The 288,358-nt window shown below is 39.0% G+C and overlaps 18 protein-coding genes across 22 annotated transcripts in view; 10 read left to right on the plus strand and 8 right to left on the minus strand.

The window, feature by feature from the left end:
• The window catches only part of rnf7 (ring finger protein 7), a 6,205-nt gene extending 4,636 nt beyond the window's left edge, over positions 1-1,569 (minus strand). The window contains exon 1 of the mRNA XM_053623550.1: positions 1,345-1,569. Within this exon, the coding sequence (XP_053479525.1) occupies positions 1,345-1,522 (178 nt within the window). The 5' untranslated portion in view covers positions 1,523-1,569. The remainder of the gene's footprint in view (positions 1-1,344) is intronic.
• Positions 1,570-10,626: 9,057 nt separating this feature from the next.
• Positions 10,627-22,270, plus strand: trpc6b (transient receptor potential cation channel, subfamily C, member 6b). The gene is made up of 11 exons (XM_053623551.1): positions 10,627-11,503; positions 13,346-13,528; positions 13,685-13,849; positions 14,828-15,044; positions 16,590-16,817; positions 17,924-18,188; positions 19,743-19,938; positions 20,558-20,761; positions 21,232-21,288; positions 21,834-21,909; positions 22,061-22,270. The coding sequence occupies exons 1-11, from the start codon at positions 10,775-10,777 to the stop codon at positions 22,192-22,194; spliced, it is 2,454 nt and encodes an 817-aa protein (XP_053479526.1). The 5' UTR covers positions 10,627-10,774; the 3' UTR covers positions 22,195-22,270.
• A 2,642-nt stretch (positions 22,271-24,912) lies between these two features.
• cfap45 (cilia and flagella associated protein 45) lies at positions 24,913-33,619 on the plus strand. Of its 2 annotated transcripts, none has more exons than XR_008385778.1 (12): positions 24,913-25,085; positions 26,390-26,509; positions 26,643-26,755; positions 26,870-27,014; positions 27,577-27,747; positions 28,050-28,228; positions 28,312-28,441; positions 28,564-28,710; positions 29,266-29,379; positions 31,161-31,354; positions 31,558-31,775; positions 32,248-32,385. XR_008385778.1 is itself a non-coding variant. In XM_053623552.1 (12 exons), exons 1-12 carry the CDS (start codon positions 25,083-25,085, stop codon positions 33,519-33,521), a joined length of 1,617 nt encoding a protein of 538 aa, XP_053479527.1. In that variant the 5' UTR covers positions 24,915-25,082; the 3' UTR covers positions 33,522-33,619. The 2 variants fall into 2 exon arrangements, 1 of the variants encoding a protein (XP_053479527.1); XM_053623552.1 differs by lacking the exon at positions 31,558-31,775 and adding an exon at positions 33,446-33,619 and having other exon boundaries at positions 24,915-25,085; positions 32,248-32,472.
• Positions 33,620-35,903: 2,284 nt separating this feature from the next.
• On the plus strand, positions 35,904-48,482 carry tbrg1 (transforming growth factor beta regulator 1). Of its 2 annotated transcripts, XM_053623553.1 has the most exons (15): positions 35,904-36,132; positions 36,396-36,537; positions 39,038-39,095; positions 39,231-39,313; positions 39,400-39,436; positions 40,163-40,225; positions 40,648-40,851; positions 40,993-41,063; positions 42,154-42,386; positions 42,643-42,782; positions 42,967-43,113; positions 43,621-43,718; positions 44,805-44,915; positions 45,023-45,189; positions 45,358-48,482. In XM_053623553.1, exons 2-15 carry the CDS (start codon positions 36,410-36,412, stop codon positions 45,450-45,452), a joined length of 1,635 nt encoding a protein of 544 aa, XP_053479528.1. In that variant the 5' UTR covers positions 35,904-36,132; positions 36,396-36,409; the 3' UTR covers positions 45,453-48,482. The 2 variants fall into 2 exon arrangements, with proteins under 2 accessions (XP_053479528.1, XP_053479529.1); XM_053623554.1 differs by having other exon boundaries at positions 36,060-36,537.
• A 1,091-nt stretch (positions 48,483-49,573) lies between these two features.
• LOC128606972 (protein jagged-1b) lies at positions 49,574-109,117 on the minus strand. Its single transcript, XM_053623555.1, has 14 exons — positions 108,612-109,117; positions 99,492-99,794; positions 70,339-70,396; positions 62,325-62,579; positions 60,364-60,424; positions 60,108-60,238; positions 58,282-58,401; positions 56,593-56,706; positions 53,998-54,111; positions 52,352-52,465; positions 51,806-51,852; positions 51,006-51,173; positions 50,769-50,913; positions 49,574-50,653 (listed from the first exon to the last, which is right to left on the minus strand). The coding sequence occupies exons 1-14, from the start codon at positions 108,693-108,695 to the stop codon at positions 50,205-50,207; spliced, it is 2,163 nt and encodes a 720-aa protein (XP_053479530.1). The 5' UTR covers positions 108,696-109,117; the 3' UTR covers positions 49,574-50,204.
• Positions 109,118-120,354: 11,237 nt separating this feature from the next.
• On the minus strand, positions 120,355-126,864 carry snrpa (small nuclear ribonucleoprotein polypeptide A). The gene is made up of 7 exons (XM_053623561.1): positions 126,703-126,864; positions 126,085-126,161; positions 125,661-125,833; positions 124,560-124,727; positions 124,163-124,339; positions 123,983-124,071; positions 120,355-122,527 (listed from the first exon to the last, which is right to left on the minus strand). The coding sequence occupies exons 2-7, from the start codon at positions 126,155-126,157 to the stop codon at positions 122,368-122,370; spliced, it is 840 nt and encodes a 279-aa protein (XP_053479536.1). The 5' UTR covers positions 126,158-126,161; positions 126,703-126,864; the 3' UTR covers positions 120,355-122,367.
• A 93-nt stretch (positions 126,865-126,957) lies between these two features.
• actmap (actin maturation protease) lies at positions 126,958-139,965 on the plus strand. Its single transcript, XM_053623560.1, has 7 exons — positions 126,958-127,346; positions 127,637-127,830; positions 127,924-127,992; positions 130,180-130,304; positions 132,031-132,160; positions 133,744-133,814; positions 136,289-139,965. Exons 1-7 carry the CDS (start codon positions 127,341-127,343, stop codon positions 136,612-136,614), a joined length of 921 nt encoding a protein of 306 aa, XP_053479535.1. The 5' UTR covers positions 126,958-127,340; the 3' UTR covers positions 136,615-139,965.
• Positions 139,966-140,061: 96 nt separating this feature from the next.
• Positions 140,062-168,139, minus strand: itpkcb (inositol-trisphosphate 3-kinase Cb). The gene is made up of 7 exons (XM_053623558.1): positions 166,837-168,139; positions 152,292-152,391; positions 149,769-149,982; positions 149,149-149,353; positions 146,773-146,874; positions 146,516-146,587; positions 140,062-143,824 (listed from the first exon to the last, which is right to left on the minus strand). Exons 1-7 carry the CDS (start codon positions 168,040-168,042, stop codon positions 143,603-143,605), a joined length of 2,121 nt encoding a protein of 706 aa, XP_053479533.1. The 5' UTR covers positions 168,043-168,139; the 3' UTR covers positions 140,062-143,602.
• A 3,478-nt stretch (positions 168,140-171,617) lies between these two features.
• Positions 171,618-185,569, plus strand: vwa7 (von Willebrand factor A domain containing 7). The gene is made up of 17 exons (XM_053623557.1): positions 171,618-171,799; positions 174,632-174,874; positions 175,730-175,963; positions 176,228-176,324; positions 176,483-176,614; positions 177,256-177,451; positions 177,756-177,931; positions 178,072-178,184; positions 178,319-178,435; positions 178,520-178,720; positions 178,879-179,005; positions 180,287-180,439; positions 181,511-181,603; positions 181,995-182,272; positions 183,108-183,244; positions 183,823-183,982; positions 184,145-185,569. The coding sequence occupies exons 2-17, from the start codon at positions 174,674-174,676 to the stop codon at positions 184,739-184,741; spliced, it is 3,012 nt and encodes a 1,003-aa protein (XP_053479532.1). The 5' UTR covers positions 171,618-171,799; positions 174,632-174,673; the 3' UTR covers positions 184,742-185,569.
• A 1,523-nt stretch (positions 185,570-187,092) lies between these two features.
• LOC128606975 (sodium- and chloride-dependent GABA transporter 2) lies at positions 187,093-197,090 on the plus strand. Its single transcript, XM_053623559.1, has 14 exons — positions 187,093-187,378; positions 187,594-187,728; positions 189,176-189,316; positions 190,572-190,650; positions 190,831-190,963; positions 191,157-191,291; positions 191,620-191,723; positions 192,564-192,688; positions 192,841-192,953; positions 193,400-193,537; positions 194,177-194,279; positions 194,920-195,020; positions 195,328-195,498; positions 196,082-197,090. Exons 1-14 carry the CDS (start codon positions 187,243-187,245, stop codon positions 196,169-196,171), a joined length of 1,704 nt encoding a protein of 567 aa, XP_053479534.1. The 5' UTR covers positions 187,093-187,242; the 3' UTR covers positions 196,172-197,090.
• Positions 197,091-210,198: 13,108 nt separating this feature from the next.
• LOC128606978 (sodium- and chloride-dependent GABA transporter 2) lies at positions 210,199-223,610 on the plus strand. Its single transcript, XM_053623562.1, has 13 exons — positions 210,199-210,527; positions 210,864-210,998; positions 211,413-211,553; positions 212,052-212,130; positions 215,072-215,492; positions 215,903-216,006; positions 216,253-216,377; positions 216,491-216,603; positions 216,690-216,827; positions 218,839-218,941; positions 219,667-219,767; positions 220,202-220,372; positions 222,968-223,610. The coding sequence occupies exons 1-13, from the start codon at positions 210,392-210,394 to the stop codon at positions 223,046-223,048; spliced, it is 1,848 nt and encodes a 615-aa protein (XP_053479537.1). The 5' UTR covers positions 210,199-210,391; the 3' UTR covers positions 223,049-223,610.
• Positions 223,611-227,522: 3,912 nt separating this feature from the next.
• LOC128606979 (ATP-sensitive inward rectifier potassium channel 1-like) lies at positions 227,523-233,145 on the plus strand. The gene is made up of 2 exons (XM_053623563.1): positions 227,523-227,889; positions 230,436-233,145. The coding sequence occupies exon 2, from the start codon at positions 230,458-230,460 to the stop codon at positions 231,586-231,588; it is 1,131 nt and encodes a 376-aa protein (XP_053479538.1). The 5' UTR covers positions 227,523-227,889; positions 230,436-230,457; the 3' UTR covers positions 231,589-233,145.
• A 1,661-nt stretch (positions 233,146-234,806) lies between these two features.
• Positions 234,807-236,708, minus strand: LOC128606317 (ATP-sensitive inward rectifier potassium channel 1-like). The gene is made up of 2 exons (XM_053622353.1): positions 236,505-236,708; positions 234,807-235,966 (listed from the first exon to the last, which is right to left on the minus strand). Exon 2 carries the CDS (start codon positions 235,938-235,940, stop codon positions 234,813-234,815), a length of 1,128 nt encoding a protein of 375 aa, XP_053478328.1. The 5' UTR covers positions 235,941-235,966; positions 236,505-236,708; the 3' UTR covers positions 234,807-234,812.
• A 3,209-nt stretch (positions 236,709-239,917) lies between these two features.
• On the plus strand, positions 239,918-244,254 carry LOC128606981 (ATP-sensitive inward rectifier potassium channel 1-like). The gene is made up of 2 exons (XM_053623564.1): positions 239,918-239,937; positions 242,648-244,254. The coding sequence occupies exon 2, from the start codon at positions 242,671-242,673 to the stop codon at positions 243,790-243,792; it is 1,122 nt and encodes a 373-aa protein (XP_053479539.1). The 5' UTR covers positions 239,918-239,937; positions 242,648-242,670; the 3' UTR covers positions 243,793-244,254.
• Positions 244,255-251,966: 7,712 nt separating this feature from the next.
• Positions 251,967-253,055, minus strand: LOC128606252 (ATP-sensitive inward rectifier potassium channel 1-like). The gene has a single exon (XM_053622292.1). The coding sequence runs from the start codon at positions 253,053-253,055 to the stop codon at positions 251,967-251,969; it is 1,089 nt and encodes a 362-aa protein (XP_053478267.1).
• Positions 253,056-263,613: 10,558 nt separating this feature from the next.
• Positions 263,614-266,308, minus strand: LOC128606318 (ATP-sensitive inward rectifier potassium channel 1-like). The gene is made up of 2 exons (XM_053622354.1): positions 265,402-266,308; positions 263,614-265,091 (listed from the first exon to the last, which is right to left on the minus strand). The coding sequence occupies exon 2, from the start codon at positions 265,070-265,072 to the stop codon at positions 263,981-263,983; it is 1,092 nt and encodes a 363-aa protein (XP_053478329.1). The 5' UTR covers positions 265,073-265,091; positions 265,402-266,308; the 3' UTR covers positions 263,614-263,980.
• Positions 266,309-267,930: 1,622 nt separating this feature from the next.
• On the plus strand, positions 267,931-270,464 carry LOC128606983 (ATP-sensitive inward rectifier potassium channel 1-like). The gene is made up of 2 exons (XM_053623569.1): positions 267,931-268,458; positions 268,964-270,464. The coding sequence occupies exon 2, from the start codon at positions 268,987-268,989 to the stop codon at positions 270,106-270,108; it is 1,122 nt and encodes a 373-aa protein (XP_053479544.1). The 5' UTR covers positions 267,931-268,458; positions 268,964-268,986; the 3' UTR covers positions 270,109-270,464.
• A 1,732-nt stretch (positions 270,465-272,196) lies between these two features.
• fli1 (Fli-1 proto-oncogene, ETS transcription factor) overlaps positions 272,197-288,358 on the minus strand; it is a 30,294-nt gene continuing 14,132 nt past the window's right edge. For all 3 annotated transcript variants that reach the window (XM_053623565.1, XM_053623568.1, XM_053623566.1), the window contains 5 exons: positions 282,462-282,530; positions 275,996-276,055; positions 275,405-275,467; positions 275,241-275,288; positions 272,197-275,089 (listed from right to left, as the gene is read on the minus strand). In XM_053623565.1, coding sequence (XP_053479540.1) covers positions 274,560-275,089; positions 275,241-275,288; positions 275,405-275,467; positions 275,996-276,055; positions 282,462-282,530 — 770 coding nt within the window. In that variant the 3' untranslated portion in view covers positions 272,197-274,559. The remainder of the gene's footprint in view (positions 275,090-275,240; positions 275,289-275,404; positions 275,468-275,995; positions 276,056-282,461; positions 282,531-288,358) is intronic.

The following is a 288,358-nucleotide window of genomic DNA, read 5'->3' on the forward strand; positions in this document are numbered from 1 at the left end:
GTAGGCATATGTCTAGGACAATTATTCATTTGTTGTGGGTCCATCCACTTTTTTGCACTCATCAATGCACTTTTTTGTTGTAGGCTACAGAGTGTTGCATTCTTTCAGCAGTCAGTTATAGGCCTAACATAGGTTATACAAGGGCGGGCTCAAAGATGACCACACCAAAATATTTTTATTTTACTAGTTTATTTATTTAAAGTTATACTGTGCCTTGGTGGTAGCCTATGCCTGCTGGAATGGAAAAAAAAAGTGTTCAGTGTTAAATAAATAATTAAAAATTGTAGTTTTTGCAATTGATTTTTTCTTTGAAAAGCAAGACAAAATAGTAAAAAGCACATTTTGACTATTTAGTTTATGCAATGGTGAAAAAGAAATGGCAAAATAAATGGAAAAAACGTGTTCGGTATTCGGCCAAGTTTTTCATTATATTCACTGGAATGAAGTTGGTTTGACATTCGCAGATATGGGAAAATTCCGTCTCTAAAGTTACATACAACATTGTTAAACACGTTTCTAACTTCACTAGCATTTGAAGGGAATGACTTACAGTCATATAACCAACTGTAAAGTGTTCATCTAGGTGTCAGCTATAATGCACACCTTTCAGATTTTTGATATTTATTAAAATGAGATATTAAATCACATTTAAATTAGACATGATTAAATTAGCCCATTCTGCAGTGAAATTCATGTCTAATTTACATCTCATTTAATAGCTTATTTGAATAAATATCAAAAATCTAAAAGATGTGCAGCATACCGGACAGCTAGATGAACATTTTACAGTTGGTTGTGTGACTGTACATCAGTCCCTTTAAATTATGGTATATTATGTGTATGATCCCATGCAGTAATAAAATACATGGCAATATTTATATATGACTTAATAGTTTATTTTGTTAAATATCAAAAATCTAAAAGGTGTGCATCATACCCGATACCTAGTTGAACACTTTTCAGTTGGTTGTGTGATTGTACATCATTCCCTTCAAATGCTATTGAAGTTAGAAACGTGTATAACAATGTCATATGTAACTTTAGAGACGGTCCCTTAATTTATAAATAAAAGCTTAAATTTAATATGGAAAAAAGACGCAATGATAGCCTATTAAGTCTGTGTTGCACATAAAGACATTTGACAGTTTGCTATTTGACTCTGACAACTGCATTAATTAGAAAACTTAAAACAAAGAATTTCGTTAACAGTAAACATGAGTAAGCAAAGCAAACTAACTAACTAGCTAGCTAGGTAGCTAACTAATGGAGCTTCTCGGCTAACTAACTGTCTGTAACGATAAACGGTTCAATAGCCAGCTAGCACCTAGTGTTAGCCACACTTACCCATTACTTGGACCCTACAAATGGCGCATGTATCACACTCGACATCCCAACTCCACATTGCCACCGCATTCCACTTTTTAAGAGAAAACATTTTATCTCCCCCTGACTTGGATGAAGACGATGAACCGCAATGCGCGTGCACTAATCCCGGCTCGTCGCCGTCATCCATCTCTGCCATGGCCGGAGTTCAACATTTATAAAATGGCCGCCGCGTTACTCCACAAGATCTTCAACAAACCCTGCCTACTGCGCTACGATTGGCTACATACTCCACACCGTCCAATCAACGGGCTGTATGTAAATATAACTCTTGAAAAGGGGCGGGGCGTTCTGAACAGAAATGTAGCCGTCACCTGTGCGTAAAAATTGTAGCAGGAACTCCTAAATTTTGTTGAAAAAATGTTTATATCGAAGAAATTCATTTTTTTTCTCCGTAATTTAATTCAAAAAGTGGAACTTTCATGTATTCTAGATTCAGTACACATAGAGTGAAACATTTCAAACCTTTTTTTTTTTTATTTTAAATCTTGATGATTTAGAAATCGCCTTACAGCTCATGGAAATAAAAAATCCAGTATCACTAAATATATATCTAAAAAATCCAGTATCACTATATATATATATATATATATATATATATATATATATATATATATATATATATATATATATATATATATATATATGGATTTATAATACAGAAATGTCTTATTTAAACACTCAATACTTGGTCGGGGTTCCTTTTGGACGAATTACTGCATCAGTGCAGCGTGGCATGGAGGCAATCAGTCTGAGGCACTGCTGAGGTGTTCTGGAAGCCCAGGTTGCTTTGATAGCGGCCTTCAACTCGTCTGTATTGTTGGGTCTGGTGTCTCTCATAGATTCTCTATGGGGTTCAGGTCAGGCGAGTTGGCTGGCCAATCAAGCACAATAATACCATGGTCAGAAAACCAGTTACTAGTAGTTTTGGCACTGTGGGCAGGTGCCAAGTCCTGCTGGAAAAGGAAATCAGCATCTCCATAAAGCTCATCAGCAGATGAAAGCATGAAGTTCTCTAAAATCTCCTGGTAGACGCTGCATCGACTCTCGGCTTGAGAAAACACAGTGGACCAACACCAGCAGATGATATGGTACACCATACACAAGCACTATAGAAACTCTGTCTGGATGTCTTTATAAGCTGTCTCCTTGTAATTTCTTATTCCCCAAGTACCAAGATCAATTAACTTTATTATTATTATTATTATTATTATTATCATTCATTGAGTGAATAATAAGTTTCACACACCAGCAGCTCCAGAAAGAAATGAGCTAAAACAGCGACAGGATCATTGAACCAGTGAGTTGAACTCGAGAATCAAATCCGTTCTATTCAGGAATGAATCCTTCAGACTGGTTTTATCAACGAGATTCTCCAATTCATTGAAATGAACCGACTCAAACAAACGATTCAATCACATTACATTTACATTTACATTTATTCACTTAGCAGACGCTTTTATCCAAAGCGACTTACAAATGAGAAAAATACAAGCAAAATCACGAATCGGACATCATTACAACACTTCTCTCATAAACTCACTCGGGACAATTAAAGCAGATTTATATGATTACATTAAATTTTGATTAATTCCTCACAGACAGCTGTGGCAAGGCTTCGGAAAGCTTGAATATGTACAACACTGGACTAGTTTTAGTCCAGTTGCCAGCGGTTTAGACATTAATGTCTGTGTGTTGAGTTATTTTGAGGGGACAGCAAATTTACACTGTTATACAAGCTGTACACTCACTACTTTACATTGTAGCAAAGTGTCATTTCTTCAGTGTTGTCACATGAAAAGATATAATCAAATATTTACAAAAACAAAAATGTGAGGGGTGTACTCAGTTTTGTGAGATACTGTGTATACATATATACATATACACACACACACACATATATATATATATATATATATATATATATATATATATATATATATATATATATATATATATATATATATATTCTACAACCATGTAGCTGTTCACTGGGAACCCATTTCCTGTTTCCGCTCTTTGTTTTTATAAATAAGGATTTACAGAGAAACAAGGAGGGGGTTCAAACATTGATTCATTGATTCATGTGTGTTAGGAAATGGGTCCCCAGTGGGTAATTAAATGATTATTACAGGACCTCAGCGTCAGCCGCAAGTGATCCAACCTCCCAAAACTGCTCAGCCCTGCTTAATAGACTGAGCTATAAAGCACTGATTTACTTTTTATGTACAGAGCTTTAAGTATTTACCTAGCAAAAACACTGAAACTTAGTTATCCAATCAGAATAATACATCCAGTATACATAGGAAAAAAGCTTGCTTGCTTGCTAGCAGGGCTAACGTGAGATATGGACAATCTACATGATCATAAAGTAAACAAGGTAAACAAAACTGAAAACAGCTACCTTTAGACACCACGCATGTCCTGACTGTTCAGATACTGTGAAATAAACTGTGTAAATTTCATTTTAGGTCGAACTACTGGTTGAACTATTCTATTAACTAGCTTGCTTGTGGGTAGATAGCATTATCAAACACATTATCAACCGGTTGTCAAGTCCAAGTTGGTTAATTTAGAGAGAGTTCAGCTGATACTATGGCTGCAAATACACTACAATAAATGATTTTTTTTTTTTTTAAAGTAAAAATATCTTGAACATAGGCAAACTCAACGAATGTGTCTCTTTATTACACTGTATTTAAACAAATCTAAGATTAGCAAGCTTCTTTCAATATAGTTTTACTCATTTAAAGCTTATTCTATTGGCAAATAATAGCTTATTTCAAATGGTCCTTTCTAGAAAGAAGCAAAATGATCCGCTAATAGAATAAAGCAATTTTAAGCTTAAAATGAGTACATAGGTCTAGAAATAGGATTAATAATCTTAGATTTGCTTCAAAACAGTCTAATAAAGAGACATATTAGTTGCATTTAAAAATATTTTTACTTACAAAGATTTAATTTTTTTGCAGTTTACTGTTATTTCAGCAATGCATTTGTAATCAATGTGTAGGAAAGTAAAACTCTGCAGTGGTCCAGCATAATGTATTGTTGCCTCATGGCTTTGCATCCACTGCTCTGACAAGGTTTCTTGTTACTGAATGAATGAATTAAAAATGAGTAAATCATGAAATTTTCAATGATGTGTATGCATATAGCATTGTTACCCGATGATCATTCCAACACTGTGGTACTGCCGTGTGTGTGGATATCAATCCACTGGGCTCCATCTGTGCATGTGTCTGATTTGAAATGTTCATATAGTTCAGAGTTAGACATGATTGATAAAATAGGTCGCTTGGGGGACCAGCTGTTCTTTTGGCTCTTGGTCTTAATTGTAATTTTCCTGACAGCCTGGGTGAAAAAGGTCTGCAGTTATTTTGCTTATTTACCAAGTCCTGGAGTCATACAGATGGTGGAGGGTGGACAGGTTACAGCCGATAGATTGCTCTGCAGTCTCCAAGAGACTTCAGCAGAGGAGGTAAGCACGAACTCAATAATAAAAGTGTAGGGTTTGACCAACATTGACTTAGGTGCATTGTACATGTTTAATCACCTCCACTGAGGCATGTTTGAAGGGCCTAAGCTGCTTTGGTAATGGATTTGAGATAAGATTGCCAGGGAAGGTCCAGGAGGATTATGGGAGACAGGATTTTAACACTGTTGACAGGTGAGATCTGTATCGATATCGTGGGATTATGCAAGGGTTTTCTTTGAGGTTCACATTCAGCTGAACAGGTGGCAGGATGGCTTAATGGTTAGTACTCCATGGTTGAGGTTTCAAATCCTGCCCAGACTCTGTGTGTACGGAGTTTGCATGTTTTCCCTGTGCCTCGGGGGTTTCCTCCGGGTACTCCGGTTTCCTCCCCCAGTCCAAAGACATGCATTGTTGGCTGATTGGCTTTCCCAAATTGTCCAAAGTGTGTGAACGGGTGTGTGAATGTGTGCCAGGGTGTCCCCCACCTTGTGCCCTGAGTTCCATGGGATAGGCTCCCCCTGGGTCCAGACTCCCCTGTGACCCTGTGTAGGATAAGAGGTACAGAAAATGGATGGATGGATGCAGCTGAACAGAGCAGAATGTGTTATCACATTCTCATCCTGAAACACTGATAGTGTATACATGTATATACATGTACATGTATACACAATCGCACACACATTCACATACCAATTCACACACTTCGGACAACTTGGAAATGCCAATCAGCCTACAATGCATGTCTTTGGACTGAGGGAGGAAACCGGAGTACTCAGAGGAAAACCCTCAAGCACAGGAAGAACGTGCAAACTCCGTGCACACAGGGTGGAGGAGGAAATCGAACCCCCACCCCAGAGGCGCGAGGAAGACGTGCTAACCACTAAATCACCGTGCCCCCATACTCAAGATGTTTTCTTTGAAAATTGATTTGGGTTATAAAATTTTCAGTCAAGTATGTTGGATATTACTGTGTGTTATTTGATACTATCGACCAAGCAATCCACTGACAAACCACTGTTATTACTAAATGAAACTGTAGCACATCAAGAGACCTTCCTACACCAGGTCTGACCAAAAATATATTACAATAGAGACAGTTGAACAAATTGTCCACATCTGATGGTTCATGTGAAAGTTGAATCTGTAGACTGTAGAATCTGTGAACAAAATACCACCATAGCTAATGCAAAATAATTTATAAATGCAGGGTGGCATGGTGATCACTTCACAGTTGCGGAGTGTTGTGTGTTCTCCTTGTGTTCGTGTGGATTTCTTCCAGGTTCTCAACATGCCTTTAGGTGGACTGGCTATGCTAAATTATGCCCAGGTGTTAATGAGTGTGCAAACGTGTGTGCTGTGATTCACTGGCATCCCAACTAATTGTGCCCAGTGTTCCCAGGATAGGTTCTGGATCCACCCCAACCCTGGCTAAGACTGAAGATGAATGAATTTATTTATGAATGCATTCTTAATTATGTTTACAGTGGACACAAAAACACTTTGTGTTTTTTTTAAAAAAACGTTTAGGTAAGAGTTTTAGATTTAAAAAAAAAAAAAATTGTTTGACAAGAAGAACGCGCTCCTGAGCACACTTCAGTGTGTGATGTTAATGCGTGGAGAGTCCAGGCAGCCGGCCAGCTCCAAGGACGCGGGTGTTAAATGTCTCTCTTCCATCCACTGGCAGGGAAAGAAGTCTCATTTGCATCGGTTTTAAGATGAAAGGCACGAAGTAAGAAGACCTTAAATGAAGCACATGGGCTGTTCTAACTCGGATGGGCTGCTGTTTAAGGTGATTTTTAAGTCATGAGGAGACCGATGTGCTCTGAGGGCTTACCTCCAGAACAAAGTTCAGCCCGGAAACACAGTGCAGACCACGGATCAACGAAAGAACAATGTGAGGAGAGACACGCAATTTTTCGACAAAGATCTTCTTACCTAAGGTGAGTTACATCCACGCTTAATCCATCCAGTTTGTCTTTACGCGCGGGTTATACACCAAAATGTGTTCATCCTCAAACCCTACCATCGCATTACTATGCGTATTGATTTCAACTAAGTCATTTTTTCAGTTTCACTGAATATATACCAGTGCCCAATAATTTCCCAAAACGTCACTTAATAATCTACAAAGCACAAAATGGTCCACATAGAGCCTAAAGCACGCGCAATGCGCACGATTTGCGCGCACAATGGACACTGGAAAAAAAATAAAAATAAAAATAAAAATAAAAAAAACCCTGTACATTTAAAGTATTTATTTTACAGCAAAATACTGTTGTATGATTTTACAGGATTGTACTGTAAACTAGGCAGTTAGAGCAGTGCATTGGTTTGCAGTGAAATATCAGAATAGTGCAATGCACAGTGGGATATCTAATGTTTTTATCAGGGGTGAGAATGGTTAAAAAAAAATAAATAATAATAAAATCTCCTTGTGTCGACATCTGCAAATCAGTGGATCGTTTTTATTCATCCATCCATCCATTTTCCATACTGCTTATCCTACACAGGGTCGCAGGGAACCCGGAGCCTATCCCAGAGAACTCGTAGCACAAGGCAGGGGACACACTGGACAGGGTGCCAACCCATGGCAGGGCACAATCACACACACTCACACACTACGGACAATTTGGAAATTCACAGCAATTTTTACAATGTGTCTATTGCGCACGCCAATCAGCCTACAGTGCATGTCTTTGGACTAGGGGAAAGAAACCGGAGTACATGGAGGAAACCCCCATAGCATGGGGAGAACATGTACGCAGATGTGCTAACCACTAAGCCACCAAGCCTCCTGTGCCCTTTATTTTAATGACTATTTAGGCGAATACAAACCCTGTTTGAGTTTATCTTTATATGCTAGTAGAAGCTTTGGTTTAGTAAAGCACTGAAATGTATATTTTGGTATGAGGTAATTCAGTGGTGGAGGCGGTTTGCGCTAGTTGTAGCGACACACTGGTTAAGGCTTTGAGTTGGAGCTCAGATTTGTATGCTCAGATCCCAGCAGCACCAAGTTGCTATGGTTGGGTCCTTGAGCAAGTCCCTCAATCTTACATAATACAGATTGTAAGATTATAAGAATGTGCATTTTAGCCTATTTGTTTACATTTATGAACAACACACATTGAACAGATGTTTATGTCACACTAGGTGGCTGTGGCTCCGGTGGTAGAGCGGGTTGTCCACTAATCATAGGGTTGGTGGTTCGATTCCCAGCCCACGTGCCTCCACATGCCGAAGTGTCCTTGGGCAAGACAATGAACCCTAAGTTACTCCCAATGGCAGGCTAGCGCCTTGCATGGTATCTCTACTGCCATTGGTGTGTGAGTGAATGGGTGAATGAGAAACAGTGTAAAGTTTAGTGTAGTTTATTGATTTATAATGCACATTTAAAACAACAGATGTTGAAACCAAAGTGCTGTACAACAGAATTAAACATAATTAAAAGTAAACAAAAACCAAAGAAAAGACCAATGAAAAATGTACACCCTCAATTAAAACATAAAGAATACAAATAAGTCTTCAAAGAAGATTTAAACACAGAAATGTTAGGGGAAGATCTCATGTGGAGAGGAAGACTATTCCAAATCCTAGGACCAGCCACAGAGAAAGCCCGGTCACCTTTAGCCTTAAAACGTGAACAAGGAACTGAGAGAAGTAACTGACTGGATGATCGAAGATGTCTTGAAGCAGTGTATGGTGCGAGAAGATCACAAATATACTGCAAAGCCCTGTGTAGAACCACTAAGGTTAAAAAGCGCTATATAAGTGCAGACCATTTACCATTTACACTGCTCTAAAATCAAAACAGCACTCGTTCACGTGAAAGTGTTAATTGGTTAGGTAAGGGTTTCTAGTTTTCTGAAGGGGTTCTACTTGGAGCACTTGCTGATAAGGAATCAGTGTTGTAGGTTTCTGCATCAAACCTGTAAGACAAAAAGAATTCCAGATTCAATTTTTTTCTTAAGAGAAATATAGATAGTTACACATAATGAAAATTTAAGTTAACCATGGCTTCAAATATAATTTTTTAAAAATCATATACTTGTCACTGAAGTATTACTTGAAGGGAGGATTTGCATTCTTAGTGATAAGAACTTAACTGTATAGAAACCTCATTAAGGTACAGAATTGCCTTGGTGTGCAAAAATTTACCCATGCCATAGGCATTTTGTGACCGTGTACAAGCTATAAAGCTGATGTTTATTGATTATAGAAATGAAAATCAATTTGAGGCCATGGACCTCAGACTAACCGCTGTGTTAGTTAGCTGCAAGGGAATCAATAGTATGAAATGTGGTATATCTGCCAGGCAAGTGTGTGTGTGTGTGTGTGTGTGTGTGTGTGTGTGTTTATAACACACTGATAAATGAGCAGATTTCACATCTCATTTTCTTCAAATTATTTATAAATAAGTATAACGTGGGCAAGTTTTAAGCTAGATTTCATCAACATCCTCACCTCATTATGCTGACATTTCATGGATTACTCAGTAGTAGCTAGTGAACTAAAGACTTCACCTGACAACATGGTGTAAAACAGAAACATCTTAATTTCTCCTCTGTTTAAGCCGTGTAGACATTGCTATGCCCTTGTTGTACTATTATAAAGTTGATGTCAACAACTATTGTAAATTTGTGCATCTGATGGCTGCAGGAAACAGTGTTTTACAGTATTTTTAAATATACTTCACTAATGATAGGTGGATTCTTAGAAAAGAAAATCTTTAAGGGTTATTTTTTTTGGATAGTTAAAGGGTTTGTAACTTTCTTCCTTCCGTCGTTAGGCAAAACAAACCAACAAAACAGAGCTCCACTTGGGAAAATATTGTATGGTTCTAGATAGAAAGACAATTGATAAACCCTTATGCATCTTTGATTTTGCGGTTAAACTTTGTTCTGTCGTTCATGAACAAGACCAACTTATTTCAAGTAGAGCACACTTGAGAAGCACATTTGAGTACAAGCACACCATCGATCAGAGTTTCATAATCTCTGTCCAAATGGAATCAGCACTACTATCTCATTATGTCAGATCTTATTAGCTCTCCAGTTACTCTATTTTTGCCCTGCAAATTTTATTCACAGTAAACAACTACACTTTCATAAACCATCTTATTTACACAATCGCTTTGAAATCGGAATGCTTTGACATTTCCTTTATCATGTCTCAGGCACACAAGCATTATTTACAAGAACATGGTTACTAATTAAAAGTGGGCGTGCCAAGATCTCATATGCACAGTTCATATGAAATGTTTATCGAATCAAACGCCCACAGAGAATACTGCTGAGACAGAGATACAGCAAATGACAAGCTTTTTTTGCCATCAGTTTGGACCCAATTGTTTGTTATTAATTGGACTCAGGGCAGTTTATTAGCCGTGACTCAGACAGAAGGAGCCTTTGCATTCTGCACCATCAGTCTCTGAAATCTGTGGACTCTGAGTCACTGTCCCTCGCCACTCTGTCTCTCTTGTGGCACTCTTGGTGTACATCCCTCTGCCAAGAGGAGAAAAGTTCTAAAGAGTGCACTTCAGTACTCATTTCATTATCATAATTTTGTCATTTTTACAGAATTATATATATATATATATATATATATATATATATATATATATATATATATATATATATATATTACAGAAACACTGCAGTCAAATCAGATTTAACCAAAAGACATATTAATCCATAGCTGATCATTTTGATTAAGGAGATTCTCACTCCAAATGTGTCTAAAGAAACCAAATTAAGGCAGCTCGGAGGCACTTGACCTTTGGACAATTATTGCAGTTGTTAATTGACTCAGTGACAGTCATATTTAACTTGATTATAACAGAAGTCTTTGGTTTAATTGGATTTTCCCCCCTCTTATAGGAGGACCAATGCTGACAGAAAAATTACCCAGAGCCAGATGCTGGCTAAGAGTCGTCGCTTGGCTATGCGCCGTCCAGCATATATGTTTAGCGCTCACAGCAACAGCCTGTCACTTGCTGAAGAGCTATTCCTTGAGGCAGCTGAATACGGAAACATCCCTGTTGTCCGAAAAATGCTGGAGGAACTGCCTGAACTTAATATCAACTGTGTGGACTATATGGGGCAGAACGCATTACAGCTAGCGGTGGCCAATGAGCACTTGGAGGTGACGGAGCTACTGCTGAAGAAAGACAACCTGGCCAGGATTGGTGATGCTCTGCTTCTAGCCATCAGCAAAGGCTACATCCGAATAGTGGAGGCCATATTGGCTCACCAGGCCTTTGCTGACACATCAAAGCTAACCAACAGCACCCTGCAAGCTGAAATAAATGATGACTTCTTTGCCTACGATGATGACGGCATGCGTTTTTCACAAGACATTACACCCATTATCTTGGCCTCTCACTGCCATGAGTATGAAATTGTACACATCCTGTTACTGAAGGGAGCTCGCATTGAGCGGCCACACGACTACTTCTGTAAATGTAACACCTGCGTCTACCACCAGAGGCACGATTCCTTCAGTCACTCTCGTTCCCGTATCAATGCCTACAAGGGGCTGGCCAGCCCGGCCTACCTCTCGCTCTCCAGTGAAGACCCTGTGCTGACTGCGCTGGAGCTAAGCAATGAGCTGGCTGTGCTGGCCAACATAGAGAAAGAGTTCAAGGTAAGGGCCTTCTATGCTTACAGTAGATCTAGGGTACTTATTAAGGGTGTAAAGACTCAGCAATTCAAATCAGTGCTTCAGTAATTACAATAGTGGGAACCAATTCTGACTAGGGCAGTAAGGCAGTATTCTGACCCCTGTTGAACCCTCTTCATGTCTTTTTATGCCTCTGCCACTAGGTGGTGGTGGAATTTTGTCATTCTGAGATTCTTCTTAATGCTATATCTCAAGAATGGGTGGTTGAATGTTTAATTACCTTTTGGAATTGATCCAAACAGGATCAAGTTCACAACAAGGTCAAATGTCTGAAGTGTTTACTTTCAATAACTTCCTTCCTGTTTGAAGTATATTTGAAGTGATTTTCAGGCATACAAATTAGTAACAAGAAGGACTAGACTCGTTGGCGATGGAGTCATTTTATTTTAGTATACTATTATTAAGAGATATAATGAAATTAATTTCCAATTGCATTATCCATTTCTGGAGCAGAGCGTAGTGTTGCTGCTTTGCAGCTCCTGGTTCATTCTTGATCTCGGTCTACTGCCTGTGCAGAGTTTCGTATGTTCTCTCCATTCCTCCTCCATTTTCCTCCAACTTGCCAGAATATGACAGCGGATGGATTGGCTATGCTAAATCGCTCCTAGGTTTGAATCAGGGTCTGAATGTGTGTGCACTGGGTTTCCATCCAGGTTGTATTCCTGCCTCATTCCCAGTGTTCCAGAGATAGACCCTGAATCCACCAAGACCCTGATTAGGATAAAGCATCAGTGTCAATGAAATTAAACATATAGTATGTTTCTTCTTTTTATTATTTTAACTGTAATCTTAAAGTAAATGAAAGTAAAATGCATTGAAAGTTTTACATTAAACTACAGGTTTGGACTGCAGTTGCCAGTAAACTGCTGTTTATTCCGTGTACTGCAAGATGATTTCATCAATGACCGTATAAAGTTACTGTTATTTTATGTTTATCTTTTTATCTGTTTAAATGTACAGTATTTCCTGGCATCTGTGCTACCAATGTTTTACATTAAAATACTTCTAAGTTTGGTTCCATTGAATCGAATCATATCATTATAATGTATAGCATCAAACTGCATCTAGACATTATTCTACTGAATCATTGACTGCTTAAATGACTGATATGATGTGGTCTCTCACGTGCTGGAAAATGTTTTTTTTTTCAATGACAAAATGAGCGATGTATGAATCTCTATATGAAATCATGAAATAATTTTTAAAAAAACAGCTGACATAACGAGTCACCCAACAGCTGATTCGTTATGTCAGCTGTTGGGTGTATGAGGTTGTGGAGGAGAAACAGTATACAGTAAATGCTCTTAAAATGCTGAAATTGTGTGTGGTGCAAAGTGTGAATTGATGTGAATGTACACAGCCCTCGCTGGTACTTAGCTGACCTAAAGCCTTTCGACTAAATGTGGGTGGTACAGTCTTCAAGGATGAATACACATATTAGCAAAGCAGAATTATAGCTATTTAATGCAATTCCTTTTATTAACAGATGCTCAGAGAGACGTTTCACCACTCTGATTTCTTTAAGGTTTCTAGTTTAAGGTGTCATGTGGATAATCATATGGATTACAGCTCAAAGCCCATGCTGCAGACCGCTCATGGGTAATACATTCCTATTTCCAAATGCACCCTAATTCACCACAAAACCCTAATTATTTAGGCGCTGTGTGTGAAAAGACAAAACACAACTGGTATTCTAATAAACTGCTCCTATTTGATACTCATAAACCACATCTGTTTAATGTATTTATTAGGCAGGTTATAATCTAACGCTGTTACAATCAACAGTGTGCTGATTTTTGTTTCCAGAACGATTATAAGAAGCTGTCTATGCAATGCAAAGACTTCGTGGTTGGACTTTTGGACTTGTGCCGGAACACAGAAGAGGTGGAAGCCATATTGAATGGAGACACAGAGTTAAACGGCCACGACAAAACAGGCAGACCGAGTCTCATTCGTCTAAAACTGGCCATCAAATATGAGCTTAAAAAGGTGAAATCTTGAAATGTGTTTCTATTTTTGTGCAGGATTTTTACGGCTGTCTTAATTAGGTGTAATTTAATAAGCTCTATCAGCACTGCAGCTGACTTGTATAAAATAAACTCCTTGCCTGATGCATTGTTAAATGTTTCGATGCCTCCCACACAGTTTGTAGCTCATCCAAACTGTCAGCAGCAGCTCCTCTCCATTTGGTATGAAAATCTGTCTGGGCTCCGGCAGCAGACTACGGCTGTGAAGTTGCTAGTGGTGTTCGGCGTGGCTGTTGGACTGCCAATCTTGGCTCTGCTATACTGGATAGCACCATCAAGCAAGGTCGGCCTACGGCAGCCTAGAACCTTGTTTAACCTTAGATTTTGACAGAGTAACAACAATGTTGTTCTTATAATGCCTCGTTCAGATTTTAAAGAATGTTCCAGCATTTATTCAACCTAAGCTCTGTCTACTACATCTGTAGATACCTACAGACAGTAATTTCAAAAGATTTCCCTCAAAACAAAAGAGAAAACCACTTATAAGGCAGTTGTTATAGGGCAGTTGTTGTGACAGTAAAGAAACGCTTATTGTTGGCTTTTTCTTTTTGGCTGTATCGCGAGTTCAAATCCCGACAATGCCACAACCTCTGATACGTTCTCTCATTTCTGTCTAATTCTAAAACCTTTATTGTTATACTATTATGGCTATGGTTTTGAATCTGTGCTACAGTATGTAGTTCATTAAACAAAATGTTCCTGCTTCTTCAGGATCTAGTTCTGCAGAGCAAAAATAAACAGAACATTTGGATATATTGTGTCCAGAATGTCACTTAATCCATATTAATTTCTGGTTTATAGAACTGTTGTATAAAAGCAATGTTGCACTCGTAATTGTGTGATTATACTGAATATCAGCATGGTTGTGAGAACCCTGAGGGCTCATGCCTGTGGCTAAATCAGAACCATGCTGATATTCAGTTTAACCACACTCTTGCTTGTGTGATAATGCTTAATTGAAGGACTGAAGAACTGCCCTAACACTTCCATTATAAGTGAGTTTCAGGTAAACAGATATGCTGTTGTTTTCTCCATATAGGGTGTCAAAATTATTTTAATCACATACAGTATACAACAGATGAATAGAAATTTGTTTAAGAAAAAAAGTCTAGAGCAAGGTCTGTAATATAATGATTATTTCACAAATATGCTTGATCAAGCGAGCAGCTGCAATACAACATTTGAAAATTTTGTTAAACATTATGCAAGTCTGATTTTATACAAATGAACTTTTTTTTTCTGTATAATATCCGCTTTGCAGTTAGGGAAGATCATCCGTGGTCCTTTCCTCAAGTTTGTGGCCCATGCAGCTTCATTCACCATCTTCCTTGGTCTCCTGATTATGAATGCAGCAGATCGGTTTGAGGGAACGACTCTCCTTCCAAACATGACCATCCATGACCATCCTACACAGCTGTTCCGCATGAAAACCACCCCTTTCACCTGGATGGAGATGCTGATCATCTCCTGGGTCATAGGTTGGATATATAATCTTTTAATCTGTTCCAAGGCGTAGGAACAGTCATGAGCACTCCACAGTGTCAAAGCAGAACTGCTGTAATACAACCGACTCAATTCATGTCTGAAACCTGATCATTTGTGTGTTTAATTAGGCCTGTTGAGTGGAAGCAACTATGACGTCTGCCAGAACTATAGATTAAAAATGACAAAAAGCCAAATGTCAAATAAAAAAAAAATATCTAGAACTCATTAAAAAAAAAAAAAAAAAGACTTTGTGCATCACTGTGGCACAGCAGGTAGCTAAGCTCTGTTTACTGTCTGTTCACAGTGTCACATGTCCTGTGTCCATGTGGGTTTCCTCCAGCTTCTCTGGTTTCCTCCCACCACTCAAAAACATGTAAATTGCTCCTAGGTGTAAAAGTGTATGTGAATAGTGCCCTGAGATGGACTGCTATCCCATCCAGGGTGTATTCTTGCCTTGCACTCAGTGTTCTCTGGACCCACCACTACCCTGACCAGGATAATATTCCATTTCAATTCAATTCAATTTGATTTGTATAGCGCTTTTAACAATGGACATTGTCTCAAAGCAGCTTTACAGAAACATATAAACACAGGATACAGATTTTAAGTGTGTGAATTTATCTTTAATGAGTGAGCTGGTGGCGACGGTGGCGAGGTCAAACTCCTTAAGATGATATGAGGAAGAAACCTTGAGAGGAACCAGACTCAGAAGGGAACCCATCCTCAATAATATTGATTTACTAAAGATGAATGAATAAAAAAATAGGCTTAGTTACCATAGAAAGTCCATATATATGACAAATACTGTATATACTTTTTAAAACGTCTTTTAAATAATCTCTAAGAACGATACTTTGGAAAGCAATATTAGCAATATTATTCATTTTCATGGATTTTTATTTTGCAGAGATCCAACACATAACAGCAGCATATAGCACTGTCAGTGCTAGATAAAAGACACTTTTATAACTTGAACTCAGATGAATCTCCAACACTTAAAATTCACGTAACCACACATTCTATTCACAAGGCCTACCTCGCCAGCCTACCTTTATTTACTCCTCTATAACCTTTCTGTCCACAGTCATAGGCCACTTGCCACACACTGTTGTGCTTACATAACTCCGTCTCATGGTCAAGAACATTACAACACTGAGAGGGGCCTTAAAACTTTGTTATTGGACATTGGTTATATCTACAACCCACATTAATAGCCTGTCTATATTAAAAGTGCTTCTTAATAAATGGAGTAAGGATAGCAGTGACCCATAGGTTTTTACCTTTTTACAGTAGAGTTGTTTGAATTGCAGTAATGCAATAGATTAAGAGTCTATTATGCGATATTGCTGTGTGATGATTCACTCTGATCTTTCTGTGCTTTGTAATATTATCCCAAAGTAGAGTTCAATTTGTGCACAATCATAAGATGAATAGACTTTTTCCGGGTTCTTTTAATTGACTATCTCTGCTTTTTTCCTCCTTGCTTTATTCATCACATATCGTTTGAATTAAATGTGCCTTGCTCATCCATTTTAAAGGAATGATTTGGGCTGAATGCAAGGAGATCTGGTCTCAAGGCCCTCGGGAGTATCTGTTGGAACCCTGGAACCTGTTGGACTTTGGGATGCTGGCCATCTTTGTATCATCATTCATTGCAAGATTCATGGCTTTCTGGCACGCGTACACTGCACAGAGTTATGTTGATGAGCACTACACGGACCTCTCTAACATAACATTGCCCTACGAGGTTGAGTATTATCGCTTAGGTAAGTTTGACTATAAAATGGTGAATGGGTCAGAGGAGGAAATGAAGAAGTAAATAGTTGTATAGCAGGGGTGTCCAATCTTATCTGGAAAGGGCTGGTGTGTGTGCAGGCTTTCATTCCAACCGAGCAGAAGCCACACCTGAGTCTATTGAAAGCCAAGCTCAAGTGATTAAACAGGTGGAATCAGGTGTGGTTCCAGATAGGTTGGAATGAAAACCTGCACCCACACCGGCCCTTTCCGGATAAGATTGGACACCCCTGTTGTATAGTTTTTGTATAGAGTATTTGTGTATGTTAAGGGTTTGAGGTTGTTTCACTACAGTATGTACATACAATTTTTAAAAATACTTATATGCAGTAAAGTTTATCTTATCACACTATGTTTTTATATAACTCCATGATATTTCTGTGATTTACAATTTAGCCTGTTTGTTCAGGCCCCCTAGCAGTGTAAATGTCGGCATCTACAGTCTGACTATTGGGAAAATTTGAGCTTTTCTGTCGCTTGATTGTGAAGCACTCAATAACCGAACAGACGTGTCTCTTAGGGACTTATTTACAGTCTGCCGGCACTCCTGACCAAATATGTTACAATCTAAAAATCATCACCATAAAAAAAATCAAGGGCATGTCTGTCCTTTAATATAATCAGTAGGCATTGGTGTGCAGTGCCAACATTTTTTGGACAGTAAGACTTAAATTGAATTAGTGAAATAAAATAGGAAATTACCCTATTTTGCCCTCTGAACAAGGCAAGTTCTAGAAGTTTTTCTTCTAATATGCCAGTGTTGAACATTTTTAAGTGTATTTGCTTAATTATGATTTTCTGGGTCAAAAAAAATCCCAATTGGAAAAATTATAAATTAATCAATTTAGAATGTTAATACTGTGAATTTATGTTCATTAAAAATAGTTCTGTGTCCCTATGTTTTTCTACACTCTGCTAGACCTGACTGTATCATCATCCCAATGATTATAAAAATAAAAATATGTTATATTAGGAACATGCCTTCCTTTGAACATAGGTAGCGTCTTACTTGCATTTTCCACATTGGCAGTTCCTCAAAGATAGCATTTGACTGACCAGGCTTTTGTTTTCTACATAGCACGCATCTATTGGGTGCCCTCTGACCCCCAGCTGATCTCAGAGGGTCTGTATGCGATTGCTGTAGTGCTGAGCTTCTCGCGGATCGCCTACATCCTGCCAGCCAATGAGAGCTTTGGCCCCCTGCAGATCTCCTTGGGCAGAACTGTCAAAGACATCTTTAAGTTCATGGTGATCTTCATAATGGTGTTTGTGGCCTTTATGTTTGGCATGTTTAACCTCTACTCCTACTACCTCGGAGCAAAGCAAAACAATGCCTTCACAACGTGAGTAGTTTCGTTCACACTAAGGATTTACCTGTGCAATATTATGGTAAATGGTCTGCACTTATATAGCACTTTTTTAACCTTAGCGGTTCTACAAAGCACTTCACACTGTGTCTCATTCACCCATTCACACACACCAGTAGTAGCAGAGCTGCCATGCAAGGTGCTAACTTGCCATCAGGAGCAACTTGGAGTTCAGTGTCTTGCCCAAGGACACTTCGGCATGTGGAGTCATGTGGGCCGGGAATCAAACTGCTAACCCTACGATTAGTGGACACTAGTGCTTTACCACCTGAGCCACAGCCGCACAATTAACCATTATAGAATTTGGTTGTGTTTCAAAAATTCTAAATCAACAAAACAGATGTCTCTTTCAAAGTTCTACTGATCATACAAAGTCCAGGTTATAATCTTTGACGTTACAAAGATTTTAATTACAAAATGACCATTAGAATCAACCCAATGCATCATTTCACCACGATCCAATTCAATTTGATTCAATTATTTGAAGACGGTTCAGAATGATGTTTTACAAAGGCAAATTTGACTGAAGTAAATGTGCTTGGAGAAGTGAAACAAAAGCCATAAAAACAATACAACAAGCTTTCTATTGGAAAAAGAAAAATCTTTTGCCATTGTGGTTATGGTGTAATCACTATAAATACACCAAATCACTTAAATTCATACAGAGACACACACATATATATCCAGAAAATCCAGCAATTCACAATTAGCTGGTACAGTATAATTTGAGTAATAAATGTAGAGATATAATACAATGAGCAAGGCTCTATACTATGGTTATAACATTATGAAAATGTTGGATACTTGCTGGGATTTGACCTGCTGAGCTAATTACAAAAAAAAAGACTTTCCTAAATGTTTTTTAGACATTAGTCTGTAAATGTCTTGTTTTAGAGTGTCACATGGATTAAAGGCTGTTGGCAGTAACATTTAAAGACATACTGCATGTGGGCGTTTGGCAAATCAATTGATTTACAGCGAGTGGACTGAACAGTGTTTATGCAAACTGGCCATGAGAATTTAGTCATACCCTGGGCAATCATAAACAATAGCACACTGTACAGTTTATGAAAGTGACTATCAAGTTCTTGGATAAGATTTGTTTATGTCCAATTCATGGGTTATTGTAATTGATTTAGGATTTTAATCATTTAACAAAATCCCTCACTTATTTACTTACTTGTGTTTTGGGGCATATAATTGTTCATCATGGTTCAGATAAATGCTGGATTAATAAAGGTCACGATGTGAGTTGAAAATGACAGATTATTTAAGATAATGCATTATCTTGGATGAAATAATCTTCATTTTGATGGGCAGACTATGATAAATAAAAAAGAACAGACCTCCATTTCCTCATAACTAACCATGTTGTGTTTTCAATGTGGGCTGGAGAGAGATAGAGTGAAATCCTTTTCAATTTTCTGTTTAATCTCGCACACACCTCAGTGTAAATTGATGTTTGATTTTATAACACGTAACACTTTCTTTTCTTTGATGGAATCTTTCTTTTCGTTTTTCTCCCACTAGTGTCGAAGAGAGCTTTAAAACGTTGTTCTGGGCTATTTTTGGACTTTCCGAGGTCAAATCAGTTGTCATTAATAATGGACATAAATTCATCGAAAATATTGGCTATGTCCTTTATGGAGTTTACAATGTTATCATGGTTATCGTCCTCCTCAACATGCTCATCGCTATGATCAACAGCTCGTTTCAGGAAATTGAGGTAATCTGGACACGCACACACACACACACACACACACACACACACACACACACACAATTTAAATATCCTGGTTATTGTACGCCTTATATATCCTGGTTATTTTCCATCAATGAATTTCATGCCTAGATTTGTCCTTCAAATAAACAACTACCTCAGACATGTGTATAAATCTGATCAGTTGTTACTCCAAATATGTTTGTACAATTATTTTTAAATTCAATACATTAAAAAAAAATTATATTACTTATTACCACATATTACTTATTATATAATAAGGAAATACTTATGTATACACATACTACAGTACACATATGTTTAGTAGTTGTCAGAAGATTATTATGTTCTAAAATCAACTGTTAGCATATTTATATAGTATATTTATAAGAATGTCATTCTGATATTCAGATAAACTGATCCAAAATCTAAATAATTCACAAAAGTCACATGTGCCTACTAGCTAAGCTTATCAGTAACAGTATGGGTAACAGTTACTTTCTACAATTATCATTAAAACGTTAATTATTTCGCTCCTGCGATCACTTTCACTCTCACCATGTTAACATCGAGGTCACTTTTTGTAGGCCAGATTTCCTTTACCAGACTCATTTCCTCCTGACAGGATGATGCAGATGTGGAGTGGAAGTTTGCCCGGGCTAAGCTGTGGTTCTCCTACTTTGAGGAAGGTGGAACTTTGCCTGTACCTTTTAACTTAATTCCCAGCCCCAAGTCTGTGCTCAGCCTGACTCAGAAAATCAAGCAGCTCTTGTTAACACCTCTGCACAGACACAAGGACAGCCTGAAGGAGGACACAGAGCTCAATGAAGTAAGCTCAGACCCAGTTAAATGAAAGAGAATTTAAGTAAGATGTACTTGTGTGAAATCAGGATTAGTTTCTCATTGACACGGACCACTGACCAATCAAACATTATGCAGACGATGAAAAAGGCTAATGTTTTATCTGAACAACTTAGTTGTGCGTTGTGTATATTTCATATTATTCACAGAGACATGAGTATATTGAAAGTCAGAGTGTATTTGCACTATAAACACTGTACAGGAATTAACACTGTGCTGTAAGAAGGCAACTTGCCAAATGTACTAAATCTGTTCTGTTTACTGAGGTCCTAAAAATACACCAAAACTGGTCAGAGATTGAGGACCAGAGCTCACGTTTGAGCAATTATCGAATAGTTATACAGGGCCATTGTGTGTTTTCAGTGCAATAACAAGGAAAACGAGTCATGGATTTGTGTTGAAATATTGAAGAGATATTGGTTGGTTTGTTTTTTTCAGCTGGGTGAACAAAAAGAATCAAATTATGCAGGATCACCTCGATCAAGTCGTTATCGGGTAAAACGCTGGTACCTTTACACCATGGCTTTTCACATCATATAGTAAAATTAAAAAATCCCTTAAATAATAACATTTAATCCCACCTTTTGACAAATTTGTGTATACGACAACTTTATTCAGTGGTATACAGCCTTATGGTTTATACTGCAAGCATTTAGGTGGAAAAACCCCCCCAAAACAAAACATAACAACAACTGGAAAAGGTAGTGAACGTTCATCAGTTAGACTGAATTATTTAAAATAATATGTATCACACGGTTTCTTTCTTCATAGTGGAAACAAATAACGCACAGATTTGATAAAAACAAATTTATTTTCACCTTGTAGTCTATAATTTTATGTTTTGTTACAATTAAAAGTTAAATTCTTAATCTTAGTTAATTCATTCAATCGTCATTACCCACGTTATCCTGGCTTTTCCTATGGAGCTATGAAAAGACAGTGGGATTAAATGACTTAGATAAACCAAGTTTGTTAAATGTAATCATTTTACTTTTGTCACGGTCGTTCTTTGACGTTGTCTGCACATTTTTCCCTGACAGAGGATCATGAAACGATTAATCAAAAGATATATCATAAAAGCGCAGATGGACAAAGAGAGTGATGAGGTAAATGAAGGTACAGTATATTATTTTTTATTTCCGAATACTGTAATACACACACTTGCTTTACCTTCCTACTTTATATTAAAAAAATTAATAAAAACTCTTTATACAGATATTTCATGAAATATGATGCATGTGTACTAACAGTCTGTCTCTCTCTACAGGGGAGCTAAAGGAGATAAAGCAGGACATCTCAAGTTTGCGCTACGAGCTCTTGGAGAAGTCTAATGAGACAGAAGAATTGGCAGAGATGATCAGGGCATTGGCAGAAACATTGAGCAGGCAGCACAGTAACTAGTCAGTGATACAGTGACAGAGCTTCTATGTCTGAAACACCACGAATGGACGGTTGGTTTTAAAGGACTGCTTCAACAGCGACCTTTGAAGAGCAGTTGTTATATAGACTGGTGCAAGTTGGTAACTGGAGGGTATATCCTGCTTTTGAAAAGGATCAGACTTAGTAAAGCTGTGTATGGTGCAGGGAATAATTTCTGCAAACTCAACTACTCAAATAAATGACTTTTTTTAAAATCAAGATGTTCGCATTGCTGTTGATTAAAACTGCATGCGATTCTGAGATTCTTAATCTTAGCGAAGAGACACAAGGCATTACAAGACATTGTAAAGGCTAAGGATTTGAATAGCTCCAGCTATTATTTCCATCCATCCATCTTCTATACCATCTCCTTTTCAGGGTCACGGGGAACCTGGAGCTTATCCCAGGAAGCATCGGGCACAAGGCAGGGTACACCCTGGATAGGGTGCCAATCCATCGCAGGGAACAATCACATACATTCATACTCTACAGACACTTTGGACATGCCAATCAGCCTACCATGCATGTCTTTGGACTGGGGGAGGAAACCGGAGTACCCGGTGGAAACCCCCGCAGCACGGGGAGAACACGCAAACTCCGCACACACAGGGCCATGGTGGGAATCGAACCCCCGACCCTGGAGGTGCCCCAGTTATTATTTATTTATATAAAATAAAACTCCAGGAAAAACACCAGGTTTAAATCTTACGATGCTTATAGCAACTAGTTGAGCCAAATGCCTCAGCCTCTGACACTTTAATTAAGAAATTTCGTGCTAGACTGCTCCATACAGATCCCCTCATGCTTCTCTTTATTTATGACCAATATATTTTTCCACAAGCCGGAACAATATTGAAAATAGCATATATTATATTAATATTTACAGTAATTTCTTTATGTAGAAATAGCACGTAGTCTTTAGCACGTAATGCTCAGATGTCATCAACTTGTGAATATATTTTGCAGGTAAATAAAGCTGAGACAGGTCATTGGAAATTAAATATACTGTATATTGGTTTCCCTTGAGTCCTCATTTGTAATAATATCCTGCTAATATTCATCAAAAATTATCCCATACTTTTGTAACTACTAAACTTGATCATTGTTATAATGTGGAATGCTCTGATCAGGATTTTTGCAGCCAATACCGATCCCGATCGTTCAAGCGTTATATAAGTGATATGTAAGCTTTCTGTTGACCGTCACTTTTAACCTTTTTTTTTTCTTCAGATAAAGTAATACTACAGATGTTGCCTTGTTTATATTAGTTACAGCAATGTTGTAGATTGTTGTTTTAATTTAGAATCAAATCAATAAGCACAACAAATATTCATTTTAATAGGCCTTTAAAAATACACGGCAAATGGCGAATTTTTCATTGTTTCTCGAGACCTTGTAATAATTCCACACCAGTGATGATATGACTGCGGCGCTAAAGTTGACCGTCATCGTTTTTTTTTTAAGTCCTCACATGTTTTACATCATCAAATTGCGATCGTTCGTGAGATCGGCCAAATTTAGAGACTACCGATCGAGTCATAGAATGTGATTATCCGATCGATCAGAGCATCCCTAGTTAAAATTATCTAATTGTTAATAATTTTATCTGGTTACATAAAAGCATGATTGCTAATTTATAGTGTTTAGCAGTGACAATTAGATTTTGATTTATTAAATTTAGTTTTTCTTAACAAAGTCTTATTGTATATAAATAAAGAGCACAGAGTAAGATTTATATCAAGAAATATCAACGAATTTGGCCACCTTTGGGGAGAAAACGGAAAGGAATCATTTGGGAGCCAACAGTCAACGTTAAAGGTGAGTTGAGTCGATTGCGTTGACTCACTGAAAATAATCATAATGTTCATCACTAGTGCGCATGCCTTCATAGAATTTCTAATGGTTTTAATGGTTATAATGGGAATTATATTGGAAAATGTAATGGTCCCTGTGGGTCTCTACTGGTAATTTGTTGCCTTCTTTTAGTGGCATGTAATGTCTAGTGTAGTGTTTCCCACCGGTGATGAGAGCAGGGGTGCCATGTAAAAATCCTTCAACTATTTCTAAAATGCTCAAATGTTTATAAAACATTTAATATACATGATAAATATCTGATGTCTGAAATAATAACACAGACACAGAAATAATAAGACAGACACACACACTAATAATAATAATAATAATAATAATAATAATAATAATAAATTATATATATAAAAAATAATTCCCTCCCCCTTAACATTCGCATTAGTGTTTGTGTAGGGTGCCAGAACTTTTAGAAAATTTTCAAACAGTGCCGTGACTGAAAAAAGGTTTGGAAATGCTGGTCTAGTGGATACCATTAAGGACCAGTAATGGTAACAGTAATGGTTTGTAATGGTATGTGTAGTGGAAACCATTAGAATTTCTGAAATGTTTTTTTTTTCCCCCAGCAGGGCATGTGTGCACGTACTTACATTTATAATAAAAAAATATATAAAATTGAATACAACTGAACGGAATTAAATTTGTTTTGGACACACACACACACATACACACACACACACACACACACACGCACACACACACACACACACTATGACGCTATATATTAATACTTAATTTGCATACATTCCTCAATACACTGACTAAACTCCAATGGAATTCATGCGCGTGCTCAGCGTTCTTTTCGCTCTGCAACCATGGCAACAGTTTCTATAGTAACATAATAACAAACCGCTGTAGCATTGCTAGCGCTAGTTGCTGTCACTGAATCTGTGAGTGTAGCTGTCTGTGGAAGCTCGTAGCTTAACAACAAACCACTGTGTTTGTATGAAATAGAGGTATAATACGTATTGTTCGTTAGTGCTTGCTGAAATCTGAAAAGAAGTATGGTAAGTCGGCGTGTCTTTTATGCTTTCTAACAAACAGACTTCGCATTTAAAAATATGTAGGCTACGTAAATAAATATCTTAGATATACATTATATATACACAGACAAATTGGGGATTATAATGAACGTATTTAATGCAATACGTATAAGCAAAAGCCAGAGAGTATAATTAACTGTCATATACATCATATCACAAAATATTACAAATAAAATATCTTTATTTAGATTGATTTTTTTAATTTTTAGAAATGTCTATAAAAAATATGCCTATAATCTTCCCTTCTCTTATGAACGTATGAATGTATATCTACACACACACACACATATGTGTGTGTCTGTATATATATATATATATATATATATATACACACACACACACACACACACACACACACACACACTAAATCATCCAGTATGTGTCAGCTCTTTCTTCTAACAAAAAAAAAATGTTAACATGAATCCCAAATATACATTCACTGGCCACTTTAATAAGAACACCTGTACACCTGCTCATTCATGTAATCATCTGATCAGCACAATGCATAAAATCACATGTCAAGCGCTTCACTGAAACTGGACAGCTGTAGATTTGATTAATATTTAGCTGTCAAGTTTCGGTCACCCTGTGCCCTGTAGCCTCAAACTCCTGTTGTTAGTTGACAGGAGTGGAAGCCGATGTAGTCTTCAGCTCTTGTAGCCCATTCACCTCAAGGTTTGACTTGTTTATCGTTCTTAGCGTTTAGATGCTTTTCTGCACACCATGGCTGCAAAGAGTGGTTATCTGAGTTACCTCGGCCTTCCTGTCAGTCTCTGAAATGCTTAAACCAGTTCGTCTGGCCTTAACATGCCATCGACCTGTATCTGCATGAATTCACGCATTGTGCTGCTGACACATGATCGACTGAATGAATAATTGCACGAATGTACAGGTGTATGGGTGTTCCTATTAAAGTGGCACACACTGATAAAAATACATAAATAAATAAATAAAAAAGATGGACACTTATTTCCTTTTTCACACCAGTATAGTAGAAGTGGAAACTGAATAACTATTATTCCATGTGAACCTCAAAATTACTATTAAACAGTATGTGTGATATTTCAATTCAAAATATTTAAATACGGAGGATAGACATGGGTGCTTTGGATAGGAATCCTCCAATTTACTCTTCTGTATATTTATGTTTAAGACGTGCTTTCCAGTAAAAAGACTGTATACTAACTTTATTGCTTACTGAACTCTTAAGCCGCTGTAACACACATTCCTCCTGTGTGAAACTGACATTATGTTGATGGTCTTTATAGCCTCAGTGTAGGACATCAGCATCTACACGACAGTCCAATAACAGTGCTCATGCGCGCCGTTACCGGACACGTGCCCTCACTTCCCAAGTGGACGAAACTCTTTTTGGAACAGTCAAACAGGTGTGAAAATAATATTTAAATTACAGTCACAAAAAAGACCAGAATCAGCAATTAGTAGGCTGTGGATAAATAGGCATGTTGGGGACTCCATTAGATTTCCACAGTCTTTTTTTTTTTCTTTTTCCCCAACCAGTCTGCATGTGAAGATAAGAACCTTGCTAAAGGTGGCTCTGCTCCTCCCACCAAGGCACAAAACAATCCTCAGACAATCCGTATCATCACCAAGGACCTCATCAGGGATATCAGGCAAGTACTGCACATGAGTGGTACACCTCAGTGAAAAACAATGTTGTTCAAAGTATAGGGTTTTCAATATTGATATTGAACGTCAGAGGAATATGCCTTAATCTGTTGAACTAGAATTCCCCACGAGGACCCATCTGGACACTCTGTTATCCTCAGCCCATCTGAAATTAAACGCATCATGGGTAAGTCGCGTGTACTCACGAAAGAGGAGAGGGAAGCGGCACTGGAGACCCAGCGCAAAGCTCGGGAAGAGGCCATGGTGAGCAGAAAGCTTGTTTGATGTGATAAAAGCTATAATGTTTTACACAAAGCATGTGTGGACACTGGTTTAGATATTATACTGTATATCATAATATTAAAAAAGAAACAGTGAGAAAAGAGGGTTTTATCTAATAAGATAACTGTTACTGTACAATTTTAATATAAACTGATGCCATTGTTACCTAGTACAATAAGTAGCATCAGAGACCGAATCTCTGGAAGTGTAGAACATGCAGGCTCCGGTTTGTTTTATTATGGAATAAGGTTCAGTGATTTGGCAGGCAAGTGTCCCAGTGTTTCACCATGCTTGTCTAACAAGTCACGCCCAGATTTGGCCACAAGCGTCCCAAACACTTTCCTGGCCTGCACCCAGAAAGCTTTTTTATTTATTTATTTATTTTTTTATCAGTAACAATTATAATAAAATACACTAAACCATTTTGATGTCATATAAAGCATGGTCTCTAAGGTCCGTAGTCTTCTGCTTCTCTGTTATGTTTATCTGAGTAAGACCTTATGAAATTATATGGATGCACTCACTGTTTCTGTGTCTGTGTTAGGACGCTGCTGAGGAAAGGAAGGTGCTCATGCGGCAAGCAGATTTGTCCCGTCAGAAGAACCAAGGCCTTAGCGAGCTGGAGGCCGAGGCTAGGGAGCGTGCTCAGTATTTACTGGAGAAGGCGTACACCCTGAGAATGGAGCAAGAAGAAGAAATCAAAAAGCTTAACGAGGTCTGACTCTTGTTCTCACTCGCTAGTTGTTTGTGTTTCTCTGGAGTGTTCACACGTGTGCTTTTATTTTTACATTTACAGCATTTGGCAGATGCCCTTATGCAGAGAGACTTACATATATCTCCTTTATACAACTGAGCAGTTGATGGTTAAGGGCCTTGCTCAAGGGTCCAGCAGTGGCAGTCTGGTGGTGCTGGGACTCATTTGAACTCATGACCTTCTGGACAGAAGTCCAATGTCTTAACCACTGAGCTACCACTGCATATGTTAACGCACTTTTATGTGTTAATATAACTCCGCAGCTGATTCTGGGTGCGCAGTGCCATGCGGTGAGGGACGCGCAGATTCAGGAGAAGAAGCAGATTCTGTCCGAGTTGCAGGAAGAGGAGCGTAGGCTGGATGCCATGATGGAGGTGGACCGTCGGCGGGCCCTTGAGGTTCAGGAACAGATTGACGAGCTGCGCAAAAATCACAGGATTCAGTGAGGGCTTTGAACGTCTCCCTACTCAAATATCTCACTGCTTGTTTCGGTTCAGTTAAGTTAGGGATGCGTGTTTGTTGCAGGGGGAAGATGTGCATCATGAAACAGATTGAGGAGCGTCAGGAGGAGAACATGCTGCAGGATGAGCTGAAGGAACAGTCAAAGCAGCAGTTGCTGGAGAGCCTGGAAAGGATGCAGGTGGAGGAGTTGGAGGTATGGGATCAGAAACCCAAATCATTTTAAGGATGATGATGTTTATTCTCATTAATGTGTGTTAGACTGGTCTGTATGTGTGCATACAGTATATGTGTGTATATCTGTGACTTTGGCGCTAGGCTATGGAGAAGAAGAAAGCAGATCAAAAAAGGCTTCAGCTGGAAATTATGAGAATCAACGAGGAGAACTTGCTCGCCAAGGAGCGCAGGAAAGAAGAGGAGAAGCTGGCTGACCTTCATGCTATGGAATTTACACGCTCGAAACTGGTGAGCTACACCTCTATACATTTCAGTGGCAGGCGTGTTTCCCTATGGCTAATGATACAGAAGTTTACATAACCATAGAGAAACAAGTGAAGAAGACAAAGAAATGTAATGTATTCCAATAAAGCATTTAGTGTGTTCGATTTCACAAATGTTCCCTCATTATTATGACAAGTACCATAAAAATGGCCAAAGATATTAATAGTTTTAATCGTTCACATCCTCAGCTTTTTAAAGACAATGTTTAAGGAAAAATCTAAAAAGAATGAGTTCATTTTGTCTTTCCATTGTTTCGATTGGGTTGTTTCGGATTATTCTTCTGTATCTCCAGGATATCATATTTAGATTTGTGAATTCTGTGTTTTTGTATACAAATTTCTATTCATGGGGTATAAAAACTCACCTGTTGTATAGCTCTAATCAGAAATAGCTTAAATTTAAGCCATCAGTGCTTTGAGCTTTAGTGAAGTTATTTTATAGCACACCTACCTGCGACAACACACACCGGCATAGTTTTAGACAGAAATGTGAAATTGAAGGTGTTTTTCTTTGTTGCAGGAGCGAGAGGCAGAGTATGAGGCTGAACAGATCAGAATAAAGAAGGTGAAGGAGAAAGAAGTGGCACAAATGAGGGCTCTTCAGGAACGAGACAGAGACCGGAAAGCCGAACAGGTAAAAGAGCATTCACTACCTGTCAGTTTGAGGTGTGTATACATTTGAATTTGAAGGGAAAGCTAGTATTTTTGACTGGAGATAACAGCCATTCATTACTTAACCCTTAATACGCATACAGACCTGTGAAAAAATAAGTACACCCCATGGAAATTGTTGTTGTTTTTCGACATATTTGGAAAAAACAAACATTTGTTTTGTAGTCATTTTCATAATTTAAATTAACAACAAAAGTACCCTCCTACATTTATCACACCTTCAAATCCATAAGATTACAATCAGGTGTTCAGGATTGGGTGCCAGTGATAAGAACCTGCTTCGGGAGTGCAGGTGGAACTGGTCTTATTTATACCCCTCTCATATCTAGTGTCTGGTGTTCCCTTTGTTACTGAGGTGTGTGGTATCATCATGCCAAGATCTAAAGAGTTCTGTAAGGCCTTCAGAAAAAAGGTGGTGGATGAGTCTGGCAAGGGATTTAAAAAGATCTCCAAATTATTTGAATTACATCATTCAACTGTAAGGAAAATCATCTAGAAATGGCACAGATTTCAAACGACTGCAAATTTGTCCAGGACTAGCCGTCCCCACAAACACACCCTAATAGAAGACCATCTGATGCAAGGACCCCCAAAATTTCATCACAGGATCTGCTAGTAAGTCTGGCAGTGGTTGGTGTCAAAGTGCCTGCTTCTACAATCAGAAAGATTTTGACCTGCATGGGAGACGTGCCAGGAAAAAGCCTTTGCAAGACTACAGTTTGCCAATGAGAATATAGGCAAAGACCAGGCCTTTTGGAATGTGCTCTGGACAAATGAATGAAAGAGAGTTGTTTGGCCACAGTAACAACAGACATGATTGCTGCAAACCAAAGACAGCTTTTCAGGAGAAGCACCTCATACCAACTGTGAAGCACGGTGGTGGAAATGTTATGGTTTGGGGTTGCTTCACTGCCTCAGGGACTGAACAGCTTGCACTCATTGATTCATCTATGAATTCTGCATCATATAAAAGAGTGCTTGAAGATAATGTGAGCCCATCTGTCCGAAAGTTGAAGTTGAACCGAAAGTGGATCTTTCAACAGGATAATGATCCTAATCACACTAGCAAATCCATCAAAGAATGGCTCAAAAAGAAGAAGAAGAGGGTTACGGAATAGCCTAGTCAAAGCCTGGAATCCCACTGAAATGCTGTGGGGGGATTTGAAACATGCAAGAAAACCCTCAAACATTTTGCAGCTGAAAGAATACTGCATGGAAGAGTGGTCAAAGATTCCAACAAGCTGATGTCAGAGACTTGTGGACAATTACGCAAACCATCTACAAGAAGGTATTTCTGCCTCAGCTTCTGAGGCCAAATGTGTACTTACTTTTTCCACAGAAGAATATCACATCGCATGAGCAATTATACTGCCCACTGTTCTTCAGAAAAATCCTCCAGGTCCTGCACATTCTTTGGTTTTCCAGCATCTTCTGTATATTTGAGCCCTTTCCAACAGCGACTATGGGTGCAAACATTTACTGATTCTCAAGAAGGCAACACGAAACGTTAAGAGCCATGGGGCTGTAAACTTTTGAACAGGATGATCTGTGTATATTGTTATTATTTTGTCTTCTGGGAAGTATGTAAATATCTTATGTAGTTTCTGAAGGGCGGTACTAAATGAATAAAAATAAGAGCTTTAAACAAAATAATAACAATTTACACATGATTAACTCTGGAAGACAGAATCTATGTCAGTATGTAAAAAAAAAAATATATTTTTTTTTGCTGTCATCTCCCAGGATGCTCTCAGGGATCGTAGGAACCTGGAAGCTGCTGAACGGGAATGGAGACGGAAAGAGAAAGAGCAGACCAAGAAAATGCTGGAGCAGGAAGAGAGACTGAAGGCGTCCCGTCTTCAGCAGATCACCCATAAAGAGCGCATGCTGTCTATACAAGCTGGACGAGAGAGGGCCGAGTTTGAGCGGCTCCTGAGGTGAAACGCAACAACACGCCTCACTGATGTCACTTATTCGTTACATCATGCTCAAATTCGAAATGATTCCAGCAAATTATACTCACGCACTGTTTGTGCTCATACAGCTCACACAAACACAACTGTCTCAGAAACACGACTTCACTGCTTCGACTGATGATTGTATTATTGTTTTACCTCACCTTTACTTTTCACCCATTAAGAGATCTGGGGGAAAGACTAATCCCAGTTGTGAAGCGTTGTAGAGGCCTGTATAGCTTCCAGTCATTGAGGAAACAGTGAAGTTAGGATTGTACAGAATGTCATGGTGATACTGATGCAAACACACAAGTAAATGAACAACAGAATTGTTTAAAAAGGAGAAAATTCAGCCAAGTCAGATCTGAAATGGGATGGAATAACAGGGAGAGGAAATGATGAGGTAATGAAACAGTTTGGTATGAAATTCCTCCTCACTGTTGTTCAAGTCAGATCAGCGATAATTATGTACAAGGGGTCAATTACTTTTTCAGCCTTGACTGTGATTGAGTAATCAATGTGTCAGAACATTTTTTGCGTGTTATTATGACTTTTCTTGCAACAGTAGATAGATAAACACACCGATGCTGCTTATCTAGGAATGAACAGATTTTGCTAAGAAGACATTCCTGTTCCATGATTAGAACAATCCCTAAAATTTTTGTATTGCAAGCATGATCGTAGAATAGCAAAGTGAGGATCATTCACAAGCTCAAAATATTTGCCATGCGTCTGTCTTTTGGGAAGCCGCAGTCTTAAATCTTCTCAGATCATTTCCTCACCGTGTATAAATACTGGAGAAATTAAAAGTGTGTCTGAGTTTGGCTTGTGCAGAGTGAGGATATTTTTCTAAGCCTTTTCTTCTGCCACTTCAGGGTCCAGCAGGAGCTCATCAAACGGGAGAAGGAGAAGGAGGAACGGCATCAGCAGCAGGTCCTGCAACACGCTGACGGGGTCCGGGAGCAGGTTCGGGAGCGGGAGGCTCAGGCAGTTGCCAGGAGGAGAGAGAAGTTCCGTGAAGGAGAGAAGCTGGATGAAGAAGCGCGTGTCCGCCGAGCACGTCTGGACGAGATTAAAGAGAAGAAGCTAAAGGAGTTGAAGTGAGTCTGAATAGCAGAGTAGTTACATGTTGGAGCCAGCGACCTCACACAATTCAGCGGGTACACAAGATCTCTGAGTGTATGCAGATCATTTTGGTATGAAAAAAAAATGCCATCCGAGGTATCCTGTGTGTTTTAGTTGTGTAGAATAATGCGGAAATGTGGCAAGTCGTGGTCTTGTGCCTTTTTCTCATTGGTATATCTTTGCTTACTTTTATCTTGTCTCACTTTACTGACTCACAGTGGGATTCTGTCCTAATGATTATGCCACAGTTTCACTTTTCCATTGCAAAAGCAAAATGTCCATTGAAAAAAAATATATATAGATATATAAAGATGCAGAATGCTCCCACTGGAAGCAGTGCTCGAAGCCAGAATGCAAAACAGACCACAGATGGTCATCCATCCATGTATCCTTTTTCCGTACTGCTTATCCTGCACAGGGTTGCAGGGAGCCTGGATCCTGTCTCAGGGTACTCGGGGGACACCCTGGACGGGGTGCCAACCCATTACAGGGCACAATCACACACATTCACACACTACGGACAATTTGGAAATGCCAATCAGCCTACAATGCATGTCTTTGGACCGGGGGAGGAAACTGGAGTACCCGGAGGAAACCCCCCGAAACACGGGGAAAACATGCATGCTTCGCGCACACAGGGCGGAGACAGGAATCGGACCGCCATCCCAAGACGTGCGAGGCAAACGTGCTAACCACTAAGCCACCATGCCCCCCCAGATGGCTAATAATAATAATAATAATAATAATCTGACATCTGTTTTGTACTTTCTAATGATAAAACATAAAATGAAATTAAAGTAATAATGGTTATGGACTCCTCCCAGATGAAATATTATCTTCTTACGGGTTAAAATGTGGTGAACACACGTAATCTTGCCAGGGAACTTTCAGCCTACATAGTTTGGTTTAAGAGTAACAATTTTTTTTTATTTTTATTTACTGTTTCAGGGCGGCTGGACTTCCAGAGAAATACTGCAGTGAAGTAGAGCGGAAGATTAAAATCTTACCCACCCTGGTGCGTTGAAGAAGAATGTACTACGGATCCGCATTAAAAAAATAAAACGACGATATCTTTTACTATGTAATTTATAACAAAATAATCCAATAAAAACGGTTCTCAGATCACTGTATTGTCATTAATCATAAATGATAAAGTTGACTGCATATGAGGGTCATTCTCATTCCCTATTGTAATGACTCTCCCATGTGCTCTGCTCTAACACACCTGACTCTGATCTATCATATACACTTACCGTCCATTTTAATAGAAACAGCTGTTCATTTATTCAAATATTCAACCGTGCCAGCAGCACAATGAATAAAACGCAATGTGCAGTGGTGGTTCGGTGGTTAAAGGCTCTGGGTTATTGATCAGAAGGTCAGAAGTTCAAGCCCCAAGACTGCCAAGCTACCACTGCTGGACCCTTGGGCAAGGCCCTTAACCCTCAACTGCTCTGCTGTATAAATGAGATAAATGTAAGTCGCTCTGGATAAGGGTGTCTGCCAAAATGCCAAAAAAAAAAAAAAAATGTAAATATAAAATCATGCAGAAACAGCTCAAGAGCTTGAATTAATGTTCTCATCAATCATAAAATGGGATTAAAATCTTATTTCATTGACTTTTTAGTTGGTGCCAGACTGGCTGGTTTTGAATATTTCATCTCCTGCTGATCTCCTGAGATCGTGTCGTGTACAACAGTCTCTAGAGTATACACAGAATGGTGCAAAAAGCAAAAAGCAAAATAAATAAATAAATAAATAAATCTAGTGAGCAGCAGGTCTGTAGATGAAAACACCTCGCTGATGAGGAGAATAGCCAGGAAAGCTACATTAACTCTAATAACCACTCTGTGCAACTGTGTTGAGCAGAAAAGCATCTCAGAATGCACAACACCCTGAACCATGAGATGGATGGGACACAACAGCAGAAGACCACATCGGGTTCCACTCCTGTCAGACAAGAACGGGGATCTGACGCTACAATGGGCACTGGGTCTGGACTGGGCAGATGAAAAATGGAAAATCACCTGTTTTTTTTTTTTATTTCTTTTTTTCCCAGTTGTCCAGTTTGAGTTACAAACTCTTATACACTGGAGAAAGTGAGAAAAGACTGGATGATCATTTTGTTGAGCACTTTGAAGGATTTTTAATTTTTTTTCCAGTCGCAAAACACATCAACAGTGATGGACAGGACATTAATTCCATCTGTTTGCAATGCCAGCAATAAAGCAAGGAAAAATAGAGAGAAAGTGTTCCGGTTACTTCATCATCAATGATTTTGAATATCTACTCCAGCCTCAGAGACACAACTGAAACGTTTCAGTGTTTTTCAGTCCTGTCCAAATGTTGATATAATGACCGAAATTACGTTTAGTCCATTTGCATTTATGAACACTGATATGGCTCAATTATAAACACAAACGTGAACCGACAATTAGCAAATATCCATAAGGTTTCTGCTGGAGAGAGAGAGAGAGAGAGAGAGAGAGAGAGAGAGAGAGAGAGAGAGAGTAAAATGCAATGTTATTTGGTCCTGAAAAGACAGTACACCCTGCCAGAAAAAAACTGAGAAGGACCTTGACAAGGTACAGACTCAGTGGTAACAGGAGGACACAGAAACAGGAGGACACAGGAAAACATGGCTCCTACAGGAAGAAAGGTTGTGCCGACATTGCAACCAAAACACGGTCGAGACGGAGCTGCACTTTCTAACAGAGCGCACAAAACACACACACACATCCCCAAAATTAAACACACACACCAAACATTTGACAATTTGTCAAACAATGAAAAACTCCCGTCCTACTAGGAGGAGATAAAGACTACTGTATAACAGCAGCGGACAATATCAGCCTGCCACAATATTAGGGACAGTGAGTGATCTGCCTTGCCCGTGCGTTTTCTGTAATTGTTGTGATCGCTCTTTTTAAAAAAGATTATTATTATTGTTCTATATTTTTGCTTACCTTTATTACTAAATTCACTTCTATCCTGTAATTTATACATTTTTCCTTCTTTTTTAAATTATTCTGTATATAGTAAATTTATTTTGTCCTTAATTTGTACATTTATATACATTGTTTGCACTATTTTTTAATTTTATTGTACATCTATATTTGTTACTTTTTAATTTAATCTATTAGTATTTGATTCAGTTTTATTCTATTTTGTCTTTTATTTTATTTCTCTTGTGTTTACACTACCCTTCCCTTGTACTTGCTTTGGCAATACAAATGTACAATTGTTTGTCATGCCAATAAAGCACATGAAAACTGAGAGAGAGAGAGAGAGAGAGAGAGAGAGAGAGGAAAAAGACAGACAGAGAGAGACAGAGAGAGCGAGAGAGAGAGAGCAAGAGAGAGAGAGAGAGAGAGAGAGAGAGAGAGAGAGAGAGAGAGAGAGCAGTTTCACCATATTTCCACTAGATGGCGCAAATATAGTTCAATATCTGGTGAAGACGAGAATAAGGTGTTACAGAAAAATCCTTCCCCGGGAAACCCAAAGAAAACATTATTGTCGTCCATGTTCCGCTTACTGTTAAAACACAAACAAAACTAGACAATACACAGTTTGTAGTTTAAATGTAGTGTGAATGATCATTTAGATTATTTTTAAATCCCGACAGAGGAACACGGGTAAAGGAATCCACTTATGACTTTATAAACTAACTATAACATGAATTGAACGTTAGTTAAATCCGGAGCTAGGCAGCTAATTAGTTAGCTAGATCTTTTCGCTAAATCCGATTTGAACGTTTTTGGGTGGTTAACTTTGTATTCTGTATTTGCATGTTTCCGTTTTTAAAATGATCCAGATCTGCCTTTGGTTGCTGGTTATTTAGTTAATTATTCATATATAGGTTCGGCAGAAGAGTCTTAACCTGCTCAGTCTCTTCCAGTCTCTCTGCAGGTGATGGATCCCCTGAACAGTCTCTCCAACTTCGAGTCAGAGATGGAGTCTGATGGACAGGGCTCTTACTCCCTCTTCCCAGCTTTGGACAACATATCGAGTCTGGCAGGAGCACATGAGACTCTGGAGACGTGAGTATGGGTTACAGTGTGGAAATCTAAGAGATTCTCTCAAAACCCAGTGCATTTCACTGGGTTTCACACATTTCACACTTCCCACGCCATAGAATGACAATGAGTCTTTATTGGTCACAGCACAGTGAATTTCTTTTCGTCGCATATCCCAGCATGCTCAGAAGTTGGGGTCAGAGTGCAGGGTCAGCCATGATACAGCAGAGAGTGGAGCAGAGAGGGTTAAGGGCCTTGCTCAAGAGCCCAACAGTGGCAGCCTGGCAGTGCTGGGGCTTGAACCCTTGAACTTCTGATCAGTAACCCAGATCAGTCTGATCAGTAACTCAGAGCCAGGCGGTGCTGGGGCTTGAAACCCCGACCTTCTGATCAGTAACTCAGATCAGTCTGATCAGTAACTCAGAGCCAGGCAGTGCTGGGGCTTGAACCCCTGCCCTTCTGATCAGTAATTCAGAGCCTGGCAGTGCTGGGGCTTGAAACCCCGACCTTCTGATCAGTAACTCAGATCAGTCTGATCAGTAACTCAGAGCCAGGCGGTGCTGGGGCTTGAACCCCTGACCTTCTGATCAGTAACCCAGAGCCAAGCAGTGCTGGAGCTTGAACCCGCGACCTTCTGATCAGTAACCCAGAGCCAGGCGGTGCTGGGGCTTGAACCCCCGACCTTCTGATCAGTAACCCAGAGCCAAGCAGTGCTGGAGCTTGAACCCCCGACCTTCTGATCAGTAACCCAGAGCCTGGCAGTGCTGGGGCTTGAACCCCCGATCAGTAACCCAGAGCCTCAACCCAATAGAAAGTAAGCTGTGTTTGACTGAAGGGAATTTGTGACGGAAGATGTTTAATCTTTTGGAAGGCAGATGTTTGAATCCGTCAGTGACTTCAGGGAGAAAAACTCTTTCAGTAAGCACATTCTCCTGGTCAGGGTTGCGGTGGATCCGGAGTCGAACCCAGGAACTTACACAGTCGCACATTCAGGGGCGGTTTAGAGCTTGCATGTTTTCGGGAGCTGGGAAGAAACCAGAGAACGTAGAGGAAATGTGAAATTCCTGCAGATGTGAAAGGGCTTCGGTGGCGGCGTTTGTGTTCTTATTATCTCGAGATATAACTTCACGAGATAGAAATGTCGCTGCTATAATGTAAGCGATAACAAGAACTAACGTAGACTTTCCACAACTTTAAGTAAGTACAGATGCTGAAAACATCCAGTGTGTTATTCTTTAATATATATATATATATATATATATATATATAATATATGTGTATAATGTTAATCCTTGGCAAATTGCTGTAGTAGAAGAGAAATTAAACGTTTCGGGACATGCTGCTATAAGAAAAGAATCAACTTCAGGGTGGAACAGTAACTCTGCTCCATCACACCACTCTGTCATTGGATATTTTCTATAAAAACACACCCCATGTGTTCATTCCTTACTTTATTGAAGTCTTTTATTTTGACTATGCAAGCTGTTATGAAGAACGCTGTATTTAATCTAGCCGTTTGAGATTCATCTGGTTTCTTAGAGAATATCAGTTTGGGTTGAGGTGCTACTTACAGTTCCCTCTGAAAGTATTGGAACAGCGAGGCCAATTCTATTATTTTCACTATACACTGAAGAAATTTGGGTTCGAGATCAAAAGATGAGCATGAGACGACAGATCAGAATTTCAGCTTTCATTCTCTGATATTTACTTCTAGATGTGTAAAACAACTTAGAACATGGCAGCTTTTGTTTGAAACCACCCATTTTTCCCCCCCCAAATGATCAAAAATATTGGAACATATGACTGATAGGTGTTTCTTGCTGCCCAGGTGTGTGATGTTAAATTGATTGTATAAAGAATGAATGAATAGCTCTGAACGTCTACTTTTGGCTTGAGCCCTGGGTTTCGTCTGTGAAGACGGCACTGTTTGATAAAAAGGATAAACCAACATGAAGACCAGAGAGCTGTCTATGGGAGAAAAGCAAGACAGCAATTTTGAAAGCTGAGAAAAGAGGGGAAATCAATCAGAGCCATTGCACAAGCATTGGGCGTAGCCAGTACAACAACGTGAAATGTCCTGAAAAAGAAAGAAACCACTGGTGCACTAAAAACCAGACACAGAACAGGCCGGCCAAGGAAAACAACAGCAGTTGATGACAGAATCATTGTCGGAGTTGTGAAGGAAAACCCCAAAACAACAGTTAGTGACATCACCAACAACCTCCATGACAGGGCAGGGGTGAAGGTATCACAATCCACCATTCGAAGAAGACTTCAGGTGCAGAAATATAATCTGTTCCATTACTTTTGCTCACCTAAAAATGTTCAGAGTTGTTTAACGCATCTAGAGGAGAATGTCCGGAAATACTTATCTATCATCTCATATTCGTCTTCTGGTCTCAAACCCAAATGTCTTCGATGTGTAGCGAAAACAACAGAATCGGCCTTGCGGTTCCGATACTTTTGGAGGGGACTGTATAATATTTGTCCGGTTTGTGACTTGCGTCTCTTTGTCTCTTTGAAGCGAACCATCAGGAGAAGTCGTCGACAAACCGAACCTCACATGGCTTGACGCTGCCCAGGTCAGATTTGACTTCTTCATGTATTTATTTATAAAAACATCACCAGATATTAATATGAGGTCTTGGCTTTGTTCTGCGTTGTGGTGAGTGATTTCCTCGGTGAAGTAACACCTCACTTTTAAAATCACTTTTCAGATTGTTCTGGAAGAGGCGGGGCGTCCGATGCACATCAAGGAGATCAAGCAGAGGATCATCGATCGGGGATTGGTGCAGTCAAAGTATGAAAGACTCTTTATGTTCTTTCAATTTCATGTTTTTGTTAAGTGAAACATTTCGTTTAAAAAAAAAATGGTTCCTTTTATAGTGCAAAGTCAAGCCTTGAGGCTGTGATGTACCGTGAGGTAAGAAACTCTTATCATTCCACCTCGGCGTTAAAGCACTCCATCGAGTATCCATGATCATGATCATCAGTTACTGTATGTTACGTTTCATCTACATGCATTTTGTTTCTTTTATCACGTGTGGAGTGTTAATTTGCATATGTTCTTTTGATTTGCCTTCTTTTTTTTTTGTTGTTGTTGTTATATTACGTTGATAAATGTAGTTATGAGCAGGGAGCAGAACACAGTTGTGTTGAAAACGTGATTTTCTTCATGAGTCAGTGTACACAGCGCAAAGAGAGCTTTACATAGCGGTGTCCTGGCTTTAAAGTCCCTGTGAAGTGCCTCGAAACGTGTAGTTCTCACGTAATTTCATCTCAAACAGGAAGTCCGGACGTGACATATCGAGTGGTCCCTCCCACTGCTTAAATAGCCAATGACGTTTAGCTTACCCAACAGCCAGGAAACTTATAACTGTTGTGAGCAGGACACTTGAGATTCTAGAGAGCATTTGATTGGACAGAAAATCTGTGCAGAATGATGTCATCAAAATTGTCAATCCGTATCGGCGTATATTCTTCTAAATGTGAGTTTCGTCATTGTTTTGTAAGCGCACGAGCTTCTAGAGGACCTTAAGGCCGAACATATTCATAGTAAAAGCCACAAAATGTCCATTTTGATTCCATAGGGACTTTAAAGTTTAGCTTTAGCACGTAGCACTGGCTTCAGTTTCCCGCTGTGTTTCAGACACAAAAAGGGAGCAGACGCTTCAAGAGGATTGAGAACAGAAATGGAGTCTTTGCTCTGTTGGTAAGTTTGTCCTGAGTGTATCTTAGCTTCTAATCTGAATGAAAAGGGACAAAAAAAAAAATGCCAAAAACGTACGTGTCTTTAAGTCTAAATCTAGTGAAACCAATAGAGGAGAACATTTTCTTCTTCTTTTTTTTTTTTTCAAGCTTGTAATCGTATTTGTGTTTTACTTTGTCCAGTCTCTGTTTATGTCCACCCCATTTCAATGTTTTTTAAATCACTGTTAGATGTCATTAGTATCATCACATGAATCAGTCCACATGTATGTTTAAGGACTTTCTAATGTCTTTGGGACACTTTTGCAGTCTTTTCAGTTTGCTGTCTTTCTTTATTTGTTCTACGAGTCCAACCTCCGTTCCTCTAAACGCCATCCTTATATTAATACGGTTTCACTCCATCATTTCCCTCTCTCGTGCACTCAGACTGATGAGGAGAGACAGCAGGCTCTGCAGGCCTTTTCTGCGCAATCAGCCTTCTCGAGCTCGGGTTCCTCTCTGCCCTCTGGTTCCCCTCACGGCCACTCGGAGCACAGGCCAAGACTCAAAAAGGCTCTCCGCAAGAACCAGACCGAGAAGTACAGGCTTAAGTACCTCCGTCTCCGGAAGGCTGCTCGCGCCATGATCTTTGTGAGTTGAGTTCAATGAGAGCTTGTTCAAAATCGTATTGTTCGTTAATGAGGAAAGGTGTATGTGAGTTGTATGTAGACAGAACGTGATGATTTCGGCTTAAGCTTAAGCACGGTGTTTTGTTTTGTTTTTGTTTTACAGGAGAATGCAGCACTAGGTGATGAGGTCGCCCGCTTGGAGGAGAAATTTGTTCGGGCAAAGGAAGAGAGGAGGTAAGTAAATTCGTTAAGAGTGATGGTTTGAAAGAATATCCTCCTAGGAAACATCTGTGGAAGTCAGCATGCCTGCTAATGGAAATGTTCTTCCAAGGATAACATGACAGCAGCCCTTACAGGAAATGTTCACTTTGTCTTAGTGGTTTTACTTCTTACTCTGCTTGCTGAATCTGAATCTAATTGAATACTATCTGAAATTAATACTTGTGGTGCATTTGCGGTTTGGTTTGGTTTGGTTTACTCTGCATGTAATAAAATGAACCTCAAAGGAAAAACATTGGCTGAGGGACAAGATGCTGAACACATACTTTTTCCATTCCCTTTGGACAGAAATACAGGGATATATATATATATATATAAATAAAAAGCGCGGAAATCAATCAAGCCAGGAAACCACATAGCTGGTGCGTAATAAAGGTTTAAATAAATAAAAAAACATAACCGGTTTGGTCGCATACTAAGAGAGCCGTTAGTGTGGGGAAATCCAAGCAAATGTGTAACGAATAGCTTGTGCTTTTTCTATTAATCTATTTCTAAATATTTTATTCATTTTGATGGAAACTGTTAAGAACAGTGCTTTTTTTTTTTTTGTTGTTGTTATTTTCTTCATTTCATCGTTATTTCAGCACTATAGTATCATCCTAAAAGTACATTTGAAAAGTCAAGAGTCTCAAAAAGGATTCAATTAAGTTAAGGATACTTCTAAAGATACTTATGTTATTAGCTATTAGAATTCGAGAAGTGGTTGACGGTTTGTCTAATTTCTGCTAATCATGTATTGATTTTTAAGCGATCAGTGAAATTAAGCAATAATAGAAAACACTTCAAACGTTGTGTCTATATCTGGGAGTGCTTCTCGCCGGGTGTTTTACGGTTAAATGACGAACATTAAACTTAAGCTTAAAGACTCTTCTTTATGCTAAGAACAGAACTTATGCTTGAAGACCTTCATGCCAGGGTCCATGTAAGAAAAAACAAAACATGAAGTTGGAATATTTTCCTCTCAGGACAAGCTGCTCACTTTGCACACACGTGTCCTTCTTGGACAGCGGGATAACTAGAACAAATTATCACTGTGCCCGTTCAGGTTCTTGCTGAAGACTCTATTGCAGTACCAGTCGTTGGCGGAAGGCGAGCTGCTCCCAACCCCTGGGAGCAGTGCTCACACTCCCGCCTCCTTCAGCTCCAGTGCAGCAGGGGGTGCTGTCGTACCCACAGGCCAAAGCCAGGTTTCTGGACCTTCAGGGCCTGACGATGGCTTTCCGAAGAAACCCAAGAAAGAACGAAAGGAACGAGGGAAGGAGAATGGAAGAGAAGAAGGTGAGAGTGGTTTCAGCTGCCACGGGTTAGTTCATGCAGTTTCTTTAAAACGGATGTATTGTATTACCGAAACCCGGGTTTGACTCACAGCCATGTTTCAGATTCCAGCCCACAAATGGCTTGTATTGGATAGGAGGAATGGCCTTTTTCCCCCCTCAAATTGAAACCAGATCTAAATAGTAACATATTCGCTGTTTTATGCAGTAGAACATTTTTTTGAGCATTGTCCTCATTTTATTTGTGCTCCTGCTCTCAGTGACCAAAAAGATGTCCAAGAAGAGGAAAATGGCCGAGGGTGGAAAGCGTAAAGTGGTCCAGCCCATCCCACTGGACTCCTCTGGCAGGCCTGTGTTTCCCATCGTATTGGGAGGGCTCACTGTCTACAGCCTGGGCGAGGTCAGTCATCACTTCTTCTTTCCATCACTTCTGCATTAAGCGTGTGTGTGTGTAGTTAAGGGTACATTGCCTACAGTGGTACATTGTGGTAGTGAAAGAGTGCACGAGATATCGTCCATAGTTCCCTGTATTCGTTCTGTTTCGGCTGTACTGAACAGCAGCTGTGTCGGTGTGTGTTTCTTAGATCATCACCGATAGAGTTCACTTCCATGATGAAAGCGCCATTTACCCGGTAGGCTTCTGCAGCACGAGAGTGTTTGCCAGCATGAAGAACCCGGAGCAGCAGTGCCTCTATACCTGTCAGATTAAAGATGGCAACCAGGGACCACAGGTAGATACACACATTTTCCATTTCAATTTATTGTTGGATAGCCCCTTGAGATGCAGCATCTCGTTTTCAAGGGGGACCAAAAGACACAAATACATAAACAAAACTAACACAAAACAAATACGAATATACAATTAGCTCACTCAGCTTCTTCAACCCCCACCCAAAATAACAAACGTAACAAAAAGTTAGGACGATTACAACGACCTTATAACGAAAAAGTAAGACATATACAGGTTCATACATTTAGCCAATATACAATAGAGCAATGCATGTAAGTAGAGAACAAGAAAAACAAAGATCACCATACAACATGGTACACTTAACCACGTATGGAACGACTTATGCAGCACATAGACCAGGCCAACTAGCTACACTTCACATCAATAGCATCCATGTCAAAGCCATAAATTCATACCGTACATCCATGCTTGATGTAGCTTCAGTAGATTCCAAAATGAATTTTGCTCACGTGTAGTGAATAAAAACGGTGTGGCGTTGTGGTTCCAGTTTGAGATCGTACCTGAAGATGACCCACAGAACTCCATCGTGGCCTTGTCAGCTCTGAGCTGCCATGCAGATCTGCTGAAAGCCATCGCTGCTAAGAGGTAGACATCTACACTCTGTTCACACACAGCACAGAAAATCCGATTTATTTCTTATAATCTTATTTATTTCTTGCGACTTCTAATTACAAGTGACCAAGATCGGATTTGTGGACTGTTTCTGGACTGTAGTTGCATTCGTTCATATGTATATGTAATAACATTGCTTTTATTTAGATACAGATGGTCTGCAATTATATTGCGCTTTTTTAACCTACACTTCAGTTCTCATTCACACACACACACTCGCACACCAATGGTAGCAGAGCTGCCATGCAAGGCGCTAACTTGCCATCGGGAGCAACTTGGGGTTCAGTGTCTTGCCCAGGGACACTTCGGCATGTGGAGTCATGTGGGCCGGGAATCGAACCGCCAACCCTGCGGTTCGATCAATGGACATTAGTGCTCTAATAATCAATGGACATTAGTGCTCTACCACCTGAACCACAGCCGCCCAAAAACGACAAGGGTGTGTGTGTTTGCTGAGGGGTTCTCTAACAGCTCAGTTCAGTTTGTCCAAGCTATGTTGATGCTATGTTCGAACAAAGTGTACATAGTGGCACTGTATGTGAGAGATACAAATTCTTAAATCTGATTGGACAGAATGTATCGATTCATTTTCTATAACAAGAGCTCTGACTGTAGTGCTGGCTGTAATTCAAATCGCCGGTGTCTAGTAAACACTCCACCTCATTGTTCACTATTTTCAGTTCATTCAGTTGTATTTGTATAGCGCTTTTAGCAGTCGACGTTGTCATGAAGCAGGTTTTACGGAAATATATCGATTTTAAATGTATACGTTTATTTTTAATGAGCAAGGTAGAGGCAACGATGGCAAGGAAAAACTCCCTGAGAGGACATGAGGAAGGAAACCAGGCTTAGAAGGGAAACCGTCCTCATCTGGGTGACAACGGATAGTGCAATTATAAATAATTCCCTTGTATAACCGTGTACTACACGGTAAAAAAACTCCAACCAGGAGTTAGAACATCAGGATGGAGCGATTTCCCTGCAACAGCATGCCCTGTGTGTTTCATTTCTTACTTATACACTAGTCGTTTTTACGCTTTCCTTTTCGTTCTTAAACAGAGGCAAGCCTTTGACCAACATCATCCCCACTGGCGCGGACTTCTTCGGTTTCTCGGACCCGACCATTCAGAACTTGATTCAGAGCTGTCCAGGAGCTCGCAAGTGCAGCAAGTGAGTAAACACACCTCCATCTTTCAGGCTCTCCATTAAAGCTAGTATAAAGCGAGAAAGAGTAACGCATCCCGAGCACGTCTAAAGCTCTGCACGGCTGTGTTTAGTTATCAGTGGGTGCGCTTCGAGGTGTGTCGACCCGGAGACGGACACGTCTCCTCTCACACACTGTCCGAGGATGACGCGTCGGTCAATTTTGAAGCCTTTCAGCGCCTGCTGCATGGCGAGGACCTCGGGAGCAATCAGGGACTGCCTACAGACCAGAGCAATACAGGTGAACCAAATACTACCTACTGTATATGTAGTGATGTTATATCATCACGAGTTTCTTTGATGATGTGCTTGTATATTGACTTTTTTTTTTTTTTTTTTAGGATTACGTTTAAAAATTTTCCATGAAGAACTAAAACTTTTCATTTCATTTTTGTATTTCATCCTACAGTGCGACCCACACAATCCAGTGTTTCATCACATCAACACTTACTGAGTTCAGCATCTCTACAGACACCTGCAGGGGGCTCTCTTTCCACCGCCTGACCTCACACCCTGCTACAAAAGCTTATTTATCATATTGAACCCAGTAATATAAAGTGGATCGGATAGGTTCGGCTTGTTAAAGCTCTGCTGTCTATATACGTGTAGTAGATCAGACACGTCAGCTCGTTGCTCACAACAGGAGTGAAATAGACACTTTAATATTATACGTATACATGCATATAATAACATTATACACAGGTTTCAAAGTTCAGTAGGTCAGTACCGCTTGACATCCAAGTTGCCATATTGTAAAGCGTGCTTATGTGCTTTAATCCTTTACATCCTCTGAGTGATTCAAGACAGAACAGTGTGCACCGATCAGATTCAGCCCTAAAGCTTATTTTTCTTTCAGGTTCATACAGTTTCGTGTTGTCAAGCCTGTTCTGAGAGCCTGAATGCTGTTAGTGCTACTTAGCTTTTGTCACACCGCTGTAATCTTAAGTAACATTCTGGATGTACGGCACTGTGCAAAAAAAAAAAAGGCCTATTTTTTAATACAAATTTTGTAGTAGATGTTCTTTTATGACAAAAAAAAATAGCAGATTAGATGTTCAATGAACAATAAATGTCGCAGAAAGAAGTTTGTATGTCAGCGAGCAAAGCAACATATGTAACAGACCACAAAAAACAATGAAGGACACTGGGTTTTGCATGCGAAAATAGAGAGAGAGGAAAAAAAAAAGAGAAGGTAGTGCTACAGTGAAAGAACTTTCCAAGACGCTCAGTAAAACTTCCAACAGCCGATTTCCTTATAAATAATGCACAAAGTATACCTGAGAGTACTGATGTATTTTTTTAAAAAGCAAATGGTTGTCACACCGAATATTGACATTGTTTAGTTCATGATTAACGTGTACAGTAGGGTCTTCAATCTGATCCGCAAAGGCCTAGTCTGACTGCAGGCTTTCACTCCAACCAGGATTGAAATCAGTTGTAATCAGTTCACCTTCGTCTCTAATCAGCTACCACGTGTATCTCCAGTTTGGTTGTAAAGGAAGGCCTGCAGCCACATTTATTTATTTATTTATTTATTTTAGATAAGATTGAAGACTAGTTTAATGCCATTCATTTTTAAAGCATCTGTATGCTTTCTGTATTTCTATACAGTTCTGTATGTCTGTTAAGTAACATTGCCGGAGCGCACGATCTTTAACATAAATCACACACACATAGGAGTGTCTTCATGATGTACGCATGATCATCACACCGGAAGATCCATACAGCTCATGTCTTTAATGAAAGCTGATTGTTCTGACTTTTATTATAATCCTCATAACAAACGATGAACCTAGGATATATTTGTGCTAGGATCTCAAAAACACGTGCCTAAAATCCCAGAAGCGCTGCTTTGATGACGGTTCCTTTTTAAATGCTATCTATATTTTATTGCTCTGTTTTTCAATCTCGACCAAAGCTTTGTTCTGATTTGATTATGCTGTAGCAGGACGTGATAGGGGGAAAAAAAACTGTGATGGCTTCTTGGAGTGTCTTTATGTCTTTGTGAAGAAAAATCTCAAAGCCTCTTTTACAACAGGATATAATTGCATCTTTAGTAATATGTCAGTTTGGATCGGACTGTCGTTGCCTGTGGTTACTTCTACAGGAATGCGCATTCCTTGAAAATGACTGACATTACGGGTTCAGAAGAGACTGAAATCCCAGATACTCCAGTAATAAGTACATTACCCCACGTCTCCATGTAAAACTAATCCAGTCTGAATAGAGCTTATGACTACAATGCAGATGTTGTAGCGTTAAAGGTAAATAGCAGTACATGTATTCCTTATTACATGTGTAGTGAAATTGTAACTCTTCATTTAAGTCCATTTCAGCCACTGTAGGCGTTTATATTGGAAACTAATTCATGTATTTTTTTTTTTCCACCAATTCCACCAACAAGCACAAGAGGGCACTGTCACTGTATAAGTAAATGCCTGAGTTTGGTCATTACAGGGTTTGAGTTATATGATTATAAGATTTATAGCATTTCAGAATATAGAAATAATTAACAGGAAAATCAGACTGCATGATGAAACAATACGTGAGTCATACACAATGTATGTGACATGCAGTTTACCTACCAGACAGTGAAAAAAGGGTCCTGCGCTTGTGATTGGAAGGTTGTGTGTTCAAATTCCTGGACTACCAGAGAGGTCTCTAAGCAAACCTTGAACTGTTCAGCTCTGTGCTTTGATGCTGGTAATTTTATTTATTTATTTATTTATTTATTTATTTTTTAACGTAAAAGCATCCGTCGATTGAATATATAGAAATGTAATGCAGGTGAAATTTTCTTTAGTCAGAAACACCTATAATTTTTTACTTTTCTTCCTCCTTATACTGTATTTGAACAACAAATGCTGATGAAATCGTCCACCTGCGCTGATTGTCACCAGAATGTAACATCATACAGCGCATACAGTATTGAGTGTCAGGATAAAGGGGAAAGAACATAACATTTCAAGCAGAATCACACACAAACTGTTTCCTTGACCTCATTCATTCCCCTAATATGCCTTAAGGGCTTGTCTTGTGGAAAAGATAAGACACTGGGCCTGGATTTTTGGAGAAGACCAGCATGTTACCAGGAAACGATAGTGACCTGCTTTATCAAGCGCACAATGTGCTTAATGAAGGGAGGAGCAGACATCCTGAGATCCACAGCAGGTGTGGAGGGAGGAGGAGGAGGAGGAGGGGGGGGGGCACTGATGTGTGTGAGTGCTTTTTAGGAGGACTTCACTTCCCACGTTTCCTCACGGACGGGTGGTGACAGGAAGGCAATAGTCATTTCCGCCCATTGCCAGTCTGTAAGGGGGCAAAGGTCAACACTGTCATATGCACGAGTCTATGTTCTCATTTAACTGATTCACTTTCTCCACTACTCAGATACACACACACACACAGTGGCTCGCTTTATTCAGGCTAAACACAGATTATAACCTGTGTATGGATGTCTATAGAGCGTAGAAGCTGACAAAAGTATTTAAATATGAATTTTGTATATTTGAATTATATACGCATCGCATTGAATCTATTAATCCCCCCCCCCCCCCCCCCCCCACGGTGTATAATTAATTTAAAAAAAAATGAACTTGCTCAGAGTAAGACTTGTCTTTAAAAACATAATTCTAAATGATAGGTTACAGTTTTGAGATTTTACAAAAATCTAAATGTAAATCTAAAAAAATTTCAATGTCAAAAATACAGATCTTAAGGAAATTAAAGCCAAATTAGAAAGCATCTGGGATTCCAAGGGAAAAGCCAACGTTTTCAGAGCATTTAGCCAATCACAGTTTGCCACGCTCGCGATCATGAAGTGATGTAAGTAGAGTCAATGCGGAAGAAAAAATATTATGTTCTACTGAACTGGCAAAATTCCTTTTAAGCAGCTAACTTTGGAGGTTAGCTAGCTAACAATTACTTGATGGCTAACGTTAGCATAGTCTAACTAGCTAGAACATTACCTACCAAGCTACATACACTGGGCAAATGCTAAGCATTGAGTGTTTAACATCACTGTGGAAAACTAGCTATTTTATTTCCTCGACCAATCTAAAAATCATCTACCTTTTCCCTGGGAATCCTGGATGCTAAGCCTCCTTTGGCCTCATTGTATTGTCATTGTATGTAGGTGAATCTTAAACCTTAAATGAAGTTCAAAACAAAGTAAAAAAAAAAATAAAATAAATAAGATGTACATTTAGTCAATACACCACACAAAAATTTTATTTCATGTAATGTATATATATATATATATATATATGTATATATATATATATATATAAGTCAAACATACAGTATGAAATTCATATTCAAACACTTCAAAGCTCCACGCTCCATAAATGTGCTTTAAGTGACCATGACTCGTTTAATACATGCACACGCACTTTAATTGGTAGATGCACTTTATTTGCAAACCATCCTGCCTGCAAAGACCAGCAGAGAGGAAGGAGAGGAAATGAAAAGATGACCAAATGATGACATTTCCAAAACAAAACCACCGTACAAAAATTCCAGATCAATATATACAGCGTATTTACAAAAGTGCTATTTACATCCAAGTGTATATATATATATATATATATATATATATATATATATATATATATATATATATATATATATATATATGAAAAAAAATCATACATCTCTTACAGCTGCAACATGATGGGCAATATAAAATGCAATAGAGTCATAATCTCTAGAACTTGTGTGGCACTCTTTTAGTTAGCCTCTACAACCCTTTTGCTTTTTCAGTCGTTTAGTGGTGTGTGTCACCTCTTCCTCGCATTGTTCTGTCTGGAGAAGGAAAAAAGTAAAGGTTTTCCAAAATATACCCATGTGTATGACTGTGTGGGATTCGGTTCTTAAAAACACCACATTCATAATCATGCATACACACACACATACACACATACACAAATGCAGATGTGTAGAAATACAGATGGCACTTGTGTAAACACACATCAAATACAATTAAATAACCATGATTCAAAAATGAGAGTCACGTGGCCTCAAAAAAGATCGCTGTCCCTTTTGACCTCTGACTGTTTGGCCTTTATATGCATTTATATACCTAACCTGACAGCAGCGACGTCCACAGCTCCTGCCTGGAGTGCAGTTTCGTTCCTACACAGAGATTTCTCTCCTTCTGACCTTTTTTCTTCTGGTCACAGGTCTAAGTTCTGCATCAGGAGGCTGTTTTAGAGTGATCAGATGTAGTAGTGCATCGTCCCAAAGCTCAGGACAAGGTCATGCTTCCACTTCCTGGTTATCAGAGTAGTGGAAGCGATTCAGTTTCTCGCGCTCGCGGTTGCAGATGTCAAGTTTTGGTGCGAGGCTGGGTTTGAGAACAGGGGGCGGGTCTGATTTCTGGTTGGGGGGTGGAACCTGTGAGGTCGGTAGGGTCAGCTCAATCTCTTCCAGCTGCAGCGCTGGTCGGGCAGAACCACACAAAATGGACTGAGTTTGTCCAGGACCGAGTAGCGCTGTAGTGTGTTCTACGTTGCGGATGAGAGTGCAGAATTGGCGCTGGTTGTTGATGGCGGCATCTGGGGGCGTGGCACTCGGCTGTTGTTTGGGACGCTGGCGACGGTGCAGACGGGACAGGAGAAGAGCGCAGGCAGAGCATCCGACGGCTACCAATACGGCCAACACACCCAGTAACACCATATACACACTGAACATTCCGTTCGCTGTGCCTGAAAGATAGATATAACAATACAGAGAACATAAAGCATGAACGTTATATATAAAATCAGTTATTTCATGTTATTTTAAAATCACTTTATCCACATCACTTTTTAAGGCTCTAACCTTGACAATGTGGCCCATGACACAGTTCTTTTAAACACGAGTTTCCATAGTAACCCTGGGGACAGCCACACATGTAGCCACTCTCTGTGCTGTGGCATGGCACCCCCTTCTGACAGGGGTTGGGATTACAAGGATCTAACATTGTCTGCAAAACAAAATGAAACAAAACACTGTAAAACTATTTTTTTTAAAAACTGTAATAAAAGATGAGACAGATTACGCACACCAGGTACATACCTCACAATAAGTTCCAGTATATTCCGGTGGACAATTGCAGACTATCCTCGGTTCATCCTTCTGTTCTTCACACTGTCCTCCGTGCAGACAGGGGGTGCTGTCACACATTCCCACTACTGTCTGGCATTGTTTACCAACGAAACCCGGCAAACACACACAATGTGAGTCCTGTAGTTCAAAGAATAACACTTGTGAGGTACAGACAAGGAGATCCATGTACGCAAAAAAAAAAAAAACCCTGATTGAGTTGATCGTTTAGTTTGATAGGTAAACACTCTTTTATAGTTCTACATAGAAGCTTTAAGGATTCAACCAGAGGAATAAGCTGAGGAATCCTTTAGGACACTAGATTTGAGCTTTATTTCTGAGAGTGTGAGGAACTTTAAATGTACGTCCTATTGAAGAATCCACTGTGATTTTAGTTTATGGACTGTAGTTCCTTTTATTTCTTTAGTTCCTGTTCCAGAGTAGGTCCAGGAACTATTGAGATGGAGCTTGCAATACTAAATGTTCCTGACTGGTCAACACAACATGACCAAACGTACACACCACTTAAATAACCTCTGTTTAGCTAAGAAGTGATTACTAAAATAAGTTTTATATCAAAGACAGTGCGGCATAGTCAATAAAATGGAACCGTTTTGTTATATACGTACTTCTAACATGAAACTGCTTTATGTCCTGGTTTATGAAGCTATAGAAATATTAACAAATTTTACACATAATGGTTCCTCTAGTGTGGTGAGCACATAGAACAGAAAAGCACTCAGAAACGGTGTGTTTATTTTCATTGAGCGTACCTCACAGCGCCCTCCGTTCAGACACAAGCCCTGGCAGCTGCTGTTCCCTGTTGAGTTAATGATATTTAACACAATCAATAGACAATAGTGTACAGAGACACATACACACAGTGGTGCTAAGATCTTAGCTGATGAATTTCTTTACTACTTTATTACAAGAGCATGCAGCGGTTTAAAAACAGCATTGCTTTAATGATCGCTTTAACGACATTTTATATCGTCATTAAATATATCATATAATAACATTGAAAACAGTATTTAACACTTTGTAAACCAACATTTGTTAAATAACATGTTAACAATAATAACAAGTCAGTCATTTACTATTAGGCTTAGATTATGTGGAGTGGATGGAGTGTTACAATAGGAACAATATTGTATTAGAACAAGTGCATTAATGTAAACCTTACAGTGACTGGCCTTATAGAATGCACTATTGTCAGAGAAAATGAATCAACACCTTCTTACCAATCAGATTTAAGAAGTGAACTGTTATATAGGTGGCCATTAAAGCTGCATATTACAGGGTATATAACCTATACTCACTCGTGTCACAGTTTGGCCCCACCCATCCAGGAAGGCAGTCACACAGATATCCTCCAATCAAGTTTCGGCATGAGCGAGCATTGACACAGATGCCCGTCTCGCATTCGTTCAAGTCTGAGAGGGAACAGAAAGAGAAAGCAGGTTATAGATAAATATAAACATGAGCTTGAACCACCGTTCCTGTTAGCAGGTTGTACAAGGACAAGTGACTTATTATTAGACACACAAAGTTTACGTGTGAGTTTCACAAACTATTGAGAACAATTTCGAGAAGATAAATATCATCGAAGGTTGCTCCTCCAGCTGAAGACAAATTACTCTCAAAGTGTTGATGCTGTAGGGGGTGTTATGAGGTGTCACTTTGACACACGACTGCATCTAAGTGCGCGATACACTCCAGGGAACGAGAACGTTGGGCCAACCGAGTGTGAAAGAGATTCTTTCATGAGTGAATGTGCTTTGGTTTGCCACGGAGTCTGATCTATCCAAACACTGTGATTCCTCCCGCTTTAATAATTAAACAGTTTGCACACTGAGCAATGAATTAGTCTGATCCAGGTTAATATAAATAGCTATTAACTCAAACTGGATCAGAATCCTTCATGGAGAGAGCTGGCAGAGAAACACTGGTGTCGTGGGAAAAACCATCCTGCAGAGACTTTTAGTTAATATATGGCTGATTAATAGAGCCCTGTACAATATTAGATAAACAGACATACAGAGAAACAGACAGACAGACAGATAGAGTTTCATTTGGCTAGTTTATACATATATGGATATACTATGTATGTAGATCTTATTTAGTATATGTCAGATTAGATGTTAATAAAATTCATATCATATATCGATAACTATATATCTCTATACACATCTATCTATCCATCTATCTATATGTATGTATCTATCTATCTATCTATCTATCTTTATATATATATATATATATATATATATATATATATATATATATATATATATATATATATTCACACATAACTTTATTCCAAAACAATGCATATTAATGATTGATAATAGTTTAATAACAATATTAAATGAAGTACATTTCTCTTATATGAAAACAACAACAGCAAAAAGACATAGCCTTTGGGCCATATATAACAGATTGGAAGATCACTACTACTGGTCACTATCATTTATTTTTTCTTCTTCTTGTCTCCCCTTTTATTTAAATGAATTTTACTTAGCCTAATAGAATTGTATTTCAATTTGAGTTAACATTATGGTTTACATGGACAACAGTGTTTCAATATCAGGAGCACATGTCAGATAATATTACCAGGAAATAATGAGCATTTTCACACACATGTGTCATATGTTCTGTGTTTATTTTACAGCTCAATAGATGCAGGATATTTGGTTTGGTCCAAGTGCAAGACTGTCTCTGGTGCTTCTTTCATGTGGATTGCGACTGAGGTAGGTACGGCGAGGAACACGTGGGGACAGGTAAGAACAGTTGAGGACGGGTATGAACAGGCTTAGACAAGAACAAGCAGGTAGAGGAGAGCACAGAGTGGTAAGAAAGGGGCGGAACAGACATGTACAGGCAGGTACGGCTAATTATAGAGAGCGGACAGCCAGTTGAGGATATGTACGGCTATGTTAATGTGTGCGTTTGTGTTGTGTTTTACCTATCCGGCAAGTCTTGCCAGTCCAGCCTGGTGGGCAGAGACACTGGAAGCCCTGGGCAGTCTCAAGGCATGTGGCCCCATGGCCGCATGGATGGGAGTCACAATGCAGTACAGCTACATCAGCCGGTAAATAAAAAAATCACATTAGGAAACCAAACCTCAATATCTAAGCATCATATGCAAAACGCTGGTTTATGAACTCGCTCATAACTGCCCCATTTAACCAAGTCAGATTGCAGTCAGTTAACCGAATCATCCTTCCAAGTGATAATGATATTAATATATGCTGATGATAACGCTCAAGCCTGTGAATTTGTTTGAATATAAGTGTGTGTATGTTTGTCTGTGTGTGAGACCCCTACACATGAAACACCTGAATGCAGGCTTATTACATGCATGAGTGGTGTGAGGAAACTGCGTGCCTGTAAATGTATCAATGAGACCGTGTGTGTGTGTGTGTGTGTGTGAGCGTGTGTGTGTGTGTTGGGAAAGAGGGAGACAGGGAGGTGGTTGGGGCATGTTTTTATTTTTTGGTGGGAACTCAATATCCCTACAAGTTTAGGACAGTTTTGACCTTGTGGGACATTTGGGCTGGTCCCCGTAAGGAAAACTGCTTTTTCATTCTCTCTCTCTCTCTCTCTCTTTCTTTGTGTATGTGTGTGTGCGCGTGTGCGTGCGTGTGAAAGCTACAGGTAAAGTTATAGCATGCAAAACTAATGCTTTTAGATTCGGTGCCCTTGGATGTTCCTGAGGCCTGTTTTAACAGAGTCTGTAGATTCAGAGCAAATAGTGATAAATCAAACACACAAGGACCGAGTCCAACAGCGAGAGAGAGAGAGAGAGAGAGAGAGAGAGAGAGAGAGAGAGAGAAGGATGTCAATAATACTGGCTCAATCCTATGATAAGGATTGAGTGATAATTATAGTTTTCATTGGACAGCATCTTGTCCATGGTGAGATATGTGAGATTAGAGTTTCACAGCAGATGTACTTGTGTATTTGAGTAAAAGTATGGGTGGTGGTTATTAATTCAGTGCAGTCCTACTGGGAAAGGCTTAGCAGAGTTGGCCAGGGCAGCACGGTGGAGCTGAGGGTAGTGTTTCCGCCTCACAGCTCCACTTTGATCCTGAGCTCAGGTTACTCTCTGTGCTCATGTGAGATATTCTTGGGTTTCCTCCAGGTGCTCCGGTTTCCTCCCACTTCCCTAAAACATGCCGATAGGTGTATTTGCTAAGCTAAATTGCCCCTAGGTTTGAATGAGTGTGTGAATGTGTGTGTGTATGGTGCCCTGCGATGGACTGGCATCCCATTAAGATGTTTTCCAACCTCAAGCCCAGTGTTCCTGGGATAGACTCTGGAACCACCATGACCCTGACCATGAGAAAGCAGTTTCTGTAGATGATTGAATCAGTGATAGTAATGTATTAAGGTACTTATGTCATCTAAAACACTACTGGAGCTGCACTATAATGACTAAGATGATTTTACTCAATATTGAAATCACAAGTAATCACCCCTAAAATGTGCAAGTAGTGTCTAGTGTTTTCTTGTGTGCACATGGAACTAAAGTGTTTGGTGACTATTTAATATTCCTCTAACGGAAATGAATAAGCTAAATGAAAACAGTATGTTTACACATAAATGTACTGGATACATCCATCCATCCATTTTCTGTACCGCTTACCCTACACAGGGACGTGTGGGAGCCTGGAGCCTATCCGAGGGATCTTTTCTGGGACACCCTGGACCCGGATCTTTTATGGTAGCACTACTTGTATTGTTCTCTGCTTGATATATCGCTTTGCTTGTATTTTCTCATTAGTAAGTCGCTTTGGATAAAAGCGTCTGCTAAATGAATAAATGTAAATGTAAATGTACAGCGCATGTCTTTGGACTGGTGGAGGAAACCGGAGTACCCGGAGGAAACCACTGAAGCACGGGGAAAACATGTAGGACACCAGTTCGGAGGTGGGATTTGAACCCCCAACCCTGGAGGTGCGAGGAAAACCACTACGCCACCGTGCCCTCCTGTACTATATACAATTCAACTGTTTGTATATAATCATTTAATTCAACTTAAACTCTCACAAATAAAATACTGCCTGTTTTTGCACAAACCAGACTTTTCTTTCACAGCGAGATTCACAATAACACAGTTCAACATATGAATGTGAAAATCTACTGTGAGATTCTAATGTTAGTTCAGTTTATTGCAGCACACCCCCATCACAGTTGATTGGGTTTTTTTTTTTTTTTTTTTTTTAATTGAGGAAGCCAAAAAGGAAGGAAGAAGGAAGTCTACTTGTAACTGTGTTTGGATTAACTGAAGCTGGTGAGGAGCTGTTTTAGTATTTGGTCAGTCACCAAATGCTTAATGCACACACACACACACACACACACATTATTTTAAATGCAATTTGTTAACACATCCGTTCTTGCATTGTGTGTTGATTGTCTTCCACATAAATCAGTGTTATTTTGGTGCAGTCAGACATGGAAGCTGCTGATTAGCACTGATGACAGTACATGCAGGTGCACGTGTGTGTTTGCATATATATATGTACCTATGTGAGTGTGTGCATGCATGTGTTTGTACCAAGTGCACAGGTGGGTCCAGTCCAGCCATCTGCACATGCACAACTGAAGCCTGTCTGGTCTTCTTTACATGTTGCTCCATTCACACATGGAGAAGTGAGACATGCATGCTCCACTGAGAGAGAGAGCGAGAGAGAGCGAGAGAGAGAGAGCGAGAGAGAGAGAGAGAGAGAGAGAGAGAGAGAGAGAGAGAGAGAGATCTTATACAGAACTGTCACTGTTTTGACTGTTTTGGCTCTGCTTCTAAATGCAGTAGCTCAGAAGCAAGATATTTTTAAGATATTGTTTGTTTCATTTCACAAGCTTTATAATCTTATCTAAAACACATTTTGTGTCAGGATCCCATCTATTAGTCACAGCATGTACAATCCTATCTTTCCGTGCTTTGTCTTAAATAGTCAGTTGTTCCACTGGCACGGTGCTTGTTCTGGACATGCCCTGAAAACTCCTAATTTAACTGATTAGATAAGACTTCAACCAGAATAGGTAATTAAGGAAGCAAATCCTGACCTCACAGAATGTCCTTTGACATGCAGAGTACAACCCCCCCCCAAGCATTTACACATACAGGAAGAATGGAAAGATTTCATGCGATCCTAGATGTGAACGGTGGTCTGACTTTGTTTATTCTGTTAGAGCTTAGACTCAATACTTATTCTGTTAGATTTCTAGAAGTCGTTCTTCTTTATCGTCTTTCAGTAGCCTTTTCATCACTGAACTTGCCTGGCTTACATCCTCTATTACTAATAATAAACTTACGTTCTCAACTGTTCCTGTTACACAAGGGGTACTTCTAGGTTCAGTTCTTGGTCACTTCCTCTCCTGTGGGAACTCCAGAGTAGGACAGAGAACACACCCAATCGAGAAGTTTGGTACTGGGGCCCATACTGTGTATAGGTGCAAGACTGATGATACAGTATCTACGCTATACCTTTCCATCTCAAACAATAATCCATTTAGTCCATCACTGTCCATACCTGCTGCCTGACTGGCATTGCACCCGACTCCCACCTTTCATCTTGCTAGTGGTAAGCCCATAAAATGGCTCCAAATCACCAGTTTGGACTTGACCAGGTTACATAGGTGGCCCAGTCACCAAGCATTTGCCTGCAGAAACAACTCCCAGGTCTGGCTCCAAGGGTAGGTCCCAGTACCCTAATCTGGGCAGGGTACCCTTAGTCTGTTTTGTATGTTTAATGTGGATCTTAAGAATCTCTCTTCTCTCAAGGGTGGCCCTACTAGGAGCATTAAGCTCATACTAGGAGCATTATAGACCTGAGGTCTCAATCAATTTTCAATGGGAAAGAAAATATAGTGAAAGAAAAAGAAAATCAGAAGAGCTCGGACAACTTACAGACTTGAAACTGGAACAAAAGCAAGACTGACCAACCAAACGACAGTGTAATAACACAGCTACGCAGATGATACAATAAACAGAAAGGATACGTAAACAGGAAGTGACAGAGAGAGAAATTGATGTCAACCAGATCAATACAGCCCAAATAAAAACTCATAACATGGTAGGGTTGTAATCCGGCTCATAATATTAATTTTTTATGATTTAGAACCAACATTAAATATAACTAATCTAGCAAAGTTTGTAGTGTTACTGGATTAATTAGTGCCACATTATGGTGGAGCGGACTGAATAAAACTTCCTAGATGAAAGAAGGTTTGTCATTCCACCCACCAATGCTGCAATCACGACCACGAAATCCATCTTGACACACACACTGATACTCATTCGGTTCTGTGTTGATGCAAGTACCACCATTTTTACAGGGCTGGTGGGTTCCACAGTAATTCAGATCTGAGAGAGAGAGAGTGTGAGAGAGAGAGAGAGAGGAGGTGGGGGGGGGGGGGATAAAAGCAATATAAGAAAGACAAGAATCTCAAATGCTTTATTAACTAAAACAATAATAAAACAGAAAACACCCAAGAGAACTTGACAAGAAGATTTCTCAATCAAACACACTTGTGCAATATCTGTCCTTATATAAAGATTATATAACTTTTCAACCTGAAAGAATAGAAAGTGAATTATGTAATAGTCTACGCAAACCCACAACAATGTTGCACATAGATTTGCCAAAGATGCTTTCGAATTAACAAGCGAACAAATTGGCAGTTATGTAAGTGTGCGACAAAGGCTCACTTCAAGTATTCAAGCCAAAAATCAAACTAACAAACAGAAAAAAAAATGTTAAGGGGTAAAAACGCAGTACATTTTGATATAATCCTATACATATTTGATATATGTGTATATACAGGGTTTTACTTTAGAAAAGTTTACATGTAAAACCTTTACATATTCTAGGAAAAAGATGTTAAATATTCTAAGATGTTATTTTTTTTATATTAATTTATATTAATAAGTGTGCATATAAACCATTCTAGTGACTACATTTGAACTAAAACAGATGAGCGGCAGCTTTTTATCCCAAAAAAGCCTGGTAGTTATGTAAAACCCCTGGGACAGTGGTGGCTTGATGGTTAAGGTTCTGGGTTACTGATCGGAAGGTCGGGGGTTCAAGCTGCAGCACTGCCAATCCGCCACTGTTGGGCTCTTGAGCAAGGCCCTTAACCCTCTCTGCTTCAGGGGCGCTGTATCATGACTGACCCTGCGCTCTGACCCCAACTTCCTACCATGCTGTAATGTATATGTGACCAATAACGACTCATCATCATTATCATCATATACAGTACGTGCACTCCAGTTTCTGTACTGGTGGGGCTTCCAGGGTGGGTGAGTTAATATCAGAGAGTTAAAAATGTGTGCAAATGTCAATCATTCCAAATTCATATGTCGATTGGACCATCTGCTGTTTTCAATGGGGAAAAAAGATAACTCATAGCAGGTTAGCAGGTCTGAGAATTGCATTGCATATGGTATAAAGTACTTCCTAAGGTTCATACAAAAGCAGAATTGGTGGAAATAAACCAACAAACAAAAAAATCGTTGCCCCACACCGACCCAAAATCAGGTCAGAGAGGATTTCTGTGACTGAGGTTTTTCACTTCAACACCTCAGAAGAATCACCATGGCAATTCTTTTGCTCTTTTATAATCTCTACTTAGCCCTGGCTGCTTATGTTGGTTTGTGTGTGTACATAAAATATCCCTTCACACACACACACTCCACAGTTATGGAGGAACAGTTTCATTCTCCATTTATAAAGCAGCACCCATCTCACATTGTGTTTACCCAAGGCTATCAGCTTACAGGCTCTCAAAGCCGTGAAGCCCCACATGTGGGTTTTGCCCTAGCCAACAGGGATCTAATGACTGAAAAATGCCTTGGCTATTGCTCTGCACTGCACAGACAGAATAAAGTGGACTTTTCTGAAATGTTGTGAGAAAGCCTGTGCTGTTGTTAAGGGAGCTGTCCACTGGGACGAGCTTATCCGATCATGGGAGAAAGCAAACTTTATACACAATGCATATATTCATATATTCATGTACAGCACTATATTCAGCACACACACATATAGAGTACATGCTTCTTTCTCATCTTACCTTTGTCACAGAGCAGACCGCCCCAGTTGGTGTCACACACACACTGCCAGGGATCCACGCAGGTGCCATGGTCACAGCCTGGAAACGTCTCACACTTGTCACACAGATCACCCTTCCAGCCATAATTACACCTAAGAAGATAAGGGTGGAAGAGCATGACGGATGCGTGTGTGTGAGAGAGATCGAAAGAGTAAACTAAAAATCAGGATGGAGTAAACAATGATTCATCTTTCAGTGTAGGGTTGCATTTACTCACTCGCATTCTCCTGGAAGAGTGCAGGAAGCACGGGCTATGTTACATCCCTGCTTACACACCGCTGCAATGACACCCACACACACAGAGCTAAGGTTAGTAACACCATAAACACGTAGTGCCAATAGCACACCAATGTCAAACAGTACTAAAACAGCAAAGTGAACCATTGGTGAACCATCATCACCATCATCTTCTTCATTATGTTCGTCAGCCAACAGGATTTGAACACCATTCACTGTTTTGATGTCAATGTTGATTACTGAAACATCAGTGTTTCCAATATATGCCATGGCAACATGCGTCAAGATCCTGTGCAAGATTGTGTTAAGGTTGACCCAATATTTGGGCAGTGGTGGCTTGATGGTTAAGGTTATGGGTTACTGATCGGAAGGTCGGGGTTTCAAGCCCCAGCACTGCCAATCTGCCACTGTTGGGCTCTTGAGCAAGGTCCTTAACTCTCTCTGCTCCATTCAGGGGTGCTGTATCATGACTTACCCTGCACTCTGATCCCAACTTCCTAACATGCTTGGATATGCAAAAAAAAACAAAACAAAAAACCAATTTCACTGTGCTGTAATGTATATGAGACTCATTATCATTATTTTTTTAAATGTCAGTATACAGCTGCCTAAGGATGTGGTGCGAATGTTGCCTCTTCCCATGCCATCAAAGACAGGAAGTGATGTTAATGTGAGAAAGAGGTGATTAGGGTGAAGTCATTTGCTTATGTAGTTGCTTTCTGTAGTTATTCCCTTTTAAGGCTTGGGCTGTGCCACTCACTCGCGTCATATTTACTCTATAGACTGTTCTCTATGGAGCACTATACAGGGCAGCAGTCAGGGAGACACCGGACAACACTTACTAGTGAGTTCTACTAAAAATAATAATAATTCACATAAAATAAACAATACCTAAACAATTAGAACAAAATACCCAGCGATCCAAAACCACAAAAAGGGATTTCCTGTAATAAATGCGTTACTAACAATGAAGTCGACCGCTCCAGGATTCATCCTGACAAGCATATGAAAGGAATTATGATGCGTTGCTGTACTTAGTGCAATTGTACTGCGCATCAGTTATACAATCCAGTGATTAACTGTTTGTTCACTATGGGTAATAACGTATATTGAGGTATAAAGTAAATACAGACAACGCTACACCCCGAACTCAACAACATCTGGGATTTTGTTTCATCTAAAACTAGAAATAAAAAAAAGCTGAATTCGAGATTAATATCATGAATATTCATTATTCAAATATTTTGTTATTTCTAGGTCACTATTTAAACGTAAACAAATTTGTGATATTGCTCATGTTAATTCCTTTGTACAAAAGGTCAGAGTCCATTGAAGCACATGTTCAGAAGACTCTCCCATGGATTTGATCTAACATGGATGATCAAGTTTAACACAAACTTGTGGCGTCGATGCCAGCTCATGTGCAAACATTAAAGCAAAGGAATTCGGAAAGAAATGAGTTTTTCACTCAGGTTACTGCTGATACTATTAGTTATAATGAACAATGTTATGTTAAATTCAATCTAGACACTAGATTCAATTAAACAGACTCGGCACTAGACTGATTTGGCTTCGGGTAGCTTTTACTGTATGCCCGATGCATATTCGGTAATAAACATAGTTTTTTGTTCGAGATTAGACCAACAACTCCTCGCTATAGTTGCATTATAGATCTTGAGATACCAAAAGCTGTCTGTTACGGCCATTAGCTATTTCTCTTCAGATACCCTGAGACCTTTAGAGATATGAAATCATATAAGACCACAACTAAAGCCTAGAGTAGAAATTCTCTAATTCTCTAAACTCTCAAATTTCTCCTCCTTTCACAAGCCTCACTCGATCCTTTCATCAATGCTAAGGTGCAGTCTGCTTTCACAAAAAAATAAAAAATAAATAAATAAAAAAGGTGACCCAGCATAAGGGCAGAAAAGATCAGCTCACCCAGTGAACACTGTGGTCCTGTCCAGCCGTCTTTGCAGACTTTACTGCCCGCCGTATCGCAGTCGAAGTGGCCAAAGAAGTCATCGCGGCCACGGCAGAACTTGTTGCATAGCGGCCCGTAATAGTTGGTGTCGCAGCGGAAACGCAGCCAGTACTCTAGAGTAAAATGGCGGCCGTGGTGCTTGTGCGGCTGCCACTGCTCTCCCGGGTTCAGCATAGAGGACAACGACATCCGCTCTATCAGCTGCTCCTGACCTACTGGGGTGAGAGAATTTTTATTCGAAATGTTCATCAGTTACTGATGAAGTAAAGAGTAAAGAGATTTCTAAGTAAAGAGTAAAGTTTTTAGTAAAGTTTTTCCTATATTTGTACTTCTGTTTCAAGTAGAATTTTCCCCCATAGGTTGCTGCGTTATTTATGATACAGTATGTAATAATATGATATGATTTAGGGCTTGATTGTCAAAACTCTGCCTGTATTAACACCGCCTTAAAAAATGTATGATATTAATGTTGTAAATTTTACCATATACTTAGCAAGGATAGATATTGATAGATATCTTTTACTATTCAGACTCCCAGTTTTGCTGAGTCTAGCCATAGCCTACATTTCTAAATGTAGTAACTCCATATTTTTCCATAATATTTCTACTGTAGTTACTGAACAAATAATTAAAGTTAATGAATGATAGGGCTGGGCGATAGGACAGAAATATCACATCATGATACTTAAAGACATTTAAGCAATACAGGAGATGCCTCATGATATATACAGTAGTTTTGTTAAGAAATTACCAGCAAAACAGCAGTGTTGCGTTAAAAAAACAACAACACTGAATTAAAAAAAATAAATAATAATAATCTGTAAACATTTTACAATTGTACAGATTCAAAACTTCACAACTTGTAATCATATATGTTCAGTCTGATTTTTTAACTGTTAAAAATGTTATAATAAATGTTATAAGATTTTAGAATATGAAATACATACAATATCTGCTTGTATACCAGTATTACACTGTCAGCTCGAGCGGTGATATTGATGATTGGTAAGAAAAGATCAATGGTAAAGACCGCGTTTAAATACTGAGGACGATTGAAGCCTAATTCAAAATTTGGAAGAAAACTCATTAACTCAGTCTTTACCACTTGCCATGGAAAAAAAGAATAAGGTAAGATAGAATATCCAACAGGCAAACATACATAATCGCTCTTTGTGTGTGTTGTGGATACAGCCAATGAGGGGAAAAAAATGGTGAGAGAGAATAGACAAAGAAAGATCACTGGGGTTTAAAAAACTCAAGAAATGAAAACAGGATCAAGGTGTGCAAACACTGATACGTTATCTGACGGAACCACTGACACATCATATTAACATCAACTACACACACAGATAAGACAAAGTATCACAGTCAGATTACAATGGCTCTAGTCACACCTAGGAGGTCACATTATGTCCACACACACACACACACACACACACAATGATTTTTTTCTTTACTACTGCAAATCCATGGCTCGCAGTTACATTATTCTGCATGAGCTCAGTGAGGGTAATTAGTGCTATTGCCCATTTAAACACGTCTCTAAACGTCGATGCTGCCACACGCAGACTTTTAATGGACTGGAGGGAATATAACTCCCTTGTGATAACTGCGGGCCGATGGCACTTATGCTAATGCTTCACTTAAACATTCAAAATTATGCGGAGTTTCCAGTTTATTAGGCGCACCTATTAAGTACATTAAAAAATATCGATTAGGTGCATGTACAGCGCGCTCCACTATTATGTGCAGTTCTTGGTAAATATGAGCAAAAAAGGCTGTGACAAATTGTCTTTATTGGTGAACCATTTGATCTTTTGTTCAAAAAAATTCACAGAAATGATCTGCTCTTATGGATATCAAACTATTGCAAACACAACACAGGTTTATCCAAAATAAAATCTTTCTTAAATATAGGTGTGCAACAATTATTGGTACCCTTCTAGTCAATACTTTGTGCTACCTCCCTTTGCCAAGATAACAGCTCGGAGTCTTCTCCTATAATGCCTGATGAGGTTGGAGAATACATGGCGAGGGATCTGAGACCGTTCCTCCATACAGAATCTCTCCACATCCTTCAAATTTCGAGGTCCACGCTGGTGGACTCTCCTCTTCAGTTCACCCCACAGGTTTTCTATGGGGTTCAGGTCAGGGGACTGGGATGGACATGGCAGGACCTTGATTTTGTGGTCAGTAAACCATTTTTGTGTTGATTTTGATGGATGTTTTGGATCATTGTCCTGCTGGAAGATCCGACCACGGCCCATTTTAAGCTTTCTATCAGAGGCAGTCAGGTTTTCATTTAATATCTGTTCATATTTGATAGAGTCCATGATACCATGTATCCTAACAACATGTCCAGGTCCTCTGGTAGAAAAACAGCCCCAAAACATTAAAGATCCACCACCATATTTAACCGTGGGCATGAGGTACTTTTCCATATGGCTACCTCTCTGTGTGCACCAAAACCACCTCTGGTGTTTATTACCAAAAAGCTCTATTTTGGATTCATCTGACCATAGAACCCGATCCCATTTGAAGTTCCAGTAGTGTCTGGCAATCTGAAGACGCTTGAGTTTGTTTTTGGATGAGAGTAGAGGCTTTTTTCTTGAAATCCTTCCAAACAACTTGTGGTGATGTAGGTGACATCGGATTGTAGTTTTGGAGACTTTCTTTTTTTGTTTGTTTGTTGTTTTTTTTTAGGTTGCACTAGGGAACATTTATTCATTTTCATATGATTCATCTACATGTGACTCATCTCCATGCGACCCATTCTCATGCGATTCATATTCATGTGATTCATTTACATGTGATCCATTTTCATGTGATTCATCTACCTTTTTTCTTCTCTCCTCCCTTCCCTCTCCCAAACACCTCATCGAGAAGAAGAAAAACAAAACAAACAAACAAAACAAACAAAACAAAGGAAAACAAAATTAAAAGCACCAAAAACCCAAGTTTTGGAGACTTTCTGACCCCAAGACACAACTAACGCCTGTAATTCTCCAGCTGTGATCCTAGGAGATTTTTTTGGTCACTCAAATCATCCTCCATTTAACAAAAGATAAAAAGGTTCAACATTAAAGGCAATTTGTTCACAGCCTTCTTTGTTCATATTTACCAAGGGTGCCAATATTAGTGGAGACCACTGTACATCAAAATGATTACTAATCTCAAAGAGTGCACTCACATACAGTATACATTAACAATATGATCATTATTCTAAATCAAATTTTGTTAGATACCAGATTTCACAGCACACTATATATATATATATATATATATATATATATATATATGTATATATATATATATATATATATATATATATATATATATATACTGGAGTACTTTATTACATTCTAAGTATATTATAATATGGATTATTAATATTTTGAAGCTGTTCTGGCAGCTCATTGTGGACCAGAACCATAATAACACACTTAAATGATTTTATTTTTTATTTTATATTTTTTTTGTTATTGTCTGTATATATCAATGATAGCTGGAATAAAAATGCAATAGTCTCGGTACAGCACTGTTACAACAGTATGTGTGTTATTTAGTACATCTATAATAATTTAAAGAACGCCTAATGTTTAGTGAATAAATGAATAATTGTTATTATACCAAGTCTAGACAACAGATCTAGAAACAGTTTTTAAATGGTTATTGATGATTATTAATGAAAATGGTCATTGTTATATAGTTATATAAACAACAACCCCATTCACAATAAAGAATCTGAATAAGTTTGAACTTTGGGTACTTTGGGAACTTTGGGTACTTCTTTTTGATGGGCTTCTTGCAAAGCAACTGTAGAGGTTCATATATCATGTATTTAAAGAGAAATCTGACACCATGTAAGCATGACAATCCATATAATAATATGCTAATGAGTCTTTATTAATCACGTATACATTACAGCATGGTGAAATTGTTTTCTTCGCATACCCCAGCATGTCAGGAAGCTGGGGTCAGAGCGCAGGGTCAGCCATGATTCAGCATGTCGGATGAATTATTCTTTGTTATTATTAAAATATTTGGTTAGTTTGTTTACCAGATTATTTATCACACATCAGTGATTTCCTGTGCCATCCATAATGCATATCCGAGCAGAGAAGTGGCTAACTATCCCAACGCTGGGGTTATGTTGCGCTGGACAGTAAGGCTTGGTCCTCTTTAGCATACTGTTAGGGCTCTCAGATTCATCGTCACGCATCGTTCCAAATGACAAGTGCTGCATCGCAACACGCTCTCTGCATGAGTCTGTGTGAATCTTCTTCAGCGCTGAGCTGGTAATCAGAAGGGTCAAGTGGTAACACTGTGTCCCTGTTTTCTACTTATTACCGTGCTGCACTTGTCCTTGAAAAAGTTCAAGAGAATGTCAGAGATTGCTCCGCACATGCCGAGTTCCTGCCGAGGCCGAGACAAAGATGTCACTGGATCAATGAGACAATGTTAAAAACGAGGAAGGCTGCGTTTCTACGAAGCCTCAGCAGAAAGATGGTTACATCGATCCATTTACACACACACACATACAGTACACACACCGTTTAAAGCAAGACTCCGGTGTTATTTTTAACCCTAAGCTTTTACTGCATCTGTGCAAGGACAAGACGAGACACGTTTCCCTGTACCCAGGAAAGAATAGAAAACCTGTTTACTCCAAACTCGCTTATAATCAAAGTCTAAAATCAGTTCGATTCGGTCGAGAAACATTTAAAATATGCAAACGGTTCATGTAGAAGAAGAAGAAGATATAGATGTAGATGAATAAACGAATAAATTATGCTAATTCCAAACTTCAGTCGAACGGTAACGATTCAAGGACAGATGTGAGAGAAACACTGGAGCGTTATTAGATAAGTAAACCGTTTTTCCAGTTACTTGCACGCTCATGACGGGTTTGTGGTGTCCATGAGCGATCGGGCGAACGAATTACCTTTAGTTACATTGAGAACACTAAGTAACAATTATTTTTAAATAAATAAATAAACAAATAAATAAATAAATAAAAGGAGAGGACGGATCCCAGCGTAACAGTGTAACGTTAGCAGAACGTTTTCTGAGAGCATTCAAAACGTCAGGTGTGACGGTGCTCTGGGAACGTCTGCATAACGTTTCTGGACGTTCCTACGACTTTGCTGAAACATGTATGCTAACGTTTCTATAACGCTAGTTTAATATCTAACCGGGAACGCCGTGTACGAAAACGACGATTACATCATTTACATTTATTCATTTAGCAGACGCTTTTATCCAAAGCGACTTACAAATGAGGAAATAAAAGCGAAGCGATATATCAAGCGGAGAACATTTTGATCATAGATTGCGTGAGGGAACGTAAGCCTTCAGGAGAGAGTTGAGGTAGGAGGGTGCTGTTCCAGACAAGGTCTTGTACGTGAGCATCAAGGCCTTGAATTTGATCTACGGGAAGCCAGTGGAGGGAGATGAAGAGGGGATAAAAATGGACATGGGTTCTTTTGGGTTTCTTAGAACGTTGCAGAAATGTTATTTTTGTAATCTTACAGATTTTGTGGTGTTTGTTCGCTGGGATTACACAAATGTCATGTCAGGTCATGTTAAGTGAGGTTTTATTGTCATTCCTCCATACAGTTTGTATACACTAGGACGAAATGATGTTCCTTTGGGTCCATGGTGTAACACCGGACATTACGCAGGACTACATAAAGTGCAATACACGACAGTGTGAGACGAGCGCTTAGTGCTTACGTTTATTTTTGTTTAGGAAAAGAAAAAAAACATGACTGAAAATTTCTTTGAAAGCGATCGTTTACTTTATTTACTGATTCAATATACGACTTTGGATATAAGTGAGCTTTGAGTAAACACTTTTTCAAGTACACGCAAATCCCACATGCTACAGAGGACAGTAGACGATTAAAGATTCGATTAAAAACAGTGGAGTATTTCTTTGAACGCTCACGGATGCTTTTATCCTCCAGCAACAAAGCATTGGAGTTATTCTAGAATGATCGTCTGATCATCAAAATATTGGCTACACTTCTTTTAATCAGGGACCTGCTAAAGATTCGTGAAAGACATGATGAAAGAGCCGCAGTTATCAGGTTTAACCGAGTGTAAAATGTAATGATTTTTCATTATCGGGTGTCCACGTGTTCATGGACGGACAATGGAACTGACAGTGAATTAAAGAACGAGTCAAAGTCACGGTGGATAAACAGCTCTTCCTTCATACCCTGTCTCAGTTACACACACACAAAAGTTTTCAAGGACGTAATGGGCCAAGGCGAAGCAAGCCTGTAGACGAGTCAGACACGCAGCAGTGTTATAATCCCGATCTGACTGGGGAAATCAGAGTCTGAGGCAAACGCTGAGGCTAAACTCACTTCATATATAAGCCTCACATATGGAGGCAGACTTTCTGTACCACCTGGAGGGTGTAAGCGCGAGGGATAGAACAGACGAGAATGACTTCCAAGATAATGGGAATGAGGGATTAGGAAAGAGGAGAAACATGCAGAGAGAGAGAAAAATAGAACACGTGGAATTATGAATAGAGAGAAAGTGAGAGAGTGATAAAAATTGTGTGTGTGTGTGTGAGTGTGTGTGTGTAATGGTGGGGTGAGTGTGTTTGAAAGTATGTATGTCTATTACTGTTTGAATGTGAGTGTGTGTGTGTGTGTGTGTGTGTGTGTGTGTGTGTAGTGTGTAATGGGGGGGTGAGTGTGTTTGAAAGTATGTATGTCTATTACTGTTTGAATGTGAGTGTGTGTGTGTGTGTGTGTGTGTGTGTAGTGTGTAATGGGGGGGTGAGTGTGTTTGAAAGTATGTATGTCTATTATTGTTTGAGTGTGTGTGTGTGTGTGTGTGTGTGTGTGTGCAGTGCAGTTTGGTTCCCATCCTGTCATTTTCTCTCATCAGCAGTCATTACACACAGAGCAAAAGAGGGCACAGAACCAGAGAGCCGGCGGCCAATAGAAGAAAAAAAAAAGGACGACAAGAATGCATACACCAGTGTGTGTGTCTGAATCTAGTGTGCGTGTCTCCAACCAGTGTGTGTGTGTGCGTGTGTATGTGTGTGTGTGTGTGTGTGTGTGTCTGCATATTTGTGTAATTGTTTCGTGCTTTATTTATTATGACAAAATAACAACTGGACATTTTTGCCGTGTGGTGTGTGTGCATTATTTATATATTTATGAAGTATTTTGCATGTGTGTGTGAGAGAGAGACCGTGTGTGCGTGTGTGTGTGCGTGCGTGTGTGTGAGAATGTGCAAGAGAGTGAGTGAATCTGTTTAAGTTTTTGTGTGTATGTGTGTATTTAGAATACAGCAGTGTCGTTTCTGTCATGGAGCTTTACTTTAATTATACAGGAACAAAAAAACAATCAAAAGCAGCACAGGAAATGAAACAGTCTCAAAGAGTGGCCTTGATATACTGATATACTCTCTCTCTCTCTCTATCTCTGTCTCTCTATTTCTGTCTGTCTCTCTCTCTCTCTCTCTCTCTGTCTCTCTATCTCTGTCTCTCTCTCTCTCTGTCTCTCTCTGTCTCTCTCTCTCTGTCTCTCTATCGCTCTCTCTCTCTCTCTCTCTCTCTCTCTGTCTCTTTCTCTCTCTGTCTCTATCTCTCTCTGTCTATCTCTCTCTGTTTCTCTCTGTGTCTCTCTCTCTCTCTCTCTCTCTCTCTCTGTCTCTTTCTCTCTCTGTCTCTATCTCTCTCTGTCTATCTCTCTCTGTTTCTCTCTGTCTCTCTCTCTCTCTCTCTCTCTCTCTCCCAGATATGTCTTTCTGTTCACGTTCCCTCTCCATTTGTATTTTGTTGTATTGTATTTATTCAGTATACTCACTGATACATAATGTATGCTGCAACATGCAAGCACAGCATTTGTTTATCTCTATCGTTCACCCTCACACACACACACACACACACACACACACACACACGCACATGCACACCTACGAATCTTAAAAATCATATTTTACCTGGCTCTGACGTTTCATTGTCATGGTCAAAGGCCTCGATCACCAAGGAGAAGGATTTCTGAAAAGAAAAAAAAAAAAACAGAGAAGAAAGAATACTTTAATTGTGCCCACGTTATAACTACATTATGATCGCAGCACAGGTTTATGTATGAATATATCTGACTGTTTAAAAATAAAGCACAGTAAGCATTAGGTACTGTAAATACATCCTGTTATCTGTATTTATAGGAGCTTTTAACAATTAGATAGATAGATAGATAGATAGATAGATAGATAGATAGATAGATACATACATAAATATAACATTGCAGCCCCTCTGACTATACTTCACATACTACGTATATACTGCTGTAATACTGAGTATCAGTATCTGAGCTGATCCCGTGTTGTGACACTGGATCAGAAAATAAGACACATTCACTGACATATTTCCTGCATGTGATGTTTGACCACAATTTCACATGAACACAGGATACAATATGAACGCAGGACACTGCCATCACCTGATATTTTGGCAACAGAGCCTAGCAGAGAAGCGCTAACTATAGAATTGAGTATTTGGGTGCGTCTCAACCAGCTCCCTAGTTCAGCAGTCAGTGCACTGATCAGGGAGTCGGCCATTTTAAGGGCTGTTTCGATCGCGAAATCCTTCCAGACAGTGCATTATAATGTTCGCTGCTTAAAAAATCCCGCAATGCATCGCAAAAATCAGGGAGCGTCAATGCTGGAAATGACGTCATACTTTCTGAAGCCTCTCAGCGCTAAAAAGAAATGAAGGACGCTTAGCTGACTTCGTCTACAAATGTGAGTAGCTTGTTATCGTTGATTTCTTACATTAGCGATGTTTTATCTTCATTTGACATTCTATATACGGTTTGTTTGAGTCTAACGACTTTTAAGTGTTTCATTAATTTCAGATCTACTAGATAGCCTACGATCCTGCTCGAAGTACCATGACAGAAACGCACGTGATTAAGCTAACAAATTTACATGACATATGAATGTTGGAAAGATATCGGTCCTGCCTGTTGGTGATAAACGCCAGTGGTGAAGTTTTAGTCATGTCACTAGACATTGAGGCATCAGTGTCCCAATGCGTAGGGATCCAGGGTCCTTACCAGTGCCCGAACTCGTGTACACGATTTACTGATTCCCGATCTAGGGAACTAGGGAGCTGATTGAGACGCACCTTTTGTCAATACTCAGAGATCTAATAATGTAAGAAATGTGAGATTGAGATGCATGATCTTATAATGTAAACGTCCGCCGATAACACGCTGCCTTAATTCGCGATATTTCCATGTACTCTCATTGATATTAGGCAGCATGAGAGGACTACTGAGGTTCAACACTTCTGCACCAGATCTCAACCGTACTCAGCTGTCTAGTACGCAACAAAGTAAGAAAAATCTTATTCGGTAAATAATCAACTCATATATCAATTAGCAAGTCTATGCTAATCAGAATATTTGAAATAAAAATGTAATAGCTCTACGACGGTACACAGGAAGGATTCATTCTATTAAGCAAGCATGTGGAATTTTGCATGAACGTGTGCATGACACTTTTGTTCCCCCCAAATTCATTTCCAGACTGAATCTCAAATCTTTGTCTTGAAATTCACTCATGAAAATTGAACCATGTGTAATCCCTGATGAAGTGTCAGCACCCTGATTCAGCCATGTAGAACAAGCAGCACTCAATATTGGGCAAATGGACAGATAAAACACAAATAGCTTTGATTTGGTGTGTGTGTGTGTGTGTGAGAGAGAGAGAGAGAGAGAGAGAGAGAGAGAGAGTAGAGAGAGAGAGCATCATAAATGAATTATTCAAACCCATACTCTCCTTCTCCAGAGAAGCAATGAGAGAAAGCCTGCATCTGCCATGCAAATAAGGCAGCAGTAGTTTTCTAACCGGCAGTGTGGATGTGCCGTCACGCTGCCTCTCATGTACCCAGTGTCAACTGGAGGATGGAGGGATGGAGGCAGTAAAGGGCAAAAGAACCAGCCAGGAGTGCAAGCCCAGTGCAAAGTGAACGTTCGCTCACAAATGAATCAAGAAGATGAATGTGGAGCATGCTGTAGTATTTCTGTTACTGGTTATCAGTGCTACTTCCCAATGTTAATTCCAATCTGTATTTTGTATCTCTGCATCATTGTTTCATTTATATAGCAACACCATGCAAATGAACTGACTCACAACTTAACACACACACAAACACACACACACACACACACACACACACACACACACAATAGCCCACCTCATGAGCATCATTAAATAAACAGCCAGGAACAAAGACTAGTTTCTCTCTCTCTCTGTCTCTCTCTCTCTCACACACACACATGCAAACATCAACATCTGTGATTATGTAGAGAGTGCCTTGTCCAGCTCTCTGCCTACAATGTCTCTGAACTCAGCACTTGGTGGACATGAGTGGAGATGGAGAAGTGGTGGCTCAGTGGTGAAAGGTCAGGAGTTCAGGCCCCAGCACTGCCAAGCTACCACTAATGGGGCCTTTGGGCAAGGCCCTTAACCCTTAACTGCTCAGTTGTATGAATGAGATAAATGTAAGTCAATCTGGACAAGGGCATCTGCCAAATGCCATGCCACATGAAAATGTGCTGAAAACAGTGTAACACTTAAGGATTTCCGACGTTACCCACAATGCTGTTTGACTAAGTTATCCCAGTGGGATTTAGCCCTTACTTTATTTACATCTAAAGAACACTGAGGAGGTTTCGTCCTTCAGTCTTTCCAGCTCTCTCACCTCCTCATCTGCCATAAATGTAAATGTAGATCGCTACCTAGCCAAGATGAATCTCTGCCATAACTCAGCGCAAGCTACACTGCATTCTGGAAATCTGAGTGCTGACACCACTACGTCTGTGCTCAATTTCTCATTAATATGAGAACCTCCAGTAGTGGGGGTTCAAATCCCGTCTCCGCCCTGTGTGCACGGAGCTTTCATGTTCTCCCTGTGCTTTGGGGGTTCCCTCACAGTGCTCCAGTTTCCTCCCCGAGTCGAAAGAGGCTGATTGGCATTTCCAAATTGTCCGTAGTGTGTGAGTGTGTGTGATTGTGCCCTGTGATGGGTTGGCACTCTGCCCAGGGTGTCCCCTGCCTGGAATAGGCTCCAGGCTCTCCAACGACCCTGTATAGGATAAGCGGTATGGAAAATGGATGGATGGATGGATGGATGGATGGTGAGTCAGAAAAGAAGCTCTTTATATGACTTTATTTGCAATGGATTCAACAAAATGTCTCTCATTTAGTTTCTGATCAATTTTGCATGAAATATGATTCCATTTAAGGGCAAGTAGTCATAGTGCTATCACTCGCACTCTACTATATTTCTTGACCTCTCTCTCTCTATCTCTCTCACACACACACACACGCTCTGGGATCATAAGACAGTATGGATATGAAAGTGATAAACAGTATATGGGATCATATTAAACTCTGGAATCTAGAGGACATCAATCAGGAGAAAGTGTCATAACACCTCAGCTGCCAAGACTTCACCTTTTGTCTATGGGTTTTATTAGAAACAAACCCCCAGCACCCACCCACCCACCCACACACACACACACACACACACACACACACACACACACACACACACACACACACACACACACAGAGTAAGATCTCGGGATAAGCTGAAACCCACGTAATAAATGCGTTTAAAGCAGGGAGTGCCAAAAAAGCTCCATATTTCATTCTGAAACTAAGAAGCACTAGTTTGCACAAAAAAAAACTAAATCATATTAAAATTGCAATCTTAAAACTCAGTGCAATTCAATTCAAGAACAGTGTTACTTTCGATTCTACAGTATTTGTGTGCAACTGCATAAAAATCTGCACAACCCCTGCACCACTATCCATTTGTCCACTGTGACCAATCAGAATAAATGCTGTATCACATTCTCTCATATGCACCCGAAGCGCAGTGAGTGTACTGATGAAAAAGGGGAGAAACAATGTTGGAAATCTGTGAGTGAATTTTTAAAGCACTCAAACATTGTGAGAAAGGACAGATTTGCACTAAATAAACGTTTAATATTACAGTGAGGGAATTAAGTATTGAACGCGTCACCATTTTTTTCAGTAAATATATTTCCAATGAGGCTATTCACATGAAATTTTCACCAGACATCAGTATTAACTCAAGTAATCTGGAAATATAAAGAATTCACACCATTAAAGTCCATAAATGAAGTTATGTGTAATAAAGAGGAATGACACGGGGAAAAAAGTATTGAACACGTTAACTGAAATGTATTTAATACTTAGTGGAGAAGCCTTTGTTTGTAATGACAGCTTCAAGACGCTTCCTGAGAAGACAAAATGTCACAGATTTTCACAAATGTCACAGATCTCCACTTTGGCAGATGCCATAAATGTAAGTCAGAGTGACTTACATTTATCTCATTCATACAACTGAGCGGTTGAGGGTTAAGGGCCTTGTCCAAGGTAGTGGACAGCTTAGCAGTGCTGGGGCTTGAACTCCTGACCTTTCACCACTGAGCCACCACTTCTCCATCTCCACTCATGTCCACCAAGTGCTGAGTTCAGAGACATTGTAGGCAGAGAGCTGGACAAGGCACTCTCTACATAATCACAGATGTTGATGTTTGCATGTGTGTGTGTGAGAGAGAGAGACAGAGAGAGAGAAACTAGTCTTTGTTCCTGGCTGTTTATTTAATGATGCTCACAGATGTTGATTTTTGTAGGTGTGTGTGTGTGTGTGTGTTATACTACACACCATGTTTGGAGAAAAAATGGCACTGCACATCACCCTAAAAACACTATACCAACAGTGAAGTTTGGAGGTGGAAGCATCATGGTGTGGGGCTGTTTTTCATCACATGGTACTGACACACTTCATATAATTGAAGGAACGATGAATGGAGCCCTTTACCGGGAGATTCTTGAGAAGAATCTGCTGCCATCCACCAGGATGATGAAGATGAGAAGGAAACTCTCATTCGGTTTCAGAGAAAATAAATTAAGGTGTTAGAATGGCCCAGTCAATCACCTGACTTGAATCCAATTGAACAAGATTTAAAGACGATATGTTTAGAAGAACGGGCCAAAATCACACCTGAATACTGCGGCCCATTAATTTCTTCCTACAGGAAGCGTCTTGAAGCTGTCATTACAAACAAAGCCCTCTCCACTAAGTATTAAATTAATTTCATTTAACGTGTTCAATACTTTTTTCCCTTTGTCATTCCTCTTCATTACACATAACTTCATTTATGGACTTTAATGTTGTGAATTCTTTATATTTCCAGATTTCTTGAGTTAATACTGATGTCTGGTGAAAATTTCATGTGAATAGCCTCATTGGAAATATATTTACTGAAAAAAATGGTGACGCGTCCAATACTTAATTCCCCCACTCTATGTACTGAATACTGATATGGCTTAATCAGGACCAATTTTCCCTCATAAATTTATGAGCTTATGAGTTGTTACTATCTAAAGAGAACCATTTCTATGACTAATTATTTAACAAGCTGCTACTATTGGTCAAATGGGAGGCAGTGGCGGCTTGGCGGTTAAGGCTCTGGGTTACTGATCAGAAGGTCAGGGGTTCAGGCCCCAGTGCTGCCAGGCTGCCACTGTTGGGCCCTTGAGCAAGGCCCTTGACCCTCTCTCATGGCTGACCCTGCGCTCTGACCCACACTTCCTGGCATGCTGAGGTATGCGAAGACAAGAATTTCACTGTGCTGTAATGTATATGTGACAAATAATGAATCATTATCAACATTGCCAGTTTCCATTTAACACGCTGCACTCTTGGCACCTTAATATGATTGATATCAAATAGCAGTTGTTGTTTTGTTTTGGGTTTGTTTTGCTCAGGATTAACAGGATTATATTAAATCAGTAATTCAAGTAATGCAAATGAGCTACAATTCATAATTCACATTCAGTAATCCAATTACTACTGAGGGAAGTGTTAGCTCAGCTGTTAAAACCCTGCTAGTAGTGTGAGTTCAAATCCGAGCATAGCAAGAGACACGGTAACTTGGACAACGTACTGAATCCTGAACTCTTCAACTGTTTAGCTCAATGTGAGGATTTTACTCTCACTGGTGTGTAAGTTAATTATAATAATAGTAATAATAGTAATAATAATATTAACGTTCAAATACATGCAGCATCTAAACTTTTACATCCAGCATCTGAATCAGTTTTTTTTTTTTTTTGTATATAATAATATACATGTCCTCATCGTCATGCTGATGAGGACATGACCTAACCTGTACGGCCATTTAGCCTACTCACACAGAAAACAGGATTACCCTGAACAAGAGTAGATGAGGCTATTGAAATTCACAAAAGACAGACTTAGGCGAGACCCTGTGAAGCACAATCAAGAGTGTGTATGTGTATATGTGTGTGTGTGTGTGTGTTTGGTAAGGAGGTCATCGTGTATAGAATATGCTCTGTGGCTTTTTGGCTTGTGTTTAAGCACAGGGACATACCGACGGAAGTGATGAGGAAGCGAGAGTGTCTAAAGCAAAGTCACACACACACACACACACAGTTACATCAGTCATGGCCCAGTTCCAGATCTTCATCGTCCACCTTTCCGGTCCTCTATTTTCTGTCTGTGTGTAATGCCATGTCAGCATGCAGAAGCAAATGATTCAAGAATGAAAAAAGGGTGCATGTGGAACACTGTTTATCTATCTATCTCTCTCTCTCACACACACACACACGCACACACACACAGTCAGAGGATGGGTGTATGAGCAGACACTCCCACGTCATGGGTCAAATTCATAAACTTGCAAAATCCTGTAACTCTTTAGCAACCACATCCTGGCTCTGTGTGAACAACTCTGTTAAACTGTGATGCAAAACTCACCCATAAAAACACACCAGCATTTTTTCAACCTAATCTTTATCATCCATCCATTTTCCATACCGCTTATCCTACACAGGGTCACAGGGAGCCTGGAGCCTATCCCAGGGAACTCGGGGCACAAGGCAGGGGACACCCTGGACGGGGTGCGAACCCGTCACACAATCACACACCCATTCACACATTAACTTTGAAATGCCGATCTGTCTACAAAGCATGTCTTTGGACTGGGGGAGAAAACCGGAGTACCCGGAGAAAACCCCTGAAGCACAGGGAGAACATGCAAACTACAACGGACAAGAATTCCGACACTTTCTCAGGTACGTACAATGAAGAAAAAAACCCCCAAGTGACTCGAACCTCGCTGATAACAAAAACCTCTCAGAGTTGTTGCTGGGGAGTGAATAAACATTCCAAGAAAGCTATATTTGTAGATCGCTTTCATGCAATCGTTAGTTCAAGTTTGTAAATCTGTATAATTTGTCTAATTATTTTTCAGTGGGAAGTATTAGTGAATCGCTTCGAAGTAAACACGGACATGACCAGTTGGTCTTTTTTGCCAGATAGTGCATGGATACCAGAATGGCTTGTTATTACGTTTATTACTCTACTGTTGGATTAAGTTACATAAAACTACATCAGAACGCTTTCTCGGAGACTTTCCCTGTCGAAGTTTGCATTATTTTACTGCACATTTGCATTATAAGCGTGTCCTAAACTGCAAGACCAGTATCGTAGGGTTAATGTATATATATATATATATATTTTATATCTTTTTACAAACCATGATGTACTGTATCAGATCAAGGAAGAACCCAAAACCAAATAATTCTAATATCAGGAAATCGACGTCAATGTGCAAGCTCAGATATAGGCAGAGAAAATTAGGAATGTTGAACATTTCTATCATTGCATTATTGAGGCATGTAACACCACTTCTGACATCGTTAGCCGCATGTTTATAGACTGGTTCTTACACTGACGTTTGTATAATCAGAAAAATGGTAGAGATATGGAGCACGTTCTGTAAATGATAGCTTTTATTTTGGTATTTCATCTAATTCTGGACTTACGGGACACCATAAGTATAGAGTCACACATCTGAAACAATTATTCACAGAATTCAGAATTCAACGACCCAGACTTTTATTATACAAATTACTGTGCTTTTTCTCACTACAGGGAAACATGTCCTTGTCTGTGCTAATCACACGTAGGCTACAGATAACGATTCAGTTGAAAAACACTCGAGTATTCCTTTAAAGAGCACCTATTATGGTTTTGAAACATGTCGAATTTTGTTTTAAAGCTCTCATATGATAGATTTACATGCATCCGAGGTCACACTTTAATGTGTTCATAATTTAAACTGCAGCATTACCTTTTTTCTCCCAGTGTCACAAACGACTCATTAAATGATACGTTTTAAAAAGGATTCGTTCTAAACACCTCCTTTCAGAGAGCATACCATGCTCTGATTGGTCAGACGTCCCAGTCTGTCGTGATTGGTCTACCGCTGTCAGCGAGCAGCCAATGAAGACCAGAGGCGGGGCTTTTTGTTACAAACCTACATAGTTTAGTACAGGAAGTAAAGTCTGGAATCACTAACGACTCGTTTCAGCTGTTCAAAATCGGTTCCTTCTTTTGGGAGTCGATCATTCAGTTTGTCGTGCGCTTTGATTTTTGAAACTTTGCAGACTTTTTACATTCACAAACAACTAAATAACACACTAAATGAAAGGGAATATTTGAAAAACCATAACAGGTGCACTTTAAAGTACATCCTGTTTACAGCCATTTGTTTAGTTGTCAGTCTTGACAAGAAGACAGTATAGTAACACACAACATTACATAGTGAAACACACTGTGTGCAAATGAAGGTAGGACAATTCAAGTAATATTACTGTCAGGTCTGTGTCAGTGCACAGCCTAGCTAATGTCCTAGAGGAGCACAACATATCTTCACAGCAAATAAAACCATCTGAATGCTGATCATTCTTGTCTGAACCTTCTGGGAAAAATGGAGGCATGTGTGGATGTGTACTGTATCGCTCTCTCTGTATGTGTGTGTGTGTGTGTGTGTGTGTGTGTGTGTGTGTGTCTAACAGGGTTAATCCAGTATACTCTGGTCTGAGTTCTTTCCCACAGGGATCAGGAAGGCTTCTGTGACGTATGCCTGTCTGACTGGATGTCTGTGCCCCAGTGTCCTAATCTTTCTCACACACCCCACCCACATGGACATACACACACATCCCAAAAATACACAGCCAAATTAAGAAGAGAGGCAAACATTCACAGATGCAGGAAGATTACACTGTAAACAACAGCAACGATAAAAAAACACACTGGCAGAGATAAGATCAGAGACACGGTCTTGACTTTTTTTTTTTTTTTAACTATTTGGGACAATGATATCAGCAGTGATGACAAAGCACGGGCTTATGTGGTGCCTTAACGTCCATAACAGTGTATATATGTGTGTGTGTGTGGATGTTTGTCTATCTGCAGAGATGATAAATGCTGCGTTACACCTACAGCATCAGCTTAAAATGCATGCTGGATTCCGTCTAGCTGCAGAAATGATTAATGCTGTGTTATTTCTACAAAAACAGATGGACTTAAAATGCTTATCCAGCATCCATGATGCTGCTGTTTATACACAGCCAGTGTCACGGGAGTCATGTGCATCGACTTCAGTCTTGAAACGACTTGAGCTCCGACTATTTATAACTACTTATGATGTAAGAGAAAACAGACACTTGTCTCACGGACCTTCCTCAACGCTAAACGTGGAAATAAAGATGTAGGAAAACACCATATGTCTTTCATGAATCGATTAAAGATTGGGAATCCGTTGTGGTATAAGAGGAACAAAGCACTACAGGGTGGAATAAATCACTCTGCTTCGTGTCGAGCCGCATCGCACTAGCGCTTGATGGAATATTTTCCTATATAGGATCATGTTTTATACCTTACACAAGCAGCAGCCGTCGTGCTCGTCGTTTCAGCGTGTTCATCCTGTGCAGTAATTACCTCCTAGAGGACACTCGTATATTAACTAGCATGAGTATGTTTTAAAAGCAGCCTGAGGATATGTGGATGCATGTTGCCGCTACTCTTTTGGGAAGCCGGCTGTCTCGGACACAAAAAACGAGCACGTGAAAAATGGAAGGAATATAGCAAAACAGCCATGTATCACACAAATTAGTTTCCCATTCGCCAGCCTCCCACCTCGCTATGCTTTCATTAGACGAACAAGACTTGTGTTTACATCTGTCTCGCCATGGCTGCGTTTGTAGAAGGAACTAGTCCGTTCTGTTCTCCACTTTCTCTTCCTCTCCAGTGTCAAATGATCTCTTACGGTGTTGGATTGCGTCCAGCTGGACTTATATAAGCGCTAAAGGTGTTTATGTAACACTACAAATTTTGCCGTGTGCCATTTATTTCCATCTATATCTACGGCTAAGTTTGCACTACAAGCCTGTTCAATTCAAATTTACTGCTAGAATTAGATTAGCGTATTAACACGATCTTTTTAACGTGCCCGATCGTTTTCGCTTTTAATGTACGTACGTCGTACGTCGTGGGTCGACTGCAAGGGACAGAAAAATCAATCCGAGGGTGAGCAGGTGAAAAAGAAGGCCAGCATTTTAAACATGGTTTTAGGAGGCGATGGAGAGAAAGGCTGCGTTCGGGACTAGCTGTTACAGTGAATTTGAGTTGAACGGACGTAAAACTCTGTGGTGTCTAGCCTTCTTAACAACGTCACTGCATTACGCCAGAGGCGAGACAGCGACGGAATACCTCAACTGGCTGTAATGTAGACACAAAAAGAGTGATTAAGACTGTAGGAAATTATTGAGAAGTATGCATTATATTATAACACAAAAACAATTAGATTTAAACAACTCCCTGGCAACAAAATATTACAACTCCAATTCCAAAAAAGTTGGGACGCTGTGTAAAATGTAAATAAAAACAGAATGCGATCATTTGCAAATCTCATAAAACCCCATACGTTATTCACAGTAGAACATACAGAAACAGAATTAAAGCAGGTAAAGGGAGGGCGTCTCTTCATGGCACAGGTTTTGTCACTGTCGTCTGCGCCGAATATTTTTAGAGCCATCGTACAAAATTGCCTAAAGTATAACATAAACTACTGTGAATTGTCGATGTTATGCGTCGTTACTATACAGTTGAGGTCACAAGTTTGCATACTCCTTAATAATAATAATAATAATAATAATAATAATAATAATAATAATGGCATTTTGTTTTTTTATTTAGTTCTGCCCTGAATAAACTATTTCACATAACACATGTTCACATATAGTCCACAAGACACAATAATAACTGAATTTACACACATGAACCAGTTCAAAAGTTTACACACGCTTGATTCGTAATACTGTGTGTTGTTACCTGGATGACAAATGACTGTTTTTATGTTTTCTGATAGATGTTTGTCCTGAGCAGTTAAACTGCCCACTGTAAATTGTTGTTATTTTGTTTAAAGAGCTTCATTTAGTGCTGCCTTCAGAAGCTACGTAAGATATTTACATGTTTCCCAGAAGACAAAATGATAAAAATTTGTTATGATCCCTGTTATAATTATTATTATTTTAAATTATTAACATTTTGTAGATTCTGCAAGGCGTATGTAAACTTATGACCTCAACTGTAGAAACCGATGTGGATATGCAAGTAAACATGGGTTAAACATGGATTAGGGTTAACCCTAACCCTAACCCTATCAATGTTCCAGAATAGCTATCCTGTGTCTGAATCCGGCATTTCCTGTAATGCCATCGGGACACATTGCAAATAAAGTAACCGACTGATTTGGGAAGACATTAAGAGATAGAGAGCTCTTTAAGAAACGACGATGATAGCGGCACCTCTTGAATCTTTACGGAATTCTAGCTGATTATTTCTCATACACTTCATTGAGATTAATGAGTTCATCATTCCTTGTACTGACTTTTTCGAATATAAGCATAACAATAGTATAATAGTACACGTACAAGTCACTGTCCTGCTGCCTGACCAACTTTCTCTTGAGATTCAGATCATGAACAGATGTCCTGCTGCCTTCGTAGGTGTGTAGCGAGTGAGGTTTGTAGTGCTGCTCGTATATTTTATTGCAGCATTGCAGGTTTTGCATGTAGCAGAGTGCTGAGAGCTTTTTTTCAAGACTCCTTGCTGAGGGTTTGTTGACTCGGAAGTTTTGATTTAATACATAGACAGTCAACGCTCTCTCTCTCTCATTCTCTCTCCCTCAATCTCTGTCTCTCGCATGCATACTGGGGAGTGTGCATCAATATTCAATGGCAAAATCACAACCTATACAGTCTAATCAACGACCAATTTTTCTTTCCACCCCTATTTACATCCCTGGTGTGAACATATCCTCACTTCAAATTTGGCCTCAGACTCAGAGGAATTCTAATTACTTGTGGTAAAATACTTCATTTTCTGACTTAGGCTTGTTCTCATTTTGAGTGATGTCTCTCTGTGTCTCTGCCTGGCAGGGGTACTGGGAGGAGGATATCCCGGCTAAGCTGGGCTGTACAAACATCTCGTTCCAACAGGAAGAACTCCCTGCCCACAGACAGGAATTTCCCCATCTCTCTCTCTCTCTCTCTTTCTCTCTCTAGCTTTTTTTCTGCTGCTTTTCCCTTACATACACTCTCTGACATTGCATCTCACTTGCCACCCCTCACCCCGCCCCCATGAGCACCGCCACATGGTTTCACACACACACAACCACATTTGTCACGCTATGCTGCATACACATGTTATATTCTGCCTTCCTGCATCTCTCTCTCTCTCTCTCTCTCTCTCTCTCTCTCTCCCTCACTCAGTCTGGTCAGCTTCTGTAAACAAACCCCGTTCACTTTCGGTACATGTTCACCCCTCCATCATGTCACGAACACATACCCAAATAAAGCATACACACTCAAGGCACGTAGAGTCCATTAAAGCAACAGATGTGTGATTATCGCCAGCCTCACTCGCGTCAAAGATTGCGAGTCCACTAAAACATCACTACGGTCATTTACGAGCATGTGTGCACATGCGCTCGCGATTTAATCAGCACCGTAATAATTACAGTTTCCCATTCTGTCTCACACACACATACCTGGCAGGGTAGATGTTGCCATAGCAGCGGTGGCATTCCACCTAATCATTATGGTTGTACAAGGGGGCATCGGAGCGGCAACAAGGTAACAAACATCAAGTGTGTGATGAGAGCGAGAAGGCGAGGAAAAAAATGAGAGTAGGAGATTCAATTATTTCAGCACTTACGTTTCAGAACAATGCCTCATTGCATATTCTACTTACACACCCACATGAAAACATACATGGAGAAAGACAAAATCTCTCCAACAATAGTCATGCATTACCGTGTGAAATATGAAACACACGTGACTTGAGCTGAACTCTGTCCTCCGGCGTCCCTTCTCCTGCCCTGAATGATCACCATATTGCCCTATTCTTTTATTTTCTAACGCTTTTGTTTTCTTTCTTTCAGGCCATGATTACAGAAGGCCTCTCCTTACTCCCTCTCTCTCTGTGCTTTTATCCTGTGCCCCCTCCCTCGCTCCCTTACCGATAGTCAAATTCTTCCTGGCTTAATTGGTCCGACAAAGGTATGCGATTTCAGGACTCTAAAAACAACACCAACGCTTCGAGCAACTCTGCGACAGGGCCCCACGTTTTCCGCAGGAAATGACCACGTCTGGATGACAAAAAGGCACACGGTGTGCGTTTAGCGTGCTGTTGATGTATTTGTGGGTGTGTGTGTTTTCTTTTGGATGGGTGTGTTTAGGTAAACAGGTACCTCAAGCAGGAGGTTATATTTAGTCATAAAGTTTGATGCAAAATGAACTTAAACGCATTCATCGGCAGACATTTTATCCAAAGCGACACACAGAAATAGTTAAACTGCCAAGACATTTTTAATGCTGATTTCTGCTCTTATTATTATTATTATTACACTGGAGGTAAAAAGACTAATGCAGTTAACAAGTGATGGAAGTCAAATACAAATACCAAACCTCCACATGCTTATTTGAAACGTTATCGATATACTGTCCATCCATCCATCCATCTTCTATACCGCTCTATCCTTTTCAGCGTCACGGGGAAGCCTGGAGCCTATTCCAGGGAGCATCGGGCACAAGGCGGGGTACACCCTGGACAGGGTGCCAGTCCATCGCAGGGCACAATGACATACCCATTCACACACTACGGACACTTTACACACGCCAATCAGCCTACAATGCATGTCTTTGGACTGGGGGAGGAAACCGGAGTACCCGGAGGAAACCCCCACAGCACGGGGAGAACATGCAAACTCCGCACACACAGGGCCACGGTGGGAATCGAACCCCCAACCCTGGAAGTGTGAGGCGAACGTGCTAACCACTAAGCCTCGATATACTGTATGTAATCTTATTTTTAAATTATATTGTAAACTGGTCTGTATACAGTTTTATGGAACTGTATTACCATTATCAGCTTCACCGTATAATTCTGCCTTCAAACTTCAGGAAGCTGCAGGTGGGATAATATTGCGGTTTCACCTTGAAGAGGATAAATCTATGCTATTCCTACTTCACAGAACTGTTTATGTAACTATCAGATTATATACTGGAACGATGTGATTTCAAGCAAATTGGTGTTGTTGTTTTTTTGGTATGTATTCTTTTATGGAAAAGAATCAAATATCCAATCGAATATCCATTCTATTTCTTTTGTACTGTATACTGTATGTTTTAATGAACAGCAACAACAACAATAACAACAACAACAAAAAACTTGTTTTTAAAATCTGTTTAGAATATGAAGAGCCCAAAACTAAAGTAAATCTGATCAAATATTACAACCACAATTCTAAAAAAAAGTTGGAACGCTGTGTAAAAAAAACAGAATTCAATGATTTGCGAATCTCATAAAAGCCCATCTGTTATTCAGAATAGAACACAGAAGACATATCAAATGATTAAACTGAGGAAATGTACCATTTTAAGGAAAAAATAAGGTCATTTTGAATGTGATGGCCATAGCGCGTCTCAAAAAAGTTGGGACGGGGGCAAGAAAAGGCTGGAAAAGTAAGTGTTACTAAAAAGAAACAGCTGGAGGAACATTTTGCAACTAATTTGGTTAGTTGGGAACGGGTCAATAACATGATTGGGTGTAAAAAGAGTGTCTTAGACAGGCTGAGTGTTTCAGAAGTAAAGTTGGGATGGAATCTGGATGGAAACATATGTTTGACTTGGTGCCAATCGCACACACCACATACTACGGACGATTTGGAAATGCCTACAACGCATGTCTTCGGATCGCGGGAGGAAATAGGAGTACTCGGAGGAAACCACCAATGCACAGAGAGAACATGCAAACTCCATACACACTAAGCGGAGGCAGGATTCAAACCCCCAACCCCCACCTTCTGGTTAAAATACAGATCCAGCTGAAGATATAAAGACAAAGATATCTGGAGCACTAATTATGTCACACCTCTACTAGACAGATATCTACATGTCTGTTGGTTTAAAACAGTGAACTATTATGAGCTCTCCACTGATCTGACATGGCATGAAATGCTCATTAGCCACTGCAGAGAGTCCAATCTAACCAACAGGATCTTAGAGACCTTCAGTAATAATAGCTCTGTGGTAGCAGTTAACTAGCAGCTACAAACTGCTTGGGTTCAGCAAAGACCGCTAAAACTCATATTTATCAGTAGAAGATCAAAAAGAGCGATTGATGTGGAGAAAAAAAAAGACCGAAAATCAGAGAAGGGATTATGTGCGGAAATAAAGAGAGGATGTAGGGAAGAACTGAAAAGGCAGAAGGAAGTGGCGCAGAGTCTGGAAGCAGAACAACCATTAAATATAATCAAAGAGAGAAGGTGAGAGTGACAGAGAGTTCACTCAGTGCGGTGAGCGGAGAAACAATAAGAATGCAAGAAACCTCCCCCCCAAAAAAAAACAGTGAAAAGAAGACAGGATGACAGAACAATCAAGCGGACAACAAAATTAGCAAAGCTTTTAGCACACCATGTGGCCCAGAGTCTTCTTACAGGTGCACGTACACGTGCACCTTTATCGTTCGTCTTTATCGTTCAATGTAAAACTTGCAAAGCAGAGCACATGACACGGGTTTTCATGGTTTCCTATCATCGCATGGAAACTGGATGTCCACAAAGAGATGAGAGTTCTCACATCCACATGAACACACACATCCACACTTCTTAATAACCTTACTTCCTGTTCCCATCACCTTTTCACATAAAGGTGATGGGGGAGGGGGGGAGGGGGGACGCTCGCACCCTTTCCCCTTTTTCTTCCTTATTATAGAAGCTTCCATTCCAATCCAATTTGCACACAGATGAAATCATTAAAGCAGCGTGTTCCCAGACACTGCATGTCCCGAGGTTATTAGCTTATCTTCACTAAACATAAGAACGAATCTTAAGGGAATTAACTTCCTCTGACTGCTGCTTAGTATGTCAAGCGCAGTATATGTAAATGTGGGTGAGTTTGTGTATGTGTGTGTGTGTGTGTGTGTGTGTGTGTGTGTGCCAGTACAATTGGGCATGGATGTTACACAAATGTCTTTCGCAATTATGAAATTCTAGCTGAATAATGATCATACATTTAATTAAGATTAATGAGTTCATCATCACTTGTACTAACTTTTTAGAATATAAGCACAACAATAGTATAATAATACACGTACACAAGTCATTATCCTGCTGCCTGACCCACTTTCTCTTGAGATTCAGATCACGGACAGATGTCCTGACATTTTCCGGTAGAATTCGCTGGTATACTTCAGAAGTCATTATTCCATCAATGATGGCAAGTTGTCCTGTCCCAGATGCAGCAAAACAGCCCCAAACCATGACACTACCACCACCATGTTTCACAGATGGGATAATGTTCTTATGCTTGAATGCAGTGTTTTCCTTTCTCCAATCATAACGCTTCTCATTTACACCAAAAATTCTATTTTGGTATCATCCATCGAGAAAACATTTTTCCAACAGGCTTTTTTAGCGTGTATATGTTCATTTGTTAGTTCAGTTGCTATATAAATAAAACGTCTTCTTCTTCTTATTATTATTATTATCATTGCTGTCTGAATTTCTTACAGATCACGGGAAGAAGAATAGCACATTCGATTAATCTTTTCTTCCTTATTTTCATTAATATTGAATACAGTATATTGACCGACAGGGTCACGGTAAAAGCTAGACACTGTTATCTAAACGATAGTAAATTATTCACAAAAATGTTATGTAACTTGTTAGAATTCTCTTTAATGTCCTCATGTGATTAGCATGGCTGCTAATTAACCACATACTGCATATTTGTTAATTCAATGCTTCGACCCTGTTGCTACTTTCAACGCTGATACTCTTAGAAAACAAAGTGAAAAAGATGATGAAAGAGAAGGGGAAAAAAGAGTTAGATGGGTTAAATGGCACCCCAAATGCCATTCAGGGTTCTTGTAGAATCTAAAGATTAATCACAACCAGCTCAAATCATTGTGATCAGCTTAACTGATGTGGAATAATTGTTAGGGATATTGATGCAAAGTAAGAGCGAGAGAGCTAGTGCATGAGAGAAAGAGAGTGAAAGAAAGAAAGAAAGAAAGAATAAGATCAATGGGCCTATAAAGACAGAGTGAGTAGTCATGAGCCCACTTCATGCGTGGCTGCACAGGTATGCAGTGTGTGTGTGTGTGTGTGTGTGTGTGTGTGTGTGTGTGTGTGTGTGTGTGTGTGTATCAGTGTGTGTATGCGTGGGAGACATGGAATGAAGAGGGAGATATTTTTTCCCCCTTATGGTAAGTGAGTAGCTTTGGTTCCCAGGCAGCAGGAATGCCCAGGTAACTGAGGGCAGAACTTTGCACAATACAACACAATAGATTAGGCATCAATTTACAGCGTACTGACGCACACACATAACCTCCACAGAGCTTCGAACACATTCATACATCGCATCCAATCCCAAATTTGGGATCTTCAATGCATAATTCTAAATCCTAAATACACGATACGTACAGGAAAACTTCTCGAACTAATTTAATAAACACACCAAATCTGCCAACAAAGTGTCCGTGTTGTGAGCCGACAAACCTGAACCCATTAGAGGGACGAAAGGAGGCTGGGAGGTCAAAGTTCTTGACCTGTGACCGCTTGAGGTATTGAGCGAAAATTAGTGTCAGAGTCACGAGAGCGGAGAGAGATAAAGAGAGCGTGGGCAGATGGGGACGGGGGTAAGCAGATTTGAGCAAACTTAATTTCCTCACACTAATCCGAACACTCAGGAAAGCCATCTCACGAGTGCCTGGTGACAATCTTCAGCTTGTGGTGGCTTATAATAAGAAGGGAAGCGTCAGTCTACCCTCTCCGTCTGTGCCAAATGGTGTAATCATGAGACGGCACGCTTGGCATGCTTTAATGCTGAGGTTAACATCTGATAACTCAGAATTATTATTATTATTATTATTATTATTATTATTATTATTATTTAAAAATGTATCGTAAACCTTTATTTAAAGTCCGGCTTATCTCATGATACAGATCAGAACCTGAGTCTGTGTTAATGTGCTCGTTTGAGAGAAGTATTTGTGGTTTGCAATCAACTCCCATCACACCTGTGCTGAGCTGTACCGCCTCACACCATGGAGAAAGACAGGGTTACGGAGGTGGAACACATCAAGGACGTGATAGGTCTATAAATGTTAGTGAATACCATGCGCAGCACAGCCAAAGGCATGAAAAAGGTGCTAGTGGTGAGAACACAACGCCCATTAGTCTTCTGGGACAGAAATGAAGAGTGTTAAATATTACACACGGAAAGTCCCACATGCAGAGCTCAACATTGCGCGGAGCGGAACGCCACTTTAACCGCTTTGTTCCACTCCTTTATTCTGACTCTGTTAATAGACACGCCATTAGAATGAAGCATTAGGACAGTGGAAATAAGACAGGAACATTTTAAAATGAACAGACACCTCCCGCCTCCTTATCTGCGAGTGCTGAGAAAGAATAAGGAATTTGAGCTGCTTTGGGCAGGGCCTGACTCACCGCAATAGGTAATGGAGAATAATGTCCTAAAGGTAATTGAGAATAATGATCAGAGAGAACGGGAGGGGGGGAAAAAGAGGGGGAAAGGGAAAAAGAGAGACAGGGAGAAATACAGGGGGGGGGGACAGACAGACAGACGGACGGATCAAGAAAGTGACAGAGAGAGAGAGAACAAGACATTGAGAATGAGGGAGAGGGAGAGAGAGACAGACAGAGAGAAACAGAGAGAGACAGCCAGTGAGAAACAGAGTGAGAGAGAGAGAGAGAGAGAGAGAGAGAGAGAGAGCGAACAAGACAGTGAGAAAGAGGGAGAGGGAGGGAGAGAGAGAGAGACAGAGAGAGCGAGACAGAGAGAGAGAGAGAACAAAACAGTGAGAAAGAGGGAGAGGGAGACAGACAGACAGAGAACAAGACACAGAGAGAGGCAGCCAGTGAGAAACAGAGAGAGAGAGAGAGACAGAGAGAGACACAGAGAGAGAGAACAAGTGAGAATGAGGGAGAGGGAGACAGACAGACAGAGAACAAGACACAGAGAGAGACAGCCAGTGAGAAACAGAGAGAGAGAGAGAGAGAGAGAGAGAGAGAGAACAAGACAGTGAGAATGAGGGAGAGCGAGAGACAGACAGACAGAGAACAAGACACAGAGAGGGACAGACAGAGACAGAGAGAACAAGACAGTGAGAATGAGGGAGAGGGAGAGAGAGACAGATAGACAGAGAACAAGACAGACAGAGACAGAGGCAGAGACAGAGACAGAGAGAACAAGGCCGTGAGAATGATGGAGAGGGAGAGAGAGACAGACAAAGAACAAGACAGAGAGCGAGACAGAGAGAAACAGAGAGAGGGGAGAGACAGAAACAGAGAGAACAAGACAGTGAGAGACACACAGAGAGAATGAGCTAAAGGGAGAGAGAGACAGACAAAGAACAAGACAGAGAGCGAGACAGAGAGAAACAGAGAGAGGGGAGAGACAGAAACAGAGAGAACAAGACAGTGAGAGACAGACAGAGAGAATGAGCTAAAGGGAGAGAGAGACAGACAAAGAACAAGACATAGAGAGAGCCAGAGAGAAACAGAGAGAGGGGAGAGACAGAAACAGAGAGAACAAGACAGTGAGAGACAGACAGAGAGAATGAGTTAAAGGGAGAGAGAGACAGACAGACAGAGAACAAGACAGAGAGAGAGACAGACAGAGAAAAGGGAAAGAGAACAGCATACAAGCAGAGGGGGAGGAACGGAGAGAGACAGAGAGGGGGGAGAAAAGAGAGCGACAGTAAGAGAGACAGATAGATGGAGAGAAAGAGAGAAAAATGGGTGGGTGGGGTCAGTGTGGATATTACTGTCGTTCACTGACCCCTGTGCCCTCAGGCTACTAAACACAATCTGACCCTTATTCATTTTAATGCCTCAAAGCCCAGAGACTGAGAACAGAGTGACCTGAAGTCCAAAGTTGCAAAAAGTCCAACCACATGAAGATCACATGCATACACACAACACACACACACACACACAAGCACGCCCACACTCACTCACTCACACTCCCCAGCCTTTCACCGGGGGCATTCCCTGATTTTTATCCCTCCTCTTCTGCCTTAAAGTCGTTGGAATAGTAGAAATAAAGAGGGATGACTTCACCGGGAATGAGAGGTTTTGTCTAGTCTGTCATCACAGCATGGCCCACGGGCTGCTCTCTGGGCCAGCTAGCTCTCCTCAGTGAAAACCTTAATGAGCACTGTTACAACAGATTAAAGGGAGAATATAAATAGGTAGAAAGACAGAGAGAGAGACACGTAAAGTGAGAGAGAAAGGACAGGTGAGTAGGCAACATGGGCAATATATCATTACCATACATGAAGACATATTCACTTCACCATACACCACATACATTTTTTTTTTTTTTTTAAATATTTAGTTTGGCCAAATATTACAAAACCTTACTATACTTAAGAGAACCTAACCCTAGCCCTAACCCTAAGGATAAGAACAACAAAAACAACAACAAACCTACTACTGCTCCAGAAATAGCTCTTAATGTCTAATACATGATTTCTTATAGTAATCACAGTGTCATTTTTAAAAAAGACTACTGACAGCAGTTCATATCGGAGTATTGCCTTACATACAGTACAGCATTCTATACCACGACCTTGGTTAATTTTCTATAACGCCATATTTGACAGTAGTGCCATCTCTAACTCCAATCACAGGGTTATACTAACGCGCTTGTTCTAATACGTTATTGTTTCTATGGTAACAGCTCGTTCACAGGGACCCGTACGGCGCACGCTCCACATAATAAAACAGATTAAAAACATGTTAAAATACGAAAGAAAAAAACGTGTCATCGTAACGAAGGAGACGTTTATGGAACGAGTCTCCGGTGTCAGTGCTTTGTAATGGTAAGTTTTCTGCCGTGGGAAACTCTTCAGGAGAGAGAGCTTTGCGCTTTGCACATGACACGCCGCATTGTTTTTAATCTTATTCACTTCGAGAGAGAGCGAGAGAGAGAGAGAGTGAGAGAGAGAAAGACAGACAGGTAAGGGGAGAAATGTTTATAGCTGCTATATCAAGTGATATAACAGGAACTAACTTGTTTTATGGACCACGTTAAATGGAACTATAAATAGATGCATGTATGATGGGTTAAAACTCATAATAATTGGCAATCTGCTGTGTTGTAAGAGGAATAATGTACTTCAGGACACGCCGTTATTGGAAAAATAAGCAACTTCAGGGTAGTAACAGACGAACAACTCGGTAAATAGCTTTGTGTCTGGCCACATTGTTGATACGTTTCCTATAATAGCACACCTCATTGTGTTTTATTCCTTACATATCATTAGGATACATATCACCCAGCTCTAATAGAGTGGAACCCAAGAAAGCAGTGTCTCATATCAGTCAGACTCAAATGTAACATTCAATTATGTACTTTATCTCTCTCTCTCTCTCTCACACACACACACACACACACACACGCATATACCTTTAATCTTTTTTTTCCCCCTTTGTTGAAAACAGTAGATCAGTGTGCGTGTGAAAGATAAAACACACGGAACGAGAGAGAAAGAACGAAAGAGAGAGAAAGTAGGCTCAGCTTTCCTCCTAATAACTGTGTTCACCTGTTCGTCCCCTCACCTGGGACAGTAGGAGACCCCCTTCCCCTCCTCTCTCCTCCCCCCAAACCAGCACTCAGAGATGGGCTGATAATGAAGCTCTTTCTTTCCACTGGCTACACATAGAAATCTCTCTCTCCCTCTCTTTCTCTCTTCCAACCCCCTCCTTCTCTCCTGCGCCAGTCCTTCGCTCAGCCCTGCCCTGAAACTGAACCAGATTGGTTTTCTCTGGTTGGTTTTTCTCACACTCACAGTTGCCACCACCACCACCACCACCACCCTTTAAACACAATGATACTATCCGGAATAAAAGAAATGGCGTGTCACAGTGTTAAAAACTGTGACTTTTGTATGAAGTTTTGTTGTTGTTGTTTAAGAGTGTGCGAGTTGTATTTACCTCTTCCTGGGAACAGCATCCTGTTCACATACTGCCTCATGGGGATGAAAGACATTATGTAGACAAAAAACTCTGGAAAGTTAATTGAAACATGTAGCATAGACTAGACTGTAATTAGAGCCACACATTCATTTGGGGTTTCGCCCATGAGAAACAATTCAGTGTGTGAGAGGGGTTAACAATATATCGTTTGTTATATTGGTATTTGCGATCCTGATATCATAGAAGAACAAACCTTTATTTGTCACGTATATATATATTGCAGCACGGGGAAATTATTTTCTTGTTAGGAAGCTGGGGTCAGAGCGCAGGGTCAGTCATGATACAGCATCCCTGGAGCAGAGAGGGTTAAGGGCCTTGCTCAAGGGCCCAACAGTGGCAGCTTGGCAGTGCTGGGGCTTGAACCCCCGGCCTTCCGATCAATAACCCAGAGCCTTAACCGTTAAGCCAACACTGCCCAAAGAAGAAGCATTCTCATAATAATAATAATAATAATAATAATAATAATAATAATAATAATAATAATAATAATAATAATAATAATAATAATAATAATAATAATAATAATAATAATAATAATCCTGAGTACAGGTTACTGTCTACAGCTACACTCAAGTGACTATACTATAAGTCCAATTTTCTACCTTAATATAACACAAATCTGATTTTTTTTTCAGGGTTATGTGGACACAAATTTCTGATCTTTTCAAATCCGACCCGAGTCACTTTTGCATGTGGTTCCAAATCGGACGCATATCTGATATGCGGCCATGTGGAATGAATGAGAACGATCAGATAGCAATCTCACCACACCCCCGTCCCACCATTGCTAGCCATCTGGGGTTTATTCACCTTCTAGACCTGATCATATGCAGCTGACGACCTCCTGAGTCATTGCAACACAGGCTTTGGCACTAGCGCATTCATTTGTTGCGTCTACTGTGAAGGATTGTCTCACAAATAAGATGGATATTTTTTGTTGTCTGTGACAAAGGAGTTGTTTTGTAAGACAGGTGCGCTCAGATCAAAGACAGATTATGGGTCACTTAGACATAGACAGATTCTGAGCAACTTTGAATCCAAGGTTTGAATCCAATGGCCGGGTGTCAAGGAGTCAAAATTCTCCATGCTCTCTGGGTTGGAGGAATGGAATACGCTCTCTTTCCCCTCCCTCACCGTGACACTAGCCATTAATGGTTGTCTGTGAGTTCATGTACAGTGGTGCTTGAAAGTTTGTGAACCCTTTAGAATTTTCAATATGTCTACATAAATATGACCTAGAACATCATCAGATTTTCACACAAGTCTTAAAAGTCGACAAAGAGAACCCAGTTAAACAAATGAGACAAAAATATTATACTTGGTTATTTATTTATTGGGGGAAATGATCCAATATTACATATCTGTGAGTGGAAAAAGTATGCGAACCTCTAGAATTTTCAGATAATTTGAAGGTGAAATTAGAGTCAGGTGATTTTAATCAACGGGATGATAATCAGGTGTGAGTGAGCGCTGTGTTTTATTTAAAGAACAGAGATCTATCAAAGTCTGATCTTCACAACACATGTTTGTGGAAGTGTATCATGGGATGAACAAAGGAGATTCCTGAGGAGCTCAGAAAAAGAGTTGTTGATGCTCATCAGGCTAAAAAAGGTTACAAAACCATCTCTAAAGAGTTTGGACTCCACCAATCTACAGTCAGACAGATTGTGTATAAATGGAGAAAATTTAAGACCATTGTTCCCCTCCCCAGGAGTGGTCCACCAACAAAGATCACTCCAAGAGCAAGATGTGTAATAGTCCACAAGGTCTCAAAGGAACGCAGGATAACTTCTAAGCAACTAAAGGTCTCTCTCTCATTGGCTAATGTTAATGTTCATGAGTCTACAATAAAAAGAACACTGAACAACAATGGTGTACATGGCAGGGTTGCAAGGAGAAAGCCACTGCTCTCCAAAAAGAACATTGCTGCCCCTCTGCAGTTTGCTAAAGATCATGTGGACAAGCCAGAAGGCTAATTGAAAAATGTTTTGTGGACGGATGAGACCAAAATAGAATTTTCGGTTTAAATGAGAAATGTTATGCTTGGAGAAAAGGAAACACTGCATTCCAGCATAAGAACCTTATCACATCTGTGAAACATGGTGGTGGTAGTGTCATGGTTTGGTCTGTTTTGCTGCATCTGGGCCAGGACGGCTTGCCATCATTGATGAAACAATGAATTCTGAATTATTCCAGCGAATTCTACGGGAAAATATCAGGACATCTGTCCATGAATTGAATCTCAAGAGAAAGTGGATCATGCAGTAAGACAACGACCCTAAACACACAAGTCGTTCTAAAGAAGAATAAAATGAATGTTTTGGAATGGCCAAGTCAATGTCATGACCTTAATTCAATAGAAATGTTGTGGAAGGACCTGAGGCAATCAGTTCATGTGAGGAAACCCACCAACATCCCAGAGTTGAAGTTGTTCTATACTGAGGAACGGGTTAAAATTCCTCCAAGCCGATGTACAGGACTGATCAACAGTTACCGGAAATTGCACAAGAGAGTCACACCAGATACTGAAAGCAAAGGTTCACATACTTTTGCCACTCACAGATATGAATGAATGCCTTTTATTGTCACTATACACATGTACAATGAAATTAAGAGCCACTCAATTTTGTTCCGTGCCAACATGTACATAAAATAAACAAGATAGAATAAAATAAAATAAAATAAAATAAATATAACAACACGAAATATGTAATATTGGAGCATTTACCTCAATAAATATATGACCAAGTATAATATTTTTGTCTCATTTGTTTAATTGGGTCCTTTTTTTAATCTATTTTCAATAATTGTGTGAAAACCTGATGATGTTATAGGTCATATTTATGCAGAAATATAGAACATTCTAAAGGGTTCACAAGTGTATATGGAAAAAGCCAGACAGCTGGTGGGTGGGAATCGGCACGTGATTAATAGGGGGGGGAAACCCCGGAAATGTTCAGTGAAGCTTATCACACCTCCCAAAAACATGACTGTAGGTAAATTTGCTACACTAAATCACACGTAGGTGTGAATGAGCGTGTTCCCAGTATACGCTCCACTATAACCCTGAACAGCATGAAGCGCACGAATGAATGAATATACAGTATTTTTGATCAAATGAACGCACGCCAGTATTTATAACATGGCTCATCATCTCTGAACTTTTTCCATCATCAGAGTCAATCAAGCACAAAAAAATGTCAACATTCTTCCTTCACAAACGTTCCTTAAACAAGAAACAAGTGTAAGTGAGACAGAAAGAAGAGAGAATACACTTTTGTATTTAAGTTTTCTCATAAATACTGGGAGAAAAAAATAAATGTGAACTTAAGGACCAATAAAATGGCAGCATACGGCATTTCTTTTGGCCACATTAATGCCCTTTTAAGTGCACATTTATTCCCAGTGATGCAGTAACACACAAGTGTGTGCATGTCTGTGTGTGGATGTGCTTAAACCATGCCCTTTTGAATGATGCAAGGCAAAGAACATTTGCGTGTGTGCACACAATACAAGCAACAACCGATTAGCAGAAGTGGGAGTTTGTATGAGCGTCTCCGTCCGTCCGCGCGCGCGCGCGCGTGTGTGTGTGTAAACACGAATGGCTCCTTTTTTTATTTTTTATTTTTTTTTTTTTTACAAAGACACATAACCCTGTTCAGACAGCTGGCCCGCATCAGATCACTTCCTTCTCCTCCACCAAAGCTTCAGTCAGCTTTGGACTTTAAAAAAAAAAAAAGTTTTTATTAAAAACATTATCATGACTCAATATATCCTCAATTACAAGCATAATATGAGCTTTCTTGCTATTATTCGATTCTGTCTTTTACGAACAGACATGTAACCTCGCTTGCAGAGGTCATAAAACTCCCGCAGACAACAATAATAAAACAGATGGAAATATAGACATGTTTAGAGTGCTAACACAGAAACAAACAGGAGTGGGAAGAGCAGATCACGACGAGCCGTTAGTCTCCCACAGGACGACGAGTCATTTTAAAGAATTCTACGGCCTGAGGCGGTCTGATCGTACACAGACAGAGAGACAGTGGGAACAGAGAGAGCGCAGACTCAGCAGAGGGAAAGGGTGCTGTGATTAGCTGAGTGTTTAGGAAGTCTCTGGGAAACTACAGAGGACTACGTTGTGTGTGTGTGTGTGTGTGTGTGTGTGTGTGTGTGTATGTGTATGTGTGTGTGTGTGTGTGTGTAGTTGGCATTGCACCCAGCCTGAAATAAAGCCCCATAAAGTCCAGACCACACCACTGAGGAAACTTCACAGGAATAATTTAAAGCAAACACAAACACGCCGACCTCAAACCAACTTTGTTATTGTGTTTTATACATTATATAAGTTTTACGGATCGAGCTCGCGGCTTCCTGTCCTCTCTCGTTCGCGTCCGTCTACGTCTCTGTGTATTTAAATCTCTCGTTCTTTCACTATTGTGCTACATAAAGGAAGAGATAAAGGGCAGATGGAAAGCCATGGTACAGAAGTGGAGAAACAGTCAGCCACACTGTAATTGAGCAGTAATAGCCCGTGAGAGTAATGTTAGAAGGGAATTAGTCTGATCCATTATGGGTGATAAGACAGAAAAGGTCGATCTGTCTGGGAGGAGAGGGGGGTGGGGGTGGAAGAAGGAACCAAAGAGGCCAGGTTTACCAGTTCAAGAGAAAAAGAAGAAAAGAAAAAGGACCGGTATTAGACGGTTAGATGAGGCGAGGAGAGTTCTGAAGAAAAGAAGATACGGGATATGATTGTTCTTATTGTGAGGAAAACCATTTAAGTTATTGGACTAGAAGTTGAACGTTAAAGGAATGAAATAAAACAGCACATTGGAGAACGTGAGATGAGAAAGAGAGAGAGAGAGGAGGTCAGGATGGGAGTAGCAGGTAGAGCTGAGGAAGGAAGAACGTAAAACGTCGAGTCTTAATCAGAGTTAACTGCTTAAGCGCCTTATCATTTCAAACCGTGAGTTTTATTATCCAGTAAATACACTTTTTTTAAAAAAAAATGCTAAATTGTTAGTTTTAGTCATCAGAACTCAAGTGCAGTCTTAAGAATACTATTTACTGTGTTATGAACGTCATTCTTTACATTATTCGACAGATTTCGTAATGAATTAGTACCGTTAGCTATGGATTGATTTTTCAGCATAACATTTCGCAAACATTTCACTCATTATTGCTCATCACACACACGTCGGGGAAACTGAAAAGCTCCAAATAATCGGTGAATTTGAGCAACATTCGACAAATGCCTCAAGACTACGTAGAATCATTTCTACTTCACCGATAAGCATGCAAGCACAGAGATTTATGGCAAGCAGATGTCAATATTCGATTGGATAAGGACGGTTTTATGTCAATAATGCACCTGAGGGTTCTTTTTTTGTCATTTAGACCGTTGAGATTTATTCATCAAAGGAAAAACTATGGTGCTACATGTCTTCGTCAAGTTATCACTCGGAAAGGATGCGCCAATTCATGTCAGTTCATGACAATAAGGGATTTTAAAACATACTTTAATGAACGCTGTACTATAGAAGTACTTTTCCTAAGTGATACAAAACCCATGTTTCTCAGCCCTACTTGATTCAAGGTAACTAATGTAGCTAGCTAATTATGAACAAATGAAGTAACTTATGGTATAAAGAATGACCCTAATACCCAAAGTGCATGAACACTATCCATCCATCCATCCATCCATCTTCTATACCGCTTATCCTTCCTTTAGGGTCATGGGGAACCTGGAGCCTATCATAGGGAGCATGGGGCACAAGGGGTACACCCTGGACAGGGTGCCAATCCATCACAGGGCACAATCACATACACATTCACACACCCATTCATACACTACGGACAGTTTAGACATGCCAATCAGCCTACCATGCATGTCTTTGGACTGGGGGTGGAAACCCCCGCAGCACGGGGAGAACATGCAAACTCTGCACACACAGGGCCACGGTGGGAATCGACCCTGGAGGCGTGAGGCGAATGTGCTAAGCCACCGTGCGCCCATATGAACACTATCTAAACTGAGAAAATAAAATGTTCCTCGGTATATAGATTGATCAATACTGAGTAGGTTTACGATAGTAATTTCTATATCAGTATCGTATTGGTATCTACAAGTATTCATATGCCATCTGAAAAAAATGGTGTTGATGCATCCCTAAACACAGGTCTGGACACTTCTTTGCCGAGTCCCCCTCTCTTATATAATTCCCTACCTCCATCTAGACTAGTCAATGAGCGTGAGGTGAAAGAATGTTATAAGATTAAAGACAAGCGCTGACAACACCACTCTACCACAGCAGAGCAGCACATAATCAACACAGAGTTATCAACACCACCCCAATTTCACATGAACTGAAAACAGGGTCAGGTGAAAGGAAGACTTATTAGCAACAACACATTGGATTTAACAATTGACTTTGAGACAGCCCACCATTGGCACAGTGACAGAAATGTACAAAAGACACAACCTCACGTCTCCAAGACAGTTTTCAGCCCTTAAGAAATCCCTCAACAACGTTCAAGTTGTATGACCTGCACTGGCTCTGTGTAATTCATAACATGATGAAACAATGAAGTCGGACTGACCGGCCAGGCGTATTTGAATGGGATGACGATCCGGCCTCCTTCGGGCCCGTGACGATGGATGCTGTGGGAGTTCCCACCTAGGACCGGCGTTATGCCAGTACCAAATGTACATGTGCCCGTGGGTGCCACACGAGCCTGGTACTCCTTCAGACAGACCTTGAAGAAGGTGTCACACTGGTCACTTTGAGGACATCGCTGTCCCCCGCTGGGCTGGAGGTCACAGCACTGAGCATTCTGTAGTATGCCAAAAGAGTTTTGCCATTGGCGGATCTGCAGCTCAAACATACCGACTGCATGGACAGCCTGGATGAGAGAAAACAGAAAAGAGAGAGGAATAAAAGAGAGGAATTTAACAAGGCAAAGACATACTAGCTGTCTGAACTGGAGAGGAAATCATTTTATGGCTAACATCGGAAGACTGATAGGAGCCCTCTAATCATGGTTCAGTTGGGATCATTCACTTGTAAAAAAGTTACTGTTAGGCATATAAAATTATCCAACTAGTCAATCATGTGTCAGTAGTGCACTGCTTTAAATCATGCATATACAGGTCAAGAGGTTGAGTTAATGCTCATATAAAACATCAGAATCTATAAAAAAAAAAATGTGATCTCGGTGGCGTTATTGTTGGTGCAAGACTGGCTTGGCTTAAGTATTTCATAAACTGCTGATCTCCTTGGATTTTCATTCTCAATAGACTCTAGATTTTACACATAATGGTGTGAAAAACTAAAAAAAACATCCAATGAGGAGCAGTTCTGTGGGAAGAAACGCCTTGCTGAAGAGAAAGGTCAGAAGAAAATGGTACACTAACTCAAAAAACCACTCTTTACAAACGTGCCGAGCTGAAAAGCATCTCAGAATGAACATCACACTGCACCTTGAAGTAGATGAGCTACAACAGTAGAAGACCACATTGGGTTCCAGTCCTGCCAGCCAAGAACAGGAATCTGATGTCACAGTAGGCACGGGATCACCAAAACTGGTAAAAGTTATACTATGTTACCGTAAATTTTTTGGTCAGATTTGTTTGACATTTTTACTCTTTGATTCAAATGTACAATAGTTTTCCTTTTTTTTTTCGGTCGGCCAAAATTTCAGGTCATTCGTACATCCCTATTATAAAAGCAGCCTTACACCAGACCTTACTTAAATTGACATCTTGGCTCTCTTTCTTCACACGTTTATGGCCAGTAATAGATAAGGATTCTTGATTATAACTACAACATATTGCCATGAATAAATGGGGGGCGCGGTGGCTTAGTGTTTAGCACATTTGCCTCACACCTCCAGGGTTGGGGACACCTTGCAATGGGTTGGAACCCCATATACAGTGTCCCCCACCTTGTACCCCATGTCCCCTGGGATAGCCTCCAGGTTCCCTCTGACCCTGTGTAGTATAAGCTGTACAGAAGATGGATGGATGGATATTGCCATAAATGTGCATGTGTAGATTTATATTTTTTTCATGTTTTATACAATATATGACCTCGCACACTTATACAAAAGGGAATTATTGGCATTGACCACTTCACCAATCAAAATGAAACCGTTTAAATGTCTGTGATGGATTAACCTATACTCTATCAAGGTTCCTAACACACTTTCCTTAGTTTTAAAGGCAGATAAAGAAGTGGACTGAGACACTCTGAAGAGTGGCAGAAAAATCGAATCGCTCTGTCCAAAACGGACAGGCTCAATCCTCCTCTCGTCTATAAGCCCTGTCTCTATCTGTACAATCATCTTACCTTATCCATCTCAATCGTTTCCCCCCTCTGGATATTCTACCCCCCTCACACAACCGGTCTCTTTTGCCTCTCTTCTTTCTCCATATCCTCCCTTGTGGCAGATATTTCCTACCCTTCTGTGCTGTGCTCTTTTTTCTTTTATTCTTTCTTGGTATCAGTACCACTCCTTTCTTTTCTTTCCACTCCTCCCCAGGGATCGCAGACATTGGGAACATGGCTCCTGTCTTTCATTCACTCTTGTTTTTTTTTTTTGCTCATGCTCTCTCCATCGCTCCTTTCTTCTCTTTCTCGCTTGAGCTGGGAACTAGCTGTGGCTCTATTCTTTGTGCAATAAGTTCTTTTTTTTCCTTTTCGTCTCTCATTTTCCAAGATGGGGAGGTGAAGACACACACACACACACACACACACACACACATACACACACACAATTTCAACTAATAAGCTCCACAGAGAGGCAGAGGGTCAGATCAGGTGCCACTTAGATGATGGTGCCCTTAAGACTCTCAATAGCAGAAAAACTGGCACGTACACAGTCCATGAAAACAGTACGATAATGATACACACGCTATACAATTACAGTGAAATGCATAGCGTCCTATTAAGGCAGAAGACAGTAACCTCTCATAGAGAGAAAGTAGACTTTAATGATAATGCAGTTTAAATAAAACAATTATCGTCGGTGAAATGATTATGATTAACGATGATGAAAAATAAATGATGGAAAATAAATTATCACGTCTGAATGTTCTGGATGCTCACACTACAGGCTGTATTTTATCTGATGGTGATGAAGTACCAGTCTAATCAAGCTTCTAATATCAGTTAATTATTCATAAGTATACCTTTTTTAATTCACCCGTTCGTGACACCCTCTATTATCAGTAACATTTTGCCTGGCTTATTATGCAGTAATAATGGCAGCACTTACGGGTTTAGAAATACCAACACATATCAATTCAAATTCATTAAAGGCTTGATATATTTTACCTTTCCACAATTCTTTGCAAGGAAGACAAGCGTGTTTTGTTTTCATGTGGTGGTTTAATAACTTGGCTAAAAATCTAAAAACATACTTGAAAACAGCACACGTACAGAACATATAAATATTAACTTTGACATTTAGGGTTTTTTTTTTTTTAAATGTGTATACCACTACTTTTGGTGCTTCACACCCATCTGTATGAATGGAATGCATTTTTCCCTGTTTTATATATTTACTGTAAACTAACCAGACATGAGAATAATTATACAAAGGGGCAGGTTAAACAGAATAGAAGCAACTCTTTTACGTAGGGGTGTACTGACACGATGATTTGGATCATGTAAAGGTAACGATTGAAATAAAATGATGCAACAATCATAAATCGATTATTAGCAAAAAGGGCAAACAACTGGTGTGTAAAAAAAAAAAAAAGTACTTCATATTTTTGCACTGATATAAAAATAGTTAGGTTAGGTTCGGTTAACAGGGACTTTTTCACATCTACATCATCCTCATCATCATTCGCAAATGAACAACAGACATAGCCCAGATCCTGAACAAAATCCAGTCCATACAGAATTTCCTGATGTTTTTGTTTTTTTTTTGGCGAATGCTCAATTTTGCTGTGGCTTGATAAAAAATTTCATAAAATTCATAAAAAAAATACATTTTACTACTTGAATTCAATTCAATTCAATTTTATCTGTACAGCGCTTTTAACAATGGACATTGTCTCGAAGCAGCTTTACAGAAACATATAAACACAGGATACAGATTTTAAGTGTGTGGATTTATCCCAATTGAGCAAGCCATTGGTGACGGTTGTGAGGGAAAACTCCCTAAGATGAAATGAGGAAGAAACCTTAAGTGGAACCAGACTCAGAAGCCAACCCGTCCTCATCTGGGTAATAACAGATAGTGTGAAAGTAAAAGAAAGCTCATTATGGTTTGTACATGAAGTCTGTTTGTTGAACTAGTCCCACTGTTCAAAGGAGACCCGAGTGCAAAACTGCATGTGGTAATTGCAGTCCAATTGCACTTGAATTGGCGGAATTGTGGTTGCACGAAATTGTTTTTCACAGTGATGTTTATTGATAAATGAGACCTTCTAGCTGTACTCATGTTCGACGCACGTGAATCGAAGAGGACTTTGGCCGAATGTGCGTTGTGATGGCGTTACATGATGCGTCTTGGAGCAAATCTACAGAAAATCTGCAGTAATTTTGAAAAAAAAACTGCAAGCTCCTCCAAAATATCGCGGAGTTCCTTGATTTTGTGTTCATTCCTGCAATCTCAAAATCGCAAAATCCTGGAGGGACTGAAAGTCGATCGGAGACTACTAAATCGAATCCAAAAATGCATACAGGAGACCCATATGTACCACTATGCACTTTGGGTAATTAATTAACAAGCTTTCAACTGCTAGGAAGCCGTCATGTTGCTGGGTTTGACATATAATATTTAAGGGCTCCAACAGAGATACAAAATTAAGAATGCTTAAGTGTATTATATAAACACCTTTTTACTCAAACGATATTGTATAGAATGTCTTTGTATGCTGTATCATTAAGATTTCCCTTCAATGGAACTAACAGGCCCGAACATGTTCCAGCATGACAATGCCCCTGTGCATAAAGCAAGCTCCATAAAGACATGTTTTGCCAGGGTCAGTGTTGAAGAAATTGACTGGCCCAACCCTAACCCCAACCTTACTGAACACCTTTGGGATGAATTGGAATTCGACTGTGCAGCAGAAATTCTTATTTGACTCCCTGCCTGACCCCAATAATGCTCTTGTGGCTGAATGAGCACAAATCCCCACAGCCAAAAGGTCTAGTGGAGAACCTTCCTAAGGTTAGTTCAAATAGGGTATATCAAACACCTGAGTAATGCTTAACTAAAAGAACTGGTAGCGTGCTTAGCAGTAACTGACACACACACACACACGCTCTCTCTCTCTCTCTTAAGGAATTTGGGGTATTGTGGGACAGTAAGACTCGGTGGTGCCTCGTCTCTCTTTGCGACTCCCGTCCCAGTGAAGCTGCTGAATGCCTACACTGTCTTCCCATTGTTCCATCGTGGCATATTGTCCCATTCCTGCTCCTAAAACCTGAACACATCAAACGTTGGGCATAGATAGACCACTGGCCATCACTCTACATCCTCTTTCTTCCTCTTCTGCCATCCTCCGCCAGGGTCATTCCCTACATACCTGTGTTTCAGCACATTCACTCCCTCTCTGTCTCATGGAACTGCATCACAGGGAACATTAAACACTGCAGAAGGAACACTACTGTCCAGCCCGAGACAGTGGACAAAATGACCAACTGCTACGCACCTTATAATAATGTACATCAGTTTTTAAATCCTTACCCAAACGAATGAACTTTCTTTCACAGGTCACTGCCCGATAATTAGCATTAGTTTTGAATAGAGAAAGTTCCTGACATGCTGATGATCTCTATTTAGTTATTTTCATTTGTTTAAAAGTAAGAAACATATCCGAGAACAGATCGTCAAATTCTTAACGGAGTACTGACTTCCAAAGCTCAACAGAAGACAAGTGCTGCTCTATAATCCATTAAAACTGGCCTATTATACACAACACAGGAGCCATTGAAAATCTAATCTAGTCTGGAGTCCATACCGTCAAAGAGAGGGTATAAATGCTCAAAGGTACTTTATGTTTTGCACCATTATTTCCTTGGAAAATGGCGTGTAGCTTATCTTTTAACCTAATTTTATGTAATTAGACCGTAAGATAAGACACTACAAGTGAGTAAGATCATAAAAAAAATAAAAATAAAACCTACAGATATTAAAATCATTATTGCTGCTATCCTTACAGGTTGTTTTTTTATTGGAACTTTTTTATTTTTTTCTTAAGTCTCAAAAAAAACTTTAGGAGAAATGTTTGTTGGACTTTTTTATTGTTCAATCAAGAAAATACCACGTACTGTTATAGAATAAAATATTAGCTGCAATTTTCCAATTCGAATCTAACGTAAATTCAGCAATGATTAGGAAATTCCTGTGTAATATCCTTCTAATCACAGACAGGAAAGAACATGTAAGATTTTCATGAATGCAGGTCACTGAGAAACTGTAAGATTTTGGTTCTGAATATAGAAAAAAAAACCTTATTTTGAGGAAATAAAAAATATAGTATAGGCTTCATGTGTTTCCACTCTAGTTAGTATTGTTTATAAAGGATGTATATGCAGCAAGCTGTGATGCGCTGTGTGCTTTGACACCTTTCTATCATAGACAGCATTAATGTTTTCAGCAGTTTGTGCTACAGTAGCTCTTCTGTGGGATCGGACCAGACAGGCTAACCTTGCTCCCCATCAGAAATCCTTGGGCGCCCATGACCCTCTCGCAGGTTCATCGGTTGTCCTTCCTTTGACCACTTTTGGTAGATACGAACCACAACATGTCAGGAACACCCCTTAAAACCTGTTGTTTTGGAGATGCTCTGACCCAGTCATCTAGCCATCACAATTTGGCTCTTGTCCAAGTCCCTCACATCCTTACGCTTGCCCATTTTCCCTGCTTTCAACACATCAACTTTGAGAGCTGACTGTTCCCTTGCTGCCTAAAATATCCCAACTCTGGACAGGCGCTATTGCAACAAAATAATCAATGTTATTCACTTCAGCGGTTTTAATATTATGGCTGTATATAACTACAGTATACGTATATCAGTAAAAAAAAATAAATAAAACCCAACTTCTTGTTGTTCATGGGTATAACATGAGGACTGGGTGACGCTTAAAGACTTTCTTAATCGCAGGTGGACAAAAACAGTTAAATAAACCTTTTTCTGTTGTGTTTTGCTACTGCTACAGCTTCAGAGACTAAATGTTACAGGTACAGTTTATCCAAAAGCTGAAAAATGTCGTGGTGACACCAAAGTTCCTGTCTACTTGTAGTGTCTTGCCTTAAAGAAATACCTCAGCATTTCCTTTAAGGTGCAATTATAGTCCAAAACAATCTTGATCGACCGCATCTGTAGCATATGAGCAGACAGTAATAATCATTTTTATTTTTTATTTTAAAATCTTTCCCAGAACTGAGAACATAGCAGAAAACGTATTCAATCAAAACTCACAACAGAAGCGCAGTTGTTAGAGCAGTCAGTAAACATATATTCAAAATAGATATTGATGTACAATGCATTTATACAATCCCCAGTCAAAAGTATTTGCAAATGAAACTCTAAGTCTGTATCATTCATCATTTGAGATTGTACTACTTTGTAAGATGGAAGAATTTGCAGTAGCGCTTTACCAATTCTGCCACCATTTCAGCCCGATTGTGCTTGAACGCCAGAGAACTGAATGAATCTCACAGTTTGCCAGTTCGTAACAATTAAGTACGACTCGTTTTTGTATGAAACGTTACAATGATCTACTGTTAAAAGAGCTGCACGGATAAAATTCAATGAAATAGATTTAAATTAAGGTTAGAGTTGGGGGAGGGGCCAGCATTCGTACTTTTTCTAATGACTAAATTTGTACGAAATCAAACAAAATCCATCTACGTCTCCGTCAGTTGTTCATGTCTGTACGCATTCGTCATGAAATCAGGTTTTTACTGTATTTCTCCAGTGCTGGAATGCTAGATTAAAGTTTGTCTGAAATACGTATAGATAAACCATTTTTTCTGTCCTTTTCTCAATACAGAGAAATGTTGAGGATCTTTATGCTGTAAATGCCCTGGATAAAGATTAAGCTGGAAAATGTTGGGAGTATTCCTTTAAAGATGGCTGCTCCTTTGAGGGCACATGTACCTGAACAAAAATGTACCTGGACTGTAATGGTATTGTTTTTTTTTGTATTTTTGTGGGTAAAACAACGAGCAATTGGAGTAACTGGTCACTTCTTTCATCTATTTTATGGCTCTCTCAAATTACATAGCAGACCCTGAGAGAGAACATGGCAGCGTATATTTAAAACCAGCCTTACATCATACAGCCCTGCAGCTATCATAAATACTAAAAAGATGGATCGGCAGTCATATTTATCCCACTCGTTCAGATAAAAATGCTGACCAAAGATTATTTGTCTTTCACACCTTGATAAACTGCGTTACACAGGTATTATCGGCTCGGAAGCTTGTTCGTTGCAAACCGATACAACAGATCCATGCTCTTAACAGAGCCCCACAGAGCAACAAACTGAAGAACAGTACAAGGGAAGACTGCAGTGTTCTCACGCCCTCAGGACTGAGCCAGGCATGAACACACACAGCAGTAAGCTCCAGAACATACACACATCCTCTCGGCTCAAAGCTTTGTCCCAGTTGGATCTGACCTCCTCACTGAACAACACAGGCTTTAAACCTGAAGACCTGAACCCGGGCTGGACGGGCTGGCGGCAACAATAAAGCCAGGTTTCTGAGAAAGTACGTGCTCTTTGGGGGAGCGTGTACGGTCAGGTCATTCTCACAACACAGCAGATCCCTATGGAGACTCATGACAACATTTACTTCACTCACCCAGACAATGCAGCAAGACTACACAAGATGTATTCCTCATATTTCCATTAATGCTTTAAAATGCGTATGCTGGGGTATGGCACACTGGATAACATGTCTGAGTGGCGTAAAACGCTCAGGATCTCAGTGTGAACTCGGGCACTGCAGGTCCGAACGTTTTCGCTCTTGTCAATAAATCTGCTGGAACAAAATTCCATGGAGAGGATCTGCGTAAAGAGCACGGAAAGTCGCTGCAGTACTAATACTACTATGAAAACTCCACACCCACTGATAGACGGCTGTGAGAATATTCTCTAGTCAACATTTCCTTTCCAGAGCAAGTCAACTGACAGGATTTGGGCTCACTGCGGTCTTATATTTAGCTGATAAATGTTGGCACGTGGTCAGGATCATAATCTAAAGTCATGCAATGGCAACAGAGTCGCTGGAGGTTGGTGCAACACCCCAAGTCACCTTATATTTTATATATCCAATCTGTCTATCTGCTGTAACAAAATTACCACACGAAAAAAACAAACAAACCCCAACCCACAGCCATTCTTAGCCAGAAAATTCTCTTGTATCCAATGAACTCCTTTTGCACAGAAACTGTTTTATGCATCACTGTCTTTATTTAGAGCAGAATCAAAAATATAAATCACAGCACAGAACAGTCAGGCAACACCGCCCTTACGAGCAACAAGTGCAACAAAGAAACCAATGAACAACAGGTGGCTCTGAGAACAGCTCTCATGCACAATGTTTCCATGCACGTTAAAAAGAATATCTGGTCGGGTTGCACTGTATTACAGAACTCTATCCAGAGAGCAGCACGAGTAGAAAAGGTAAAGTCCAGCCTGGGTTAAGATGCAGCCGAAAATAGCGCTTAAAGCGGCGGGGCTTAGTGCTTACCAGAGCCTGGAAAGCGAGCGCGAGAAGGAAAAACGCGGTCCTCTGGTGTCCCCGGTCCATCAAACCGGCTCTGTCTCTGGTCATCTTCAGTCCTAGAGACCCAGTTACACCGTGTCGACTCTACAAAACGGGGCCATGGTTCTGAACTTGGTTTAACATTAATGATAATAAATAATAATAATAACGATAATAATAATTATTATTATAATAATACAGCAGCAGTGCGCAGTGCAGGTAGGATGACAGGGAGAAAGTGAGTGGTCCACCTGGACGCGTCTCGGTACCCGGTTTCTTCACGCACTCAGTCACTCACACTCCCACACATTCCCTCCTCCTCCTCCTCCTTTTCCTCTTGGACTTCCTCCCTCCTTCCCTCCTTCCCTCCTTCCACCTGCTGCCGTTAAGAAGCTTTGGATGCCGGCTCACTGACTTCAGCTCTCATCCTCTTTAGTCTCGCGCTGAATTGTGGAGTTCAGCGCCGAGGCGCAGCGGAGCGCGTTATGAAGGGCGGGAGCGCGTGCGATAGAAAGAGAGAGTGGTGTGGAAACTGGCAAGGAGGAAGCCTGCCTGTGCGTCCCAAGGTTGCCAGATTTGGCTCGAGTTTCCAACTCCAAATAATCCAGGAACGGCGTAAATGAGTGGCTGAAATGATGGACATGGAAGGGAAATGTCGGGAAGTGGGAATGGAGATGTGCGCATGCAGCGTCTCGGTAGTGAAATTCATTAGGATTTTACTGCACGTTTGGGTGGGGTTTGGGGTGGAAAGAAATTGTGGGACGAACGCTGAACGTCGGAAAGTACTTCACCTCGCCACAGGGCTGTTGAATTCTCAAAGAAGGCGTTCATTCATTTTCCATCATGCGCTTAATTAACGCGCTCTTCTAATACATGATCGTTTCTATGGTAACAACTCAGTCACAGGGATGTAATCAAAGCCTAATAATAATAATAATAATAATAATAATAATAATAATAACAACAACAACAATAATAATAAAAGGTGTTTTTATTTAACAAAGAAGAACATACTGTAGGCCTACATTTCTTGACGTGGTGGAGTTTTTTTTATAAGATGATGTTTATTTAACATTTATGGAAGGAGTCTCCAGTGTCAGCGCTTTGTAACAGTAAGGACGGGGAAGTTTTCAGGACAGGTTTGCGCTTTGCACGTTGAGGTTTCTCACTAACATGCAGGATTTTGTGGTTGTTGCGATCGCAGAAATGAACGCGAAATCAAGCAAACGCGCAATTTTGCAGAGGAGCTTGCGATTTTTCAAAATCACTGCAGATTTGGGCCAAAACGTGTCCAGTGACGTCATCACAACGCATATTCGGTCAAAGCCTGCTTCGATTCACGTGCGTTGAACCTGAGTACCGCTTAAACAGTCTCATTTACCAGCAACACTCACTGCGAAAGGCCGTGCAAAACAATTTTATCTTTACACCTGTAGGATTGAGGGTTTATTCCCGCTTATATTTCCGAGGTTTATTGGCACTGTGTGTGCGGAGAGTGTGTGGCACTCTGGGTACTATGGTTTCTTCCCCCAGTCCAAAGACTGTATGTATTCTAGGCTGATTGGCATGTTCAAAAGTGTCTGTAGTGTACTGTATAAATGTGTGATTGTGCCCTGTCATGGATTGGCTCCCCGTCCAGGGTGTCCCCCACCTTGTGCCGAATGCCCCCTGGGATAGGCTCCAGGTTCCCCACAACCCAGTAAATGGTCTGCACTTATATATAGTGCTTTTATCCAAAGCGCTTTACACTGTGTCTCATTCACCCATACACACACACACACACACACACACACACACACACACACACACACACACACCAATGGAAGCAGAGCTGCCATGCAAGGCGCTAACTAATTGCATCGGGAGCAGTTTGGGGTTCAGTGTCTTGCCCAAGGACACTTCAGCATGTGGAGTCATGTGGGTTGGAAATCGAACCGCCAACCCTACGATTAGTGGACAACCCGCTCTACCACCTGAACCACAGGCGCCCACAGTAAGGATAAGCGGTACAGAAAATGGATGGATGGATGGATAGATGTGACTTCACCAATTCAAGTAGTTCAATTCAACAATAACAAAAAAAAAAAAAACTCTGTATGGACTGAACATGACAAGCTGCATTTTATTGTCACAATAACTTCACGAGAGAGAGCGAGAGAGAGAGCGAGAGAGAGAGAAAGTGAGGCTGGTGAGGGAACAGCTGATTATAGCTGCTATAACGTAAGTGATAACAGGAGCAAATTTGTTTCCATAACATTAAAAGTAACACTTAAAAGGCACGATGTGTCATTCACTAGTAATTAAAAAATTGTAATCATTGGCACATAATTGCGCTATACCACACTTCAGGACCTGCTGTAATAGGAAAATAATTCACTTCAGTGCAATAACGGTATTACATCACCCCAGCCTAGATCATTTTCCTATAACAGCATGGCCCATTGTGTATTATTCCTTACACAACAGCAGCTCTGACAGTAAACTTGGCTGTAACTCAAATCACATGTTTCTTTTAATGCTTTCATTCTGTATGCAATATTGTTTCTATAGTAAAAACCCATTAGCAGGGACTTGTATGGCTGATAACTTGCTTCATAGATGTTGCACAACATTAAATGTCGAAATAATCAGCTTAACAGCACAGTGTGTTTATTAATAAATTTTAATAAACTGTAATTGCTGGTGAATTGCTGTGGTATAGAATGAATAAAACACTTTAAATAAAATACTGTTATATGAAATGAATCGACTTCAGGGTGGTAACAATAACTCTGCTTTACAGCCGGGAATATCACACTACCTTGTCACTGATTATTTTCCAATAACAGAACACTCGCAAGTGTTTATTCCTTACTTAATGTACAAAAACAGCACCGACTCTCCATATTTATCTTTAGATCATGGTGTCATTCTTTTGATAGTAGACAGTAGTTTTAATTATATGATCATTTGTTTTTGTTTCTAGGTCACTGTTTAAACACATTAAGCCATATTAAGCTGTTTATTAGCTTATAGCCAGTTTAGAATGGGGGGGTGGGGTGGGGGGCTTAATGTGTGGTTTAATAAAATAATAATAATAAACAGCAGCTATGATCAATAAAGTGTGGGAGAAAAGTTGTGTTTCTAGGTTGTTGTTTTAACACAATAAGCCACATTAAGCAGTTTCCTCATGAGTTTACATAGAAAACACTGTCATTTTATTTCAGATACTATTTTGTCTTGTTTGGGGGCGTGAAGAGTGTTTATGATAAGGTAAATCTGACAGATTTGTTGTTACTTGGTTGTTGTTTTGGAACATTAAAGACACACTTTTTAACCGTTAAGTGTTTTAGACTGTCCTGATGTCTGTTTGTTTTTTTTGTTTTTTTCAAATGATAATTTCACATAAATTATATTTTAAACTCATAAATCCCAATCTGTGAAAACTATCCACATTTTGCCTACCATCCCAAGTACATTCCATTCAAAACTGCCCAATCTGGCAACATTATTCGACCCCAGTTTATTTCACATATCTCTTGGTTACTTCTAGAAATGGCTGTGCAATGTGTTTTTTTCTTTCTTTCTTTCAGACAACTTTCCTTTCAACAATTACAGTGAAGAAATTCATCATATCCTGCTGAATGTTTCAGATGGTTTTCCCCCATTTAGTCACAGGAATAACCAACGTATCATGGGCTATATTAAAACCAGCCCCAATCAGAGAAGATTTTTTTCCTTCAAGTACATTTTATACTAAACCACACAATTGATCAACACTTTAGTCTCCTGTTTATTTTCATAATGTATATGAAGAGCAATATTAAGGTTTGCTGACAAAGTATCAGGAACATAGTATTGCTACATATTAACATGAATGGAGCTTTAGTCGATGCCTACAAAAATAACTTCTTTAACACGGAAAAAAGAGGGGAAATGAAACAGCTACTTGTTAAACTGCTCAGTTGTTCAGTACGATAAAAGCATTAACAATACACTGAACATCATTGATTTTTGTTTTAAGCTGTGATGTTGACTATACACCAGATTGTCCTTTTATCTACTAAATTAGCCGCCTAGTTCTCAATAGGATTCTTCACAGATATGTAATAATCCCCCGTTGAAACTTGCTTTAATCTTCCATGCAGCTATATTGATTAAATTCCCCACATGAAGACCGTAAAGTCCCATATCTACATTTAAGGAAGAAGCTGGTTGCTGCATCGTAAGATACAGGAGATCCCCAGCACGACCAGCAGATAGCAAGTTCATTCGTGTACCAGCAAGGTTTGGTTAGTCAATAAGCTTGACTGCACTGATTCACTTACTCAGCACCAGACAAGCACTAACCAGCATACATCAGCTTGAAGCATCATGGACCTCATGCTGGTCTGAACAGTGTTGTTTTTTTTTTTTTCTTTTTTTCTCAGCAGGGTCATAAGACAAAGAAATAAATGGACAGCTTGGCTCTTTGAGCTGTAATTTTGGAGAAGCCCGTCTAAAAGAGGATACAGATGGTTACACATACATTCCACTAACTGATGGCTGAATAATTCTGGAGATGTGCACAATTTATTGAGAAACCACAATCCTTTGCCAGCTGAAGTGCTTCTGAAACTCATTCATGTACACGCACGCACTTACTCACACTGAGGGCTAAAACACCTTCTGGCTTGTTTTTGGGAGGTGGGAGGAAACCCACAGGGAGAACATACACATAGCCCAAATGCAGGTTTGAACCAGGGCCCCTGGAGGTGTGAAGCAGGTCTACCTGCTGTACCACCTGCTTCTGAAACTGTATTATATCAAATTAATCGATATTTATACTTTAATGCATGATGTAAAAGTCATTTAACGGCTCCAACTTTGCTTCTTCCTTGAGTTTTCTAACCTCATATCTATCACAGCAGAAACTGACAGTGTTCACACTGGTGTTATTAATGCAATGTGTATTGCCGGGTTATGAATATAGCCACTGGTATTGAATTCTGATACTTAAATTCATAATCAGTGTTGTTATTTGGAGAACGTCTCATAACTGGAAATCCTGTAATTGAACTGGAAAGACCTCCATCTGAGACATCCGTTATCTCAAGATACTTTCTACCATTTATTAACTCACAGAAATAGTCTACAATGCGTATGAACTGTATGACTGAAATTTCATGAAGTTGGAGTGTGATAAATGGCACATAAGCCACAATGCTGCTGAAATCTCGATTCTGATTGATCGGAATGCGGATTCATTTTCTATACAGTAAAAGCAGCTCTGAGAGCAGCGCCGGCCGAAAGGAAAATCACAGGTTTACTGTATATTAATGCGCTTGTTCTAATACGTTACCCTTTCTATAGGAACAGCTCATTCACAAGGACTTGGTGGCGGACGATCTACATAATCTGGGGCTGACAATAACGGAATTAAAAAACAAAAAAACAAATGTGTTATTTAACAAAGAAAAACGTGTAATCTTTGATATGGTGACGCTTTCTCTAAGGAGATGTTTAGTTAACTTTTATAGAAGGAGTCTCAGGTGTCAGTGCTTTGTAACCGTCGTTGGAGGATCAGAGTTTCTCAGTGACATGACAAGCCTTGGGGGATTTATTTGGACATATTTAAGTCGAGAAAGAGAAAAAAGGGGGCTGGTGAGGGAAAAACAGTTCATAAATGTGTTATGATGTAAGGAAATATCCTGTTTTGTGGATGTTCCGCAACATTAAATAGAACTATAAAAGGATAAACAGTACGATGTGCCTTACACTAATAAATTAAACAGTGTAATCGTTGGAAAATTGCTGTAGAATAGGAGGAATAAAACACTTTTGTAACGTACTGTTACTGAAAATAATCAAGTCTGGGGTGGGAAGAGTAATTCTGCTGTACACTGGACTGATTCCCACCAGAACGTTGATCATTTTCCTATAACAGCACATCCTGTCATGTTTTAAATTCACAAAATACACACCCACGTTTTAATGCATTGTAGTCAATCAATGCAAAAACATTTCTTTACTAAGCACATCCTGTCTGTGGTTAAGAGTCAGACACATAATGCCCACTGAACAATGCCACTACTTTCTGCTGTAAATAAAACAATTTTACTGAGATCAAATTGCCTCTCATACACTCCCCCCTCCCCCTCTTCTTCCTCTCATTGGGATGAACTTGGAGCTGGTGTTTTCAACCCTGGCAACCAGGCCATTTCCCAAAGCAGAAACAGAGGACTCTTCAGCACTTTGGCCCTCATTACCATCTAGTGACTCTGACCCCGGGGCCATGGACTGAATATCAATCAGTCCTTCTTCCCACTTACAGCGCTGAGGAGGCGGCTCTCTGATTTAATAGCTGACCCATGCATCACTAGAAAAGGACAGAGATTTCATTTTCAGTTCGATAGGCATCTCGGATACTACAAGGCCATTATTTGATATCATGTGTACTGCACTTTTATATAGAAAATAGCAAGATATTTGGGATTTTGTCATTTGAAGTTGGCGCCATCTTCTGGGTTTAGAAATATATAGCAGTAGATAGATAGATCATTCATCAAAGAGGGAAATTCAAGTATTACAGCAACACAGACAGGTAGAAGTATACTAAAAGTGATCTAACATTATAGATGAAATAAATAAGAAAACACACACACACACACACACACACACACACACACAAAGATAAAGAATACTATGTCAGTGTGTGATGTGGAGTGCAGTAAGGTGTAAACATTGTAGATACAGCAGCAGATTTGAGTGGGATTAAAGTGGCAGTGCCGTGCAACCTTGTCAACATTGTAAACCATGTAAAAAACCCCACTGAAGTAAAGTGTTTATACATATGGATATGAATAATGCATAATGGATGGTGGTAGTTTGACTGATGTTGTGGTGCATACACATATGGATGTGAATAATAGATAATGGGCCCTGCGATGGATTGGCACCCTGTCCAGGGTGTACCCCGCCTTGGGCCCGATGCTCCCTGGGATAGGCTCCAGGTTCCCCGTGACCCTGAAAAGGATAAGCAGTATAGAAGATGGATGGATAATAGATAATGGATGGTGGTAGTATGAGTACTGTGGTGGTGCATATACATCCATCCATCCATCCATCTTCTACCGCTTACTCCTTTTCAGGGTCACGGAGAACGAATGTGCTAACCACTAAGCCACCGTGCACGTGCATATACATATGGATGTGAATAATAGATAATGGATGGTGGTAGTTTGACTATTGTTCAATGAGCTTATCCTAAGACTGGCTCAGTGCAAATAGTGTCCCAGCATATAAAGCAATACAAACTAGTTTACTATACAATAAAGTAGTCATTAGTGTATGGATTTTCTTGTTTTTAATTGTAACACAGCTTTCCTTAACATCAGTAAGGACGCAAGAAGAGAAACTTTTCTTATGAAAGCAAAAATGTGCGGGTTTTTCTGATCAAAACTGATTTAGGATTAGACGGTGATCATATTATCTTGCCCAGGGTACCTTTTTGCAAAGTGTAAGGGTCTAAGTTCTTCAGGACTTAGCCCTGCTTCTTAGCCCTGCCATGCAATCACTGATCTTTGCTGTATGGAGCTTTTGAGAAATGAATCAGACTGATTCCGTGTATGAAAGGGCACAAAATGAGTTGTGAGCCAGCGAATCAATGAGGGCAGTGTTGGTGGAGAAGGGTCACCAGGCTCACTGCCAACAGCATGGAACAGACATGTACGTATTGTGTAGTGGGCCGGACGTGAAGGTCGGCATTTTCTCAAGGCAAAACAGAGGAGTGTGAGGAGGCAGCAGAAGACAGCGTGTTATGTGCAGGCATTTAGCTTGACCGTGTCTACAATAATAATGTAACTTAAAGTAGGATGAATGTGTGCCATCGCAGGCTCATTAAAAACCTTTTGAGGTGTAAAGGAACCCTAAACTCTACATTACCTCTTATACAAAGCTGCCTGAGGACTTGGTTTTTAAAGTAAACCAAGGCCAAAGGAGTTCCTGCTGTGGGGAGGTTCCACTTCAAGGCTGGCAGCATAAGCGTAGTTAGTACACGACCCTGCTCTGCTGCAGACGGTCTGGGACACCCTTTTTTGCTGGCCAGCACTTCAAAAAGCAGACAAGGACACAAACAAGCAACAAGGACTGGCACTCGCTGTTATAACCTCAAAGACATGGACAGGGCTGAGTTCTCTGTGAAGCGGCCATGTTGGAGATTTCTGCACAGACTAACGCAATAAGCCATGTCAGTTCTAAACCAATCCTAAAAATATGCTATACAAATTGCCCTGAAAATCCAGTAAGTGAAAAGGTTAGGGAGAGAATGATGTGGTTAGTCTAGACAGTGCAAGGGTGGAGGGACTTATCCTCATGTGGGCTTTTTGACAACACTGATCTACCCCAATCTGATTGGTTTCAAACCAATTTCTCAAAGTTGTAGCAACAAACAGGAAGACGCTTTGCGTTTGAAAATGGTGGGGGATTTAAACTAAACAAACAACATATGCTTTAAATCACTATGTAAAATCTGTTTTCATGTTAGGTTCATATATTCTAAAAATGGCAACAAAGAAGAGCCTGCATTAAAACAGGGCATGCATTATATATCCCATGCGTTCAGATGTTTTCATTTTGCAGCAGCAAACTTGCAACAGAAACCGAGGTCCTGTGGGATGGATGATGAGAGATTATGGCATGTGTCTCAACGTTGAACTACCAAAGCTGACAGAGAAAAAGCTACACATGTGCAGAAATACATATGCATCCCACCACTGTCTGCTTTTACATTACCCACCCAAACATGCCTGCGAGACAATATCAAGCTCTGTGTTAAGGGTTCCCATTGTTTTTAGGAAACGATTTTCCTTGAATAGTTCTATGAATTATTTACAGTCACGTCCATAATTATATGGATGCATCTCAGCAAATTTGAATATCGTGGAAAAGTTCATTTTTTTCCTCCGTAATTGAATTTAAAAAGTGGAACTTCCATATATTCTAGATTCAGTACGCAGTGAAATATTTCAGGCTTTTTTTTTTTTTTTAATCTCAATGATTACAGCTCACGGAAATCAAAAATCCAGTATCTCACAATATTAGAATCTATTTTAAAATGAAAAATGAAGTTTTCCACGATATTCAAATTTTTTGAGATGCACCTAGAAACATCCTTGGTATGGCTGGGTATAGAAAAACAAACAAACAAAAAAAAACTGTAATTTGTGATTGATTCATTCACACTAAAACTATGAGAGAAATCTAATCTTTAATCAGAGTACATTTATTGTAAGGAAATTAAGCGGCCCTATTACAGGAATAGCTACCAACGGGCCAAAGTACATCTAGAATTGCTGCTCATTTTGTGTCACAGGGCAGCGTAACATAGAGGAAAGTGCTATCTGCCCTCTTCTGCATACATTCAATTCAATACTTTGTATAGGGATTTTAACAATGCGCATTGTCACAAAGCAGATTTACAAAAATATATCAATTCCGGATATCACCTTTACATTTGTAAGTTTGTCCCAAAGGTGATGGTGGCAAGGGAAAAACTCCCCGAGACGATATGAGTAAGAAACCTTGAGAGGAACCAGACTCAAAAGGGAATCCATCCTCATCTGGCTCACACCAATTAGTGTGATAAATAATTCTCTTCTATAATTGTGCAAGCAGGAAATTCATTATAATATGAAAGCATGAGCTCACAGATGCCCAAAATTAGCTAGTGTTGCTAATTGCTAGCATCGTTGTGCTATTTTGCTCTCTTGGCTCCCAGCCATGTATGGCTACGACAGTGTTGAGATTCGAAACTCCGAACAACATGGTGAAGACTTCTAAGTCTTTTCAAAAATATTTTAAACATAACCATGTTGATTATAACCATTTCTGCATTTAGTACTAAAGTAGTAATAAAACAGCACTGAGGCTTCTATAATGCTTGATGAGATTGGAGAATACAGATTAAAGAACCTAAGACCGCTTCTCAATACAGAATCCTTGGTCCTCCCTTTTGGACTCTCCGCTTTAGCTCATCCCAGAGGTTTTCAATAGGGTTTAAGTGGAACGGACATGTCAAAAGCTTGAATCATCGCACGATTTTTTTTGCGTGGTTTTGGATCAGCAATTACAAATTCTTGGCAGAGGCAGCAGATTTTCATTTAAATCTGCTGATATTTCATAGAGTTCATTATGTATTATATCCTAACAAAGTTCTCAAGGCTTCTGGAGGCAAAACCTCTTTTTTTCCTGAAAGAACTTCCTTCCAGCCAATGCTCTAGTATTATCTTGCAAACTCCAGGGTGTTATCTATATAGTACCTTTTTTTTAAAAATTACTTTTTTCATAACCTTTCTTTTACCCTTGTGATATGAGACTCTGGATCTGACTGTACATGACAGATGTTTCCCCACTGAATATTATGTGAGAATGACTCACATCTACCAAATCCTTAACATTAAAGTCAACAATAAAAGCTCAGAACATACAGCCCTTTGTTGAGAAGCTCAGTGTTTCCAGAGATTTTCCACCGAACGAGTGTTTCGCACATGACCGCGACTAGTCCACACAGTTCCAGACTGGAAGCTACAGTATCTCACAAAAGTGAGTACACCCCTCACATGTTTGTAAATATTTGATTATATCTTTTCATGTGACAACACTGAAGAAATGACACTTTGATACAATGTAAAGTAGTGAGTGTACAGCTTGTATAACAGTGTAAAGTTGCTGTCCTCTCAAAATAACTCAACACACAGCCATTAATGTCTAAACCGCTGGCAACAAAACTGAGTGCACCCGAGTGAAAATGTCCAAATTGGGCCCAATTAGCCATTTTCCCTCCCCGGTTTCATGTGACTTGTTAGTGTTACAAGGTCTCAGGTGTGAATGGGGAGCAGGTGTGTTAAATTTGGTGCCATCGCTCTTACACTCCCTCATACTGGTCACTGGAAGTTCAACATGGCACCTCATGGCAAAGAACTCTCTGAGGATCTGAAAAAAAAAAGAATTGTTGCTCTACATAAAGATAGCCTAGGCTATAAGAACATTGCCAAGACCCTGACACTGAGCTGCAGCATGGTGGCCAAGATCATACAGCGGTTTAACAGGACAGGTTCCACTCAGAACAGGCCTCGCCACGGTCGACCAAAGAAGTTGAGTGCACATGCTCAGCTTCTTATCCAGAGGTTGTCTTTGGGAAATAGATGTATGAGTGCTGCCAGAATTGCTGCAGAGGTTGAAGGGGTGGGGGTGGGGGTGGGGGGTCAGCCTGTCAGTGCTCAAACCATATGCCACATACCGCATCAAATTGGTCTGCATGGCTGTCGTCCCAGAAGGAAGCCTCTTCTAAAGATGATGCACAAGAAAGCCCACAAACAGTTTGCTGAAGACAAGCAGACTAAGGACATGGATTACTGGAACCATGTCCTGTGGTCTGATGAGACCAAGATAAACTTACTTGGTTCAGATGGTGTCAAGCGTGTGTGGCGGCAACCAGGTGAGGAGTACAAAGACAAGTGTGTCTTGCCTACAGTCAAGCATGGTGTTGTGTTGTGTTGAGAGAGAGATTATATATATTTTTATATATATATTTTTATATATATATATTATATATATATATATATATATATATATATAAATAAAAATAATGAGTGAGGGGAAAAAAAGTGTTCAATCCCCTGCTGATTGTGTACGTTTGCCCACTGACAAAGAAATGATCAGTCTATAATGTTAATGGTAGATTTATTTGAACAGTGAGAGACAGAATAACAACAACAAAAAAATCAAAAACGCATGTCAAAAATGTTATAAACTGATTTGCATTTTACTGAGGGAAATAAGTATTTGACCCCCTCTCAATCAGAAAGATTTCTGGCTCCCAGGTGTCTTTTATACAGGTAACGAGCTGAGATTAGGAGCACACTCTTAAAGGGAGTGCTCCTAATCTCAGCTTGTTACCTGTATAAAAGACACCTGTCCACAGAAGCAATCAATCAATCAGATTCCAAACTCTCCACCATGGCCAAGACCAAAGAGCTCTCCAAGGATGTCAGGGACAAGATTGTAGACCTACACAAGTCTGGAATGGGCTACAAGACCACTGATAAGCAGCTTGGGGAGAAGGTGACAACAGTTGGTGCAATTATTCGCAAATGGAAGAAACACAAAAGAACTGTCAATCTCCCTCGGCCTGGGGCTCCATGCAAGATCTCACCTCGTGGAGTTGCAATGATCATGAGAACAGTGAGGAATCAGCCCAGAACTACACGGGAGGATCTTGTCAATGATCTCAAGGCAGCTGGGACCATAGTCACCAAGAAAATAATTGGTAACACACTACACCGTGAAGGACTGAAATCCTGCAGTGCCCGCAAGGTCCCCCTGCTCAAGAAAGCACATATACATGCCAGTCTGAAGTTTGCCAAGGAACAGCTGAATGATTCAGAGGACAACTGGGTGAAAGTGTTGTGGTCAGATGTGACCAAAATGGAGCTCTTTGGCATCAACTCAACTCGCCGTGTTTGGAGGAGGAGGAATGCTGCCTATGACCCCAAGAACACCATCCCCACCGTCAAACATGGAGGTGGAAACATTATGCTTTGGGGGTGTTTACTGCTAAGGGAACAGGACAACTTCACTGCATCAAAGGGACGATGGACGGGGCCATGTACCGTCAAATCTTGGGTGAGAACCTCCTTCCCTCAGCCAGGGCATTGAAAATGGGTCATGGATGGGTATTCCAGCATGACAATGACCCAAAACACACGGCCAAGGCAACAAAGGAGTGGCTCAAGAAGAAGCACATTAAGGTCCTGGAGTGGCCTAGCCAGTCTCCAGACCTTAATCCCATAGAAAATCTGTGGAAGGAGCTGAAGGTTCAAGTTGCCAAACGTCAGCCTCGAAACCTTAATGACTTGGAGAAGATCTGCAAAGAGGAGTGGGACAAAATCCCTCCTGAGATGTGTGCAAACCTGGTGGCCAACTACAAGAAACGTCTGACCGCTGTGATTGCCAACAAGGGTTTTGCCACCAAGTACTAAGTCATGTTTTGCAGAGGGGTCAAATACATATTTCCCTCATTAAAATGCAAATCAATTTATAACATTTTTGACATGCGTTTTTCTGGATTTCTTTGTTGTTATTCTGTCTCTCACTGTTCAAATAAATCTACCATTAAAATTATAGAATGATCTTTTCTTTGTCAGTGGGCAAATGTACAAAATCAGCAGGGGATCAAATACTCCCCCCCTACTGTATATAAAATAAATAAATAAAAATGTGTCTTTCATTTTTCCCATTTCATGTTTTATTTGGAATGCGAACTTAGAGATATATTTAAGGGGAGAAAAAAAAAAAAAAAAAAAAAAAAAAAAAAAAAAAAAAAAACACAGCATATTTTAAGCATTTGTTTAAAAAAAATTGATTTTTATTTAAGCAGGAAAGCTCCAGGTACAATGTCTGGGTGACCAGACCCTGGGTGCAATGCTTTTCAACACTAAAGTCAAGTATTTAAAAAAAAAAACAAAAAAAAAAAAAACAAAAAAAAAACCCTACTTACAATCTCCAGGTTCATCCTCTTCAGGAGAGATTAAAAAAAAAACAAAAAAAAAAACCCCAGAACAAAAATCCTCCATCATACATTACCAGATGTACCTCCTGACCACAGATCCAGGTACACAGTAGATGGTGTCTGATCTTCCCCTCACAGATAACTGTTTAAAAGGATCTACACCCTTGTATACATTTTCCTGTGGAAATGCACGCTTCATGGGAGGTTGTTTGGTTATTTCTTGGCAAACGAGATCTTCATTGCGTTAGTCTGTGTAATCTTGAAGCCCTGTAACGCTTCCCTGGCTGCACCGGCCTGCACTTCATTGTCAAACTCCACAAAGGCGATGTCGTGACGACCCGGGACAAGACGCACCTCTTTGAACCCCGGGAACCTGCGGAGTAGGGACAGGAGGTGTGTAGGTAAACTGAACGAGATACCTTACTTATTCGTAAAAAACATGGTTTCTCCAGGATCAGGTTAAGATGCACCTTATGAAAGGCAAAAACAAATCAGCACAAAGCTGAATAATAAAACTTGCAGGGTATAAACAGCTGTAAAACTGTCTCTCTCCAACTAGTGTCTCCCCCACACCTCTTCAAGTGAATATAAAAAAAGAAACTGGAAAGCACAAAATTCTGCCCTTAAGACTTTCCCCATGGTGGAAAACTATGAGATTAAATTTATGCCAAAAGGTACTAAACGTAACTTTTCAAGAAATGAGCAAAAATATACAATGAGAACAAATCAAAAAACCCTTGGAAAAACAACAAAAAACCCCCCCAAAAAAACAAAAAACCCCAGTGAACTCAATGGCAAAAATTGAACATGGTCTTCAAATAAACAGCGTTCAGTGTGAACAGTTTTCTAAGCTTTGTTTTTGCTTCTCATGGTTTATGAATGCGCTGCTAGAGTTTTCATTTACGCTCACCATTCTGCCACAAACCTGTTGTGTGGGCGGGGCTTAACAGCAATTACCTCTCATTGGATAATGAGATGTGGACAGACAGCTCCCTGACCTGGAAGTAGAGACTTCAGTGTCGTGAATTTTGGAGAGCGTTCTGGATGTGGTTCTCTGTACATTTATAGTTTTTATACTTTGTAGTGGACATTATTTACACAGTATATTAGTTTGTAATTAATATTTGAGATGTGGGTAGTCTCATACGACTATTTAAAAAAAAAATATATATATATATTTTTTATTTTTAAGACAGGCTCTCAGGTGTATCTCTACTTCCAGGTCAGGGAGCTGTCGATCCAAATCTCACTAGCCGATGAGAGTAAATCGCCGTTAAGCCCCGCCCAGACGTGAGATTTGTGCCAGAACGGTGAACGAAAACTCAGCACGTTCATAAACCATGATTAGCAAAAACGGTGTAGAAAACTTTTAAAGAACGCTGTTTATTAGAAGTGTGTCTTTTTGCCAGAATTCACCATTTTTCCTCTCAGTTTAATTTTAGCACTTTTCTTGAAAAGTTGTGTTCAATACTTTTTGGCACAAAATTAATACAACAGAAAACTTCATCGTTACCATAACGTGACACCGGAGACTCCTTCCATAAATGTTAAAGAAACTTCTCCTCGCAGAAAATGTCACAGTAGCAACAATGATATGCGTTTCTTTGTTGAGACATTTCTGAACGAATTGTTAGTATAGTAAAATTAGAAAGAGCACATTGATGTAAACCCATGACTTGAATTACAGCAGGCACCACGATCAGAGCTGCCGTTATAGAAAATTCATCAATTCTGACCAGTCGGATTTGAGAACTCCGACAGCGCTGTCGTATAACTGACGTGAATATCTACGAAGCCTCACTGCAACAGTGAGGTGGAGATGACTTACTGATTAAACAGCATGGACAGCATGAGCTCGTTGGTCTCCTCTGGCAGGTTGGTGAGGAACAGGATGTGATTAGGCGGGTTCTCCGAGACCTATGGATTTAAAACAAACCTTAAATCTAGTTTAGATTTGCCAAGTTGGCATTAAAAAAAAAAAACAGGAAGGTCATTATTAATTTCATACCTGCTGAGGCATCTGTCCTGGCATTTGCCCAGGCATCATCTGACCTGGAGGCATGGCACCTGGTGGCATCTGGCCAGGGCCCATACCTGGGGGTGGCATCATACCAGGAGGCGGCATGTACGGAGGCTGACCTGGCATTGGCATCATACGAGGAGCTTGACTCATAGGAGGCATTCCCTTTAGAAACATATGAAGTTATATATAGAAATAACACGACTAATAGTTTTGTCCAAAGTAAACAATTTGTAACCTAGATTTGTTTGTGCACTATACAACGCTGCACAGAGGCACTTTTCAGAATGACAAACATCAGAATAATCTGTTGCAAGAAACCCAACTGCCCCTTGGTTTACATATGGATACACAACCAAAAAACTTCAGTTGCTGTTAAACTCACAGGCATAGCAGCAGGAACTCCAGCCATGCCAGCAGCACCGGCACCCTTCTTCGACCCTCCTGACTCAGTAGTTTTAGGCTTCTTCTTCTCCTTCTTGCGATCCCGCTCCACATACGTGCCCTTCATCTTGGCAATAATGTCCGAGTCTTGTTTGGCATACTGAATGCGCTGTATGGAGAAAAAAAATGACTAGTTACACAGCGGCGCTTGGACATATTTGCAGGAAATTGTTTGCGTACAGATGCTTAGGAGAAGTGAATGCTCGCTGGAGAATGCTATATAGCCAAGAACTGGTTACTATGGTTTATTTTTAAAATTCAGTGTAAACACCCAGGCCTGTGAAGTGCCACAGAACTCTTTAAAGGCTCCTTCCGTGATCTCAAAACATATGGAAGTACATGCGTTACATTTTCATTCTGCTGAAAAAGTTACTTTAAAAAAAAAAGAAAAGGTGCCTTCTCTTTACTGATATAATTGAACAGACGTCATTTAAACAGCCTAAAGTAGCTGTTGAAAGTTCAATCAGACAAGCGTCTGAGGAGCGTGAGGAACGAGCGTGACATTCACATCGATGGACAACAACGCTATCGCTCCGAAGCTTTCTTGCTTCTTATAAACTTATCATATATTTTCCTAGCTATTGATCACTATAGGTAATCATACACAGCTAACAATTTTCCACTGTTCTACAAAACCTGATCATTTTCCCCCAGATGGGTGCCAAGCAACAGTAAGTAAACAGTAACCACTTACTAACAAGCAGCACCTCTGTTTGTTTTTTCACATTCTAAATAGATCACAGCATCATGCTCTTGTTTCTATCGGCTTACAAGACCCCATGAATTCACATGTCCCGTGTCCTTTCCCCTTCGGTGAGCCGACTTTTCCACCAGGCATGTTGTAGAAGTTGGCGCTTGTGTGGATTATTACGCCACCTACCGTGCCAGAGTTCTGCATTCTTAATTACACCCATCATTAAAAAATTCTAAACAAAACACAGGAGGATCCAATCCAACTACACAGTGACATGAGATACCAATTCCCGATCCTTAGACCGTCATGATTAGACATATAGAGAATGATTAAAAACAGGGGGTATACCATGGGTTTATCATAAAAAGGAAAGCCCTGCATAGATCTCAGAGCGTTGGAGGCACTGTTGACCTCTTTGAAGATTACAAAGGCCTGACCCCTCATTTTGACTGTCCGGGCAACGAGGATATCCAGTATCTGGCCAAACTGTGAGAAAATAGCATAAAGCGACTTCTTCAGTTCTGAAAGAAAGTGACAAGATAGACACAAGTTAGTATGCAAACAACTTAAGACGGTTTTAAAAAGCGCGTGTGCCGTCTTAAGATTATCACTCGTCACACTGTACAAGACGATCCCAATAAAATAGAAGGTCCATTCTCTTAATATCAGAAGAACCTTTAATAATTAAAGAAGAAAAAAAAAAACAGTCACTGTGTTCTGCTTAAGCCAAGAGGTTGAACAGAAGTCAGTGACGTGTGTACATTAACCATACCATCTTTTTTGATTTTCTCATTCAGATTGTTGATGTAAATGGTGTGGTTTAGGCGCAGCTCCTGACTAGACATGGCTCTGGGAAAAGAAACAATAGATTAGGAGATCTGTTGTGTTTGCTAACCATACAATGCTAGCCAGCCTGCTAGCATGCAAAACAAGAAACAATGATCGTAGCTAGCTAGACAATTTACATGGTGTTGCAGATAATATTAAATATTTAAAAAGTGACAAATTCTGGACAAAGGAAATCTAAACCCCTCTCCTTGGCTGGCTGGCTGGCTGGCTAGTTAGCTAGCTAGCTAACCTAGCCTAGCCTAACAACCATACATACTGCTATTATCGAAGGCTGAATCCCAAAGAGGTCCTTTTTAAACACTTAGTGCACTAGGTAGGGTGTAAAAGACAACACTTCAGACACTCCGTAGTGCAGTTTTATAACGAAAAGGCAGCCATTTTGGATTCAGCCGGATTACACAGCCTTGTACTGTGGAAGTAACCCCAGTATAGCAATAATTTTAAACCAGACTTATAATACACAGCTTTTTTAAACACGTATTACGTAATAATGTACCTACACACAGATAAGCAGTATTAAAAAATAAACGGCAATACTTACAGGAGTTAGAATATCAACTGCAACGCTTGAAAACCAGTTATAACCACAAGTTAAACCACGAACACGCGCCTACAGTTCCCGGAAGTCCCGCCTTTTCCCTCAAACTAATCGTACGATTGGACCTTGATCCCTATATGACTCGTCGATTGGTGCGCTCTATCGCGTATCCGTTATTTTCATTGGACGTACTGCAGCACGCGCTCGGTTCCTTTCTGATCTGATTGGCCAACATGTAGCTACGTTGGGCCATTTTATAATATTCGGGTAGTACATTGTTTATTTATTTACTTTTCAGCGTTATTGTAAAGAGAAATATTCGAATGTTCCATAACTTTATCGTGTTTATTTTTTTAAATCAAATGTGTTCATACAGAGGAAAAATACGATTTTTTTGGCAGTTATGTGAACGCGTGTGGTGAACTAACACTTTATTTCCTTATTAGGAATCCGTGTCTATATTTTGCACGGTTAGTGCTCGCGCTCGGGCGGAATCCTAAATAGGTGTATTTCTGGCTGTTTAGTGCACTATGTACAGTGTCGACTTCATTCTTTTATAGTCTGTGTAGTGCGTTTATGTAGGATGTAGGGATTGAATTAAGATTCAGCCTCATCCTTAGTCATTGAATTGAACCCTACTAATGGAGGTTAGTACAGATTTGACTATTAACGTGAGAGAGTACTAGGATAAATTGTTATAACTGTTGTTCATGTTATTCTACAGGTTATTCACTGTAATAGTCGAAGTGAAAACTGTATAAAGGGGGTTCCTTTGTAATTTCCTGACAGTGAAAAATAATAAATAAATAAGCTGTTATAAGTTCTTAATGGTTGTATCAGATGTACACGAATTTTCTAATTCATCTCCAAATGTCTTATAATTGGTATCTATGGATTCATAAGGTGCACCTACTTACTTCTTTGCATTCTGCCCTAGTGTGACAAGCAGAAGGTCATGTCTGTAGTACCCTCTCCCGTCCCACCTCCACTACCTCCACCTCCTCCTGCCCCGGGTTTGGCTCCGTCGCTGCCCAGCAAGAAGAAGCTGTATCAGGCCATAGCAGAGGGAAGGACTGCTGTCCAAGGAGACTTTGAGGAAGCGTGTTTGCTCATCACACAAAGAGATAGCAGGTACATCACCGACTGAGTAGGAGGTAATCAAGAATGTGTGGTTTCATTGTGCACTTGCTTAATGTACAGTATGCTTCAGTATTCTTTATCCAGTTTCAGGAAGGATCTGCAGTGGGTGCTATTTAACAAGTACGTGCCTTCATTGATCCAAGATGGCCCCAAGTAAGTCTTTTTATTCTGTTCTGTCTCAAATCGCACATTATGCACTTGCTATAGGCTATACACTTGTGTACTTAACCGATCTAGTAGGAACATCCAGGGAGTAACTGCAGGTGTTCTTCAGTTAAATGTAATACAGTGTAGAGGTATAAATAGATGGAGAGGTAGTGGAAATAGCAGCACAGGACATAAAGTTGCCATACGGGATGTCCTGTTTGTCTGGAAATGCTTTATACTACACTAACTACTTAGTACCTGGAGTTTTGTAGGATGTTAATGTTTCATATCGAGTGCTATCGTTTTGCACTAAACATAAATAACAAATTACCATGCTGTCATTGATTTAAAGTTTGTTGGATCATTGTTTTTTTTTTTTTCTCTCTCTCTCTCTCTCTCAATGTTTTTTTTTTTTTTTTAATTCATTTGGGATGTCTCTATTTTTGTTACAGGCGCATCTAAAAAAAAAATTAGAATATCGTGGAAAATTTTTTCCGTAATTCAATTCAAACAGTGGAACTTTCATGTATTCTAGATGTATTACACATAAAGTGGAAATTTTCAAGACTTTTTCTGTTTTATTCTTGATGATTATGGCTTACAGCTCATGGAACTCTCAAATCCAGTATCTCAAAATATTGGAATAAAGAATTTATAATACAGAAATGTCGACCTGAAAAGAGCTCTAAACAGCTGATGAACTCAAAACACCTGCAAAGGTTTCCTGAGGATTTAATCTCTCAGTATGGTTCAGTACACACAACCACAATCATGGGGAAGATGAAAGTAAAGTTTGCATTTCATTTGGAAATCAAGGTCCCAGAGTCTGGAGAAAGAGTGGAGAGGAACAGAATCCAAGTAGCTTGAAGTTCTGTATGAAGTTTTCACAGTCAGTGATGATTTGAGGTGCCATGTCATCTGCTGGTGTTGGTCCACTGTGTTTTCCCAAGTCGAGAGTCGATGCAGCGTCTACCAGGAGATTTTAGAGCACTTCATTGTTCCATCTGCTGATGAGCTTTATGGAGATGCTGATTTCCTTTTCCAGCAGGACTTGGCACCTGTCCACAGTGCCAAAACTACTAGTAACTGATGTGCTGACCATGGTATTACTGTGCTTGATTGGCCAGCCAACTCGCCTGACCTGAACCCCATAGAGAATCTATGAGAGACACCAGACACAACCATACAGACGAGCTGAAGGCCGCTATCAAAGCAACCTGGGCTTCCAGAACACCTCAGCAGTGCCACAGACTGATTGCCTCCATGCCACGCTGCACTGATGCAGTAATTCGTCCAAAAGGAACCCTGACCAAGTATTGAGTGTGTAAATAAGACATTTCTGTATTATAAATTCTTTATTCTAATATTTTGAGATACTGGATTTTTTATTTCCATGAGCTGTAAACCATAATCAATAAGATTAAAAAAAAGGCTTGGAATATTTCACTTTGTGTAAGGAATCTAGAATATATGAAAGTTCAACTTTTTGAATTAAATTACAGAAACAAACTTTTCCACGATATTAACATTTTTTGAGATGCACCTGTATTTGGAGTGTTACTTTTTGGTTCACTTTGGATGTATATCTTTTATTTACTTTAATAACATATGAATAATTTAATATATGTCATTTTTTAAATATTTACTTAATTTTAAAAAGTGTATTATATTTTCATGGTAGAGTCAGTACTGTTTATTTTTGTAACGAAGTTCAGCAGTATTTTATTTTGAGTGTTATGTTTTTATTCAGTAGTTCTCGGTAACGGTAAAATCCACTATCGCTCGACCTCTACTTTGGTGTAGCCGTACTTTGGCGTCATTTGATTCCCATGTAATTAACAACTAATCTGAGAAACACAAACTTCATCTGAGAAACACAGCTAAAATGAGTAATATGCTAACTCAGCACAATGTTGAGAAAGTAGTGCATGATACCAGAACTTCTAACTTGGACTGTTGTAACATCTTTAAGCATGTAGCAGCCCTAAATACCTCCTTACGAAGACAAAAAAAGCGCATTAACCCAACATTAACATTTGATTGGCTATCACCTAGCCACACCCATTGCTAATGTATTCATTCTAACTTATTCACTTTTCTCAATTGCATAAAAATGGGTTTTCCTGCATGTCTGTACGATCGAACCACAACTGTTTTGTTTAACTATGTTCCTTTTTACTGGTCTGATTTCAGATGTGGATTAGTAGCCTTATGGATGGCAGCCCATCTGGTGAAGCCTGCCATGACCATATCCTTGGAAAACATCATGCAAATGGCAGTGAACAAAGGCTACACTGCTCAGGGAGAGATGTTTTCAGGTACTCAGCTGGTCAGTACAGTGAGAAAGGAAGCACTGTGTCTACGCAGAACCCAACACAAAAGTGTTTTTCTGTACTTGAATGCAAAGTTGCATTCCCATGATGCTTATGAGGTTTGTGCCAGCGACACAGGCACTGTTCTCACTGCTATCAGTTTATTCTCATGGGTGTATCTTTGCTGTCAAATGTGCTCCAGGAAAAAACAAAACAAAACAAGATAACAGTCCAAAAAGAAAGAAATGGAAAATAAATGATCATGTTTGAAGGACAAGCTCTGGACAAGTATTCACATGTACGATGAATGATAAAACAGATAAAGCATTGCTGTAGCGTTTTGTATGTATGATGCACATCTCTGGGAACAGATACACTTCCATTCTAACCTTTAAACCCACACCAGCTTTTTAAACACTTTGGGTAATCATGGAATTATATACTCTCTTAGGAAGTGTTTTTAATGAAGGGGTCCATGCACCAAAGGATGTTGGGATATTTCTTCTTCTTCTGCCTTGAAATGAGTCACGCATACCAAACCGTAGAGACATTGGTTAGTAGATAGTACTCCCTCCCGCAACTCAGGCAAACAGGATGGGCCCGATCGGCCTAATGGTGGTGCTATTACACAGGGTTTTACGTTTTTGGGCCATATCTCGTGAACTATGAGTCCTCCGAACAACACTTTCACTGATTCCTTGGGTATTCCCAAACAAAAAAGTCTCAAGAACCGTTTAGCCCCGTCCACTTAGATTATTTTTTGTGCTAATTTGCATAATATTGCAAAACCAACTTTTGTGAGTTAGTCCTAGCATTTTTCCATCTTCACAAATTTGTTGTCAACTGCTCACCAGAGTGTGAAACCCAATAATTATCAAAAAACACGCAAACAATATAGCCGCCATGTGTCAATCAATTCTAACAATTATTACTCATGATTGTTTGCGTGGATTTGCATGAAACTTAAAATCCCAATACAGGACAAGATTCTGAGGTCATCTACAAAGGTTGGGGCATGGTCATACATATGGGGTGGAGCTAAAGTCAGCAACAGTAAGGCTGATTGAGCTGAAATTTGGTATCTACGTGATAATCTGTAAGTGGATTTTTGATGATGGTGTAATTTCTTTAAAAACATAGCCACCATCCACTGAGGTAACAATGAGTAAGATTGCATCAGACAGCAGTGGGTCCCTACGCAAACCGACCATTCAAGTTTTGTAGATTATATTAACCACTAGGGAGTGCTATTTGTGTTTGTGCACACAAAAACAAGCATATTTCTTGGAAAATAAGCCGTATTTAACTCCGCCCACCTAAATTTGTGATCATTTGCATAATAAGTGAAACCTTGTAGTCCTAGGATTTTTGGCCTATCTTTACAAATGCCGTGTCAAACTACTCATCAGAGTGAATCCCAATAATGATCGAAAACATGGTGACATTTTTAAACAATATATTTGTGAGGAGTCCTTGGACCCCGCAGATCGCTGCTTGCAGCTATATGTTTAATTGTTGGGGTTTAGGTTTATATCACCTACTGTACATGCTGTTTGAATCGCAGTCTGTTGGAAGAAACAGTAAAACTGAAAAAGTGTTATCCCACAGGCTGGTCAAATTGGCTATTATAGTGACACCGATATAAACCCTCATTTTGTATTCACATATTTTAATAGCTTTGTTCTAATTTGACCGTTTTTTTCTTAAGTGTAATTGATCTTTCTTTTTACAGCTTGTGATATGGCCCTGCTTGCAGAGGAGGTGTGTGGCTTCAGAGTTCAGAGGCTATCTGGAGGCATGATTGGAGACAATGCTGCACTAATCCTGAAACATCTCACTGATGGACAGCCGATCTTAATACCGTATCCTAACCTACATACAGTGCTGTGAAAAAAAGTATTTGCCTCCTTCCTGAGTTCTTCTGTTTTGGGTAGATCTCATGCTAAATTGTTTCAGAAATGAAAACAAAATCTAAGATAAAACAAAGGCAACCTGAGTAAACACAAAATACAGTTTTTAAATGATAATGCTATTTATTGAAGCAAAAAAAGTTATCCAGTACCAACTGGGCCTGTGTGAAAATCTTTTTGCCCCCATAAGTTACTAATTCCCCAAATCTATGAAACTGCATTCATAATATGGTTCAGTTGATTTAGACACAATCAGGCCTGATTACTGCAAAACCTGTTCAATCAAATCAACACTTAGAAGTTTTTCAACAGCATGAAGTTGGTTAAAAGGTCTTACCCAGTAACACACTATGCAAAAATTGAAAGAAATTCCAGAAATTATTAGGAAGAAGGTGATTAAAATACAAGTCTGGGAAGGGTTACAAAGCTATTTCAAAGGCTCCGAGACTCCAAAGAATCACAGTGAGAGCCATTATCTCCAAATGGAAAAACTCAGCACAATAGTGAACCTTCCTAGAAGTGGCCGACCTTCCAAAATTCCTCCTAGAGCACAGCAATGACTCATCCAGCAAGTCACAAACCTACAGGTCTAGGTCTGTCTTGCCTCAATACAGGTCACTGTTCATGACTCCACTATCAGAATGACGCTGGGAAAAATGGCATCCATGGAAGCGTGGCGAAGTGAAAGCCACTGCTAACCCAGAAGAATATTAAACGTCGTCTGAATTTTGCCAAAACACTCGTTAATGATCCTCAAACCTTTTTGGAGAATGTGGATTGCGAATCTGTGGATTGATGAGTTGAAAGTGGAACTGTTTGGTAGACAGGGGTCTCGTTACATCTGGAGGAAACCAATCTAATCCCACAAACAGAACATCGAGCATGGTGGTAGAAATGTGATGGTGTGGGGTTTTTTGCTGCTTCAGGGTCTGGGCAACTTGCAGTAACTGAGGGAAACATGAATTCTGCTCTCTACCAGAAGATCCTAAAGGAGAATGTCCGGTCTTTAGTCCGTAAGTTGAAACTCAAGTGCGACTGGATTATGCAGCAAGACAATGATCCAAAGCACAGGAGTAAATCCTAGTCCTAGAAATAAGTGAAAGACTGATCTCCAGTTATCGGAAGCGTTTGGTTGCAGTTATTGCTGCTAAAGTTGGCACGACCAGGTTTTAAGTTTAAGGGGGCAATTAGTTTTTCACATTAGTGATGGGTGTTGGATCACTTTCTTTTGGTTCAATAAAAACAATAAATCAAAACGGTATTGTGTGTTTACTCAGTTGGCCATAGTTTTATGTTGTACTTCATTTGAAGATCTAAAACTATTTAGTATGAGATATACACAGAAGAACGGGAAGAACAGGGGCAAAGGGTCAGGATGGGGCGAATACTTTTTCACAGCACTGTATGCCTTCTGAAAAATAATTGACACAATTTTCCCACTTACTTGATCAGCTAAGACCTGTTTATTGACTGATGTTTACTTTATTTAGTTATGTGTGTTGCTACAGGATCTTATCTTAACTGCTTTGCCACAGATATGACGAGGACTTTAACCATGAGCCGTGTCAACGCAGTGGCCACAAAGCTCACTGGGCAGTGGCTTCAGGTGAAAGACTGACTCACACTATCATTTTTAATAAAATTATATATATATTTTTGCAATAACACATTCACAGCTTGCAAATGTTTGTCTAGAGATGTTAAAGAACGTAGGTGCATGACCAGTCAAACCATACAGTGCTAACCATACAGTGCTAACCATACAGTGCTAGCCAGCCTGCTACATCGATCACCCTCTTTCCACTCAAAGGGTGATAGAGTAAGAGATAACTGATAATAGATTTGTAAAAACACCTGCAAAAACATGCAAGCTGAATTATTAAGAGACTCTACCCAATATTGAGTCTTTCACATAAGCAAAATAGCGCATGTTGTCCCCCCCCCCCATGTTTCCCTTAATAACTATGCAGTTTGTGGTGTTTACCTAGACATGCAAAATACGAGGCAGTGTCTAAGGAAATAGTTTCATTTTTGCTTCCAGTTTGACCGGTTTCCATTGCTTGAAGACAAAATAACATCATTTGAACAATAAGTCCATCGAAATTCTAACTTTGTGTCTTTAAACAATCAGAAACCTTCTCAAAATGATGATTTACTATTCTCATGAGCCAATGGCATTTAAAGAAAACAAAAAAAAAAAAACAACAAGGTTTTTATTCACATTTACCCCATGAACCTCATGGATGCCTCGTTGCCTATAATCAGCATTATACTTGAGTTTCAGTTTCAGTACAAGTCTCTTTGATATGCGAACTTGCAGCAGCCATTGAGAACAAATAGCCCTCATTTACATACAGTTTTCTACCAATACTTTGCATGTGATGTCTTTCACATAATTATGCTTTTTTTGCATCACACACCACACACCAAGTAATTGTATTCACAGTTCATCTGATTGTACACACAAGCTAGTTCTCTTTATTTGAAATGCTAATAAGTCAGAGCCTTAGCCGCTTCATGTATTGTGAGTATCAGGATTATATCCAGACAGCAATAAGCCACACAATGCAGGTGTAAATATACCTGATGCATATAATGCTGATTTAAATCTGATTGTTCAAATGATTAACATTTCCCCATTGTTTTTGCTGTAGACTGAAGACATTTGGGTTTGAGATCAAAAGATGAAGATGAGAAGAGAGTTTAGAGTTTCAGCTTTTATTTACAGGTAGTTATTCTACTGGTCAAAAGTTTAGACACACTCATTCTTTATTTAATCTTTTTTCCTCCACATTTTATAATAATAAAGTCATCAAAACTCTGGAGTAACACAAATGGAACTATGGGAATTATGTTGTGATAAAAAAATTCAAAATAAATCAAAATAATTTAGTATTTAGCATCTTCAAAGTAGATGCCCTTTTTGCCTAGAATTTCCAGAAATGTATTCTTGGCGTTTTCTCAATCGATTTCTTGAGGAATCTCCCTGAGATGGTTTTTAAACAGTACTAAAGGAGTTCCTGCCTACGCCGGACACTTATTGGCTGCTTTTCGGAAATGTTTCGCTCCGAGTCGTCCGTTTAATAAAAGATTTTTATGTAAATAAAATGTTAGTTTTCTAATGATAGAAATGAATATGTCGGTACGATTCTATTTTTTGTCTACAACACCGATTTCACACATTTAATCATACACCTTCAGATCAAAAGGTTTTTAAGATCATGAGAAACATTTCAGTCGAGTGTTTCCAAACTTTTGACTGGTAGTGTACATGTAGATGTGTTCACATGACACTTGACTGACGGGTGTTTCTCGTTACGCCGGTGTGTCCTGTTAGATTGATTGATCTCCCATAGACAGCTCTCTGATCTTCATGTTGGCTTATCCTTTTGAACAACAAATGGAGTCTTCACAGGTGAAACTGAAGGCTAAAACCAAGAATGAATGTTCAGAGCTATCAATCTAACAGGATACACCTGGGTAACAAGAAGCACCTGTCAGTCACATGTTCCAAAATTTTTTGCCCGCCTACAAATTGGTTGGTCTGATACAAAAGGTTCTATGTTTGATGTTGTTTAACATGTCTAGATGTATCGTCTCGTGTACAGCTTTTGATCTCAAACCCAAATGTCTTTGGTGTATAACACAAACAAATGAATTGGCCTTGCCGTTCCAATAGTTTCGGAGGTGAATGTATAGGGCATTTGGTGTTATTTTTCCCCTTTAATTTGCTCGTGTTATTCATTTATTTTCTCATTTGAATTGTTCAAATACAGTGCATGTGTTTTTAGTTTGACATTTTGTTTTGTTTAGTTTTACTTCAGACTGCAAGGAAAGTTCCGGTAACTGAAATAACCATTCTTTACAACCGCAGTGAGCAGAGAAGCATCTCAGAATGCGCAACACGTTGACTGAGGCACGTGTTGGCACTAATGTGATTTTTGATGACTCCAATCATCGTTTGTATAGAACAACTGAAAACGAAGAACAACGCAGATGTGTTTTGCAAATGCATGTTGTTAAAATCTTATCAATGCACGAGTACATGAAATAACTAGGTGTAAAATGTCGTCTTTTCAGGTGTGTTGCTTGGCCTGGAACAGGGGAGTGTAATAAGCGAACAGCTCCCCACTAACACCACTCTGCCATGGCTGCATCTTTCCCGAGTTAGTGCACCACCTAACTGGCTCACGAATCCAGTCGAGGTCTACGTTTTAGCCAAACAGGGGAAGAGTCTGCGCTACCAGCTATGGAAGTTGGAAACGGTGGCACAGAGTAACGCCCAGCTTAGAGAAATGGATCCGAAGAGGGCCGGTGATGGATCTTACTACGTGCTTCCCCCTGGTGGGGTGGAGGAGGGACTTGCAGGTCAGGTGGTGTTACTATACACCTCACAGACGAACTGATCTAAAGAACACATGCGACACGAACGCCGCATGTGTGTGTTTAGTGTGCAGGATGTATACCTCGATTGGGTGATTTTTAAACATTTTTTTAAAAACCAGCCTGTATTTGGCCTTTCATCCACTAGGTGGCCTTATTTCTTTGACATTTCTCATGATGCTGCTGGTTTCATCACCCTCAGCAGTCTTCTGGGAAATTCATGAGGAAATTCCTTTCTTTGTAACTATGGATTCCTGTTACAAAAATGTTAATGGTGCTAAATGAATCAGGGTTGTGCTATTTTGCTGCTCTGACTAAAAAAGGATGTGTCTGGCTAATTTTAACATTTTGAAAATGAGTTCAACGGACAAGGAAAGATGAAAGTGTCTTTAATGCGTCATACCGAGTATCATTTTCCCATAGAGAAATAAGGAAGAGAAATATTAAGTGCACAGCCAAAGCATTACTGAATGTTTAGCCTGTAAAACAAAACAAAAAAAAAATCGAATTTTGTGAAAACTCTAACCGTCACTAAGTTCAGGAGTGAAAATCGAATCGGATATGTGTTCACAGTGGTAGTGCAAGCTTAGATTCATCTTTCAGTGCACATATTTGCATGGTGTACAGTGGCTTGCATAAGTATTTAACCCTTTCAATCTTTTCCTCATTTTGTAGTGTTAAAAGCTAGAAGTGAAATGGACTCCATTAGGATTATATGTCATGAGTTGAGACAAAATAGCCTATAATATTGAAGTGGGTGGAAAAATGAATACAGTTTGCATATGTTAAAAAAAAAAGAAAGAAAGAAAAAAGGTGTTTGGATAAGTATTCACCCCCATTGGTGTTAAACTACTAAATGAGGTCTCGTTTCCATCATAAGCCTCATCATTAGTTGAATGGAAAGTGTTACATTATCTCAATATAAATACACCTGTTCCTGGAAGGCACGGCGGTAAAGAACGATTATTCTTAGAAGTAATCCAACTAATATTTGAATACCCATGCACTAAAAAAAAAAAACAGCCCAGGAAAATGCAATGTTTATTGCATTGAACTTTCTTTGGTTTGATCTCACAAGAGAGCACTGGATCTTATAAATGATCACACACCATGGCCTTAAATATACATTTTCTGATAATCGAAAGGTTTTTTTTTTTAACGATCCCTAATGATGATATAGAACAACTGTTAACTGACACTTACAGGAAGTTAATAATGTATGATGCAGATGTTACAATACGTAGATGCCTGATACTTCCCATAACCGTGTGTGAAAACACTTCCTGATTCAGCTTCAACTCTGAAGTTTATAATTATTTTTGAGTCTGCATGATTGCATGGTTACTGGAAAGACTTACTTATGCGTCTGACTCATCGCTCAGGATGCAGGACCTGAGATCACGAATACAGAAACACCTGTAAGAAAAAAAACAAGTCTGTACTTGTGGAACCTAATTTCTAGTGGTGCTTTAAAGTTTGTGACACCATTAGAATTGTTTTTAGAATTCTGCTTAAATATGATCTAAAACATCATCAGATTTTAACACAGGTCCTAAAAGTAGATCAAAAGAACCCAGTTAAACAAATGAGACAAAAATATTATACTTGGTCATTTATTTATTGAGGAAAATGTTCCATCATTACATATCTGTGAGTGGCAAAAATATGTGAACCTTTGCTTTTAGTATCTGGTGTGACCCCCTTGTGCAGCAATAACTGTAACTAAATGTCTCCGGTAACTATTGATCAGTCCTGCACATCGGCCTGGAGGAATTTTAGCCCGTTCCTCAGTACAGAACAGCTTTATCTCTGGGATTTTGTTGGGTTTCCTCACATGAACTGATTGCATCAGGTTCTTCCGCAACATCTCTATTGGATTGAGGTCAGGACTTTGACTTGGCCATTCCAAAACATTAACTTTATTCTTTTTTAACCATTAATTGGTAGAATGACTTGTGTGCTTCGGATCGTTGTCTTGTTACATAAGCCACTTTCTCTTGAGATTCAATTCATGGACAGATATCCTGATATTTTCCTGTAGAATTCGCTGGTATAATTCAGAATTCATTGTTTCATCAATGATGGCAAGCCGTCCTGGCCCAGATGCAACAAAACAGACCCAAGCCAAGATACTACCACCACAGATGTGGTGTTTTACAGATGTGATAAGGTTCTTATGCTGGAATGCAGTGTTTTCCTTTCTCCAAACATAACGCTTCTCATTTACACCAAAAATTATATTTTGGTCTCATCCGTCCACAAAATATTTTTCCAACAGCCTTCTGGCTTGTCCATGTGATCTTTAGCAAACTGCAGACAGACAGTGATTTTCTTTTTGGAGAGCGCAGTGGCTTTCTCCTTGCAACCCTGCCATGCACACCATTGTTGTTCAGTGTTCTCCTGATGGTGGACTCATGAACATTACAATTAGCCAATGTGAGCGAGACCTTTAGTTGCTTAGAAGTTACCCTGGGTTCCTTTGTGACCTCGTGGACTATTACAGGGTCCTGCTCTTGGAGTGATCTTTGTTGGTCCCCACTCATGATGAAGGGAACAATGATCTTGAATTTCCTCCATTTGTACACAATCTGTCTGACTGTGGATTGGTGGAGTATAAACTCTTTAGACATGGTTTTGTAACCTGTTCCGGCCTCGATGAACAACAACTCTTTTTCTGAGCTCCTCAGAAATCTCCCTTGTTCGTGCCATGATACACTTCCATAAACATGTGTCGTGAAGATCAGACTTTGATAGATCCCTGTTCTTTAAATAAAACACAGTGTTCACTCACACCTGATTGTCATCCCATTGATTAAAATCACCTGACTCTAATCTCACCTTCAAATTATCTGTTAATTCTAGAGGTTCACATACTTTTGCCACTCACAGCTGTGTAATATTGGATCATTTTCCCCAATAAATAAATGACCGAGTATATTTTTTTAAATCATTTGTTTAATTGTGTTCTCTTTACCTACGTGTAAGACTTCTGTGAACATCTGATGATGTTTTAGGTCATATTTGTGCAGAAATGTAGAAAATTCATAAACTTTCAAGCACCAATGTATATCACCATAGCTTCATCTGTCTAATGTCTTGGTACATCTTTATTTATTTAAGAAAAATGTAATCAACTAACTTTGCCAGATATAAACGATAATCTAAAAGCACATTCAAGACTCATTATATAAGGGATTGTCACTATATAAGGGATTGGACTGTAAAATAATTTCCAAATAATTTGTATATCTAGTTTTCTACAACACACACAGTTTGCCCAATATTTTCAATTTATATTTATATTAAGAACAAGTTATGGATAAGAAAAGGACAGTCATTGTGGAAATATAGATTAATACATTTTCCACTTATATATGAAAAAATAATGAAAATATTAACGGCATATCTGTGCATGTAAACAGAGTGGTCATAAATGTGTATGTAGTTACTAAAATCTCTGACACTGAAGGTTTTCTTCAGAAGAAGAAGTAGAAGAAGTAGTCTTTATTTGTCACGTATACATTACAGCACAGTGAAATTCTCTTCTTCACATCTCCATCTTGTTAGGAAGTTGGGGTCAGAGCGCAGGGTCAGCCATGATACAGCACCCCTGGAGCAGAGAGGGTTAAGGGCCTTGCTCAGGACCCCAACATTGGCAGTTTTTTCATGTCTAATATCTTGTGCTTACAGTAAAATATTAAAAGAACTTCATTTGTAAACCATTTTCCATTTGTAAACCATTGTAAAAGATTTTATGTTGTGTGGGAATGAAAATATGACCCGACGTCCATCTAAATAAAATTTTACATACTGTTTTGGTTGAATTCTGAGTCAAATGAAATGGCAGTCTTCCTGTGGTCACTGTTGGTTGAGCAAGTGTTATTTCTGTTCAAGGAAATGATGCAAGCAGGAACATAGCCTTGTTTGCTTGCAGTGGAAAAGATGTTATCATTGTTAATAATTTTTTTAGTGCAACTGTTCGCTGCATGATCTATAAAAATCTTCTCTAATACGTAACTGTACTCCCACTAGGCATTGTAAAAAAAGTTAAAAATAAATAAATAAACTCAGCTCTCCGAATGCTTACCTATTGAACCCTATAACTGAAAGATAAGAAGAAAATGAAAAATGCTTACTGCACTAAACATTCTGCTTCAATGATGAGCAAGTTCTTGTAACAGTCAAACTTCCAGTTTATTGTATTGACATTAAAGATAAAGGAAATGCAAACATTTGAGAAAAGAAAAGAATGGAGTTCATTAACACGATCATATCTATGGAAAAACGCTAGTTTGTACTTGCACTTGCACTTGAATGTCCAACACTGTCATGGAATATTGGCTGACAAACATAGGCACACCGTGCAGAACGGCTTTGGCGTGACTGCGGCTTTTTGTTAGTACACGATCAAACGTTCAGATAAAGTGGCACCTTTATGACATTTTTGAAAAGCCATAAAAAAAATGTTTGTGGGAACTGCTATCATCTCGTCCTCAAAACAGCAAACCAGACCTACTAACTCACTCGATAGTGCGATCAACCTGCAGTGCTGCTGATCTTTAAAAAAAAAAAAATAATAATAATATATATATATATATATATATCATATATATGTAAAACTCTCCCCACACAGGTGAATTTTCAAACCTTACAATCTCCTTCCTTATTAAGTTTCAGATGTAACGCCAACGAGACATGAAATTACTGGCATCACAAGGTGAATAAACTGCTTTGGAGTAAAAGGAGAAATCAATTCTAAAACAAAACAACACAACTACGGCCTATTTTAGCCAAAAAAAAAAAAAAGTGCAAATGTAATCGATTTATGTTAGAGGATCCATTCCACTGCTTGAGGAAAGAAACTGATCATTTGTGACGAGAGCTATACCAAGCTTCAGAATACATTCAAAGAGGAAAACACTAAAAATTCAGCTGACTGAATAATTATACAAAAAAAAAAAAAAAAAATTAAATCACCTCAAAAAAATCCCTTTAATAAATTTAACAATGAAAGCACCATATTGAGTGAGTGCCTATTGAGTATATCAGATAAGCTTTCAGTGTAAGACCTTGACATGCCTTAACAATGTGCAGTTTGCTGATTTTAAAGCGTTTCTAGACCTGTAACAATCCTTTACAAATTATGTGATAATATTGTTATGCAATAAGTTTCGCTAGTTTTTGCATTTTAGTTTTCTGATGAGATTTTTCCGGCCCTGAAATAGGCTTAATCAGAACTGAAACAGAGCTGCTCAGCTCTGATAGTCCCCCCACCCCCAACTTAAAAGGCAATTCATCAAAGTAGGTGTGATTGTTTACGGGAAGGAGGATTTATCAGCGTTTCTACTGCTATTACAGTTTGCATCATAAGTGGGGAAAAAGCTTCAATGACAACCTGCTCCTTTACTGTGAACTTTATCAGAGATATCCCAAACCACCATGTAGAAATCATTGCCAGAAAATCAACATGTTCCAGTTTCAAAGAGAAATCATGTTTTCTTTCCACAGAGTTCAAAAGGATTGACATTTCCAGTCGACACGTTTAAACACAACACCGAGATGAGTGGAGCTTTGGCACATTATGAGCGTTGGTGATTATGTATAAGCACACAGCTTGAACATGATGTTCTTTCGAAAAACATTTTCCCCTGGATCGTGACGTGCAACACGATCTGCTCGACACGACGCTTCTCACGATCTGCTCGACGTTTGGAATATTCTCCCAAAAATTCCTTGCTGGCTCAGATTTCATTTCAGATCGTACCTTTTTAGTTGGAAAAAAAAAAAAAATCAATCAGAAGGTCAAAATATTCAACTGAACATTCCAGTTAACATCAGATGATGGTTAAAAAAACAAAAACAAACAAACAAAAAAAAAAACAGACCAGTGGGAGAACTACAGCATATATAGAGAACACTAAATACTACAATCAATCAGTGTTTACATAAAATATAACATGCAGTGCCTCAGGAAGTGACTACTCCGTGTTCTCGGCTCCGGTTACTTAACGCGTGTTCTGATATTGCTTAACAGGACACATTAGACCTTGTTCTCTGGCTCGAAAATGATTTATTTGGTATAGATCCAGTTTTTGGAATACTTTTAAGTGGGGAAAATATCTATCAAAATACACTGTCCAAACATTCTTCCATCTCAGTCCTATGAGATTTGAAAAGGCCCAGAAAACCAGCTGCCTGACTGAATTCTACGGCTTTCAGAGCGTTATGAAAACTCCGAAATACTTCAAACCCACGATTTATTCGTGCCTTTAAGGGAAACGTTCAACATGGGAATGTTTTAAGGAATGCCTAATATGGCTTTCAGCAATCAGCCCTTAAATCCACTCATTAAAACCTTCAAGCCAAAAGCTTCTTGCGTGACGCGTCACACGAATGAGTTAAATCTTTCAAACCATGCTGCATGCCATCACCTCACACGTTGACCTCCTGTATTAAAAACCATTAAGGATTCAGAATTGAACAACTTTTAAAATTTAAACCTGATTGATGGATGAATACAAAAGCTGGCATCATTTACATCACTGCTAAAGAAGAAGCAGTAAAACATGAAATACAGAGGAAAAAAAAAAAGTGTTCTTGAGAATAAAATTAAATTAGTCTATTTACACTACTATAAAAATATTAATAGAGGATGCACAGATGGATATGTTTCCAGTGTTCTAGTGTTATCTGTATTTTCATTACGTAAAAAAAAAGATTGAAAAGTCTCAAAATGTGAAGTTCTTTGCCCTATAAATGTACAAACCTGCTTAAAAAAAAAAAACAAAAAAAAAAACCCAGACATATCTGTGTATGGACTTTGCATACATGGTGCGTGCATTCTGCTGCGTGACCGATCATCGCTTCGCTAAGGCTCTCCGATATCCGGCACTTCTTCTTTTCGTGTGCTCGTTTCGTCTATCTTTCTCTAAAGCACGAAGCCATTAGCGACAGCTAATCCGGTCCTTATGCGTCCTCTGTCCCTGTTCCACTGTACAGTCAGCACGCCCGTCATGGCTCGAGATATGATTTGTCCGGAATCATGGAGCTCAGGATCTCGATTAGGTTGTCCAGGCCCCACAGGTATCCGTCTTCACGGTTGCCCTCACTCCATGGAGTGCGATGGTCCAGGCTCTGGTGCGGAGGAAGAGGCACCGTCTTTCCGAAATCGATCATCCATACTCGCGCCAGGCCTGAAGTGTCGTGGACAAAGAGTAAAGAGCTGCCTACGACCTGCAGAAATAAACAACCATCTCTCATTAATATCATTTATAGTCAATATACAGTTTTGCTTTGTTCACTATTAATATTACCTTATCATACCCTTTGCTACATTTGAAATCGAACAAGATGTGTTGTTGGTATGTATTTGTCCTGAGTTAAGGCAAACTGTTCAATTGTATGGTAAATGTGTAGCGGTGTGGGGAAACCCATCGGAAAGACCAAAAAAAAAATAAATAAATAAAATTTACAAAAAAAACCGAGAGAGAAAACAAACGATATTTACGAGATTTACATACTTTGGCACCTGAACTTTAAGAAAATAAAAATATTTCACTAAAATGATATGGAAATGACTCCGGTTTCATCCCCCAGTTCAAAGACATGCATGGTAGGCTGATTGGCATGTCTGAAGTGTCTGCAGTGTATGAATGTGTGGGTGATTGTGCCCTGTAATGGACTGGCACCCTGTCCAGGGTGTACCCCGCCTTGTACCCCATGCCCCCGGGATAGGCTCCAGGCTCCCCATGACCCTGTAGGATAAGCGCTATAGAAAATGGATGGATGGATATGGAAATGTTATTCTTTTATTTGTATTTACTTTTTAATCTCGTCCATGCCATCTTCCCAGTGTGATTTCCTCTAAACACATGCTGAATGTCACACTTTATTCACTTGGTTTTAGATACAAATACTTTGTTCCAATAGACAACCTGTCGAAACAGACATGAGCCTAATCAAATCAGTTTCTAATCAAGATACTGTGACGAGATCATTGATGCAATGACAAAATACAATCCTTAAAATTGTTCTTTTCTCCCTGTTTACTTTTGGGGGAAAACCAGGTTCCCTCTCTAACTTTACCGCTGACTGATGCACATGCAAAAGAAAATCATTTTCATTCAGGAAAGTAGTTTTCAGAACTATATACACACACACACTGCAGGGGAAAAAAAAAACAAAAAAAACCAAAAAGGTCAATGACTGGAACATACACTCACCAACCTACTGTTTTTATATTTTTTATATATATATGTATATATATATATATATATAATATAATATAATATAATATAATATATCATATCATATCATATCATATCATATCATATCATATCATATCATATCATATCATATCATATCATATATATATATATATATAAAATTTATTATTTCCATTATGTGCCATTACATCATCTTTTTAATGTTTCCACTTTTTGGGAACACAAATATTTTTCCAATATTTATTTCATTTTTATATTTAATTTTATTTCAGGTTTTATGTAACAATCCTAGATTTGCATAAGAAACAGATGGATGGAAAAGTTACTAATAAGAACGTAAAACAGAGAAGTTATCTGATCCGTAAAATTGTGTGTGTGTAGGTGTGTGTGTGTGGGCATGTTTTTTTTAACCTTTTCATTTATTTATTTATTTTTAAACCAAATGTACCAAAGATAAAATATATCTGACAGTTTAGTGTCTCCATGGGGACCAGCCAAATGTCTATTTTCATTATTAAAAACTGCAAAAAAAAAAAAAGCCCCACAACACACTAAAAGAGGCTAAATGTTTCCATTTGGTTACTGAGGTTAAGGTTGGATTTAGATTTAGCATAACACTACATTAGCTACATTAATAATTACACTATATGGCCAAAAGTATGTGGACACCCCTCCTAATTATGGACTACAGGTATTTCAGCAACACTCATTGCTAACAGGTACAGAAACTCAAACACACAGCCATGTACTCTCCATAGAAAAACATTGGCAGTAGAATGGTCTGTAGTGACGAGGTCAGTGACTTTAAACAGAACACGGTCATACTAAAGCTTGTGAAATGTTTACCCAGCTAGATCTGCCCCGGTCCACTGTAAGTGCTATTTTTGTGAAATGGAAGCATCTAGGAGCGACAGCGGCTCAGCCATGAAGCAGGAGACCACGCACAGGACTCTGCAGCATGTGGTGTGTAAAAAATGGCCTATCCTGTGTTGCATCACTCACTACAGAGTTCCAAACTGTCTCTGGAGAGCGACATCAGCTCAAGAACTGCGCATCATGAAATGGGTTTCCAAGGCCGAGCAGCTACACACAAGCATAAGATCACTATGCACAATGCCAAGCGCGAGCTGGAATGGTGTAAAGCAACACCGTCACTGGACTCTGGAGCAGTGGAACCGTGTTCTCAGGAGTGATGAATCACTCTATTATAGAGCAGTCTGATGGATGAATCTGGGTTGTGGGATGCCAGGAGAACGCTTCCTACCGTAATGCAGAGTGCCAACAGTAAAGTTTGGTTGAGGAGGAATAATGGTCTGGGGCTTAGTTCTAATGAAGGGTAATATCAATGCTACAGCACACAAAGACATTTTAGACAACTGTATACAACAGTCTGGGGAAAGGCTTTTCCTATTCCAGCATGACTGCGCCCCTGTGCAAAAAGCAAGGTCCGTGAAGATATCGTTTGATGAGTCTGGTGCAGATGAACTCCAATGGCCTGCACCGAACTCTATATTAATAATACTTAATGCCCATGGATTTGGAATGGGATGTCCAACAAGCTTGTATAGGTGTAACGGTCAGGTGTCCACATACTTTTGGCCATATAGCGCATGTCAAATGGAGTTCCTCATTAGTATAGTAAGACTTGTGTGTTTGGGAAGGGGGTTGGGGGGAGTGGCGGCGTATCACCATGACTCACCTCATGTGAACGGAAGAACTCGGATGTCTCCAGCACCCCTCGCAGTTCCTCCAGCCTCAGTAAATAACTCCTCTGCCAAGGCAGAACAGAAAAACATCAGCTGAATAAGAGCTCTCACTTCTCAGATTTAAACGGTGGTATGGACAATCAAATGAATACACTCGACAAAAATCATTGACTTGAATAGGATTAATCTCAGACATCCTCTCCTCAACCGTCCCAATCATATTCGGTCATATTGACTGAAGCAGACGTACCAGGATCTGTGCGTTTCCATCCACAAAGTCCTCCAAGGCTTTCATAACCTGCTCTCTGTGCTTAGTCCTTTTAAAGTTGGTGTTGCACGTGCCATCTGCTTTCTGAAAAAAGCGAGACAGCGAGAGATTGAGTGAAACTAGGAGAGACAGACAGTTTTACATGCATTGTTGTCTGTGCTGGAAAATGAGATCATTAGATCGTTAGATCATGACGGACCACAAAACAGGACCAACTGCCACAAGCACATAATGGGCATTTGCAAAATGTACCACCAGCTGCTTTCCATATACAGACGACCGCACAGATGCATTTATAGCTATCTAGAGCAAGGGCAATAATTTGCCTACTACACTTGCACTATTTTTGTCACCTTTTTTTAGTTCCTGCTTTGACTTCAAAAACAGATCTTAAACAAAGCAAGGTGAAATTTTTGGCTTTAATAGTTTACAGCAGAGGTTCTCAACCTTTTGTAAATAAAGCCAGCCCAAGCCTCCCCTATCATGTAGCACCCACCCCCCACCCCCCCCCCCCACATATATTGGAGGAGGCCAGGTATGATAGATAGATAGATAGATAGATAGATAGATAACCTACCTAATCTATAATCTGTTTTTGATAGATATACTTTTTTTGCTTTTGTTCTTTTTAATTACTTTTCATAAGTTTTATGATTTTTTTAAAAATAACTTTTTATAAAACGATATAACGGACGGGTATGGAAGATGAATGATATCAAATGTTTCTGAACACTAGAACTACTTTGAACAAGAGAACTAGGTTGCAATAACGCGGACTATTTTACATGTAAAACACGTTACATTACATTCGTCTCGCGTTCTAAAAACATTCGCACGTGAATGATGTAAACTAGGATGAAGGGCGCGTCTCGTTATCCATGACGTTGTTAAATCTCCGGCTCTCAGCCCCTCACTGAACAGAGCACAGTGACGCAGAGAGAGGTGTGAGTGCAGCGGGAAAGCAAGACCTCGCGCTTGCAGGACAGTACTGGAGACATTTGGAAAGTTGATTTGTCCAAAAAGTCGCTAGATTTGTGGTTAGGCACTTTAAATAAAAATGTTTTTAAAAAGTCGCTAAAGGGGTCCGAAAAATCGCCAAGTTGGCAACACTGGTCTTCACTGGCCGCTAGATAAAAGGCGGGCTAAGCTCAGCCTCTCCCAAGCAAAAAGAAAATGCAGAGGTTTAGGGAACGTGGGGTTTTTCCATTTATGAACATTCTATTTGCAAAGCAATAAAATATACCGAGTACACAAATGATGCCCTGTCTGTGTTATTTTTTTTTTTTTGAAAAACAACTTGGGGCCCACTTCTGATCCCTCCGTACCACCTGGGTTGAGAACCACTGGTTTACAGTAATGCATTTAGTAATTAAGTGCTGAATTCTCAATTCTGATTGGTCAGAAGATGTAGATTCATTTGCTGCAGCAGCTCTGACAGTAGTTCTGACTGCAAGGCAAATCGCAGGTTTATATTAATGCACTAGTTTTAATACATACGAATGCTCAACATAAAAAAAAAAAAAAAAAAAATGTGTAATTAATAATATGGTCAAGTTTTCAGTGAGGAGAAAAAATTAAAATCTGCACTTTCTAGCTCTTACACCTCTACTTGTGCACTTTTCTCCTCTAGCACTCAATTAAAAAAAATAAATCTTAAGGAGTAGCACTAGTTGTATTGTTCTCTGCTTGATATATCGCTTTACTTGTATGTCCACATTTGTAAGTCGCTTTGGATAAAAGCAAATGTAAACGTAAACACGAGGTATATTTAGCGCATTATAAGAGTCAGAGGTAACGCTGCAACTTCCACCAAGACAGAGCGCTTTAAAAGTTACATTTGGTGTCTTGTCAACTTCGAGAGAGAGAGAGAATGAGAGAGGGAAAAAAAAATAAAGAGGTTGGTAATGGAAAGACTCTTGCAGGTGATGCAATGCAATGTAAGTGATAACAGGAACCAACTTGTTTCGTGAATGTTCCACAACAATGAACGTCATTTTAAATGAAGAAAACAATCCTCAAACAAATGAAGTCGATATTTTACTTTAACAGTTCAGAGGAAAGAAACCCTCAGGCACCACTACCAAAGAAAAACCATAAAACTGTTAATCCAGATATGCTTGGATGAAAGACTTTCACTTCTAATTTATAGGCAAGGCAGATGAAAATGGTCCAACGAAAACACGGAAAAACTGAGCGACACTTTCCCAACCCAAACATACACACACACCAAAAAAAAAAAAAAAAAAAAAACCTGAAGAGACAGGTATAATCCTAAACTCTAGCCACTGACTAAACAAAAGGTCCGCTCAAGCTGTCTTTGTGTGTGTTTGTGTTTGTGTGTTTAGAGTGTCGCCCCACCCTGATGCCCTCGATACGGAAGCCGAACGTGGCTGTGGAGCTGAGAGTTTCTCTCCACTGCATGTAGCGTGGTTTAAGAATGGCCTGCTGAGCCTTCTCCTCTGCGCTCGGGGCGTCCGGGTCCACCGCCACCATCTTCTCGTACATGTCCTTCCTTAACTTGGGCCGCTCACGAGCTTTCACCAGTTCCTCCTCCAGATACGTTCTAGGTATGAGGTGAAGAGAGGAAAAGAACAGATTATGTATTGATGACACTGACGGACTTATAAGGCATTTTGACTGAATTGTTTATTGATGTGGTGACGAAGGGAAAACGGTTTAGATCTGTTATAATGTATATGACAACAGGAACTAGCTTGTCTCAGGGACGTTCCACAACATTAAATGTAATGTTGGAAAATAGTCTATTTCAAAGTGGTAAATTCAACAGTAACTTCATTGTGTACCAGGCTGCATCACACCACCCTGGTCATTGATTAAATTCCTATAACCTCAGCCCATTGTGTTTTCTCCCTCACTTATTGAATTCCCTTTCTGTTCCTTCGTTCTTGTAGTGCTGTAATAAAACAACAGAAATTCCAAACTTTGGACTAGCACACTTCGATCGTCTTTCCTCTCACCTGCTGCCCATTTTGCAGTCCATGATGGATGGAGAGTTGAAGTCAGACAGCAGGTCATCCATCAGGTTGTAGTCCTGATCGTCTTGCCTCACGACGCCGTAGTATCCAGGCACGTATGGCCTGAGCGAATCGACCATCAGCTTCTGAAGGCACTGCTGCTCACATGCGCAGAACTTCTTCAACAGCCTACCATATTCCCCTGCTTGGAAATTACCTACAGGGCACGCACACACACACACACACACACACACACACACACACACACACACAAACAGATAATCATGCTTAATAATGACATTGGGTGAGAAGTGGACTGACTTGCAGCAAGTATCTAACGCAGTGGAGTTTCCCTGGATAAGACTCTGCATGGGCTCGATTTTTTAAATCCCAGAAAAATCCACATATGTTTACCAATGTCACATCATATGGCTATGTTTGGTATGTACCAAATATACCCATATGTTTAGCAGTGGCACATCAGACGAAAGCTACGACTAATGTTTATCAGTTTATTTTCCACAGATGTAGCGGTCTTGCCTAATGCAACTGAGGAAGTTCTTCCTCTTGCGCACATACTAATCATCATTGTAATCATATTGGTTTAAAAAAAAAAGAAAAAGTTTTGTGTGTATATATATATATATATATATATATTTATTATCTCACACACATACATAAACACACACTGTATAAATAATGGAGTTATATTATATATAACTTATTTAAGAAGTGCCAGAATGAAAGCTGGTTCCATTCTACTTAATTACTACACTTAATATATTTTTGGGATTGTTTGGTTGCACCTTATTTTCCAGTACAGTAAGTAACTAGTATGTAAACTTACAAATGTGGTAAGTAGCAGGTATGTTATAGGCAAATTTGTGGTAGGTAAATAGTATATAATAGGCAAATTGTATATAACAGCACTTTATCGGAAATTCAATAGATAATAACTTATGAGAAGACTATTAAGAGTAGTACTTTCTATAGTACTAACTCAGTTATTACCAAGCATACAAAGTAACTCCTTTGCAATACAATGAAATAGCACTGTCAAAGAAAGTGTATTTTGTACATAGTAATTAAACATTAAACATCCATTACTTGTCAATTTATCACTACTTGTATTACATTCTTTTTTTTTATTCTTATACTTTTAAATGTTCTTATTTTTATTGTTCTTATTGTGTATTGTCTATGATTCTATTGCGTTTTGTCTTGTCTTGTATTATATTGTTTGTTATGCCCTTATACTCTGCTGTTTTGAGATGAATTTCATCGTACCAAGTACATATGACAATAGAGATCTTGAATCTACTCAAAAATAACCAGATAATATCAACGGGTAAAAGTTTCACAGTAACTCCTTTGCAATACAGTGGAAATTAGATTATCAAATAAAGCATATTCTGTACATGGTAAGTAAACAGTAATCATTCTCTTGAATTTTCTGGGTAATATCACCAAGTACTATGTACTAGTTACTATACCCAATAAAGTGCTATTTGGTATGTACCAGAAAACACTTACCACATTCTTGCCCAGTGTATACTAGTTACCTCCTGCACTGTAAAAACAAAGTGCTACTGGTATCTGTCCCACCCTGTTCTCAAACTGTTTCAACTACAGTTCAATGATCAAAATTACTAGATGGTATCTTGCTTGATTTAAATTCCATTTCCTACACATTTGTCTTGAAAATAGCAGTGTTTGAGTTTCAGCTTCATTTTTCTTTTTAGCTGCTTCTGTATTGTCATTTTGCTGAAGGTGTGCGTTGTTGAAGCCACCTGCCCATTTTGTTTATGTCACAGCACATCTCATGATTATATCCAACCCTACGGAAACGAAATGTTTACAATTAGAAAGCCGGTCCTGATTCTTAGGAAATCTTATTTTCTGAGGAAACTCAAAGTATTACTCAGGACTGAAGTACCATTTTTTTTTTAATACTATAAATGGACTAGAAAATATCTATCCATCTATATCTATCTCAATCTATATCTACCTTTCTTCATTTGTATAAAATATTGATTTTTTTAAACATTTGTTTCATTTCTCTGCTTTACTTAATTCATTATTACCATTTTATCTTAATTACTTATTTATTTTATGGTTATGTCATTATTCATTTTAGAATTGCTTTTTTGTACAATTTTTCAATAGTATTTTGCAACTTCTATGATTTTTATGAAATGGGCTATATAAATACAATTTATTATTAAGAGGTTTCTTCTTCTTCTTCTTCTTCTTATTTCCTTTAAAGTCATGATTTTCCTTTCCTGTTAATTACTCCTTGCAGTACCTAAAAATAATCAGCTAATTTTAAAAAAAGGGTCATTTAATTTAACCAGGGAGAAGATATGTTTGTATATTAACTGAAGTTCTTATGTATGTGGTATGGTGATATGACGTAACAATGCTTACGGCTTAACGGGAAGGAGAAGTGTAGAAGATCCAGGAGATGGTTGAGGAAAAATAAGACAGAATGAGAGTTAGAGAGAGGACATGGTAGTGAGGTCGTACCTGCGTGGCCGGCTAACTGCACCCACGGGTAGTGCTTCTTATAGGACACCACGAAGGGTGTGATATGCACCATGCTTTTTAACTTCCTCCACGATCTTGGCTAAAACATAACAAAACAAAAAAAAAAAAGACATAAATAAATATAAACATAAATACAAAAAAGAAAAAAAAAACCTAAATACACTGTTATGACAGAATACGTTGCTCTGTGTGTGGCTTGTTCGGTCCTGCAGGAAGCGGCTGTTGTGGTGAAGGAACACGGCACAGGTCTGTATTTATCCGAGTGAAAGGATGATGTTCTACACGCGCACTTGCACAGTAAACAGAGCTCTTACTGTTATACACATCACTACTGTGTGTCTGATCAAACATTGACCAGCCAGTGTGGGTTTCTGTACACAGCACAGCCCCCGCAAGTCGTTTTCCCAGGGCTGGGAACAAAAGGGGCTGTACTCGCACACGGGGGGGGGGGGGGGCGCTTTATCTGCGACATGACGACAAAAGGGTGCGGTGTGACACGTTTCAGGACACTGAGGTATCGATTACAGGCAAATGATCACTTCAGGCCAGGACTGCGTGTGGGGAAATAGCGACCGTTGCTTGCGTTTGTATGTGCGTGTATGCGTGTTTATAAAAGCCGAATGACGGAAAAGAACGCCGTGTCCCTGTTTAAGTTCGAAGTAGCACAGCTCCATTTTTAAAAACCTCTGAACAAATTCATCCGACATCCACTTGAATTTCAACACAAATACCACTGGGGTTGGGTACAATTACAAGTGTAATGAAATTACAGACCTTCTGCAATTTTATGAAGAAATTCACTGTCCTTTGAGCACATTGCGTCATAAAAACGCACAACGACTGAGCCACCAGAACTACTTTTAAACACGCGAAGAGCTGCAGCGTTTCGGTAAAGATTTTTAAAACCCGCTCTCTATTAGACACACCCATATGCTTACATATGCTTAAGTTCAAATCAGCAGATAAAGCTATATAAACGCCTAAGTACAGAACTTAGGAAGATTATGGTCGAATATTACAACAGTAAGGATTCAAAATCTGTTATAAAGGCATGAGGGAATATTATTATTATTATTATTATTAATAGAGAATATTTAGCTCACATTCAGAAAAGGAAAAGTAAACCTTTTCTTCACTATTAATATCCTAGCACACAGTATTTGACCTTTTTTGTTACAGAAAATGAAGGAACACCTGTGAAAGCAAACGCATTGAACGTCTTGTTGATAGAAATTCACTGATGCATTGCATTGACTTAACCAAACACCCTGACTCTTATGTATACACAATCCTCCAAGCATATAAATATACACAAATGATTATACTATTAAGAACAATAGATCAAATGCATAGCAACACACTCCTCCTACACACACTGCACACTTGCAGAGCCTCTCTCACCTACTGTATGTGGGCATGATAAAACCACACACACACACACACACACACACACACACACCTACACAAGAACATGTAAATCTTACATAAAACAATCATGTGCTTGTGGACACACCTACACACTTCTTAAATCTTCCACACGCTGGTTTGATTTTTCCTTTTACACGTCACATGCTCCTATACAACTTCTCTTACATAGCACACACACACAATTATTTAATAACAAACTATTTTAGTAATAGTGACTGTATGATTAAGAGATGTTTGAAGTACAGGGTAATGTACGCACCTCCTTAACTCCAGTAAATGAGAATAAGATTAAAGTCATCATCATAGCGTATTTCATGATTAAAAAAAACAAACAAAAGCCAAGATCAGACTTTGTGTCTGAGCGCTTGCTCTTGTATATTCTCTTTCTCCCTTATTTAACCTCCTGTGTTTGACCCGTCATACTAATCTAATCGCTAGTCAGTTGTTCCTCCTGATTTACACGACAAAACAACACACGTACAGTAATCGGTTCATTCCTAAATAAGGAATAAAACATGGAAGTGTGCTGCTATAGGAAAATAAAATCAGTGACAGGAGAGGAGAGACTCGACAAAGCAGATTTACTGTAACCTTGAAGTGATATTCCAACAACAGCGCGTCTTGAAGTCTTTAATCCTCATCAATTTGAACAATTACAACTTTTCATTTACAGTGCTGTGAAAAAGTATTTGCCCCATACCTGATTTCTTCTGTTTTCGTGCCTCATGCTAAATAGTTTGATATCTTCAAACGAAATACAACATAAAACAAAGGCAACCTGAATAAACACACAATACAGTTTTATTTTTTTATTGAAAAAAAAATAAATTGTCCAACACCCATCACCAATGTGAAAAACTAATTGTCCCATAAACTTGTAATCTGATTGTGCCAACTTTAGCAGCAATAACTGCAACCAAACTCTTCCGATAACTGGAGATCAGTTTTTCACTTGCTTCTAGGACTAGGATTTACTATTGGATCATGGTCTTGCTGCATAATCCAGTTGCGCTCGAGTTTCAATTTACAGACTGAAGACTGGACATTTTCCTTTAGGATTTTCTGGTGGAGAGAAGAATTCATGTTTCCCTCAATTACTGCAAGTTGCCCAGACCCTGAAGCAGCAAAACATCCCCACACCATCACACTGCCACCACCATGCTTGACCATAGGTATGATCTTTTTGTGGAATTCTGTGTTTGGTTTACGTCAGATCTAACGGGACCCCTGTCTTCCAAAAAGTTTCGACTCATCAGTCCACAGAGAACATTCTCCCAAAAGGTTTGAGGATCATCAAGGTGTGTTTTGGCAAAATTCAGACAACCCTTTAATATTCTTCTGGGTTAGCAGTGGTTTTCACCTCACCACTCTTCCATGGATGCCATTTTTGTCCAGTGTCTTTCTGATAGTGGAGTCATGAGTAGTGACCTTTATTGATGCAAGAGGGGCCTGTAGGTCCTTTGATGTTGTCCTTTGCTGTTTTGTGACTTCCTGGATGAGTCTTTGCTGTGCTGTTGAAGGAATGTTGGAAGGTCGGCCACTTCTGGAAAGGTTCATTACTGTGCTGAGTTTTTCCATTTGGAGATAATATCTCTCGCTGTGGTTCTTTGGAGTCCCAGAGCCTTTGAAACAGCTTTGTAACCCTTCCCAGACTGATGTACTTCAATCACCTTCTTCCTCATCATTTCTGGAATTTGTAGGGTTTGCAGTAAATCAGGCCTGGTAGCGTCTAGTCCAGCTGAACCCCATAATTTTCCACACAGGCCCAGTTGGTATTGGATAACGTTTTTGCTTCAAGAAATAACCATCAGTTTAAAACTGTATTTTGTGTTTACTCAGGTTGCCTTTGTTTTATATTATTAGGTTTTATTTTAATTTCTAAAACAATTTAGTGCAAGATACGCACACAAACAGAAGAAATCAGGCGGGAAATACATTTTTCACAGCACTGTATAAAAGAACGACGTCAGATGTTCTGTCCATTTATACAGTAGCTGTGTTTACTGTTGAGGAACCTCTGTGAAACAAGTTCCTCTCATCACTTGCATTATAGTGGCTAAAGCGGTCTCTCACCATCCTCAAGTTCTCTCTCTTGAAGTCAATAAGGTATTGAGAAAAAAACAAAACAAACAACCAAAAAAAAATGAACAAAAAAACAAAACACAACCACACACACAAAGCCTGTCATGTTACATAGAAACCACAAAGCGCAATTTCCTCTCTCCTGAAGACTCCGCCGTGGTGGAAAACTTAAACTTACAGCTTTATCTCAGACTGTAGCATGTGACGCAAGAGACTCCTTCACGCCAAAAGAGTGAATTAAATGTCTCCTTACATACAACACCACCATATCAGCAATTATACAGTTTTTAAATAAAGTCTTAGATTACGGAGCATCTACCATGCAAATCCCTGTGAGTCAGCTGTTACTATAGAAACAACGTAGTCGGATGAATGGATTAATAAAAATCTGTGATTTGGACTACTGTCAGAGATGCTGTTACAGAAAGTCAACCAACACATTCTGACCAATCAGGATGGAGAATTCAACAGCGCTGTGGCAATAATGCACCTTCCTGATATATATCACCCACCAACAGCTACTTATCCACAAACACATGAATTCATACATACATTCCATCTTAATCACCAACAACAAAAAAACAGGAAGATCTCTGTCAGAGAGCTTGGATCCTGAATGAACTCATGTGGCCCCATAGATAAAGTGTACACAAACTTACAGCACTAAACCTGCCATGCTTTTCACAGAAAATCCATCTGGCCCACTCTATTCCAGTTCCTGTTGCATTTAATGCCGTATTGAACTTTACTGAAAGACACAAATCTTTTAATCCCTTTATTATGTGATTTTCCTGACCAAGCTTGCTCAATCTAGAGGAGTGGAACAAAATGATGATGCATGATTTTTTTATATATATTTTTTGACATCGTATCACATCACGATACTTGATGTTGACTGGCATTGCTATTATCTGTTGGGATTTCAATTGTACTTTTATTTAACAAAATTATTTCAACAGTGAAAAGGAGAAAAACAAAATCGGAACATTATGAAAATGAACATTTTACAATTTCACATTTCCAGCACAAACGTATCATTAAATAAGCTGTTTACAATCAGACATTTGTTGTTTAAAGAAAAAAAAAAAAAAAAAAAAAACCTTTTAAAATGTGATAAAAAGATATCCATGATGCATCAGGAAAGTGTATTGTGATATTTGCCAATGATTACAATCATTTTATTTATTAAAAGAACAGCATGTCACACTGTATATTAATGCTATACCTAAACCTAACCATAAGCTTAAAGTCACCATAAAATAGCCTCCAAGTCATGATTTGATTCTGTATATTGATTCATTTCCTCTTGAACCAGAAGTCTGAAGAAGAACTTCTTGACTGACTTGAACAGTGATCAGTGTATGAGACACACCAAAACACACCTGACAGGATCATAGTGAGCTTGCTAAGAGACTCAGACTTACTGTTGATGACTATGCTTACATGGACAGCAGTAATCTAATTATTGACTGTATTCTGAATAAGACAATATTGTGATTAAGGTGTTTATATGAGTTGCTTTTAGAATACTCCTTTCATGTGCCTGTTTTACATGTTATAGAACATAGTAGGGCTGCAACTAACGATTATTTTCATAATCGATTAATTGGCCGATTATTATTATTATTATTATTATTATTATTATTTTCGATTAATCGGATGAGGTGGGGCAAACTTTCAGTACCATTTTTTTTTGTTTATTTAAAATAAAATCCACAAACTGAGTGTTACAAATATAAACTTCAGACTAAAACTTTACACAACTGTATGTCCAAAACAGAAAAGAACCCAATATACACACATACACACCAGAATATATATTATTAATGTAGGACTAGTTTAATTGGGTGCTAAAAATAATGCATAAATACTATAAAATAAATTATATATATAAAATTTATTTTATAGTATTTATGCATTATATTTATGGATGCACAAAAAGCACCCAATTAAACTACAGTCCTACATTAATAATAAAAACTCCCTTTCACTGCACCTTGTGGTTTCTGTTACTCACTGCATTTAGGAATATTATTTTACTTGTTTACTTTTGATCATAGTGTTTTAATTAGACATTACAGATCTTACTCGTGCTATACTCTGTATCACTGCGCCTACACTGCACGTGATCAGCAACGCGGCCTCGTTCCTAACACATCACTCCCGTTATAATAAACGACAGAATTTACACTGCAAGCGCGCAAGTACAGCATATAAATGGCAAACTTAAATTAAACTAAACCTTTTGAGCAGCTTGCACCAGTTTCCCCTGCCCCTTACACACAGTGGAGCATTTTGGATATAAACATAAGTTTGTCCTCGTGCATCAGTTTGATTTCCGCCATGTATAAAATGCGCCCATGCTTAGAGGACTTGGAAGTTACACACTTTCTTCCTCAGTCAAGTGACGATTTCGCCTCCGTTTGTTGGTGACTGAGGTCATGTTGGGAATAAAAGGTAACGCTGACAGAAAGTAAACTGAAGAAAGTCATTATCGGTGACTCTGGGTGTTTGCTAATGCTAGCATGCGTATGACGTCATGCGCCGTCGTGGCTTATGCTTCCGGTTAGTAAAAAAACCCTCTAGTGTTATATTTGAGATGATATTACCTTTCTAAAATCCACACAATAGACAGTAGTACACAGTGCATAGTGTAAGTGTATAGTACTTCATTTGGGACACAACTTTAGTATTTACTCTCCGAGGTGTGTTTTCTGAACAGAAGTAACGTAAGGAGTAAACGCGCCCCATGCTGCGCACAGACCAACTAATCCATAATGAGATTCGTTGACAACGATTTTATCGATTAGTTGTTGCAGCTCTAGAACACAGATCGATTAATGGCACACGTCACTACGTCCCCACGTTACACCGTCCGACCTTCCCTATATAATTGCACGTATCGATATATAGTTGGTCTTCGTTATGGGACCGTATACAATTTTGGGTGTTTCATTTTAATTTTTACGAACGCTTCAAGTGCAGTTAATTATTTGTCATGCTGTACGTGCAAATAGACGACTGCTTGGGCTGTGTCCCAAACCGCATACTTACCTATAATATAGTAGCCGAAATGCATGTCCCTCACCTACTATATAGTAGGTAAGTACGTGGTTTCGGACACAGTTGTGCTCTCTTGTTTGCCGTTAAACGGTTGAGCGCTGCCGTGTGTGATCGTGTCCTGTCGCAAAATGCGGTGAAAACTCACACAACGTTAATAGTGTGATTAAGGTGTGTACATGTCTGTAATACACGTCAATAACGCGACTAAAACAGGAATACGCCACACATCTTAATTCCATTTGTGTTTACTTCGAGTATGACTTTACTCAGATTAAGGTCATCAATAATCGCTGTTTACATGCTAGTTTCTTAATCAGAGTATCGTCTTAATATCGGATTACTGTTGTCCATGTAAACATACTGAATGATGACGAAGCCACAACCGAGTACATAGACGGAATCGAGTTCTCACGCTGTCTGAGGTTTTGAAATATTCCAGCAGTGAGCAGCCCCATGTTGGTAAACCTCCTCTGAGAAGTGGCTGTCACATAACCATGACCTGGTACAACTTCCATACTCTTTAAAACAAATAGACCAAATATTTCACGTTCACTGCGTACAAGCTACTACTGTAAAGCAAGACCTTCTTTTGGTGGCAAGCCATATCTGATAAAAAAAAAAAAAAAACCTACTGTCAAATATACAACCTTGTTGGTGTCCATAACACTAAGAGACAGGAGGTCAAAATTTTTCAGAAATTTATTTCAGGGGCACATTAGCCTCCGTAAACAAAAGAAAACATTCTGGATAGGCCTGCCATGATAACTACGTTATCACCTTATCATACGATACATGGACATGACATCATTCATTTTTAGCTGTCCTCGAGATCGGCCGTTGTGTTTACATGCGCGTTTGTCTACACAAGAACGAATGTCACCAACATTTTAGCCGTCCGCATTGCTTCTGTCCTCTCGTCTGCTCTAGAGCCGTCAAATTCAAATCCCGACTTCGAATATTCGTCGAATTTAATACAAAAATGCACATTCCAAGACGAAAACTGCAATCGAATTTAAGATGTGCATCAAGCACTAGCACGGATTTTAATTAAAACATACCGTTCGACGCGGGATATTAACAATGCACGGACAAGGTTTTTTTTTTTCCTAGATAATAACCCAGTCGTAGTCAGTAATGTCTGGGAATGAGTTGCTTAAGCTGTGCGAGCTGAATCTGAACAGTGAATGAACAGCGGTAAACTGAAGCGCTTTACTAGAGGGTTAATTAACTCACCCAGATGCTTCCTATACACATATTAGATTAATCAGACATTTGTGATCAGACAAAATGACACGAACGCACAAGTGAACTTACAGTAAGTAAGGCGCTAGGTAGAACGATACGTCACGTTGTGAATACGCTCTTTCCGGAACAACACACTAAAAACACATACAGTGAAGAACTAAAGCATATTCTTACGAATGAATGGTTCATTGCGTTCTGAAAGCGTGTACTTGCATTATTATGATATTATATCAGTGGCATAAAATGGTCTTAAAATGACAATAACATCGTTTATCGCACTTATTTCTGAGACAATATGTCGTCCAACAAAAGTAGTTATTGTGACAGGCCTAATTTTGGCTCTTTTCCGATCCCTGTGGGGATATTTGGTCTCCACCAAGGTATAACGAAATGCCCGCACACACTCGCGCACACACTCTCGGCCTGGCTGAACTCGTATTCACCCAGCACTGTAACTAAAAGACTGAGCTCTAGTTTGCTGAACAGATGGAATAATATTTTATTCGCTGAGGTTTCTTTAGTTGTGCTGAGGTCAGATTCGTCCCCACCCACTGCCAAATCCTTGTCTGTGTACTTGTACTTGCTCTACCCTTTTTCCACTCCTCCCACTCTCCACCCCCATTTTCCCCACACCCAAATGTTCTTTTTGTCTTTCAGATTCCTAAAGCATGTACAGTTCATGTACAGGAGGCAAACCTGCCAACTACTGCATTCATCTTCCGAGAGCGATAGAGATAGAGAGAGAGAGAGAGAGAGAGAGAGAGAGCACGAGAGATCATCCTATTCCAAATGTTTTTCTAAGATTTCCTCTACTGTAACTGTTGGAGGAATGAAGGAGAGGGTTAGGCCTAGCTAAATTACAGTGCCTAAGAGCTTGATAATATCTGAAACCACATCACACACTCACATTCTCATGCATCACATACTCGTGTGTGCGTGTGTGTGTGCGTATGAGCATGCGCCAGAAGGGGGGGGGGGGGGGAAGTAAAGCGAGCAGAAAGCAGAAATACATGTAACATGAGCAGAACTTTCCCCTCCTTCTGCATAATCTTTTCTACCAAAACAAGCTCAGGAGTGGAAAATGCGAGGAGACCGAAATTAAGAATATGGGGTAGGGCATGGGGAATTTTAGAGACACACTCAGAACAATTAAAAGAGAAAATAAAAGAGAAAGAGTGAAGGGAGAGAGAAAGAGAGAGAGAGAGAGAGAAAAAAAAAAAAAGAAGTCGTACCATATATGGCTTCAGAGAAGGCGAGTGACAAAAGGAACCGCCCACAATTCAGTTTTCCATGACACACTCTTTGACTAAAAGGGCTGCGATGCCATCGGCATGTGCAAGTGAGTCTGCAGGTGTCAGTAGCTGATATAAGAAAGACTGGTCAGGTCGGTTTACGTCTCACGCTGTCAATACGGAGACGTCACGAAAATCACTAAACAGGCCTGAGAGTAATTCTCTCATTATGGTTGCCTTAAGAGACACAATGCAAACAATTATCTGGGCCTTCCTAGCCTGTGTGTGTAAGAGTGTAAGTGTATGTGTTTTTCAAAAGATGCCTTCCTGTACACGCACCACGTGCTACCTCCTTGTGCTGCAGCTATACCACAAAGGAAAAGAAGAAAGAAAAAAAAAAAAAAAAAAAAAACACACAAAGTGTTGTCTCGGCAAAATTCTGCCAATGGATGAACTACTGTAACTACTCTACAGTTCAGACAGCATCATCAAGGTTATACAGCAAACGCACGCACACACACACAAAGATTTCTATAACATTATATTTCTCGAATGTGTTACTATTTTTATTGCTTCGCAACAGCTTCAATACTCACATTAGTTCTGGGTGATATTATCAAATACTTGTATAAGTGATAAGAGCCCAGGGCTGGCATGGCCAATCACACTGAGGCAGACATGTACGTTGAATTATATCTGAATGCATTTTTTGTAGGGAATAAAAACACAATGGGGTGTTACTGTTCTAGAAAAATAATCCCATAATGCCAGGGTTCCCGTTCCCACCCCAAAGTCGATTCTTTTCTTAGAACAGCACACCCTGTTGTCTTTTACTCCTCGTGTACTATAGCAATTTGCCAAGGACTTTTTTTTTTTTTTTATTAATAAAACAATGACATATTGTACTTTTTAGTCCATTTATACTAGGGCTGGGCAATGACGACAAAAATAGCACATCACGATATATCATTTAGCTAACCGAGTTTGCCGATACTTTTCTTTAATGCCTACAAAGATAAAAAAAATAAATACGTCAAATCAACAGCATCCATTCGGTACCATTTAATTGGTAATTATTAAAACTTTTTTTTTTTTAAAAAAACAAACAAAACACACATCACCATACCAACGATATCTCAGAAAAGTGAATCGCGTAATCATTTATCACGATATTTATATTATAATCGATATAATCGCCCAGCCCTAGTTTATACTTCCATTTAAATGTCATACAACATCCCCAAAACAAACCAATTCCTGTTGTCCTGTTCACAGCTGTTATAATACAGGTTTCCTTACCTACCCCTCTCTTATTTTCTCTTCAAGTTAATGAGACAAAAAATAAAGAAAGAAAAATCACGCTCGTCATATTAAACTGAAAAAGAACCGCTTTAGCTCGGACTGTTACAAAAACACTGACACTGGAGACTCCTTCCAAAAGGTACAAAATATATTTTTCTTCATGTGAAATTGATGATCTGGTGAAGTTTTATGGAACGAAATGTTTATGTTTATGTAATGCTTTTACCATAAAATCCCTTCTGGAACTTGTTAGTATAGAAGCTCGAACATATTACCATCATTAATATGTTGGACCAATCAGGATCGATAATTCAACAGTGCTGTAGTATCAGTTAAGTTAATCTGACCGTTCAAATGCAAACGAAAGCTTTGCAATAAAATAAAATTACTTTCAAATACAAATGTGGCAGTGTGTATTCTTTCAAAAAAAACCAAACAAATAAATTATAATAAAAATCGGTGACTGAAGCCTCTGCACAATATCGCGTTTTTTTTTTTTTTGCCTAGTTAACACACACTCCAGTGTGGTTCGAGATCTATTACATGCCTGCTGCATATAGTCATAGGATCCTAATGAAAAGTTCCAGGAAACGGCAGAAGCCGTGGATCTGGTGACGGGCCGTCAGACAACCTCTGAGGGAAAAGTGATTTAGTAATGAAGACTGGTGATTCCACTTTGCTCGTTTTATTGCTACATCGATGACTGACTGCCTTGCAAACGTGACACGTTTTGTTATTGTTCTTGACGTGTAGATCGCTGCTGGTTTTCGCGCTGAACAAAACGATGAGCTCATGCAGGAACAGGAATGTGAACAGCCAGGAAAGAGAGATTAAACCTGATGTGCTGCAGCAGGACAGATACATTTAAAAACGTAAATCAATTTTGAGCATGTTTTTAAAATGCCCCCCCCCCCACAGTTCAACATTACGTTGCACTTTATTTATTTAATTTATTTATTTATTTATTTTAATTTATTTATTTATTTATTTTTAACAGTCAGAGAGGTCTGTGTATGTTTCGTTTATTCGTATATTTAATTTATTATTATTTTTTAAAAATGGCAAAACAAGGAATCTGCATTTTTGTTTAATTTCTGTTCTGGCAAGCACTAAAACCAAGTTAATTCAAATGAAAAGAAATTAATTTTTTTTTCCCTGTAAAATTATTTAAAGAAAATTAAACTTTGACTTGTTTTTTTTGCAAAATTTGAAATAATAATAATTTAAAAAAAAAACAACAACAAAAACCCAAAACAAAACAAAGGACAGGTACAAAATTAAAGCTTTTTTGAAGTCAGTTTCGAACATCTCTTTTGCCTATACCCCCCCCCCCTTTCCATTTCAAACCAAAACAAAACCGAATGCACGTACACACACCCAGAGCCTATTTAGTTCCAGCTGTGTACCTTCTGCTTTACTAAACTGCAGCTGCTAAAGCTGGAGCGACACTACAGCGCTACATCTCTCCATTACAGTGTTTGTTTTGCGCTCCCTTCTCTATGTACGCACTCCAACAGTGGCTAAGGCTTTCGTCTCTCTAAACACGTTACATAATATTCGTGTTTTCGCAGAACAGTGGTTCAATCTGCACTTTCTTCTGCTTTCAGCGTTTAAGGGAAATTTGATTACAGAAACAAAAATTCAGCTACCGATTCACATAACCGCAGGTAATAACCTGGAACACACACACACAGTTTCATATCCTCATACAGGCCTTCTGGTATCATTAGGAAATACCACAATGAGCGATTTCTGCATTATTGGGTAAATAAATGAAGGAATCGTATCAGGACAGTTTCGGACACATCACTCTGAACTACAGTGCTGTGCTCATTTTATTTTATGACATCGTAAATCTTGAATTCCACCATTTATGGCTTCAGGAAATGCAGTGCAATACACCACGTTTATCGACAATCACCTGTCAAGCAAATCAGAGCAAGTCAAAGTCATTCCAATCTAGAGGAACAGCATTAAATGTTCAGATTTAGCGTTTATGTGCCATGGAATAAAGCAGTGAAAACGCAGTGTGCTCATAATGAAGAGATAGCCAGGAGAGCTAGAGTACGATTACACTTCTCCTACTGTAAACACTGCACACCCACGCTCGGCCCTGCATGCTATCTCGGTTTGGGAGAGACTAATCCCTGACCTTTGACCCCAAACCAGCAGAACTGCCTAGTCATAAAGGCAGCCTGTAATTCCCAAAGAGTTCCTTCTTTATCATGCCTTCTGAAATCCTGCCTGTAAATGTCGTGTTTCTCCAGAGTCAGCTGCCCCCCCTCCCATTTGTCACTCGGCCCAGAACTTATAAACGTTCCAAGAGTCAACGGTCTGGCGTTTAGGCCATGAGTCACTCGTAATTGGGGCTGAATGTAGCGTTCTATTTCCATTTCAAGTGAGAAAGAGTGCGTGCACTGCAGCTCGCAGTGTATAAGGGATGGAACTGAATATGAAAAAAATGACTCACATTTATACAATTGTATACAGATAAAAAAAATAAATAAAATTGGAGGCACGTTATTGTTTTTTCCCCACGCTCAGACTTAAAACACTGCATTACCGAGGTCCAAAACGAAACCATACTTCTACGATATTTCAGCATAATATTCAAAAGAAATAAGCTTTTATTTATATACTCGCTGCTCCATTACAGTCCATGGTGGAGCACTCGCAGTGCACGGAGTAGCACATCTCTGATGGAAGTCACGAACCCACCCCCCCCCCCAAAAAAAAATTAAGATAATTTCGCTTAATCTAATCTTAATCTCCATCAGATTAGACAGAACACTTTCCAGAAAGGTCCACAGGATGTCTGGTTGAGACCAATAATGAACTCGGGTGATGTAGCTGAGGTTGAGGAACTGCAGAAATTCGGAAGCGGTTTCCGGTTCAAATCCGAGTACAGATACAGATATTTGGAGTATTAAACAGATCCTGACCGTGGCATTGGGCTAAACAGGTCATACTGTTTATAAACAGATTCAATTCTCGAAAAGGCTTTGCCTTGAACAGTGCAGTGCTTGGCTGGAAACACTGACTACAGAAGGGTATTTCTAGGAAAATGACAAACCTTCTAAGCAGCTGTGTGACCTGACAGCGTAGACAGTCATAACAAAGCCTCACAGTTTCTGTATGCACACAAGTGGGAAGCGCAAGGCCGAGGAATCCTACTCCATCGCTCCCATTAGGCCACATAACAGTCTGCTGTGCGTCATTATGCTAATGATTGTTATGCTGTGAATCAGACTGTGTGTGCTGTTCGGGATCCTGTATTGGCTAATCAACTCCTCAGCCGGTCACAGACTATGAGAGATTAGTCCTAGTGTGTGTGTGTGTGTGTGTGTGTGTGTGTGTGTGTCTGTGCGTGCGTGCGCTGTTGGGCAAGAGTGTAGGTCTGCGGAGGCACAGCAAGTGGGAGTGCCATGTGTCTCACCTACAGATGATGGAAGGATGACACATGTTATATAAACAAAGCGTTCCGGTTTAACTTCCGTATATTGTGACAGATTCAAAAGTTTGTTAAATAACAGCTGCATCTTCACTAATGACTTGATCCTAGTTAGGGCTGGGATGGATTCAGAGCCTATCCCAGGAATAAAATAAATAAATAAATAAAATAATAATACACACAACACACACACACACACACACACACACACACACACACACACTTGAAGGGACTTCAGTCTATCTAATCCACACACGCATTCACACCTAGGGGAATTCAGCATCCCTGATCCACCTACCAGCATGTTTTAGGAGGTGTGGGGAAACTGGAGAACGGGGAGGAAATGAAAACAAACCGTGGAGCTCAGGATCAAGCTCCTGGAGCTGCGAGGCGGCAACACACCACATTGCTGCCCAAATACACACACTGATCATGTAAAATGAGGTCACTTATTCCTTCCTTGTGTCTTACGGAAACAGAAAGAAACACTCATGAGGAACATGTGAGATTAAAGAAGACACTCAAAATTGATATCAAGGTACGTGTAGAGAAGATAAGGGTGGCACCTCAGCAACAAGGGGAGTACAGTTTAGCACCCTTTCCCCGTAAATCTGAGAGTGTATTGCAACTATAAAGAACATATAGAAGATTCAGCACATGTGGTATTTCTATTCATTTTGCACCGGTTGTGCATTATTAGGTGGTTATTGTGCACACTCACCCGGGACAGCTGTTCCGGACTGCCGAACTGGACGTGCGTGCTCGGGGACAGGCCGCCAGGCTCGACGTCGCTCCCGGTTATGTCATCCTCTGACTCCTCGAAGGAGGACGCGGATGAAAGTCCCGCCGAGGACGAGCTGGAGAGTTTGCGGAGGGAAACGCGGGGGATAGGGGAGCCTCCGCAGCCGCTGTCCGAGTACGGAGACTCGTGGCCGGGCTGCAGGTCCAGAGATAACGCGCCGAAACTCAGCGGGAACTCAGCGACCTCCACGTCCTCGGCTTGGCTGGGACTCGGATCGTGGGTCACAATGAGTCTCGGAATGATCCCGGGGAAACTGTGGTACTCCATTAAACCCTGGCCATGGACGCATTCCTCTTCAGGAAAGATGGGCGTGCTGTCTTGGTCCTTGGTTCTGTGCGTAAAGTCAGGACGCGGTGATGAGGGTTCGACACTCGGTGGAGTTCTGGTCATGTGGGAAGGAACGACGAGCCGGTTCGAAACGTACGACTTGGTGCAAGAGTGAATCTGTGGCTGTGGAGCCGTCTGATTTTCCTCTGTAAAGGACCCAGAGTGGATCGGTGTGAACAGCCTTAATGCTGTTGCTCCATCGAAACCAATCGCGTTCAGATCGAGGTCTCTTTCTCGGGGTTCCTCCATGCTCCGCGGTGAGCTGCTCCACTCATGGTTCTTCTCCTTCTCCTCAGCTGCTCGTGCTCTGCATTGTGAATCAGCCTGCTCGAGCACACCGACCCTGCTGCAGTCCGCATCGATGGCTACAATTGTTTCCTCCTTCGGAACTCCTTCAAAGTCAGCGACGGGTTGCACGGAAGCGCGCGTGTCAAGGCGAGCAGTGGTGGTGGTGGTGGCGCGAGCGGTGGTGGCGAGTGCGGCGGTCCGGTCCGTTTCCGAGTCTCTTCCACTTCCACCGTCGAACGACTTCCTCTGTCCGCCTATCTCTCCGCGAGCCCCGAACACATCTCCTTCTCCTTCAAACGCGTGCCGCCGGTACGACTCAAGGTTCGGGAGCTGCTTGTTTTTCATCGGATTCTTGTCGAACCGGTGACTCCTGCTTTCCAAACAGGCAAATCCGCAAACTCGTAAGGTTCTCCTCGTCGCTCGGGCTGCGTTTCCGTTCGCTTTGACTGAAGGCGCTGTCGAGTATGACAACGCGCACAGAGATTGACCCATCCTGCCTGCCGTACACATCACACAGCCAATGCCTTTAAGTTTGTCCGAATACAAAATGGCTTCCTATTGGATACATAGTGCACTAAGTAGGGTGACTATACCAGCTACTTCTTCTTAATCAGAATAGTGCACATATATAGGAAGTAGAGATACATTTGTACCGCAACCATTGTCATCGCCACGCCCCTTTCCTTCTTCCAGCTCTCCCCCCACCCCCCCCCCCACGCTTCCTTTCTTTCTTTCTTTCTTTCTTTCTGAGTGGGATTTCTTACAGGATTTATGACGCAGATACTTGAGCACTTATTCTTTTTTTTATTATTTAATTAATTATTTATTTAATTTCCTGAATGACGCAATCTTAAGGCGTAGTTATTTGTATTTACCTGTTTATTATTATTATTATTATTATTATTATTATTAATTATTATTTATTTGTCAGGGGCTACCATGTAATAATGATTTGTACATCCTATAACTGTTTATTTACTGCCACTTTCCTTTCTTACATTTTCTTGCAAATCACTGTGTTCTGTATTGTTGGACAAGGCGATAACCCAAGTCTGTACATGTGTACTGAGTGGACATGTTAAATATGAAATATCCACACATCCTTCACAGCTGGACTTTAATAAACACAAGACCTTTGATCAGAGTAGGCCTAATAAAACGTCATCAGTCTCCCTGATAGTTTGTGAATGCTATACCCAAATAGTGGGATGATCCCAGTAACCAGTTGCCGAAATTCTCATTTAGTCTGGAGTTTTGTCTCCCCCTTGTGTGGTAAATTGTATGTTGTAGAATGCAAAGCAACAAGAACTAATGCTAACAAAATGTCTACTGAAAAGTTGCCACTCATTCAGGTGTAAAGACATTTGTATCATGGATTTAGCATTCACTGACATCAGGTAACATCTAGTTACATAGTTTTTTTTTTCCCATGAGATTTTTTTTTTCATGAGATTGCTAGCTTGGTCCTGTCTTTAGCTTTAACACCTTTAGCTCGCTCAGTAACTCAAGCCAGCATTGAATTTTTAGGAATCTCTTTAAATATTGTCTCCATACACACCAAATGTTAAATGATCTGAAAAGTTACAGTTTCTTGAAACGTCTCAAAGAGCAAATCTGTTTATGAGGTGTCATTAGATCATGCCCGGTCCTTGATTGTTTTCCTATAACAGCACGTCACGTTGTATTTTATTCCTCTCATACCACAGCAATTTGCCCATGATTGCAATTTTGAACATTTGTTTTGAATGTAATGGATGTCATTAAATTCTGCATTACAGTGTGCACCGATGGAAGTGAAGGAATGCAAGACTAGAACAGCTTGTGCTGAGGAACGTGTCTGAACCGCAGTGGTGACGGAAGCCAAGCTCAATTGCTCAATTTCTCCTCAGGCTATATGTTTTCTAACAGACATGTTTAATCATGCAGAGCATCCTGATTCACAGAAATGACACACATGGCTAGAACATCTAACATTCCTTGAAATGAGAATTGAGACTTTCTCATTTAGTAAGCAATAACAAATAGCAATTTCATATTTTTTTTTGCATTACCTTCACACACACACACACACACACACACACACACACACACACACACACAAACACAATACAATACGAAACTGTTAAATAAACTGGCACCGTATCTAATCTGATGATGGATAAACAAAATCTGATGTGATCTCATCACTCTTGAGATGTATTATTCAGAAATAGTTATTCAGAAATAGAGCTTCCTCAAGAGAAATCTGCATATGGCTGTGAAACATACATGTGACATCACCCTGCTTCTTATTAAATCTAGAAACAAAATTCCTGTCAATCAATTAACCATGATCCTATGCTTTCTTGTTCACTCACTCGAACGTTCAGTGGCATCTTTGTGCTGATCAGGGTCACGGTGGATCCAGAGCCTATCCCATGGGCATAAGGCAGGAATACAACCTTGATGGGTTGCTAGTTCATCACAAGGCACCATACACACACACACACACACACACACACACAGATTAATTCATTGACACTTTGGAACAATTTATCTGAGCAAATCCACCTTGTGACATGATTGGTGGGAGGAAACCCACAGAGACATGGATAACATACATATTATATCAAATCATATGGGAGTAAAATCTACTTAAGTTATACATTAATAAATAATAATAATAATAATAATAATAATAATAATAATAATAATAATCCCTCAATTTGAGGGAGCATGGTTATCAAGTTTGCCTCACCCCTCCAGGATTGAGGATTCGATTCCCACCTCTGCATTCTCCCCGTGCTTCGTGGGTTTCCTCTGGGTACTCTGGTTTCCTCCCCCAGTCCAAAGACCTGCATTGTAGGCTGATTGCTATTTCCAAATTGTCCATAGTGTGTGAATGTGTGTGCGATTGTGCCCTGCGATAGGCTGGCAGCTCGTCCAGGATGTCCCCCGCCTTGTGCCCTGAGTCCCCTGGGATAGGCTCCAGGCTCCCCGCGACCCTGTGTAGGATAAGCGGCACAGAAAATGGATGGATGGATGGATAATCCCTCAACTTGTGACATGTTAAATGTTTTATTAAGATGACTAAATGTGATTAATAATAGATACAGAATTTTTTTATTCATTTGCATGAAACTGAATTAAATTAAGGCAATTTGACATTTAGGGGAGTAAATGGAACGTGGACAGAATTACATTTGACGAAATATTTTATGAGACACTGTCTGAGGCCTAAGACCTGATCAACAGACTGCACTGTAGTAATTAAAAAGGATTCTCATACCTCCTAGTGTTTGTCCTCTAGTATTTATCTCATATTAGAATGTTCTATTTGTCCTCAAAAATAATTCTGCTGCAAAAAAACAAAAAAAAACCAAAAAACAACAACAACAACAAAAAAAACACAGAGTATAAAACAATCTTAAAAGAATAAATAGATATTTCTAACAATTCAAGCATGGCAACCTATTCTAGTGGCTGCTTTATTCTGCCATCCTATTGTCCCATTCACTCCATTCCTGCACTAAAACTCTAAGGGTCATTCTTCCCCTCTGGTCACATAGTTACTCCTAAACACACACACACACACACTTTCTTAAGCAGACATCCATTTTTTAATTACTCAAATCCAATAAATAAATAAATAAAAATAGCACAATAGCGCCACCACTTGGAAAGCAAAACCCAAACAGAACACTATATTCATCCAGGGATTAAAAAAGTTACCATTACAGAAAACACATCTATAATAAAACACTGTTAAACTCCTACCAAAAATTCCAAAAACTGTGTTGGAGTGCAAGTCTTACATTTTTTCCCCACAACATCTCAGTGAAGGAGTCATCATTGTGTCTTTTTCCTACAGAAGCAACAGAAGAGACTGAAAGGTTGGGGGTGGGCCTGGGGTTCGGACATACCAACCCTTAATGTATTCAGTTCTTTTGTAAGAAACAAATGCACCATGCAATAATAGGGTGAGAAAGGGGATAGAAAAAGAAGTACGAGGGAGGCAGGAGGCACATGAGGCAACACGGGCTCCCATCTTCTAACTGGACAACCTGTGTCCATCTCAGCACCTTTGCTTTTTACAACTGGGTGCTTCTTCTAAAACCGAGCTTCTGTAAAGCTCCCTCTGTTTATGCGTTTGAAAAACCAAGGAGGTTTCACACATGGGTTTACATGTTTCCTGATTAGTGAGATGACAACACAGCGCTCACAACTGACTGGAGCCGGCAGGGTGATGAGATCAAAGTAGAATAAAGAGCAGAAGACAGAACGACAGGTAAGATGTGTTCATGAATTATGGTATATTGTATGGAGCGCAAGTGCAACAGCAGATGACCTTTATTATTGTTTATATGATTAAAAATAATAGTGTGAGATAAAAATCCAACTTTTAAAATACTTAAAATGCCAATTTTAATTATTATTTTAAGATACAGGTAAGGTCATGCTTTGTAAGTTAAGTAGTTATACTTATTATACAAAAATACATTTTCTGAAAAGGTTTAAAATTAAAATGCGATTTTTAAAAAATATTATTTTTTTTACTTTACACTTACAACACCATTGTGGTTCATGTTCACTGTGTTAACAAAATAAATAAATAAGAATAATAATAATATTAAATAATAATAATAATAATAATAATAATTCCAAAAAAATTATTTTCTTAATTTCTTACCAATATTTGTAGTCCATAGCCAACACTATACCATCATTTTCTTCTTATTTTTGTTGCAGGCACAATTATTTAAATGTATTATAAACGTATAATATTTGACATGGATCAATATTTGAAATGCAGAGTGTTTGAGTGTTGGACAGACCAATACACACACTACACACATATGCTGTACATAACCAGACAACAAGTGTACCTTCTGCATGTACAACATGGAATTGCAAAATAAATGCTTTATCAAATCTACAGTTATTGTATACATAAGTTAATTTACATGCCTTACACTACATACAGCACAATGTCCTGGGCTGGTCAATGTAACTGATCAGCATATCAGTGGCATGAGAGAAAACAATAATAAAACCAGCAGTCATCTCTCAACATTTAAAGATGACAATAGAATACTAGAAAGGTCAGTTCACTTATTCTTTATTATTTTGCCTGTCTCACACTCTGATTCTCACCACATCCTGTAAAAAAGAATTGAAATGCAACACGTCTGTCTGAACCACAAGTTTGTACAGAAACCACTATTACACTCAGCTAGACTGAAATGCTTTCTTTGTTCTGCAAAAGTATTACCGTGGCTCTACTGAGGTATCATTTTATGACTTTACACTCGTTTACACTCGTCTCTTTTTTAAGTATTCGTTATTAGAAAAGGTCTTTCACCAAATATTTTGCATTACATTTCAAAGGACAAAACACTGACTTTCTGTCATCCCCAGAGTTGTGAACTACATCCAGGTAATTTGCATATCAATAGAGAGCCCAGAAGATCTCATTAAGGGGATGTGTAACCCACCCCTGAATATAAATAACTTTCCCTTCATATTCCCTTCAAATGCTGATGTAACTTTTGGACTTTTGGATGTCTTTGACTCTGAATACAGCCGAACATTTTCAAGCACAGCAGCAATACATTTATCTAGAATCGTGTATTTGTAAAATTCATCCATCATGTCCCATACTGCTTATCCTACATAGGGAGCCTGGAGCCTATCCCAGGTAACGTGGGGCACAAGTGGGGTGTCCCCTGGGGGTGGTGCCAACACATCACAGGGCACAATCACACCCATTCACACACGATGAATAATTTGGAAATGCCAACTGACCTACAACGCACGTCTTTGGACTTGGGGAGGAAACTAGAGTACCTGGCGGAAACCCTTGAAGCAAAGGGAGCACATGTAAACTTTGTGCACACAGAGCAGAGGCGGAGTTCAAAACCCCTAACTCTGGAGGTGCGAGGTAAATGTGCTAACCACTAAGCCACTGTGCCCCCGATTTGTAAAGTCATAAAGTGAACTTTTAGTATGAGATTGCTTCAAGGAGTCGATCCTAACAAATCTAAACTTTAACAGACGTTACAGATATAAGTCTAAGAGTGAGGATGAGATGTAATACCTCTCACTCTAATCTACAGCACTGTGATAACTATGTAGCTATTAGTATTCAGTTAGATTGTATCATTCTTTGGTTTCTTGTGTACTAATTTACCATAATTAATGGAGCGGCTGTGGTTCAGGTGGTAGAGTGGGTTGTCCACTAATCGTAGGGTTGGCGGTTAGATTCCTGGCCCACATGACTCTACATACTGAAGCGTCCTTGGGTAAGACAATGAACCCCAAGTTGCTCCCAATGGCAAGTTAGCGCCTTGCATGGCAGCTCTGCTACCATTGGTGTGTGAGTGTGTGTGTGAATGGGTGAATGAAACACAGTGTAAAGCGCTTTGGATAAAAACTCTATATAATTGCAGTGTAGCATTAGAGATAGATGGTTTAAAAAAAAAAAAAAATTAATTAACTTTAACACGAGTAAAGAATTTGAAGCTGCATTTTCAATTCAATTCAATTAAATTGTATTTGTATTGCGCTTTTTTACAATGGTTATTGTCTCAAAGCAGCTTTACAGAAACATATAAATACACGATACAGATTTTAAGTGTGTATATTTATCCCAATTGAGCGAGCCGGTGGTGACGGTGCCGAGGAAAAACTCCTTAAGATGATCTGAGGAAGAAACCTTGAGAGGAACCAGACTCAGAAGGGTACCCGTCCTCATCTGGCTAACAACGGATAGTGTGAAAGCATTAATTAAACCATAAATACGACCAAAGTATTTATTTATTTATTTATGAGTCATTTCACTTTTACTTGAGTAAAGAATTTTGGCACTCAATTATTCCGTACAGTTCATACTACAGTTCAAATGGAATTTTAGGTACTTACTAAAGAATTCATGAAGAAATCATAACACATATATAACTTGCTAAATAAAGCGCTTGTAACACTTACGGATGCCCCTCGATAAACTCAGACAGGACTTGATTGCTAGGGGCCTAAATTGAGACTTCAAACTAAAGTATATGATTTTATATACAGTATTATTCTGTCCTGTATGTGATTGGTATCTCTATTTTTCCTACAGAGCAGATGACTTTGGAGACAAAAAGCCATTATTGAAATTAATATGATGGGTAGTATCAGTCTGTTCATTCTGCTGCTCCACTATGCATCCATGTGCTGGGCTTTCCTGCCCAACTTCTGGTCTCGAGTGCTGACATTGTCGTGGGACTCTTATACACACCAGTATATGACAGAGCAGGCTCTGCACAACGTCACCTTGGAGACTATTAAGATGATGCCTGACCACTTTGGTGGCCAGGAGCAGGTACGTACTGCAGGACAATGGCACTTAAACCAGTGATTAATTGACATCCTATTGAACTACATATATATTTTTTTATTATGTAGTAATATAACTGTAAAATTCTCAATATGTACAGTGTAGTATCTTCCGCTCCATTGAAATAGACACACATAAACTCTTCCCAATCATGAGGATTCTCCTGAGGGCCAGTGGGTGTGCAGGTGGAAGTGTAAAAGCTGGGAAGGAATCTAACAGAGACTAAAATCACCATTTGAGTAGAGAGAGTGTTCAATGTGATGCTCACTCTACCATTTAACCATGATCATTATACTGTGATGCTTTGAGGAATCTCAGCCCTGAACATCACCTCTGTAATTAACCAAATACACATTTCACGGTCTAAAAAACATGTTTAGTATTGTTCTATTTTCAGTAAAAGTTTAATAGGGTTATTTTTTGGCCCAAATAACTGTGAATGTTGTGTTATTGACATTTGAAATGGTAAAATGTCTAATTGCTTAAACAAACAAACAAACAAACAAACAAACAAACAAAACGGATTTATTGTCTGAATACCAATATATATTTTTGTCTCCCTGGTAGTCCATTCTTGGATGCATACATATTTGTTTGTATATGATGTGTTGTTTTATATAATAAGGAAAGTATACGTTCATTTCCATAAGTATTGGCACCCTTCAAGTTAGACTACTTGACGACAAATTGCTTTTTGAGCAAACTAGATAAAACAAAAACAATACTAGATAAACAATGATGAGCCCTAATCTGACAGTACAATACAAAAAAAAAACAAACAAACAAACAAATAAAAAAAAAAATTCTGTAGTGTCATGTGCTTACTTGTGTTAAAATCAGGTTGACCTAGGTCGGGCATTTTGGAAATCCATGGGTGAGGTGGTCGGCGCCAATGCTGCAATGGACTTCCTGAGTTCTACGCGATCTGACCCGGTGTATCACTTTGACTCAGAGAGAGTAGAAGGAAGCACAGAGATGATGCGGGACTTCTGGAAGCAGGCAGTTCTGTTAACTCGGAAGAAGGATTATCAGGGAGCGAGATATATCCTGGGACAGCTCCTCCATGGCTTACAGGTACAGGGATTCAATGGGGCATTTCATTACACATGGCAAAAATACATGGAAAGTTAGCAAGTATGCTTCAAACTCTGTAACTGAAATGAGATCCACAGCAGAAGTTAAATATGGCACATAAAATAAGATTTAAAAGTATTAAAGTACATTACTATGTTTTAGTATTAAATATGTGACAAACACAGTCCATTAACCATACTTCTTAATCAAAATCTAAAATGCAATTAACCAAATAATATTTTATGTGTGGTTACGTGTGTGTAGGACTTTTATAGCCACAGCAACTGGGTGGAAATGGGACAGCATACCGAATACCTTCATCTGTTGCACCCCAATGAGCCGGCAGTACCTATAGCTTCAGGTGAGCTGCACAACATGTACAATGAGCTAAACTATAGGACAAATGCAAAAAAATATGGTCGATACATAGGGATACGTAGAGTATAACAATTAAACTCAGCTTTTAGCAGTATACATAGCAATCTGACACCACCTGAATACTGTAACGTTTGGTTTCAGAGGACACGCCTACCTGTGCTGCATGTCATCGATTCAGTTGCTATAATAATTTATTGGAAGAGCTTGTCAGGGGTTCACCAGAACCTCTTCTGACCACTGGATATTTCAGCACTTACCCAGCCAAACCTATAGGTAAGTTCACTCCTAAAGGGAGCCACAGACCTGCAGTGTAATGATAGTATCAAGCAAAATTTCCCATCCGATCCCAACTGTTACATTACCACATTTAACCTCTTACTTATTTATATTTAAATGCCAAGAGACTACAGATGGAACAGTTAAAACGGCAACCTTGGTTTAGTTTGCTACCAAAATTAAGGCATAATTCATAATAGATTTATTTGAGTGTTGTAGATATTGTAGAAATTTTTACAGTGTGATAACTGAGTCTTAAAATAGCACTGTTTCACAGTATCAACCGAGCAGTTCAAATCGTTTTCAATGGTGAAAATGAAACCCAAAATTGGTATTAGAAATATACGTCTCAGAATGACTTTGCTATGAAATCTCTTCCATTAAAAAAAAAAACAACCAAAAAACTAACCCACATGGCTGTGTGCAGCCAAAAATACAAAATTGTTTCGTTTTATTGCGGTCAGTAATGCCAAGTTCTTGCTAGTTGGGGTGTACGATAAAGTTACGAATATGCAGCAGAGGTAGCTACTGTACGTAACGTGTTTACAAAAGTAGTGGATTGTATACCTAAAGGGTTTCCAGTGCAGTCGACATGCTGTAGTGTGATTTAGGGTTGTGACATTTTTGGTGTCTCTTAGGGAAGTGCAGCCATGGTGGTATACTGGACAGCAGTCGTCACCAGGCAGCTGAGGGTGGCATTAATAAGGACAGCACGTCCCCTCTCTTCTCGCCACACCACTTCCTTCATAAAGAGGCTGCGCAGCTTGCTTCCAAGGCAACTGTTAGAGTGCTCCATGACCTCAGAGATGAGGTGGGACCCATGAGCTTCCTCAGGTCAGAGGTCAACCTAAATTACACTTCCATAGACTTTACAGTGATATAACCCGAGAAAGTAGTTCCAGTTTCATTGAGGCTGTAAGTCAGAGAACTAGATTAGTACAAAAACTAAATGTAGTGTTTTTTTTTCCTCCCTTAAAGATATTAATACAAAAAAATTTAGCTTGTTAGAAAGAAACTGCAAAATTCTGAAGATCTTCCCCTGTCTGAAAAGAGCTTTACTTCAGACTGTTAGTGTAAACACCGCATGCTAGAATAGCATAGCATCTGACGTAGCATGCTAAACTAAATATTTTTTCAGATTCCTCAGCGTCAAACAGCCTCCAGCCCTTGTGTTTGTCATAGACACGACAGGTAGCATGTTTGAAGAGATCACAGCTGCTCGTCTCCGTGCCCTGTCCATCATTCAGGCACGAGCGAGGAATCATGAACCTGGGCTTCCTGGCACCTTCTTGCTCATCCCCTTCCATGATCCAAGTAAGAACAGAGACACTTTTTTTTTTTGAAAGGTAACAGAAACATCAGAGATTGCCATGGAATGGGACATACAACAACCAAAGAAAATCATTTGAAATGTATGTGTGTCTGTAATGCTAAATAAAAGTGGTCATTTTCAGCTGTAGGCCCCGTTTTGGAGACAGACGACCCCAATGAATTCCAGCAGTTCATGGAGAATTTAATGGCTCTTGGTGGAGGAGATGAACCAGAGATGTGTCTCTCTGCTGTTCAGGTAAGTTTATAGAGACAGAGGACCAGAATTTTTCAAGCATCCTAAGAGGAATTTGATGAATGGTAATGTATATGAATAGCAATGTTTCTTTGCAGATCCATAATGGCGCCATAATGTGTGTGTCTCTATTTCAGCTGGCTCTGATCCATAGTCCACCTCTGTCTGAGATTTTTGTTTTCACTGATGCATCCCCTAAAGACAGCCACCTGTACAGCACTGTCAAAGCTCTCATTTTAGAAAAACAGAGCAAGGTAAAACACACAGAGTACCACAGTCACAAACATGAATACACATGAACACTCACATCATGAAAACCTCCACCTTTCCTTCACCAGGTTACCTTCCTGTTGACTGACGACCCAAGTCATAGAGAGAGAGTGATGAGCAAGAGGAAGAAGAGAGCAACCCTATCTCCTGACAGATTCTCTCTGTACTCCTCGCTGTCCTCCTTATCTGGAGGGATGACCATCTTCACCACTAACAAGGATATCCATAAAGCTTCAGCCATCGTGGAAGACAGCACCACTTCCAGCAAGGTATTCAAATGAAATCTCCAGCAATATGAGTTTCAATAAATCACCTCAATAAATTACATAAATACATGCAATTATTTCTGTTTTTGTACTCACCAGTATGAAAGTCAGCAGGTTGTGTATATGGTTGGGTCGGGTTTATTTTCTGTTCTCCTCCTCAGGTGACTCTGTTTCATGCAGAAAGTGAGGCAGATTCATCACACTCCTTCACTATCGACCAAGCAGTAAGATCCGTCAGGCTCCATGTTGCTGGAAAACTCACACACTGTGTCCTCATCAACCCTAAAGGTACACACACACACACACACACACACACACACACACACACACACACCCCAATAGTGTTTAACAATGCAAATGACAAGCATGCAAAGGAAATTTTACACTTTCAAAACACATGCAAAAGGCCCCCAAACCACCGCCCCCCCCCCCCCCCTTACATATGACCATATAAACAATAACAACAATTTTTTAAAATTTTTTTAAATGGCAACATCAGGAGGGACCAATACAATAATCCACTCAAAACTTCTCAAATAACCAAATAGAAAGATAAAATATATCTCTAAAGCAAATTAAACATTATCACACCTCGGCACTTGACTTGAGTCAAATCATTTGCTGCTAATGTCGACGCTTGAAGTTTAAATAAATAAATGAATAAATAAATAAATAAATAAATCCCATGGAGTTAGTTACAAATGTAAAAATGGACAAAATTATGAATGAAAAAAGAGTAGCTGTGTACATATAACCGACATGAACAAGACAATATTATTACTAAGTTATTTGACTGTGCATGAAAAGCCTTATGATACCTAACTTGGTAAAATTATTTTAATAACCTATAATGCAAATGGCAAAGTTTTTACATGAAACTTTATCACGTTATAGAATTATAGGCGGAGGCAAATTCAGACTGTAAGTAAAACGTTTAATATAGTATCCAACAAAGCACAACACAAGACTTACATGGAACATATATGAGCGTATATATATATATATATATATATATATATATATATATATATACACACACACACACACACACACACACACACACACATATATATATATATAAACAACTTAATACATGGAGACAGAGCAAGCAACGCAAGACAACTCCTGCAGTGCAGAATGTGACTATATATACACATCAGTGCTAATGAGCTTTGAGACAGGTGACATGGTGCAGTGGCTGATGGGAAATGTAGTTTCTAGTCCTTCTCCAATATTACATGACATACTTGATCATGAAGGCGAGTCGAAATGAAATATTCTAGTGGAAGTTAGTATCTTTATAATGAAACGGATATCAGTTTATTATTTAGATATTCGTTTTGTGATATTAGCTTGTATACAAATTTTTAACCTTAAAAAAATATTTCTTTTCTGAGTAATTGTGTACTTTACTTCATTTGTCAGGGAAAATCAAATCATAGGGAAACCTTTATTTTGAAAAAAAAAAAAAATCTATTTAATCCTAACATTTCATTGGACTTCCTATATAATTGCTTGTGCATGCATGCCAACAAAATGTCTCTGTCTCTCTGTCTCACTCTCTGTTAGGTGCTCGTCAGTCTCTTCTTAGTGAAGCAGGTCCTCTGGGTGCGCTGGATCAGTCTGACGGTCTGTACCGAGTCAGCCTTCTGCCGCCTATAGACCCTGGCCACTGGCAACTCAGCGTCACATCCCATGGACCTATCACATTTAATGTCTTAGGTAAGCGGCTCTAAACAACTTTCCAATCAAGGAGCACATTTCAATACCATATAACATTTCCACTCTATAACATTTTCTTTATTTTCTTTGATCACAAACAGCTTTATATATAAAACAGTAAATGAATATTAGGTAACAGTTTACAGATAAACAAAACAGAAAAAAAAAATTATAATAAGCATTCATAAATCCATATATCTTAAAGTGCACCTATTATGGTTTTGAAACGTGCCTAATTTCGTTTTAAGGGTCTCATACAATAGATTTACATGCATCCGAGGTCAAAAAACACTTTAACGTGCTCATAATTTAAACTGCAGCATTACCCATTTTCCCCCCAGTGTCACAAACGACTCGTTAAATGATCCGTTCTAAAGGATTCATTCTAAACGACTCCTTTCTCAGAGCATACTCTGCTCTGATTGGTCAGATGTCCCAGTCTGTTATGATTGGTCTCCCGCTGTCAGCGTTTCAAAAAGGAAACGCCCACTACCGTAACGAGTTTCAGCTCCGTCTGTCAGCGAGCAGCCAATGAAGACCAGAGGCGGGGTTTATTGTTACAAACCTACGTAGGTTAGTACAGGAAGTAAAGTCTGGAATCACTAACGCCTCGATTCAGCTGTTCAGAATCGATTCCTTCTTTTGGGAGTCAATAACTCTGTTTGTCATGCGCTTTGATATTTGAAACTTTGCAGACTTTTTACATTCACAAACAGCTCTATAACACACTACATGAAAGGGAATATTTGAAAAACCATAATAGGTGCACTTTAAATTAAAAGGGAGACTAAATTGACTAAAGTGAATTTTGGACATTGCATTATTTTGGGTTTTGGAAATGCAAATCTTTTTTCTCCTGCCTTTTTTTTTGGGGGGGGGGGGGGGGGGTGTACTTTTCATAAGAAATGAAGGGACTGTAAACACGGCACTATTTCATTTAAATAGTAAATGCATAAAGGTGAATCAGCATGAGATTTCTAGATGTCATTCACACCACAGTAAACAAAAGTATCCTAATTATAATGATATACTTTAAACATACCATTACCAAATTTATGTTTTGTCTCCTAGGAGAAAGCACATTGGACTTTTTCTATTACTTTGCAGTAGAGGCAAATGAGACTCACCCAGGGCTACGGAGAGTAGAAGGCAGTCCTATTGCAGGTAAGCTAAGCTTGCTTAATTTAGATTTTTATTCAGATATATTTTTCCAACTATGTGTACACATGGAAAAATGCAGCTAAACTATAAAATCTCAGAACAGGCTAAATGATATAGATATAGATTTATTAGGTATAAGAACAAAATGTCCCAAACAAAAAACAACAACAACAACAAAACACACCAAAACATCATTTCATCGGTTACAAATTTTTTCTCTCTCACATTTTGTTTTCTCTCAATTTCTCTTAGGTTTGAGTCTTTTTATTTATTTATTTATTTATTTTTAAAAAGAGTAGCTTTGGAGAATTATTTTACAGGAACTAATTAAATAAAATATGCTCACATACATTTCATTGCTTTTGAATTTTGTCACCTCCTTCCTCCTCAATAGGTGTACCAGCTTTTATAGTGGTGGCTATAACAGGCCTGTCCACCAATGATGAAGCTACTTTCAGTCATGTGACCTTGCTAGGGTCCAATGGGGAAGGGTTTCAAAAGGTATTACTGAATTCTTCAACTTCCAATTGGTCAGGAGAGGAACTGGTTGGCTTCGTTGAGTCAGTTCCCAGGAAGCCTTTTAGTGTGTGTCTCTGTGGAAAAGACAGAAGTGGGAATGAGCTTGAGAGAGTTTCCACTGAGATGGTTCAGCCCACACATGTACATATTATGGTAAGTCTCCATATGGTACACAATTTCACTCAAAAATCCTTATTTAAAATATACAATCAAGGTCATAATTGTGAAAATGTCTTTGTGTTTAATTAGCTTAATGGGATAATCTGAAATATTGAGATAAATATCGAGCTAAAGGAAAATATGATATAAATGTAACCTTTTCATTGAAGTACATTTATTGTAAGAACATTATAAAAACCTTATCAATATGGCATCGTCCTGTTAGTTCATGACACCCGATACTGTAATCCTAACAAGGTTCTCAAGGTGGAAAACCAGTCACATGACATCACAGAATCTCATCTTGTCTCATCTTACCACAGATGCTGGTTGCAGTAAAAGTCACAGTAGTGTTTAGCAAATTCTATGTTCAAAAACACATGCTTCTGTTTGTGGTTAGATGTCTTTGGTTAATTATTGCTACAACAGTGGATATGGGCACTTTCAGGCATGTGGATATTATTTGTAGTCATTGTCTGATTTTATGAAGGTCAACATACTTCAAGGTCATGGACCTCATATTTATATTTCATGGATGACTGCTTAAGAGCTGTTAAACATTAGGTGACCTTAACAGTGAAATGCAAATGAAAACATACTGGTTCGTGTACATTTTGTATACAAATCACTTGGGATATGAATAATTCTTACTTTTATTTATTTATTTTTTAAAAACAAAAATTACATTAACTGGAGGTTAGATTTCTCATATTTTCAGTGTGAGCTTAAGCTTAACCACAGAGACATTTTTAAATATCTTCTTTACCAAGGATGCCAATAATTCTGGAGCTGACTGTAAATAAATATAACGACAAAATCTCTCTCTCAGGTGCTCTCAGCACCTCATCTTCTTCCAGGTCATCACTCCACAGTTTTGTTTGAAGTGTTTAACCATGGTCCTGAACGCCATTTCATAGTGACTGCTGAAGATGACCGTGGCTTCCTCTCGCATGGCAAACACCAAAGGTGAGACCTAATGGTGGTAATGATGAACAGAAATTAGCTGAAACAGGTTTACACTAATGTGCTCAGTCTCAGACATGATCATTTCTATAGTAATAAATAATTCACACTTGTATGTCGAGTTCTCCACATAATAATGTCGAGTTCTCCAAGACTAATAATACAGAGGTTTAAAAATGTGGTGTTATTTAACAACGGCTGATATGGTAATGGGTTTTTCTTTAAAAGCTCTGTAACCTCTTAACTAGTTTGGACTGAGCAGCTAATACAGAAGATTCATGCTAGTTACACTACACACAGGTGTAAACACTCACTCATTACTGGTTTGTTCTCTCTCTGCGACTCCTCTTCTCTTGCAAATCCAGCACTTGACCACGCCATTGCTGCCACAACACGTATGCCATTTTGTACTCAAAAAAGGACAGGATCAATCAGGAACTATGGAAGCATTTTTATCTAGACTTAAATGTGCACAAATCCTTTCTTGAGCTTTGACACCTTATTTCATAAAGCTCAAAACATCCTCCTACTCGCTTTTTATTCAGCCATGTGTTTCGCAACATGGCTCTGTTCTCCTGCAGGTTGTTTATAAAAGAGAGAGGATCTGTGAGGGAGGAGGTCAGGCTGATTACTCCGCACTCCACCCAGGCAGGTCAGACACTTACAGTGACCCTTACAGTCCAGGCACATGACTCATCAGATGCCAACTATGCTGTTGTATATCTTCTGGTTTTACCAGAGGTGAGAAAGACAAATATATTGAAAATATATACAGTACAATGTAGTAATCTATAGTATTTTAATAGTATAATATACAAAATATTGCTAAATGCAATATACAATTGTTTATATATATATATATATATATATGATTCTGGCAAATAAACTTTTTTGTCCACCTAGGAGCCTGACATGTCTCCTCCATCATGTTCTGTGATGCAAGTGAAGGCAGACTGTCCTCCTCTTTCTCAGTGCTTTCTGGGTAACTGGAGTGTCTACCTGACCGTGAAGGACAGGGGTCACTCTGGCTTGGCAAGCATACAACTTGCTGTAGGACAGGGCACCCTCATGCTACTCCATGACGAGGCCATTGGGGAAAATGACAACTCTTTGATGCAGCTCCCTGAGGAAACATATATAAGTCCCCTGAAGCAGCTCCACGAGGAAGCAACAAGGCATCAGCTGCACAGACACTCAGCACGGCTCAAGCAGACAGCCCACAGACTAGCAAAAGTCAGATTAGTGCATGGTGACCCTCCAGTAAACATTAGTGAGTGGGCAAGGAGAAAGCACATAATGCTGCATTATACTTCAGAGTGCTGTGTCCCTCAGGCAGAGCTGCTTGTGTGGGATGGAGCAGGCAATATGAGGAACTGCAGCCTGACATCCAGCCAACAGAGGGGACTGAGAGAGAAAAACAGTGCAGCGAATGGGATTGCATATACACTTCTAACGCTTGTTTTATGGACCTTGTTAGGATTGGACACAATTTGTGCATAGCAAAGTTTGAAACTCATCTCGAAAGTGCTTTAAAATAAATGAAACAGACAAAACAGGACAATGAATAAAAAGTGTTGGATTTTGAAGAAATCATTTTGAATATTGTGTGGCATGGTGACCTAACGTGTAGTGCTGCAGCTTCACAGCTCCACGGTCACTGGTTTCTGGGCTTCTTCACATCTTCTCCCCATGGGTTTCCTCTGGGTTCTCTGGTTTCCTCCAACCTCCCAAAAACATGCCAGCAGGTCAACTGGCTACATTACATTTCCCCCTAGGTGAAAATATGTCTGCATCCCATCCAGGGTGTACTCACCCTGTGTTACTTGAATAGGCTCAAGATGCATCCTGACCCTAACCCGGAAAAAGCAGTTACTCAAGATGACTGAATTTTGAATATTTTACAGACACTTATGATTTGAATATGTCTGGGTAGATGTGTTAATGGACCACTCAACAATGAATTATATTTATAGCCATTAACCAACGGTCATCGACCCTGTTCCTGGAGCTCCACCTTCCTTTAGCTCTAACCATAATCATGCCTGAATGACCATCTAATCAATGCCTTAAGAAGTTCTTGATCAACCAAAACAGGTGTTTAACATATTTCACGTACAACCCAAATTGATTTTGGTTGTAGATGAAACCTGCAGGAAGGTAGATTTCAAGGAAGAGGGTTAGTGACCACAGCCATAAACAAAATACATATGTATAAAAATACCTATAAATATGTATTATTGTCTTTACATTTCGTACATAAAACATTCCACCCTGTTATTGATTATTTTCTAATAACAGCACAACCTAAGTGTTTTATTCCACTTGCACCACAGCAATTTGCCAACAATTACACTTTTTCTTCGTTGATAAATGACACGTTGTACTTTTTAATTGTACTGTACATAGTTACATTTAATGTTGTGGAATGTCCGGAAGATAAGGCAGATCCTGCCATCACTTACATTATAGCAGCTATAAACAATTGTTCCATCATCCTCAATCTCTCTCTCTCTCTCTCTCTCTCAGCTTCATAACAAGCTGGGATGTGCGGAAAAAGAATTTCACTGTGCTGTAATGTGTATGTGACAAATAAAGGCTTCTTCTTCTAGTCAACAACTTCTAACCCATCATATTTGAGAATTCAATAGTGTTGAGGTACAAAATGAGAATGTAAAATTTTGTCATGTAATGTGAGTGGATGCAGATTAATTTTGAAATGGATGTAAAGTGAGAATAAGAGAAAAATTACATGTCAATTACAATTTTTGCTGCTAAATAAATGAAAATTTGCTTTTAAATGAATAGTGAGATAAAAGACTTTTTTTTAAACAGAACATATATATATATATATATATATATATATATATATATATATATATATATATATATATATATATATATTACATGTAATAATAATAATAGACAGAAATACACAATCTATTTAATAATCTATTACACAAAACTCCATATTAATGCCATGTCTTTGGAATCAAATGTTCAACAAGCACATGGTACTGGCCAGCTGTCCACATACTTTATGTGTAAAGTATAGTACAAGTATAGTTTTTTTGAATATGTACATAAAATTACATGATTTAAATGACATGAACAGATTCTGTGGCCGAATGTTAGTGTGTTAGGGTAATTGTACTAATTGTATGTGTTTATCCCTGACTAGCTACAGATGATAAAACACTGGTTGAGCTGGTCAAACTGGTAGACCATCTTTACCAGCTGGTAAGTTATTTTCCAGCTTACTTATTACTTGACTAAACTGATAATTACATTGTTGAGATATTCTAATTGACGCCCTGTTGTGTTAATTTCTTAAAAATAACTTGATGTCTATGATGTAGCATGGTAGCACAGTTTCCTTTCTACCAGCACTTACCACCTGGTAAAGTCAAGAGAAAACAAAAACAAGTGGGATCCAACCACTACATACCAGACACGTTTAAAAAGAACAATGTCTTTCAAGTGTTTGCTTGTTACATGTGTTTCTGCACATGTACATAATGGACACCCAATTTTCAATTGTAAGTAGGGGTCCAAGCACAAAATCAACCCAAAGACCTTCTAGTAGCCTAAGTTATGTGGGAAGTATCAAGCTTGTAATTAAAATAATTGCTGAGTAATTTAATTAGTATTTTGATATATCTATATATGAAGTCTGCTGTCAGTATTCTATTAAAAAAAAGGATGTATTTGTGTCTTAATTATAAACATACAACAGGTGTCAGCGCTCACCAACTATTTCCCTCACATGTTTTCAGTTCAGTTTTGACCACACCCCCTCACAGTATAAACCTGTGTCACATAATTAGATTCAAGGTGACTTGGGTGTATACATATACACACATGTTTGCTTCCTTCACTTTTTAAGTTTGGGAAAAGTATAGACTATAGCTCAAGCATCAATCTCAGCTGTGGGGCTAGGACTCAAAGAGACGGCAATAGTTACAATTGAGGCAGCATAGCAGGAGATAGCACTTCATGAAGAGATGTTGAAAAACAGAAAACTAGAGGCGAGGGGGCTCTGGGAGAGTAAAAATGAATTTCTTCTGGCTGTAGCAGGAAACATAGTGGGTCTGGGCAACGTTTGGAGATTCCCCTACCTCTGCTACAGGAATGGAGGAGGTAAGAGCACTGAAAGAGATACTATATCATTTATTGTCTCTATATTTATTGTATTGTATGTTGTATGTAATGATTTATGGTGATTTTTGTTCATTGTGCTTTCTTGGACATTTCACAAAACATTCAAGTACAGGAACAGGATTTTAGTACACGTACAAATATTTTGTCTTTTTATTTAATTAATTTGGAGGTTGCCATTGTTTACATGTTATTAGGGGTGTTTTTGGTGCCCTACTTGGTGTTTGCTGTGACCTGTGGTTTGCCCCTATTCCTTCTGGAAACTGCTATGGGACAGTACACACAAGAGGGGGGCATCACATGCTGGAAAAAAATCTGCCCACTGGCTGAGGGTAAGTGACATACTATAAGGGTGCGTTGTGTTCATATGGTACCTCATGGATCAGTATTCAAGGTCAGCTTAAGACAAATTTATATTATGTAGCAATCAACATATCTGTATCTTGAACTGGATCTTTGTTGTGTATCAGAGAAATATACAGAATGATATTAATGTTCGTCACTCAAGGTCCTTACAGCATTTGACTTTCTCTGAACTTTCTCAGAACATCTTGTTAGTTAAACACGAACACATACCCCTAACGTACAGATTGTGCTTCACTTTTGTCTTGGTATAAACTCTGACTTGTGATTTTTATTTTAAGATTCTGTTTGCCTCATTTTCATCACCTGTGAATGGTCAAATTCTGTTGGCGTCAGAGTTGGCAAATATTTAATAGAAAACCTTAACTGTGGTAAATTTAATCAAATTAAATTTAATCAAAGTGGTGGCTTAGTGGTTAAAGGCTATGGGTGATTGATCAGAATCTCAGGAGTTCAAGCCCCAGCACTGCCAAGCTACCACTGTTGGGCCCTTGGGCAAGGCCCTTAAGCCTCAACTGCTCAGTTGTATAAATTAGATAAATGGAAGTCGCTCTGGATAATGCCATGAATGTAAATGTAATGATAATTTTGAATGACTATGGCATAATCCTGATATGGTATATTTTCTTACAATTAAAACGTAGTATTATACAGTAATTCTGGCTTAAACTGATTTCCACAAGCATAATACCTGGGTTGTATTAATTTGTGCATGTAATTGCTATTTGCATAGTCATTAAAGCATACATGCAAAATCAGACAGCATGTAAATTTAGTTACTCATAGCAGTTCTGTTTACTGATTTGAGTAAGACTGTGGAGCAAGACTATGAAAGCATTTAAAAATCGGTAAACATATCTTAAAATCAATTCTAAAAGACATTGGTAACCAATGTAACAGATGTATTATGATCTCACATTCTTGTACATGTCAAAATTTCTGCAGCAGCATTTTGCACTCTCTGTAAACCAGCAATAAAGCTTTTTGGTAAACCAGAGAAGAGAGGCTTACAGTGATCCAAATGAGTTGATACAAAAACATGTATACATTTCTCACTATCAGCCGTTGAGAGAATGTAACAGACCTTGTATATGTCTTTAAACATGGTATAATGCTGTTTTGAAGACCTTAGTTATGCAGGTCATAAAGCTGAGGTCACTATCAGGTTTTTGATGCAATTTGTAGCCTTCACAGAAAAGGACATCAGCTAAACCAGCACATCCTTTCTCTGAACTTCATTCCCAATAACAAGGATTTCAGGTTTTATCATTTTTAAGCTGCAGAAAAATATGACGCATCCAGAACCTGATGTTCAACACAACAAATTTCACAAGGGCTTTGGGAATTAGCTGATGAGCTGATAAGGAACTTCATTCCCTGTGGTCTGTTACTTACTGGCTCTATGTCTTGTTTCAGGTGTTGGCTATGCAGCCCAGGTAATTCAACTGTATGGCTGCATGTGCTACATCATAATCCTGGCCTGGGCACTGTTCTATTTGATCTTATCCTTCAAATCTCAGCTTCCCTGGGCCAGCTGTGACAACATCTGGAACACAAGTATGAAATGGGATCAAGGGTGCCTTAAACTAATGAAACTGATTATTTGCTAATCTTGCTATATAAGCACTGCTATATTTATTTGTGTTTTCCTACTTTCTTAAATTACTTTTTTTCTGATTTCAACACCCGATGGTACTTTGAGGACTAGTTAGTGAAAGTAACAAAAAACAACAACAACAACAAATTCAATCTAATTTGGAGAAACTTCATCATGCAACAAGACAAAGACCAAAAAAGTACTGCCAACAACAACAAAGGACTTTATCAGGGGGGAAAATTGGAAGGTTTTAGACTGGCCAAGTCAATCACCAGACCTTAACCCAATTGAGCAGCATTTCACCTCCTGAAGTGGAGACTGAAGGGAGAAACATCTCAAAACAGTCAATGAATGAAAAGCGTCTGCTAAATGAAAAAAATGTCAATGTAAAAGCCTGGAAAAGCACCACAAAAGAAGAATGCAACAGTTTGGTGCTGTCAATTGGTCACAGGCTCGATCCAGTTATTGCAAGCATGGGACATGCAACCAAATATTAAGTCTTATTTACTTTCATTTATTTTAAGAATATCTGTTCCATTACTTTTTCCTCAAGAAAAAAAGGTGTCACGTTCTAAGTCGTAACACATCTAGATGTAAATATCAGGAAATGAAAGCTGAAATTCTGATCTGTTGTCTCATATTCATCTTTTGGTCTCAAACCCAAATGTCTTCAGTGTACAGCAAAAGTAAAAGAACCGTCCTTGCCGTTCCAATACTTTAATAAGGATTATAAAAAAACTTTTTTTAAGCCCTTCACAATCTCCTCCACTCTTACCTCTCTGACCTCCTCCAGGTTATTCAATTTCAATTCAATTTTATTTGTATAGCGCTTTTGACAACGGACATTGTCTCAAAGCAGCTTTAGAGAAATATATAAACACGGGATACAGATTTTATGTGTGTGAACTTATCCCAGTTGAGCAAGCCGGTGAAAAACTCCCTAAGATGTTATGAGGAAGAAACCTTGAGACGAACCAGACTCAGAAGGGAACTCAGGAGGGTTATCTCCCTCCCCACACCCTGCAATCCTTCTCTGCTGGCTTACTTATTATTAGAATATAATGTGCTACAATTTCCAAAATGTTTTTCTTAATGTCTTTTAAATTCCAAATTACAAATATATAACTATAAAACAGTGAACACTGATAGAATATACAGACATTAATGAGATAAGCAGTGGAAAATTGTTATATTATTGCTTTCTCTCTTTCTCAGACAGCTGTACTGCTGTTACAAATAATGCCTACTGGACAAAACAGGTCAACTCAACATCAGCAGCCACTGAGTTTTGGGAGTAAGTGTCATATACATGCAAATGTAGTAAAGCTTTTCATCAGCATCATCATTTCAGTAGTTACATAAATTCACTGTGTTAACCTAGATGGACTGTATACTAAATACAATGTATAGGAAATTACACATTGATTACAGAGAATATTATGCTATTACTTATTTCCATCATATTACTGTACAGGCGAAGAGTGCTTACTATCTCTAAAGGTATTGATGAAGTAGGCAACATCAACTGGGAGATTCTCCTGTGTCTAATCGCAATGTGGATCGTATGCTATTTCTCTGTATGGAAAGGCGTCAAATCCACTGGGAAGGTGAGTGTGTGCTTGGCTACTCAAATCAGTTTGTTACCATTAAAACCACATCAGTTTCTGAATTCATTTGTTCTACTTTGCACTAGTTAAGTTTCTAGTGCAATAGGTTTTAGTCACTAATAATGATTAAGTCCTAAATCCTTTGGAACTCATTTTACATGATGCTAATGTGCTTTCCATCCATTGTTCTGAGGTGGTGTATTTCACAGCAACGTTCCCCTATGTGATGCTGCTAGTGTTGCTGATTCGTGGATTGACTCTGCCTGGAGCCATGCAGGGTGTTATTTTCTACCTTTATCCTGACTTCCATCAACTGTTGGAGCCTCAGGTGCTGCAAGCACAAATAACCACAGGGCTAACACTTCATGGACTATTGCTGTGGGATAACTTTTACAGACCTTGATGATTTAAAGATATTCAAAATTTGAATTATTTTTGAATTATTCTCAATTAATTCTGAAGTCTTTCTTTAAGAAGTTAAGGTTTGTAGTAAAATTTAACAAAAGCAATTTTATGGTCGTTCATGATATGGTCGAATTTTATAACTGTTTATGATAAAGTTACTTTGTTAAATGGACTTAGTAAGAGTAAGTAAGTAAGTGAAATTTGTTACTCATTGCCTTTATTAATTTCTTTGTGTTTGTGTGGATGTGCAGGTATGGATGGAGGCAGCCAGTCAAATTAGCTTCTCTTATAGTATAAGTGTGGGAACATTGACTGTGCTAGGCAGCTACAACCAATACAGCAACAACTGCTACAGGTGACCTGAACATTTCACAACATAACGTTTCACTCCCATTCAGCTATAAATAAAAAAATAAATAAATAGATATATAAATGGAAAAAAATTACTAAAATTATTATTATTATTATTATTATTATTATTATTATTATTATTATTATTATTAATAATAATAATTATTATTATACAATAAAATAATAATAATAATAATAATAATAATAATAATAATAATAATTATTATTATTATTATTATTATTATTATTATTATTATTATTAATGTTTTACGCTAAACTAAGATCATTTTTACATTGCTAAAAATAAGGCACCATAAATTACTTTACATTAATTTACAACATGGTACTGAATGGTGATAATTACATCAGTGGGTATAAATACTGAAACCTGATTAAATATATGCAGGTGGCTTATTTGAATTCTTCTTCTTCTTATTATTATACATTTATTTTTAAGTGATTTGTTAAGGTTAAGTAATGTAGTACATGTTAGTTTCCTGTACCTTAATGTGAAGCATTACAAAATTATTTAAACAAATCTACAGGTCCATTGAGAGTGAGACACATATTCAACTCTAAGCCATCTTTCATCCATGCCCAGCACAATAAAAACGTGAATAGTCCTGCACAAAAAAGCAGTTAAAAGAATTCAGTTGCTCAGAGTAGTATGTTTGTCTTGCAAATCATACCTTTGCCAAATGCAAGGCAAATGTATTGCACTTTGCCATCAGCATCACAGTCATGAGAAATGGGTTTCATAATTATATAATAAAAGATGTCAGCGAGTATATCATATATATTATGCCTCATTTGAATGTAATATTATTATGTATCTGTGTTTTAGGGACTGCTTTTGGCTGTGTCTGCTCAACAGTGGCACCAGTTTTGTAGCAGGCTTTGCAGTGTTCTCAGTTCTGGGCTTCATGGCTCATGTGCAAGGTGTTCCTATAGAGGATGTGGCAGAGTCAGGTATTACTTGTGTGGAAAATGAAAATAAATAAATTATATTTATTTATTTTAAATAAGTATATTTATTTGTGTGTGTGTGTGTGTGTGTGTGTGTGTGTGTGTGTGTGTGTGTGTGTATGTGTGTGTATATAAAATACTTTATTTTCCCCTAGGTCCTGGCCTAGCTTTTGTAGCGTATCCTCAGGCAGTGGCTTTAATGCCTCTGCCTCACCTGTGGGCTGTGTGCTTCTTCATTATGATTATTCTACTTGGTCTGGACACACAGGTGCATGTACACACACCCATACACACTGTATTTAGGGCTTCAAAATAATAGCTGAAATGATAATATTGTAATAATATTGCATGAGTAAAAGTGCTGTTATACTGAATATTGGCATGGCACAGCTGTGATTACCTTTGGCACTCCTCCTGCAGGCTCATGCCTACATCCAGATCACAGCCGTGCCATGCATTGTAGATGTCAATGACATCTACAATGATGCTTTGCCATGAAAACCTGGTCAGTGTTTGCTGCATATGTCTCTTCAGTGATACATTGTCTTGTGCCTCTTTTTTTGGCCACCTCTCCTTTCCCTGTGACTTTTGCTTGATTGTTTTCTTTTTCATCATCATATCAAAAGAGCTCACCTAAATTGTTTTTTTATCTTTAGAATTAGGTTTGTACAGTTAAGCTGTTAAGTATATTGCTGTACTTGTATTGCGTTCCAGTTTCTCGCGATGGAGGTGATCATTACGTCAGTGACGGACGTGTTTCCAAAAGTACTACGTAGAACTGGATGCCGAGAAATCTTCCTGCTTCTTTTCTGTATTGTCTGTTTCTTCAGCCAATTGATCATGGTCACAGAGGTGGGGACAATTACAAAATAAAAATCAAACAAACAAACAAACAAACAAACAAAAAAAACAATATGAGGGTAGAAACAGAAAGAAACTTGTCAGTCACTGCAGTCAAAATTGTGTATGGTAAAAAACGTTAAGTTGCCAATAGCCCTTGTGGGGACTTAATATAGTATGAGGCAATGAGAATAAATGAGGCATATAGAGAAAGAATTTCTCGGAAATACTAAGAAATCTGCTTCATTTTAATCTCATTTAAGTCAGCATGTGTGTTTTCTGGACTTCTTTTGGCTGTGTCTGCTAAACAGTATTTTTCAACACTGAGATTCAACAGACAAATAAAGCAAGAATTTTAAAATTTCTATTTATTTGATGTCATTTAACTAGCAGCTATAGGGGAAATATATATATATATATATATATATATATATATATATATATATATATATATATATATATATATATATATATAAACAACAGCAGGGCTTACTGGGTTTCTTTCCCAGCCCCTCCAACACATCCACCAGTCTGAAAATATGAGAGTACTCCATTCTCTCCCAAAGTGTGTGTGTGTGTGGAAACTAGGAAGGTGTTGCTATTTTGTCTACCACTCGGATCTGCATTTTCATTTGTAATTCTATCTTGCAGGGTGGCATGTACGTGTTTCAGCTGTTTGACTACTATGCCTGCAATGGAGCCTGCATCTTCTTCCTTTCTGTGTTTCAGTCCCTGGCAGTGGGCTGGGCCTTTGGTGAGTCACAAACATCTCACATACAGTATTAGCTGCACTCTCAAATGAATTTGAAATTGGTAAAATAATCATAGTCTGCTAATACATTTTTGGGGACTATAATAAATTGGATCGTTAGCTTATCATGTCTTTCAAATGTTCAATTGCTTTTTATAGCGGTTAAACAGGGAATAAGAATAGCCATCAAAGAAGAGGTTCAAAACTTGGGGGAAGGTGTCCACTGGTGGTCTTGAGTGGGAGTGTCCATGTCATTTTATTTATGATCATATCAATTTGTCCAAATATTATAGTCCCCTGAGTTAAGAACACTACGTATAAAAATGGCTGTGGTGTTTATGTTTATATATCAGTTTAGATACAAAATCCTTTAAGTTAAAATGTTGGCGTCCAGAATCAAAACCATAATAATCTAATTTATTGTGTTTAATTTATCTAATTTAACTTACTTATTCACTCATTGCACTGTAAATACAGTGTCACTCCTCACATTGAGAAGTGGAGACAAATGTAATATAAGGTTTTAAGACCTTTTGCTGAATGTATAGGTGAATAGTTAGCCCATTAAATCTCCATTGAAAACCCCATTGAAACATTAAAACATACGAACATTCATCCCATTTATACGCTGTGACTTTTTCAGGGGCTGAACAAATGTGTGACATCATTGAAGACATGACAGGGTCATACCCTAACGTCATCTTTAGGTTGTGCTGGAAATACATTACCCCATTTTTTATGCTGGTAAGCTTCTCTTTGTCTCTTACGATCTTATCTTTAACTAAAATAAGCTTAGTTTTTATCAGATTTACTAATATTTTTTTAAAGTACCTCAGACAACCAGTAGATAAAGCTAATAATTCAGTTAATTTTTCGGAAAAAGCCACACAATGGCACATGACTGCATATCACTGGTCTTAGACAGTATTTTCACCACATATCAATTACATGTCTCATTTGCATGTCATTTCCTGTTCACACAAACACAACATTGCTGCTACCTGCTTACATTTGTGGGGTTTATTGTTGACTAGTTTTCCTGTATCCCAAGGTATCTTTCATATATTCTCTGGTGGAGTACCAGCCTCTGACATATAACCGCTGGTATGTGTACCCAGCCTGGGCATATGGGCTGGGCTGGCTGATGGTTCTCTCCTCCATCCTGCTGGTTCCTGCATGGGCATTGGGCCGCTTATTGAAAGCAAAAGGGAACCTCAGACAGGTGAGAGTAGACACATATGTTAACTTATAGGGCTTTCCTTCCTTATTATATTGCTCACCACTTGTATTTTACACTTTGCAGATGCCCTTAGTTCAAACAACTTCAAATTTGACTCTGTTCGCCATTGACTATTTATTGTGATAAGGAAAATCAGTTTTACAGGCCTGGAGAAAATGATCACTACTGCACTGTAATATTACCCCAAATTATTCGATGCACCTTTAAAATATCGCATAACCCAGTGTCAGCAGTGAAACATGGCATCTAGATAGCATTAATACCTTGATAAGGATGGTATTATGCCTTTTGCCTTAAAGTTGCAGTTAGCATTGTCTTAAAGTTATATATTGTATATCATATAGTGTTGCTGCCTCAGCTATATATACAACATACTTATATGTATGATATATATGATATACTACAACTTCGAGAGATGTATGTTGCTTGGATGAGCGATGCATGATGCTTGGATGAGTAGGTGTGCAGGTCTTAAAATATCCCATGTTTAATTACTCTAATTTATTTCGGAATAATATAGCAAGTTAGTATAAAAATGTAAAAAATAATTTGTTTCTTTCCACAGCGCTGGTGTCAACTGTGCAGTCCTGAGAGCAACTTACCTTTGCCCCAGAAGCAGAGAGCTGAAAGACAGTCAATGACATCAGCTGTTTGACAAAGCAAACACTGAGGAACGTAAACTATACAATACTGAACAAATACCATCATTGTCTTCTCATATACAACTGGAGAAATGGCATTAGCTAATTCTATAGATAGAAGACAAATAATAATCTAAATTACCAGGGCTCAACCTGCTGGCCCAAATTTACTCTTTGTACATTATGAATGTTTACTGCTATGTGAAACAATATCTGAATTTCTTTATGAGAAGAAGAAGAAGAAGAAGAAGAAAAAAACACTACTGTGACCTGTGACTTAATACATCAAAACAAAAACCAAATACGTTAACCCATTTTGTGCCAAAATTATTCTTTGAGATTGAATTTATTTGAATGCCTGCCAACTGAATTAGCTGGTAAGAACACATTGCAATTTCACAAGTGCGTTAATCACAATAATCAGGACAAAATGATGTGCTGATGAAACATTGACTTTGCTGTGACCTTGACCCTGTTAGCGTCAATTCCAAAATCTAACCAGTTCATCTGCTGATTACAATAATAATTCCATATAAATCCTACAAACTTTCAACCACTCGTTCTTGAATAATCATACTAATGAAACTCTTGGACAGGTGCACGGCAAGACAGGTGGATGGGCGACTTGAAAAGATAATGTCCCAATCACATGTTGGGGCATAAAAAAAAAAAAAAAAAAAACTATAACAGAATGAGCCTAATAAGCTCCTTTGAAGATTTTGGTATGGGAACAACGGTAGCCTCTTTCCACTGTCTAGGAACAACCCCTTCCACAAAAGAGCTTTTGATGATATCACGATTTGGATTTAGAGGCGGATGCAAGTGCAGAATATAAGTGAAACATTTAATAAAGTACAACATAAGACTTACATGGCTTAAAGACAAGCATAATGTAATACATGGGGACAGAACAAACAACATAAGACAACAGTGCAGTGCTGAACTTGACTATATATACACACCAGTGCTAATGAGCTAAACCTGAAACAGGTGAATGAGACATGTGACATGGTGCAGCGGCTGATGGGAAACGTAGTTTCTAATCCTTTTCCGATATTACATGACAATGATGCCACAAATAGGATTGCTGATTTCACATCCTTCAATATTCTTCTGCTGTACACAACGATGGAAGGGTGCACGGTGGCTTAGTGGTTGGCACGTTCACCTCACGCTTCCAGGGTCCGGGGTTCGAGTCCCGCCAGGGCCATGTGCGTGTGGAATTTGCATGTTCTCCCCGTGCTGTGGGGGTTTTCTCCAGGTACACCGGTTTCCTCCCCCAGTCCAAAGACATGCATGGTAGGCTGATTGCCATGTCCAAAGTTTCTGTAGTATGTGATTGTGCCCTGCGATGGACTGGCACCCTGTCCAGGGTGTTCCCCGCCTTGTGCCCAATGTTTCCTGGGATAGGTTCCCTGTGACCCTGAAAAGGAGTAAGCGGTCGAAGATGGATAGATGGAAAGGACGGAAGACAAGAAGGTAGAGCTGCACATGTAATTGCAAAATTTTGAAATAATCTTGTATGTTAAAACAAATGTGTGATTACGAGCTCATCCCTCAAGCCCAGAATTGGTCCTGGGTGTGGACTCAAAGATTTGGGCCAGTGGGTGTTGGTTGTTGGTACCAAATGGGTTGATTTGAATAATTCAAAACTGCTGATCTCCTGGGATTTTCATACACAACAGTCTCTAGAGTCTACACATAAAGGTGCAAAAAACATTGATTGAGTGACAGTTCTGTGGGTGGAAACGCCTTGTTGAAATTGGTTCGAGCTGCTCTTTACAGTTGTGGTGACCAGAAAAGCCTCTCAGTATTCACAAAACATCACATGTTGCGGTGGATGGGGCTACAACAGCAGAAGAACACATCAAGTTCCAGTCCTGTCAGCCAAGGACAAGAATCTGAGGCTATCACGGGCACAGAGTAAGTCTGTGTGCATAACAGTCTCAGATTTCTGTTATTTCTGTCAAACCACTGCATAAATGAGCATGTGTCAAGGTGGATGGTGAGTGTATGTAAATGAACAATGAGCTAATTGATTTGAAAGAAAAATATTTCCAAAACCTTCAGCTAGGAAAGTATGAGAGAGTGCAAAATCCCAAAATATAGTTAATAAATTGATGGCTGAGAATGATAGATTCCTTATAACTGTCTGTGAAAACTGCCATCTAGAAGATAAACTGTTATACAGCATTTATGCAACTGATTTATAGTTTCAGGAAACAACAACAAACTTATATCTAAACTTTGCATTTAGATATAAACGTACAGTACATACTATATACTATACATATATTTTATTTTTGGAGTTTTATATAAATTGTGATGCTGGCACACATTAACACATAACTAAGGCACTATGTAGTTTTGATGCACTGTATAGCCAAAAGTTTGTGGACACCTGACCATCACACCCAAACTGCCCAAACTGGTTGCCACAAAGTTGTTAGCACACAACTGTATTGGATGTCTTTGAATACTGTAGATTTACAATTTCCATTCACTGGAACTAAGAGGCCCAAACCATGAAGGCATGGTTTTCCAAGGTTGGACTAGAAGAACTTGAGTGTCCTGTCCTCAATCTGACTGAGCACCTTTGGGATGAACTGGAATGCCAACTGCACCCCAGACCTCCTCACTCGACAGCAGTGCCTGACCTTACTAAAGCTCCTATGATTGAATGGGCAATTAAAAATCTTCCATAAAGAAAAGTTAAGGGTGTTATAGCAGCAAAGGGGAACCAACTCTATATTAATGAATGGGATTTTCAACAAGCACATATGGGTCTGATAGTCAGGTGTCCACATACTTTTGGCCATATAGTCCAAGGTTGTAAGATGTTTAACTGTTACATCCAGTTAATGTTTTCTCTGATTTGTAAATTGTATGTCGATATTTCAGCTGAAGTGTCACAACTGTGAAGACTCGGATACTAGTCAAAGGAAGATCCACAATCATGTTGTAAAAAATAGACACAGGATCAAAGATAGTGATATTGAGCTAATATAGATCCAAAGGCATAAATGGGAAAGAATGTTCTGGCACTCTCACATTGGGAAGCGTGACGTGAAGATGAGGGAGGGTGAAGTCAAGATAGGCAGAAGTAACACCAAATTTGTTTTCCATCTTCTTGTGCACTTTTGTAGGTGCATTCTTGGACATACATAGCAATTCATTTACCAGATGTGGTATTTAATAAATTTTGTTACTGCTATCAGTTCCATAATATACTTTGCATATATAATTTCACAATACTAAATTCACATTTTGTATCCTGAATGTTTCTTCTCTTATTTGCTGCTGATAAATTACAGGTGAGGTGTATTTAGGTAGTTGGATAAAGTAGTCTATTTATGTTTAAGTTATGGATAATAAATTGTATACCCACAAAATTAAGCTGAGAGATATGGGACAGGACTTTTAAGCTTTCCCCTGAAGTCAGGAGAATATTTGCCTTTTGTGTTAAGAGCGGATTTTACTTGGTAACACAAGCTTATTATTTTTATTTTATTTTTAAAATGAATGCGGCGTGCTATTAAAGAATTGTTCCTTGGAGGCTTGCAATAGAATTTCATGCTGCAGGAGGGCAAAGTATGATTGGAAACTGCTAGGATTTCACTTTAACAAAACATGTGAAAAAGGAGTTTTGCTTATAAAATCTCAATAATCTACTATACCTAATAACTGCTATCTGATTTTTATTTAGATATTGCATTGTACTAGCCCTATGTTGTCATAAACCTTATTTTAACAAAGGAGACTCAGCAGGATGGCGATGATCTACAACAGGTTTAATAAAGACAACATCCACAATGCAAACACAACAAACAAAGAACCATTTTGGCTCAAACACACACTGTAATACCGGATAAGTTCATTTAACTCAAAAAATTTGAGGAAACTAATTACCTCAAATTTTCTACATTGATAAATCAATTTCTTTACGCCAAATACACTTAAACAAGCATTTAACGCAAACTTGTTATATTTAAGTGTATTTGGCTTAAAGAAATTGATTCCATTAATCCATTAATCGGGTCGCGGGGGCAGCAGCTCCAGCAGGGGACCCCAAACTTCCCTTTGACGAGCCACATTAACCAGCTCTGACTGGCGAATCCCGAGGCATTCCCAGGCCGGTGTGGAGATATAATCTCTCCACCTAGTCCTGGGTCTTCCCCGAGGTCTCCTCCCAGCTGGACGTGCCTGGAACACCTCCCTAGGGAGGCGCCCAGAGGGCATCCTTGCCAGGTGCCCGAACCACCTCAACTGGCTCCTTTCAATGCAAAGGAGCAGCAGCTCTACTTTGAGTTCCTCTCGGATAACCGAGCTTCTCACCCTATCTTTAAGGGAGAAGCCAGCCACCCTTCTGAGAAAACCCATTTCGGCCGGTTGTACCCGCGATCTAGAAAGAAATTGATTTATCAACTTAAAAATTTTGAGGTAATTGGTTTCCTCAAATTTTTTGAGTTAAATGAACTTATCCGGTTTTACAGTGCAGGAAAGGCACTGATGCACGCAATCCAAAAATGCAACTCCAAATACAAAGTAAAAATCACTGGCAATAGGTAGACACAGAGGTGCACAGGTAGACAATGGCAATAGGGCTATCCAAAACAAAGAAATCAAGGCAGGCAAGGTCATATGCAGAAGATACACAGCTCCAACCTCTCACAAATAATCAGGCAAAGGATAAGGCATCACAGTGTGCTTAGTCCGTGTTGTGAAAATGATATTGAAACAAGCAGCGAAGATGTGATTAAAAATTCCAGGGAAGTGCCCTCCGGTGACATGACAGTGACGTGTCTGTGATTTATGTGATACCTGCATATATTCTTTGAAATAACAAATATACAATAATAAAAAAAAAAACGAATAAATTAAAAAAGTAATAAATATTGCAAAGTGTACCCAAGATAATAATGATGATGAAGATGATGATGATGGGGAAGCACAGTGGCTTAGTGGTTAGCACGTTTGAGGGTTTGATTCTCACCTCTGCCCTGTATGTACGGAGCTCGCGCGGATGCTCTCCCTGTGCTTCGGGGCTTCTCCCAGGCACTCCGGTTTCCTCTGTTAGTCCAAAGACACGTGTTGTTGGCTAATTGGCATCTCTAAGTAGTGTGTGAGTGTGTGATTGTGCAATGTGATGGGATGGCACCCCATCCAGGGTGACGTTCAATATTCGAAAATATGCGCTAAGGGACGCTAAGTTAAGGGACCATCTCTAAAGTTACATATTGGTATACATGTTTCTAACTTCAATAGCATTTGAAGGGAATGTCTTGATCGTAAAACCAACTGTAAAGTGTTCATCTAGGTGTCAGCTATAACGCACACCTTTTTATCAAAAATTTAAAAGGTGTGTGTCATACAGGACGCCTACAGGGCACTTACAGGAACACTTTCCAGTTGGTTTTGTGACTGTAAGTCATTCTCTTCAAATGCTTTAAACTATGGTATATTTTGTGTATATGTCCATATGGTATAAAAACATCACAATTTTTAGATATGATTTGACAGTTTATTTAATTAAATATCAAAAATCTAAAAGGTGTGCATTATAACTGCACAATCCCACCACTAGGGGGCCGGCCCAGAGTAACATGTTACAATAGTATCGGCAATCCATTGCTCTTCCTGTGAGAACCGGATGTGAAGACTTGAATTTTAAGACCCAAATTTCAAGACCTGGATTTTTGCAGCCTGAATTTGTGAGGTTGAAAAATAATGCGTTGAAATACTACCTAACGAATAATATTTTGGAACTGTATTTTAGGAAGGTGAATATGTGTGTATTGAATTTTGAATGCTGGAATTTTGTTTTCAATCAAAATATGCAAACCCAATGAACTGCAGAGGAAACTAAGTAATGTTATTACTGTTTTTTTTTTTTTTTGTCAAAAAAATTTTTTGTGTCAAATTGCTAGGCAGAAAAATTCAAGTATTGTTATTGCGATATGTTTTTATTCAATTTATGTTATTCAACATGCCATTTTGCCTTGCGGACATTTGGCACTATTATACTTCCATAAGTTTATTTTCTCACTGTTCATTTCTCACATTTATTGTACTAGTTGATAAAGAAAACAAAAACAACTGCTTGTCATGTTTATTTACTATTAGACTTATTTATAATATTTAAGAAATATATTTCTTATTTAAAAATAAATAAGGGCGTAAAAACACTACTGTGTCACATTTATTTTATTTGCTTATTTAAAAAAAAAAAGTAGAAAATAACTATTTTCACAGGGTTTCATTTTCGAAGGGTTTCCTGTCAGTGGCCTCAAGCTGACTCCTGAGGTAAACCTGCCATAAAATCTACTCAGTCGGGCTAGTTTTGGTTTTGGTGAAAGAATTTCAGAAAGAACAACAACTTTAAGGCGTGCTTTGTTAGCTCACATCTATCGGTAAGAAGTCATCAATACATTCTTTTCTATTACGTATGTGAATACTTTACTGTGAATACATTAACACACACACACACACACACACACACACACACACATATATATATATATATATATGGGGCGAGTGTGTGTGAGTGCGTGGGGGTGTGGCTGTCGCGTGACCTTCTTGAGGGCATGTCGGGGTTCCCGAGGCGAGGGCGTGGGTCTCCCGTGCCGTCATCCACCGGTGCGTGCGTTTTCACCGCCCGGTGGTCTCGTCCGCGCTCACACCTTCGGGGAGAAGAGGAGAGAGAGAGAGAGAGAGAGAGAGAGAGAGAGAGAGAGAGATTAGTGGTCGGCGTGGGTCAATATTAACGTTGTGCTCCGCGTTGGCGCATCTGTAGGCCGCTGAAGAGCACGCACGGATTCTGTCTCTTCACCGTCGGTCTTCCTCTCCCCGTATGGCCGGAAGCGCGCCCTTTTATCCTCCTCCTCTGTCGCCTGAGTGGTGGACTTTTCCCGCCTGACTCCCCAATCGCCGGCCGGCGTAGCGTCAGCGGTCTCGCCCCGCCGTGACGGTCCTTCCGGCTGCTGGTGTGTTTGGCACGAGGCTGTCCGCTTCGTGCCGGTGTGGCAGTTGGGGAAGGAGTGCCTTTCTTGTCATGCGCGCCGGCTGTCGGTCCGTCGCAACAATATATATATATATATATATATATATATATATATATATATATATATATGTGTGTGTGTGTGTGTGTGTGTGTGTGAACAATCCACCAATTTATCATTTGATGTGTACAGTCGGTCATTTAAAAGTTAAGTTAAATTGCAAACTAAGTGGCTGAATCGAAATACTGTGCCAATCAATCAATAATCTGTATCATTTCGCTTCAAAATATCTCAATACGGATGTGTTTTAATTAATAAAAAGTTGCTGCCTGCGATGTTCCCATTCACCATGGTTATTTTTGTGTTCTATCGCTGTCTCACGTTGGAGTATGGGAAATAGAGCATTTGCGAGTGTACATCGGATGTACACTTGGAATCAGAGTGCACTGTGGGTATAAATGAGTGAACGAAAGTAGGGATTGAAGTTGTTCACTCAGAATTCAGACACAACTACAAAATGGCCGACACCCTATATAGTGCACTATACAGGAGATAGGGAGCGGTTTCAGACACAGCAATTGACTTTGTTTACTTTTGACTCGTGTGCATTTGTTATGATTTCTGTCCTGTCTCCGCCCCTGTATTGTCATTGGTTGTTTCCCTTACGTGTCATCATTGTACACTTTCACCCTTGATTTTGTTTAGTATTTATACCCCTCGTGTGTTTCTATGCACTTCGTGAAGTATTAAGTGTATTTACCCATCAATCCGTTGTTCTATGTTCTCGTTTTATCTTGGTTCTAGTTTTGATCTTGCTTCTAGTTTCTCATTTTGTGTTTTGCCTTGCCTAGCTTACTGTAATCCCGTTTGCCGTTCACCTGCCCCTTTACCTGTTCTGACCATGCCTGTGTTTCATGATTTGGATTTGTCTGCCTATCTCGTCTATAATAAAGCTCTCATTTCCACTTGCATCTGTCCTAACTTCCATTACGTCACAGTTGTCTTCTAATAAAATTCATGAGGTCAATTTAAACTCTTTATTAAACTCTCAACTTAACCATGTTGTACAGCTACTATTAAGCAGGTTTTGCTTAGATTTAATAGAAGATACATGCTGTTCATTCATTCCTTAATATAAGTGGGAAAAATGGGTAGTCTTCGGACAGACCATTAAATTGTTTTGTTTTTTAAAGTTCAGTAAATTTGATTTGAATGGTGATTTTGTTCCAAAAAGGGGACTAACTATAATGCTTTAGACCTTTTGGTCCTGTAATTTCTCAGATACTGGCTATGCTGGTCAGGAAAACCACCCATTTAATTTAAAATAAAATATAAAATAAAATGAAGTTCTGCAAGTCAACAGCTTTGCCTCCTGTGTCCCTTTTTCACAACCATGGATGTTAATGTGGTGGTAAACCAGGGGAGTACAAAGATAGACCACCAACAACAAAAAAAGATATACCATCCTGGGGAGGTGATGGTCCTTTCCCAGCCAACTCCTGTAGTGGGAGTAGTAACAACATTTCGATATATTGGAAAAGCATAGGCCAGGGATTGAATGCTTTTCCAGCAGTCCTGGCTGTGCTGCACTAGTCTGTAGTCAGTAGAAAGTTGTCCTACAGTGGGCCAAACAGGCTCATGTGGCTACTGTCTGAGGATCATGGCACTGACAAAATGGTGAATCCAGGACTTACCACTTAGTGGTACTGAAAGACAACTTTGTAGAGAACCTGGTACAGGAGTATCTTGTCTCTTTGTTTCTCTATCTCCCTTGCTCCTCAGAATCATAAACTTGTTCCCACTTTAGTTAAATTGGAGTAGTCATGAGGTACTTGTGCCCAAGAAGGATTTTATGGCATTGTATGGTTTCGTGTGATTTAATCAAGATTTTTTATTTTGATTATGTTTGCCATATTTTACGGGTTAGTTCACTTAAAAATGAAAATTATTTACTCAATGTGATGTTATTGAAGTCCCCTATGCTTTTCTTTGCTCCGTGCAACAGAATTTTTGAAAGACCATAGAGCCCTTATTTTCGGTACAATGAAAGTGTACTGTGACTTGTGTCCACAAGCTCAAAAAAGAACAATGAAGCAACATACAGTGCCCTTGGTAAATATGAGGAAAGAAGGCTGTGTAAAATGTATTTATTGTTTAATCTCTCTCATGGATATCAGACAATTGCAAACACAACACAGGTTTATCCAAAGAAAAAATATCTTTGGTAATATAGGTGTGCAACAATTATTGGCACCCCTAGGAATTCATATGAGAAAAATATATTTTAAGTATATTCCTATTGATATTTTACATTTTTTTAGTATACCTGTGTGACTAGAAACAGGAAATTGTTCAACCATGACTTCCTGTTTCACAGGAGTATAAATATGAGGTAACACATAGGCCAAATTCCCTTAGTCATTCATAACAATGGGTAAGACCAAGGAATATAGCTGTGATGTGCGGCAAAAGGTTGTTGAGCTTCACAAACTGGGAAGTGGCTATAAGAAAATAGCACAAGCATTGAACATGGCCATTTCCACCATCAGGGCAATAATTAAGAAGTTCCAGTCAACTGGAAATGTTATGAATCAACCTGGAATTGGACGAGTGTCTGTATCGTCTCAACACACTGTGAAGAGGATGGTTCAAGTGGCCAAAAAATCTTCAAGGATCACAGCTGGAGAATTGCAGAAGTTAGTTGTGTCTTGGGGTCAGAAAGTCTCCAAAACTACAATCCGAAGTCTCCTACATCACCACAAGTTGTTTGGAAGAGTTTCAAGAAAAAAGCTTCTACTCTCATCCAAAACCAAACTCAAGCATCTTCAGTTTGCCAGACACTACTGGAACTTCAAATGGGATCGGCTTCTATGGTCAGATGAAACCAAAATAGAGCTTTCTGGCATAGAAAACCTGTGGGGTGAACTGAAGAGGAGAGTCCACCAGCCTGGACCTCAAAATTTAAAGGATCTGGAGAGATTCTGTAAGGAGGAATGGTCTCAGATCCCTTGCCATGTATTCTCCAACCTCATCAGGCATTATAGGAGAAGACTCAGAGCTGTTATCTTGGCAAAGGGAGGTAGAACAATGTATTGACTAAAAGGGTGCCAATAATTGTGGCACACCTATATTTAAGATATATATATATATATATATATATATATATATATATATATATATATATATATAAACCTGTATTTTGTTTGTAATTGTTTGATATCCCTGAGAGCAGAGTATTTTTGTGAATTTTTTAACAAAAGATCGAAAGTAAGTAAATAAGTAAAGCTTTATTATATAGCACCTTTCAAAACAATGTTTACAAAGTGCTTTACAGAAGACATATAAAATCACGAGAAAATAAAATCAGTAGTAAGAATAAATAAAAAATAAGCAATAATAGTAATAAAAGAGATAAAAGATAATACACAAAAAGAAATAAAAGGCTAAGCAAATAAAATAGAATAAATAAAAGAATACAAATAAAATCAAGTATGGAAAATGAACTGGTTTGAGGAAAGGCCCCAGTGAACAAATCCACTTTAAGATACTTTCTAAAAGTGTTATTGAATCAACTGCACATAGGTTGTCAGGGAGAGAGTTCCACAGTTTAGGCCCGTAGTGACTAAAGGCAGACTCCCTGCTTTTCAGTCGCGTTTTGGGTACAACCAGCAGGTTGCAGTTGGATGACCAGCAGTATATTTAGTGATCATATTAAAAGGTAAGTAGGAGCACCACCATGAAGGCATTTTAAAATTAATAACAGGATTTAAAATCAATTCTGTAAGACACAGGTATCCAGTGAAGAGATTTAAATGCAGGAGTGATATGATTCTTCAGTATAGTACGTGTCAGGATTCTTGCAGCTGCGTTCTGAACTCTTTGTAAGTGTTTAATGGAGCTCTTTGGTAAGTCAACCAAAGCACTGTTGCAGTAGTCGAGTCTAGATGTAAAAAATGCATGTATGAGTTTCTCACTATTCAATTCATTTCAATTCAATTCAATTTTATTTGTAAAGCGCGTTTAACAATGGAGATTTTCTCAAAGCAGCTTTACAGAAACATATACACAGGATACAGTTAGGTTTATGCATGGTGTCAGGCGGCTGAGGCCCATCTGCAGACCACGCATACCTACCTGGGACCTTTCTGTGGTCCTGGAAGGTCTGTCAGTCACCCCAGCTTCAGAGAAGCATCTGACTATAAAGGTAGCTCTTCTGCTGGCCCTGATATCTCTCAAGCGAGTAGGAGCTCTACAAGCTCTCTCTGTTGCCCCAGTTGTCCAGCCAGTAGTGTTGTAGGATTTCTGCCCTCCTCCATTCTTCACACCAGAACAAGAGAAAATGCACCTACTGTGTCCAGTAAGGGCTGTCTGTACTTACGTGCACCTTTCCGCCCAGTGGCGTAAGCCGGAGTTGTTTCTGGTCTGCTTTGGCAGCGACAGTAGAGGTTATGCTGTCCAAATCTCCAATTGGATGGTGGAGACAATCTCTATCACTTATGAGGTGTGCAGTCTCGCTACGCCTCTGGGCATAAGAGCTCATCCCACTTGGGGGGGGGGGGGGGTCACCTCCTTGAAGGGTTTATCCAAAGGGCTACCGTTACAGGATGTGTGTGCTGTGGCTGGGTGGTCTACGCCGCACACATTCGTTCGATATTACAGTTTGGACAAGGATTCCACCCCATAACCACCATAGACATTGAAGGGGACACGTCCCCCCAATAATCAGATATGGCCAAATTGTCCCCCCAAATATTTGATATTTTTGATGCTGCTCTGCTGCACTGAATTATGCACTACTACATATGTTGTAAGAATACAAAAAGTAAAAAAAAAAATTTAGACTGGTCTGCCTCGGTGGTCTAGCAAACCTCGTCAATGTCAAAATGTTTGAAATGGCCAATCAAATCAAACAGGGCAGAAGCCGTATAATGCTTCAGTTTTAACGGTGAAATAGTGTGAGGTAAGATGTAAGCTAAGTAGCTAAAGTTTAATATTTTACAACTATTTTATTAATTTAGGACAGAAACGTTAAACGACCGACAGTAATATCCAGGGATGCAAACATTTACGTGATTCATGTAATGTAATGTGTTATTGTCAATGTGACGAGACAAGAAATATTAATGGAGCCGTTTTCAGTATATTAGGCAGAATATGGACAATGAATGTGTGCACATTGTGAATGAATGTAATGAATGTGGTTAACTGGCTTTACTGGTAGTCTTTCAGTAAATTCACCTATCTACAAAAATTATTCATAAAACTAAAAGTGGGAGAGTTGTCATACTCAGACTTCAACTAGAACATGTTCAAAATGTGTGGATTTGACTCAAGTATGTTTTTAGGTTGTGGTTAGGACAAAGTCATTTATTAAAATAAAAATATATTATTTGCAAATCTAGTTCTTTAACAATTTTTAAAATTCCTTTAATTCTCTTTTCTGGACAATAAACCCCCGAGTGTCTGAAACCATTGTATTTTGATGCTAGTCTGTATTTTTTTTTCTTTGGGACAGCAGAAAAATAGTGTAAGCTGACAGGAACAGGAAAAAGGTTAGCAGTATATACACAGTGGAAGTTTTGTAATTTAAATTTGGTTTGCTCTACTATTTGGAACATATTATTCACTATATCTGTGCATAATAAGATGAAAGGTCTGCCGGGGGGTATAGAACAAGTAAATCTGAAATATAATAAACCATCTAATCTAACTAGTTTTTGTATTTATTGTAATACACAATGAACTTACTGTAGTTATTTTGGTCCTAAATATAAATGTCTTGCATTGTATATATAAATAATATATATATATATAATTAGTTGGGCCTTTAGTACATAGAGAACTAAAAAGGACCATTACATTTGTGACCCCATCCCCACCAAATGATTTGGTCCCCCCCAATGTTCAGGATGTGGTTACGGCCTTGACCAAGGGTGCCAATATTAGTGGAGGCCACTATACACCCACACATGCAAAAATAATACAAGAGAATTAGAGAAATAGAGGAAGGGCAGTGTGTGTGTGTGTGTGTGTGTGTGTGTGTGTTTGTGTGTGTGTGTGTGTGAGAGAGAGAGAGAGAGAGAGAGAGAGAGACTTTGATTTTTAAGACGCCTTTAATGCATCAGTGTATATTTACATATATATATATATATATATATATATATATATATATATATATATATATATATATATATATATATATATAGTTGTTGTTTTTTTTTTTTAAAAAAAAAAGCAACAGACCCCCTAGGAACCCCAAACCCCTTCAGTTTCACTATCTTGCAGCTGATGTCCATTTTCTCAATCTGAACTGGTGAGAACATGTTCAGGTTTTCATTTTTTTGTTGCGTGTTATGCAGATTTAGCTTTGTCCAGGCAATAGTTTGTCAGTGAGATGTTCTGTTTTCCTTTAATCAAGTCTAAAAATGAGTTAATCTGTTCTGTGGTGTAAAGTTGTTCAGGTTGTTCTGAAAAGTTGAAGTTATTTGGCTGATCCGGGTTGACCTCTGCCTCGTCCATGTCTGTGAGCGGTTCCTCTCCTGTAGCTCCTGCGCTGCACTCTGAGCCCTCATTCTCCTGCATCACAACACTGTGCTGTGGCTGCTTGGACGATTCCACCACCTTGTCCATCTTCTCTAGTGTTGTTTCCAGCTCAGCTTTATTGTTCTTTAACGATAAAGCAGTGTGTTTTTGTCTCAGTGTGTTCTTGTGTGGGTTCTGTGGTTTCTTCATTTGCTGCTGCTTTACAGGGTCAGTGCAGTCATTGAGGCTCATTACTAATGCTATCATCTGCAGCAGGTTTAGCTCTAACACCACCTTCGGTGTCTGTGATGACGGCATGCTGGAGAGACAGCATCTCCCACTGGCCTCAGAGGCCATGGCATCGCGCTCACTCTCTCCCACTTTCAGCTATTTGCAGCTTGTTTATTTGACTTAATATATTAATGCTTTCATTATTTAGTCCAGTAGGAAACAAATGAAACAAATGAAATCAAGTAAAAAACTGGCAAGACACCAGAGAGCTCTGCATGCTTTTGCTCTGCACTCAGTGCATGCACACACACACACAGAGAGAGAGAGAGAGAGAGAGAGAGAGAGAGAGAGAGAGAGAGATGTCTGGTAAATGATTGGTTCACAGCCTAGGACCCCAGTCATAAGAAGAAGGAAGGAGACGTATAAATACAAACAATAGTAGCAGAAGTGGAATAGAAGCCGAACACACAAATACATGAAGAGATGGTGGAAAAAAGGAAAGTAAAGGAGAGAGGACATTGGGCTAGTAAAACAGAATTCATTCTGGCTGTAGCAGGAGACATAGTGGGTCTGGGCAATGTTTGGAGATTCCCCTACCTCTGCTATAGGAATGGAGGGGGTAAGAGCACTGAAACAGATAACCATATTTATTGGTCTTTATTGAGGTATGTTTAAAGATTACAAATGAAGGATAAATAAATAGGATTCTAGTATGTTAAAAGAAAACATTACTTTAGTTGATGTATTTTCAGATTTGATAAGTCTTGATATAGATTCATGTAAATTATTTTATTAAATATTTTTGATATGTTCGGTATGATGCCCCGCGACAGACTGGTGACACATCTGGGGGAGAATTCTCTCGCCTTGTACCCAGTGTTGCTGGGATCCTTCTGGTTACTGAAGATTAATGTATGAAGTTTAGTATGAGTTTGATATGTTCATGTGTTATCAGGGGTATTCTTGGTGCCTTACCTGGTGCTTGCTGTGACCTGTGGTTTGCCACTATTCCTTCTGGAGACAGCTATGGGACAGTACACACAAGAGGGTGGCATCACCTGTTGGCAGCGTATTTGTCCACTGGCTAAGGGTGACACAGTTCTTTTAAATATATATATATATATATATATATATATATATATATATATATATATATATATATATATATATATATATATATATATATATATATATATATATATATATATATATATATATATAGCCTTTTCACACAAAAGTTCTAAAAGGTTGTAGTTTAGTGCTGTCCCTGCTCAAATTAGTAGAATCTGAAGTATTGTACAAATGTAGCGCACTCATTTTCAATGTGTAGGTTTCTTCCCCCTGTACATACAGTACATTGTTTCTTTCTTTTTTTACCTGCATAAATTCAAGATATTATAAGGCCATAGAAAAACATTAGATGGAAATGGCTTTATTGGAAATATTTGACCTGTGTACTGTTAAGAACTTCATTCTAAATTATTGTCTTTTTGTCCTTTGTCAGGTGTTCGATATGCCGGTCAGTTGCTTGAACTCTATGGCTGCGTGTTATACATCATAATACTTGCCTGGGCACTGCTTTATTTGGTCTTATCCTTCAAGTTTCAGCTTCCCTGGGCCAGCTGTGATAACATCTGGAACACAGGTATGAAACAGAATCAATAGTGCCTTGAGCTGTTGCATATGAAAATCATTGTGTGCTAGTCTGGCTATGTATCCACTACTGCTATGTTCAAATTTTCTTAAACAGCTCATACAGACAGAGCAGATTTGGTTGCACATTATTTGGGTAATTCTAGAAATGCTTGGTTAGTTCTGATACACCGCAACATTTTAAATTTGGATGTTCTAGCTGGGAAACACTTAAGTGGGTCTTAATATTATAATGTTGGATATTTTGCAGCGTACTTCTTTAAGAATCAATTTTTAACACACCTCATGTACAAATAGTAATATATAAATACCTATAGCCATTAAATACCATAGGCCTATAGCCTACAGCCATTAATGTCTATACCTTGGGACAAACTGCAAAGAAAAAAATAAATAAATAAAAAATCCTTCATATTTCATGAATGCAAATTTCTAAATATACATAATAATAACAATGCTATCTATCTATCTATCTATCTATCTATCTTAGATGACTGTATAGCTATTGGAAATGATCTTAATTGGACAAGACAGGCCAACTCAACACCAGCAGCCACTGAATTTTGGGAGTAAGTTGCTGTCGTAGAAATTAGACAACACTCGCAGACTCGTCCTCTCAGGTGAAAAGGTTTATTACAGAAGGATGAATACAGGATAAAAGAATGCAGGATAGAAGAAAACAGGATTGAATAATGAGAGCGCTCTGAGGCACTTGGCATGATACACTTTTATTAACCGATAAGGAGTAGTTTGAGGCAATTCAAACAGGCTTTGTTTCAGGGTCGAACCCTTAACAGAATAGCATATTTGTGTCTCTGTAAGCAGATAAACATTCTGTACTATTTTAAATGACAGGACATGACCTTCTTTGACGTTATCCTCAGATGGCGGCTCTGCTACCATTGGTGTGTGAGTGTGTGAATGAGAACCAATGTAAAGCGCTTTGGATAAAAGCACTATATAAATGCAGACCATTGACCATTGACCATGAACATGAACAGAACAAGAACAAAACTATTACAAAGTAAAAATGCATAATTTCCCTCACATTGCATGTACAGTATCTCACAAAAGTGAGTACACCCCTCACATTTTTGTAAATATTTGATTATATCTTTTAATGTGACAACACTGAAGAAGTGACACTTTGCTACAATGTAAAGTAGTGAGTGTACAGCTTGTGTAACAGTGTAAATTTGCTGTTCCATCAAAATAACTCAACACACAGTCATTAATGTCTAAACCGCTGGCAACAAAATTGAGTACACACCTAAGTGAAAATGTCCAAACTGGGCCCAATTAGCCATTTTCCCTCCCCGGTTTCATGTGACTTGTTAGTGTTACAAGGTCTCAGGTGTGAATGGGGGGCAGGTGTGTTAAATTTGGTGTCATCGTGCTCACACTCCCTCATACTGGTCACTGGAAGTTCAACATGGCACCTCATGGCAAAGAACTCTCTGAGGATCTGAAAAAAAGAATTGCTGCTCTACATAAAGATAGCCTAGGCTATAAGAAGATTGCCAAGACCCTGACACTGAGCTGCAGCACGGTGGCCAAGACCATACAACGGTGTAACAGGACAGGTTCCACTCAGAACAGGCCTCGCCATGGTCGACCAAAGAAGTTCAGCGTCATGTCCAGAGGTTGTCTTTGGGAAATAGACATATGAGTGCTGCCAGCAGTGCTGCAGAGGTTGAAGGGGTGGGGGGTCAGCCTGTCAGTGCTCAGACCATACGCCGTACACTGCATCAAATTGGTCTGCATGGCTGTCATCCCAGAAGGATGCCTCTTCTAAAGATGATGCACAAGAAAGCCCACAAACAGTTTGCTGAAGACAAGCAGACTAAGGACATGGATTACTGGAACCATGTCCTGTGGTCTGATGAGACCAAGATAAACTTATTTGGTTCAGATGGTGTCAAGCGTGTGTGGCGGCAACCAGGTGAGGAGTACAAAGACAAGTGTGTCTTGCCTACAGTCAAGCATGGTGGTGGGAGTGTCATGGTCTTGGGCTGCATGAGTGCTGCCGGCACTGGGGAGCTACAGTTCATTGAGGGAACTATGAATGCCAACATGTACTGTGACATAATGAAGCAGAGCATGATCAGTATGCAGTATTCCAGCATGATAACGACTCCAAACACACCTCCAAGATGACCACTGCCTTGCTAAAGAAGCTGAGGGTGAAGGTGATGGACTGGCCAAGTATGTCTCCAGACCTAAAGCCTATTGAGCATCTGTGGGGCATCCTCAAACGGAAGGTGGAGGAGCACAAGGTCTCTAACATCCACCAGCACCGTGATGTCATCATGGAGGAGTGGAAGAGGACTCCAGTGTCAACCTGTGAAGCACTGGTGAACTCCATGCCCAAGAGGGTTAAGGCAGTGCTGGAAAATAATGGTGGCCACACAAAATATTGACACTTTGGGCCCAATTTGGACATTTTCACTTATGGGTATACTCACTTTTGTTGCCAGCGGTTTAGACATTAATGGCTGCGTGTTGAGTTATTTTGAGGGGACAGCAAATTTACACTGTTACACAAGCTGTACACTCACTACTTTACATTGTAGCAAAGTGTCATTTCTTCAGTGTTGTCACATTAAAAGATATAATCAAATATTTACAAAAATGTGAGGGGTGTAATCACTTTTGTGAGATACTGTACATGTAAATGGACTAAAGGTTGTCATTTTTATAACATAGTTAAATCCAATATCCATAAGACTTCCTGGATGAAAAGTGCTGTTGAACATGTGTACTAGGTTGCCAGGTTACCATTTCAAGTATTTTAGACAGAAAGGGATGTTTGGTGAAGGGCTGTCATAAACACTGCTTTTGTCAAGTCCAAGACAAGTCCAAGACAAGTCCAGTGCTGGACAAACAGAAATCGAGTCAAGAAAAATAAGGTCAAAGTCAAGATTAAGATTAAGTTCAAATGAAAGCAATGCAAAGTCAAAATTGACGATTTGAAAACCATCAAATCCTATATGAGGCCAAAAGTTACTTCAAATTATTGGCTTTATGCACATGTTGTGCCAATATTTAGGCTGTTTTCTAGAAAAAGGAACTTTCCTCTGTCAAACTTTGTACATGCAAAAATAAAAGACTACACAAACATTTTTTTTTATATATTGGTTGAGACCAAGACCATATTTAGAAAGATCAATGTCCAAGACAGAGACAAGTCCAAATACATATGCAAGTCCAAGTACAAATTGGAGTGAAATCCAAGTCAAACTGAAATCGTACTGAAATCGAACTTCCGAAATCGTACTTGTATACACTTTAATCGAGCTGTTCTGTTGGTCAGCAAAGGATCCACACACACATCCCCCCCCCAGCTCCCCCCTTTCATGAATCTCTAGTGGCATCCCTGGTTGGAACAGTGGATGCCACATTATGCTTAAGCACATCGACAAATAACACTACATGAGTCACAAAATGTTCCAGAATATTATTCTGTTTTTTTTTTTTTTTTTTTTTTAATTGATCACATTCACTCCACAGGAGAAGAGTGCTTTCTATCTCTAAAGGCATTGAAGATATTGGAAAGGTCAACTATGAGATTGTCTTATGTCTAATTGCGATGTGGATCCTCTGCTATTTCTGTATCTGGAAAGGAGTCAAGTCTACAGGGAAGGTGTGTTCATATACTTTTATTCTGTACTTAGCTATGAATTATATATCAATTCTTAAAATGGCTAATTTATACATTTATACATTTATGGTCATAAAGCAGTATGAAACAGTAAGGCCTACTTTACATCATATATTCTATATCCTCTCTTCTCAGGTGGTGTATTTTACAGCAACGTTCCCCTATGTGATGCTGCTGGTGTTGCTGATTCGTGGACTAACTCTGCCTGGGGCCATGCAGGGTGTTAAATTCTACCTCTATCCTGACTTTCAACGGCTGTTGGAGCCTCAGGTGCTGCAGCCGCACCACATGCAAATAGATAGTCATGGTGAAAAACAGTACATAAAGACTGACATATTGAAATCATTTTTTTAGTTGTTTATAGAATTGAAGGAGGGTGTATTTTCTTTTCTCCTGTATATGGCATTGGGGTGTTTAATTATCTTTGATGCTTGATTGTTATTCATAAGGATTTTATTAATACATAATACGAATTTTGCCACTCTGGCTGATTGTCTATTTTATACCTGATTTATTTTTAAACTCTTACATTTGATGAAATCTTGTAATTATGAAAGGCATATTTTGAAGCAAATGGTTGACAAATTCTTGGCATATAAAACAAAAATCAGGTATCAAAGTTGTAGTTTGGTAATCACTGCCATTGTTCATTTCTCTGTCGTGTTTGGGTGGATGTGCAGGTATGGATGGAGGCAGCCAGTCAAATTTTCTACTCATACAGTATAGGTGTTGGTGTATTGACTGTACTAGGCAGCTACAACCAATACAACAACAACTGCTACAGGTGAACTGAACATTACACAACTCCTGACATTTTGTCAAATACGTCAGAAAGTTTCTATCTGAGGCACCCAACTTACTATAAACTAACTGTATTTATACAAATGAGAACCAAATGAAACTCAATCTCACATTCACCCAGGAGTGACAGCAAATTAAAAAACATGTATGGATATGAAAAATCCTTTACATACTTTATAATACGTCTTATAATTCTATAGAATTATGTATATGTATGTATGTGTTTTAGGGACTGCTTTTGGCTGTGTCTGCTCAACAGTTGCACCAGTGTTGTAGCAGGCTTTGCAGTGTTCTCAGTTCTGGGCTTCATGGCTCATGTGCAAGGTGTTCCTATAGAGGATGTGGCCGAGTCAGGTATCACCCATTATATATACAGGTTTAGGATGTTTGGCAATATGATGAAATTTGATTTGGTAATTTTACACTAAATATAAATAAAGGGAAACAAGATGAGGTTTTTTCTTCAGGTCCTGGCCTAGCTTTCATAGCGTATCCTCAGGCAGTTGCTATGATGCCTCTTCCTCAGCTGTGGGCTGTGTGCTTCTTCCTTATGATTATTCTTCTGGGTCTGGACACACAGGTACACACACACACACACACACACACACACACACACACAAACCTACTACTGTTTCATCATACTGCCGTACTTGTGCTGTGGTCCAGTTTATTACAATGGAGGTGATCATTACATCAGTGACGGACATGTTTCCCCGAGTGCTGCGTAGAACTGGACGGCGTGAGATCTTCCTGCTTCTCTTCTGTGTTTTCTGTTTCTTCTGCCAACTCATCATGGTCACAGAGGTGAGGACAATGAGAAAAACTGACCCATCTGAAGCTCGATGTACTCAGAAAGGTATTGTTGTGGATAAAAAAATGTCATAAAATAAACATAAGGGAGACCTAGCATCCAGCAAAGGGGAGAAGAAGAAAAGACGGGCACCTAGACACATAGAAGCGGGATTAGGCGGACATTGACAAATTGGAATTACACTTTAAAGATCTTTAAGAGCAGTAGTAGTCAAAAAAGTCAAAAAGAGGTATACGAGCTGAGCTGAGGAGGGCTAATACACACACACACACACACACGCTCGTACAGTCAAGGGCGGGCAAGTAGACACAACATACACACACACTCTCTCTTTCTCATACACACACATGAATAACTTCAATAATATCTTATAGTAATAGAGAAACTCTCTATAAAAAAACAGAATAGTAGGATATGCAGGACAGTAGAACTGTAATGATATTAAGAAGTTGGAAGTACAGTAAACCGCTTTTTAAGTAGTATAAATATATATAAAATAAGAAATATAGTGCAAATATGAAAATAAATTATAAACTAGAAATACAGGAAAATGTAAACTTACTCATGACTCAAATGGTGAGGGTTCTTGTCTCGCAAGGAAGGCCTTAATTTTAAGAAAGAACCATGAGGAGCCATTTATAAGGGTGGCTGAGTCAAGCTGCCCCCCCCCACCCCCCCCCCCCCCCCCCGCGAGATAACAGTAAGACCAAGGTCACTCTAGATTGTTTAGTTTTGTCCACTTTCTATTTTACGGGTTATTCAAACTCTCTGGTTTCTATTCTCTGGGTAAATGAAAAACGAAGTTTCTGATACCCTAGGTAAATGAAAGACGAAGTTTCTGATGCCCTAGGTAACTGAAGATTCTGGTTTCTGATCCTCTGTGTAATTCAAAACTCTGGGTTTTTATTTTCTGGGTTATTAGAAATGCCTGGGTTCTGATTTTATGTGTAAATTAAAACCCCTGGTTTCAATTCTATGTGTAAGTGAAATAGCCCTTTTCTGGAACATAAGAGTAAGGTAAATGAGCTCTTTTTTAACCCTATTGGTAGTGAGATCATAGTCTTCTTGAAACATCTGGGTTATTTAGTGTGTAAATACAGTATAAATACTGGAGCTTAAGCTCAGGGTATTGGGATCACCTCTGAGAATTCTCATCGGTGTGGATCTCGTGTGGTGGAATGGAACAATAAAGCTGGACCCTTGCTTCTTCTCACTCACGGCTGGTGTATTTTTTTCTATCTCCAACTGGGCTCAGAGGTAGATGTGAGTATTGGCTTCTATGTTGAATTTTAAGTGTTTTTGGGTAATAGGCTAAATTTGAGCCAACAGTATACAGTAACTGAAGAAGAAGCATAGTTGTAAATGGAATGCATTATATTTAAGATTGATTCATCTGCAGCAAATGACTACGTATTGAAACCTCTGTTTTGTTGTTTTGTGTTGACACCTGAGGTTATTAGATTGTTTTTTTGCATTTTCTGTACCACTTATCCTACATGGTCATGGGGAGCCTGGAGCCTATCTCTGGGAACATTGTGGACACCCTGGAGAGGGTGCCAAGCCATTGCAGGGCACAATCACACACATACACACTACAGAAAATTTAGAGATGCCAATCAACCTGTTTTTGGACTGGAGGAGGTACCTGGAGGAAATCCCCAAAGCACAGGGAGAACATGCAAACTCCGTGCACACAGGGCGGAGGAGCGAATTGAACCCCCAACCCCGCAGGCATGAGGCAAATGTGCTAAACACTAAGCCAGCATGCTCCCTGGTAGAAACCAAATTATTGTCATTTAGGCCCTGATAAAAACTTTGAATTTATTTGCATGTAGTGCAGCTGTAGCACCTGAGGTTCCAAAAGTTCAGGATAGATTCAGGATAGAGGGTGAATTTAATTATCTTCATGGCTCCATGGAACATCAGTCCATAACGTGTGGGAACGTGTTATGATTACTAGCACTTGCATTTTCTTTTCTAATGCAGCTTTCTTGTCTCCTGCAGGGGGGGATGTATGTGTTTCAGCTGTTTGACTACTACGCCTGTAATGGAGTATGCATCGTCTTTATCTGTGTGTTTCAGTGCCTGGCAGTGGGCTGGGTCTTCGGTACTAAATTTACAATTCATAATAAATGTATATATTTCTAATGTACAAACATGCAAAAAACAAAAGAAAAAAAAACCCACGTTAATTTTTGTAAAAATTTACATAGATTATGGTTACGGTTGAATTTGCGATCATATCTGCTCTCCAATAAATTTTTCCATAAGATAATTTTCCTAGAATAACACAAAACCCGTTAGGATCAGGCAAAATGAGACAAATGACATCTCTGTTCCAAGTAATGGGAAGAGTCTTCCCAAGAGTAATGCGAACAGTATTTACGACAAAAGTAAATAATTAGTGAGCATGGATTTAATTTACTGAAGGTAAAATCAGAGCAAAAAGCTTAATAGAAAATAAAGAATAAAGAAAATTATCCAGTGTTGGTTATGAATGTAAGTATATGTACGGATGTCAGTTAGTCCAGTAATTAGGGTCCCTGTAAGGAATTGGAGGAATTCCAGGAATTCCTTTTTTTTTTCAAATGTCATGTCATTGTGCATATTTGATCCTTTTTTATGTATAATGTCCAATAATACAGTGACAAAACATAAACTTACCATTTATTCTTACTCTGCACACACAGTATTATTTCACACATGTCAAGACAAGATTAAATGTTTAAGATGTAAGCCTTCACTGAATATATAGACATAAAATAAGTCAATATCATGTTAATTAATACCTCCACACATCCACCACCTTTTCTATGGTGTCAATTCTTCAAGGCGCTGGACGAATGTCTGAGGTCATTGAAGATATGACAGGGTCATACCCTAACATCATCTTTCGGATGTGCTGGAAATATGTCACCCCATTTCTCTTACTGGTAAGCTTTTGTCTGTGTGTTTGCTTCATTCTTGTTTAAAGTATAACGGATAATCTGATATTTATAGTCACGAAAAGCTACAGATCAGATATTTACCATCTTTACAGTTTTATCTCAGTTCAGAAATCTGGAATCGACTTACCTCTCAAACAAAATGACCTTTTAAAATATATTTAATATTGTCCTCAAAAATCATTACATATATATATTTTTTTGTATTTACTGTGTGTATTTAAAGACATGCATTTATATAAAACAAATATCTTGAACTGGTAGTGCTGAACTTAAAGCAGTTTGTTGACAGATTGGACAGTTCACCAGAAAATATGACTTATGTTCAATATTGGACTTTTTTCACCAATATGCCTATTGTTCCCTGCTGCCATTCATATACTTTGTTTTCCACTAACAATAACTTCTCTCTGTATCCCAAGGTATGTTTCATATATTTTTTGGTTGACTATCAGCCTTTGAAATACAACCGCTGGTACGTGTACCCAGACTGGGCGTATGCACTGGGCTGGTTGATGGCTCTGTCTTCAATGCTGCTGGTTCCTGGATGGGCATTGGGCCGCCTTTGCACATTGAAAGGGAGCCTCAGACAGGTGACGACAGACACAAAGGAATAGTTTACACTCTCCTTGAAGTTTTCCCACATTTTTAGTGTCACTGAAAAACTGAAATTGACTTAACTGGGATTATATAAATCCACACAAAATAGCCTATAATATTGAAGTCGGGGGAAAACATCAGTATGCAAAAAAAAAAAAAAACCCAAAAAAACAACAACCCACATTAATTAGTTCTGGTGCAACCTCTTGCTATCAGCTGTCAAGTAATTAGATGATAATTAGATTAGATTGCACCATTAAAGTGTCACATGATCTCCATATACTGTAAATAAATCAAGTACTCAGATAGCCCTAGTGGCGGAAAAAGCAACCTTCCATTCGTTGCCTCTGCGGATGTGAATAAGGTTATATGCTCTGGTCAACTTGGTGAAAAAGAACAGGAATTGCACAGTTGAATGATGGCTGATGAAAAAGTGCATACTGGTATTTAACAGCTGGTATTTCTAGTTCAAACCTCTATGCATGGGAGAGACCTTGTTTTTTCTTGGCTAAAAACAATCCAGCAGAATCTGGTAATGTGGAGGGATGAAAAAAAAAACATAAATATACTCAATAGCTTTATTCTCGTCTCACACTGTAAAAAGAACACTGTGAAAAAGAAATGTGCAGTAACTGGCTTGCAGCAATTAGCTAGTAAGTTTCTATAGTACATTCCACAGTATGCTTACTGTACATTTAAACACAGTACCTATAAAATACTGTAATTGCCATTACAGTAATAATTACAGTACTCTTACTGCCATCAGAGTAATAGGATGCTGTATTTTTTTTTTTTTTTTTTATCAGAGCAAATATAAGATTACAGTAACAGGCATTACTGCATTCATTTTGTGTACTGGAAAACGAAGACACTATTTTTGTCACATATATGACATTTATTCTATAACGTCATTCAACTTTCAACATTGTAAAATGGACAACACGTAGACACTAATTAGATTTTAATTTGTATTTTTCATTTTGGAAACATTTTTTATTTTGTTTTGTAAACAACACTACTTTCCTGTAGTTTCCAGTAGCATGGTACAACAGTATACACCCACCCACACCTACACACAACCACACACACCAGATAACAAAATCTATTCAAATTTCACGTGCAAACAGTTTATTTTGTGAATATTATGCACAATAGCTTACTAGCTAAGGAGGGTTCCTCTGCCTATCTCTCTCTCCCAGTGCAGTCTTAAATGTAAACACACGGGTAACTTTACTAAAGGAAACATAATGTAGCATTGCAAAAATAATGAACGAAGTTACCTTGCTGAAGCCAAGGGCTGAAGAAAGTGTGTAATCTTGTCAGTAAGCTCTTGCAACAAAATAGTGTGGAGAAAAGCAGGTGGCCATCAGCATATCCTTATTCTCCTATGTGCTGGAAATAATGCAAAGTGTACTATCAGCAAAGATAGATTATTGTTTCTACTGCTCAAAAAAATAAAAATAAATCCAGCCCAAACTTACTGTATTGTGATTCCCAGGAAAAATTATGTTTACTGTAGAATTCACCCAACGATGAAATTTGACCATGATACTCTGCAGATCTAGAGCAACGTGCTGTATACAGGTTCTACAGTAAGCATTCGTTCATGGTACAGTAATAATGCTGTACAAAACTACAGAAATGTGTTACAGTGCAGGACAGAGGATATATGTCAGAGTATGAGGTGGATTGTAGACTGGGCTCTCTATGGATGTGGAACGCATTGAAATATGTCATGGCAACTTGAGGCATTTCTTCCAGTAGCGAGTAGACCAGATTGTCATCTATCCTAACTGCCAGTTCATAGAGGTGTGAAGATGTAACCAGGGTAAGTTGAGAACTACCTTATAGGAGGTTGAAGAAGGTGACCACTTAATTGTGAATGGCACCTATGGTCATGCTAATGGCGTCTGTGATTTTTATGATGGGGCCCCCTGCAATTGGTACACCATCAATTGCTTGCCCAGAGATGGATCTTCTGAGAAGGTTTGTGTGTACCTATTTTTTTAATCAGTTTTTTAACCAGACCTACTGTCAGAAAATTAGGTTCTGCTATAAGGGATACGATTTGTTTACGTTTAAGTAAAAGAACAAATGAAACAGAATTACTTAAATACGTACTGTTTCACAAATGTGCTACTAACGTGAACCAAGTTTGCTAGTGATCAGGTGAGTGAGATAAATCACTAAGTTCATGGTGGATCTGGAGTGGACTGGGGAGTGGTGGCTATAGTCCCGAAGTGGATCCTGATGTGATCATTTTGTGTAGATTCATAACATAATATAATCCCAATTATGTCCATTTTAGTTCCAGGATGTAACACTACAAAATGTGGAAAAGGGGGTGAATAATTATGAAAGGCACTGTCTGAGGTTTGGATTTTAAAAGTAGGTGTGCACAAGTATGCAACTTTGAGTTTGATGTCATAGCTGATTTATAAAAATACCTGATTAAAAAAAAGTTTTTTATGATTTTACTATATTACTTACATTCATATTTTATTGTTTATTATATTTTATTATATTCTAATTTATACTTTGAATAATATAAACATATAAAGGATAAATGAACTTGCATCTCTTCACAGCGCTGGCTTTACCTGTGTGGTCCTGACAGCAAGTTACCATTGACCCAGATGCAGAGAGCTAGAATGCAATCAGCAGTTTGACAAAGCCAACAGTACTGCACTGTAAAACTGGATAGTTCATCTAACACAAAAAATTTGAGGAAACTAAGGATTACCTCAAAATTTTTAAGTTTATAAATCAATTTCTTTAAGCCAAATACACTTAAATATAACAAAAATTTAACTCAAACTTGTTATAACTGTCATGATAGTTGTTAATCATCACCGATATTGGATTAGGGCCGATCCACAAGATGGATGAGCAGCACTCAGACGCTTGCTGCGGGCCTGCGGGTCTGACTCTCCATGCCAAAGACCTGGGCAAGACAGGCAGGACCCTTGTGGGCACCGGAACTGCTTTGTGGTCAAGGATGGATTAAAAACTGGATTAAAAAAAAAAACAAAACAACTTGGCTGATACACCCTGGAGGCCCCCACGCTCCCCTGCGACGCATGCTGTCCATGCCAAAGGTTCTAATGTGAATGCTGTAATGTGAATGCTGGCAGTGTTGGTATTAGCAGCAGTCTTGATAGAATCCTTGGCATTGTTCACTATTTCAGCATTGTTTCAGTTTCAGTTAACAACAGTGCTCGGTTCTCCACTACCACCTAAAATAAAATCTCAACTAACAGTTTAAAATGGATTGATATCCCTGGTACCTTGGCCAATGTTGCTATCTCTCTCAGTTCTTTCTCTTTTTTTTGGTAACTAATCCACTACTCAGCTTTTGTATGTATTAGCCAGGCATCACACAAAAGAAACGATAAGATACCCAGATGCATGTCTGTGTTACCTTAAAAATAAAACCAATAAGATTGCTTAATAAATCATCATTTTTTCCATTTGAAAACTATCATTCTTTCATTTATAAACTTCCAGCTCACATCCCACTGGACCTAGTGTACCCTGGGCAAAGACCGATGGTTAATCTGTCTTTGGTTATTCTGACCTAAAAGTCCAACTTTTTTCCAAAATCTGAAAGTTCATGGACACCTGACCATTAAATTCTGACCAATGTGCTTGTTGAATATCCCATTCTAGATTTAGTCCCCCTTTGCTGTTATAATAACCTCCACACGTCTGGGAAGGTTTTCCATTAGATTTTGGAGCGTGGCTGTGGGGATTTGTGATCATTCAGCCACAAGAGGTCAGTCACTGATGTCGGGTGAGGAGGCCTGGGGTGCAGTCGGTGTTTGAGTTCATCCCAAAGGTGTTCAGTGGAGTTGAAGATGGGGCACTCGAGTTCTACTCCAAACTTGGCAAACCATGACTTCATGGACCTCATTTTGTTCATAGGGGCATAGTGATGCTTGGACTGGTTTGGACCTCTTAGTTCCAGTTAAGGTAAATTGTAATGCTAAAGCATACAAAAAGACATCCTGTACAATTATGTGCTTCCAAATCCATGCCAACAGTTGTGGAAGAACCACATATGGGTGTAATGGCCAGGTATCCACAAGCTTTTGGCCATGTAGTGTATATCTATATTATGTCACACCTCAGATGACCACTAGAGGGCACTTGGTAACCGGAGACTAGTCATCCCTCTTCACTCTACAAGGCATATGTAAACGTATGACCTCAAATGTATGTACTGTATGTAGAATATTTTTGGTAAAAATTTAATTTCTTTATTTCTTTAATTCCCCAGATGTTTCTCTGTGGTCGTGGCTTTGAGATATTGATTGGAAGGTTGAGAGTTCAAGTCCTGTCACTACCAAGTTGCCACTTTTCAAGGCTCTTAAACTCCAAATGCTTAGTTTAGTTTTATGTTGTATTGCATAAAAGTAGTTGCCAAATGTAATTAAATTAAGCCATTTCAGTATTGGTTCCTGAAGTGCACTCAGCTCAGCAACTTGGATGACAACAGTATCACTGTCCAAGCTCATGAGAATATCTTTCTTGTTGCACATGAGCATTAAAGCATTCAGGTTCTCCCAGGTGAACATGCTTTCAAATCAGTGCAGGCCAAAGTGGTTGGATTTCATTCAGTTTCACATGAATGAACATTGTCAGAACAGGTACAATCCCCCTCCCTTAACCCTAACTTTAACAACCATAACTTTTCATATAAAGTGTTTGTAGGTGTGAGAACATGCTGGTCTCTGCTTGTTAGTTCTACTGTCTGTTAAATTATCCACACACAAGTGGGTCAAATAGAACAAAGATGTAACAAAGAAAGTCTTTATTTGTCACAAATAGATTACAGTACAGTGAACTTTGTTTCTTCGCATATCCCAGTTTGTTAGGAAGTCAGGGTTAGAGTGCACAGTTAGCCACTGATCCACCACTGCCCTTAATAAACATGAAAAATACGAATTAACAAATTATTGCAAGTTGCATTCTAATAGAGCTAACTATTGCTTTAAGTGCATCAAAGTATGCAAGAATGTGTAACAACTGTTGGATGCCTGTAGACAAACCCTGGCTGAGTTTCCTCCTCTTTGCCTTGGTAATTTCATTACAGCTCTGTGGGCTATAATGTTCCTTTATTGTGACCACCAAGTAAATGGAATCTTGAAACTGAAACCGAATCCTGCCTCACCAGCATAGATAAAGCTTTTGCATCGAGCTCCAGGATTGTCAGAATAAATACATACTGTAGTCATAAATAAACAGCATGAATAAGGAACAATACGGTTCTCCCCAAACCTTTATAGGCAGTGGTGGCTCAGTGGTTAAAGGCTCTGGGTTACTGAAGGTCAGGAGTTCAAGCTCCAGCACTGCCAAACTACCACTGTTGGGCCTCTTGGGCAAGGTCCTTAACCCTCAATTGCTCAGTTGTATAAATGAGATAAATGCAAGTTGCTCTGGATAAGTGTGTCTGCCAAATGCCATAAATGTAATGTAATGTAATGTAATGTAATGTAATATGAGTCTATGACATACTAGTGTAATACTGCACTGTAAAACCGGATAGTTCATTTAACTCAAACTTGTTATATTTAAGTGTATTTGGCTTAAAGAAATTGATTTATCAACTTAAAAATTTTGAAGTAATTAGTTTCCTCAATTTTTTTGAGTTAAATGAACTTATCCGGTTTTACAGTGTGTATGATGTCTCTGGTCTGAGTAGTGCATCTCTTTTACATGCTCTTCATTTCTGTGAAATGACACATAATATATTTGATTCATGGATATCCTCTCTGCTTTCTCAGCTATTGATCAATGTTGGGTATGGGAACACATACTCAACACTATAAAAGTGGATAGTATAGTATATAACAAAAGTTTAACTCAATTAACTCTATTTAAGTCTATTTGGCTTAAAGAAATTGATTTAACAATGTACAAATTTTGAGGTAATTAGTTTCCTCAAATTTTGAGTTAACTTATCCGGCTTTACAGTGAATCTATGGTTAATTATTTTATCAGTATGCCCTTATTACATTTGAAAGCTGTTGTCTTGCTCTTCTATTGTTTCGTCATTGGTGTTCTTGATATTATTTCACTATTTTATCAATCTGTTAAAAACCTATTCTGTTCTTATTCTTCTTCCGTTTCATCATTGGCATTCTTAAGTGCAAATGCCACTGAGCCACTGTAAAATGTAGTAGATAGGTATAAGAAAATCAAATGGCCAAAGAAACATGGTCAAAACATAAAATAAAGTACTTTTTTGTAAAAATAAAAGATAAATACTCAAATGTCACAGCAATTTTCCTAACTTACAGATACGATTTACTAACGCTCTGCCTTAAATCCTCTCTTCTCAAATAAAAAGTATTCTTTCAATGCAAACTAGTTAGGTTACACTTCCTTTGAAAACACAGATGAAGACAATGTCCATGAAGACTGGGAATTCTTGTTATCAATATTCTTCTATGGTATTTCAGTGATAATATATTTATGTATGTTGTGTTCTTTCTTGTTTTGTGACAAAAAACATAGGGGTATTGATTATGATAACTAAACAGTGAGGCTCCTTTCCAGGAAGCCGGAATCACAAACAATGGCATATAAACAATCGGTTTGGCATCTGAGATGAAAGGGCAGGCCAAGTCTTTCAGAACAGCCTTTCATAGCCTTTAAAAAAAAAAAGAAAGAAAAAAAAAAAAACGCAAATCTGTTCCAGTACACTTCTTGCACATACTCAATACTTTCATCTGTCTCAATTTTTAGGATAAAAGTCCATGGAAAAGCTATCCAGTTGCCATTCAGATAATAGTCTGTTGAGCCGGGTATATCTTTCACCTATTATTAACCCCCTAGTCGAAAAAGGACCACATTCAAAAGAATCAAATAACGGTATTGAGGTGCAAGAAAATTTAGTTAAAGAAAAATACTTTCTCATGCCCAGTGGACAACCAATCCCATTCTCTTGTTCTCTTCTCAAACACTAAATTGCACCAGTGCCTGACACGCAAGATAACTGTCCATATCTGGCTAAATAATCTGCCTGTCATGCTCTTGTTTTCAGCCTACATATATTTATTTCTAGGCATTATGTCTCAAAGTGATAAGATAATCACCCTATCTCCTGTTTTGTTTCTTCCTGCTGTTATGAGGCGGTAGTGACCACAAGGATGCCCGAAGAATTTCCAAGATAGATGGGCTTCTCAAAATCCAAACATTCTGAGAACAAGTACACTTTTGCTGTGTACAACGTGCGTCATATTTGTGTGCTGTCTGCCCAGCCCAAAACTGTCCTAACACAAGTAACCTGAACTGTTCATCACTGTTTAGAGGTAAACATTTAGCCTTGCTACTATAAAGAGACCATTCAAAAGCTAAGACAATGAGTTAGGGATACATTTAATCAAATAGAAAAAGGCCGAGAAAGTGGGGCAGACTGGAAGAGAGAGATCATATCATATTGATGCACACTTCTACCTACTTCTTGCCAAACTCCTGAATATCTACATAGAAAGCTCTGCAGCAGGTAGGTCTACATAGAACACTGACCTATTTGTAACAAATTTCTCCTAAAGGACTAACTGTCAAATCTTTTTGATACTGTTGTTGCTATTTATGCTACCTTATCTTTCTGTTTCATAGATTTGGTCTTTAATTTTATTCATTCGAAAATTACTTTGAGATTTAATTACATCTATTCTGATCAACGATATTTTACAAAGAGGAATTAAAGAGCTTTCTAGTAATATAGGACAGAAAGCATTATATATTAGCGGACAGACATTTTAAAGGAATGCAAAACATGTAGATGTAATGAATGTTGAATTTGAGCACAGGCAAGTGTGTAGGAGAAAAAATAGGAGTCACATAAACACACACTAAAAGTTGACGTGCGACAGTGTTACAATACATAATTCAAACTGTGATGTGTATATTAAAAAAAAAAAAAAAAAAGATTTGATCTATGATTTAGACTTGTGTATGACTTTTCGGTAACGCTTTACTATAAGGTGAATTAACGCTTTCATAACAATGGATTATTACATGCTCTAATCCTTAGCTCATGCACAGTGCCCTCCACTAATATTGGCACCCTTGGTAAATATGAACACGGAAGGCTGTGAAAAAATGTCTTTATTATTGAACCTTTTGATCTTTTGTTAAAAAATTCACAAGAATTCTCTGCTCTCATGGATATCAAACAATTGCAAACAAAACACAGGTTTATTTAAAATAAAAATCTCTTTATTAAACATAGGTGTGCCACAATTATTGGCACCCTTTTAGTCAATACTTTGCGCTACCTCCCACTGCCGAGATAACAGCTCGGAGTCTTCTCCTATAATGCCTGATGAGGTTGGAGAATACATGGCGAGGGATCTGAGACCGTTCCTCCATAAAGAATCTCTCCAGATCCTTCAAATTTTGAGGTCCAGGCTGGTGGACTCTCCTCTTCAGTTCACCCCACAGGTTTTCTATGGGGTTCAAGTCAGGGGACTGGGATGGCCATGGCAAGACGTTGATTTTGTGGTCAGTAAACCATTTGTGTGCTGATTTTGATGAATGTTTTGGATCATTGTCCTGCTGGAAGATCCGACCACGGCCCATTTTAAGCTTTCTGGCAGAGGCAGTCAGGTTTTCATTTAATATCTGTTCATATTTGATAGTCTATGATGCCATGTATCCTAACAAAATGTCCAGGTCCTCTGGCAGAAAAACAGCCCCAAAACATTAAAGAGCCGCCACCATATTTAACCGTGGGCATGAGGTACTTTTCCATATGGCTACCTCTCTGTGTACACCAAAAGCACCTCTGGTGTTTATTACTAAAAAGCTCTATTTTGTGTTCATCTGACCATAGAACCCGATCCCATTTGAAGTTCCAGTAGTGTCTGGCAATCTGAAGAAGCTTGAGTTTGTTTTTGGATGAGAGTAGAGGCTTATTTCTTGAAACCCTTCCAAACAACTTGTGGTGATGTAGGTGACTTCGGATTGTAGTTTTGGAGACTTTCCGATCCCAAGACACAGCTAACGCCTGTAATTCTCCAGCTGTGATCCTAGGAGATTTTAAGGCCACTCAAACCATCCTCTTCACAGTGCGTTGAGAAAATATAGACATATGTCCAATTCCAGGTTTATTCAATGCTTGTGCTATTTTCTTATAGCCACTTCCCATTTTGTGAAGCTCAATAACCTTTTGCTGCACATCACAGATTTATTCCTTGGTCTTACCCATTGTTATGAATGACTAAAGGGAATTTGGCCTATGTGTTACCTCATATTGGCCTATGTGTTTCCTCTATGTGTTACCTCATATACCTCAAATCTTTCATCTTTGATATGAAACAAGTTTATAATAGTGCTGTAAAATCAGGCTGCATGCATGGATGATCCTCCTGCGAGATCATTACTACACCCATTTTTTCATTTTTATAATATCATGTCAATAAATGGATTTGGTTTTTGGACTTCTTAGCAGCGCTGGCCTTGAACTTTGTCCTGTTATTTAAATACCCCGAACTTATAGCCTACATTGTGTATGAAGAGAATCTTCATAATGTAATTGATCTTTATCAATAGTGCAAGACACAATATTAATTTACAGAATGAATTAACAAAATGTTAATAATCAACTATTGCCATTATTACTGGCTATTCACCTATGACACAGTTGGCTATTAATGTATACTATATTATACAATATCACATTCATTATTTTCTTATGCATTAAGGATTAGTGCATTGTCAATTTATCAATATGAAAGCATTAGTTAAGTATAAATACATGCTTATTTGTAAACATTATAGTAAAGTATTAAAGTACTAGTTTCCTAGCTAGTAAAATGTCTGTTCAAATAATTGTTTCTGTAGAGCTACTTTGTGACAATGCCCATTGTTAAAAGCGCTATATAAATAAAAATTGAATGAATGAATGAAACAATATGGCCTCATTTTATAATATTCTCATGGCTCTAATATAGTACACCTAAATGAATGATGGTACAGTTTTCTGTACTTAATAAAGAAATCACTGATTAAATTTTCTGCTTTTCTGTTATATTCTCTTTGCAGACTCATCTCTTACATCTTAAAAATGCCCTGGTCGCTAAGTCAGTTCCTAAGACGCTACGTGACACGCCGCCGAAATAAGCAAATCCGTTTGATAACCAAAGACGGACACTGTAACATTAAACATGGCAAAATGAAATACAGCACCTGCTTCGCCTACATGCATGACATCTGGTCCACCTGTGTGCAGATTCGCTGGTATTCCTTAACATTCTTCTATGTGGCCTCCTTCATTTTCAGTTGGTTTATCTTCACACTTATCTGGTACTGGGTTGGCCGTAATAATGGAGACTTGTGGTGGCAAAACCAAACAGCTAATCACAGTGCATGTGTACTTAATCTCTATGACTTAACCACTGCATACCTCTTTTCAGTGGAAACACAGTTGACTATCGGCTTTGGCTATAGAGTAATTACCCCATATTGCCCTAGTGCAATTGCTGTCTTCATGGTTCAGATTCTTGCTGGTATCGTCATTGCCTGCTTCTGGTGCGGTGTACTTATAGCCAAAATTTCCTTGCCCAAGAAAGTAGCCAAAGCCGTCACTTTTAGTGAGACGGCTGTTATCTGCTTTAAACAGGACACACTCAGTTTACAGATACGTGTGGCCAACATTCGCAAAAGCTTGCTGCTTGGCAGCCAAATCTACGGCAAGCTGATTAGGACAAGAGTCACACCTGAAGGAAAAACCTTCATTATGGAGCAAGTCAATATTGACTTCCTGGTGGATGCTGGGAAGGACAACTTGTTCTTTGTCTGCCCCTTAACCATATATCATGTCATTGACAAGGCAAGTCCATTTTACCAAATGGCTGTGGACACTCTGCATCAGCAGGACTTTGAGTTAGTGGTGTTTTTGGATGGCACAGCTGAGTCCACCAGCTCTTCCTGCCAAGTCAGGACTTCATACCTCCCTCAGGAAATCATATGGGGCTACAAGTTCCTCCCCATTGTCTCACGCAGTAAAGAGGGCAAATATCGCATAGACTTCTCCAACTTTGACAAAGTGGAACCTGTACCAACTGCTCACTGTGCATACTGCTACCATGATTTGAATGGCCACCATAACTTCTCCAAAGATGGGGTCGATAACGCAGGTTTTGAAGTGATTGAAATTGACAGTCAAGTCAATCAGTCATGTTCTGTGAACACATGAATGGCACATGTTTATGTTTGATTTAATTGTGGGAGACACTTTGTAATAAGGGGCTATAAAAGTGGTATGAGCAAAAGACACAAGTTGTAACTATGAAGTGAAATGTGTAGCCAAAAATGGAAAGTATAAAGTGTCTATTATATTCTAATGAAATGTGATTGTGTCTCATAATTGCTGAAACACAAATTGGCAAAAGCTTCCATCAATAGCTTTAAATCGTTTGGTCCTTTTTCTTTTTTCTTTTTCTTTTCTTTTTTTAAGTATACAATGCATACTTCTTGGATCACTGTTTACACTGTAATATGTTCCACATTCTGTTGCATAATAATGTAAATATAAAGTAAATAAGCAATTTCCACAGATGTTTTTTTTAGAATTTCAGTCAGTATATCAGAAGAATGAATGCATTTGTCAATGTTTTCCGGGGGTATAGAAATGAGATTGCACAGCTATAAAGTCCCTTTGTGATACATCATAAAACAAAAGAGGTTTCAGTACAAAGCCTGTTTCCCTCTGCCAGGACATTAGGGCTTTTATGTATATAGATCTTTCACCCAGATGACTACAGATGTACCCAAATAAACATTGAAATGATTGCAGAAGCACAAATACTGTAATGATCATTATCTCTGGATTTAAATATAGGCCTATAAAAACCCTGTGGTCTGAACTGAAGTCGATGTCAGCATGCACAAATCTAAAATACAGCAGAATTTGAAATGTTCTTCATGGAGGAGTGTGCAAGTTCTTCCACCTTGTTAGACATTAGATTAAGTAATTATTGTTGTTATATTGAATTATTGGACTAAAATATGAAATGTATCTAATACTACTATCAATATTTTCATGACTCTATGGATTAACCTGGCTAGCCCTAACCAGTACTGTTATAATCACCTGTTATAAATGGCCTGCTTTACCATTGCACATAACTTAATATTAAATCATTAATTAATCTACAGTAACCACTTTGTCTTGGTCAGGGTTGTGGAGGATGCACTGCTGGAATACATCCTGGATGGGTCGCTTAGTCTATTGCAGTGCACTTACCCTTTCCCAACATTGTGACGGCTTAATTGTACAATAATGAGTAATCCAGTGTTGAAACTGTATACATGTTTAGCATTGTGTTCAAAACACCTCATAATACTGTATGTCTTAGCTTTTATTCACAATAAAGTTTTCCTTTTTCACAGCTATGGTCTGAACATTCAGGACATTCAGAATCACACAAATAAATACGAATACAACTGAAGTTCATGTATTCCCAGATCACAAAAAAAAAAAAAAAAAATCCATTTATAAAAGATTTCTCTAATTGTTTGATGTACACACAAAAACTAGAACAACATAAAGTAGATTTTGATTGAAAAAATGGTAATATTAAAAAATTATTAGTAGTTAGGTATCAAATAATGACAATAATTACAGTGTGAAAAGATAAGTAATAAAGGAAGTGAAAAATAAAATGAATACATTAACTAACAAACATGTACTGACATACTTAACGGGATCGTTATTCAAGCATGAATTCATAAGACTCATGTCAGAGTTAAGGTTAGCTCTTCATTAGTTTCTGATTAGTACATGCTTTAACTCATCATTAGTTCATATTTAAATAAGTATTTTTTCAGGTACTAGTGCATGATTATTTATGTGCTGTTGCTGTAGTATTAGCACGTGTGTTCTTCTTACTGCTCCAGGATGATGTATACACATACAATAAATTGGACTATAGATGGGAAAAGATGAGGGCAATACCCAAATTTTAAAGCCTACTTTTTTGTCTGTCTCAGAGAGTAATGTGATACAAACAAGATCAGCAGAGTGGATCATTTGTAAATGAACTAGTAGAGTGCATGCAGCCTTCTCAGCATATGTTTCCTGGCAATACACTCCTTGCCTATAGGTTATTTTTTCTACTTATTTACATGGAAATAATGGCTATCAACATCTGTTTTTTATGTCTACATAGCACATAGTTTAATAATATGTACACTACCGGTCAAAAGTTTGTGGACGCTCGACTGAAATGTTTCTCATGATCTTAAAAACCTTTTGATCTGAAGGTGTATGATTAAACGTTTGAAATCGGTGTTGTAGACAGAATATAATTGTGACAACATATTCATTTCTTTCATTAGAAAACTAACATTGTATTTACAATTCTTTTTTTTAAACGGACGACTTGGAGCGAAATATTCCGAAAAGGAGCCAGTAAGTGTGTAGCGTAGGTGGGAACTCCTTTAATACGATTTAAAAAGCATCTCAGGTAGATTCCTCAAGAAACCGGTTGAGAAAATGCCAAGAATACATTTCTGTAAATTCTAGGCAAAAAGGGCATCTACTTTGAAGATGCTAAAATACTAAATTATTTTGATTTATTTGGGATTTTTTTTCAACAAACAACATAATTCCCATAGTTCCATTTGTGTTACTCTCATGTTATTATTTTGATGTCTTTATTATTATTCTAAAATGTGGAAAAAACTAAACAAAGAATATTAAAAAATACATTACAAAATTTTAATGTGAAAATTAAAATTTTCAATAGTTTTGGACATGTCAAAGATAGATTCAAATTTATATGCCTATAAGCATATAATGGCATAGTAATTCCCCTCTTAGTATTAGAAAAGCTAACTGGTCCTTCTTGTATTTGTGAATATGAACTTGACCAGCTCCTGGTGTTGACGCCAGCATGACACAAATGTTTTAAATTATAATCCAGCAGTATTGTTAATCATATAAAACAACAAGTTGTTTGCAAAATAATCTTTAATGCACATTTTTGGCATATCACAATAAAGTAATCACTGTATTATACAGTATTACACAATATAGTAAAAATAATGCCTTCTAAAAGACATGCCCTAACCTTTACACACTTTAATTAATTATAGAAATAATTTATATATATATATATATATATATATATATATATATATATATATATATATATATATAACCCTAATGGGTTAGGGTCATCTTTGTCTCAACAACTATTTTACAGAAAGAAATCTACACCCAATCTAGCTACACTGAATATATAGACTATTATTTAAATATACTAAAATATCCATATATCTCTTTTGTACACTTCTCATGTATCTTAGGGTTAACCTTTTTTTGAATGTCCCTTGAATGTATTTTGGAACTACTAAATTGGCTCAAACATTTCCAATGACCCTGCTCAATTAATTAACATTTCAAGGGGTTACAAGTTAAAAGTTTTTATGAATACTTCGTAAATTTATAGATGATTGTCTACCACTCAATCCTTGATCATCAGTGCTGTATCTTGAGTCACAATTATGGGCTGTCTCATTGTTGAAGCAATAGGCACAATGTGGTGTTAGTACAGGTACCACTCTAGCAAACTCAGAAAAGTCCACACAGTATGTTCCGTCCTTGCTGCGAGTTATGATGGGGAAAAAATCATAACCCCACATGATCTCTCGAGGAATGTATGATGTTCTGACCTGGCAAAAGAAGTTGGTGGACTCATCTGTGGCATCAAGAAAGACTACAAGCTCAAATTCTTGCTGTTGAAGAGTGTCCACTGCCATCTCATAGAATGGGCTTGTCTTGTCAATCACATGATACAGGGTCAATGGGCATGCAAAGAACAAGTTGTCTTTCCCAGCATCTACTAAGAAATCAATCTTGATCTGGTCCATAATGATAGTCTCACCTTCAGGTGTGACAGTCGTTCTAAGCAATTTTCCATAGATGTGACTTCCAACCATCAAAGTTTTGCGAAGATTGGCCACTCTGAGCTGCAAACAGAGGGTACCATTTTTGGGGGCGATGACAGCCGTCTCACTGAAATTGATTGTTTTTGCTCTTTTTTTAGGCAAGGAAAATTTGGAAATAACAATTCCACACCAGAAACTTTTAATGATTGTACCAATTATAGTCTGGATAACGATAAGGGTGATGGCATCTGGGCACAATGGAGTGATGACTCGAACACTGTAGCCAATAGTCATCTGAGTTGTTAGGGAATAAAGGAAGGCAGTGGTCAAACCATAGACATTAATTACACAAGGTTTATGGTCAGATGAAGGGTATTGCCACCACAAATCTCCATTACTGTAGGCAATCCAATACCATGTTAGTGAAAAAAAAAACCAGCTGAGAAGAAAAGAAGCTGTGAATAAAATCATGACAAAACTCCAGCGAAGCTCCAAGATGGTGGTCCATAAGTCTAGCACATAGGCAAAACGATTGCTGTACTTCACATGGCCATATTCAATATTACAGTGACCATCTTTGGTCACTAGGCGGTTCCGGTGAATCCGACGCTCCTCCAAGTAGTCTCTGACCAACTGTGGCATGGAACGTGTCATTTTCAAAGTAGATGGATATACTCAGTCTGGAGATAAAATACAGAAGCTTTTTTTAAAATAGTGCACTGATTATCAAATTTATCATTTATAAAATTATCATTCCTTCAAATCTTTTTATTGCAGAAGTAAATATAAAAAAAATGGACTGGCAATACAGTCATTAAAGTATTTACTCTTTTGAGAAGAGTCAGCAGTTGTACCGCAAGCACTAAACGTATAGCTTACACTCAACAACATCTTTTATAGTGGACAGGAAACTAAAATTAAATGAAATGTGTGATTTGTTTAAACATATAAATACAGTTGCGGTTCATTAAAAAAAGAAATTAGTCAGACAGGTAACTATAAAAGAATTACCACACATGCCTTCTAATAGATGTAGGATCTCTTACATTAAATTATGCCACTGCATTTATAACGTGAAACGACACTAAACACAACACATAGACAATGATCTCTGGAATCAACCTTGCAAGACAAAATAAATGGAGAACAATTCTACATAGAGACAGTAAAGTGAAATGTTCAATGCAGGCAGTATATACAGTATAGAGCTGAACTTACCTGCTGTATTTTTATAGCTTCTGTCCTCTGTCTTGAAACCCTTCAAAGACACAAGAATGTGTTAGAAGGTGATTGTTTTAGGCAGGAATTGTAAGGATCATCATAACAGTATAATCCTGTCGCGCTTTCTCCTTTTTTCCCTAATTCACACACAACTTTCAAAACGGTCTCTGACTTCATATTCCGTGACTCTTAGGTTTCTTATTGTCCCCTCCTACTGTTAAGGCTGGACTCGATACGTATAACATTTATCTGTATACAAATTCGGTGTGTTTATTTTTTTTTACCACAGGAAAGCAGGGTGGATTTACACAACATGCTTTAGAGTAAGCAACACTTTGCTGTGTTTTGGTTGTCAGGACATGCCAAGTCCTTCTGAGAATTCAGTCAGAAAACGTCTAGCCTTTTCAGTTACTGAATCTAAGTCATGCAAGCAAAACAGAAAACTAAATCATCAGTCTATTTTGTAATTGTGTTGTTGCTGGCACGTAACCAGCATGAATTCCTGAGACATGAACACAAACAAACACAAAAGCCTATTAAGCTGCAAATAATATTTAAATGCAGCAAGATTAGACTCTTCTTGAATTTGATACAGCAACCTGTTCCATCTGTAATGAAATGTTTGAACGGGTACACCTAGATATTTACTAGGTGTTTTGGTCAATTAGTCTACACATTTTTCTGTGGTCACTTTTCAGGTACACCTACCAGGTAACTGCACTTTGTAGGTAGACAATGAATGAGTGTGAATCCAATACACTCGTATCACACGCACAATACTATTAGAATGTTCCACCACTCAAACATATCTGGTCAGCACGCATACTGTATAGTGTTCCCTTTTCACGTATGGACAGTGGAGGTGGGGCTGAGAAACTGTCCATAGTAACTACTGGGCTATAATTCTCATACCTGTTTGTGATAATAAAAGGGACAATGACTGTGTATAATGATACTCCGTACAGAAAATCTGTTGTTTTTCCACTACAGGGAGGATGGATTTATGGCAGCATAGTACACAAAACTCTCAGAGAATAGGCTGAATGTATAATGCGTCTCTGTTCACAATGTATAATGCGTCTCTGTTTTCAATAGGAAAACTGGGTGGTTTCTCAGCAAAGTACATAAAGTTCCCAGAGAAGCTCCCATGTTTCTCTGTAAACAAAGTGAATTGTTTTCCTCACTACAAGAAGGGGATATGGATTTAAAAGATATAGTAAAATCTGCAGTATACTGAGAATTGGGGTTGCCATTTATGCGTAAATATTGAATATTTTTGCTAAGGAGGTGTGATTGTTGATTTTCAACCGATTCTGTGTATTTGTCTTTGTTTATTTAACTGGTGCTCATTTGAATCCATCAACGTATTGTTTTGTTATGTTCACATAAGTTAATGGAAATAGACAATGGGTCATACTTGCCCATTTACAAATAAATGGATTTATAAGATGATGTTTCAAACATGAATTTAAAATGGCTGTTAATATTGACAAGAAATAGCATAAATAATCCAATAAGACAGAAAAAACTTCTTTTTTTTTTTCTGTTAGCTTGCACCTTCACTTTTCTGCATAATTAAAATGGCACTCTATACTGGTGTATGCCTGAGAGGTAGAATCAAGTGCATTTTGATTTCTGTGTTTCAAGGCAAGATGGCAAGTTGTTTGTACTGCCAAGTCTAGATGGACATGATCAATGCCTGAATTGTCTGGGACCTGAACATCTGTGACAGGCATTTACAAAGTCCTGCCCTAACTGCAGCATACTGTAATGCCATTAGTGGTGAGCAAAATGCACCTCTGGCACAAGCAACATAGGAGAAAAACGATAAGAAAAACGATAAGCTCCTTCATGTGTTGCAGTTTCAGATTAAAGGAACTGGCAGCAGGCATGGGCAAATGCAAAAGCGGTTAGAATAAATGCAACAGCGCACTGAACTTCAAAACTCATGGGAGCCTGTACGGCTGACTCACATACAGAGGCAGACCCTGAGGTGCTTTTATTAATACCTAATACTATGAACCTGAGGATTACTTTTGTAGAGAGCGCTGGTAGCTTGACAATAAAGCAGAATGAAGTGATAATGTGGTGTCATATTGTAGTATCAACAAGGAAGAAACATGACCAGGATGAATCGTTTAAAACAAACTGTTTGCTCTTTTATTGGCAACACACTTGCAGTAAAAAAAAAAAAAAAAAAAAAAAAAAAGGAGAAAAATCCTGTGAAAATGGTGAACACAAACAAAATAATATGCTGGGATAACATCTGTGGCAGCCTGCAAAAACCCTTCACATGGTAATTTTTTAACATTATATATACTTTTGTATGTATTTCAACCAGAAATAAATCGCTAGCATTTTAGAATCTGGTTAACCCGAAAGAGAAAACGTGGAAAATTGCATAAAACAATGTAATTCCAATTCAACTGAAAGACGCCCAGCTTGCCTTTATATGTATAATCTACTTATGGAAAACAACATTATTGCCAAATAGTAAAGAATTAGGAAATAATTTCTCACATTAATTTGTCAGCATCATACACTTTAGTTTCATCATTTGAGGTAAACGTCACTCACGGCATTTGACAAATTGAACCTTGTCATCATCTCTTGCCTCTCAAGGGTATGCAAATTAATGCCTACTGTATTGCAGCACAGCAATGCTACACATTTGCTGGAGGACTGGAGAGTACTTGCCTGATCAGTGGACACTGTGCCATTGTGCTTTTTGATGGTAATACAGTTCAACCACATAAAATCTGGTGCACAAGATCAAGTCATTAGATTCAATATAGCCTTTAATATGAATTATATTTATGTGTGGCAACAATTAATTCTTGATAATTCCCACTATCTTAATAATATAAAGGTAACAAAACCATATCTCAACACAAATTGGTACTCAAGCAAGTGTAGTGGGTGTGGGCTTTAACTGTGATTCAAGGCCACTAGTATAAATACATTCTCATTGGTGAACCAGTAGGCACAGGGTGTACTGTGCGTTCCCTCTTTGCTGTGGGGGATAATAGGGAGAAAATGGTAGCCCCACGTAATCTGTTTAGGATGTAGGATCTCTTCACTTGACACGAGAAACTGGTGGATATATCAGCACTGTTCATTACACATCCCAAGCTTAACACTCTCTATAGGAAAAGGATACAAAATATGTTGAACAGTACAGAGTCAGAATTTGTTTCTTCAATCAAAAATAAAATAACTGAAAATACAAGGGGCTATATAATTAATTCTAAATGAAATGAATTCACAATGAATATCTTGATGATAAATCTGTTTGAATTTAGGTAACCAAACAGTTACAGATATGATTGGTCAGTCTGAACCTGATATCCTTTAAAGCAGGCAGTAGCACAAGAATAAGCTAGCGTCCTCATTTGGAGTTCTGAGTTCTACAGGAATCACAACGAAAAAGGTGTGTTGAGCGTGGAACCTACCTGTTAAACAAGTTTCCCTGTGGACATCCAAGAGTTTGGTAAACAGGTAGATATATCCCAAAATTTCTGGTGATTCATTCTCTCTCTCTCTCTCTCTCTCTCTCTCTCTTCCATCTATCATTCTCATTCTCACTGTAGCTGATATCGGTGTCCTGACGCAAGGCTTGACATCCAAAGTTGTTTACCTGTACACAAGATTCTGTTGTTTTCCACTAAGTGGATTTACACATGGATTTACATAATACACAGTTGTAGTTGGTCATGGTCTTGCTCATGTCTATTCTTGAGTATGACTCATTCGGGCTTACCATATTATTAACAGACAGATTGTGAATAAAGTGAAGCATGATAATGCTTATTTCAGTAACCTACAGTATATTTCAGCTTTAAGAACATCCTCTTAACTTAACTTTCCTGAGCACTGTAATGTTCAAAAGGAAAACTGCTGTACCTTGATTGCCATTGGTTAAAAGATGCTTTTTTCATGTTTACATAATCAAAATTCTAAATTTTCATCATAAGTGAAAGTGTAAAAGTAATTATTAATAATTATTAAGTATTTCTTTCGGCGTCTCCATGTAATGTTAAGGTTAACATTGGCAAACTCTACAAAACACTTTAGGAGTTCTGATATTCCTGTCCATTCAGTGTTCAGACAATATTTGATATAGCAGTATTGGTGAAAGATCTGTAGTATGGAGATAATTCACTCTTTTTTGGTTTTAGAAAATAGGATTTTTTTGTGATATTGAGTTGATTAATTTTCTATATTTCCTCCCTACTGAAGAAAACAACTGACTATTGTGTGCAGGTCATGTGTCATGGTAATAGGATACTAACCACCTAACGACCTAATGACCATTCAGTGTTAGTTCTTTCTTATTCAATTTGAAATATGCTTTTAAAATAAATGAGAAGACTGAGAAGACTTTGCTCCAATCAGCCATAACATTACAACCACTGAAAAGTGAAGTGAATAACATTGATTATCTCATTATGGCAACTGTCAAGGGGTGGGATATATTAGGCTACAAGTAAACAGTCAGTTCTCAAAGTTGATGTGTTGGAAGCAGAAAAAATGGGCAAGCGTAAGGATCTGAGTGTCTTTGACAAGTGCCAAATTGTGATGGCTAGACGACTGTGTCAGAGAATCTCCAAAAAGACAAGTCTTGTAGGGTGTCCCTGGTATGCAGTGCTTAGTACCTACCAAAAGTGGTCGAATGAAGGGCAACCAGTGAACCGGTGAAAGGGTCATGAGTGCCCAAGGCTCACAGATGTGCATAGGGAATGAAGGCTAGCCTGTATGGTCCAATCCCACAGAAGAGCTACTGTAGCACAAGTTGCTGACAAAGTTAATGCTGTCTATGATAGAAAGGTATCAAAACACACAGTGCATTGCAGCTTGCTGTGTATGCGGCTGTGTAGCTGCAGATCGGTCAGAGTGCCCATGCTGACCCCTGTCCACTGCCAAAAGTGCTTACAATAGGCAGTGAGCATCTGAGCACAATAGACATTTGAACTGGCCCATGGAGCAATGGAAGAACGTGGCCTGGTTTGAAGAATCACATTTTCTTTTACATCATGTGGACAGACAGGTGCATGTGTGTCGCTTACCTGGGGAAGAGATGGCACCACCATACACTATAGGAAGAAGACAAACCAACAGAGGTAGTCTGATGTTCTGGGCAATGTTCTGCTGAGAAACCTTGGGTCCTGGCATTCATGTGAATGTTACTTTGACATGTACCACGTACCTAAACATTGTTGCAGACCAAGTACACCCCTTCATTTCAGCGTTATTCCCTAATGACAATGACCTCTTTCAGCAGGATAATGCGCCCTGCCACACTCCAAAAATGGTTTGAGGAATGGTTTTAGGAACATGACAAAGAGTTCAAGGTGTTGATCAAATCCCCCAGATCTTAATCCGTTCAAGCATCTGTGGGATGTGCTGGAAAAACAAGTCTGATCCATGGAAGCCCCAACTTGTTACTTTAAAGAATCTGCTGCTAACATCTTCGTGCAAGATACCACAGCACACCTTCAGAGGTCATATGGAGTTCAGTACGGGTCAGAGCTGTTTTGGCGGCACAAGGGGGACCTACACAATATTATGCAGGTGGTTTTAATATTTTGGCTGATCGGTGTATATGTCATTCTACTAGTACAAGAACATTATTTTTAATGCCAGGTTTATTTGTGAATTTAGCTGAAGCCTCATTGAAAAAGTCTATTGTGTAAATCTGTAGGGAGTAAGAAATATATTTTACCTAAAGTCATGTGAATCACAATAGGGTCCATGTAGCATAGGCAGGCATGCATTTACTTAACTTTGTTACAAGCCAACATTATCAAAGGTATTAGAATTAATATCGTGTTCCTGTAATAATTTTTGACTACTCTGTTTAACTGATTGCGCTTAATCCCAACCCAAAAGAAAAGTTCAGGAATAAAAAGCTCTTTGTTTCCAACAATTAGCCAAAATGTTATTGTACAAATTTAATAAATAAGTCTAAAATTTCATTAATTGTATTGTGTTAATAAAGCAAATCTGTTCTTAGGGTTTGTGGAATTTATTTACAGTTAAAGGGGCCCTAAAAAGTTGCAAATATTTTCAGAAGTCCTGAGCTACAGAAAAAAAAAACCCTGTTTCTACAGTTTCAAAGTGTTTTTATGTTCTGTCTCCAGGTTTATCTCAAGGTACACTGAAAATGGCATGCCCCTTTCCACAGTTGCTCAGAGAATACCTGGCTTATCGCCGGATACAGAGAAATCGTGTGGTGACCAAGGATGGCCACTGCAACATTGCATATGGTAGTGTGAGACACAGCCAATTTTTCATCTACTTTCTAGACCTATGGACCACCTTAATGGACATGCGCTGGCGTTACGTTATCTTTCTCTTTGGAGCCTCCTTTGTGTTTGGCTGGTTCTTCTTTGGACTATTCTGGTATTGGGCTGCTTTTGCTAATGGTGACCTATACTGGCAAAACCCATCTGCTGACCACCAGCCTTGTGTAGAGAATGTTTTTGATATGACTGGTGCCTTCCTCCAGTCTATAGAGACTCAGATGTCCATTGGTTATGGTTATCGACAAATCACTCCATTTTGTCCTAGTGTCCTCACCATTTTCACAATTGAGGCTGTATTTGGGACGGTGATAATCTGCTTTTGGTGTGGGGTGATTATGACTAAAGTTGCCCGGGGGAAAAAAAGAGCCAAAACCATCAGTTTTAGCCAGATGGCTGTTATCTCCTCTAAAAAGGACAGTCTCTGTTTGCAGATCCGAGTGGCCAACATGCGCAAATCTTTGATGATTGGGAGTCAGATCTATGGCAAACTTCTTAAAACAACTGTCACCCCTGAAGGTGAGACCATTATAATGGACCAGATCAGGATAGACTTCATTGTAGATGCTGGAAAGGACAACCTTTTCTTTGTCTGCCCATTGACCCTGTACCACATCATTGACCAATCGAGCCCGTTTTTTCAAATGACAGTAGACACCCTTCACCAGCAGGAGTTTGAGCTTGTGGTGTTTCTCGATGGCACTGCAGAGTCCACCAGCTTCTCCTGCCAGGTCCGAACTTCCTACCTTCCTAAAGAGATCATGTGGGGCTATCAGTTCCTCCCTATCATCTCACGCAGCAAAGAGGGAAAGTATCATGTAGATTTCTCCAACTTTGCCAAAGTGGCTCCTGTAGATACAGCACCTTGTGCCAGTCATTATGCCAAATCCCCTGATGGCTTCAATCCTTACAATACTCCCACTGACAGTGACAGGCTTCAGGAGATTGAAGTTAAAGACCAGTCCAGTGCTACCAATATGTAATGCATATAAGTTTACTTTTTTTTTTTTTTTTTTTTTTAAACATTTGCTCTTGCCATAGGGATGCTTCCTTTTTATGTGGATGATAGAAATATGAGCTATTCACAGTATGTAGTATTGCATTGCCAATTTTGTAATATTTATCTTAAATAATGATGTTTTCAGTGCAGTGAGTACCTCTGCCACATCACATTTCCAGGCTTCCTTATAGTAGGTGGATTGACTATGTAAAATACACCTAGGTCTGAAAGAGTGTGTGAATGTCTGTGTCTGCATGGTGCCCTATTATGGAGTAGTTTCCCATCCAGGGCATATTCCTGCCTCAAGCCCAGTGTTCAAAAGATCGGTCCTGGATCCATTGTGACCCAGACCAAGATGGCTGACTCAATAATGAACATTTTACACCCTTTTCTTTGACAGACAAGATACACTTTAGACAGCTGCACACTCCATTTGCTTCAATATTATGTGTTATAATATTAATGTTATGCTCAAAGCTCTAAGACTGACTAGACATATTACAACGATAATACAAGTTTATTCAGCCGATGCAGCCGATGTAGTAAGACTTGGCTGCATTTCTGAACATTTTGGTGTTTGTTTTCTCAAGTTATCATTGTGTTGTTTGTATAATATTTTATTACTAGCAATTGCTGATTGGTAAAGTTGAGCTATTAGAGAATATGATTAGGTAGATTAATATTCATTACAGTTTATTAGGAATTTTAAATAGTTACTAAATGTATTAGATAAATATCCATCATAATGTATGTACTTATGTAAGGCTTCTATCTAAAATATCAGTAAATGATATTTAAAAAAATCACAGTCTCTTCAATTTATTTGTGTGTTACAGTAAATGATCTATGAATTAAGTAAACTAGTGTTTATTTGTGATACACAGTAATGGACACCCTGATTAAATATTAAATACTTTTTTTATTCCTTGCTCAGCTGCAAGTGGGCAGAAAAGGTGAAGCAATGGCGAGATTGGAGAAATTTTGACTCCATGCATCCATACACGATGAGCAATATACTATATACATACATGTAGCACCTCTTAGGGGCAGATTTGTGTCTTTTAAGACAAATACCTACACACAAACGTTTTTCCCCTAAAGCAAAGCAAAACTTACATTCTGAAAACTAACGATCGAGATGTACAGTATATAAAAAATGTTGAAGCTTATGATGTGCAAATCAAGATGAAATCAGTTGATGTTTTTCCATAATTCTCCTAAATTTTCCTAAAATAAAACTAAAACAACAACAAAAAACACATTCTATATTGTTACCAAAACATACTATATATCCCCATCCATCCACATTCATATGGTGTTCCGTGTTTATAGAAATAAAACACCTTGGGGCATGGTGTTATCGAAAACAGGGTGGCGGATACAACCAGACAAGCTGCAGAGTTAACTTGACAACACATTATATAATGTATTCTTTTTTTAATTACATATCAACACATCATACTTTTTTAGCAGTTTATAGTTATGCTCAGTGTTGTGGAACGTCTGTGAAACAGGTTAGTTCCAGTTATGCACTTGTGTTAAAAATCTTGTATGGTAGCACTACTTGCATTGTTCTCCGCTTGACGTATCGCTTTGCTTGTATTTCCTCATTTGTAAGTCGCTTTGGATAAAAGTGTCTGCTAAATGAATAAATGTAAATGTATAGAAACTATAAACAGTCATTACCTCACTAGCTTCTCTTATCTTTTATAATAGGTAGGTCTAGCAGGTAGACAAAGGGATTGCTGTACCTCACATGACCATATTAGACATGTCAGTGACCATCATTGGTCACCAGGACGTGTTGGTGAATATGGTACTTCTCCAAGTAGTCTCTGATCAATATGGCAAGATACAGTATGTATCATTTTCAAGGTCCATTGGGGATAGGGTTAAGGTTAGAAGCATCCTTCTCTTCTGCAACGCTTCAGTAGTTATACCACATGTACATAATGTATAGCTTACACAAAAACAATTTCTTTTTGACCATTTTTTTATTAACAAGAGTCTAAAATAAAGCAAAAACAAATAAAAACAAGTGTTATTTAAGATCAGTCCAGTTGGAGGTCCTTAAAAAGAATGAAAGCATACAAGAGAGAGAACCACAATGGAATTAAAACATGCCCTCTTGTAGATGCATAGAATGTGATGGCATTAGACGTTTCTCCGCTAGTATTACAAGCAAAATTCTAGAAAATGTTATATATCGCCCACTAGCCTACTTTGGCATTTTAAAAGATATTTTTTTTCTTTTTAATAAAAATGTTTTTGCTAACACTTTATTTCATTAAACATGTTACAATTTGTCTTTTTATAAGATGCAAGATGCATTAGACTAAAACAAGAAATGTATTTATCAAACTGTAACTGTAGTAGCTGGAATATGTTTAAAACAAACAGACAAAAAAAAAAAAAAAAAAAAAAAAAAAAAGAGAACCCAAACAAATACCTGGAGGTTGATTTCTGGAATCAACGTGGTAGAACAAGATAAACAGAAAGCAAATCTAAATGAAGATAAGACAGGATAAATCAAGAGTAGTTATATTGTGATCTCTGTGTTAGAGAGACAGTGAAGTGTAAACTTCAGTGGAAGCAGTAAAGTGTTAGTATTGTTTACAGTGTCGAACTTGTATAGTTTACAGCAGTGGTCACCAACCCTCATCCTGGAGATCTACCTTCCTGCAGGTTTAATCTCCAACCAAAATCTAACACACCTGCTTTAGTTGATCAAGAACTTCTTGAGGCAATGATTAGATGGTCAGGTGGGGACATTTATGGTTGGAGCTAAAGTCTTCAGGAAGGTAGATCTCCAGGAACAGGGTTGGTAATCACTGGCTTAGATTGTTAGAATTTACCTAGTGTAGATATGCTTCTGTCAGGAATGGAATGTCATACCATTAAAATCTAGTCCTCCTTTTTTTGTAATTCCAACTCTACTTAAATAACTAACTTCATATTCTTTAACTATTTAGTTTCCTGTTGTTCCCTCCTACTAGTAAGGCAGGCTTATAATATACATATGTATAAATATAATCTCTATTTATCTGTACACAAAATCAGTTTTTTCGCACTACAGGAAACAGGGTAGATTTACACAATATGATGTAGGACGTAACATGGTACGCAAACTCATGTTCATTCTCAGAATTCACTCAGAAAATATATAGCCCTTTCTCTTATTTTGGCTCAGTCATGCGAGCAAAACATTGACCTAAACCTTCATCTGCTGTACTTTATAATTATGGAGTTTTGGGCATGTAACAAGTCTGAAACACAATACACATAATACAGAAAAGCCACTTAAGCTGCAAATCATTTTCAAATGGATCAAGATTGCTATATAGATGTCTTGAATTTGATAGCTGAAATCAGATATTTTAACAGGGACACATACTGTAGACCAGCCAATTTCTCATGTACAAAACTGCAGTTTGTGGGTATACATTTACTGACTGTAAGCCTAATACACACTGTAAAACTGAAAAAAAAAAAAAAATTAAGTTGATAAATCAATTTCTTTAAACCAAATACACTTAAATATAACAAACATTTAACTCAAACTTGTTATATTTAAGTCTATTTGGCTTATATTTATTTTTGGCTTATGAGGCTTAGTTTCCTCAAATTTATTGAGTTAAATGAACTTATCCGGTTTTACAATGCACTCATACCTGAACCACACACATACCCACTACCATGCCAGTACCATGTCAGTGTGATTGCTGTGCTGAGAATGGTCCACTGCACAAATAATATGTGGTCAGCGGTACACATATAGTGGTGGCTTTTCACTTATGGACAGGGAACACAGGGCTGAGAAATACTGCATAGCAACAGATGGGCTACAATTTGCTAACATGACCATTTTAGCATAAGTGTTTGGACAGGACGGCTCCATGCTAATAACACAAATCATAAAACATCTACTGGATGAACTAATATTTAATTGCAAGATTTAATCTGAGAACCACTGCAGTAAAATAATTGGATATTACAGTTTGATTACTGATGTGAAAGGAAAATATCAAATAATTGTTTGGCCAAAGAGGAACACAGTGTGTAGTTCAACAGATCAAAAATATGTTGGCTCTGATTTGTGATTTTGGAGATAATGGAAGGGTAATGTATTTTCCCCCACAAACATTTAAAAAAAAAAAAAAAAAAAAAAAAATTAGAGCAACTCACATTTTTATTTATTTATTTATTTCATTTATTTTTTTGTTAATGCAATAGTCCTGACTATTTCCTACTGGATCACAAGACTGAGGCTCATGAATTCAGATAAAATGACCACTACCAGAAAGAAAGCCTTTCCCTTGTCCTTTCCCCTTCAGTGAAATGGCTTTTCCACTAGTAAAGTTTTAGGTATTTGAGGTGTCTCCAATAGCTAGCAGCGCTGAACCCATTTGCATACCCACAAAGCACACCTGTATGTGAGGTGTACCTGATAAAGGGACAATGAGTATGTATAATATTTCTATGTCTACAAGAGCGATTGAAAGGGCACAAAGGAAAGGGCACAAAGCTCCCAGAGAATAGGCTGTAATGCTTCTCTGTTCACACAATTTGTTATTTTTTTTCAATATAGGAAAAGTGGGTGAATTTTTCAGCAAAGTACACAAAGCTGCCAGAGAACCACTTTGGTCATGCAGACTGTTTCTCTGTATACAAAGTTTTTGGTTTTACGCCCAGAGATAATCCATGTTAGCCAAGTAGCTAAATTTAAACACTTTGTTTGAACGAACAATGTATCATTCTTGGGTTTGGTATGAAGTGTCTGGCTATCCATCTTGAAGGTCATCTTGTAATCAGATCACTCGAGATGGATCTCAATACCAAGTCTAAACTGGGCCTGAGACTGACCTAGTCATTACTCCAGGGACCCTCTGTGAATTACCCAATAAAATGACCCAATAGACTCAATCTAGCATTTGAGTAAAAACAATGGCCTCATTTAGCAAGCTGGATATGAACGGATTTGTTTATAAATTGTTAATAGGAGCATTTACACAAGAAATTTGTGTAAAATTTTAGAAAAGAACATTTGTATTCTACTTGTTCTCCTGAGGGTTTGTAAATTTATGCATTACTAATGTAGTATTAATGTAAACCTCAACTGACTGAGTTCATCAACATGGATTACTGAACTTTTATATATAGATTATACTGTCAAGATTAAATTACTTATTTATTTAACAGTAACCCATGAATTAAGGCAAATAAAATTAATCATTCAACTATGACACAAAGAAATGACAGTATAAATGGAGGACAGGCTGGTCTATGTGCAGAGCGATAAGCAAATGCCTCAGCTCATGGACAATTTTCAGCTCGTCAGTATTTAAGCTAGCTCATAAATTGGTTCTATTTGCCAGGGCATCTTGGTAATGCAGAGCAACACCTTAGATCCAGCACATTGGAAGAGACACTTAAACAATTTAAAACAGGTGCTGTTACACTGCTAAATATTTTTATTGGCACAGAAGTGAGTCAATAATGCCTTTTGCCTTCTTTCGTTGTTTAGAAGTCATTTCTTGTTTCCAGCCCTTTGTGCATTTGACCATTAATGGAGTTTTATATGCATCAGGAATGCACCTTGCACTGTATGGCTGATCAACATGTGTATGTCAGTATGAAGTAAATCAGTGTTTCCAGAGCTTTTGTAAATCTGATGGAAATTTTTAGCTTGGTAAGGCTTTTGCAAATATTTAAACACAACTATATTAAAACCAGCATTTTTTGACCATTAGCTTGACATATTTTCATTACATAAATATTTACCAAAAATGGAAAATGTTTATTGATATTATATGTATAGAGGACATAGTCTACACACCCATGCAAGGTTTTATGATGAAAAAAAAATGAAACCAAGATAAATCATGTTAGAACATTTTACACACTCAATGTGAAATTACGATGCATAAAAATTTTAAACAATCAGAAAAAAAAACCTCAGAAATATTTTAGGGGAAAAATGCACAATTATAAACGGGTATACATAATAACCGTTTGTAATTGGGGCTGGGGCTGTATTCAGAATGAACCAATCACATTCAATCTCATGTTAAAAAAAGTAATTATCATACAGCTGCAATCAATGAAATTATTCTGATTAACATCTTCTTGGTTTCATCCAACTGCTGAAGCCATGGTCTGCAAAGAGCTTACACAGATAATGGTCTCACTGTTGAAAGGAACTGAGCAGGAGAGGGGTAAGAAAAATTCAAAAACATTCAATGTACCATGGAACACTGTGTAAGGCCATCATCAACAAGTGGAGAAAATGGAGCAACACAGTAACATCACCAAAAACCGGACATCCCTCCAAAATTTACAAAAGGACAAGACAAAAACTTACCAGGGAGGCTGCCTAGAGACTTACGGCAATATTATAGGAGCTGCAGGAATATCTGACAAGTACTGATTACTCTCTGCATGTAACAATAATCTCTCATATTCTTCCCAAGCCTGGGCTGTGGGGTAGGGTGTCTAGATGGAAGTCCTTTCTCACAAAAAAAAAAAAAAAAAAATCCAAGTCTAACTAAATCACACCAAACCATGTGGCAAAATATGTTATGGTCAGATGAGACCAATTCCAAAAGGCATAATAATTCCATAATTCCAAAAGGTATATTTGGTCCAAAAAAAACCCCAAAACAACAACACATCAACAAAACAACACCATACCCATGGTGAAGCATGGTGATGGCAGGATCATGCTTTAGTGCTGCTTTTCTTCAGACATAACTGTGGGAATAGCTACAAATACCAGTCGATTTTACTGCAAAACATTCAGGTGTCTGCTAGTAAGCAGAAGATGTAAAGGAATTTCCCCTTTCAGCATAACTTTGACCTAATGCATACATCCAAATCAACAAAGGAATGGCTTGACCAAAAGATGATCAATATGTTTGAATGATCTAGCCACAGCCCAGACTGGAATCCACCTAAAATCTGTGGGGTGACCTGAACTGGGCTGTGCATAGGAGATGCATAGGAGATAAAATATTGTCAATCCAAGATATATCACACTGAGAGACTCTTACCCAAAAAGACTGAGTCGTGTAATAAAATCAAACAGTGCTTCAACAAAATATTAGTTTAGGGGTTATGCAACTAAGTTTTAATAAGTTTTTATTTTTATTTTTTCCCTATAAAAGATTCTGATTGTTTTTTCACTTTATTTGTATATTTTACAATTGCACATTGAAGGTGAGAAAAGATGACATGATTTATCTTAGTGTTTATTCTTTTATTTCACAAAACCCTACCACAACAGGGATGTGTATGCTTTTTTAAATCCATTGTAATTGATATAACTCAGAGATAAAAGTACCTTTGAACACAATACGTGTTTTTGTACAAAATGTCAAGTAAAATACATGTATAAAAGGTAACCTTAACCATAGCTGAACTTTGAGCTATTTCATTCTAACAAAGCTATTATTCACTTGATACTTGTGCTTTGTGTGAATTCCTGGGGAAAACACTGCTGTCAGAACGCGTTGTTTTTGCCAGTCATCATGGTATAGGCTTGAGTCTCGGTACTCTTTTCCCACAGAGCTATTTCTAACTATTTTTTTTAATGATTAATTATTGATCATTTTTATTTATTAATTATACACAACTAACTGTATGAATACCTATATATATATATATATATATATATATATATATATATATATATATAAAACTTCTTTATTCTTTTGCAAATCTTACGGCTCCAGATACCCATATATATGGATTAGCAGGACTAAGTAGTACAATTCAATTTAATATTAAATTCTGATGCTAAAGTTAAAAGTCACTGAGAATAAAGAGACAAATCTATATCTTAACACAAAACGATTACTCAAAAAAATACATAGTCATTCTGGCTGTACTATGTAATGTAAAGTAATGCAATCTTACAAGTGTCAGCTTTAAATTGGTAAATGGTAATTAATTTAAGTTGAGTAATACAGCTAACTTAATGAAACATGATGACACTGAATGAATCTTGTTAAGAAAACTACATGTTTGGTCTGAATAAAAAATGCATAACTTCATAATAAGCAGAGATCTCCTCGTTAATCTTGGAAAGTTTAATTAAAAAATTATCACTGTTTTCAGGTTTAATCTTCGTTGTATCTGGTAGACCTTCCTGACAAGCGGTCACATATCACAGTCAAAGCCATCATTGTCAGTGCCATCGCCGGAGTGTTGATGTGCTTTCTTATTGTGAAAGCAGTGGGAACAATGTGGACTTTCCACGCGCATAACTTTAGAAAAGTTCGAGAAGTCCACACGATACTTTCCCTCTTTGCTGCGGGAGATAATAGGGAGGAACTGGTAGCCCCACATGATCTCCTTAGGCATATAGGAAGTCCTCACATGGCAAGAGAAACTGGTGGATTCAGCAACACTGTCCATAAACACTACAAGCTCAAAGTCTTGATTCTGAAGAGTGTCCATTGCCATTTCAAAGAACGGACTGGTTTTGTCTATCACATGGTAGAGAGTCAATGGAGAGATGAAGAAGAGGTTTTCATTCCCAGTTTCCACAGTGAACTCAATGTTGACCTGATCCATGATGATGGTTTCTCCTTCAGGTGTGGTTGTTGTTTTAATAAGCTTGCCATATATTTGGGTTCCAATCATCAGTGATTTGCGCAGATTGGCCAGTCGTATCTTTAGACACAGAGTATCTTGTCTAGAGCAGATGACAGCCATCTTACTAAATATGATTGCTTTGGCTCTTCTCTTGGGCAGTGAGATTTTGGCCATTACCACTCCACCCCAAAAGCAGGGAATGATAGTACCAAGGTTAACCTGGAAAACATAGACAGCAATGGCTCCTGGGCAAAATGTGGTAATGGCTCGTGCGCCATAAGCAATAAATGTCTGTGTCTCCAGTGAGTACAGAAAGGCAGTGGTAAGGTCATAGACATTAACCACACATGCACTGTGGTTAGCTGATGGGTTTTGCCACCACAAGTCACCATTGGTACCACCGACCCAGTACCAAAAAAGTGCAAATACAAACCAGCTAAGGATAAATGAAGACACAAAAAAGAACATAAGAAACGTCCAGTGGATCTCCACTAAAGTGGTCCAAATGTCTTGCATGAAACTGGACCATTTTTTGTACTGTACATTGGAATACTCAATGTTGCAATGGCCTTCTTTGGTCACCAGGCGGTTTTGACGTATCCGCCACTCAGTCAGATAGTCTCTGAGCAACTGTGCTGGAGTGTGTGCCATTTTCAAGACCAAGAACACTCTGTACAGTAAGAGAAAATAGGATATGTTGAAAAAGGTGCGGAGTCAGAAATTTTTCTTCACTCAGAAATAAGCTTGTTTAAAATTACAAGTCGTTTCAGGTTTGCAAATTGAATGAATTCACATTGAAGACCTTCATTAGAAGTCCCTTTGAACTGAGCTCATCAAATAGTTGTTGTCTTATTTATTATATGATCTTACTACTAGCACAACAATTTCACAGTGAAATCACAGCAAAAAAAGTGTAGAGTAAAGAACATACCTGCTAAAAATGTTCCCTTGCGGACGTCCAATAGTTTAGTAAAAAGGTCTAACTAGATTTCTGGTGATTTGTCTCTCTCTCTCTCTCTGGATCGCTCTCTCTCTCTCTCTCTCTCTCTCTCTCTCTCTCTCTCTCTCTCTCTCTGTATTGGCAGTGAACTTTATCTCTCCCACTCCCTGTCTCTTGTTCTCACTCTCAGTGTCTCTAACACCTTTTTATCCCAAATATGTGCTTTTGTATTGTGCCCTTAGTCTGGGACATGGATTTAACCGATACGTGCTTACAATTGGTAAAGATTTCAGTTCATGTAATGTTATGCTCTTATACCTGTACGTCCCTTAACATGACATTTTTCAGCTCATTACATATTTTAGGCTTAGTTTTAATAGCATCATGATGTTCCTTTGCTTGTAAATTCAATAGTAAAACACCAGATTGAACAGTGTGTGGGGGAAAAAAACCTTGATTGTCTTTGGTTGAAAGCTGCTCTTTTTAGTCCTTATATAATTAGACAGAATTAAAGATTGTTAGTAAGACTGTAAAAGTAATTAAATACAGTAGGAGCATTAGGAGAACACCACTGATGCTAGAGAGAGGCAGGAAATTGAATTGCAATGTCTGTCCTTGGCAAACAAACCTCAAAAATCTCTGTGTTCTGGAGTAATGAGACATGTGCATCTCGCAGATTCATTGTCGTGAACCAGTCTTGTGGCTGGACGGCATTAGTAACAGTCTGACAGTCAATGCTGTTTAGTGATTATTTGTCTTATTGGTAGTGTTCAATTATTACAAACATATGGGAAACTAATATACATTTTACAAGAACTCCTATGGATCAAAACAAGTTGTGATCAGCTTGTTGTTGAACTTCATGAAAGTTTACCATTGCATCTATCTACAGTATGTTAACAACAAGTACAGTATGTGCACAAACATGGGCATTATTGATAAACACTGTTCTCCATATTTGGAATACCTCAAGGTGTAGGCTTTTCCATTTGCTGAGAGAATTAACAGTCATCGTAATAATGGCAGTGTATTTACCACTTCAGGCTAATGCTAAGTTAGCACTTGGACACTTACACACTGCTATAAGCAAGCCAAGCAGAAAACTGCACACCCTGACGCCAAACCTTGGAACAGTACCTCCTAATTTTCATCAAAACATGAAGTGTCCAACCAGGAGTAAGATCACACTCGACAATGTGTACACAAATATGGCAAATGCATATAGGGCTCCTCCCTGCCCCCATCTTGGACATTCTGACCACTTCTTTATTTCTGACCCCACCCTACAAACCAGTCATCAGTAGGACAAAGTCAACATTAAAGACAATTAAACTATTGATCTTCTGTAGGGGAAATTCAAGATGACATATAGCTGCAAGCAGTGATGACGGGCCCAAGCACTACCCAGTGTGTGTGTATGAAAACAATGCCTAGTGAAATGAGTGCTGTAAAGTAAAACATGTAAATATACAAAGAAAAGAGCATTAAAGTTTGATTCGTTACCACAGAAAGACTGTTTAAATATCAAGACTCATGTCTTGACATTAATCTGACCAAGTTTGAAGCGATTCAAATACTGTCATGAATCGTGACGGAACAGAGATAGGACGGATGCAAGTGCAGGATGAACAGTTGTTTATTTGAAAGAGAGACAGGCAGACAAATCCAAACGTGATCCAAAACGTAATCCACAAACATGCAAGAGGTCAGGCGATTGGCAAACAGGCATACACGGGGCAAGGCAGGAATCTAGGTCGTGGTCTCGGAAAACAGGGTCGGTAAACAAAACAAGAAACGAACTATGACGAGGGACTGGAAGCAGATAATCCAGTGCGAACTAACTTTAAACATGGACTGAGACTATGACTATGATACGAACTAAACTAACTCTAAACATGGACCGTGACTATGACTACGATACGAACTAATCTAACTCTATGGTATTAATCTTCCGCGTTGTGTGCTGGGAGGCGCGCAGTATATATGCGGACATAATCAGCGTCTAAACTGCTAGCAGCTGAGAGCAATACAGACCCACGTGAAATCCCAGCCAATGACAGAACAGGGAGGAGACATGACAGAAACATAAACAAAACACATGTGTCCAGATGTCACTACGGTCAACAACGGAAAAGCAGGTGCTCGCGCATTCGTGCTTAGAGCACGCTGCTTCAAGGGGGAATCGTGACAGAACCACCCCCCAAAGGCACTCCTCCCGGAGTGCCACGAGTCATCCCCTTTCATTGGCGGCCCCGGCCCCCTGGGCTGAATGTCCCAAGCAGAACCAGGAAACTGCACGGTGTTCTTGGCGGCGCAGGGAAGCGGAGCGACGTCCTCGGCGTAGCAGGGAAGCAAAGCGACATCCACAGCCGGGCAGGCAGGCTGAGCAAAGTCCTTGGCAGAGCATGAAGGCAGAGCGATGACCACAGCAGGGCAGGCGGGCTGAGCGAAGTCCTTGGCGGAGCATGAAGGTAGAGCGACGTCCTCGGCGGAGCATGAAGGCAGAGCGACATCCACAGCCGGGCAGGCAGGCTGAGCGAAGTCCTCGGCGGAGCATGAAGGCAGAGCGACGACCACAGCCGGGCAGGCAGGCTGAGCGAAGTCCTCAGCGGAGCATGGAAGCGGAGCGACGACCCCAGCTGAACTGGAAGGCAGAGCGAAGTCCCCTGTAAGGCCAGGGAGAGGAGCGTGGGTCTCCGTGCGGCCAGGGAGAGGAGCGTGGGTCTCCTCAAAACAGTAGGGGGGAACGACGTTTGCCATGGAGCCGGAAGGCTTAGCGACGACCTCAGCTGAACAGGGGGGCTGAGCGACGACCACAGCTGAACAGGGAGGCTGAGCGACGACCTCAGCTGAACAGGGAGGCTGAGCGACGACCTCAGCTGAACAGGGGGGCTGAGCGACGACCTCAGCTGAACAGGGGGGCTGAGCGACGACCTCAGCTGAACAGGCGGGCTGAGCGACGACCTCAGCTGAACAGGCGGGCTGAGCGACGACCTCAGCTGAACAGGGGGGCTGAGCGACGACCTCAGCTGAACAGGGGGGCTGAGCGACGACCTCAGCTGAACAGGCGGGCTGAGCGACGACCTCAGCTGAACAGGGGGCTGAGCGACGACCTCAGCTGAACAGGGGGGCTGAGCGACGACCTCAGCTGAACAGGGGGGCTGAGCGACGACCTCAGCTGAACAGGCGGGCTGAGCGACGACCTCAGCTGAACAGGCGGGCTGAGCGACGACCTCAGCTGAACAGGCGGGCTGAGCGACGTCCTCAGCTGAACAGGCGGGCTGAGCGACGACCTCAGCTGAACAGGCGGGCTGAGCGACGACCTCAGCTGAACAGGCGGGCTGAGCGACGACCTCAGCTGAACAGGGGGGCTGAGCGACGACCTCAGCTGAACAGGCGGGCTGAGCGACGACCTCAGCTGAACAGGCGGGCTGAGCGACGTCCTCAGCTGAACAGGCGGGCTGAGCGACGTCCACAGCTGAACAGGGAGGCTGAGCGACGTCCACAGCTGAACAGGGAGGCTGAGGCTCTGAGGTCACCAGGTGAACCTTGGACATGGGCGGAGCTTGGCTGGCCGTGTCAGCAGACTCGGGCGCGGGCGGAGCTTGGCTGGCCGTGTCAGCAGACTCGGGCATGGGCGGAGCTTGGCTGGCCGTGTCAGCAGACTGTGGCGCGGGCGGAGCTTGGCTGGCCGTGTCAGCAGACTGTGGCGCGGGCGGAGCTTGGCTGTGCGTGTCAGCAGACTGTGGCGCGAGCGGAACTTGGCTGTGCATGTCAGTAGTCTTGGGCGTGGGCTGAACTTGGGCGACCGGGTCGGTAGACTTGGGCGTGAGCAGCATTTGGTCATTAGGCTGAGATATTAGCAGAGCTTGGTCAACTGGAACAGCAGGCTTGGACGTGAGCTCAGGGACGTGAGACTTGGCTTGGACCTCAGGGACGGGAGGCTTGGCTCGGACCTCAGGGACGGGAGGCTTGGCTCGGACGTCAGAGACTGGAGACTTGGCTCGGACGTCAGAGACTGGAGACTTGGCTCGGACGTCAGGGACTGGAGGCTTGGCTCGGACGTCAGGGACTGGAGGCTTGACTTGGATCCCAGGGACTGGAGACTTGACTTGGATCTCAGGGACTTGAAACTTGACTTGGATTTCAGGGACTTGAGACTTGACTTGGGCTTCAAAGCCTGGAGGCTTGACTTGGGCTTCAGAGCCTGGAGGCTTGACTTGGATTTCAGGGACTTGAGACTTGACTTGGATTTCAGGGACTTGAGACTTGACTTGGGCTTCAGAGCCTGGAGGCTTGACTTGGATTTCAGGGACTTGAGACTTGACTTGGGCTTCAGAGCCTGGAGGCTTGACTTGGGCTTGGACCTTAGGGACTTGAGACTTGACTTGGATTTCAGAGTTGAGCTCTGCATGAAGTTGCCTGTAGTAGTGGGTAAACGGCAGGGCAGGTTCGCCTGCCAGACTTACCCCCCTGAGAAGTTGTTCTAGCTCGTCCTTCACCTCCGGACTCCCGAATCGCATCATGAATTCCCCCACAAACTGTTCTACACTGTCCAGGTTCCTACAGTGCTTATCCAGTTTGATCTGCACCCATTGACGGGCCGGTTCAAAGAACCGGGACCACATGAATCGGAGCCAGTGCTTCTCCTCTGGCTTAGGGTCTGACAGGCTGGAGAAATAGAATTGACAATCTACCAGGAAATATTCTGGGGCACCGAAAAATCCATCAAATGGATCAGGAAGCTCCATAAATGTCCATTGTGGGAAGTGGACTGAGTCCATAGCGGGGACGGTTGGCGTCGACTTCCGGGTTCTGTGTCTCCTCCGTTCTCCTGCTGCATCCATGTTTCAGCGGAAGATTCTGTCACGAATCGTGACGGAGCAGAGATAGGACGGATGCAAGTGCAGGATGAACAGTTGTTTATTTGAAAGAGAGACAGGCAGACAAATCCAAACGTGATCCAAAACGTAATCCACAAACATGCAAGAGGTCAGGCGATTGGCAAACAGGCATACACGGGGCAAGGCAGGAATCTAGGTCGTGGTCTCGGAAAACAGGGTCGGTAAACAAAACGAGAAACGAACTATGACGAGGGACTGGAAGCGGATAATCCAGCGCGAACTAACTTTAAACATGGATTGAGACTATGACTACGATACGAACTAAACTAACTCTAAACATGGACCGTGACTATGACTACGATACGAACTAATCTAACTCTATGGTATTAATCTTCCGCGTTGTGTGCTGGGAGGCGCGCGGTATATATGTGGACATAATCAGCGTCTAAACTGCTAGCAGCTGAGAGCAATACAGACCCACGTGAAATCCCAGCCAATGACAGAACAGGGAGGAGACATGACAGAAACATAAACAAAACACATGTGTCCAGATGTCACTACGGTCAACAACGGAAAAGCAGGTGCTCGCGCATTTGCGCTTAGAGCACGCTGCTTCAAGGGGGAATCGTGACAAATACATATAAGAAGACTATTTAAAAGTCTGTTTTAAGTGACACACGTCCTGCTGCCAGTTGGTGGTGCTATGACCGTAACTCACAATAGTCATATCCATGTGATCAGCCTTCGTGACCAAACATACAGCTCAAATTGCATCTAAATCACTCATTGCCTGCAGAAGATATGAGACACTTCCTGTTTCCCTATTTTTTTGCCATAAATGTATTGTCTCACCATGTCGAAACCGTTCGAGATATCAAAAACCCCTTCAAAATTTTGCATCCTCATTGTCTTGCCATTATGTTGACCAAGTTTGGTGACAATCATATGAATCCCCTAGGAGGAGTATTTAAATGTTCACCGCATGAGCTTTTCACAAAATCCAAAATGGCTGACTTCTTGTTGGGCGGAGCTAATGATGGTCAGCATGAAAGTTGTTCAGGTCGATGAGAACAATATGTGTACTGAGTTTCGTACATATACATACTTCATGCTATGTCACTTATCTTCCTGGAATATACTCCCAGAGTGCCTATCGGGTTGAAGGCAGTTCTGGATATCAGGAAAACTTTACCTGGTTATCCGGTGTTCATGGAACCATGCACCATCTTCATGCCTCTCAGTATTGCCAATGATGATGAAACATTACTCGGGACAACCTCACCCAGTAAGCCCGTCTCTGCTTAGACATGGGAGCACCCTGTGTCTTGCACTGATACAGATGGGTAAGGGGTCCAAAGAACAAAAAGCTCTGTGCAGTTGAAATTGTACCATAAGTTGCATACTAGACACAGTACGGATCATTCTGCAGATCATAGACCTTCATTCACAGGTTATTTCCAAATTTAGGTGAAATACAGTAACCTTATGCAGGACCCCTAGGTTTTACCCTAAGGTCACTCTGGAATCATTCAGCCACCAGTGAGAGAAATAGACAGACACATGTACTCCTATCCCATCATTTATTGCAGCCTTGTGTAGGAAGGTTGATGGAAAAACAGTGGAATGTATTGATCTCGGACTTTCTATAGTGTACCCACAGATCCCTTGTATTGAATTAGGCCATTGCATTAACAATTAGAACCAACACATTAAAGGGACACCTCACATAGACAGTGATATCTGGAACTGACCCTGCAAGACAAGATAAACAGAGAGCACTTCTAAATTCAGGTAAGCCAGGATGAATGTGATCTCTCTATCAGTGAAATAACCATGAAATATTATGCAAACGCCTAATAAATGTTCAGCAGAAATGTTTAGTTCAGCAGAAATGTTCAGCAGAAATGTTTAGCAGAAATGTTCAACAGAAATGTTAATAGAAATGTTTAGTTCAGCAGAAATGTTCAACAGATATGTTCAGCAGAAATGTTCAGCAGAAATGTTTAGTTCAGCAGAAATGTTCAACAGATATGTTCAGCAGAAATGTTCAGCAGAAATGTTTAGTTCAGCAGAAATGTTCAACAGATATGTTCAGCAGAAATGTTCAGCAGAAATGTTTAATTCAGCAGAAATGTTCAGCAGAAATGTTTAATTCAGCAGAAATGTCCAGCAGAAATGTTTAGTTCAACAGAAATGTTCAGCAGAAATGTTCAGCAGAAATGTCCAGCAGAAATGTTTAGTTCAACAGAAATGTTCAGCAGAAATGTTCAGCAGAAATGTTTAGTTCAGCAGAAATGTTTAGTTCAGCAGAAATGTTCAGCAGAAATGTTCAATAAAAATGAAACTGGAAAAGAAATATTATGCAAATGCAGTAAAGTGGTAGTATGGAATATAATGTTGAGCTTGTTTGCTACAGATATTGTTTTCTTTCTCTCTTCAAACCCATCAATGACACAGGAACGTGGTAAAAGTTCTACTGCAAAGTGTATGTCTATTTGTTTTATGTAAAAATCATAACATTATAATCCTGTTTGTTTTGCTTAAAAATAAAAACCCTGTCTCTTAGTTCATAATCCTCACCTATTAGATTTCCTATTGCCCCCTCCTTCTAAGGCTGGACTTGGTACATATAATGTTTATCTGTACACAAAATCACTTTGCTTGTTATTGTTCCACTACAGGAAAGCAGGGTGGATTTACACAACATGCTGCAGGACATAGTTTAGTATAGAGTAAGCAACACGTTAATGTGTTTTCTTGTCAAGACATGCAAACTTATTCTTAGAAATCACTCATAAAACATCTTCTATTATTTAGACTACATCAATCAAGTAAAACAATGATCTAAATCAGCAATTTACTTTGTAGATATGTTTTGCTGGCACGTTATAAACATGAATACATGAGACACAAAAGCTTGTCAAGCTGTAAATAATATTTGAAGGCAATAGGATCACTTTATACTTAATTTAAATTTGTTCAGCTGAAATGAAATGGTCTAACAGGTAGACATGTACTGCTGTCTTGGTCAAGCAGTCTACTTTTTTTTTTTCAGTGGTCACTTTCGGGTACACTTAAGGTACAATTACTGGCTATACATTAATTCTTATACACTCATACAGTCAATACTTTGTGCTACCTCCCTTTACCAAGATAACAGCTCTGAGTCTTCTCCTATAATGCCTGATAAGGTTGGAGAATACATGGTGAGGGATCTGAGAACATTCCTCCATACAGAATCTGTCCAGATCCTTCAAATTTCCAGGTCCATGCTGGTGGACTCCCCCTTCAGTTCACCCCACAGGTTTTCTATGGGCTCAAGTCAGGGGACTGGGATGGCTGGTCAGTAAACCACTGTGTTCATTCCTCTCTTTGACCCTGTGTTTTGCCTTTGTGTTTTTAGCTGGTGTAGTTTTTGACTAGTATTTGACTACATCATCTTTTTGTTTCTGAATTGTTTCTGAATTTTTACATGTAAATAGTTAATGGAAATGAGTTGGGTTGTATTTTGTTTTTCTGACTTTTCAGAACCTCCTTTAAAACTTGGGAAAAGGACTACTCATATAGGTAGTAGCTTCAGTCCACAATTCTCTTTGGCATCTGTAGGCTGCAATATATAAATAGAGAAATAAATAAATGGCCAGTTATGTATGTAACTGTGATTGTGTGAACACCAGGGATGGAGAGAAACCTGGATACATTCCTGTACATTCCTGTGCTCATGCCTAAACTTTCCAATAAAGTGACCATATGACATTATGAATAAGACAAATATAAATATCAATATCAACCATTGGATCCTTCTTCCTAAGTTTCTGCCAGATTTGTGCTGGTCCTGAATAACGAGGAATCCTGGCAGTTTGATAGAACCACAGTTACATAAGTAACTACTGTTTTATTTCACCCCTTCAAAATCCCAGGGCTGGTGAGAAACACTAATCACTAACATATGCACAATGACATGAGGCACAGACACTTGACTGACTTGAAAGCGGTTAGGAAATGACTGGCACAATCACACCACTGAGAAGGATGAGGTTAACCTTTACAAAATCTTTCAAAGCCAGCCAGTTGACTACAAAATTGAGTCATATGGTTTTGATAAAAAACAAACAAAATACCAGCAACAACAACCCTGGGCTTAGCCACAAGTCTCTCTCGAGTAATCTGGGTAATCTGGCTACAAATGCGTGTAATGCAAGTTTATCACCAATGCATGTAGTTTTTGCACGTTTCCTTGCTCCATTCATTCAGGTTATAAGTAGTATGAACCTCCAGCTAGATGCCATCAATGGTGCTGTAGTGTGCCACAATAGGCCCTGCATGCATCTTTAGCATAGATGGGGACTTACAGTCCATATAGTAGACAGACAGGGCAGCCATGGGGTAGTGCATCCTGTCTCAGCAGACCAGCGAGTAGCACAGTCAGTGAAAAGTTGATTTGGCATCAGCAACGGATTTCACTTGCACTGTGCCAAACCTTTCCCAGATCTTGGCCACCACTTCTGGGTGCAGATGCCAGTCTCCCAGGCATATCTGCTGACCTATTATATAGTTTTGGCCATATAGTGTAGATAAGTAGAACATTTATGAATATGACTCACCTTAGAAATCCAGTCACATCAGCTTATTTTAATCAGCTTGCTAATGGGAATTTATGAATATGTCTTGAAAATCATCTCACAAATAATGTTAGGTTAACCACTCATACAAATCCATTAACAAATACTTTAAAATCTTTTTCTGTCAGGTTATCACATATTATCTATCCAAACTGCATCATCAGTCAAGCTCTTAATTATGAATAGGACACAAAATCCTTTCGGATAACCTGTTAGCTAGTTATAATCTTTAATCTTTGCTGCTAATGGTAATCAGCTAGGAGGACAGGATTTCTAAAAAAAAAAAAAAAAAAAAAAAAAAAACCAACATTTTTTTATATATATATATTTAGTATATATTAATATATTAATATACACGGTTTGTATTATCATTTCTGCTAATGCTAGCAAGCTAGTTAAAAGCCTGGAGTTGTTGCCTAGAAAGGAATGATTTTAGAAAACTTGCTAACAACTAAGCAGACATAACTATTCAAGTATGTTAGCAAGTCAAAATACAGTATATACTGTAAGGTTGCTGGAATGGTCAGTATTTTAAGGAACAGTATTTTGCTGTTGCAGTGTAAACAAAAAAAGTGAATATGAAAACTTTATTTCATTAAGAGTATTTGCGATTTTGACACTAGACCTGGAACTCTTGGTGAGAAGAAGTCAGGTGGAGAAAATGACTCATTTAGGGAAAAAATAAATACTCAATACATTCATTAAATTAATGTATACAGATTTTATTTTTAATCTCTTTGCATTTACGATTGTTTAAAGCACATAGAACGTGATTAGTTGAGCAAGAGCTGCAAAATATCAAAGAGCTTTTATCAACCAATGATTTAATGGGGGAAATGCCATTAAAAACCGCAACTTCTAACATAATACATAATTTTATCTTATACACATTTTAAGTAAAATACACATATATGCAGTCTTCTTACAATCTTACAAAACAAACAAAAAAAAAATAGAGCAATCAACCGAATGTTGCAAGTGTCAGCTTTAAATTGGTAACTCAGTTGAGCAATACAGCTAGACTGAAAAAAAAAACATTTAATGAATCTTGCTAGAAATGTATAAGAAATGGTTGCCCTTCAGTAACCCCAGAGATCTCAAGTACATATATATATTTTTTTTTAATCAAAAATATCAATGTTTTCAGGGTTAATCTTTGTTTTGTGATTGTCACAAATCACATTCAAAGCCCTCATTGTCAGTGCCACCTTCGGAGTGGTGATGATGTGCTTTCTCATTGTGAAAGCAATGGGCACAGTGTGGTATATCTATGGGCATTACTTTAGAAAAGTTTGAGAAGTCCACACGATACCTTCCCTCTTTGCTGCGGGAGATAATAGGGAGGAACTGGTAGCCCCACATGATCTCCTTAGGCATGTAGGAAGTCCTTACTTGGCAAGAGAAGCTGGTGGATTCAGCAACACTGTCCATAAACACTACAAGCTCAAAGTCCTGATGCTGAAGAGTGTCAACTGCCATTTCAAAGAACGGACTGGTTTTGTCTATCACATGGTAGAGAGTCAATGGAGAGATGAAGAAGAGGTTTTCATTCCCAGTTTCCACAGTGAACTCAATGTTGACCTGATCCATGATGATGGTTTCGCCTTCAGGTGTGGTTGTTGTTTTAATAAGCTTGCCATATATCTGGGTTCCAATCATCAGTGATTTGCGCAGATTGGTCAGTCGTATCTTTAGACACAGAGTATCTTGTCTAGAGCAGATGACAGCCATCTTACTAAACATGATTGCTTTGGCTCTTCTCATGGGCAGTGAGATTTTGGCCATTACCACTCCACCCCAAAAGCAGGGAATGATAGTACCAAGGTTAACCTGGAAAACATAGACAGCAATGGCACCTGGGCAAAATGTGGTAATGGCTCGTACGCCATAAGCAATAAATGTCTGTGTCTCCAGTGAGTACAGAAAGGCAGTGGTAAGGTCATAGACATTAACCACACATGCACTGTGGTTAGCTGATGGGTTTTGCCACCACAAGTCACCATTGGTACCACCGACCCAGTACCAAAAAAGTGCAAATACAAACCAGCTAAGGATAAATGAAGACACAAAAAAGAACATAAGAAACGTCCAGTGGATCTCCACTAAAGTGGTCCAAATGTCTTGCATGAAACTGGACCATTTTTTGTACTGTACATTGGAATACTCAATGTTGCAATTTCCTTCTTTGGTCACCAGGCGGTTTTGATGTATCCGCCACTCAGTCAGATAGTCTCTGAGCAACTGTGCTGGAGTGTGTGCCATTTTCAAGACCAAGAACACTCTGTACAGTAAGAGAAAATAGGATATGTTGAAAAAGGTGCAGAGTCAGAAATTTTTCTTCACTCAAAAATAAGCTTGTAATAAGTTGTAAATTAAACAAATTGAAATTGATTTTGATCTTGATTATACATCCCTTTAAATTTACGTAACCAAACAGTTATGCTTGTTTTTTTTTTTTTGTTATGCTCTTTATTGTTAATACAACAATACATAGGATTAAGAAACTGAATTCATTTAAAAGAAAGATATGATTGGTCATTTTCTCCTCTACACAAATCACAGCGAAAACAAGTGTACAGTGTGGAACCTACCTCTTAAACAAATGACAGACTGAGAAATAAATTCCCTATGGACATCCAAGAGTTTGGAAAAACAGATGTATGTATTGCAAAATTATAGCTGACAGTTATTCAGTTTCTCTCTCTACTATCACTAGACTATCTCTACTATAACAATCACTCTCATTCCCCATCTCTCATTCTATCTCTCACTTTCTCTGAGACCTTTTATCCACTCTGTACATTTGTATGGTCTGTAGGCAGGACTTGGCATCTGCATTTGTTTTCCTGTACACAAAATTCATCTGTTTTCCACAAAGTGCGGGACATAGATTTACACAATACACAGTTGCCAGTACCATACACAAAACCATGCACCATGCCACAAACCATGCCAAAACCACAAATGCCCAATGGTTTTGTGCATTTACATGTACAGTCCCCTCCGAAAGTATTGGAACGGTAAGGCAAAGTTAGCTTATTTTTTTGCTTTACACTGCAGATATTTTGGGTTGAGATCAAAAGATGAATATGAGATGATAGATCAGAAGTTCAGCTTATATTTACATCTATATCTGATTTTTTTTTTTTTAAAGTTAGAACAAAGCACCTTTGGTGGCAGACCACCCAATTTTTAGGTATGCAAAAGTATAGTGACAGATAATACATCCATCCTTCCATTTTCTGAACCGCTTATTCTACAGGGTCGCAAGGAACCTGGAGTCTGTCCCAGGGGGTATGGGGCACAAGGTGGGGTACACCCTGGACAGTGTGACAATCCATCGCAGGGCACAATCATGTACCCGTTCACACACTACAGACACTTTGGACAGCCTACAATGCATGTCTTTGTACTGGGGGTGGAAACTGGAGTGCCTGGAGGAAACCCCCAAAGCACTCGGAGGACGTGCAACCTCCGCACACACAGGGTAGCAGCGGGAATTGAATCCTCAACCCTGGAGGTGTTAGATGAACGTGCTAACCACTAAGCCACCATGCCCCCAGGACAGATAATCTTAAAGTAAATTAAAGTATTGTATAAAAAGTATAATAACCCTTAATATTTGGTTGTATATCCCTTGCTTGCATTAACATTCTTCATTCATTTTTTGTGATGCTTTTCCAGGCTTCGTTCAGTAATTGTTTGTTCTGGGGGGTTTCTGCCTTCAGTCTCCTCTTCAGGAGATGCTCAATTTGGTTAAGGTCTGGTGATTGAATTGGCCAGTCTGAAACCTTCCTCTTTTTCCCCCAATGAAGTCCTTTGTTGAGTTGGTAGTGTGTTATGGGGCATTGTCTTCCTGCATGACAAAGTTCATCTCAATTAGATTGGATGCACTTCTCTGTAAATTGGCAGAATGTTTCTGCAGACTGAATTTATTCTGCTTCTACCATCATGAGTTTCATCACCAGTAAAGATTAGTGAGCCTGTTCCAGAAGCAGCCATACAAGACCAAGCTCATAATCTCCTTGAGACCACTGAAAGATGCACACATCTATTGTTATGTGAATATCATATAAGCTTGTATGCAATGCACGTCCTTTTTTTTTTTTTTAATAAATAAATAATGTACAATCTCCCAAAACCACGTGGAATAATGTGTTATGGTCTGGAATAATGTGGAATAATGTGTTATGGTCTGAAGAGACCAAAGTTTTTGGCCATAATACCAAAATATATGTTTGGACAAAAAACACAGCACATCACCAAATGAACAACATCTTCATGGGGAAGCATGGTGGTGGCAGCATCATACTTTGGGGCTGTTTTTCTTCTTATTCTTTAATCAGGGTGGAGAGAATAATGAATAGCTCCAAAGACCAGTCAATTTTGGTGCAAAACCTTAATGCTTCTGCTAAAACACTTAAGATGAATAGGTATTTCACTTTTCAGCATGACAACGACCCAAAGCAAACCTCCAGATCAACAAAGGAATGGCTTCACCAAAACAAGATCAAGGTCTTGGAATGGCCGAGCCAGAGTCAAGACCTAAATCCAATCAAAGATCTATGGGGTGACCTGAAGATTTGACAGAGTTAGAATGCTTTTTCAAGGCAGAGTGTCAAAATTTTGCTAAGTCATGATGTGTTAAACTGATTGACTCTTACCTAAAAACATTGAATGCTGTAATAAAATCTAAAAGTGCTCCAACTAATTATTAGTTCAGGGGTGTGCACACTTATGCAACCAGGTTATTGTACATTTAGTATTTTTCACTTTTTTCCACTAAAATGATTCTTATTGTTTTTCACTTTAATTAATTGGTTAAATTTTCACAATAAAGGTATAAAAAGTTCTGACATGATTTATCTTGGTTTCATTTTTTTTACATCACAAAACCTGCTATTTTAACAGGGGTGTGTTGACATTCTATATCCACTGTATATTGGATTTCCAACCATCCATCCATTTTCTGTAGCGCTTATCCTACAGGGTCATGGGGAGCCTGGAGCCTATCCCAGGGGGCATGGGGCACAAGGCGGGGGTACACCCTGGACAGGGTGCCAATCCATCTCAGGGCACAATCACATACACACTCACACCTCCATTCATACACTACTACATGCCAATCAGCCTACCATGCATGTCTTTGGACTTGGGGGGGGGCGGAGCACCCGGAGGAAACCCCCGCAGCACGGGGAGAACATGCAAACTCCACACATCGAACCCCCGACCCTGTAGGTGTGAGGCGAATGTGCTTACCACTAAGCCACCGTGCAGCCATATTTGATTTCATATAGGAACATTATCCTGACACCTAACCTTCATAACGTCATCAAATTACTAAGAATTGTGGTGATACTTTTCAAGCGAAATGGCTTTTGCGAATTCTTTGAAAATTTCAGTGGGACTGTGTTGTATAAACAAGACAGTGTACAACAAATCAACATAAGATTTCAAAGTTTAAACCCATTAAACTGTATCACAACAGTGAGACATCCTACAGCCCCTCTCCAAGAAGGCAAGTGACTTTTGTATACAGGTAAACATTACATGTGAAAGTCAGACTTACTAGTCAAATAGTGTCATCCAATATATTTTAAGAAGAGAGTGAGCAGGGAGCAAGAGACAGAGACATGGATTAGGGTGAGGTAAGTGCATCTATACTTTATCTGTACCTGAGAGTAAAATAAGAACCAGATCTTAAAGTGGGGTATGTGAAGCATAGGCAGAGGGTCTGCAATTTAAAAAAAGAAAATAGCTACAGTGATGGAAATCACAACCTACCATTATCAAATTTATTATATTTATTATTTAGTTCTTACAGTTATTTGCCTATTTGACTGGTCACTTTAATTGAAAGGGTTTGGTCCAAGCCTCATTTAACTCAAAACCAAGTAGCCCTATTAATAATGTCAGTTTGAATGAATTTCTTTGTTCTGATGAGAGATGGTTCAGGAAGAAGAATAAAAAAGAAAAAGCTCTTTTGGTTCCCAAAAAAAGTAGTAATATCTGAATAATTAGACTGTGTTCATTAAGTAAAGCTGTCTGCAAAATGTATTTTTTTAGATAAAAGTGTCCAGGGCTTCAAAAATTACAGAAGAAAACCCCTTGCTAAGTGAACAGTTTCAAAGTGTTTTTATGTTCTGTCTCCAGGTTTATCTCAAGGTACACTGAAAATGGCATGCCCCTTTCCACAGTTACTCAGAGAATACCTGGCTTATCGCCGGATACAGAGAAATCGTGTGGTGACCAAGGATGGCCACTGCAACATTGCATATGGTAGTGTGAGACACAGCCAATTTTTCATCTACTTTCTAGACCTATGGACCACCTTAATGGACATGCGCTGGCGTTACGTTATCTTTCTCTTTGGAGCCTCCTTTGTGTTTGGCTGGTTCTTCTTTGGACTATTCTGGTATTGGGCTGCTTTTGCTAATGGTGACCTATACTGGCAAAACCCATCTGCTGACCATCAGCCTTGTGTAGAGAATGTTTTTGATATGACTGGTGCCTTCCTCCAGTCTATAGAGACTCAGATGTCCATTGGTTATGGTTATCGACAAATCACTCCATTTTGTCCTAGTGTCCTCACCATTTTCACAATTGAGGTTGTCTTTGGGACGGTGATAATCTGCTTTTGGTGTGGGGTGATTATGACTAAAGTTGCCCGGGGGAAAAAAAGAGCCAAAACCATCAGTTTTAGCCAGATGGCTGTTATCTCCTCTAAAAAGGACAATCTCTGTTTGCAGATCCGAGTGGCCAACATGCGCAAATCTTTAATGATTGGGAGTCAGATCTATGGCAAACTTCTTAAAACAACCGTCACCCCTGAAGGTGAGACCATTATAATGGACCAGATCAGGATAGACTTCATTGTAGATGCTGGAAAGGACAACCTTTTCTTTGTCTGCCCATTGACCCTGTACCACATCATTGACCAATCGAGCCCGTTTTTTCAAATGACAGTAGACACCCTTCACCAGCAGGAGTTTGAGCTTGTGGTGTTTCTCGATGGCACTGCAGAGTCCACCAGCTTCTCCTGCCAGGTCCGAACTTCCTACCTTCCTAAAGAGATCATGTGGGGCTATCAGTTCCTCCCTATCATCTCACGCAGCAAAGAGGGAAAGTATCATGTAGATTTCTCCAACTTTGCCAAAGTGGCTCCTGTAGATACAGCACCTTGTGCCAGTCACTATGCTAAATCCCCTGATGGCTTCAATCCTTACAATACTCCCACTGACAGTGACAGGTTTCAGGAGATTGAAGTTAAAGACCAGTCCAGTGCTACCAATATGTAATGCATATAAGTGTTTTTAAGGGTGTAAATATTGCACTTATAAGATATAGCCAATTTAGCTATCTTTATGAAGAGTAATAATTTTTTTTACATCATAGATCCAGGGTCCCAGGGTGGTAGGTGGAGTGAATGCTTGAAATTGCTACAACATCTGAATGAATGTGTGAATGCGTGTGTGCATGGTGTTGGTGTTCCATCCAGGGTGTATTCCCACCTCACATCCTGTGTTCCCAGGATTGGCTCTAGATCCACTGTGACTCTGACCAGGACTGAATGAATGAATGAATTTTCTTTGATATCATCACCTTATTGTGTCTGGTAAATTATTGGCTACTAGGTGATATTGTGTTAGTGAGAATTAACAATAAGGATAATACATCATACTTCCCATGAATGTACACTATGTGGCCAAAGTTTTGTGGACACCTCACCATCACACCCATATGTGGGCCTTCACTATACTTTTTCCACAGTGCTGTAAATGCACAATTGGGGTGACGGATAGACAGACAGTCGGACGGGGAATGGGGTGTTCAGCAAACACATATGGCTGCGATGGTCAGGTGTCCACATATAGTGTACTTTTGTCTGTGTGACACAGATACTCACCTTCCTGTCCCCTGGAAAATGGAGAATTTGTGACAAATAATAGTTGAAGTACAATAGTTAAAATAATTCAATAGCATTTTTTTTTTCTCTAAACACTCACATTCTTCAATATTATTCAATATTATATAACCACAGTGTAAAGCTTAAAGCTCGAGCACTGAGTAGAAATTATATAAACTATGAAAAAAGTTTCTTTAGCAGATGTAGTAAGACTTGGCTGCACTTATGAAACTTTTGTTTGTATAATGTTTTATATTAACATGTGTTAAAGAAGAGCTAATAAAATAATTAACTAGAAGAATATCTGTGACTGCATGCATTCTATAAAGCATTTTAAATAGTAAAAAAAAAAAAAATAGAGTATGTACATACTTAAGGCTTTTTTGTATTAAATATATGTGAAAATCTCATAATTTAAATGAATTCTGTTTTGAGAGCTGTAATAAATTTTGTATGACTTTAGTATGCTAGTTTTTGCACACTGTCTGTAGTTTGTGTGCAATCCTGCTTGAATACTGGATACCTTGTCTATATACTAGATATTAGGGTTATTTTTATTTTCTGCTCAGCCAGAAGAGGGCAGAAAAAGTAAAGCAATGGAAGTCTTGGAGAACTTGTGAGCCATTTCATCCTTACACACTGCGCAAAATAAAACCTGAGTTTAATGACTAAATGCACGACCTGTTCACGTAAAATAAAAAAATATATAATAAAATAAACAATGGAGATCATCTTAATGAGTAGCACATTAGAACTCATTCAATGTTTTAAATTCAATATATGTATATATGTGTAACATGTGATATACAAATGTAATATATGATATTATTTAATCACCATAGATAAAGATCATGGCTGCAAAATAAAGTGGAAAATTCTGCAGAGAGATGAATGTCTGTAAGGTGTCTATGAGGGGAGGAAGCTAGCTGTGCGTAAGAGAGGGTGGAGCACCGTGGAATGCTTTTGTTTAAAAGTGATGCTCTCTGACTCACAACATGACACACAGAGTGACGCTAAGGCTTTCCAGTAAACAGGTCAATGTGTTCATGGTGGTCACGCATATAAACACACACACACACACACACACACACACACACACACACACACACACACACACACACGCACGCATACACCCAAACAGACATACACATACACATGTACACGTGTACACACACAGCTCGCCTACAAGCAAAGGAGTGTTATCTTCTGATAACTTACAAACAGGAGATAATACTTTATACTTAATATTAAATTCATTTAATCTTGATAATATTCCTAGTATTTTATATTTATATATTTTAAAAAAAAAATTAATCAGACATATTGTATTCTCATCCATCCACATTCATAATGTGTATCATTTTCATGAAGATTTGTAAAGGCAATGGAGCACACATTCTTGAGCCAAATCCACTACAAACACTCACTAGTAATATGTGCTGTGCAAAAAGACAACAAAAAATATTCAGACACATTTCAGTAGTTTAAAATGTAAAAACATTTATTTTTCATCACATTTATCTACATAGCCCTTTTATAAAAGGTAATAATACATTGCAGGAACAACAAAAGTAAAAAAAAAAAAAAAAAAAAAAAAAAAGAAAGGAAAAAGAAAAAAGAATAATTGCAAAATTATATATATATATTTTATATAAATTCATATATTTAATATTCAAAATACATTGCATATATGAAATAGCACAATTCCTTCATTAGATAGTGATATTTTGAAAAGAGAATTGGTTGGGTATTTCTTTTTTTTTTTCTTTCATTTATTTAAACTGTGTATTGCTCTACTTCTACATATAAGAAAATTCAAGCTTGGGAATATCAAACCTGTCTAATTTAAGACCCTGCAATCATTTGTGAGGCACGTTTGAATGTTGACTTTGGGATCTGAAGCTTTAGCAACAAAATATTTTTATTTTGGCACTTACAGTATTACAGTTCTGGTCTATAAAGCAAAATGATTTTCTACAAGGCATTTGTGGTATCATTAAAAAAGAAGAAAAACAAACAAAATCAAATACTTTCACCTCATTACGACAAGGCACAGAGCACATTACAAAACAAAACAAAAAAACATTCATAAATTTATTGCCCAAATGTACAGATACAAAACACTAGTGCTGTACATACTACCTTCAACACCGGCTTAAAAAAGTTTGCATTTGACCGAGGTCAACTCGTATTCATTCTCTTGATCTTTTAATACTGTCACATATGAAAATAACTCTGCATAATTTATACAGTAAGATGCTTTTAATGCCTAGTTGATTGACCGTTGATTAAAAAATAATAGCAAATAGGTCTGACAAACGCACAGCGTTCGCGAATCTGAGGATCACACTGGTTTCAACCTTTTGTGTTGTTTTAAATGTTAACTTGTTTAATTCATTCATTTTTTATTTTTTTTAAAGAGGTACTTTGCATAATGTCCACATTCAATGGTTCAGTGATTTAAGTAGCTTCAGGTAATGACTTAAAAAAACAAAGTTACTGTGTTCAGGAACATCACTTAACAATAATGTAATGATGACTAAGTAACATTTGTGAGATGAGCTATAGTTGATTGAATTTTTACTGGCAAATAGGATACAAATACAAATCTATCTTTATAAACAGAGTGAGGTACAGCGGTGAAAGTAAAACCACTTTGGGCTGCTTTCGAAATTAACACTAAGTGGACTCAAATATATCGTCTGCTTCAAGGGCAGTTTTCACATCAGCACTGACTCCGTGGTTTTGGCTTTGAATACTGCATGTTAGTCTTTTACAATGTTTGATTGGTTTTCACAAGACCAACCACGAGCCTTTGGCTGGTGCTCATCTTTTGCCCGTGGAGTGCTACATACATTACACTGAAATTCATAGGAATCAATGTCAGCCTTTTATTGACTTTCTTACTTTATAGGAATGTTACATTTGAGATTGTAGTGATTGACACCTTGGCTAGCCAACAGAATATTCCTGGCATTAGAGACCTGCTGAGAATGTTTCGTTTACGATTGTGGTGACTGACATGGACAAAACTCTGTGCAAACCTACATTTGTTTTCCTCAGCTATGGCCAATGTGTCAGAATTCCAGTTAGGAGGAAAAGAGAGAGAAACGGCTGAACCTGAACATTCCAGTTGCCATATTTGTAATTTTTTTTGCTGCAAGATATCCCTCCTGTGATGTTATTTTAGATGGGTTTCTAGAGGAGTCCATGAAAAAAATAGATAGATGACCAGACCCCATTTTGCTGAAAGCATTGGAATGTTAATATTATCTGTATTAGCAGAGAGAATGTTGTCACAGTGTCACAGTTATTCTTGATTTGTCATTTCATTTCGATTTTTTTTTGTGCTATAATGCTTGTCCAAACTCTAGCATAGCATTGGATATGCCCCAATAGTGGGACTGGAGACATTTCACATTTGCACACCAAGACCATTGTGGAATTTGTGAGAGTTTGAATCCATATTGGGTAGATGCGTGTGTGTCGAGGGAATGCTTTGGCCCATAATGTTTACAGGGATACAAAGATGCAAAAACATGTGGAAACAAAAATACACTCTAGACAAACAGACGAAAAAACAAACAGTTACTTGTCCTGTGAATAAGTAGTACTCCATTTCGAAGTGGATCAATGCAACATCCAGTTTTTGCTTCATTCTTTCCCCTTTCTTTTTTTCCTTCTTCATCTAGTTCCTTGCTTTAGTGAATGTAGCCCTGATTCTCCTTCATTTTACAAATTTCGTCACGCTTTCTCCTTTTTCATTCTCTTCTTTTTCAATTTGCTTTCCTTCTGAGTGCAGCTTGGGGTTGGCATGTGGCTTCTAGAGCAAACTCATAGGATTTAGTAGTAACTGCCCAGGTGGGAGGGCATGTGAGAGTTGGGATGTCTTGGCACACTGGCACTGGGGTAGATGCCTGCTGTAGGGGAGCTCCAGTAAGGGTTAGAAGGGCCAAAAAAATTGGATGAAGTGACAGGCATGGAAGGTGGATGCGGTGAGACGAAATTGACCTTCTGTTGGTGAGCGTGGTAAGGAGGCACGTAGGCCAAGTCAGACGGGTACTTGTACATGGAAGTCTCAGTGGGGTGAGGCTGCAGGGCCTGGGCGATGCCGTGGAAGTCGAACTTGTAGGCGTATCGCTTGCCGTGCACCTTGGTCATGATGTTTTTGTCGTAGTAGTAGCGCAGCGCACGGCTCAGCTTGTCATAGTTCATGTTGGGCTTGCTTTTGCGCTCACCCCAGCGCCGTGCAACCTCGTCTGGGTCGGTCATCTTGAACTCGCCGTTGGTCCCTTCCCACGTGATACAGCCAGCGTTGGCGCTGTCGGATAGTAGCTCCAAGAGGAACTGCCACAGCTGGATCTGGCCTGAGCCTGGACATGTATACACAGATATAGGCACCGTGTTAAAAAGAAGGTAATGTGCAATAGAGTGTTGAACAATAGTGGCTAAGTTTGCTTTCCATTATCCGAGTTTCCAATGTTATGTTCTAGCTATAGGAACCAACATCATCCATTTTTTTACCTGGGTTGGCAAGTCGACTGCTTGTCGGTCCTAAGATCTGATATGGATCTGAGAAACAAAACAAGGAGTAAGTATTGGAGGACACATTTCAAAATTAAGAAGCTTCTCCATTAGTGTTGCTTGATTGTGAATTGAACACTGTATGTGGATGCAGTTTCTGATACCTGGCTGAGGCCGAGTTTGTTCAGTGCTCTTAGATACATTCTGTGAGACCACGGTAGGGGAGCCTGGGAGAGAAGAAGAAAAGGTGAGTACACACATTGAGTTAATGTCTCCTTACATATCAGTTTTTGTCCAAAGAACTAGCACAGAACTAGCAACTGGACGCATCACTAAGTGCTTAGTACAGCATTAAATCTAGATTAAATTAATCTAGCTTTAAATGTCCTAATTAAATGTCCTAATTCTAGGACATTTAATTAAATGTCCTAGAATTGAATACCTAATCCCTCCTCGTCCATTCCAAAGATCACTTCATACAACAAATGTTTCTATGAGCCAGAACCTTATCCCATATATACAGAATCCCGAAAGGTTGCACAACAATTCTGTAGACTCTTAAGGGATCTAAGCTTTCTCGATAAGAATCCTCTCTGAAAGGAAAACCTGTGTTGTAGGATTCTGCAGGTTTAATATTAGCCGTATAGGGACTGAAAAACCATTTAAGGTGCTAGATCAAACTCTAGATTAGTTTGATTCTTGAGTGAGCAATTCTTATTCAAGATTCAAGAAATACCATTGTTTTTCATACCCACCTTTACCACTGTGCATGTTGTTTGACCAGCCTGTCCTCCGTACAGCATCATATGAGGCGTCTGAAGAGAAGAGATAGACAATTAAGTTAACTTTTTATGGTTGAACTATTTAAGGTTATTACAAATATTGTTCCTTCCCAAATATTAGATGTATGAAAATGTGTTTTTTATGGTTAATATAGTGTATCAATTAAACAAGACCTTCAAATCCCTACTGACAAAATAGGTAGTTTGTACTTTCTTATGTAAATGAGAGAAAGTAGGAGAGAGATCTTTGAGAAGATATATAGCTTTGGTTAAATTTGTGTGGTTTTATCTGGCTTTCAGCTAGGCCAAAAAGGCTACCATAAATTATACTTAAGCAGATTTCATACGACTGGCCAGATTTTTAAAAACGCACAGAGACTCAGACAAAAAACTCACAATGAAACATTTCCATTTAGGTTTAAGTTGATGTAAATCAATTTGGAGTCTGTTTTTCAGAACTAAAAAAAAAAAATCCATTATCAACATTTGCATAAAGGGAGTTATTCTAGCTCTAAACTTTAAATGATTTCTGTTTTACTTTAAGGCACAACCTTGACACAGACAATCTCAAAAGGGAAAAGGAGTGAAGAGGGAAAAAAAAATCATCAGACAGCAGGAAATCAAGGAGACGCTTGGATATTTCCCATGGATGTTCTGGACAGACATAGCATTCTCATATGTAGATCTAAAATAGTCTCATTGTGCCTTGAAGCATGATGCTGTTCCTTCTGTCCCACACGGAAATTAGCTGGCTATCACTGCTAATTATTATCCTCATTCTTCAGATGGTCCGGCTGCCCTTCTGGCCTTAATGATGAAGCTACTGATTGCTTTCGGCATCGAGTTGCACAAATTTTGACCAAGACAAGTAGTGAGACCACAAAAACGTACAAAGACTAATAGCCCCCATGCAAAACCCAGGACACGGTGCTGTTTATTTTTCTTCAAGGTTAGAAAATTTGTATTTCTACAGTGATTTGGCCCACAGTAGAAATGTAATAAAATAAAAAAAAAAAAAACTTTTAGGTAAATATCATTCTTCAAATCAATCTGAATATATAAATAAAATAAATCAAAGTTATGACTTTGTATTTCTTGATATGTAGAAATTCCTACAGTCTAAGCAATAGCATAGTTACTCTTGATGGAACTTTATTATCTGCTACTCTCTGTACTAATGGAAATCACACTCAGAAATGATTGTTACTCCACTAGGAAAAGGAAAGCACCTCATAGAATGTATTTATTTATTTTGAACCCTGACTAAGCATCTCATGGCTGCCCTGCTGGTTAGAATAATCCAGCACTGCCATCTTCTGGCGAGTATCCTTAAAACCCTGTTCTGGGTGGGTCTAAAATACATTAACTACTGAAAACAAGTAAACGTTTGGCTTGGAATGAGTTAACAAAACTAAACAGTCCACTTCTTTCAAAATCACAACACATCTACAGCCAACATTCCTCAGTGAAAACAAAACTGAGGGATAACGACCCTGCTTCAGAGGGCTTTCAGAACGAGCATGAAGCGAGTTATAAATGCTGATGTTTCGCCCAAAATTCTATGCATCAGAGCAGAAATCAGGAAAAGATAATTACCCCATTGTGATGCAAGTCAGTCATTTTGTTTTATTGTACTGATATTGTATATACTGACTTGCCGTTACGCCTAATATTGAAATTGACTCAAGGAAAAAGTTCTACTGCTGTTCCACAGTAGTTGTTTTTCATCACTCTTTCTAGTCTTTCTCATTACAGTTTTTTTTTTCCTATCAACGTCTCAATATCCTCATGTTTATCTTTGTCTCTAGAGTAATCTAGTACAAGACCTGGTCCAACAGAGGAAAGAAGGATAGAGAGGAGGGAGCGAGTCCTGAGAGAGTTACGTTTCCTGCTTGCAGAGCCTGCACACACAACTTCTCTTTGTTTTCCTGGCCCCTTTTTTCCCTCGCTTTTTTCACCCTCCCAACTGTGAAAAAACACACACCAGTCTACCTCCTTCCAGGAGAAGGCCCACAATCCAGTAGGGAATGAGCGAGAGAGAGAGAGAGAGAGAGAGAGAGAGAGAGAGAGAGAGAGAGAGAGAGAAGAAAAGACAAGAGAGCGAGCAGACGAAATACACCGTCGGAATTTGAAAGGAAAACAGTGGCGGTGGACGTTACTACTGTCTGATAGGCCCAAATGAGTTGGAGGTAGACTGACTTAAAATATAACCAAGGAAAGACCAGCAACAGTTCCTCACTAAGCTGCCAACGCTCGAAGACTGGAAAACTGAGAGGCTCCTGCAGCTAAAAAGTTTGATTCAGAGAAGCGTACTTGACATTTTGTTTAACAGCATTGTTAAAGATAATGAAACAGTCAGAACCTGAGCTCAGAATTTCTCACTGTGCTTTCCCACTGTGCTCACTTTGTTCATCTCAGCTAGGCTGCTCTGGGTGTGGTGGTTCCTCAGAGACCAGACTGCTGTGCGTCGAAAACTTAGTCATTACACAACTAGCCAGCCATCTAGACTACCACAGCTTCACTCAGCATTGTGTAGTTACCAAAAATGTCCCATATATATATATATATATGTATATATATATATATATATATATATATATATATATATATATATATATATATATATATATATATATATATATATTGCTCCTGTTTTGTCCTGTGTGTTGTATCATAGTCCTGAAGACATGATGTTTCATCTCACAATTTACGAAATGTACACCACTCCTGGTCAAGTATGAAAACTGCATTCAAATGACTAACACATTGAGCAGAATCAGTGGCGGCTGGATGTGAAATTAGAAACGAGGGCCAAAGTCTAATTTCTGAAAAGAGAAATATATTCTATCATGAGGCATAGGAATAACAAGAATGATGTTGGTCGATCAGATCCCCCCTCCCCCTCCCCTTCCAACCCCCCCCAACACACACTCTTAAGGGCAGTTAACCAGAGATATATGTGGTTTATAATTTTACTAATATTATTAAAGTGTGTGTAATGTCCTATTGTGCTGTGATTTCTCCAAATACCAAACATGTTAAACAGATATATCATGAATGTATCTAATTAATTCAAACCAAAAACACTTAACTTATGGTCGTCTGTCCTTTTGTATAATTTGTACAATACCTTACACTGTACAATTTGTCTCGTTGTAATTGTACAATGTGTGCTTAAGTGAATCTACTTTTATTTTCTCCTCCTGGGTAAAAAAATAAAAAAAGGATGATGGAGTAAATGATAATAAATAATTACATCTTACTTTAACACTTAGAAAGAAAGAAAAAAGCATTAGGGTTTAAATGGTTAATGTTAATGTCCAGAACGATGTCACTGTCCTGTTCTTCATAATAAAAACAAAACAAAGAACAGAATAATAATAGTAATAGTAATAATAATAATAATAATAATAATAATAATACAGATAGACAGGTACAATACAAGAACGCATGCTACCATATTGCTATGGGTCAAAGGTCATATGGTTTCTTTGTTACTATCTAATCACCAGTGATGTTTGTACTAATAGCTGTAATGAGGGGTTTAGAGAGTCCTCAGCATGGTTCAGATAGGCTGCTTTTCCTCAGGCACTTATCAAGACAGACACTTACTGGACTTCGAAAGATAACACTGATGTCAGGACTTACGTGCTATCAGTATTATTACAGGCCTGACAGACAGTATCATAGCCCTAGCACAAGCACTTTATTGCTAGATTCATTTCGCAGGCATATCTACTGTCTTTTGTCATCGTGCCTTGTGTGCCTATGAATTAAGGCACTCAAACTATTCAGAAGAAATTATACAATAATGCCTTTTATTCATTCATTCATTCATTCATTCACTTGTCCACCTTCATTTAGTCATTTCCTGGTCAGGGTCATAGTAGATCCAAAGCCAATCACAGATAATGCCTTTATATTTATATGAATCAGATTTTACTGACCATTTTGACTACTTACAGTATGTATAATATATAAACCGGCCTATACATAAGTAGATAAGTGGCCAGTAAAATCTCTTGAATTCTCAATACTGATTTATTTTCTTTAACACCATTGCTTTAACAGACATATCACAGGTTTACATAAATGTTCTGATTCTAATGGTTTCTATAGAAGCAACTAACACAGATACTTCACATTCACATTCACTTCACATATTTTATAAATTTGTATATTTGGTGAACAACTGTTAATGGCCCCATAACGTAACTAATAACAGGAACTACCTGACATTCCACGACATTAAATGTATGATGTATGTAATTAGATGTTTTTTTCTTTAATAAATTAAAATTGTTTGCATTGGCAAATTGCTATGGAAAACAAAGAGAAATAAAACACCACTGGAGTTGCTGTTGCAGGAAAATAATCAATCTTGGGGTGGTAATAGTAACTCGATTTAGTTGTGCCTCATCACACCACCCTATAATTGATTATTTTCCTATAACAACACATCTCCAATTGTTTTAGTCTCCAATCATAAAAGGAAATTCTGTGCCAATATTAGCATACAATCAAATATCAAAGTAGAACTTGATCTGCTTCGGATATTTCATATCATGTGCTGGAATTCTAACAAGTGAGAGATTTTATTGTATTTAATATCAAGCTTTAAGAACATTTTAAGCCTGCCCCTCACCCTAACCTTAACTCTTTGTAACCTCTCGCACATTTTGTGCAAATGAACCATTTTGCAAACGTGATCCCATGCTGGAATGAATAACATGAGAGAATAACACAGCATCACAAAACATTTCCACTAAGGGAACAAAGTACCATGGGATACTTTTATACTGAATAACACAATTCAGTTCACCACATTCTGAACAAAAATGTTAAATGTAAAACCATTAAAGATTTGTCTGTTTGTCCTACGTAGAACAATATCTATATCAGGAAGGGTTCCAAGTAGAACCCTTTGCCTCAGTGAAGAACCCTTAACTCTTCATAAGAACCCTTGAGAGTTAGGTCAGCATACACAATAAATTGTTTAATAGTACAATAAATTACTACTGTCATTACTAATTAATTTATAATTACATTTGCTGCAATGGGAATGGCCTCAATAGTGTTCTAGGACAACAGGTAAAGCCACAGATCTTGATTATAATTTCTTAAACAGCAATAATAATAATAATAAAAATGTAATAAGTGCAAGCAAACTCCCACAGCCACCTTGAAGACATAAAAAAAAACCCACAATACATACAGACTAAACCAAACCATTCCTTTTCACCAATCCGCCACAATCTAAAACTAATATTGTCTAATACAGACACTTGAGGGAAAACAACAGCCCATTTAACTAAGTGGTTCTGTGCTGTTATTGCAGCATGGACTTTCATTCAAAACCACACAAATACAAACCATTCACTCAAATCATATTCTATCCCTTTTTATTGGAGCCTATGACACCTGTCTCTCAACTCCATATCTGTTCCTCTCTGTCAGTCTCTCTCGAGACTCTCTTCCTCCCTCTCCCTCACTGTTGGCTTTGGGAACCAAGGCACGTGCCTTTTGTCTTGCTAATTCTCTGCTCTCTGAAAGGTCCTCGGCCTCCACTTCACATTCAGGTGGAGGCTGAATGGCTGACTTGACAGCCACGCTGTCTTTATTTACACAGAACAAAAACAGCACCTGCTGAGCGCCCAGGCCTTGGCCATTGTACACACACTCAGTCAGAAAGAGAGATGGAGAGCAAAAGCTCACTGATCAGCTATATCTCCCTCTACTCCTTTAACATCTGCAGGTATTGGTAAGGAAATTAATGTCTTTGTGTTTAAAGCTGATGGATTACATTCACCTGTAACTGTTGCTGAGAGAAATGATTCAGCCATTAGGGCCTCATGTATTAAATTCAATAGAAATATATTAATAAATCATTAACAAGAGCATTTATATAGGAAATGTGATATTCATGTGATATTCATGAGTATCCAATTAGTGTGGAAAAACATTCATATTCCATAAACTCTCCTGAGATTGTGTTAGTTTATCTATAACTTTGACTGATCATCTTCAAAAATTGCAAGAATTACTGCAATTTTTAATTACAGATTATGCTGCCAATTTAAAATTGCTTATTTATTTAAATTACGCCCGTGAATTTATTGAAAATTTGGGGAAATTTTGTAAAACATTTCAAATTAATGACTTGGAAACACCCCCCCCCCCCAAAAAAAAAAAAAAAAAAATTGGTGCAACAACAACAAACCTCCCAACGCGCACACACACACACAAATACCAAAACCCCACCCTCCACCACTAACTGCCATTTAGTCATCATTTCAACTATGTCAGCTTTGACTTTAATGGAGTTTTATGGGTGTCACTACATGTAAATGACCTTTGGTACAACCTACAATAATTACAAGTACAACTGTAAGCTGCAGGGATAAGGAGCAAACCATTAAAGCTTGTCAGTGAATCCTACCTTCTTTGGCAGCCAGACGAGGAGACTGGTCAGTGTGAGATGGTGTATTATATGATAGTGATGAGCTACCTGCAAGATATAAGAGAATAGCCTATTTAAAAACATGTACCAAATGCATTTCTGTACCAGTCCTAGTAACATGTTTATTAATGTGTAATAACAGGGTAATTACTGTGTAAGTACTGCTCAGTGGGTGTTACTTATGCTTTTATCCCCCACAATAAAACAAAGTGATTTATCACATTTCCAAATGAGCCTATGACTCACATACAAGATCACAACCCAAATTCAGGTATATTATAAAAAATATCAAATGTGCCATTATTGATGGTCCCTACTACTACATCAATACTACTACTGATGTTGTATTTGAGCGCAGAGATGATATTGGTGATATTTTTCGAGTGTTAAAGCCGATGAAGGATGTGTGAACGTGTGTGTCTTTTGGGGGAAGTCTAGGGGACTTTGCACACATATTTTAACCTCCAGGCCCCTCACCCCCAGCACTGTGGTGTTGAGACCCCAGAACAGGGCAGCCATTGTGTAGGGTGTGATCCCCATGCAGCAATCAAACACTGCTGCCCCAAAAGAAAAATAAACCCCCACATGGCCGTGGGCAAGAGAGAGAGAGAGAGAGAGAGAGAGAGAGAGAGAGAGAGAAGAACAGGAAGGATAAGACAAACAGACATAGAGAGAAAAATAGATCAAGTGTAACACAGACTGTTGTAAGATCTAAAGGCTAATTCCCACTGAAAACATTTCTGATTTTCGCCTTCTGTCTTTACACACTTCCATTTACAATCCACGCCAGCCCTGTCAAAATACGTTACTCAAGTCTATCAAAATGCAACCTAGTCTCGTTTTTCTGTGATTCATTCAAATGACACACTCTAATTTTGCATCCGTTCAGAATTATATTTAAAACGATAATCTACAATGTTATCTCTGATGGCATCTCACACAGGGTTTATTCCCACCTTACGCCCAGTCTTCCCAGGATAGGCTCAGTGTCCACCATTACCCTGACCAGGATAAAGCAGTTGCTCAAGTTGAATGAACAAATAATCTACAGAATTAAGATTGCATGGACTGTAACTGCAGAGCAAAGTTTTTGTACTGTAACTTACTACAACAACAAGGAGAACCACAATAAACAGAAATAATCCAGTGGTGTTTGCTCAGCATGACACTGTACTATGTCACATTTTTAAGTGAAGGGTTCTGCAAAATGACCAATTTCCCAACATTTACACATGGAACGCCTGTACAAGAACATTTACACTATGTACACTTGTTGAATCCAGGGTCAATTCTACTTCAGGACTGAGAAATACACTATATAGAATATAGCATATCTATATATCTATATATAGACAGTAACCCAAGCTTAGGATCAGACCAGGAACCGTGGAGCTGTGAGGTGGCAACACTACCTGTGTGGACAAAGGCTTTTGTAAAGCAAATATTCTTTCTATTATCAAAGCAGTTACTATATTGACCTGTAAACAGTAAAAAAGCCAAAACAATAATTTATCTTTGAGATTAAATCTGCTTATATATACACACTATCATACAGATTTCTAAGGATATTGTCTAGTAGGTTGTTCCTGGCTTCTTTGAGAACGTTCTACAGTTCTTCTGTCTTTGCAGGTCAAATCCCAGACATCTTGGATGACGTTTTATCAGAAACATTGTCTCTTACTAAATACGTATGTTCCATTACATAGCAAAATACAAAAGCTCATATGCAGCATTGATTTTTTTTATTTTATTTCTACTGATACAATAATTGCAGTGACCATACAATATGGATGTCAGACAAAATGTTTCTAAAAAATATTGGCTGTCTAAGACTTGTACAGTACTAGTGTATGTAGAATTGCTATATAGTTACCTAAATGTATTTTACTCCATCAGAATTGTTTGCTGTGTTTGAGTCTGCTGTGAGTCTGTGTGTATATAGAAGAAGGCCAAAACACATCTGCTGAGGATCTGGACAACTGCATAACTCATCATGAATCCTCATAATACCGAATTTTGTCTTCTCTCTCTTCTTCCTTATCACTGCTGGGAATCAGTCCTCTTTTGGCATGATGGATGGATTTAGGTAGATTTAGATATCTGCTTTCTGCTTGGTTCTGAGACATATAATACTCTATATACACACTCACAGTCACAGCGTTCGGTTGCTTTTGTTTTGCACTCACACATAGATAGAAGGACCACAGAGAATTTTCAAGAGAATGGTGCGAATTTTGACATTTTAGTAACAGCTGGTTAATGTAAGTAGGTAGATCAATAAAACTCACCAAGAGCAAGAAATAATAAAAAAAAAAATAGACAGAAAAACAGAGTGAGTAGAGACTGTAAAGCTGCACACATGTTTATGGCTTGTGTAAACTATCAAGGCCTTAGAATGCTGGACACTGGGTTTGTCTCAGAAGTGTATCCTTCCTGTTACTACCTTCACAGAGGGTGTAACATATGTAATCACACACTCTCCCTCTCTCTCTCTCTCTCTCTCTCTCTAACATACTTTATTCTGTCTGCCGATTGTTCCGAGGAAGCTGAGACAATGCTAGCGGTTCACCTCCGCTCCACTCTTGGCTGTAATTTAAACAAATTCTCAAATTGCGGCCAAATTGAAAGCACATTGGCGAGTGGGCGGCAATCGCATACAAAAATCTGGATAAGTGACCGACGGCGAAACCAAAATAATGCAGCAGCAGGTCACACTACTTTACTCCAATATGCCCTAGCAGCCTCCAGCATCGGAGCATGTGGCAAGAGATTCAATCTGCTTTCCATGAGATCCAGATTTGAGTCGATGCCTGGTGATGGAGCCCATGTTTAGATTTCCTGTCTGCATCTGACTGCATCTACGTTTCTGTTTATATGCATGCATGTATGCATGTACACTCTCTCGTGTGTCAATATTTGAATTCATGTGCGTGTCTGCTCAGTATAAAGATGTTTGTGTATGTGCCTGTGTGTATGAGTCAGCAGCTGTTCTAAAAAGCAAAAGCTGTTCTAGCAGTGTGGCCTGAGGCCTGAGAGCCTACTCTGCTCTGTTGTATATAAGCCTGATGGCATGTTGGAATGTTAATTGGAGTCTTGATAAATAGAACCGAACACATATAGATATGTGTAAAGAATAATTATAGAGTGTGGTGTCAGCTCCAGAAGACACCTTACAGACTGTAGTTGCTTAAGCACTTAATGGTGTATGTGCATGTATGAGGGAAGCCAGAATGTTCTGGACAGATTTCTTATTTTTCTGTGATTGTGTTTGTTTGTGTTTCGAGCGGAAAAAAAAAGATTAGCTTATGTTCCATATCTCAGGGGTCTGAGAGTCAGCCACACCCTGGCAAATATACATGCACGCACGCACACACACACACACAATCATCTCTACACTATCAGTAGTGATCTTGGATCCCACTAGAGCATACTTAGAAGCAACACAATGCAAAATTTCTCAAACAGTGTGCACACACTTTAACAGACAACGCCGCTATACCTTCAGGAAGTAAATAAAGCTAAAAGAGAGCTTTGGCACAGGTCATCTTTCTTATTCATATTCGTTTTTTTTTTTTGCTTAGGACTGCAGCCAAGGCAATTCAAATTGCCGAGTGGAGGATTCTGAACCATTTCTTCACCTTCCAAAGTACACACAGGCAAAATCAAAAGCAGTTTCAGGCAGATCCACAATGGCCCACGCTTAAGCTGAGGCTCAGTCCTGCAGCAACCGTCCATAATGAAAACTCCAAACGGCAGGCTCTCCTGAGAAAGGAAAAAAAGCATCCTGAGAATGCTCTGCCCTGCAGCTCACAATGCCTCCGTTATGCTCTCGATCCATACGCAGGCCCTCGGCTCGGTTAGCTGCACAAAACTGTTGACACCCACGGAATTAAATTCCCATTACCTCACACTGCTGAGTCTATTGGCCTGTTTTATTTTTCCTTTTTTTTTTTTTTTTTTTTTTTTTTTTAGAACGGCTGCTTTTAAGCACCAGGACTCCACCCGCCTTGGAGCTGAGCTGCTGTCATAATGTTGGGATGGGCCAGCTGTTTCTCTCATCCCGTTTTGGGCAAACACCACTGGGTCTTGACCTTTCTGAAGGATGCTTTAGCTAACCCTCAGGATGCGCCGCTTTTTTTTCTCTTTTTCTTTTAACCAATCTGTGCCCTGTGCTTTCATCTGAACTCAAGACCCCGAGCAATCAGATTGAACGTCTGGACTGTAACCTCAAGCAAGTTCCTCAACATGGTCCAGATGACAACCCACGCACAGATGCACCACCTCTGCAACGTGCTGCTTATAGATTACACTGACCAATCGGGGTTGGGGGTAAAAGCCGCCAGAGGAGCTCTGCCAAAACATGAAGCGCTATAATGTAAGAAAGCCCCTGGAAGAGGAATGAGGCAGACTGCCTCCATTGTAAATTAGGGATAAACTTTCCCGTGCAGCGCGGAGGCAGGGGCCTTGCCTGGCAGGCTCCTGAGGCCATGCACCTGGGTCTCGTCTAGGCCTGCCCATGGTTGAGGGCACACAGAAGGGGAGTAAATTTGGTTGGGATAGTTATCAAAATTCTTCATGGTCGCGGCAGCTCTGCCAAGCAAAACGAGGCTGTCCTGAGGAGTTATGGGGATGAGAACAGCCAGGAATGGTCACTCTCTGAGCTGAAACCTATTAAATGGAAGAACGGAGCTTACTGCATGGTTTAATGTGCAAGGTCAATCTATTATGTATAATTCCACTACACAACAGTTTAGAGAATCAGAGAAAATGTCTGTATAGCTCATATTAAGTTGCCTTGTTGTGGCAAAAAACATTGGGTCCAAATTCAAAGTGCTATACTTCACCATGTAGACGTGACATTCATTAACCCTTAAGAAGAGACACAACTACAAACTTCACCTCTAGTCCTTTGATAGCAAATTCTTTTGAGATTACAACTGAGAAACCGTGTTGAATAACGCCATTATTCTGGCCAAATTTTTTGTACTGCTATTCCTTCATCCAACAACTCAAACCACTGCCAGACTTTGTACAATTATGACTCTATTACGTTTGTAGCTCGGTTTCTCAACACCCCATTAATTCTTACTCGCTGTGCCTTAAATGTGTCCTGGGACTATTTTCAATATTTGACTATGGGAAAACGATTTAGCAGGTGACAGTATTGTAAATTGACATCAGTGTCTATTCCCTGGCCACAACCCGAATAAATATTTAGCCTCCATTCTGCCAGAAGTATGAGCTCCATTGAATCGGGACATTTGATATCGGCATTAGATTTTTCTTTTCTTTTCTATCAGCGCTGTTTTGTGTTAGACATCTCCAGTAATGTGCTCCCGAGTTCAAAGCAGTGTTTTTAATGTTCAGGCCTCTATTGTATTTCAAGTGGTTAACGATTTCAGATGGCAGGCATTATATCTGACCACAAGCCCTGTCACACTCACTAAGAGATGACAACATATCAGCTAATGCCCAATATGTTGAACTGGATAACCTAAACTGTATTACTTGGCGTTTCACTGTGTTTAATTTTCAAACAAGATTCCTAAAAGGGCTCACCGTAAATATTACCATACAACAATAAGAATAATAAATTTCACATACTTCTGTGGATTTCACCCTACAAACTGCAATAATAATAAAGACTGTCCTGTGCTCATCCAAGGGCTCAAAATCAGCTCATATTTAACATCCTGAACATCCTTTCAACACATTTAGGTAGTACGGTTTGACTTTACTCTTCTACACCTGTATATTATAATGATTTATGAGTTCCCTTTTGAGTCGTAAGGTTTCTTCTTCATGTTATCTCAAGGAGATTGTCCTTAACACTGTCACCTCTGGTTTGCTCATTAAATCTACATGCAGATTTCTCT

This window comes from Ictalurus furcatus, chromosome 4 (genome assembly GCF_023375685.1).
Source record: "Ictalurus furcatus strain D&B chromosome 4, Billie_1.0, whole genome shotgun sequence".
NCBI classification, from domain to species: Eukaryota; Metazoa; Chordata; class Actinopteri; order Siluriformes; family Ictaluridae; genus Ictalurus; species Ictalurus furcatus.

Excerpts from the sequence above, each read along its gene's own strand:
- actmap (XM_053623560.1), top strand. Across the intron at positions 130,305-132,030 it reads TCAGGGAGAGATGTTTTCAG|CTTGTGATATGGCCCTGCTT; the intron begins GTACTCAGCTGG and ends TTCTTTTTACAG. Across the intron at positions 132,161-133,743 it reads GGACAGCCGATCTTAATACC|ATATGACGAGGACTTTAACC; the intron begins GTATCCTAACCT and ends GCTTTGCCACAG.
- LOC128606972 (XM_053623555.1), bottom strand. The coding sequence starts at position 108,695 with ATGACCAGAGACAGAGCCGGTTTGATGGACCGGGGACACCAGAGGACC. Across the intron at positions 62,580-70,338 it reads CAATGAAACGTCAGAGCCAG|GTCAGGAGCAGCTGATAGAG; the intron begins GTAAAATATGAT and ends TCACCCCAGTAG. Across the intron at positions 54,112-56,592 it reads TGGACCCACCTGTGCACTTG|CTGTACTGCATTGTGACTCC; the intron begins GTACAAACACAT and ends CGGCTGATGTAG.
- LOC128606252 (XM_053622292.1), bottom strand. The coding sequence starts at position 253,055 with ATGGCACACACTCCAGCACAGTTGCTCAGAGACTATCTGACTGAGTGG.
- itpkcb (XM_053623558.1), bottom strand. The coding sequence starts at position 168,042 with ATGTGTACGGCAGGCAGGATGGGTCAATCTCTGTGCGCGTTGTCATAC. Across the intron at positions 152,392-166,836 it reads GTCCGGAACAGCTGTCCCGG|CCAAGATCGTGGAGGAAGTT; the intron begins GTGAGTGTGCAC and ends GTTATGTTTTAG. Across the intron at positions 146,875-149,148 it reads TCCGTATCGAGGGCATCAGG|AAAGCAGATGGCACGTGCAA; the intron begins GTGGGGCGACAC and ends CGCTTTTTTCAG.
- vwa7 (XM_053623557.1), top strand. The coding sequence starts at position 174,674 with ATGATGGGTAGTATCAGTCTGTTCATTCTGCTGCTCCACTATGCATCC. Across the intron at positions 176,615-177,255 it reads TTACCCAGCCAAACCTATAG|GGAAGTGCAGCCATGGTGGT; the intron begins GTAAGTTCACTC and ends GGTGTCTCTTAG. Across the intron at positions 179,006-180,286 it reads TGTCCTCATCAACCCTAAAG|GTGCTCGTCAGTCTCTTCTT; the intron begins GTACACACACAC and ends ACTCTCTGTTAG.
- LOC128606975 (XM_053623559.1), top strand. The coding sequence starts at position 187,243 with ATGTTGAAAAACAGAAAACTAGAGGCGAGGGGGCTCTGGGAGAGTAAA. Across the intron at positions 187,379-187,593 it reads CTGCTACAGGAATGGAGGAG|GGGTGTTTTTGGTGCCCTAC; the intron begins GTAAGAGCACTG and ends ACATGTTATTAG. Across the intron at positions 191,724-192,563 it reads TACAGCAACAACTGCTACAG|GGACTGCTTTTGGCTGTGTC; the intron begins GTGACCTGAACA and ends TCTGTGTTTTAG.
- cfap45 (XM_053623552.1), top strand. Across the intron at positions 26,756-26,869 it reads GACCTCATCAGGGATATCAG|AATTCCCCACGAGGACCCAT; the intron begins GCAAGTACTGCA and ends CTGTTGAACTAG. Across the intron at positions 27,015-27,576 it reads AAGCTCGGGAAGAGGCCATG|GACGCTGCTGAGGAAAGGAA; the intron begins GTGAGCAGAAAG and ends TGTCTGTGTTAG.
- LOC128606979 (XM_053623563.1), top strand. The coding sequence starts at position 230,458 with ATGCCCTGGTCGCTAAGTCAGTTCCTAAGACGCTACGTGACACGCCGC.
- snrpa (XM_053623561.1), bottom strand. The coding sequence starts at position 126,157 with ATGTCTAGTCAGGAGCTGCGCCTAAACCACACCATTTACATCAACAAT. Across the intron at positions 124,340-124,559 it reads GAGTTCCTGCTGCTATGCCT|GGAATGCCTCCTATGAGTCA; the intron begins GTGAGTTTAACA and ends ATGTTTCTAAAG. Across the intron at positions 124,072-124,162 it reads CAGGACAGATGCCTCAGCAG|GTCTCGGAGAACCCGCCTAA; the intron begins GTATGAAATTAA and ends TTAAATCCATAG.
- LOC128606978 (XM_053623562.1), top strand. The coding sequence starts at position 210,392 with ATGGTGGAAAAAAGGAAAGTAAAGGAGAGAGGACATTGGGCTAGTAAA. Across the intron at positions 219,768-220,201 it reads TCACCCCATTTCTCTTACTG|GTATGTTTCATATATTTTTT; the intron begins GTAAGCTTTTGT and ends CTGTATCCCAAG. Across the intron at positions 220,373-222,967 it reads TGAAAGGGAGCCTCAGACAG|CGCTGGCTTTACCTGTGTGG; the intron begins GTGACGACAGAC and ends ATCTCTTCACAG.
- LOC128606981 (XM_053623564.1), top strand. The coding sequence starts at position 242,671 with ATGGCATGCCCCTTTCCACAGTTGCTCAGAGAATACCTGGCTTATCGC.
- tbrg1 (XM_053623553.1), top strand. The coding sequence starts at position 36,410 with ATGGATCCCCTGAACAGTCTCTCCAACTTCGAGTCAGAGATGGAGTCT. Across the intron at positions 39,314-39,399 it reads CGGGGATTGGTGCAGTCAAA|TGCAAAGTCAAGCCTTGAGG; the intron begins GTATGAAAGACT and ends TTCCTTTTATAG. Across the intron at positions 43,114-43,620 it reads ATGGCAACCAGGGACCACAG|TTTGAGATCGTACCTGAAGA; the intron begins GTAGATACACAC and ends TTGTGGTTCCAG.
- LOC128606318 (XM_053622354.1), bottom strand. The coding sequence starts at position 265,072 with ATGGCACACACTCCAGCACAGTTGCTCAGAGACTATCTGACTGAGTGG.
- LOC128606983 (XM_053623569.1), top strand. The coding sequence starts at position 268,987 with ATGGCATGCCCCTTTCCACAGTTACTCAGAGAATACCTGGCTTATCGC.
- LOC128606317 (XM_053622353.1), bottom strand. The coding sequence starts at position 235,940 with ATGACACGTTCCATGCCACAGTTGGTCAGAGACTACTTGGAGGAGCGT.
- trpc6b (XM_053623551.1), top strand. The coding sequence starts at position 10,775 with ATGCTGGCTAAGAGTCGTCGCTTGGCTATGCGCCGTCCAGCATATATG. Across the intron at positions 20,762-21,231 it reads AGGACACAGAGCTCAATGAA|CTGGGTGAACAAAAAGAATC; the intron begins GTAAGCTCAGAC and ends TGTTTTTTTCAG. Across the intron at positions 21,910-22,060 it reads GAGTGATGAGGTAAATGAAG|GGGAGCTAAAGGAGATAAAG; the intron begins GTACAGTATATT and ends CTCTCTCTACAG.